The 241,485-nt window shown below is 42.5% G+C and overlaps 5 protein-coding genes and 2 long non-coding RNA genes across 19 annotated transcripts; 3 read left to right on the top strand and 4 right to left on the bottom strand.

Moving 5' to 3' along the window:
• The first annotated feature begins 521 nt into the window (after positions 1 to 521).
• LOC128311258 (uncharacterized) lies at positions 522 to 6,189 on the top strand. The gene is made up of 4 exons (XR_008289457.1): positions 522 to 2,817; positions 4,181 to 4,333; positions 5,295 to 5,396; positions 5,822 to 6,189. It is a non-coding gene; the product is annotated as an uncharacterized LOC128311258 (long non-coding RNA).
• Positions 3,166 to 33,295, bottom strand: CKAP2L (cytoskeleton associated protein 2 like). Of its 4 annotated transcripts, none has more exons than XM_027033743.2 (9): positions 33,109 to 33,295; positions 31,100 to 31,166; positions 29,406 to 29,457; positions 20,555 to 21,810; positions 16,560 to 16,767; positions 11,659 to 11,814; positions 7,024 to 7,087; positions 5,724 to 5,913; positions 3,166 to 4,316 (listed from the first exon to the last, which is right to left on the bottom strand). In XM_027033743.2, exons 1-9 carry the CDS (start codon positions 33,137 to 33,139, stop codon positions 4,091 to 4,093), a joined length of 2,250 nt encoding a protein of 749 aa, XP_026889544.1. In that variant the 5' UTR covers positions 33,140 to 33,295; the 3' UTR covers positions 3,166 to 4,090. The 4 variants fall into 4 exon arrangements, with proteins under 4 accessions (XP_026889544.1, XP_026889546.1, XP_026889545.1 ...); XM_027033745.2 differs by lacking the exon at positions 33,109 to 33,295 and adding an exon at positions 33,038 to 33,054; XM_027033744.2 differs by lacking the exon at positions 33,109 to 33,295 and adding an exon at positions 32,934 to 33,003.
• A 25-nt stretch (positions 33,296 to 33,320) lies between these two features.
• LOC106978165 (interleukin-36 gamma) lies at positions 33,321 to 208,257 on the top strand. Of its 6 annotated transcripts, XM_027033751.2 has the most exons (9): positions 33,321 to 33,499; positions 48,978 to 49,147; positions 123,787 to 123,940; positions 169,955 to 170,098; positions 171,920 to 172,029; positions 173,478 to 173,540; positions 204,243 to 204,347; positions 204,957 to 205,096; positions 208,041 to 208,257. In XM_027033751.2, exons 5-9 carry the CDS (start codon positions 171,951 to 171,953, stop codon positions 208,248 to 208,250), a joined length of 597 nt encoding a protein of 198 aa, XP_026889552.1. In that variant the 5' UTR covers positions 33,321 to 33,499; positions 48,978 to 49,147; positions 123,787 to 123,940; positions 169,955 to 170,098; positions 171,920 to 171,950; the 3' UTR covers positions 208,251 to 208,257. The 6 variants fall into 6 exon arrangements, with proteins under 6 accessions (XP_026889552.1, XP_053056887.1, XP_026889554.1 ...); XM_053200912.1 differs by lacking the exon at positions 123,787 to 123,940; XM_053200913.1 differs by lacking the exons at positions 33,321 to 33,499; positions 48,978 to 49,147; positions 123,787 to 123,940; ... (1 more) ...; positions 171,920 to 172,029; positions 173,478 to 173,540 and adding exons at positions 178,051 to 179,107; positions 179,414 to 179,549; positions 184,067 to 184,212; positions 203,721 to 203,788.
• Positions 42,428 to 52,244, bottom strand: IL1A (interleukin 1 alpha). 3 transcript variants are annotated; one of them, XM_015073394.3, is made up of 7 exons: positions 51,697 to 51,840; positions 51,022 to 51,076; positions 50,008 to 50,056; positions 49,026 to 49,248; positions 47,059 to 47,232; positions 45,575 to 45,696; positions 42,428 to 43,161 (listed from the first exon to the last, which is right to left on the bottom strand). In XM_015073394.3, exons 2-7 carry the CDS (start codon positions 51,066 to 51,068, stop codon positions 42,964 to 42,966), a joined length of 813 nt encoding a protein of 270 aa, XP_014928880.1. In that variant the 5' UTR covers positions 51,069 to 51,076; positions 51,697 to 51,840; the 3' UTR covers positions 42,428 to 42,963. The 3 variants fall into 3 exon arrangements, with proteins under 3 accessions (XP_014928880.1, XP_053056886.1, XP_026889549.1); XM_053200911.1 differs by lacking the exon at positions 51,697 to 51,840 and adding an exon at positions 51,491 to 51,651; XM_027033748.2 differs by lacking the exon at positions 47,059 to 47,232 and having other exon boundaries at positions 51,697 to 52,244.
• LOC128311259 (uncharacterized) lies at positions 94,437 to 99,685 on the bottom strand. The gene is made up of 3 exons (XR_008289458.1): positions 99,645 to 99,685; positions 98,691 to 98,878; positions 94,437 to 94,555 (listed from the first exon to the last, which is right to left on the bottom strand). It is a non-coding gene; the product is annotated as an uncharacterized LOC128311259 (long non-coding RNA).
• On the bottom strand, positions 106,453 to 113,281 carry IL1B (interleukin 1 beta). The gene is made up of 7 exons (XM_015073392.3): positions 113,223 to 113,281; positions 112,742 to 112,803; positions 112,156 to 112,204; positions 110,324 to 110,528; positions 109,620 to 109,781; positions 108,246 to 108,376; positions 106,453 to 107,264 (listed from the first exon to the last, which is right to left on the bottom strand). Exons 2-7 carry the CDS (start codon positions 112,792 to 112,794, stop codon positions 107,055 to 107,057), a joined length of 810 nt encoding a protein of 269 aa, XP_014928878.1. The 5' UTR covers positions 112,795 to 112,803; positions 113,223 to 113,281; the 3' UTR covers positions 106,453 to 107,054.
• Positions 208,258 to 217,640: 9,383 nt separating the features above from the next.
• LOC106978164 (interleukin 36 beta) lies at positions 217,641 to 236,130 on the top strand. Of its 3 annotated transcripts, none has more exons than XM_015075813.3 (5): positions 217,641 to 217,779; positions 218,716 to 218,803; positions 219,359 to 219,466; positions 222,080 to 222,219; positions 223,013 to 223,639. In XM_015075813.3, the coding sequence occupies exons 2-5, from the start codon at positions 218,788 to 218,790 to the stop codon at positions 223,223 to 223,225; spliced, it is 477 nt and encodes a 158-aa protein (XP_014931299.1). In that variant the 5' UTR covers positions 217,641 to 217,779; positions 218,716 to 218,787; the 3' UTR covers positions 223,226 to 223,639. The 3 variants fall into 3 exon arrangements, 2 of the variants coding, with proteins under 2 accessions (XP_014931299.1, XP_026889557.1); XM_027033756.2 differs by having other exon boundaries at positions 217,722 to 217,779; positions 218,771 to 218,803; XR_008289456.1 differs by lacking the exon at positions 217,641 to 217,779 and adding an exon at positions 232,731 to 236,130 and having other exon boundaries at positions 217,805 to 218,803; positions 223,013 to 223,301.
• Positions 236,131 to 241,485: the final 5,355 nt, after the last annotated feature.

Genomic DNA, 241,485 nt, shown 5'->3' with positions numbered 1-241,485 from the left:
AAGGAGAGAGTTGAGGACCAAGAGGGCTGCATGGAGGCCGAATGAATCCTGGACATGTGCTGGCTTCATGGTCATCTTCTACTTGAGATATTTTTCAGATAAATGGAAAAGTGTGGAAGAGAGAAAAAGCAATCCATATTGAAATCTCCCAAATGTAACAGATTTGGAGCCCAAGAACACATCTTTTAGGGAGGAGGGAGTATTGTCATCCTAGAAGACATTCCCTATGGCCTTTGGGCCATTTGGAAATGGATGGAACAAGTGGAATTGCTGTACCCAGTCCCAGTCCCCCTGAGCCGCATCATGCTTCACATCCAATGTTATTTCTACACATTTCTTTTAAGAAAAATAATATTTCCATGCACTTTTGATTCTGTTACGAGTAATAACAATACCTGATAGGCCATAGGTGATTTCATTAACTGTTCTTTCTTTCCAGGTCACTATGAAAGATTGATGAGTAAATGTGATAGCACCAACATCTTTGAGCTTGATGTGTACATGCATTGAAACATGTAAGAAATCATACTTATGGTTTAAGAACTTGGTACTTTATTTTGGTAGGAGCTGCCCTGTGGTACTGAGCCTGGGTCCTACATTGTTCTGATGTCACTCCTCCAGCTCGTGTTTTGTCTGTTAGTGGTATCATCTGGCATTATATAGAGGCTTAGAATGAATATACATCTACGTAACTGAAATGACAAAATAAACTCTTGAAGGAACAGGTCTGTGAAACAGTTCACTAGCTTCACTTTCTGTGGAGAAACAAGGCAAACATTTGGAATATCTGAGGATACATAAGGGACAACAGGCCATGTGCTCAGAGAGTTTCAGAAGCTTCCGGGTCTGACGTTGCTATGGCCTTTGTTTTTCTTCCTGGGCTGACTTGTGGGTCTGAGTCTGCAAGGCAGCTTCTCCAGGCAAAGACCAGGTGTCCTTGGCCTTGTGTCTTCACTAGATTCTTATTCAAGGGCTAGAGGGTAGCGTGTTGTCAGGAAAATTGCTCAGACCCTAGGCCCATACTTTTCTGGAAAGATGCTGAAATATGGCATGGTAACCAATACTACAAAAATTGGCCCTTGGAATTCCCTTCTAGGCTAGCGAGAATGCAGGGAGGGCTGGGGGATGAACAGCCCGCAGAAGAACGAGAAGGGTCTGAGGAAGAGAGGGAGGGGGAGGGGAAAGAGGTGGCCAGAGGGCCTTTCCCACGCTTTTCCTTCTGCCTGAAGCATCCCCTGACTCTTCTCCTCTTTCCCTCAGCTCTCCAAGGGTCTCCCTACCTCTCTGACTGGATCAGACCCTTTCACACTTGTGTCCCTCCTGGACTCTTGGCTCCATGGTCAGCTCATTTGGCTCATTGCTGCTTCTCTGGCATCTACAGTGTCCTGGAGTTTTACCAAGTGAATGACATCACCTGCTTTATTATTACATTGCAGGGGAAAGGGCAGGGCAAAAGATGGATTGTAAGATAAGAGGACATGGGAAAAGGCTAGAAAACTGTGGATTAGAACCCTTCTAAACTCTTAGGAACCCAGCTGGGGCATGGTAGGGTACTTCTATCTGGGAGCTGTTCATTTACTGAAGTTTTTTTTTTTTTTTTTTTAAGTTTATTTATTTGAGAGAGAGAAAGGGAGAGAGAGAGAGAGAGGGAGAGAGAATGTGAGTGGGGGAGGGGCAAAGAGGAAGGGAGAGAGAGAATCCCAAGCAGATTCAGTGCTGTCAGTGCAGAGCCTGATGTTGGACTCGATCCCGTGAACTGTGAGATCATGACCTGAGCTGAAATCAAGAGTCAGATGCTCAACCGACTGAGCCACCCAGGCGCCTGAAGTTCTGTTTTTTAAATCTGATGTTACCTCTGTATCATTTACCTACATTGTAGTTGGGGATGTACTCCATTATTCCTAAGAATACCATAGATAGTGATAGTCATACCCCATTTCTGGAAGAATTTTTAGCTGGGCATGTGGCTATCCAAAATAAATTTCCCAGCCTTCTTTGAAGATAAGTGCATGTGCCCAATGGCCCTGCGATCCTAAGTAGAAATATCGTGTCCAGCTTCCAGGTTGTAACCTTAAAAGGAGAGGGGCGTGTCTTCCAGCTCCTCTCTTCCCCGTTCCCTCTGGCTGAAATGTGAAATTCTTTGGGAGCTATCCTGGGCCATATGGATGAGGCTGCAGGCCGGGGCTGGCAGAGCCATGAGGCAGATGTGGCCTGGGCCTGGCACCAAACACTGGACAGCTTCACTTGGACTGCCGACGTCAGAGAGAAGTTTCCCTCTGGGACTAGTTACAGACTCTGAATCCATCCCCTAATTCCGACACCCAGCTCTGAGCAGTCAGAAATGAAAGGGCTGGAAGCATCATCCTGGGGTCAGTGGCCTGGTGGTAAAAAATGTTATTGAGTCACCTCATTTGTAGAACAAATGACAGTACTTTGGCTGTCACAGTGAGTGATTCCTGTTTAGTAAATGGGAACAGTTCAAGAAGTGCTCTTTCCTCATCACCATCCGAGTCCTCATTTCCGTACTTCAAGTAGAGGCAGGGATCAAAAGCTCTGGACTTGGTGCCAGACAACCTTGAGTTTGAAACTTCAGCCCCGTCACTGACTACTGTCCCCATACCTATGTCATAAGGCCATTATGAAGATGTAGTGAGATAAGATGCACAGAACATGGCCAGAGGAAGCACCAAATCAGAGTCCTACACTATTGTTTGTGTGTAGGACTTTTTCCCTAGCAACCGACAGAAACCTAATTGAAGCTGGCTTTCACATTTTGTGATCTCTAAGCAGCATCCTGGGCATTATTGGGCTTTGCAGGTAAAGTGAGTCCATCCAAAGGGAAGGAAAGGGCTGGCTGTTTGGATTCCTGCATCGTGGTGGTGGTGACCATCTATTCGTATTGAAACTTAGTGTATTAACTTTATGGTTTTATAAACCCTGTTATTATAAACCTGACCTAGAGAGATGGTGCTTCCCTCATTGTGATAAAATCTAGTTCTTGGGTGAGGCTGATGGTCAGACTCTTGATCAAGGTGAGTTCTCCATGGTAATGAATGTTCCCTATGAGGCCTCTTGAGATAGTCTATCAGTGTTTCCCTGGACAAAGCCCTAATTCTCTAGGCCAAGCCATCATCATTGTTTTTTATAATAAAGAAAATAAATGAATAAGCAGGAATGAACAAAATTTATTTTTTTTGTTTTAGATAATACTTAAATATTGAAAAAGCTAAAATTAAAAAATTCAAAGTATGTTGGCTATGTTTTTCTATACATTATATTTAAATAATGATTCTGATTTTACCTTCCCAAGAACAGTTGCCCAGGAGGAAGGACAGGCAGCCTAGAATAGTCTCTTGGGGCTCGTACAGTCTGCTCAGGCCAGGTGTCCCTTAGCAGAACGAAGAATTGAAGAAACAAGTGTCCCTCCCCCTCCCCCCTCCTTGTCTTTATTTGAAGCATTTCTGAATAACAAATGCAAAATGAGATTAGAATATAAACAGCTAGGTAACGCCCCCAGTTCAGTTGTGTTTCACCGGAGGAGCCCTGGCAAGCTCAGGAACTGCCCTTCATCTACAGGGACCATGTGACCAAAATCAAAGTCGCACATGAAAGTCATTTAAGATCTCTGAACGAAGGCACAGCTAAGCACCAGCTCCAGAATGAGGGCCTCCGGTTGGAAGGTGAGCATCTCAGCTCAGCTCACCAGGCCTGGGAGCTGCTAAGGCGGCTGCAGAAGGAAAATCTATCATACTGTGGCACCAACCTTCTGACATACAAAAGAACTAAGTTGAAAGTAAAGTAGCTCAAAAAAGTGAAAAATTTTACCATGCTTGGGGGGTAAATTAATATTAAATAGTTTAAAGTTTATGCTAGAAAACTGTGGCAAACTATAGTCTTAAAGCAGTAAAACAAACAGTCCCATGGGGATATTAAATTTGAGAGTAAGCCCGGCGAATTATTAAATTCTGAGAGCCCATCATCTGCCTGTATGTTATACAGTTTTTTCCAGGTCACCCAGAGAAGGGTTGTTTCTTCTTTCATGGAGGATCTGAAACATCTTTTTTTTTTTTTTTTTTAAGGCATTAAGAAATTATGACTCAAGGATTTTAAACCCTAATGTGACAGGCAAAGCCTCATTTTTACGGAATATAAAACACTCTGTTTCTTCCACTTCTAACAGCTCGTTAAGAGAAGCCACCACCAAATCGTGTTCCTGCAGCATTTCCGGGTAGCGGGACACCGCTCGCTCAATCCTCGCCGACCGGCGCACGGGAGTGATCAGCTTCATGTCGTGCACTTCTGCTATTCCACTTATCCTGTGAGACAGAAAGAGGTGCATTCCAAGTCTTACTATGTCTTTTGAAGTTCTACTTACTATTCTTAATTTTTTTCTTATTCCCTGATAAGGCACGGTAGACATTTCAATGAAAGCTGATGTAAGAGGATGTGTAGAGCAGCTCGCCTACCAAGATGGCTCTTCCCTGATTGTCAGAATGAACGGGGCGGTGTCCATCTGCTCCTGGAGAGTAGAAGCATAAGGATTTCCTGAACGAACTGTTAAGTGTGGTTTTTACTTGAAGTCAAATACGTGGCAGTTGGTGTTTGTTTATCCCATAAACTTTCAAAGAGTTGACAGGTTTTGAGGAAATTGGGCCTTACACCAAATGGGGTTGGACTAGTGAATTCTAAGATTCTTTCTAGCTCTGACAGAAAATTATTCAAAAAACACCTTTTAAGATGGTGGACGAAACCACGATTTGAAACTGGAACAAATTGGGCACCTTCCTCGTAAGCTTTAATGCATTCCCATAAAAAGGAGCCCAGAGGCTGGGTTGCAGAGAGCTTTCCGTGCAGTGAATCTGGTCTACACCTCACAGACCCACTGATGATGTCAGCCTAAGCAAAACTAGCCTATCAGTCTGCTAAAAACTCTCCTAATAAATTCCAGATTCAGCAAAAGGTGGTTTTCAGATCAACTGCTTGCCTCCATCTGTCCACGAGCCAAGTGTAATGCCGGGGCCGAGAGAGGCCAGCTGTGCTTCCCAGGGACCGACAACACAGAACTGTGTGGTCCTGATACTTTTGTTTGGGATTCGCTTTTAAGATCATGAACAGAGACTGATGTTATATTAATGTTTTAGAAAATGACATTCGTACCCTGACACAGTTCCTATGGATTCTACCTTAAACTTAAACGTACACACTCTCAATAAAATGAGCAACTTCTGTCTAGTATGTCCTCGAATGCGCTCCCTGCTCTTACAGGGGGATTTGCTGTACCTTCTCTCCCACAGCTGGGGAGGTTGCCCCTGCTTGGCACTCGGCGTCCCCTCCCTGTGGGGCTGGGAGGAAAGGGACGTTGGATCTGTAAGCGCAGGACAGATGAGGGTGAAGAGGTAGGATGGGATCCAGGAGGGAGGGGGGAATCCATTCCAACAGTCTCCAGACTCCTGCAGCACCTTCCTCAGGGCAGGTCAGGTCTCCCTGGGAGTGTGTGAGGGGGATGGTGTGTGTGCACAGAAAGCACACAGATCTTCCTGTCAGTGGAAGACTCCCCTCCTCAGCTACTTCCCTTAATGCCAAAGATGGCTTAGACCGCCTGGTCCTCACATGAGGCAGAGGGTCTCCAAAGACGGCTGGTACTCTGGGTCTGTGCAAGTCAAACTGAGAACAGGGCTTGAACTAGGCCCGTGGACACAAAGCCCGCTGTAGAGTCAGCTTACCTAGGGATCGGGGCCACCTGTAATTTGATACCAGGATGGTTATCCTGCTCTGCCTTGGTTATTTGGGGTGTTCCTGTAACCTGTTCTCTCTCTTTTAGAGAAAGACAAGACTTTTCAGATTCCGTTTTATTGGCCAGCTCTTCTATTGACGTTATATTCGTCTCGACAACTGAAGAGTCAGAGGTAACTCCTGTGTATGCAAGGTCAACAAGGAAAGTGAGGTTTAGAAAGTTAATACTGAAACTAAAAGTCAATAAAATGACAAATCAATATATACAATGATTTCTCAATTAAAATAAAGAGGAACTGATTTGAAATGGGACATAGAACTAGTTTTTCCTGCTCAGCTCTCTAGCAATGCCCTGCTACATCAGGCCATCTTTCTAACCTGCCCTCCAGGCAGTCTTTGGACCTTCTTGCCACTTGAGATGGATCCTTGATACCTTTTCAACATTCTGAACACATACCACCCCCCGTCTCTTATTCTCTCTTGAGAGAAGTTCCCTTAGGGATAATCATTGGCCTTTTACCCTTATACCATATCTTGGGTCAATTTTCTTGACTCACTAGGGTTAACATCCCCTCCTACTCTGGGATGAGATACTATTACTCAGACCTTAATCCCCAAAGTAATGGGTTAGTTAGCTATCATTCCACATGACTTGATTGTTTCTCAAAGTTCAGTCTGTCTTAAAGGAAAAATATTTGGTCACCTTCCAAGATCATAAAAATAATCTATTTTATTTTCTCAAGGTAGCTTGTTTTTTCTTGCTACTCATATAACAAACGTAAGCAATTATAGTGGGCCACTCACTGTATTTGGCACAGTATTTTTCATAGAAGAGTTCTCTAAATGTTCTGACCAGTGGTTAACTAAGTGAAAAGATGCCTGCTCTGGCCATTGTTAAAGGTGATAATGTGAATTTGGGTGTGTAAGTGCTGGGGGGTTGTTATGACGGAACATGGAACTCACTCCGAGGCATCTCTCCCTTCTGCCTCAGTCTTGTCTGAGAAAGAGCCGCTCGTCTTCTCCCACCTAGAAATCCAGGGAAGCAAGACACCCTCCTCTAGGCTGCTCTTGTGAAAACAACCTTTGTTTGGTGTTGAGCAGTACATTTACTTGTAATAATAGAAATAGATAAGCCGATGATGATCGCTGAAAAAACTAGGCCATGGAAACCAAGAAGTGAGAGGCATTTCAGAGGACTTTTAATTCATTTCTTTTTTCTCTATGTGTTCCTCAATGACTTTTGCATGAGTGGCTGGATGGAGTGCATTAAAATGCAAAAAATACCAATACCTTCTGTGGTTCTGTTTGTGTCTTGCAAAATATTAAGAACAACTTCACGCAACTCTTGTATTGGCTGGAAGGAAGAAAATACATAAACAGTATTAAAAACTTGCATGGGGAAAATGATCCAAGCAACTTTGCTTAACATCAAATGAACTTATTTTTATAATAAAAATGTTTCCTTTTTTAATCTCTTGTCTAACAATAAATAATATTTAAAAAATTTCAGATTTATAGCTTTAGGTGAAAAATGAAGGAACAAAGAAAATGTTGGTTAAATGCTAGCATGCTTGACTTTAAAGAAGAGATGTGCTTCTTCTATAATGAGTTGTCTATATATAATGAGTTGTCTATAATGACATTTCTCTAAATTAATTAATTTTCTTATTGTCTCATATGATCCCACTAAAGATGTGTTCCCACATAAAGATTCTGGCCCAAAGATGTAAAGTTAGCTATACAGAAAATGCAGCATGCGTTTTTAGTGTTCTCTTAACTGAATTTTTTTTTTAAAATTTTTTTTTAATGTTTATTTTTGAGAGAGAGAGACAGAGAGAGAGAGACAGAGAACACGAGCGGGAGAAGGAGCAGAGAGAGAGGGAGACACAGAATCCGAAACAGGCTCCAGGCTCCGAGCTGTCTGCACAGAGCCCGACGTGGGGCTCGAACTCACAAACTGTGAGATCATGACCTGAGCCGAAGCCGGATGCTCAACCGATTGAGCCACCCAGGCGCCCCCTGAATTTTTGTTTTTAATCATAAAAGGCATATACCTCATTACAGAAAAATTGAACAATAGTCAAACTTAAAAAGGGAAATCACCCATAATCCCATCACCCAAATATAGCCGTTAGTTAGCATTTTGGGAAATTTTCTCCAGCATTTCCTTTCTTTCTTCTCTTATTTAGTAACATAACATAAAAAACATAACATTAAATATAACATATAAAACATAATATTAAACATAGCATAAAAAACATAACATTAGGAAAAAACCATTCCAGAAAAGTAATTTTCTGGTAAAATTATCTGAGATAGCCTTCCTTTTTCAAAGTATGTAAACGATGCCATGAGCCATAACATCATAAATGAACTGTAGTTTCTCATAGGAATATTCTATTTGGACATTGGTCTTTCTGATCTGGGATTCTGTATCAAATAAATAATAGATATCAACTAACAATAGAGCATAAAAGCAAAGCTATTTATACAATTTTCATAAAGTCTAATGTGCTTTAAGCTTAAGGGAATGGGAATAAATGTACAGAACATATTGCAAAAAGTCTGAATTATATAAAAAATTTATCAATCGTATTTTACATTTTTACAGGCTTCTAGTTAAAAATGATAGACTGAATATACATTTATTTCTTAAATGTTTATTTATTTTTGAAAGAGAGAGAGTGTGCATGCGAGAGAGAGAAGGGGGGAGGGACAGAGGGAGAGGGGGACAGAGCATCCAAAGCAGGCTCTGTGCTGACAGCAGAGAGCCCGCCGAGGGGTTCCAACTCACAAACTGTGAGATCATGACCTGAGCCGAAGTCAGACACTTAAGGGACTGAGTCACCCAGGTGTCCCTGAATATATATTTATTTCTAATCCCTGTTGAAACTCTACTGAAATGGTAATGGGATTAAAGGAAGCAATGATGGCAAAGAATAGAAATGGCAACAAGATTTGGAAGCTAGAAAATAGAAGGAAGAGATAACCAACTTAACCAACTTGAAAGAGCCAGATCCTAAACGGGCAATGTAGCTGAGAAACAACATGATTCAACCCCAGGGCCTTTAAAGGCTCAGGAATGAATGGTCAGGTCCAAATCAAGAGGACTCTTGAGCATCTGTCCAGCAGTCAGACCTCCAACTCTTTATCCTAACAGAAAACTGGGGATGTATTTTCCAAGTCTCTGGGGAATATCATGCATGACTGAGACTGAAAAAAAGGGATAAATGAAAGTTTCCATGCTGAAGGTTGAGACTCCCAGATCTCTTCTCCCTCACAACACTGGTAGCCTGGTTTCCAGCTCCCAGGAAGAGATTGGAAGATCCTTCTTTAGAGAATATGATCAGTTTTATCTATCTATCTATCTATCTATCTATCATCTATCTATCTATCATCTATCCATCCATCTATTTTTTAAGAGAGAAAGGGAAAGAGACAGAATCTTAAGTAGGCTCCACGCCCAGTGTGGAGCCTGATGAGGGGCTCGATTTCGTGACCCTAAGATCATGACTTGAGCTGAAATCAAGAGTCAGATGCTTAACTGACTGAGCCACCCAGGTGCCCAAAAATATGACCAATTTTAGAGGAAAGACCTGAAGACACTGATATTGAGGGTTTTTCAACCAATCTGCTCAGCCAGATCACCCTATGGTAAAACCTCATCCATGTTTTCAGAACGTTTTAAAAAATGTTTATTTATTTATTTGAGAGAGAGGGAAAAAAAAGTGTGAGCAGGGGAGGGACAGAGAGAGAGAGAGAGAGAGAGAGACAGAGAGAATCTTAAGCAGGCTCCATGCTCAGTGCAGAGCCTAACTCAGGGCTTGATCTCATGGCCATGAGATCATGACCTGAGCTGAAATCGAGTCGGATGCTTAATGACTGAACCACCCAGGTGCCGGAGAATATGACCAGTTTTAGAGGAAAGACCTGAAGATGCTGATATTGAGGGTTCTTCAACCAATCTACTCAGCCAGATCACCTTATGGTAAAACCTCATCCATGTGTCCAGAACTTTGTTTTAAATGTTTATTTATTTACTTATTGAGAGGAAAAAAAAAAAAAAAGCAAGAGTGGGAGAGGGGCAGAGAGAGGGGGACAGAGAGAATCTTAAGCAGGCTCCATGATCAGTGCAGAGCCTAACTCAGGGCTCAGTCTCACGACCATGAGATCATGACCTGAGCTGAAATCAAGAGTTGGATGTTTAACTTGCTTAACCAACTAAGCCACCCAGGTGCCCTGTCTAGAGCTTTTACTAAGCTTTTTCAAACCCACCTCTTGGTAAACAGCCCAGTTTTACTGACATCTGAATAAAGCTTTTAATGAATAGAGAACAAAACAAAATAAGACCACCACTATCACAACCAACAACAACAATAAAAGAGAGAGAGGAAAAACAGACAATGTAGGAAGAAAAGAGAATCTGAGGATAATGGTGAAAGGTCCCAGTATGACAGGCAGCAGAGACAGGTTAAAGAGAAACCTGATGAGCTTGGAACATGTCAGAAGGGCCTGGGAGAAGGGTCTCGAAAAAGAAATCGATAGGATATCTGATGTTTTGAAAGTAGTGAGAAATTTAGACAATTAGAAATGAGTTTGGGAATTAATTTTATAGTAATAAATACTCAGGAAAGTAAGCAAAGGGAAAACAAGATAATAATTAACTTCAGAAATAAACATTAAAAAAAATTAAAAAAAAAAGGGGGTGCCTGGGTGGCTTAGTTGGTTGAGTGTCTGTCTTCAGCTCAGGTCATGATCTCGCAGTTTGTGAGTTCAAGCCCCGTGTCGGGCTCTGTGCTGACAGCTCAGAGTCTGGAGCCTGTTTCAGATTCTGTGTCTCCCTCTCTCTCTCCCTGCCCTTCTCCCACTCATACTCTGTCTCTCCCTCTCTCAAAAATAAACATTAAAAAAAAATAATTAACTTCAGGAAAAGTAGAAAGTTGTGCATGAAAGGCAAAATAATCATAGTATACACCACATGGCTCAGAGCAGTCCTGTATTTCTTATATATTCATAACAGTGTAAACACAGGATTATTCATAACACTAGTAACCAGGATTTCCATAGGACTCTAATGGAAATATGGAGGATGGCAAAAGTCTGCAGGCATGTGTCTCTTGGGGATCCATGCAGGCGTGTGTGAGAAAGGGGGTGAAATCCTCATCCTGCACAGCTGGAAGTCTACAAGTCATGTCTAAAACTGAAAAATCAAGAAACAGAAAAACAAGCACACTATGTGAAACTATTCAAGGTAAATATGAAAATAACCAGTTTGCTCCAGGAGGTGGGAAATGGGAGAGGAGGGGCACAGAATCCTCAGGGAAAGAACCTTATTGAACTCTTTTGACTATTTATGTGCATGTACAACTCTGACTTTGAACTCTCATGGGAAGAGGTACGGAGAAATATAAAATGACGCTGGTAAGTGACATTTAAGTGAAAAGAGTTATAAAACTGCTGGATGCAGTCTTTGTTAAAAAAAAAGTTATAGAGAAATGATGGTTTTACTAGGTTTTAGAATTAAATTTATTTTTCAGGCACTGGCTCTGAATTGTTGCCATGTGAATATTGATGTAGTGGGCTTAAGGTATTTTTTGGTTCTTCATGGTGAGGTATGACTTTGTAAGTACTGCATATCGATGTTATAACTTTCCATAAGTGCATATTTCTACAGTGAGTGTAAAGTGAGACACAATCACTTGACAAGAACAGTGATTCTGTTGGTTTACATGTAATACTATTTTCTACCAAATAAAATTTTAATTAAATGTACATAAAGGACATGCTGTGTTTCATATTCTGTGCATAACTTTATGATGTGAATTAGAAGTTTCACATGGCGTTGTATAACTGCCATATTGCAAGCAACAGAGAACTCACACGAGAGAATTTTCAGGAAATCACCCACCCGAGACAGATACTCACTGTTGCCCCATTTCGAATGGCCTCTTCATACAGCCCAATGACATCAAAGGTACCTTTACTGGCCAATAACTTTGCTTTGCAGATCCAGAATTTAGCAAATTTTTTGGCCTCAGGAATACTGGACAATATGGTAAATACTTCATTAGAAAGTATACCCTGTTAAAAAAAAAAAAAAGCCAGAGGTAATTATTACCATCTTGCTGTTATTCTCACATCTAATATTTATCAGAGAAGTTTGGCAGGAATCAGTCTGATCATTTTTTCTTAATTTTAAAAAAATTTCAATTTTACTGAGGTACAATTTACGTATAATAAGAGGCATCCATTTAAACAGTATATTTCAATGCATTTTGACACTAGTCATTAAATTTTAAGAGTTACATGAGACCAAATAGGAAAATGTTTATCATAGCTGAAGGTAAGGAATATCTTTACCTTTTTATGCAAAACCAAACCCAAAACCAAACCAAACCCTAGAGTAATCAACATTCATATACTTCTCATATATGCATAATAATTTCCATATATCTCTAATGGAACTATGAAGAATGGCACAGGTAAGCAAGGGTCATAGGGGTGTATATACGTGTGTGTGTTGAGGACCCATGCAGGTGTATATAAAAAGGGCTAAATCTCACAAAAAGTAACTTTATTTATTTATTTATTTATATTAAAACATTTTTTTTAAATGTTTAATCATTTTTGAAAGCAGAGAGAGACAGCACAAGCAGGGGTGGGGTGGAGAGAGAGGGGGACACAGAATCTGAAGCAGGCTCCAGGCTCTGAGCTGTCAGCACAGAGCCCAACGCGGGACTCGAACTTACAAACCGCGAGACCATGACCTGAGCCGAAGTTGGACGCTCAACCGACTGAGCCACACAGGTGCCCCTATTTATTTATATTTTAAAAAATATTTTAATATTTATTTATTTTTGAGAGAGAGAGAGAGAGAGAGAGAGAGAGAGACAGAGCACAAGTGGGAGAGAGGCAGAGAGAGAGAGAGGGAGACACAGAATCTGAAGCAGGCTCTAGGCTCTGAGCTGTCAGCACAGAGCCCAATGTGGGGCTCGAACTCACGGAGTGCAAGATCATGACCTGAGCTGAAGTTGAATGCTTAACTGACTGAGCCACCCAGGTGCCCCTCACAAAAAGTAAATTTAAAATTGCCTCACTGATTTGGTCTCCTTCTGGCCTGCACCCAGAGCAGAGCGGTGCCATGGACCAGAAGGAATATGGGGAGCTACCATGTCTTGGCACACTCAACCAAGCAGAACCTCCTACTCCTCCTGCGATGGGAGAGACCCAAAGGTAACCTCACAATCAAGAATCATCAGTGTTTGAGAAAACCAACACTACACGAGAGAGGCATAAACCTCAATGGAGTTGACGAGGAAATCAATCAGCTGAAAATGTGGCTGTGGAATTCTCCCAGAGTCAATTAAGACAGAACAAAGAAATGAAGAGTATGAAAGAAAATTTAAAAGAGTTCTGGAGGATACATCTATTACTCAGGAATTCCAATATCCATCTAAGAGATAGAATGTTCACCAAGACTGATTAGACATTAATTTCAACATATTCTATCAAGCAGAACACATACAGGCTACATTCACAATGCAGTATAATTAAAAGCTGGAAGAAAGACAGGAAAAAACAAAACAAAACAAAACAAAACAAAACTCTATCTGGAAGTTAAAAGATGTTCTTCTAAGACAACTTTTGGGTTAAACAACTCAAAATGGAAACCTCAAACTATTTAGAAATGAACAACAATGAGAACTTATGTCAATTATTAAGCTATGGTCTCCTAGCTCCAAACCCACCTTGTATCCTCTGCTGTGACACTGAGGCTGGAATTCTGTAAATCACTGTTTTCACAGCAGCTCTATGCTGGGCTCTGCCAGTGTGCAGGGCTAGAGGGAGATGGTGGGGATGGAGAAGAGAGGGACTTCCTCTTTCCCATTTGCTTCCGTCACTCCAGCAATGGTCCTTCACTCTGGCAGCAATAGTTGGTTCTAGCCTCAACCATTTTTTCCTGGCATTTACAGATCCTGCCTCACTGCGCTCTTTCAGAGGCAAGAGCACCAATTGGGTAGCATCCTTTCCTCAAAGTCTGAGATCCAGCCCTGCTGGGCATCTCCTCCAGTTCCTGTGGTCCCAACATCTGCTGGGTAGTATGCCCTCCTTGAGAGTTGGAGTTTGTCTCTCCTAACTTCTAGGTTCGGACACCCTCAACCTCTCTTTGTTCCCCTAGACCCAGTGGGTGCTAGGTGCTTCCTGAAGTTATTGCCACTGTTACCTCAGGTTCTCTTTTACAGTCAGCCCTGTGTGTAGTACCCATACCTCTCCTGATGGTCCCTTTACCATTTTTGTGCACACAGGCTCAGAAAGTGCTTTCAAGTCCAACAGCCAGCATCTGCCCCTCTTTGTATGTGTCCAGAGAGTCAAAGTGCCTGGGAATTTTTGTCCACCCCTTCCCCGCCCGCTCCCCCCATTAGTCAATGACCATGGAGGTATTACTACTATAGCTTCTTTGCCCCTGATCAGGATGACTCTAAGAGGTCTGGTCCATAGTCTCCAGAGCTCCCCTGTGGGATTTTGCCAGTTATAGTCATTGGATTTTGCTTGATACCACATCCTACTTGGCCTCCTGCCCTTCCTGGCCCCACATCCCCACTCCCCTCCCAGTTTTCCTTGGGATCCTCTTCCTAATAAATTACTTTCACACAAATTCTCCTCTTAGATTTGCTTCTAGGGAACTCACATAAGACACTGTGAAACCAACCTTTAATTACATTCTTTCTATTAAGATACCTGGTGCAGTTTCTGTTTTTCTGACTTGACTCTAATACAGAACATGACCTAGTCAAACATAAAGGATATGACCAAAGCTAAATTCAGAGGCAAATTTATAGCTTAAAAAAAAATTTTTTTTAAATATTTATTTTTGAGAGAGAGAGAGAGAGAGAGAGAGAGAGAGAATGTGAGTGGGGGAGAGGCAGAGAGAGGGGCAGATGGAGACACAGAATCTGAAGTAGGCTCCAGGCTCTGAGCTGTCAGCACAGAGCCCAATTTGGGGCTTGAATTCTTGGACTACGAGACCATGACCTGAGGCAAAGTCTGATGCTTAACTGGTTGAGCCACCCAGGTGCCCCAAATTTATAGCATTAAATTTATTTTTAAGAAAATAAGAAAGACTGACATAAATGATTTCAGCTTTCAACTAAAAAGGCTAATAAAAACCAGTAAACATAAAAATAGATGCAGACATTGATGCAAGAGAAAAAAAATCAATAAAACCCCAAGATGGACTTTTAAAAAGATTAATAAAGAAATCTTTAAATAAAAGGCATTAAATTACTAGAATTAGCTCAAGAAATACAAAACCTAAATAGATCAATGATCACAGAAAAAATGGAAAAGATATACCCAAAATTATCCCATAGTCCAGATAACCTTATGGGCAAGTCCTTACCACACCTTCAAATAAAAAAGTAACTCTCATGTTGTATAAACTATTTTTAGAGTACAGGAAAAAAGGAAAATACCCAACTATTTGGCAAAGCCAACATGATACTAATATTAGGGAAACACAAGAAAAGGCAACCAAAGAACATACGTAAAAATCTGGAATAAAATAATTGCAACTCACAAAACTATATACTTCATTTCTCTATGTATCTACATGGTATGTACATACATAAAAGCTGTCTGGATGGATAACTGGCAATAGTGGGCATCTTTTGGGAGAAGCCTGGGATGCCTAACTGTGTGTGTGTCCCTGTGCGTGTGTGTGTGGGCATGCTCAGTGGGGAACACTGGTCATTTTTATTTGAAAGGTTTGAAAGGTTTTTATTTTTTAATTTAATTTAATTTTTTAAGACATGTTTAATTATTTTTGAGAGAGAGACACACACAGAGTGTGAGAGGGGGAGGAACAGAGAGAGAGGGAGACATAAAATTCATAGCAGGCTCCAGGCTCTGAGCTGTCAGCACAGAGCCAGATGCGGGGCTTGAACTCACAAACCATGAGATCATGACCTGAGCCAAAGTCAGGCGTTGAACTGACTGAGCCACCCAGGAGTCCTGTAATGTTTTTAATAATAAGAATGTATTCATGCATTTTCTTTAATACAATGAAAATACAAGAAAGAGCAACAACAACAAAAGAATGGAACTTTAATTCCATAAAGGAGAAATAATTAACGTTTAAGTGAATTTTGTGAGAAAATTTCCTGGAGTGGACCTAAACTGAAGGTTTCCTTTTTATGTTTCTGTCCAACACCACCCGCCAAAGCACAGAATTGGGTTTGCTTCAGGCAAGGACCTTAGTGTAGACATCTATCCAATTATTTTTTATTAATATAATTTTCCTTCAAGGTGTCTCCTGAGGATCATACCCTTTGCTTACCATCTCCTTTATCCTTATCTGCAGAATCCAAGATACAATTTCAATGCCATGTATAGCCACCCAGTCTTTAGGATAATCTAATTTTACACATGACCTTGACTTTGACTTCAGATTCATATCCAAATGTCAAATATTTACTTTTTTGACCTTGATGGCAAAAAAAGGCAAAACTCCTTTGGATCCCTCCAGAGGCAGACTGCTTGGGTTAGTTTTCCAACTTCTTTGTGCCTCAGTTTCATTTGTAAAGTGGGCATGGTAATAGTTATTATGATAATTGTATGAGATAATATAAGTAAAGTGTTAGAACAGTGCCCGGCATACAAGAGCTATTGTTTAAATGCATGCCATTATTATTAGTGCTATTCTTCTTCTATATAAAAAGAGCAGCTGAATTTCTACTTAGACGGAGGTTATCTCTCTTACACCGTATTTAAGAAAAATGTTTAAAAACTCTAAGACTGCGGGCCAAGCTTTGGGAGCTTATACTCACCCTTTCAATGAACTGCAGACATTCTGTCAGAGTGTTGTTAATTTTATTGGACAGTTCAAGTTGTGCTTTCTTTTCTTCATCTTCTTTTTCCATACTCTTCCAGAATGAAATATTCATTTCCTCTATTATTTTTCTTTTTGTTTTAAGTTCCATAGGAGGCCGTTTATAGATTTTCCCCTTAGATTTCTGCCATTCTTCCAGTTGTTTCCTGTCATAAAATTAAAGGGGTGGGGTGGAGTGGAGTGGGAAAATGCTTTAGGTTTCTTTTTGTATATAGTCACACTTCCAGAGTATAAGGTATGCATGAATGGAGTACCACTACATACCTTCAACAACATACAGAGTCAGGAGAATGGAATTAAAAACAATTTACAAAGGGGTAATGGCAGCATTGGTTGCTCCTACCCTTCAGGAGGCAGACTGCAGAGGGATTACTAGGATTACTAGTGGCTAGTATCTCAGTCTTCAAATTCCTCAACTTCATGATTATTCTTCATTCTTTTTTTTTTTCATTATTTTTCTCTAGAAATTTTCATTTCTCCTGTACATTACCGCTGGCACTAAGACATCCCTCTAGCGCTGAGATGATGAACTCAGCACTCCATTTCTCTTACCATAAGCTCTCTATCAGCCACTCAACCTGACCCACCAAACCTGCACTCTGCCCTCAGTAGGGTCTTGGCCAGAGTGACCCACTTTGCCCAGTTCCTTAGCCCTCTCCTACCGCACATGACCCCCTTTCTTCCTAAACAAGATCACTAATTTCAGGACTCTTAAGTAGCTAGTCTCCGATGGTGCCATGTCTGAATCCTTGCTCTCCTTCACTCTCCACATTCTCTGCTCCTGCTTCTAAGCAGCCAACAGACTGCTGTTGGGGGAAGCACCAAGACCTTAGACTTAAGCATTTGAATGTAGGCTCTTCAGCTTCTTTACATTACTACATGTTTATAACTCACAGATGTACATTTCAGCCCAGATGTTTACAAAGAGCCCCAAGCTTTGTAAAACCCAGTGCCTAGTTGCTATTTTGTATTTGATGTCTGGCACGCATTCCAAACAAAGCTCTTGATTGTCATCTCCAAACCTATTCCTGAACAGTCTTTTCTACATTGATAAACAGTGCCCCAATCTGCCCAGTTGCTAGGACCTAAAACTAGGAGTGGTCTTTGAGTGGTCCTTTCTTCCCCACACCTGACACATCATGGTACAGGCTTCCAGCTCTACTACTATCATCCTAGTTCATATCACTTTAACCTTTTGCCTGAAAGGCTATAGCAGCCTCCTTCTTAACTCATGTCCTTGCGTCCACTCTGACCCTTATCAAATACATTGTGTGCACAGTAGCCAGAGTGATCTTGAAAGTGTGAAGCAGACTGAGTCACAGCCAGGAACTTCCTATGCCTCTTGGAATAAAATTAAACATGCTTTCCATGCCTGTCCAAACTCATATCTTACCACTTTCCCTCTTACTCTTCCCCTCCAGGAGCTCTGGTAACCCTTCAGTTACCTGACCCATGCTCATGCCTGCCTCAAGGTCTTGTAGTATCATTTTTATTCAGTCCTCTGCTCAAATGACACCTTTTTGAAGAGGTAATTATCTCTAATTATTCTGTCTGTTTCATCAGTGTGTTGATTTTCTGTCTTCTCCACTAGGATGCAAGTTCCTTGAAGGCAGAAACCTTGGATGTCCCAGTGCCTAGCGCAATGTCTAGAACACACAAGTGTTCAGTAACATACAGTAAAATTCACCTTTTTAAATGTACAGTTCTGCGAGTTCTGACAAATGCATATGGTCATGTAAACATAGCAACAATGAAGATATAATACCTTCAAAAATGTCCTCATGCTCCTTGGTAGTCAACCCTGCTCTTCATGTCCAGCTCCTGCTAATCACCGATCTGTTTTCTGACCTTATGGTTTTGTTTTTCCCAAATGTCAATAACTAATTAACCTTCTTGTTTCCTTGACTCCAGAGCACAATTCACAGTGCTTGTTTCAGCTCCAACTGCCCCGCTTCACCTACATGCGAACCACCTACTTAATGACAGAAGCTGAGATGTTTGGTATGTGCTTCCCTTATGCTCCTGGCATTCTTCCAATCTCAGCCTTCCTCCCAATCATGAATGAACAGGGAACTTACCTTTTCTAAAGTCAACTTATTCCCAGGACCTCAATGCTATGATTTTATTATTCTAGCACTTTCCATAGATACATCAGAGAAAAAGCTCCATTAAGGTAGACTTGTGACTGTGTAGTCACCACTGTATCTCCCAATGCCCAGCACATGGTAGGTGCTCAATGAACACTCCAGCAATGAGTGAGTGATCTATCGCTCTCCACAGATTCCTCTTGTATAATCAAATGTGGTCAGCATTCCACACACTGTCTTAAGACCCATCATCTATTGTCTGGTCTAGACTACGAGCTGCATGGGAGGGACCCTGACTTCCTCATTCACCAGCTTGGGGTCTTTGTACTCAGTTTTCTTTTTGCTTAGAAGGGTCATCCTTCTTCTTTTTGTCACTATCCTTTTCCTAGACCAGATGTCATTGTTGAAAAGTACCTCCTTAACCCTTCTCTTCTATCTAAAGAAGTCAGCCCAGTCTCACTCTCTCAATCGCATCATCCTAAATTAAGCTGTTTATTTTCTGTCTCTTCAGGAGGGCAGAGAGCTTGTTGGTGGTGTTCGGGGCTGTATTCAGAGAACAGATCCTGCCCTCACTTTACCCTGCTGTACTCTTTGGCTACCATCTAATTTTACATGTTCTTTTCACCCTTGTCAGTCAGGAATCTCCCTATTTTCTACTCCAACCAAGTTGAAGTGTACTCCAATACATAGGTGCTTCTCCTGGGAGGGTCACCACATTATGATACTATGTCTGGTCCTGGGCAGGAAGTGTGAAATCCTTTGGCTTGGTTTCAAGCATCATGCATGTTGATGTTAACCCCCAGCACCCAGAGATACTGATTTCTGTATGTGAACTGATTTTCTTCTTTGTCTTAGCTTACTTTCCAAAACTTGGCCTGCTCACACTCATGGAAGTTTCCTGTTCCTTCTTCCCTGATAACTTTTCTGGATTTAACCACTGGTCTGCTTCAGAAGGGACTACCAACTCCCCACTTCCTAGCTATGTAAACTCACTACTCAGGCTCCTCCTATTTTGCCCTCTTCTATTGTTGTTCAGTCCCTGCAGGCTACTTGTTGAGTAGGCTACATCTGCAATTCCTTTCTTTCTTTCTTTCTTTCTTTTTTTTAAAATTTTTAATTTTTTAATGTTTATTTTTGGGGCGCCAAAAATTTTTGTGGCTCAGGCGGTTAAGCGGCCGACTTCGGCTCTGGTCATGATCTCGTGGTCCGTGGTCCGTGAGTTCGAGCCCCGTGTCGGGCTCTGTGCTGATAGCTCAGAGCCTGGAGCCTGTTTCGGATTCTGTGTCTCCCTCTCTCTGACCCTCCCCCATTCATGGTCTGTCTCTCTCTGTCAAAAAAATAAAGTTAAAAAAAAAAATTAAAAAAAAAATGTTTATTTTTGAGAGACAGAGTGTGATGGGGGAGGGGCAGAGAGAGAGGGAGACACAGAATCCAAAGCAGGCTCCAGGCTCTGAGCTGTCAGCACAGAGCCTGATGCGGGGCTTGAACCCATGGACCATCAGATCCTGACCTGAGCCGAAGTTGGAGGTTTAACCAACTGAGCCACCCAGGTGCCCCTGCGACTCCTATTTCTTATTCAACCATTTTGTTTCAATATCTTTTTAAAAAATAAATTATTTTCAAGTATCCAAAAAATTACAGAGAATAATTTATAACACCTGTATATACCACCCAGCTCTACCAAGTCTTAGTACTTGTTGTATTTGCTTCTAATCTTTTTCATAGGGTTGTAGCTAAAAATTACTCAGAAGCCATTATTTATGGCCTATGTCCTGACTGAGTATTCCTGATGGTCAATATGCTTAATCATCTAAAAGTGCAAAATCGTGGACATAAAGCAAAGTACCTTCGGTCCTCTGCTGTGATCTTCTTCTTAATATTTGGATTAGTTTGGGTCCCATTTGGGACTCTTCCTCCATGTATGGTTTTGTTACCAGCTTGAGTTTTGGGAGCTGTCTTATTGAGAAAATGGTTCTGGGGAAGAGTCTTTTTCAACTTGGTGTCCAAAATCTGTGCTTTTTGTTGACAGCTGTTGCTGCATCTATTCCCATTGGTTCCATTTGCTGTTATGTTAGGGGTGCTTGGAACGACTGAATTGAAACTGCCAACTATCAAATTAGGCCTTTGGCTTATGGCTTTTGATTTTTGGAGTGCACATGATGTCCGAGGTCTACAACAAGGTTGAGTGGATTTCTGATCTTGCCTAGTGTTTGGATGTCTGTTGTTACAGCCTCCCGGAAGCACACTAGGGCATGTCCGGGGTTTGGTTTGTTTTACTTTCTGTTCAGTAACAGTGTGTGACTGTACCTTAGTTTCATTTGGTCTTTCGTATTTACCCCTATTAACCTTTATATCCTTTATGTCCTTGACCACTGGTTTCCTTGATGCTTGAGTCCTACTAAGGGTCTGAACGTAGTGATAGGGAGCCGTCTTTGGGAGTTTTTCTCCTGGTCTTGCAAGGTTTGTTCCTCTAGAGAGTTGCTGTGACTTTACTGGTGGAATCCTAATTTGTGTTTTTCCAACAAATTGCTTATTAACTCGGTCTTTCAGAAAAGCACTATTCCCAGAACTTTTGCCCAAGGCTTGTTTAGGAGCCAAACTGCTCTTGGTTTGATTATAAGACTTAGTCTTTGGCTTACATATTGTCCATAATTCAGGATTTGACTTCCTTTCAGAGTCTAGTAAGGTTTGGGGCAAGTTTTCTTTGTTTATCTCTTTTAGAAAGCTATCTAAGGATTCATTTTCAACATGGTTACAGTCCACAGAGTCTGCACACTTAGTATTTCCTTGATCTGCTACCTGCTGCTTTGCAGTTTTCAGTTCCTGTATATTAAGTGACCCCATAGTTTCCGTAGGCAGTTCGCCAGTAGTGGATGATCCCTCTTCATGGTGTTGTTGGCGATTGCTGGAAGGCTTACAGTTTAAGTTAGAAGAAACACATCCTGAAGTCAGCCTTTTGCCCAGAAGTTTTGGTGGCTCCAACTTTGGCTTCTGGGATCCTGGGCCTTTGGCAGGTCGGGGCTGGAGTTCAGCGCTGATGGGTCTTGTAGCTTTGACAGGCAAAGCAACATAATTGGTAACATTCTTTTTGGGTACAATAGTCTAAAAAGACAAAGAAAAATATCAAAAAGTAAATTTCATAACAATAGTTCATTGCTTTTAAAATAAAAAAAAATAGTTATTTTACTTAGAATTTCATTGAAGAAAGCCGAATCTGGGAAATAAAGTCTTGCTAATAGATGATCTTTATAATTTGAACTCCTATTAGAAATATATCAGAATATTTTAGCTTGATAGAATTAAGCAGAGATGCAGTGAACATACAAAAATTGCTGTTTAAAAAACAAATTTGCCTCAATTGAACAAGTACTTGCTGGATGCTCATTATGTCTCAAATGAAGTGTCCTTCTAGGGACTCTGGAAAAATACATACATAATAAACTTATGTTAGGGTGTCTCTCAACTTCCTCCTAGTAGTAGAGTGTATTGCTATACTTTTTTTTTTTTTTTTTACACAACATTACCTTTGTAAAGGTCACAGTGTAACTCAAGAACCTTTGTTTTGTCCCTGGATATCAGTGGCAAGGATAGGTAAGTGGTAGATGCTGGGAGGCCGGAGACACTTTGGAACGGTTTTCAATTAAATCTAATATCTCAGTAGAAAGTCATATTTGTAAAGTCAGGACAGGGTTTTAAGGTTAGAGTCTACATTATTAACAAGTAAATGTTTCAGCCATGTGATTTAATCTTGGATAAGAAAGGCAGGGATAGATTATAGAGAACTTCAAAAACAAGGGAGGGGAGTTTAGAATTGATATGGTAGGGGCGCCTGGGTGGCTTAGTTGGTTAAACGTCCGACTTCGGCTCGGGTCGTGATCTCATGGTTTGTAAGTTCGAGCCCCACTCTGGGCTCTGTGCTAACAGCTCAGAATCTGGAGCCTGCTTTGGATTTTGTTTCTCATTCTCTCTCTGCTCCTCTCCCACTTGTGCTCTGTCTCTCTCTGTCTCTCAAAACTAAATGAATGTAAAAAAAAAAAATTAAAGAATTGATATGATAGATAATAGGAGCAAGCCACTGTGGATTCTAGAGCATTTGCACTGAAAACAAGTATTCAGAAAGGAGAATTTGGCAGAGATTTGTAGATTATACTTCTCTAGGGGAAGATATGGGAGTGATAGAGTTACCACTCTTTATTTTTGATTTGGTAATATTGTTGAGAATTACTATGTGAACTTTGTGAGTGTGTAAAGAAAGTCTGTAACCAGAACCATGTGGCATTAAGGGCAAAGAGATGTTCACTCTAGAATGGTATGTGTAGGGCAGTGTTGCTGGGGTGAAATAGGGGAGGGTTGGAAGTGGAAGCCAGAGAGATGGATGGTATATGCACATGGCTATAGCTGGGTTACTCCTTGAGCCCCAACAATTACATCCACCCCTGATCTCTCCATTATTGCTTACTGAAGAGGCAAGGATATGGTATCAACGTTTCCAAACATATGCTATTCCTTAGTTGTTCTCTTTTTTTTAATTGAGATATAATTTGCATCCCCTAGAATTCATCATTTTTATTTATTTATTTAGTCATTCATTCATTCATTCATTCATTCATTCATTTATTTGTTTGAGAGTGCAAGCGAGGGGAAAAAGAGCAGAGGGAGAGAGAGAGGATCTTAAGCAGGCTCCATGCTCAGCACGGAGCCTGATGTGGGGCTTGATTCCATGATACTGGGATCATAACTTGAGCTGAAATTGAGAGTTGGACACTCGATTGACTGAGCCACCCAGGTGATCCTAGAATTCACCATTTTAAAGTGTATAATTCAGTGGGTTTTAGTATATTCACCAGGCTGTATAACCATCATCACTGTCTAGTTCCAGAATATTTTCATTACCCCAGAAAGAAATCCTGTACCTGTTAAAAGTCACTCCTCATTTCCCTCTCCCTACAAACTGTGGCAAACACTAAAATCTCCTTTCTGTTTCTATAGATTTGCCTATTTTGGACATTTCGTGTAATGGGATCATACAACATGTGGCCTTTTGTTTCTGGCTTCTTTCACTTAGCATAATGTTTTTGGGACTTACCCATATTGTAGGATGTATCAGTCTTTGCCACTTTATTTTTCAATAATAAACTTTATTATTTATTTTTTAAAATCTTTTTTTTTACAGTTTATTTATTATAAAAAAATGTTGCTATCAACATTTGTTATAAGCTTTTGTGTGAACATGTGTTTTCAATTCTCTTGGGTATATACCTAGGAATGAAATTGCTGGGTCCTATGGTAACTCCTGTGTTTAACTTCTGAGGAACTTCTAAGCTGTTTTCCAAAGTGGCTGTCGCATTTTACATTCCACTAACATTGTATAAGGGTTCTAATGTCTCCACATCCTCCCTAATCCTTGTTATGCCTTTTTTGATTTATGCCCATCCTAGTAAGTATGCAGTGGTATTTCATTGTGGTTTTTATTTGCATTTCCCTCATGGTAATGATATGGAGCATCTTTTCATGTCCTTATTGGCCATTTGTATATCTTCTTTGGAGAAATGTCCATTCGGATCTTTTGTCCATGTTATTATTATTATGATTATTATTATGATTATCCTTTGTCCATTTTAAAGTTGGGTTGTTTTTTAATTGTTGAGCTGCAAGAGTTTGTTATATATCCTGGATAGTAGGTCCTTATCATATATATGACTTGCAAGTATTTTCTCTTTTGTTCAGTTTTTATATCTTTATTTTAGATTAGCTTGGCCTTGCTAATTTATTGTAAGTGGTAGAACTTGTCTGCAGTTTTAAGTACTACATTGAGAGAAAACCTAGGCTTAGAAGAGTCATCTGGCTGACAGAAGAGCCAGCAATCAGTATGCAAATACAGACCATTAAGGTCAGAATTTTACTTTATTATTATTATTTTTAAGATTTTATTTTTAGGTTGTCTCTGCACCCACTATGAGGCTTGAACCTATAACCCTGACATCAAGAGTATCATGTTCTACCGACTGAGCCAGCCAGGTGCCCCCAAGGTTGGAATTTTAGAGATCATTAAGTTGAGCCCCTTCACTTGAGAGGGAAAGTGAGCTGCCCAAGGTCAGGCAGGGTGTTAGAGGCAGTGCTGGAGCTAGAACTTCAGTCTCTTAACTCCTGGTCTCTGACAACTTACCTCAGAATTGATGGATCAAAATGATAAAAAAATTAAAGAATGTACAAGAAGGAACAATCGATTCAAATTGAATTTGGTCACTTTATTCTGGACATATGAAGCCAAGGGAGGGAGAAAATATACAACATACAATATATGACAAGGGTTTAAATCAAGACAGACTTACTGAATGTATACTAGGCACAGTGCCAGACTCTAAGGGGACGCAAAGATGAGAAGAGAAGACACCTGTCCCTGAGGAGTGCTAATAGAAAAGATACACGCACAAAAAATGATGATATGATGAAATAAGGGCTATCGTAGGGCTGGGAGAAATTGTAGAGCTTATCTCATCAGTGTTTTTCAAGCATTTTTGTTCATACATGCCCAAAATAATTAAAAAAAAATTTTTTTTTTTTTTTTAACGTTTATTTATTTTTGAGACAGAGAGAGACAGAGCATGAACAGGGGAGGGGCAGAGAGAGAGGGAGACACAGAATCTGAAACAGGCTCCAGGCTCTGAGCTGTCAGCACAGAGCCCGACGCGGGGCTCGAACTCACTGACCGTGAGATCATGACCTGAGCCGAAGTCGGACGCCCAACCGACCGAGCCACCCAGGTGCCCCCCAAAATAATTTTGACAAACTCTGTACCCTTTCATACTTTTTAGAGTTAACATCTAAAGTTTTTCATTGTTAGTTTAAATAGTTGCAAAAGATGCAATTTCAGGCACACTGTCAATATTGACATCTTAAGATAAAATGAAATTTGATACTATAATCCCTTTAAAAAATTGTACAAACATACTTCTTTAAAATTGAAAATGTGACACGTTTCCTTTATTCTCTTGGTATATTTTCATTCCAGTTCACCACAAAATTTCTTTCCTAGATTTTTGTGCTTGGCAGTATATAGTTCATTATAGTTCATTACCCTATCATACTTCTCAACAAATATGCATATGTTTATAAATTTACCTTATTTGTATTTGCCATAACTAGAAATAATTCAGCAAAAGAAGATAAATGTTACTGATTTTGACCACTAATTATTGTTATTATTTTTTAAAAGTTTATTTATTTTAAGAGAGAAAGAGAGAGAGAGCGTGTGTCAGGGAGGGGCAGAGAGAGAGAGGGAGGTGGAGAATCCCAAGCAAGCTTCATGCTGTCAGCACAGAGTCCAATGTGGGGCTTGAACTCCAACCATGAGATCATGACGTGAGCTGAAACCAAGAGTCAGACCCTCAACTGACTCACCCAGGCACCCTGATCACTAATCATTAAACATGAAAAGGAAAATATTTTTTCATAAAGAAATAGAAATGTATCTCTTAATGAGTTGGTTGGAGCTCCCCATCCCTATAATTAGTTTATGTATTCATTGGGAGACATTTGTTGCTGGAATGAGACAGAGGTCTGCATCAATTTTATTCCTTTTTCTTTTTAAATAAAAACATTGAGAAAATTTGTTCACATTACTAAGTAGATGGGTTAGTATCCAGAATACATAAAGAACATTTACAACTCAACATCAAAAAACAAATATTCCAATTAAAAAAATGGGCAGAAGGTATGAACAGACATTTCTCCAAAGAAGACATATGGCCAACAGACACATGAAAAGATGTTCAGTATCACTCATCATCAGGGAAATGCAAATCAAAGCCACAGTGAGATATCATCTCAACCTGTCAGAATGGCTAACATAAAACAAAACAAAACAAAACACAACAAACAACAAGTGTTGGTGAGGACGTGGAAAGAAAGGAAACTTCATACACTGTTGGTGGGAATGCAAACTGGTGCAGCCACTGTGGAAGTCAGTACGGAGGTTCCTCAAAAAATTAAAAATAGAATTACCATATGATCCAGTAATCACACAACTGGGTATTTACTCAAAGAATATGAAACCACTAACTCAATAGGATATATGCACCCCTATGTTTATTGCAGCATAAATTCCAAAGCCAAATTATGGAAGCAGTCCAGTGTCCATCAATAGATGAATGGATAAAGAAGTGTATATAAATATAACGCAGCCATAGAAAAGAAAGAGATCTTGCCATTTGCAACATGGATGGATCTAGAGAGTATAATGCTAAGCAAAATAAGTCAGTCAGAGAAAGACAAATGCCATCTGATTTCACTCATATGTGGAATTTAAGAAACAAAACAAAGGAAAAAAAAGACAAACCAAAAAAAACAGACTCTTAACTACAGACAGCAAACAGACGGTTAATGAAGGGAGGACGGTGTAAGGAGGGAATGGGTGAAATAGGTGAAGATTAAGAGTACACTTGGCTTAATGAGCACTGAGTAATATATAGAATGGCTGAATCACTATATTGCATACCTGAAACTAATTTAACACTGTATATTAACTATACTGGAATTAAAATTTAAAAAATAAGTTCATGAGAATAGAAGATGTTTTGTCACAGCCAGTAAGTAGTAGTCAATTCTTTGAACTCATCTAGAGGCATATGCTAAAAATCACAGTGATCTCTCAGCAAAAAATTATTTTTAATGTTCTACTAGATGACAATGTTGAGTGCAAAAAACTGGAAGCCACCTGAATTGAAAAAGACTTTCTCAACATCGACACCATTATTTCACTATTGTCCCTTGACGTTGTACTCTGTAGGCATTCCCATCTCAGGGCAAAGCATCATATTGAGATCAGGGATGAAGGGTGAGTGGTTTGTCTAAAACAGCAGAGAAAGAAAGAACTGAAAAATGGTAGAAGGATGATATTGACAAGGGAGGTGGGAAAGGAGCAACTGTATGTGAGGCACATTCTACAAATCAATTTTAGGCAAAAGTGTATGTGGGAGTTGAGGACCTGGAAGCTGATTCTGTTAAACTGTGAACCCATTGGAGATACTTTATGTACCTCCAGAGGAACATATATCCCAGTCTGTAGACATTTCTAAATGTATTTCAATGTATACTAACTCAGTCCCTTCAAACAACTCTATGAGGTATCTCCTATTATTTCCATTTTACAGATAAAGTTCAATAATTTGCCCAAGGTCATTTAGCTGGAAAACGAAGGAGTTAGCATTTGGACGTAGGCAGTTTTTAACAATTATACATTACTATTTCTCAGTAAATTTAAGAGCATGGCTCCAAGGAATCCTTTCAAATCTTGGTTCAATATGTTAGAACTGCCAGAGACGAACAGAAAATGAAAAACCTTGTGTGTTTCTTTAAGTAGAAGCACTGCAGTAAGAGTGTGCCGGAAAAACTTTGTTCAAGTCTTAAGTCTGACTCTTACCGGTTATATACTTTTGGCAAAGTACTCAATCTCCTTGAGCCTCAGTCCTCTCATTTGTAAAATGAGAATAACAATAATGATATGTATCTTCTGGGAAGGGTGTCACAACGTCCTGTTTTTCACAAGATAGTTTTTATTTATGGCTGTTGGCCCAACATAACAGTACCTCCTTTTACTCTCAAAGGTAAATGGACATTAAATCATAAGGCCACCTTTCTTATAGGGTTGCTTTGATTATTAATTACGATGTTGTGTATAAAGTATCTTGCCCAGTATCTGGATAATAAGCACTCAAATGTTAGCTATTACAATTAGGTATAAACATGTTTTATAAATTGTAAGGCATTATACAATTGTCATGATGACTATTATTTGCCTAGTCCTTTTAGCTTCTCCTATTTCATAATTGCCTTTCCCACTTAATTTTTATCTTCACAACTGGGTAAAAAAGATAGTTAGGTATACAGTATTGTCAGCTTCTAGAGAAGCTTCTGGGAACTCTGAATGAGGTTTTTTGTTTTGTTTTGTTTTTCCTTTAAGATTTGCATGCTACACTAATTCAATTTGCATGAAGGAGAAGTCTAACCCAGTGACTCCCAACTGTTCACATCATGATGAACCAATTTTGCCTTATATACATTTTCTTTCCTTCACAGGGTCTAATGATGTTATACGCAGCCTTTCAGAAGGCTAAATTCTCCCATTTAAACCTTGGAAATTTGAGAATACTTTACTATTCTATCCATAATCTAGCAGCATTGAACTGTTTGGGAAGCATATCTTGTTAAGTAGCTTGGAAGATACAATAAGATGGTCCCTTTTAATGACTACAGAGCCATTTAACTTCATGGCAGCATACCAAAGTGGTTAAGATCACAGGTTCTCACTCTGTCATGTAATAACTATGTGACCTTGGGGAGTTACTCAACCTTTCTGTGACTCAGTTCCCTCATCTGTAATATGGGGCTACTAAGTACCTACCTCATAAGGTTGTAAGGACTCAATGAGTTAATGTAATGCTAGATGCATAGTAAATATTCCATTAATGTTAGTTATTAAGAGGACCAATGTGCACTTGAGAATTTTTTTGATTAACAAAGCCGAACTATAATATGCTGTACTTTTCAAAAAGTGGTTCTGTCTCTTACTAAACCAAATTGATCTTTTATTTATGAGAAATATCTTTGCATAACATAGTCTTTAGGTTGCAAACATCTTTGTTATTTTTATTATTAATCATCCAAAATTATTATTTAAAAGACTAATTTCTACTTACAGATTTAGAAGGTGGAGGATTCAGACAATTATTCTTGGCTTTTAGGTAAGGCCTGTAAAAGACAAAATAAGATTAATTCTTAGTCCTGAAGGATCAGCAATGCTTGGGAAGTATAGTAATTAAAATTTATTATGATTATGGGGCACCTGGGTGGCTCAGTCGGTTAAGCGTCCGACTTCGGCTCAGGTCACGATCTCATGGTCCGTGAGTTCAAGCCCCGCGTCAGGCTCTGTGCTGACAGCTCAGAGCCTGGAGCCTGCTTCGGATTCTGTGTCTCCCTCTCTCTCTGACCCTCCCCTGTTCATGCTCTGTCTCTCTGTCTCAAAAATAAACATTAACAAAAATTTTTTTTTAAATTTATTATGATTAGAATTTTAAATCATTGGAATTTCTGTAGATAGTAAAATATTTCAAAATTATATCCAATAGTCTCATTATCCCTTCGTTAGTCCCACTATTCTATTCCTCAGACCCCACCACTCTTACCCATGTTTTGGTAATCATTTTCAGAGATGTTCCACGCATAAATATAGCATTCTAACTAGATTAATGAAATGTAGGTGTTTTCTTCATATTTGCATAGTCTTGTTCATTCGAACTACAATCCTTGAACAAGTGCAATGTGCCAGGCACTAGAGATACAATGTCAAATAAGGTAATTAACAGCTTCTTTAAAAAGTTTAAGTGTCTTCAGATAATGAATATTCAGAAGTGAAAAAAGAGATACAACTAAAAAAACAGGAGCACATATGAAATCTAGCCAGTGAGACAGAAAATGTAAAAAGGCATAGGAAAATAGAGGAGAATTTAGAATGATTCAATCTGCATGGATCAAAAATAATTCACACTAACAGGGACTTTGATCATGACTTGCTGTTAGTTTCCCCCATCTTGAACATAAACCCTGGAGATGCAGGGGCCTCTTTGTTTTGTGAAGCACCAGATCTCCAGAACCAAGAGTGACTGATACATTACAGGTATTAAATAAGTATTTGTTGAATAAATGAATCAGATTTAATTAATCGAGGAAACAGAGTTAAAACCCCAAAGTAAAAGGAAACTAAAATATAGGGTCCAAGCTAGCTTTGTAAAGATTCATTTCCAAATAAAAATTTAGCAACACGCCAGGGGGAGAATATATCAATGCTAAGCAAGAGGGACTAGTAACACCACTACAGTAGCAAGATGTTGACAAAAGACAAAAGTGAACAGTCCTATTCTGTCCACCTCAAGAGTAAGTGCTAAGAGAATGACCACAGAGGTCAGGCTGGAGGATGCTGGTGTGCAGCTATGGAGGACTGATTATAACTGGCTCTCCTGCTTTAGCAAGGAACAACAGAACCACGGTCACGCAACTCTTCGACCTTTTCTAGCCTTCATGAGAACCACTTTCCCAGGGGAAAAAAAAAAAAAAGCAGGGACAGGGACAGAAAAAGTACTGTAGGTAATACTGTGGACCTTCTCCTCTTCCCTTTAGAGACTGCCACAATAATAGTGCTTTAGTCTTGCCAGTGTACTAGATACTGGCCAGGGTTTTTGTCATGTCTGGACCAACATACCCTTTCCTGAGTTATCATAGGATCTCAGTGCAGTCTGAGTAGACTACACACAAAAGGGCAATGTTTTGAAAGGCTTTAAATTGCTATGAGCAACCAGGGCAACAAAACTTGCACAACTGGGTGAGACACACTCACTTGGTGTTTTGGCACTTCAGTTTTCCCTTGGCTGCTAGGTACTCCTGGAGCTTTCTCTGCCGCTCTTCTGCAAAACAGGCAAGCCAACAAACAACAGAACTTTAGCTGGAGATTTTAACCAGGTCATCTATCTTCTAAAAGATGGTACTTTTCTATAGTGCTTTTGGCTTTGGATCATGTATGATAAAGTCCCTCGTCCCGTAAGTTTGCCTCCAAGTTAATGTCCACATCAACAACATCATTTGTATGCTGCGTCCTACACTGAGCTCTTCACACTTACATTGCTTTCTTTAATCCGCACAACAATTTTCTTAGGTATTTTACACTCTGAAATCTAAAGAGGGTAAATGATATGCCCAAAGTTACCCAGCCAGTATGTAGCAAAGCTAGGATCTGAAACTAGGTTTATCCAGTGTCAGAGCCCTTGCTCACGGCCACTGTTCCAGCTACAACATATTATGCTTTACATGAAGAAATCTATTACTGGCTCACCTGAGCTGGTGAACCAGGCTTGGTCTTATTAATTATGTTTTTTCTGACAGGGATGATGAATTTTGCCCACAAACCCTTACGTGGTTTCCTTTGGGCCTCAGGCCAAAATAGGCCAGGTTAGGGGGTTCATGGAAAACATCTATTGTATGGCTGACTTTCTAATAAGCAAGGCATTTGTGAGGGGATGAAAATTCAGTATTTCTGTCTTGAAGAAGTTTCAGTGTAGTAGTGGGGATAAAATAAACACAACAATAATTACAATGTAAGGCAAAAACTAGGTACCATAAGAAAGCGTCAAAGAAAGAATTATGGGATTTCAGAGGCAGGGACTGAGCGAGGGGAATAGGTGGTTGCAAAAGGCTAAAATTTAATAATGGCAAAAAGAAGGGGTGCCTGGGTGACTCAGTTGTTTAAGTTTCTAACTTGGGCTCAGGTCATGCATGATCTCAAGGCTTGCGGGTTTGGGCCGGTGTTGGGCTCTGTGCTGACAGCTCAGAGCCTGGAGCCTGCCTCGGATTCTGTGTCTCCCTCCCCTGCTCACACTACCTTTCTCTCCTTCAAAAATAAATAAACGTTAAAAAGAAATTAAAAAAAAATAATGGCAAAAAAAGGCTATAAGGGTGCAAAATTACCCTTAATTTGATCTAAACTGCGGTGCTGTGTGTTTTGATGTCTGGCTCTGATGGTTCCCTAGGAGACAGCTTTGAGAATTAAGCATTTTACGCCATACCAGGCAGTGTAGAGAGCAGGGACTGACAGACCAGGTTGGAAACCCAGCTCTGTGACTTCTAGCAAGTTAGCAAACCTTGCTGCCTCTGACCTATAAAAATGGAGACAGAAATGCCCAACTTTAAGAGCTATTATGTAAAGCACCTAGGTCAGTGCCCAGGACCTAGCAGTCAACAGGTATTATTACTGAAACTATCAAAACACTGTCTGCACTGGGGAGCAGGTGGTGTCTGAGTAGTATTTGGAAAGATAGCTAAGGCCTCTAGGTACATTTAAGAGGTCAGGGAACCCAGGACCCTCAGCTCTCAGTGCAAATTTAACCATCAACTCCCAGTGCCTCCTGTTAGGGTCAGACTCAGCCTCTTGGTAGCTGTCAAAGCTCAGGACGCAGCACAGAGGACCACGCCCAGGCTCTGGATCCAAATCTGGATCGCGGCAGGAGCGGTTGGCTTCCTTCTGGAAGTGCGACCCGGGAAAGGGGCCTCAGGTTCTCTACCTAAACGAGGTGACAATGACATCTCCTTGCAGAGCTGCTACAGGAATTACTGGCAAGATGCCTCTGAGGCATCTGGCCCCGCATCCACTCTCCTCTAGCCACGGCCAGATGTCTCACCCTTGGCCAGGGCCGGGGCTCCCGTCAGCTCTCCCTGGACTGGAAACACCCAGGCGGAGACCGAGGCAGACAGGCGAATGTTTCCATCCGCGAAAATAACTTACTTGGTGGCCTCCTTTCTTCCCCGCCCTTGCTTGAGGGCCTGGGAGACGCGGGGGTCCACGGTCATACTCACCCGCAGCTGCGGACGGTCGCGGTGGCACCATGACTCCTCCGCGACAGTTTCTCTTCAAAACCCGCGCCTGGAGCTACGGCTGGAACACAGCGCGTCCGCTCGCTCTCATTGGCTCCCGTGGGTTTGAAACCCGCCAGTCGGAAGCAGGGGAGGGCGGGACAAAAGGAAATAGACGCCTTGCGGTTGGCTCTGCCCTTTGATTGGAAGAACGTGCAGCTCCCGGGGCATAAAAGACGGCTGGTGGGCCCTGCGACACACTGGCTGGTCCTTTCAGAGGAGCGGTGGGAGGGGCACTTGTGGAGTCGGTCACGGAAACCTTCTTGGCCCGCGTAGACAGGACCGCCCTACTCCTCTCAGACCCTAAGGTTCACAGGAGCTCTGAAAAAACAAGGTAAACCCCAAATCTGATGAATTCGGGGGTCCACACCAGTATATTAGCTCTACGTGTGAAAGTTCTCATGCATCTAAAAGCCCTAAGTTCTTAGTACTGCAGGGTGGCTGCTGTTTTTAACTGGTAAAATATCCGTCACAGAAGTTACCATTTTAACCCTTTTTAAGTGTACAGTCCGATGGCATTAAGTACATTCACAGTGTTGTACAACCCTCACCACCGTCCACGTCCTGAACTTGGTCATCCTGCCAAATAGAAGCACAATACCCATGAAATGGGAACTCCCCCTTGCCTCCTCCCCTCAGGCCCTGGCAAGTACCATTTCACTGTCTATGTGTGATTCTGGTTACTCTAGGAACCCCATTTAAGTGGAATCGTCCGGTACCTGTGTTTCTGTGGCTTATTTCACTTAGCATTAAATCCTCAAGGTTCATCCATGTTGTAGCATGTGGCAAGAATTCCTCCCCAAATTCTTTCCTTTCTAAGGCTGGATAATACTCCATTGTATGCGTTGCGTGTACCAAGTTTTCGTTTATCCATTCATCTGTGGGTTGCTTCCACCCCTTAGCTGTTGTGAATATCGCTGCTGTGAACGTGGGGGTGCAGCTGCCTGTGGAAATTTCTGCTTTCAGTTCTCTGGGGGTAGATATATCTAGAAGCAATATTGTTGGATTATATAGTAATTCTATTTTTAACTTTGGGGGAAGTGCCATACTGCTTTCAAGGTGGCTGCTTTTTATTATATATTTTTTATTTGACCTCATCATCTGGGTATATGCCTAACCGAGAAAGGGATGAGGGGGGCAGGCCCAGTCTTCCTGAGTCATTAGACATACCTCATTCTTCTTATTTCAGCCCTAAAACATTTTCCTTCAAAGCCTGCCCCCTGTTTTGACTCTTCCCTGGTTTCATGAAGCAGTCTGGGGAATGTTTCTGACATTCTGCATGTCAGGGTTCCTCTTTCCTGGATGCTGGTGTAATGTTCTGGGCCAGCTATGGGTAAAGAGAGACAGCTATGTCTGGGCCTCTGTTTGCCGTGTTTGCTTCACCAGTTGGGTACTCAGCTGGGCATGAAGCGATTGCAGCAGTTCTTTGACCCCAAATAGGGAGTTTAGCCGGGAGCCATGCTGGGGTTCCTGGATTTATGCATTTTGACATTTATATTACCTGTATACAAATATGCTTAAAATAGGACACCTATCAATTATTTTAGTGAAAATTCTGGACTCTTTGTCTGGGACCATGAGTCCACCTAATGGTTAACTCTAGCAGCTGGGCAAGAGCGTTTGTGGTTAATGAGTAAGAAAGGGGCTCCTGTTATCTTGACTGATCTCTACTCAGTGCTAGAGTATCCTACAGATCCTATGTAGGTATTGCATCTTTGCAGGAACCCTGCTGGTGTCAGGGAGCCGCCTTACGTTATTGGAAAGCCCTGATTATTATGAAACTTTCTTTAAAATGGGCTCAGGGGGCGCCTGAGTGGCTCAGTTGGTTAAGCGTCCAACTCTTGATTTGGGCTCAGGTCCTGATCTCATGGTTTGTGAGTTCGAGCCCTGTGTCAGGCTCTGTGCTGAGAGTGCAGAGCCTGCTTGGGATTCTCTCTCTCCCTCTCTCTGCCGCTCCCCTGCTTGTGTGCTCTCTCTCTCTCTCAAAATAAATATTAAAAAAATATAATTATAAAATGAGCTCAAGTAAGCCTCTTGCTCATCGGTCCTAGTTCTTTGGAGCAACATAGGCCAGTTCTGCACCCTTTTCTACATTCTTTGGATAGTTGAGGGAATATTTGGTGGAACACAAAGTGTGGAAAGAAAGCTAAATAGGTTTAACAATTTTCAACTTATCAGGCAACATATCCACTGTAGTTCTCCTTGTGGCTTTAATGGCTTCTCATTGCTCTCACACTAAAGTCCTACAAGCTCCCGAAGGGCCTGGCCTTTGTCTACTTCTTCATTTTCAATTCATACTGCTTTTTTCCCCTTCATTTCCTTTCCATATTTTCCTGTCTGGGAGCTGAACTCTTCCTCCCATTTTCCTCTGGTTTCTTCTTCTTATTACTGTTACCATAACAGCTTTGTTGGGATATTCACATACCATATGATTCATCCACTTAGAGTATACAATTTTAGAACATTTTCATCACCCCCTAAAGAAGCCCCATAACAATTAGCAGTCAGTCCCCATCATTCTTCCCTCTTCCTGGTCCCTGGAAAATGCTGGTCTACTTCTTATCTCTATAGATTTGCCTGTTCTGGACATTTCATATACATGGAATTATACTGTATCTGGTCTATGATGGGCTTCTTTCACTTAGTGTAATATTTTAAAGGCTCATCCATGTTGTAGCATGTGTCAGTACTTCATTCTTTTTTATGACTGGATAACATTCCACTGTATGAATAATATACCACTTTTCGGCTATTAAGAATAATGCTGCTGCGGGGCACCTGGGTGGCTCAGTCCGTTAAGTGTCCGACTTGGGCTCAGGTCTTGATCTTGTGGCTCATGGGTTCGGGTTCCACATTGGAATCTGCTGTGAGCGAAGAGCCTGCTTTGGGTCCTCTTGTCTCTGCCTCTCCCCTGCTCTTTCTCTCTTTCAAAAATAAGTAAACAAACAAACAAAAAAAGAGTAATGCTACTATGAACATCCATGTTTATATTGTGGACATATATTTTCAATACTCTTGGGTATATGCCTTAGCAGCGCAATTACTAGGTCATATGGTAACTGTGTTTAACCATTTGAGGGACTGCCAGACTTGTTTTCCAAAAGCAGCTGCACCATTTTACATTCCCACAAGCAGTGTATAAGGGTTCCAGTTTCTTCACATCCTAACTAAGTAGTTACTGTCCATCTGTTTGATTGTAACCATCCTAGTGGATGTGAAGCGGCATCTTATTGTGGTTTTTATTTCTATTTCCCTGATGGCTTATTGATGTTGAACATCTTTTCATGTGCTTATTGGCCTTTTGTATATCTTCTTTGGAGAAATGTCTATTTAGATCTTTGTGCATTTTTCAATTGGGTCATTTGTCTTTTTATTCTCTTTTAGTTAACTCTTTATCATCCTTTAGTCTCAGGCAAGACATACCTTTTTCAAGGAAGTTTTCCTGAGGTTCCCTTGGTAATTAGCTTGATTATTTGTTTATCTTTCTCCCTGCTAATGTGTAAGTTTTATGAGAGCAGACCATTATAGCTATTGTGCCTGGCACCAAATAGGAACTAAATAAGTATCTATTGAATGAATAGAGCTTTCTCCCTTTAAAGGCTTTCAATACAGGGGTGCCTGGCTGGCTCCGTTGGTAGGGCATGTGACCCTTGATCTTGGGGTAATGAGTTTGAGCCCCATGTTGGGGGTAGAGATTACTTAAAAAGAAAAGACTTTCAGTATAGTAACCATACTACGTAGAAGTAGCTGGGGGAACGGGGAGGGAGGCAAGAAATTTATCCACAAGAAAGATAAATAACCTTATAGAACAATTTCAAATCAGTGAACATGTCAAGGCCAGGGTTGAGAGAGGGTACCAAAAATAAGATACTTTGCTTGCACAAAAGAAGAAATGGAATAGGGATACTTTTTCCTTTTGTAAATGAAAAATAAAACAAGCCTTTTTATTAAGGCATAATTTGCATATATCAAAATACATTTTATGTATAGTTCATGTTTTTAAATCATACATACTGAGATAAATGAAATAGAAAAACTATTAGCTAGGCTTACTGAAGAGAAAGAGAGAGAGAGAGAGAGAGAGAGGACTCAAATAAATGAAAATATAAGTGAAGAGGAGGGGCTCCTTGGTGGCTCAATCAGTTAAGCATCTGAATCTTGATTTTGGCTCAGGTCATGATCTTATCATTGTGAGATTGAGCCCCCTGTTAGGGTCTGTGCTGGGCATGGAGCCCGCTTATGATTCTCTCTCTCCCTCTGTCCACCCTTTGCACATGCTCTTTCTCTCTCTCAAAAAAAAAAATTATGAAGAAGTGAAGAGGAGACATTACAACTGATACGGCAGAAATACAAAAGATCATAAGGGATTGCTATGAACAATTACATGCCAATAAATTGAGCAACTAAGAGAAATGGATAGATTCCTAGAAAATAGATAATATATCAAGACTGAATCATGAAGAAATAGAAATTCTGAACAGATCAATTACTAGTGAGGAGATTAAATCAGTAATTAAATCCACCTGCCCCCTGCCCAACACCAAAAAAAAAAAAAAGAAAAAGTCTAAGACTAGATGGCTTCACTGGTGAATCCTACCAAACATTTAAAGAAGAAGAAATACCAATCCTTCTCAAACTCTTCTGGAAGATACAAGAGGATGGAACACTTCCAAACTCATTTTATGAGGCCAGCATTACCCTGATACCAAAACCAGACAAGGGCACTAGAAGAAAATAAGATTACAGGCCAATATCCCTGATGAACATAGATGCAAAAATCCTCGACAAAATATTAGCAAACTGATTTCAACAGTACATTAAAAGGATCATAAGCCATGATCAAGTAGGATTTATTCCAGGGATGCAAGGATGGTTCAACATCTTCAAATCAACTAATGTGATATACCACAGTAACAAAAAGTATAAAACTCATATGATCATCTCGATAGATGCAGAAAAAGCATTTGACAAACTTCAATATTCATTCATGCTAAAAAAATCTCAACAAACTGGGTATAGAAGTGTATCTCAACATAATAAATGACAAGCCCAAATCATACAAGTATAACATCATACTCAGTGATGAAAAACTGAAAGCTTTCCCTCTAAGATCAGGAACAAGACAAGGATGCCCACTCTCATTTTTATTCAACATAGTATCAGAAGCCCTAGCTAGAACAATGAAGCATAAATAAAAGGCATCCATGTCAGAAAGGAAGAAATAAAATGGTCTCTATTTGCAAATGACATGATATTATATATAGAAAACTCTAAAGACTCTACCAAGAAAACTGTTAGAAACAATAGATGAATTCAGTAAATTTACAGCATAAAAATCAATATACATAAATCATTTGCATTTCTATATACTAACAATGAACTATCAGAAAGATAAATTAAGAAAACAGTTCCATTTACAATAACATCAATGGGGTGCCTGGGTGACTCAGTTGGTTAAGTGTCCAATTTTTGATTTTGGCTCAGATCATGTTATCACAATTTGTGAGTGTGAGCCTTGCGTTGGGCTCTGTGCTGACAGGGCAGAGCCTGCTTGGGATTGTCTGTCTCCTTCTCTCTTTGCCCTTACTCTGATATCTCTTCCTCTCTCAAAAAGAATAAATGAACCCTTAAAAAATTTTTTTTTAATGTTTATTCATTTTTCGAGAGACAGAGAGAAACAGAGCATGAGCAGGGGAGGGGCATAGAGAGAAGGAGACACAGAACCCGAAGCAGGATCCAGGCTCTGAGCTGTAAGCACAGAGCCCGATGCGGGGCTTGAACCCATGAACCATGAGATCATGAACTGAGCCAAAGTTGGATGCTCAACTGAATGAGCCACCCAGGCACCCCAATAATCCCCTGCTTTTTTCTTTTAAAAGGAGTAAAATAGGAATAAATTTAACGAAGGCGGTGAAAGATCTATACACTGAAAACTGTAAGACATTGATAAAAGAAATTGTGAAGACACAAATAAGTAGAAAGATATCCCATATTCATAGATTGGAAGAATATTGTAAAATTTTCACATTTTCATTTCAGACTACAATATAAAGCTATAGTAATCAAAACAGTATGGTAGTGGTATAAAAACATATAGACCAATACAAAAAAACTGAGAACCCAGAAATAAACCCATACATATATGGCCAATTACTTTTTGAGAAAGGAGCCAAGAATATACAATGGGGAAAGGACAGTCTTTTTAATACCTGGTGTTGGGAAACTAGATCCCTATCCTATACCATAAATGAAAATCAACTCAAAATGAATTAAATACTTAAATTTAAGACCTGTAGCTGTAACACTCCTAAAAGAAAACAGGAAAACAGAAGTAAGTTCTTTGGCATCAGTGTTGGAAATAACTTTTTGGATATGACACTAAAGCAGAGGCAGCAAAAGCAAAAATGAACAAGTGGGACTACATCAAACTAAAACTGCACAGCTAAAGAAACCATCAATAAAATGAAAAGGCAGCTGACAGAATGGGAGAAAATATTTGTGAATCATCTACCTGATAAAGGGTTGATATTTAAAATATATAGAGAGCACATATAATTCAATAGCAAAAAACCAAACATTCCAATTAAATGGGCAGAGGAACTGAATAGACACTTTTCCAAAGAAGATATACATATGGTGAACAGAACGTGAAAAGATGCTCAACATCACCAATCATCAGGGAAATGCAAATCAAAACCACAAAGAGATATCAACCTCACAGCTGTTAGCATGGCTGTCATCAAAAAGACAAGAGAGGGGCATCTGGGTGGCTCGTTCGTTAGGCATCTGTTGATTTTGGCTCAGGTCATGGTCTCACAGTTCTGTAAGATCAAGCTCTGTGCTGACAGCACTCAGCCTCCTTGGGATTCTCTCTCTCCCTCTCTCTCTACCCCTCCCTCTCTCTCTGCCCCTCTCCTGCTTGCGTCCTCCCCTCTCAGATACTGAAAAATAAACATTAAAAAAAAAAGACAAGAGAAAACAAAGGGTTGGCAAGGATATGGAGAAAAGGGAACCCTTGTGCCATGCTGTTGGGAATATAAATTGCTTCAGCTGCTATAGAAACTCGTATAGAGGTTCCTCAAAAAACTAAAAATAAAACTACCATGTGATCCAGGATTTCCATTTCTAGGTAAAAAGCTAAAGGAAATGAAACAAGATATCAAAGAGATAATCTGCACTTTCATATTTATTGCAGCATTATTTACAATAGCCAGGATATGGAAACAGCCGAAATGTCCATCAATGGATAAAGGAAACATTTTATATAATGCGGTGTATATAAATTGATGTATACCTTTACATAATTATTTAAATACAGATTGTAGGTATTTTAAATGAAAATAGGATCACACTGTAAAAATGTTTATAACCTATTCTTTATACTCCGCAATATACTATAAACAAAAATCTGCTCACCAAATGTCACAAATGTCTGTTACAAATGTCACAAAGCTAAGAGGAAGAGCCAGTATATTAAAAAAATTAGAATCTGGAACAATCTAGAAAGAACAAGCTAAATTAACAAGAATAATTTTAGCAGGGATACATTTAAAGTTTTGAATTTAGGTTGAGGACCTATAGGTATGAATTGCCTAAAAACACTGAATTAACAATGTCACTTGCTTTCCAACAGCTAATGTCAATTTCTAACAAAAATGATATCTAAAATAGGAAGGACAAGATCCCACTTACAGGCTGTGTTAGTCTGAGCCACCCATGCGCCCTGGGAATAGTACCATTCTAAGTACCATTTGTGCATAGTGGCAAGCTAACAAAGGGGAGAGAAAAACCATAAAACTTGGTTTGGTTTTATAAAGTAACACTAATTAGGGTTATTTATGTGAAGTTTTATCATTTGTTCCTAATTACCATGCATTAAAATAATGATTAAGACAGTAAATAATTGTGTCAGACTTATGTTTTTGTAAGTTTTATTCAATTATGATTTATAATAATGTATCAGTCCTTACTTTTGATAGAAATTTAACACTATAGTTTGATCACAACTTGTAGAACCTTGTTGAAGGAACATTGCTTACATTCCGGAAAAGAAAGTTTAGATTAACAGTTGTCTCGTGGTTACCAAAGTTAAGTTTATCCCTCTTTAGCTAGTAGGACTTGATAGCAGGTGAAATTGAATGACACAAGCATGCTAAGCAAATTTAAAAGTAGAGGATTGAAAGATTGTCAATGATCAGCACAAGATATTAATATAAATTTATTATCATAATTATAGAGCTTCCAGGTACTACAAAAAGCAAGACTTAGACCAAAGTGCCTTAGTGTGAATAAATAAAACTATTTAGCCTGAAAAACATTCTTTACTGTTGTTAAGGATGATCAGTCGTACTCCAAGAATACAAATAATTGCCATAAATAAAATAACATGTTATAATTATCTTAAAAATATATTCATAAATATATATGTACATAAATAATAAATACTTTACACTTGACTTCTTGAGGCTCAAAATTTTCATTCAAAAAGCATTTTACTAAACTGATCTCATTGATTAGCATAAAATACTGTTGAGGCAGGAAAGGTATAAGTATCACCCCCTCCATTTTGAAGATAACCAAACTAAGTCCCAGAAACTTATAGTATTTGATTAAGGGTCCATCAGCAACTTAAAGGCAAGCAGTTGGAATGAAATCCTGGGCAAATGGCTTCTCATTCCAACTGCTGTGAGGGTATTTCTTATGCCTCACTTACTTAACCCATATGTAATATGGGTAGAGTCTTTTTGGTAGCCATATCAAGTAGCCCTAGTTCTCCCAAGATTGTTATGAAGAAGAATAATTAAATTGATTGGTGGTTTGCAAAGTATAGGGTATTCTTTTTTTTTTTTTTTTAATTTACATCCAAATTAGTTAGCATATAGTGCAACAATGATTTCAGGAGTAGATTCCTTAGTGCTCCTTACCCATTTAGCCCATCCCCCTTCCCACAACCCCTCCAGTAACCCTCTGTTTGTTCTCCATATTTATGAGTCTCTTCTGTTTTGTCCCCCTCCCTGTTTTTATATTCTTTTTGTTTCCCTTCCCTTATGTTCATCTGTTTTGTCTCTTAAAGTCCTCATATGAGTGAAGGCATATCATTTTTGTCCTTCTCTAATTTCACTTAGCATAATACCCTCCAGTTCCATCCACGTAGTTGCAAATGGCAAGGTTTCATTTTTTTTGATTGCCGAATAATACTCCATTGTATATATATACACCACATTTTCTTTATCCATTCATCCATCAATGGACATTTGGGCTCTTTCCATACGTTGGCTATTGTCGATAATGCTGCTATAAACATGGGGATGCATGTGTCCCTTTGAAACAGCACACCTGTATCCCTTGGATAAATGCCTAGTAGTGCAGTTGCTGGGTTGTAGGGTAGTTCTATTTTTAGTTTTTTGAGGACCCTCCATACTGTTTTCCAGAGTGGCTGCACCAGATTGCATTCCCACCAACAATGCAAAAGAGATCCTCTTTCTCCGCATCCTCGCCAACATCTGTCGTTGCCTGAGTTGTTCATGTTAGCCATTCTGACAGGTGTCAGGTGGTATCTCATGGTGGTTTTGATTTGTATTTCAAGTATAGGGTATTCTTTAAATAACAAACAACATTATATGTTGATGTTGGTTCCATTAGAGCTTGCTCACTCTCTTACGAAGAGAGTAAACATTCATTTAGAATTACAAAGGCTCAGCACATGCTCATCAAGTGACTAAGAGTAAAAGATTTGACTCCTCCATGTACATAGTACATATGGACTGTAAACACTTCACAAGTAAGTAGACTCCAGAGTCAAGACTGGGTTTCCAGTATCTGAAAGTCAGTGACAGAGGGTAGCCCTCTTGCCATGTGCACCAGTTTTTCTTCCTGTGTGGCAATGAACAACTTTGGATGGGCAACTGATTTGAAGTAGTTCTTACTGCCATGACGTTCCCAGAAGAAGAGAAGGTTGGTCTCATCTCTGATGGTTTTGGGTGTCTCAGGCATCTCCTGTAATTAGGAGAACAGAGATATGTTAGAAAACAAGATTCTAGACAAAGAACTGAAGTGCAATCCCTTGACATTTGGCCTTTGTAAGAAATATAGCACTTTAGGACTGTGACTCTGTAATGTGATGATATAGGTTCTTCACTCATTTGTTCATTCAGCAAGCATCTATTACATGCCTGTTAGATGTATGGCCAGTCTACCCCATATACACACTTAATAGCTAACTTCCTTAAGTAACTGGAGAGAAATCCAAATTATTCATGAGGATTGCCAATGACAGTCGTGTCTTACTGTATCCTGGAAGGTAGGGTAGAACATTGTTCTTGTCCTGCCTTCAACATAAGCATAAGGCATTTTGCATAAAATCTGAGCACTAGCAATTCTGAGACCTCTAAACATTTTGACCTCTAAGTGTGCTGATCATATCTTTGGGAAAACAATTTATTATTAGAGATGTTTATCTCCATATTTAAGCTAACAATTAAAAGTTTAAAAAACCCAAAACACACACACGCACGCACACACACACACACACACACACACATTTCCAAGTGTAACAGCAACTAACTCCATGACAATTGCGATCTCTTTAGACTGTACTATTCTTGCGAGTATGAATAGAATCTAACAGTACTTTCATGGAAAAGTAAAATTCAAATTTCAACTTGATACGCTTCTTCTGTGCTCTTTTTAATCTAAAGCAACCGTCCGGCTTCAGCTCAGGTCACGATCTCACCGACCTTGAGTTCGAGCCCCGCGTCCGGTTCTGGGCTGATGGCTTGGAGCCTGGAGCCTGCTTCCGGTTCTGTGTCTCCCTCTCTATCTGCCCCTCCCCCGTTCATGCTCTCTCTGTCTCAAAAATAAATAAAACATTAAAAAACAAATAAAGCAACCGATTATCCTTTTGAGGTTTCCTTGGGGTTTTCAATGCCAACAAGGAATTTATTTCCCAAACCCATTCCTCTCCTACTTTTTCCCCATCTAAGTAAATGTATTTTCTCTCCTACCTCCTGTTGCTTCTATCTCTGAAACATAACTGTTTCTGTCTACTTCTTTTTATCTGCCTCACCACCCCCAGTTCCATGATTGTTATTATTACCTCCTATTTGTGCTTTCTTCATTGCCTTCTTGGTGATCTATTCTCTAGTTTAGAAAATATAAGTGAGGTGGGGACACTTCCCTGTTTGAAACCTTTTAATGACTTTTCATTGTACCTCAAATGAAACCCAAATGCAAGGCTACACAAACACTAGCCTCTGCTTATCTTTCCTCCTTCTCACAGTGCCTCAGTTCTACAATGTTCCTTCTGGTCTCTGAAGGTGGCCTTTAAACTCTTGAAGGTATAGAGCCCAGATGCACTCAGATCCCTCTGTTTAGAATGCCCATGTTTACCTGCCCCCTTGCAAGGCATGCTCCTATCAGATCTCACAGGGAGCTCTGCTCTTGCCTCCCTATGTAAAGAGTACTCTCCCATTTTTCTCTATCTCAGCACCCTTTTCATTTGCTTTACAGCATCTTTTACTTTTTGCTGTTTTTTTGGCTTGTCTACTGTCTGTGTCCCCCAGAAGACCAACTTCTATAAGGCTAGGGATTTTGGCTCACCACGGTCTATGTAGCTGTTGGCACTATGTTTGAAAAATAGAAGGCTCTCAATAAATGATGACTGTTGAATGAATTCATGAAGGAAGATACTGCCCTCGTCTGTAGATATCATTTTTACCTTACTTAACCCATGTGGAGAAATACATGCACCCACAAAAATCCTGGTTGGAGTTGGGGGTTTGCATTATACGTTTACTAAATAAGAGTCACCTCTTATCAGTGGAGAAAACATCTAAAGGCTATCGTGGGTGTGTGTGTGTCTGTATGCTTGAGGGAAAGGTGGTAGTGGAGATGGGGCTGGGATGAGGGATAATGCTGGCACCAATGAAGAGAGAGAGGCAATAGAGTCAAAGGCCAGGGTTTCAGTCTTGGCTCCCAGATTTTTGCTTGTGCCCAATGGCAGGTGATTCATACTGTCTGCTCCTAGTTGGCTTTTTTGAGTTTCTTAGAAGCAGGCCCCATTGTCCTAAGGCCTACCATCATATAGCTCAGATGGTAGAGTTCAAGATGGATAGAATAAATGGATGCCCTGGGATGGGAAGTGACTAGGATCAGGTAGGGTAAGGACAAAGAAGGAAGAAGGTAATTTCCCTTTTATTCACTCTTGCCATTTTTACTTTCTCATAGATCCTGCGTAGAAGCGCCTCTGGGGAAAGGTGAGAAGTAGCAGGTAGGGGCAGGTGGACAGGTGGAAACTGTGGTAGGAAGAGAAGAGGACTGTGCCACCCTGCTAGGGGTGTCTGTCTATTGGAATCAGTCACAAACATACGGGATGTAAATGAAGGTCAATTGGAGACTGAGGACGACTGACCTTTAGCAATACAGGCTCATCTTCATTTTGGGCACTCACAAACAGTCGAGTTTTTGAGATTCTGAGAGTCACAGGAAGTTTAGAATCTTCTTTTGATGTATAAGCCCCCATGTCAAATTTCACTGGCAAAGAAAAAAGCCAAAAAAGAAAGTAAATCCATTGTACTTGAATAAAATCCCATGTTATGTAAATTGTGTGTGTGTGTGTGTGTGTGTGTGTGTGTGTGTGTGTGTGTGTGTAGTTAGGTCCCCAACTATGATGTAAACACCAGAATGAAATTCCATAGATCTTTATATCCTTCACAATGTCTGCCGCTTTTACTGGACAGGTAAATACTTGGTTGATGTCTTCAGAATTTTCTATGTTGAATGAATGCTTGGGGGCTACTTGTTGAATATCTTGTAATTACATTAGTGGGACAAGACCCTTCAACTTGTGAGCCCATGAGTTCATTATAACCTAAAGTGGAGGGGTTTGAGGAAGCTGATACGATCATGTTACTAGTGCTAGTGAAAAGTAGTTGTTTTCCTCAGAGAACAATGCTTAATAAGAGCTGGATAATTATTCACTCCTAGGAACCTAAGAGTTCCTTTTTTGGGATATGCTCCAAAGAAATAACCTCCTAGGGAAAAATTATATATACAATAATCTTTGCAATAGAATTACTTGGAGCAAACCTAAGGGACCAGCATAGCAACATGATTGAATATTCTAGTGCCATTAAAATGGCAAATATATATACTATTTCAATATGTGGGCAAATTACATGAGATAATATTAAGTAGGAAAATAGAACACAAAATAATTTGTAAATGTCTGAGTGGAAAGTATGTTGTCTGAAGTATGTCCAATTAGAAGGAGCCCCGTTTGTTTATTGCCAAGTAGCCCGTGTGGAGCTCTGAAAATAATTTTGTATGCTGATGACATGTCCTGAAGCTAAAATATGTACAACATGGAAATTGGATTTGTGTGGCTAAGTTTCTTGGACACTAAGTTTCATCCTCCCCAAAATATTCTCAGCTTATTGGATGTTTCGCTTCACAGTTATGTTATCAGAGATGATGATTCTTTTTAGTTGGTGCTTATTTCTAAGTTTGATCAGCAGGCTTTCTAATGGAGAGTGATTGCCCCTCATTGGCTTCTGGGTAACTTTGGGTAAGTCATTTCATATTTCTGGGAGTCAGTTTCCTCATCTTTAAAACTGAGGAGAAGACTATCTAAGAGAACCAAAGGAGATACTACATCAGAAAGCTTACCACTCAATGCTCCCAAAGAAAGGAAACTTCTCTCTTTGTGGAGCTTCCTGATTTGGCGGAAGCTCCCGTCCTTGCCCAGGATTTTACTGCGGGGTGTTGTGCTTCATCCTATTCTAGAAGGATTGTGCAAAGCCAGGAATCTAGAGAGGTCTATATTTTGAAAGTGCAAAGCTTGAAATAAATACAGAAATAAGAGGAGGGGAGGAGGACAGAGTTGTGTCCACTTACCTGCATCATCCAGATTCTGTAATGCAGCGGCTGCGAGGTATTTTCCCCCTGCTTTTCGAATTACACTTTGACTGAGGTTGTCATTCAGGATGAATTGGGATTTGATGATCTTCTGATAGTTGTATTTTTCACTGCTATAGAAGTTGGGTGCTACTGATCTGGGCTTCATGATTTCTAAAACCATTATCACAAGCTCAGATTGATGTCTTTGTACAAACACAGATGATATTTCTACTCTAATACAAGCATCAAAAGTAGCTATGGAAGAGACATTAAGAATATTCCAATCCAGATGAAGAAACAGAGAGAAGTGAAGCCACCCAGTCAGTGGAGTTGGTTCTAGGATTATCTTTGTGATTACTTATTTCTTTTTAAACTTCAACTCCTTAGGCAGTATTTTTTTTTAAAAGAGATCATTTGTGAAGTATTTTCATTTTGGTTGTTTGGAGGTTTCTAAGAACCAGGAAGACTGCTAACATTCACCATCTATATTTTTCAAATGAATATACTCTGAGAAAAAATGAATATGTTAAGAATTCTATGTCACTGGACATGCAGGTCTAAATGTCTACCCCCCTTTCTGAATAGTGGATATATCAGTAGCTTCACAAATCCTCATGGCTCTGAGTAAGTTTACATCTAGTAATCTATTCCAAGGAAATAAATAGTGTTAAAAATGAAGATTTACTGGGGCTTCTGGGTGGCTTAGTCAGTTAAGCATCCAACTGTTTTGGCTCAGGTTATTATTTCATAGTTCATGAGTTTGAGCCCCATGTCGGGTTCTGTGCTGACAGCACGGAGCCTGCTTGGGATTCTCTCTTTCTCCCTCTCTCTGCCCCTCCCCTGCTCTCTCTCTCTCCAAATAAATAAATAAACTTTTTTAAAAAAAGTAAAAAAAAAAATGACGATTTATTGATATGGATGTTCATTGTTATATTACTTATAATGTTGAAAAATTGGTACTCTAGAATGCCCTTGATATATTGCTAAGTGAAAAAAGCTGACTATAAAATTGTATATGATATAATCCTAATAATTGTTCATATGTGTGTATGTACCTAGAAGAGACTTTAAGGAACATACCATAGTGGTGGCAGTGGTAAACTCTTAGCATGAACTGTTTTTATTTTCTGTTTTACATTTTCTTGTATCTTCCGGTTTTCTGGCTGAATGTGTATTAGTGTTTACCTGTTATCTTAAAAAGCTATTATCTGAAAAATATTGGGCCTATGTTTCATGTAGAGGTTTGTATAGTAGACGCATGGGAGAATAGTCCTAAGTGTTATAATCAGAACTGAATTTGGTTTAAAGCTCTCCCGCTTACACACTATGTGACTTACCTAACTGAGCTTAGTTTCCTCATCTGTCAAATGAGAATGTAAGATTGTCATAAAGTGTAGAGATAATGCAGCCATTAACCAATTAGCAGTACTGGTAGTATTAACAAAGGTAGTAGTAAGTAGGAGGAATAGGAGTAGGGGTAATGGCAATACCTAACATTTAGTGGGTATTTCCATGCCAGGCATTATTCTAGTCCAGCAGCTTGCAAGTATTGACTCATTTAATTTTAACAAGTAGGGACTCTGATCATCTCCATTTTACAGTAGAGGAAACTGAAGCACAGAAAGGTTAAGTGACTTGCTCAATGGGGGCAGAGTTATTATCTGGAGGAATGTAGCTTGTAAATAGTCACCTACTAACAGTATATGACAGCTTTCTGCCATAAGGATAAAAGCTACATGACCTTTATCTATAAGCCCATGAGGAAGTATTCTATAGACTCAGACCACTGCTGCTCCCTCCCTACTGGAGAAGGATGAAAGTATCTTCTCCTTCCTTGTAGTTACCGGACTAATGCCTGGTTGCCCTCTTGTTACTGATTCTAGGTTTTATTTTCTCCTGTGCTCTGTTGTCTCCAGGTTCTTAAAAATGGAAAACAAAGATATTATTTGCACTTGACTTCTTACCTTCTTCTACTTCGTTGGCAATGGCTTCCAGGTCATCAGCAGTGAGGAATTGATTTAAACTCAACCGTCTCTTCTTCAGAATCTTCCCATTGGCTGCCACCATCACCACACTCTTCTTGAGGGTAAGCTGGGGTGTCTTAGAGGTTTCAGAAGTACTCGGAGACATGAATTTATCTGTACAGTCCTCATGAAGTGGGTCATAGCTTGCATCATAGAAGGATTTCTATGAGGAAGGAGCATGGAAACTGAGGGGCTGCATATGGTCATAGGATGAGATCCTTTTCAGTAGAAGTTGTATTCAATAGACTTGGTGAGAAGGGTCTCTATTTCATCAGTCTTCTCCCCGCTTCCCTCTCTTCTTCCCTCCCTCCCCAAACTCTCCTCTTTTTCTACCTCCCTCCCACCTTTCCCTAGGAAAGTCTGTTGAGAATGGACAGTGCCATCAACTGTCAGTGTAGAGAGGCAGTTGATCTCACTTAGGAGGGAGAGATGCAGGTCTCTGAACCTCTAGTTAGGGTGAAACCAAAACATCGAGGATTCAAGTTATTGCTGTTTTCTTCTGGTAGAAAAAGTACTGCATAAGAATGGCAATCCTGTGAGCCATCTGGGTGGCTCAGCTGGTTACGCCTCCAGCTCTTGGTTTTGACTCAGGTCGTGATCTCATAGTTCACGGTACTCTGGAATGCCCTTGATGTATTGCTAGTGAAAAAAGCTGTATATAAAATTATATATGATATATTCCTAATAATTGTTCAAATGTGTGTATGTACCTAGAAGAGACTTTAAGGAACATACCATAGTGGTGGCAGTGGTAAACTCTTAGTATGATCTATTTATATTTTCTGGGATGGTTTCTCTCTCTCTCTGGTCCTCCCCTGCTCTCTCTCTCTCGCTCTCTCTCTCACACACACACACAAAACTAAAATAAATAAACTTAAAAAAAAAGAATAGCAATCCCATAAGAATTACATCATTTGCTTACCTGATTCAGAGTGAGATGGTCAATTTCAGAACTGTATTCTTCATTTTCACTGCCAAACAAGATAATGAGAATGTAATTCTGTGTTTTACATCACTGCAGTCACCGGGCAGTGTATTTTAATGACCACATTAGCTTTGGGTAACAGACACCTGGTCATTACTGTCATCTAAGAAAATTAAGGACTTCTATACATTTACGTACATGTATACAGTAATTTGTGACTCACTAATTTGGAATTAGTAATTGTCGGGACAGGCCTTGAACTTTGTCTGTAAAAATGGGCCTTGGCTAACAAATTGAAGAGTTCTAGTTGAATTTCAGGGAAAAATGTTAACCTCCTCAAAAGAGAAATGCTTTGGAGGCACCTTATTTTAATTTTAGCCAAATAGGTCATGTGTTACACATTGCTTTCATGTATTCACTAAAATAAATTTAATAGTTTATACTTGGGAACTAGTATAGCCACATTTTGATAGCCTAGTTTGTGTTAGTGTATATTAACAGGTAATGGGAATACCATGTTTGTTTAAAGTATTCTTTAATTTTAAATTTTATTCACTTACCCTACTCTTATGTCTGAATGAGGTTAGACTGTGTATGTGCATTCACATGCTAAAATTGCTGTTTAGCCATTGCCTGTTCCAGATTGAGATCCAGAAGTTTTCCTGAGAATGGTTTTTCTCTCTGGCAGTCCATGACAACCCAATACTGTATCAGAGCATGTGAATTTGACTGAGGCTGTGTCTAAGTAGATGTTGAAATTCACTAAGACACAGCAGACTGTAAAAATAGTTTTTCTGAAAAGGTGGCCTCCCTGTTAGTGCCCTCTTAGTTTAACATGTGGGGTACCTACTCTTTCTGGATCTTCACTGAACCTGCCCTGACTTCAGCAGTAGGACACATCTCTATACCTTTGCCAGTCGGGCTCCATGCTAGTTACTGTTAACTCTGAGGTGGATTCTCATGTACCTGGATCCCTTCATTAAATCATAAGAGATAGAATTGATTTCCTACCTGTAACAGTTCTTCAGGTCTTCAAAGAGGTCAGGAACTTTGGCCATCTTGACTTCTGCAACAGAGAATACCAGTGGCCGTCAGCCTAGCAGCCACTGAACCAAATGCCAGAAAAGGGAGCCACCTGTGCTTTGTGCTTCTTGAGAAACCTAATGAATGACTTAGCCCACAGTCAGCATTTTCCCCATTCTTCTTTTCACTCCCTTGAGTTATTTGCAAACGTATCTGCCTCCTCTACTAGATTATTAACTTCTTTTAGAAACTTGGTAGTTTTATGTGCCCAACCCAATATACTGTACACAGTAGGCATTCAATGAAAACTTGGATAAATTAAAGAAAAAAAACCCCACAAGAATGAGGTATTTGCCTTGCATAGATGCAAGAGAGAGACAGAGTTGGAAATTTCCAGTTTTCTCCTAATAGTTTGGTAGTCCAGATTCCCTCCAAAGGAAGGCTCAGCTGTACTCACCAGCGCCCTCATATGAAGCCAATTCCCTCAGTTCCCCATCAGCAGGAAGAATTCTCTGAAATCTGACTGTGATTCTAACTCACACACCAAACCAGGGAAGAAAGGAAGGAAGAGGCTTAATCTTCAGAGAAGGCGGCTTGAGAGACAACAGCCAAGAAGAAAAGCAAAATATATTTTAAAAGTCAAAGATGTGATAAGGACAATACCTTTGCTGATTCAAGCGCCAATGAAATGACTCCCTCTCTGCCTGGAGACTTGGCCCTTGTCAGGCTTCTTGGCCTTTTGTCTTCTTGAAGTAGGCGTGGTCTGTGTGCGTCACCGGGGAATTTACAGGGAAGAATTGTTTTGTATGGTTTTTATGTTCCTTTAACGAAACTGGCCAAAATACTGACACACTGCGTACTTGATAGTAGTGTTGCTTGTAGAGATTCCAGGAGTTTCTAACTTGGTTTAAGTTAGAGAAGTTTCATTTATTGAACTAATTCAATGAAACTAGTAAGTTTCATTTATTTATTGCTTTGTTCTGAACAGTTGTAAACATGCGGTCTTAGAAAAAGGGAAGAAGGGCAGGAAATGTAAAAACGTAGGTGGGGAGGAGGGGAGAACTCCTAAAATCAGACTTCTAGATGGCTGGAGTTGGAAAGGAGCTTGGGAGCTGTGGCTTGTGTTTTAGCTAAATTTGTTTTTTTGTACCTCAGGGCTGAGTATGAATTGATGGAATGCTTGGCAGCCCCTGGCAGATGAGAGTTGGCTCTGAGAGAAGATGATCTGTCTCTTCTGGAGAGGGAGGTTTGGTTGAATAGGCATAAATCATTCTCAGTGTCAGGAGACAGCCTCCTGGTTGGGGCAGGGTACGGGAGAGAAAAATGATACCCACAGAAGTCTTTTTTTTTTTTTCCAATATATGAAATTTATTGTCAAATTGGTTTCCATACAACACCCAGTGCTCATCCCAAAAGGTGCCCTCCTCAATACCCATCCCCCACCCTCCCCTCCCTCCCACCCCCCATCAACCCTCAGTTTGTTCTCAGTTTTTTTTTTATTTTTTTTATTTAAAAAAAAATTTTTTTTTTTTTTACATTTATTTATTTTTGAGAAACAGAGTGAGACAAAGCGTGAACGGGGGGGGGGGGGGGGGGCAGAGAGAGTAGGAGACAGAATCTGAAGCAGGCTCCAGGCTCTGAGTAAGCGGTCAGCACAGAGCCTGATGTGGGGCTTAAACCCACGAACTGTGAGATCACGACCTGAGCCGAAGTCGGACACTCAACCCACTGAGCCACCCAGGCGCCCCTGTTCTCAGTTTTTAACAGTCTCTTATGCTTTGGCTCTCTCCCACTCTAACCTCATTTTTTTTTTCCTTCCCCTCCCCCATGGGTTTCTGTTAAGTTTCTCAGGATCCACATAAGAGTGAAACCATATGGTATCTGTCTTTCTCTGTATGGCTTATTTCACTTAGCATCACACTCTCCAGTTCCATCCACTTTGCTACAAAAGGCCATATTTCATTCTTTCTCAGTGCCACGTAGTATTCCATTGTGTATATAAACCACAATTTCTTTATCCATTCATCAGTTGATGGACATTTAGGCTCTTTCCATCATTTGGCTATTGTTGAGAGTGCTGCTATAAACATTGGGGTACAAGTGCCCCTATGCATCAGTACTCCTGTATCCCTTGGGTAAATTCCTAGCAGTGCTATTGCTGGGTCATAGGGTAGATCTATTTTAAATTTTCTGAGGAGCCTCCACACTGTTTTCCAGAGCGGCTGCACCAGTTTGCATTCCCACCAACAGTGCAAGAGGGTTCCCGTTTCTCCACATCCTCTCCAGCATCTATAGTCTCCTGATTTGTTCATTTTGGCCACTCTGACTGGCGTGAGGTGATATCTGAGTGTGGTTTTGATTTGTATTTCCCTGATGAGGAGCGACGTTGAGCATCTTTTCATGTGCCTGTTGGCCATCCGGATGTCTTCTTTAGAGAAGTGTCTATTCATGTTTTCTGCCCATTTCTTCACTGGGTTATTTGTTTTTCGGGTGTGGAGTTTGGTGAGCTCTTTGTAGATTTTGGATACTAGCCCTTTGTCCGATATGTCATTTGCAAATATCTTTTCCCATTCTGTTGGTTGCCTTTTAGTTTTGTTGGTTGTTTCCTTTGCTGTGCAGAAGCTTTTTATCTTCATAAGGTCCCAGTAATTCATTTTTGCTTTTAATTCCCTTGCCTTTGGGGATGTGTCGAGTAAGAGATTGCTACGGCTGAGGTTAGAGAGGTCTTTTCCTGCTTTCTCCTCTAGGGTTTGGATGGTTTCCTGTCTCACATTCAGGTCCTTTATCCATTTTGAGTTTATTTTTGTGAATGGTGTGAGAAAGTGGTCTAGTTTCAACCTTCTGCATGTTGCTGTCCAGTTCTCCCAGCACCATTTGTGAAAGAGACTGTCTTTTTTCCATTGGATGTTCTTTCCTGCTTTGTCAAAGATGAGTTGGCCATACGTTTGTGGGTCTAGTTCTGGGGTTTCTATTCTACTCCATTGGTCTATGTGTCTGTTTTTGTGCCAATACCATGCTGTCTTGATGATTACAGCTTTGTAGTAGAGGCTAAAGTCTGGGATTGTGATACCTCCTGCTTTGGTCGTCTTCTTCAAAATTACTTTGGCTACTCGGGGCCTTTTGTGGTTCCATATGAATTTTAGGATTGCTTGTTCTAGTTTTGAGAAGAATGCTGTTGCAATTTTGATTGGGATTTCATTGAATGTGTAGATAGCTTTGGGTAGTATTGACATTTTGACAATATTTATTCTTCCAATCCATGAGCACGGAATGTTTTTCCATTTCTTTATATCTTCTTCAATTTCCTTCATAAGCTTTCTATAGTTTTCAGCATACAGATCTTTTACATCTTTGGTTAGATTTATTCCTAGGTATTTTATGCTTCTTGGTGCAATTGTGAATGGGATCGGTTTCTTTGTCTTTCTGTTGCTTCATTGTTAGTGTATAAGAATGCAACTGATTTCTGTACATTGATTTTGTATCCTGCAACTTTGCTGAATTCATGTATCAGTTCTAGCAGACTTTTGGTGGAGTCCATCGGATTTTCCATGTAGAATATCATGTCATCTGCAAAAAGTGAAAGCTTGACTTCATCTCTGCCAATTTTGATGCCTTTGATTTCCTTTTGTTGTCTGATTGCTGATGCTAGAACTTCCAATGCTATGTTAAACAACAGCGGGGAGAGTGGGCATCCCTGTCGTGTTCCTGATCTCAGGGAAAAAGCTCTCAGTTTTTCCCCAAGGAGGATGATGTTAGCTGTGGGCTTTTCATAAATGGCTTTTATGATCTTTAAGTATGTTCCTTCTATCCCGACTTTCTCAAGGGTTTTTATTAAGAAAGGGTGCTGGATTTTGTCAAAGGCCTTTTCTGCATCAATTGACAGGATCATATGGTTCTTCTCTTTTTTTTTATTAATGTGATGTATCACCTTGATTGATTTGCGAATGTTGAACCAGCCCTGCATCCCAGGAATGAATCCCACTTGATCATGGTGAATAATTCTTTTTATATGCTGTTGAATTTGATTTGCTAGTATCTTATTGAGAATTTTTGCATCCATATTCATCAGGGATATTGGCCTATAGTTCTCTTTTTTTACTGGGTCTCTGTCTGGTTTAGGAACCAAAGTAATACTGGCTTCATAGAATGAGTCTGGAAGTTTTCCTTCCCTTTCTATTTCTTGGAATAGCTTGAGAAGGATAGGTATTATTTCTGCTTTAAACGTCTGGTAGAACTCCCCTGGGAAGCCATCTGGTCCTGGACTCTTATTTCTTGGGAGATTTTTGGTTTTTTTTTTTCAACTTTTTTTTTTTTTAATTTTTTTTAATTTTGGGACAGAGAGAGACAGAGCATGAACGGGGGAGGGGCAGAGAGAGAGGGAGACACAGAATCGGAAACAGCTTCCAGGCTCCGAGCCATCAGCCCAGAGCCTGACGCAGGGCTCGAACTCACGGACCGCGAGATCGTGACCTGGCTGAAGTCGGACGCTTAACCGACTGTGCCACCCAGGCGCCCCCACAGATTTTTGATAACCAATTCAATTTCTTCGCTGGTTATGGTCTGTTCAAGCTTTCTATTTCCTCCTGATTGAGTTTTGGAAGAGTGTGGGTGTTTAGGAATTTGTCCATTTCTTCCAGGTTGTCCAATTTGTTGGCATATAATTTTTCATAGTGTTCCCTGATAATTGTTTGTATCTCTAAGGGATTGGTTGTAATAATTCCATTTTCATTCATGATTATATCTATTTGGGTCATCTCCCTTTTCTTTTTGAGAAGCCTGGCTAGAAGTTTGTCAATTTTGTTTATTTTTTCAAAAAACCAACTCTTGGTTTCATTGATCTGCTCTACAGTTTTTTTAGATTCTATATTGTTTATCTCTGCTCTGATCTTTATTATTTCTCTTCTTCTGCTGGATTTAGGCTGCCTTTGCTGTTCTGCTTCTATTTCCTTTAGGTGTGCTGTTAGATTTTGTATTTGGGATTTTTCTTGTTACTTTAGATAGGCCTGGATTGCAATGTATTTTCCTCTCAGGACTGCCTTCGTTGTGTCCCAAAGCGTTTGGATTGTTGTATTTTCATTTTCGTTTGTTTCCATATATTTTTTAATTTCTTCTCTAGTTGCCTGGTTGACCCACTCATTCTTTAGTAGGGTGTTCTTTAACCTCCACGCTTTTGGAGGTTTTCCAGACTTTTTCCTGTGATTGATTTCAAGCTTCATAGCATTGTGGTCTGAAAGTATGCATGGTATAATTTCAATTCTTGTAAACTTATGAAGGGCTGTTTTGTGACCCAGTATATGATCTATCTTGGAGAATGTTCCATGTGCACTCGAGAAGAAAGTATATTCTGTTGCTTTGGGATGCAGAGTTCTAAATATATCTGTCAAGTCCATCTGATCCAATGTATCATTCAGGGCCCTTGTTTCTTTATTGACCGTGTCTAGATGATCTATCCATTTCTGTAAGTGGAGTGTTAAAGTCCCCTGCAATTACCACATTCTTATCAATAAGGTTGCTTATGTTTATGAGTAATTGTTTTATATATTTGGGGGCTCCGGTATTCGGCGCATAGACATTTATAATTGTTAGCTCTTCCTGATGGATAGACCCTGTAATTATTATATAATGCCCTTGTTCATCTCTTGTTACAGCCTTTAATTTAAAGTCTAGTTTGTCTGATAGAAGTATGGCTACTCCAGCTTTCTTTTGGCTTCCAGTAGCATGATAAATAGTTCTCCATCCCCTCACTCTGAATCTGAAGGTGTCCTCAGGTCTAAAATGAGTCTCTTGTAGACAGCAAATAGATGGGTCTTGTTTTTTTATCCATTCTGATACCCTATGTCTTTTGGTTGGCGCATTTAATCCATTTACATTCAGTGTTATTATAGAAAGATATGGGTTTAGAGTCATTGTGATGTCTATATGTTTTATGCTTGTAGTGATGTCTCTGGTACTTTGTCTCACAGGATCCCCCTTAGGATCTCTTGTAGGGCTGGTTTAGTGGTGATGAATTCCTTCAGTTTTTATTTGTTTGGGAAGACCTTTATCTTTCCTTCTATTCTAAATGACAGACTTGCTGGATAAAGGATTCTCGGCTGCATATTTTTTCTGTTTAGCACACTGAAGATACCGTGCCAGTCCTTTCTGGCCTGCCAAGTTTCAAAAGAGAGATCAGTCACGAGTCTTATAGGTCTCCCTTTATATGTGAGGGCACGTTTATCCCTTGCTGCTTTCAGAATTTTCTCTTTATCCTTGTATTTTGCCAGTTTCACTATGATATGTCATGCAGAAGATCGATTCAAGTTACGTCTGAAGGGAGTTCTCTGTGCCTCTTGGATTTCACTGCCTTTTTCCTTCCCCAGTTCAGGGAGGTTCTCAGCTATTATTTCTTCAAGTACCCCTTCAGCACCTTTCCCTCTCTCTTCCTCCTCTGGGATACCAATTATGCGTATATTATTTCTTTTTAGTGTATCACTTAGTTCTCTAATTTTCCCCTCATACTCCTGGATTTTTTCATCTCTCTTTTTCTCAGCTTCCTCTTTTTCCATAACTTTATCTTCTAGTTCACCTATTCTCTCCTCTGCCTCTTCAAGCCGAACCGTCGTGGTTTCCATTTTGTTTTGCATTTCGTTTAAAGCGTTTTTCAGCTCCTCGTGACTGTTTCTTAGTCCCTTGATCTCTGTAGCAAGAGATTTCTGCTGTCCTCTATACTGTTTTCAAGCCCAGCGATTAATTTTATGACTGTTATTCTAAATTCACTTTCTGTTATATTATTTAAATCCTTTTTGATCAGTTCATTAGCTGTTGTTATTTCCTGGGGATTCTTCTGAGGGGAATTCTTCTGCTTGGTCATTTTGGATAGTCCCTGGAGTGGTGAGGACCTGCAGGGCACTTCCTCTGTGCTGTGGTGTATAACTGGAGTTGGTGGGTGGGGCCGCAGTCCGCCCTGATGTCTGCCCCCAGCCCACCGCTGGGGCCACAGTCAGACTGGTGTGTGCCTTCTCTTTCCCTCTCCTAGGGGCGGGATTCACTGTGGGGTGGCGTGGCCCATCTGGGCTACTTGCACACTGCCAGGCTTGTGGTGCTGGGGATCTGGCGTGTTAGCTGGGGTGGGTAGGCAAGGTGCACGGGAGCAGGAGGGGCAGGCTTAGCTCGCTTCTCCTTAGGTGATCCATTTCAGGAGGGGCCCTGTGGCAGCGGGAGGGAGTCAGATCCGCTGCCGGAGGTTTGGCTCCACAGAAGCACAGAGTTGGGTGTTTGCGCGGAGCGAGCAAGTTCCCTGGCAGGAACTGGTTCCCTTTGGGATTTTCGCTGGGGGATGGGCGAGGGAGATGGCGCTGGCGAGCGCCTTTGTTCCCCACCAAACTGAGCTCTGTCGTCCCCACCAAACTGAGCTCTGTCGTCCGGGGGCTCAGCAGCTCTCCCTCCCTTTGTCCTCCAGCCTTCCCGCTTTCCGAGCAGAGCTGTTCACTTATGACCTCCCAGACGCTAAGTCGCGCTTGCTGTTGGAACACACTCTGTCCGGCCCCTCCGCTTTTGCCAGCCAGACTCGGGGGCTCTGCTTGGCCGGCAGGCTGCCCCTCTGTCCCGGCTCCCTCCCGCCAGTCCGTGGAGCGCGCACCGCCTTGCCGCCCTTCCTACCCTCTTCCGTGGGCCTCTCGTCTGCGCTTGGCTCCGGAGACTCCGTTCTGCTAATCCTCTGGCGGTTTTCTGGGTTATTTAGGCAGGTGTAGGTGGAATCTAAGTGACCAGCAGGACGGGCGGTGAGCCCAGCGTCCTCCTACGCCGCCATCTTCCTGTCCCCACAGAAGTCTTAATCCTGTTACTCCTCTGAATACTGTTAACCCATTTCCTACCAAAGTGACAGCTTTAGGAGAGAACTCTCTGCACTGGCCATGTTATAGCAAAGTGCCCCTCCATCAGGGCCCAAAGAGAAGTTTGATCTTTTCTAGAATTAACCTAAGGAGTGTGACTCAGGAAATATGGGCAAGACCCTGGCCAAAAGCTGGTGGCTGGATTTGAGAATGGAGGTTGAGGGAAGGGGAGGGGACTCAGATACGACACTACATCAGTGTTGCCTGGCTGTTATTATCAAAGACTTTTTGGGTATCCTGAGACTGGCCCGGTTCAGGTGATAGAACACCACATTCTTGGCAGATAAATGTTGAAGGTGTCCTGGTTGGAGCTTAAGCCATGTAAGTTTTGTTTTATTTTGTTTTGTTTTGTTTTTTAAACGTGTATTTATTTTTGAGACAGAGAGAGACAGAGCACGAACGGGGGAGGGTCAGAGAGAGAGGAAGACACAGAATCCGAAGCAGGCTCCAGGCTCTGAGCTGTCAGCACAAAGGCCGACGCTGGGCTCGAACCCACAGACCACAAGATCATGACCTGAGCCGAAGTCGGACGCTCAACTGACTGAGCCACCCAGGCACCCCAAGCCATGTAAGTTTTAAATAAAGAAAATGGATGGAAAAAGAGGGTAGAGAAGGGGAGCAAAAGGTAAAGAGAGAAAGACGAGGTACTGCCAAGTAACGTGGCATGAAAAGGCAAAACAGCTCAGAACTGGGAGGAAAGTGGCTTGTGTGAGTTGGGTAAAATGTTTTCTCTGGTCTCGTTTCATGGTAAGTAATGGAGTTGGTTTACATGCTCATTAAGGTCTATCCTAAGTGCAAAATCTCTGATTCTGATTCTACTGCCTGTCCAGATCCTCTTGGTCATAGACCCAGTGTCACAATAGCTATAAACAAGAGCCACAGAACTGATGTGTCCTGGATGTAGGCAATGTAATTTAGGACCAGACTGGGGCAGATCTTGGGTGTCTCAGGATGGATCCTTCTTTGAATGGTGATGGTAGCCAATTCTCTACATCTGTGGTTCTTCTTCAGGCAACACAGTCCTGGTTATTCCCTCTGCCTCCTGGAGATCTTGTGAGGACTATTACTAAGAAACAATTGCAAAGCACACTGTGAATGTGGACTGCTATGGAGATGCAACTAAACAAAAATAGTAGCAATGTTAATGATGGCTCTGTCATTTGGGAACCTGTATAGTCATCATTGTAACGCTTTAGTTCACTGAAGGAAATATAGTTCTTATGAAATTATTGGCTTGAAAACTTCAACAGGGAGGACATTTTCAGGTGAAGACCTCGCTTGAAACCCTGCAGATATTTAGTTTCTGGGAGTAACGTATAGCACTTGTTTGGTAATCCAGGAAAACATCCTTGGTTCTACCATTAGTGGTAACGCCCATCCTGTCCTATGCCCCTCCTCTGTTGTAGACAATGAGAATGGCCCAGTTTCTAGACAGCCAATTCAGATTGAGGTTTCACTTAACTTTTTCCTTCCTATGACCTTTTTTGGAAACTGGCTTTTATTTATTTATTTAAAAAAAAATTTTTTTTTTTAACGTTTATTTATTTTTGAGACAGAGGGAGACAGAGCATGGACAGGGGAGGGGCAGAGAGAGAGGGAGACACAGAATCTGAAACAGGCTCCAGGCTCTGAATTGTCAGCACAGAGCCTGACGCAGGGCTCAAACTCACGGACCGCGAGATCATGACCTGAGCTGAAGTCGGATGCGTAACCGACCGAGCCACCCAGGAGCCCCGGAAACTGGCTTTTAAAGGAAGAACAAAGTGGGTGAGGTTTAGAGAGTAAGAAGTCCTCACTTTTTGGGGGGAACTTACTTTTCTGTTTGTGTGTACTAAGACTGACTTGTAAGTAAGTCTGACCACCAGATCATCTCCTCCTAGGGAGAGAAACCTGCTAGGTAGAGCTCTATGGGAGCCTGGGAGTTTAGGGGGGCTGTCCTGTGATGGGGACCTTGGGGCTTTAAGTACCCATCTCTTGACCCTAAGGAGGCTTCAAAAACTCTTCTTTAGTCATTTTCACTTACATCATTCAGAAAAAAGAAATTTATTCTGTCCTTATTCTGTGCCAGAGTTTTTGTTAGACATCAGCATTTTTCTTTCAGGATTCACAAATTAAGTATGCAAGATGAGATGGTATCTTTTGGCAGGTGAGTGGATACACTCTAGAAGCCTGGAGTCTGTGAGTCCAAAGAGTCATGGTGGTGCTTTTCATTTGAAAATGGTTTTATACTTCACAAAGAGCTCTCACTTGCGTTGTCTCATTGGCCCCACACTTTACCCACAGATGTAGTGATTACTGTCCCTTTTCACAGTTGAGGGCCCTGAAAAGGTTGAGTGGCCAACCTATGGTCACAAAACAGGCAGAGCCAGTACTCTAACTCACTTTTCTGTTCCAAGTCCAGTCTTCTCTTTCCACGGCATTTAGGTGCTCATCCCTCTTACCTCCACCAAACACCAAGCAATGGGGCTGAAAAAGATCATCTTTAAAGGTCTTTCCAGCCTCAAACACCCTGTAATTTATTGATTCTAAGATTTTTTCGTTTCAAAGAAAAAAAAGATGAAAAAAGAAATGGTTTGAAATATCTCCTGGCCCTCTCCCCTTCTCCTCCAATGAGACGTATTTGGTTCTGTGACATATAGGAAAACGGTGAAAGTGATCAACATAGTTGAGCACATGGTCAATGGTGGAGTCTGGATATGGACTTTAGCCATGCTCTTGCCATTGTACCATGACGATAAGAAACATCTATAAACATCTTTGGGACCAACTTTAAAATCATTGCAGGTAGTTGCATCTGACAGAATTGCTTGAATGAAAAAATAAGCATGACTCTTCCCTGTGAATTTTCAGGGGATGCAATGATTTGTTTTTAGGTTGTAGAAAGCCTCTTCAGAGGAATAAAGTATGCATAAACCATTATGTACAGAAGCAATTGAGCCTTTTGTCTTAACTCATGGCCTATTTAATTATAACCTGCTTTTAAATTCCATGACAATTAGTAAGCAGGAGGAAAGGACCTAACATATAACATAGCCTTCTGGTATTATAATACAGTATCTCATTTAATCCTCTCATCAAACCTGTGAGGTAGGTATTCTTATCACATTTTACAGAAGAGGAAGTCAAAGTCCAGGGAGATTAACCAACGAATCTGTGTAAGATTTCGAGGTTACCAAATTGCAGAAATGAGATTCAGAGCCTTGACTCAAGCAACTATGGGCTGTCTCTTTTTTTTTTAGTGTGACGTCTTCCTTTTCTTTCCTCTTTTTAATTTCTAAGTTTTTCTGCCTTGTCTTGTTAGTCTATTGAAGGACCTAGAAAGATATATTGAGGGATGCACCGGAGACACTATCTAGATTAAACTCTTACGTTATAAAAGTGGAAACAGGCTGAGAGAGAGGAAGTGTCAGGGTCACAAGGTCACATGGAGAGTTTGTGTGAGTGTGGGAATGAAGATGAAAACTCCATTTCGTAATTTCTAGTTCAAAATGCCAGACTACCTAGTGACACTGGCTTCTCAGTAAAGAGGGGAAAGATGAAGAAACAAGGTCTCCCATGACTTCTCACCTAAAAGTAAAAAAAGGAGTTAAAAAGAATGAAGCCTCAGTCAAGTGAACACAACCAGTGAAAGCATTCAACAATAATCCCCTAAATAAGCAGATAAGCTGAGATAAGTTTAGTAAGGCCATGAACAAAGAAGCTAGTCTTAGACTGGGAGTGGGCAGTTCAGTGGGGAGGGAGGAGGGAAAATTCTAGGTTGAGCAAAGGTTGTGGGGTCAAAAAAGTGAAAGTAGAGCTTTGAGGCTGGAGCTCAGAGAGGCAGGGGCTGTGGAAGTGGCAAGATGAGGATGGGAAGGGCGGTAAGAGCTAGACAATCAGGGTCCTGTGTAGAGCTCACTAAGGTCTTTACCCATTCGACTTTGGGTAAACTTTGGACAAGTGCTCTGGCAACCCAGGGAGCAGAGGATGGTTGTGGCTGTAATAGAGGAATTCAAGTTGGCACAAACCTGCAGCAGGAAGGGACAGCTTCATGTTGAGCCGCCAAATCCCCCCCTCTTTGCCTTAGCTGTTTTGTTCCCTAAATTATGTGCTTTTTTTTGTTGTTGTTGTTGTTTCTAAATTCCCTTTCTCTTTTCTCTTGGGATGGTGGCCCGTAGGGCTGTGCCCCCTCTTTGCCTTCTCCGTTGGCACTGTGCCCTTCTTTTGGTCTTTCACAGATGCACTTTATTTATTTATTATTATTTTTAACGTTTTATTTTTGAGACGGGGAGAGACAGAGCATGAACGGGGGAGGGTCAGAGAGAGGGAGACACAGACTCCGAAACAGGCTCCAGGCTCTGAGCTGTCAGCACAGAGCCCAATGCCGGGCTCGAACTCACGGACCGCGAGATCATGACCTGAGCCGAAGTCAGCCGCTTAACCCACTGAGCCACCTTTAAAATCAGAGTTCATCAGAGTGCTTCCTGTGTCAAGTCCATGCCCGTCTCACTCTTCTTGCTGGCTAATTGTGATTGTCTAATCAGAAGGGCACTGTAAAGAAATTCCCTTTTCTTTTGAGTCATTTTCCTCATGGAGTCATAATTGTTTCTGGTCTGAACTTGTTTCACAATTAAAAAAAAAAAACTTGGATTACTTTTTTTGGATTCTAAAACATGATTATTAAATATTGCTAGGAAAATACAAAGAATATAAAAAGAAAATAAAACTCACAAATAATTAAGCAGAGGTATTCACTATTACCATTTTGATGTATTTTCTTTCATTCTTTCTTTTTTCAAGGCATATATACACTTGTTTTTATACAAATGGGATACTCTGAGCATTTCAGTACTTGCTTTGCTAAAATCTGGGGAACATGTATGTGGTAGGCTCTACTTACCAAAAATCCATTTGTGGGATTACTTGGTAAATATATGTCTTCATTTCCTAGTCTCCCTTGCAGTTGGATTAGGGACACGTGATTTTTTTGGCCAATGCACTGTGAGCAGGAAGTGCTACGTGGTGTGTTATACTTCTAGGCTTATGCAATCAAGGGCCAGTGAGTGCTTCCGTCATCTCCAACTTCCTTTGATGCAGCAATTTTGGAAGTCACATCTCCCAGACGGTGTGGCTACAAATGGATGAGGTGTGGTTGCAAATGCAAGAGACTAGAACAACCTGCATTTGACTTTGCATGAATGAGAAACAAATCCTTAATTGTGTGAAGTCACTGAGATATCAGAATTTGTTACTGTGGTATAACCTGACCTATTGTGACTACTACTATGACTAACTATCTTTCCCTTCTCTATTACAGACTCCAAGGTGACATGTACTTTATCTCAAAATTCCTCTTTCACGTAATTGATTCCTTCTTGTACAGAAATGTGTCTGGATTGGTAGTCCTCTTACAACATTCTCCACTCTCTGGGAGATGAATTTTTAGATAAGGTGAATCAAGAACCTAATCAGGTGCTTTCATTTTGGCCAAGTTCTGATTCCAGATAGAAAGATATGTTAGCTGTGAAAATAAAATGGCCAGTGATAAACTGTTGAGCTAACATCCCAGATAGAAATCTCATAACAATTACATTAAACATCTAACATTTATATGGTGCTTTATAGTTTTTTGAAGCATTTTTTTATAAACATCAATATAAACATCATTATAATGTGAAGCTGACTTATTTGCATACAAATAATCAATAGCAAAGCGTATGCATGGTTCTCTCCTCCCTCCTTTTGGTATGAATTCCTGGCTGCTGGGAGGATGGGCCCCTAATTAGAGCAACTGTGGCACAGGGCAGGAAATGGCAGGTGTGGCACACAGGGTGGTTGGAAAAGCAAGAAAAGCAAGAGACTTGGATCTGGCTTTGACCCTAACCACTTGTTGTGTGACCTATGACATTATTACATGTCTCAGAGCTTTCCTTGTCTATAAAGAGAAGAAGAGGTTGGACTGGATGACTACTGGGATTTTTCCAGCTATTGCTGTTCATTCCATACTTCATGACTACCCCGAACATGACCATGGTCTGCTTCATGCTACCTCTGTGCTCCTGAAGTGTTATGTTTGGTTACATAAGGACCTTCCTAGATTCATTCCTTACTATTCTTTTGTAGAGCCTTTCTCTGTCACATGTATAGTTGCATTACAAATGGGTGCATGCTTTTTCATTACTTCACTGGCCAATTTGATTTATCACTCTGAGTATAAATAGAAACAAGTTCCATTTCTAATACAGAAGATGACTCAGGCTTGATGTAGATAAAGGATCATCTGGGGCCTTGATTACCTTTAAGAAAAGGAAGTTTATGTTTCTGAGTCAAAAGGCTAGACCAGTTTTGGAGTATTTTGATGAAAAAAAAAAAAGAACATCCGAGGAGGAAATGTGATCTTAACTTTCTTGTTTTTGCACTCTGCCCTCCATGGGATCTTAGTGCAGTTCCCAGTAGGTCACCATATCCCCCTCAGCATTGCTCAAAGGCACTGTAGCTCCCCTGGGAGAGGAAGAGCAGACTGAGAGGGCCTGGACTCAGGACCTGGGGGGCAGAGGAGAGCAGGAGTTCCCACAGAGCAGAGTTGCATGAAACCTTCCTGAAGCCAGCTTGGGAATCTGCTTCACTGTGAGGCGTTGTATCAGAAGCCATGGGAGGGAGGTGGCAAAGAACCTCACTTGCCCTTAATAAGCTTTCAACTTGTGGGGAAGATCTGTGCAGATGACTGTAGGGCAAAGTCCTATAATAGAGGCAGAACAGACAGATGGGAAGCGAGTGGCTAAAGCTAACAGAGAATTAGGGAGGAATTCATGGAGACTGCATTTTAGGTGTGACTTGAAGAGGTAGGTTTGAAGAGATAGTGGAGAATGGATATTCCAGGCTGAGGAAATAGGATGAGTAAAGGCATAAGGCATAGCATTTCATGTCAGTGTCTCCTATTGTGTGGCCTTGGGCAAGTTGCTTAGTTTTTAGAACTTTGGTTGCTTCATCTGTAAAGCTGGACTAATGATTCTTCATAGGGTTTAGGAAGGATTAAATGAGGTTGTGTTTGTGAGAGTGTTTAGTTTAGTGTTAGTTTCCTTTCTCCCCAAATGTCCAACATTCTCCTGATTCTCTCTCCCTCCCCCCATTTGTGCTCTCCCTCTCTCTCTCTCAAAATAAATAAATAGATAACTTAAAACAAATAAAAAGATCTGTCTGGATTCTAAAGAGGAGAGAACAAATCTGGGGAGAAGGCTAATGAACTGTCTGGGTGAGAAATGAGGATGGCTTTGGACTTGTGGCAGTGGAGATGGAGGGGAGTGGATACATTGGAATTATTAGAAGTGTGGAATCATCACAACTTGGTGATTGGTTAGAGGTGGGGCATGAGGAATATAGACGGCTCAAAGAAAAGTGCACCCCCTTAGATGGATATTTAAGTTCTATGTATCCTGGAAGCAGCAATGAGGAATACTGAAACACAATTTTCTGAGGGAAATGCTGGCAGAATTGGAGAAAATGGTGTGGATTGTGAGGATTCCATGAGGCAAATCCCATGGGACCTACATGCATGAATTTGGAGCTTGGAAGAGGCATGGACCTCTTGGGAGTCGGTGAGAGGCCCAGGGCTGGGTGTGGAGGTGAGGCACACCCACCAGTCAGCATGTGTGCACCCAGGAGTGGCAGTCAGGGTGACCGGGAAGAAGCCAGGCATGTCGGGAGGAAATGTGGAATGTGGTGTCCTGGGAGTCAAGACAGCTGACTGCGCTGGTCCATCCATGTGGAGATGCAGTTGGTGTGGTGCACCCTTCCCAGTGCAGCCAGGAACATGGCTGGCTCACTTGGGGCTCACCTCGTTGCTCCTTCCAGCTTCTTCTGACCTTGTTTCAGCACTTTATTTTGAGTCACCCAGTGTCCTGTTATGCCCCCAGATCCTTCTTGACTTGGAGGAAAGTGATCTGGTAAATCTTTGATGCAAAATTTCCAGGACTTAATATGGCGCAACTTGCAGATATTTATGTCTTTTAAAAGATGAGCTTGGAAAAAAGCATGGCTTTACTTTGGGCCTGGGAATTTTGCTTTTAGGAGCACTGCTGACCCACTGAGAAAAGCAAATGCGTGGGCATTAAGGTGGAACGAGATTTACAATTTTAAAAATTAAGATCAGGCAGTATAGCACTTTGTTCAATACTTGAATAAATATCCTTAAACCCAGTTCAGACTAGAAATAGAAGAGGAAAAAAACATTTAGTGTAATATTTAAGAGACGGAGCGCTATGTTGGAATAGGAAAAGATTGGAGAGGTAGGTGGGGTGGGATCAAATTGCAGTGGGCCTCGCCTAGTGTGTGATGTCTAGACTTTCATTTATGAGCAACAAGGAACACCTTGAGTGTTTTGAGCAGAGTACTGACGTGATGCTAAAGATTCTCACTGTGGTGAGCTTAATGGATTAGTCCAGGAAATGAGTGAATCTGGAAGATTGGTCAGCTCCTCCTGGTGACAGACTCTGAGGAGAGCCTGGGCTGAGGGAAGTAGCTATGGGGTGCCACAGAGGGAATGGACCTGAGAGGCCCATACAGGAAAGGAAGAACTGATGTGATACGTCCTGGGTGCTCAGGAGAGCAGAAAGATGACTCTAGGATGACATCGAGACAATAGAAATAGAGAAATCTAGAGGAGGAAATGGTTTGGGGAGGAAAAGGATGATTTAGTCTGTGGATAGTTTGAGTCACCATATAGGATAGACTTAACTGAATAGGTAAACATTTCCCAGATTTCCCCATATTAGTTAGTTCTGCTTTGTTCGGGCCCTGGAAATTTCTATAGAACTGAACTAGTGGCCTTGCGGACTTTGGAAAGAAGGAATTCGTAGAAACAAAGTGAAAAAAGGGGAAGTGACATATTCACTGTCTCATAGGTCTGAGGGAAGAAACAGGATTTCCTCAAATGTAACCTGAAAGGAAGTGGATTACATTTTAAAAAAAAATTTTTTTTTCAACGTTTATTTATTTTGGGGACAGAGAGAGACAGAGCATGAACGGGGAAGGGGCAGAGAGAGAGGGAGACACAGAATCGGAAACAGGCTCCAGGCTCTGGCCCAGAGCCTGACGTGGGGCTCGAACTCAGGGGGCTCGTACTCACGGACTGTGAGATCGTGACCTGGCTGAAGTCGGACGCTTAACCGACTGTGCCACCCAGGCGCCCTGGAAGTGGATTACATTTTAAAGCCAAACTCCACTATGTAAAATCAGAAAGTGTGGATTGATTAATAAGTAGTGTTTGGGAACCAGTGAGCCATTTGGAAAAATAAAAAAATTAAAAGATTACATTTTCTTCTTCATACCAAATTAAATTCCAAATAAATAAAAGGCTTAAACATAGGGGGAAAAAAAAAAGAAATAAAATTAACACAAGAAAATAAAAGAAAATTTATCTAATCCTGGGGATAAATTTCCTTAGGATGAATTTCTAAAAGGGGAATTGAGGGTCCCAGGTTTATGGTACCCTATTGCCAAATCGCCCTCCAGGAAGACTGTGTCTTTTTACATTGCTACCAGCATTGTGTGAAAGTGCCTGCTTCTCCACCCTTCCATCAGTGCTGGCTATTTTCACTCTAAAAAACATTTCATTAATTTCCTGTTAATGACTTTTACCTTTTTAATTAAAGGAGTTCAACTTTTATTGTTAGCTTTTAAGAGCTCTTCATAAAATAATAATGTAAACCAATTGACACAAATGAAGTAAATATTTTTTTTTCCCACTTTGGTCTGCATTTCAGTTACTGAGCAGTATATGTGTTATGATTCCATTTTATAAAAACAAAAAAGACTGGTTCTATATCCACCAGTATGTCAACAACAGAAATATTATGGTAGTGGGATCCCAGATGTTTTCATTTTCTTATTTGTGATTTTCCTTATTTTAAAAAATGTCTACAACAAACATATATTATTTTTGTCACAATAAGCAAAACATTTAAAACATGTTGCAAACATTTAAAAAACATTGAAAACATTTAAAAAATGTCTTTCCCAATTTTCTGTGAAACTTTTATGAAGAGAGCTTCCTCTGGCCTTCGGAATATTCTCTTCTGGACTCTTGAAGGTGGCAAGGGTGGGAAGTGAGCTTCTCTTTTTATTGGATACCTTCGTGGCTGTTGGGTAGTAGACCCCTGTATAAAGTCCTTCCAGTTTTTCTCTCTCCAGTTGAGCTGGCCTCATGCTCAGCATTACTTAATATTCTGGGAAATCTTCTGACCCAGCTGTCACCACTATAATTGAGCCAGGCCCTAGAACTTTATCGCCGTCCACTTGGGTTGCCTTAATGCAATTTCTGTTAAAGACTAATTTAGCATTTTCTGTTCCAACTCTTCAGTTTCATTAAATGAAGACTTTAGAAAACTCCTAGTATGAGCCTGACCTACTTTCTAGAATTTAGGAGCTATTTTCCTAGTCCCACCTCTTCCTCAGGGGATGAGTGAGTACCTTCGGTTGCATTTCTGCAAAGACGAGGCTGATTTGAGAGAGGGGACTCTTGTAACTTTGTGAAGCAGCCCACTCTGCAGCTGGAGAGCTGATGTTCTTCCTCTGGTGGACCAAAAGCTATGAGCTACTCTGTGAGTCCCATCTGTTTATCCAAGGTATGCCCTCAAAGTTGCAAAGATGTTCTGGTACTGTAGGAGAGCCCCTCAGGAATGTGAGACGTCTGTTATGTGCTCCCCTGAGTCTTCTCTACCTGTTCCTCACCCAGCTTGTTTCTTCTTAGACCCCTCATTGAGCTAGTCACTCTCTGCAGTGCAGGGTCAGTGAGCCCTGGGCCTTCCTGAAATACAGTGGACTCGCAAATACTTCGGGTGTAAAGTACAGGGTGGGCTGACCTCTACTTCTCATGGATCGGGCCTTAGTGGCTCTCTAGTGGAGCAGAGGTAAACCAGATTTTTCTTCTTTTAAATCCTCAGCAAGTTTGTCTCCAGAGGTAAGGCCCGGCCAAACCAGCTTGTAACTGATTCCATTTACTGTAAAATTCTGATCAATCAAAAAACAGGTTTTTCCTCCATGATTGGCACTGTTCTGGGTGCTGAAGAAGATACCAATGTAAGTCTAGACTCTCTGGGCCTCCTTATACACCTCTAAGAGTGTCTGTAATGAAAAAGACTGACCATACCAAGTGTTGATGAGGATAGAAGAGATCTAGGACTTTTATACACTGCTAGTAGGAATGCAAAATGGTACAAACACTTTGGGAAACAGTTTGATAGTTTCTTTTCTTTTATTAAAAAAATTTTTTTTTCATTTATTTATTTTTGAGAGACAGAGCACAAGTGGGAGAGGGGCAGAGAAAGAACGAGACACAGAATCCGAAGCACGGTCTAGGCTCTGAGCTGTCAGCACAGAGCCTGACATGGGGCTTGAACTTACAAACCGTGAGATCATGATCTGAACCGAAGTCAGAAGCTTAACTGACTGAGCCCCCCCAGGCACCCCTCTTTTTTAAATTTTTTTTCCTAATGTTTATTTATTTTTGAGAGAGACAGACAAAGAGTGTGAGCGGGGGAGGGGCAGAGAGAGAAGGAGGTAAAGAATCTGAAGCAGGCTCCAAGCTGTCAGCAGCACAGAGCTCGATGCAGGGCTCAAACTCACAAATCGTGAGATCATGACCTGAGCTAAAGTCGACCTCCCAACTGACTGAGCCACCCAGGCACCCTCACTTTGTTAGTTTCTTAAAAAGTTAAACATATAGCTACCATACGGGCTAGCCCTTCCATTGCCAGGTTTTTATTTACCCACAAGGAATAAAAGCATATTTTTATGCAAATATTCCTACAGGAATATTCATGGCAACTTTATGTGTCATTACTAAAAAGGAAACAACTCAATGTCATCAACAAATGAATGAAACAAACTATGGTACATTCATACAATGGAATACTGTTCAGCAATAAAAAGGAATGGACTAATGATACATACAACAATATGGATGAATCTCAAAATAGTTATGCTGAAAGAAACCCGGCATGAAGGAGTACACACTGTATGATTTCATTTATATGAAATTCTAGAAAATGCAAACTCATCTATGGGACAGAAAGCACTAGTAGTTGTCTGATGTTGGGGTGCAGGGATGGGGAGGGAAGGTTGTACAGGGGTATGAGGAAACTTTTGGGGGTAATGGATATGTTCATTCATGGGTATATGCTTTTGTCACAATGATCACATCGTACAATTTCAATTTGTGCAGTTTTTGCTAAAAGACTATTCTTGGAAAAATAACAAGACTCTGTGGGCCTCACAGCTGTGTGGATGTAAAGGAAGTGTAGTAACAATTTACTCCAGCTTCCCTGGCCCCTGTTCCCTTATGACCAGGACCTTGGAGGCTCATCCTGCAGATCTCACCTGGCTTATCGCTGAGTTCTCTGAGGCTGTCTCACATATAAACCAGTCTGGCAGCTGGTACTCACATGGTGCCACCCTTGTTGCCGCTTTGAGCTACCTGTGATGCTTTGGGCACAACACTGGCTTTGCTGCAGGGACCAACCGAGAAGGCTGATGTCTTCACCAGAGGCCTGTCTCCTAGAGGGGCTGTGTGTAGGTGTACTGGCACCAAGGCTATTCTTCGTTTGTGTTGAAGAGGAAAGAACGCATCCCTACTGCCTTCCTCTGTGTCCTGGGTACTCTTACATCCATGGGTCACAGAGTCTCTGGTGAAATAACTCCTACAAGCCTCCTTTCTCCGTGATTTCCTGTGTCTGAGCAAAGACATCTGCTAAAATTAATTAATTAAGAGGGCACAAGTGAGCAAGGGGCAGAGAGAGAGAGAGAGAGAGAGAGAGAGAGAGAGTGAGTGCAAACCCTCGAAGGTTGGAGAGAGAGAGAGACAAGTGAGGCTCACCCAAAGTAGGGCTTGAGCTCACCTGATGTGGGGCTCAAACTCACGAACTGTGAGATCATGACCTGAGCTGGAGTCTGATGCTTAACTGACTGAGCCACCCAGGTGCCCCTAAAATTTAGCTTTTTTAAAGTATTTATTTTGAGGGGCGCCTGGGTGGCGCAGTTGGTTAAGCGTCCGACTTCAGCCAGGTCACGATCTTGCGGTCTGGGAGTTCGAGCCCCGCGTCAGGCTCTGGGCTGATGGCTCAGAGCCTGGAGCCTGTTTCCGATTCTGTGTCTCCCTCTCTCTCTGCCCCTCCCCCGTTCATGCTCTGTCTCTCTCTGTCCCAAAAATAAAAATAAAACGTTGAAAAAAAAATGTAAAGTATTTATTTTGAGAGAGAGAGAGCAGGGAAGGGGCAAAGAGGGAGACAGAATCCCAAGCAGGCTCTGTGCTGTTAGTGCAGAAGAGCCCCATGCAGGGTTCAGTGACCGTGAGATCATGACCTGAGTCGAAAACAAGAGTCGGTCACTTAACTGACTGAACCACCCAGGCACCACAACAAAGGCATCTACTAAAGAAGGATGCCACACTGTTTTCTCATGGCTGATTCCTCTGCAAGTTCTCTCACCCCTGCATACAGATCAGCTCATGCCAGTGAGTGACTTCCTGCTGCTTGCCCCATCCACTCGTCTGACCTGCTTGGACAAGTTGTATCCAAGCAACAGTACCACTTAGACCTCAGCAGGGTACTCCCACCCCCTGAGGAGGCTTGGTCTCTCTGGCAAGCCCCAGATATGGAAGGCTTTCTCCATTTCCCACTGCCTCTTCCTAGATTCCGTGTCAGGGGAGGTAGGGTAGAAGGTGGAGGGGAAGGAGGAAAGAGTGAAGGAATAGACATTTTTCCCTTCCCAGAGCCATAGGTCAGGCTGAGCAGGGGAAGGTGAGAAACTTTGAATTAAGTGTGAAATTGTGTTCTTCTTCCTTCTGCCCTCTCCTCATCCATTTTATCATGAAAATTTTCAAACACACAGATAAGTCTAAAGAATAGCACAATGAACATCTGCATACTCATCTTCCTCAGCCAGTGTCCTCAATGTTTTGTCACATTTGCTTCACATGTGTGTGCATGGCAGGCTAATGTTTGGCTGGACAAAGAATTCTAGGCTGGGGGCTTGGGTGGCTCAGTCGGTTCAGTGCCCAACTTTGGCTCAGGTCTGTGAGTTCGAGCCCTGCATCGGGCTCTGTGCTGACAGCTCAGAGCCTGGAGCCTGCTTTGGATTCTGGGTCTCCCTCTCTCTCTCTGCCCCTCCCCTGCTCACGCTGTGTCTTTCTCTCTCTCTCAAAAATAAGTAAACATTAAAAAAAAAAAAAAGAATTCTAAGCTGAAGTTAGTTTTCCCTTATGATTTTGAAGGCATTGCTTCATTTTCTTCTAGCCTCCAATATTGTTGCTGAGAAGTCTGATGCCATTCAAATACCCAATTATTTTCATGTGACTGTTGTTTTCTATCTGGAATATTTTATATCTCCAGTGTTCTGAAATCTCATGATGGGGGTCTTTTTCATTCATTATTCACTATATTTCATTACAATCTGAAAACTCTTGTTTTTCAAGTTCTGAAAACTTTGTTAATTATTTGATTAAGTGCCTTTTCTCTCAGTTTTTTTCCATCCTTTCCTTTTCTCTGGAATCTCTATTTTCACCTTTTTACTCTCCTGGACCTGTCCTCTAATGTTCTTATTGATTCTATCCTATCTTTATGCTTTTGGATTACTTTCTGGGAGATTTGCTTAATATTATCTCCAACTCTTTTATTAAGTTTTCATTTCTCTTATCATATTTTCTTGTTCTTTGAATATTCTCCCTCCTCTCTCCCCCATAGTATTTTGCTTTTGTTTCTTGGGCCTATTATCTTATTATTATTTTTTTAGTATTATTTTTTAAATTTATTATTTTTGAAAATTTAAATCCAAGTTAACTTATAGTGTAATAATGATTTCAGGAATAGAATTTAGTGATTCATTACTTACATATAACACCCTGTGCTTATCCCAACAAGTGTCCTCCTTACTGCCCATTGCCCATTTAGCCCATCCCTCCCCCAACACCCTTCCAGCAACCCTCAGTTTGTTCTCTGTATTTAAGAGTCTCTTATGGTTGAAACAGGAGGGGGAAGATGGTGGTGTAGGAGGACGCTGGGCTCACTGTGTCATGCTGATCACTTAGATTCCACCTACACCTGCCTAAATAACCCAGAAAACCACCAGAAGGCTAGAAGAACGGAGTCTCCAGAGCCATGCTCAGACGAGAGGCCCACAGAAAAGGGTAGGAAGGACGGGGAGGCGGTGCGCGCTGCACAGACTGGCGGGAGGGAGCCGGGGCGGAGGGGCAGCCCGCCGGCCAAGCAGAGACCCCGAGTCTGGCTTGCAAAAGCAGAGGGGCCGGACAGAGTGTGTTTGGACAGCGAGCGGGACTTAACATCTGGAAGGTTATAAGTTAACAGCTCTGCTCAGAGAGTGGGAAGGCTGGAGGACAAGGGGACGGAGAGTTGTTGAGCCCAGCACGACAGAGCTCAGCTTGGCAGGGAACAAAGGCGCTCACCAGCGCCATCTCCCTTGCCCATCCCCCAGCCAAAATCCCAAAGGGAACCAGTTCCTGCCAGGGAACTTGCTGGCACCGCGCAAACACCCAACGCTGTGCTTCTGCAGACCCATACCTCCAGCGGCGGGCCTGACTCCCTCCTGCTGCCGCAGGGCCCCTCCCGAAGTGGATCGCCAAAGGAGAAGCGAGCTGAGCCTGCCCCTCCTGCCCCCGTGCACCCTGCCTGTCTACCCCAGCTAATACGCCAGATCCCCAGCACCACAAGCCTGGCAGTGTGCAAGTAGCCCAGACGGGCCACGCCACCCCACAGTGAATCCCACTCCTAGGAGAGGGAAAGAGAAGGCACACACCAGTCTGACTGTGGCCCCAGCAGTGGGCTGGAGGCAGACATCAGGTCTGACTGCGGCCCCACCCACCAACGCGAGTTATTCAAGCACAGGGGGAGTGCCCTGCGTTCCGCACCACTCCAGGAACTATCCAAAATGACCAAACGGAAGAATTCCCCTCAAAAGAATCTCCAGGAAATAACAACAGCTAACAAACTGATAAAAAGGATTTAAACAATATAACAGAAAGTGAATTTAGAATAATAGTCATGAAATTAATCACTGGGCTTGAAAACAGTATAGAGGACAGCAGAGAATCTATTGCTACAGAGATCAAGGGACTAAGGAATAGTCAGGAGGAGCTAAAAAATGTGATAAACGAGCTGCAAAATAAAATGGAAATGACCACGGCTTGGATTGAAGAGGCAGAGGAGAGAGTAGGTGAACTAGAAGATAAAATTATGGAAAAAGAAGAAGCTGCGAAAAAGATAAAAAAATCCAGGAGTATGAGGGGAAAATTAGAGAACTAAGTGATGCACTAAAGAGAAATAATCTACGCATAATTGGTATTCCAGAGGAGGAAGAGAGAGGGAAAGGTGCTGAAGGGGTACTTGAAGAAATAATAGCTGAGAACTTCCCTGATCTGGGGAAGGAAAAAGGCATTGAAATCCAAGAGGCACAGAGAACTCCCTTCAGACGTAACGTGAATAGATCTTCTGCATGACATATCATAGTGAAACTGGCAAAATACAAGGATAAAGAGAAAATTCTGAAAGCAGCAAGGGATAAACGTGCTCTAACATATAAAGGGAGACCTATAAGTCTCCTGACCCATCTCTCTTCTGAAACTTGGCAGACCAGAAAGGAATGGCAGGAGATCTTCAATGTGATGAACAGAAAAAATATGCAGCCGAGAATCCTTTATCCAGCAAGTCTGTCATTTAGAATAGAAGGAAAGATAAAGGTCTTCCCAAACAAACAAAAACTGAAGGAATTCATCACCACTAAACCAGCCCTACAAGAGATCCTAAGGGGGATCCTGTGAGACAAAGTACCAGAGACATCGCTACAAGCATAAAACATACAGACATCACAATGACTCTAAACCCATATCTTTCTATAATAACACTGAATGTAAATGGACTAAAGGCACCAACCAAAAGACATAGGGTATCAGAATGGATAAAAAAACAAGACCCATCTATTTGCTGTCTACAAGAGACTCATTTTAGACCTGAGGACACCTTCAGATTCAGAGTGAGGGGATGGAGAACTATTTATCATGCTACTGGAAGTCAAAAGAAAGCTGGAGTAGCCATACTTATATCAGACAAACTAGACTTTAAATTAAAGTCTGTAACAAGAGATGAAGAAGAGCATTATATAATAATCACAGGGTCTATCCATCAGGAAGAGCTAACAATTATAAATGTCTATGCACCGAATATGGGAGCCCCAATATATAAAACGATTACAAACATAAGCAACCTTATTGATAAGAATGTGGTAATTGCAGGGGACTCTAACACTCCACTTACAGAAATGGATAGATCATCTAGACACACGGTCAATAAAGAAACAAGGGCCCTGAATGATACATTGGATGAGATGGTCTTGACAGATATATTTAGAACTCTGCATCCCAAAGCAACAGAATATACTTTCTTCTCGAGTGCACATGGAACATTCTCCAAGATAGATCACATACTGGGTCACAAAACAGCCCTTCATAAGTATACAAGAATTGAAATCATACCATGCATACTTTCAGACCACAATGCTATGAAGCTTGAAATCAACCACAGGAAAAAGTCTGGAAAACCTCCAAAAGAGTGGTCAACCAGGCAATTAGAGAAGAAATTAAAAAATATATGGAAACAAATGAAAATGAATACAACAATCCAAATGCTCTGGGATGCAGCGAAGGCAGTCCTGAGAGGAAAATACATTGCAATCCAGGCCTATCTCAAGAAACAAGAAAAATCCCAAATACAAAATCTAACAGCACACCTAAAGGAAATAGAGGCAGAACAGCAAAGGCAGCCTAAATCCAGCAGAAGAAGAGAAATAATAAAGATCAGAGCAGAGATAAACAATATAGAATCTAAAAAAACTGTAGAGCAGATCAACGAAACCAAGAGTTGGTTTTTTGAAAACATAAACAAAATTGACAAACCTCTAGCCAGGCTTCTCAAAAAGAAAAGGGAGATGACCCAAATAGATATAATCATGAATGAAAATGGAATTATTACAACCAATCCCTCAGAGATACAAGCAATTATCAGGGAATACTATGAAAAATTATATGCCAACAAACTGGACAACCTGGAAGAAATGGAAAAATTCCTGAACACCCACACGCTTCCAAAACTCAATCAGGAGGAAATAGAAAGCTTGAACAGACCCATAACCAGCAAAGAAATTGAATCAGTTATCAAAAATCTCCCAAGAAATAAGAGTCCAGGACCAGATGGCTTCCCAGGGGAGTTCTACCAGATGTTTAAAGCAGAGATAATACCTATCCTTCTCAAGCTATTCCAAAAAATAGAAAGGGAAGGAAAACTTCCAGACTCATTCTATGAAGCCAGTATTACTTTGATTCCTAAACCAGACAGAGACCCAGTAAAAAAAGAGAACTACAGGCCAATATCCCTGATGAATATGGACGCAAAAATTCTCAACAAGATACTAGCAAATCGAATTCAACAGCATATAAAAAGAATTATTCACCATGATCAAGTGGGATTCATTCCTGGGATGCAGGGCTGGTTCAACATTCGCAAATCAATCAATGTGATACATCACATTAATAAAAGAAAAGAGAAGAACCATATGATCCTGTCAATCGATGCAGAAGGCATTTGACAAAATTCAGCACCCTTTCTTAATAAAAACCCTCAAGAAAGTCGGGATAGAAGGAACATACTTAAAGATCGTAAAAGCCATTTATGAAAAGCCCACAGCTAACATCATCCTCAATGAGGAAAAACAGAGCTTTTTCCCTGAGATCAGGAACACGACAGGGATGTCCACTCTCACCGCTGTTGTTTAACATAGTGTTGGAAGTTCTAGCATCAGCAATCAGACAACAAAAAGAAATCAAAGGCATCAAAATTGGCAGAGATGAAGTCAAGCTTTCACTTTTTGCAGATGACATATTCTACATGGAAAATCCGATAGACTCCACCAAAAGTCTGCTAGAACTGATACATGAATTCAGCAAAGTCGCAGGATACAAAATCAATGTACAGAAATCAGTTGCATTCTTATACACTAACAATGAAGCAACAGAAAGACAAAGAAACCGATCCCATTCACAATTGCACCAAGAAGCATAAAATACCTAGGAATAAATCTAACCAAAGATGTAAAAGATCTGTATGCTGAAAACTATAGAAAGCTTATGAAGGAAATTGAAGAAGATATAAAGAAATGGAAAAACATTCCGTGCTCATGGATTGGAAGAATAAATATTGTCAAAATGTCAATACTACCCAAAGCTATCTACACATTCAATGAAATCCCAATCAAAATTGCAACAGCATTCTTCTCAAAACTAGAACAAGCAATCCTAAAATTCATATGGAACCACAAAAGGCCCCGAGTAGCCAAAGTAATTTTGAAGAAGACGACCAAAGCAGGAGGCATCACAATCCCAGACTTTAGCCTCTACTACAAAGCTGTAATCATCAAGACAGCATGGTATTGGCACAAAAACAGACACATAGACCAATGGAGTAGAATAGAAACCCCAGAACTAGACCCACAAACGTATGGCCAACTCATCTTTGACAAAGCAGGAAAGAACATCCAATGGAAAAAAGACAGTCTCTTTCACAAATGGTGCTGGGAGAACTGGACAGCAACATGCAGAAGGTTGAAACTAGACCACTTTCTCACACCATTCACAAAAATAAACTCAAAATGGATAAAGGACCTGAATGTGAGACAGGAAACCATCCAAACCCTAGAGGAGAAAGCAGGAAAAGACCTCTCTAACCTCAGCCGTAGCAATCTCTTACTCGACACATCCCCAAAGGCAAGGGAATTAAAAGCAAAAATGAATTACTGGGACCTTATGAAGATAAAAAGCTTCTGCACAGCAAAGGAAACAACCAACAAAACTAAAAGGCAACCAATGGAATGGGAAAAGATATTTGCAAATGACATATCGGACAAAGGGCTAGTATCCAGAATCTATAAAGAGCTCACCAAACTCCACACCCGAAAAACAAATAACCCAGTGAAAAAATGGGCAGAAAACATGAATAGACACTTCTCTAAAGAAGACATCCGGATGGCCAACAGGCACATGAAAAGATGCTCAACGTCGCTCCTCATCAGGGAAATACAAATCAAAACCACACTCAGATATCACCTCACGCCAGTCAGAGTGGCCAAAATGAACAAATCAGGAGACTATAGATGCTGGAGAGGATGTGGAGAAACGGGAACCCTCTTGCACTGTTGGTGGGAATGCAAACTGGTGCAGCCACTCTGGAAAACAGTGTGGAGGTTCCTCAAAAAATTTAAAATAGATCTATCCTATGACCCAGCAATAGCACTGCTAGGAATTTACCCAAGGGATACAGGAATACTGATGCATAGGGGCACTTGTACCCCAATGTTTATAGCAGCACTCTCAACAATAGCCAAATGATGGAAAGAGCCTGTATGTCCATCAACTGATGAATGGATAAAGAAATTGTGGTTTATATACACAATGGAGTACTACGTGGCAATGAGAAAGAATATGGCCCTTTGTAGCAACGTGGATGGAACTGGAGAGTGTGATGCTAAGTGAAATAAGCCATACAGAGAAAGACAGATACCATATGGTTTCACTCTTATGTGGATCCTGAGAAACTTAACAGAAACCCATGGGGGAGGGGAAGGAAAAAAAAAAATGAGGTTAGAGTGGGAGAGAGCCAAAGCATAAGAGACTCTTAAAAACTGAGAACAAACTGAGGGTTGATGGGGGGTGGGAGGGAGGGGAGGATGGGTGATGGGTATTGAGGAGGGCACCTTTTGGGATGAGCACTGGGTGTTGTATGGAAACCAATTTGACAATAAATTTCATATATTGAAAAAAATTAAAAAAACAAAAATAAACATAAAAAAAGTCTCTTATGGTTTGTCTCCCTCTGTTTTTATATTATTTTTGTTTCCTTTTCCTTATGTTCATCTATTTTGTAACTTAAATTCCACATATGAGTGAAATCATATGATATTTATCTTTCTGACTTGTTTCACTTACCATAATACCCTCCAGTTCTATCCACATTGCTGTAAATGGCAAGATTTCATTCTTTTTGATTGCCGAGTAATATTACATTGTATGTTTATATAGCACATCTTCTTTATCCATTCATCAGTTGATGGACATTTGGGCTCTTTCCATACTTTGGCTATTGTTAATAGTGTTGCTATAAACATGGGGGTGCGTGTGCCCCTTTGAATCAGCATTTTTGTACCCTTTGGATAAATACCTAGTAGTGAAATTTCTGGGTCATAGGCTAGTTCTAATTTTTAATTTTTTAAGGAACCTCCATACTGTTTTCCAGAGTGGCTACACCAGTTTGCATTCCCACCAACAGTGCAAAAGGGTTCCTCTTTCTCTGCATCCTCACCAACATCTGTTGTTGCCTGAGTTGTTAATTTTAGCTATTCTGACAGGTGTGAGGTGGTATCTCACTGTGGTTTTGATTTGTATTTCCCTGATGATGAGTGATGTTGAGCATCTTTTCATGTGTCTGTTGGCCATCTGGATGTCTTCTTTGGAAAGGTGTCTATTCATGTCTTTTGCCCATTTCTTCATTGGATTATTTGGTTTTTGGTTGTTGACTTTGATAAATTCTTTATAGATTTTGGATACTAACCCTTTATCTGATATGTCATTTGAAAATATCTTCTCCTATTCTGTTGGTTACCCTTTAGTTTTGCTGATTGTTTCCTTCACTGTGCAGAAGACTTTTATCTTGATGAGGTCCCAATTGTTCATTGTTGCTTTTGTTTCCCCTGCCTCTGGAGACATGCCAAATAAGAAGTTGCTGCAGCTGAGGTCAAAGAGGTTGTTGTCTGTTTTCTCCTCTAGATTTTGATGGCTTTCCTGTCTTACATTGAGGTCTTTCATCCGTTTTGAGTTTATTTTTGTGTATGGTGTAAGAAAGTGGTCCCGGTTCATTCTTCTGTATGTTGCTGTACAATTTTCCCAATACCATTTGCTGAAGAGACTGTTTTTATTTCATTGGATATTCTTTCCTGCTTTGTCAAAGATTAGTTGGCCATATGTTTGTGGGTCCATTTCTGGGTTCTCTGTTCTGTTCCATTGGTCTACGTGTCTGTTTTTGTGCCAGTACCATACTGTCTTGATGATTACAGCTTTGTAGTACAGCTTGAAGTCTGGAATTGTGTTACCTCCAACTTTGGTTTTCTTTGTCAGGATTGCTTTGGCTGTTCAGGGTCTTTTCTGGTTTCATGTAAGTTTTAGAATTGTTTGTTTTAGCTCTGTGGAAAATGCTGGTGTTATTTTGATAGGATTGCATTGAATGTATAGACTGCTTTGGGTAGTATAGACATTTAACAATATTTGTTCTTCCAATCAATGAGCATGGAATATTTTTCCATTTTTTTGGATCTTCTTAAGTTTCTTTCACAAGCTTTGTATAGTTTTCAATGTACAGATGTTTCAACTCTTTGGTTAGGTTTATTCCTAGGTATTTTATGGGTTTTGGTGCAATTGTAAATGGGATCAATTCCTTGATTTCTCTTCCTGCTGCTTCATTTTTGGTGTATAGAAATGCAACCAATGGTCCTATTATCTTACTACTCTGAGGATATCCATAATAGTTTTTTTTAGGTTTCCTTCTCTTTGCATAGTCTCTTTCTTCTTCCTGCTTTTTAAAAAAATCCAATATAATTAACATACCGTATTATGTTAGTTTCAGGTGTACAATATGGTGATTCAACAATTCTATATATTATTTGATACTCATCATGGTAAGTGTACTCTGAATATTCTTTACCTATTTCCCTCATCTCCCCACCACCCTCCATTCTGGTAACCACCAGTTTTTTCCTCTATAGTTAAGAGTCTATTTTTTGGTTTGTCTCTTTTTTCTTTGCTAATTTGTTTTGTTTATTAAATTCCATATATGAGTGAAATCATACTGTATTTGCCTTTCTCTCGCTGACATTTCACTTAGCATTATACCCTCTAGATCTATCCACGTTGTTGCAAATAGCAAGATCTCATTCTTTTTATGGCTTAGTAATAATCGTGTGTGTGTGTGTGTGTGTGTGTGTGTGTGTGTGTGTGTGTCTTTATACCTCACATCTTCTTTGTCCATTCATATAGATAGACACTTGGGTTGCTTCCATAATGTGGCTATTGTAAATAGTGCTGCAATAAACATAAGGGTGCATATATCTTTTTGAATTACTGTTTTCATATTCTTTGAGTAAATACCCAGTAGTGGAATTACTGGATCATATGGTAATTCTATTTTTAATTTTTTGAGGAACCGCCACGGTGTTTTCCATAGTGGCTGCACCAGTTTGCATTCCCACCCAACAGTGCACGAAGGTTCCTTTTTTCCCCACAACCTCACCAACACTTGTTCTTTTTTGTGTTTTTGATTTTAGTCATTCTGACAGGTGTGAGGTGATATCTCACTGTGCTTTTGATTTGCATTTTCCTGACGATGAGTGATGTTGAGCATCTTTTCATGTGTCTGTTGGCCATTTGTGTGTCTTCTTTGGAGAAATGTCTGTTCATGTTTTCTGCCCATTTTTAAAAAAAATTTTTTTTAACGTTTATTTATTTTTGAGATAGAGAGAGAGACAGAGCATGAATGGGGGAGGGTCAGAGAGAGGGAGACACAGAATCCGAAACAGGCTCCAGGCTCTGAGCTGTCAGCACAGAGCCCGAAGCGGGGCTTGAACTCACGGACCGTGAGACCATGACCTGAGCCGAAGGTGGCCACCCAACTGACTGAGCCACCCAGGCGCCCCTTCTGCCCATTTTTTAATTGGATTATTTGTTTCTTGGTGTTGAGTTGTGTAAGTTCTTTATATACTTTTGATAGTAACCCCTTATCACATATGTCATTTGCAAATATCTTTTCCCATTCCCTATACTGTCTTTTAGTTTTGTTGATTGTTTCCTTTGCTGTGCAGAAGCCTTTTATTTTGATGTAGTCCCAATAGTTTATTCTTACTTTTATTTCCCTTGCTTCAGGAGACATATCTAAAAAAAAAATGTTGCTACAGGTGATACCAGAAATTACTGCCTGGGCTCTCTTCTATGATTTTTATGGTTTCATGCCTCGCTTTTAGTTCTTTAATTCATTTTGAATTTATTTTTGTGTATGGTGTAAGAAAGTAGCCTAGTTTTAATCTTTTGCATGTAGTTGTCCAGTTTTCCCAACACAATTTGTTGAAGAGACTGTCTTTCTCCCATTGCGTATTCTTACCCCCTTTGTAAAATATTAATTGACCATTTAATCATGGGTTTATTTCTGGGCTCTCTATTTGGGACCATTATTCTATGTGTCTATTTTTGTGTCAGTACCATACAGTTTTGATTACTACAGCTTTGTAGTATATCTTGAAATCTGGGATTGTGATCAATTAAACAAAACCTCCAATTTTGTTCTTCCTTTTTAAGATTGCTTTGGCTATTTGGGGTCTTTTGTGATTCCATATAAATTTTAGGATTGTTTATTCCAGTTCTGTGAAAATGCTATTGGTATTTTGATAGAAATTGCATTAAGTCTGTAGATTGCTTTGGGTAGTCTGGACATTTTAACAATATTTCTTCTCCCAAGCCATGTGAAATGGAGTATCTTTCCATTTGTTTGTGTCATCTTCAATTTCTTTCATCAGTGTTTTATAGTTTTCAGAGTTTGGTTGGTTTATCCATCTTGCTAGAAACTTTCTGCAGATGTTTAGTAGCTTTTCTGCTTATATTCAAGGTTAGGCAACTTTAAAGCCAATTGGAAGCTCTGAATATATGGGTGAGGCCTGTTGGCTGTAAGTGCTGTCATTTTAATGACTTGGCAGGGCCACTGTATTGGAGAAACCCTAATATTAGTATTGACTTTATTCTCTAGGGAAGCCTCTTTTAGTCTTCTGCCTAAAGGATAAATGCCTGGTAAGGATCCTTCTGTAAGTGGTGTGGGGAAGAAGGTCTGGGATTCTCAACATCATGCCACATGCTTTCATTAATCATCCTGTTTTCAGTATTTTTCTCCTACCTTCAAATGTGCCTGGTGTCTCCCATTCCCCTTTATTTTACATTTTCTACAGAATAAACTTGCTGTCTTCTACTAGTATGGGAAAGGTGATCTGTGGATATAACTGTTAGTTTTTTCCCCCCTGTTAATGTCATTTTTGTTATTACCAGATGTTAAATTATTATCATATTCTTCTTCAAAAAGACTGAACCAGTCAGCAACAAATGAGAACTTCCTCATAGTTCTGCCAGTACTTTTAAAAGACAGTGTTATTGAGGTAAAACTGACATATACTAAACTGCATGTAATTTAAACTGTGTAATTTATGTTTAACATACCCCCTTTAAACCATCCCCAAGTCAAGATAGTGAACATATTTATTATCTGTTTCCTCAGGACTGTTTGCAATTCCTTCTTCTCCCTTTCTTTATTCCCAAGCAAAGACTGACCTATTTTCTGTCACTATAGATAGTTTACATTTTCTAGACTTTTATGTAAATAGAATCATATAATACATATTTACAAATGTACTTTTTCTTTGGTTTCTAACCATTAATTTTTTTAAGTTTATTTATTTAGAGAGAGAGCAGGAGTAAGTGTGTGCAGGTGGGCAAGGAGCAGAGAGAGAGAAACCCAAGCAGTCTCTGTATTGTCAGCCCAGAGCCAGATGTGGGGCTCGAACTCACAAACCATGAGATCATGACTTGAGCTGAAATCAAGAGTCAGATGCTTAACTGAGCCATCCAAGCACCATTTTTTAAACTGGTTTCCAAACAGTCTTCCTTATTTTACCTTCCCCTCCAGTCTCAAATGTACTAGATGTTGGTTGGTTCTCAGCTTTTCCACTGCTGACTTAGGAACAATTTCCTCTTGTCCAACTTCTTTCCAGCTTTCAATTTTTTTTTTCTTTAAAAAACTCCTGTGTGGGACGGGGAACTTTTGAATTTTTGTTGTAAATGTGAACTCAATGAAGTGTATGCCCAGGAATTGCCCGATCAAAACAATTCATACCCCCGCCATTGTTGCTGTGTCCTTTTCTCTTCTCTCCATGCTTGTGGGTTTGTGCCTTTAAGATCCCTTTCAGGTTATTTAATGGTGTTTGCAAAAAGGAACAGAATTACGTGAAAGAGTTCATATCTGTCATCTTTGTCTGGAAGCTGAGACTGTTCATACATGAAGGTTTACTAGAAAGTTTTGTGCTGGCTGGAGATGTCAGAGCATGTGTGAAGCAGTTGCTGGAGGAAAATAAAGTAATTTCTTGTTTATAATTCACTAAGTTCAGACTGCCAAATATACTAGTTACATTTGGTATTCAATAAAATGTAGGTTCTCCTCCTAACCTCCTTTCCTCCCCCCTTGTCTCCCTTCTTCCCTCCTTTCCTCCTTCCATTTTAGCAGCTGCTGTGGGGAAACTTCTCAGGAAATTTCTGTTCTCAGAGGAGAATGTGCCAGCCCACAGGTAAGGGAGACATTTTGCAAGCATAAAAGAGTTGTGGCAGCTCAATTTAGGATAGTGTGAAGGTCACTGAAGATATCTCAGGAGTTAGCTGGTTAGGGCAGGGACTTCCTGCCAGGGGAGAGGGGAGGGGGAATGGGAAGAGAGTTAAGGATGAGTTCCTAAGGATTGGGATTTCAGTGTCTGTGGTCAGGAAGAGACTATTAGAGGCCTGAGCCTGCAGGACCTCGGCGGATGAGGAGCAGCCTGGAGTCCAAAGGAGGACTTTTTCTGTGACCAGGTAGAAAGTTCCTTCCTCACACAGAGAGGCCAAGTGGGAGATGAGTGAGGGGACATGGAGAGACATGTCCCTGGGACAGGTTTGGGAAATAGACACAGGTAGGAACTGCCAAGTTCATATTGATGAGTCTTTTTTATCCGTAATCTTAGGAAATGGAATCCAAGGCCCCCTGAGATGGAGGGTAGATAGAAGGAGGAAGGGTAACTGGAGCTTAGGTCCTGGAGAGCCATGGAGTCACTGCTCAACTGTCTCTCAGGGACTCTGCTGAGGTCACTATGAAGACAAGAGATTCTCAGCCTTGCTGGGTGGCATTGATTGAAGGAACCTTATTAGCATTCACTTCCTTCTCTTTTGATGAAAGTTTAAAGGTCACCATTTCCTCTTGTGGAGGAAGTTCCACAAATATTCCATTGCCACTCTTAGAAATAGCAAGACATCAAGAGGATTGCAGACTCCCCATTCTGGGGGAATTCCCAAGGAGGGGGAGGCAGAGCTCTCGTGGAGACAGTGAATTCAGAGTGATTACTCAGTGGCAGCAGCAGTAGCAGCAGCGGGGACCAGAATTTCCCTGCACCTGTGTCAGGCTCGCATTTGCCAACTCAATCTCTAAGTATTTCTACTGACCGAAAAAAAAAATAGCTGTGGGTGAAACAATTCATTTTTCAGACAGGAGCCTCCACCCGTGGTTTGCTTAGAGGCCTGTCTTACCTTTCTCTTGGGTGGCAGATACAAATGTCCCGGATGTTGTTGGGAGCGGGAAATGCGTGGGCATCTACACTGTGAGTGGGTTCCATCCACTCACAGCAATAAACGGAGGTGAATGCCAAGTGTGTAGACATTCTACAGACTGTAGGCAATCCCATCCTACCACTTCCAGTGAGTTGGCAAGGAACGTAAATGATTTTGGGCTGCCCTGCCCCTCTTTGGGGCAGATAATCCAAAGCTCACTTAAAAAAAAATTTTTTTTAATTTAATTTATTTTTTAAATTTACATCCAAATTAGTTAGCATATAGTGCAACAGTGATTTCAGGAGTAGATTCCTTAATGCCCCTTACCCATTTAGCCCATCCCCCCTCCCACAAGCCCTCCAGTAACCCTCTGTTTGTTCTCCATATTTAAGAGTCTCTTATGTTTTTGTCCCCCTCCCTGTGTTTTATTATTTTTGCTTCTCTTCCCTTATGTTCATCTGTTTTGTCTCTTAAAGTCCTCATATGAGTGAGGTCATTTGGTATTTGTCTTTCTCTGACTAATTTCGCTTAGCATAAAAGCCTCTAGTTCCATCCACATAGTTGCAAATGGCAAGATTTCATTCTTTTTGATTGCCACAAACTCACTTTCTACAGGTGGAGGGTTGGTTGGTGGTCACATGTGAGTAATGCAGCCGTACCAGAACTCCAGAGAGTTGCATGCCCATATGTCATTCAGCATTTGTCCATGTGAATAGCTGTGGTTATCTAAGTTTAGGGCTTTCCTACCATCTCTGGGGGAACATTTCGAGACCAATCTGAGATGCTTGTGTTAGAGAGAGAGGCTTCCCCCCGCCCCCCGGACTGATGCACTATTCCCAGATACTTTGTTTTAAAAATGTAGACATCTTCTTTAGGAGAGATAGCATTGTGAGCCAGAGCAGAGCCAGCTCAAAAAAGAGGAGGGAGAAGTTCTGGGCATTGAGTACAACAGCATTTAGTGGGGAGAAGGGAGAAGGCTGACGAGGAGGGAGAAGTGTTTTCACCTTCACCCACCCTGCGCTGATGATAATAATCCCTTTGTTCTTTATTGAAATAGCAAAGGCAGTTGGGCAGGAACTCTTATCTTCCAACCACAAGACCGAATCCACTTGCCTTCCCTTCTATCATGACAGGAGAGGTGTCCCTGAGGACAACCATTCTGTTGAGCTCTGGTGTTTATGCCCCACTGCCTGCTCAGGACTTTTGTCTCATCAACACCAACTCCTCCCTCTCTCTCAGGTTGTTGACAACAGCTATGAACATACCCAAGAGTCTGCCCTTGTGAAGAAGTCCTCCGTTGACCCTATGTCCCTCTGCAGCCACCACCCCGCTTTTTTGTGTTCCTTCCCAAAGAGTTGTACTTTTTATTTGTTGTCTCCATGCCTACATCACACAATTCTTTCTTCCTTCTGTTCTGGTGGGTCTTCTGTATCCACCATTCCTTGGAGACCCACATGCCAAAGCCACCACTGGCCTCCATCTAGTGGCCACTTCTCTGTCCTCATCTCACCCTGTTGGCAGAGTTGGACACAGGTAATCACTCCCTCCCTTTTGAAAAGCTTCCTTACTTTGGTTTGTGTGACAACCTGCTCCCCTGGTTTTCCTTTGCCCTGGCTGCCCTTTTCAGTCACCTTTGCTGGCTCCTCTTCTCAGACCTCTCAATGCCGGCATGTCCCAGGCTCAGTTGTGGGTCTTCCTTCTTTTCAGGAGTCCAATTTAGTCCTGTGGCTTCATTTGCCATCCATTTCTCTGCTTGCTGTCCATTCCTAAGTTTTTGTCGCCAGCCTGCGTATTATCTCTGAGCTTCAGACTTGTATATTTGGCTGACTCCTTGACGTCTTCACTTGAATATATAATTGGTGTCTCAGACTAAACATGTCCAAGACAGAACCTTTGACCCACCACCTCCTTTACCCATCCTTTGATCATCCCTTCTTGGTCTTCCTCAGCAAATGGTACTAATTTTTACCCAGTGACTCTTACAAAAAATCTAAGAAGTTATCTTTGATTCATTTCTTTTTCTCTTTTCCACATGCAATCCACTGGGAAGACCATTACTTTTACCTCTAAATTAGAATCCAAAATCTCTTTATTCTTTCTTCATCTTCCATTATTGAAGCTTGGACTCACGATAGTCTAAGCCACCATCATCCCTTGGATGGTGCAATAGTCTCCTTATCTGTATCCTGTGCATATAGTCCATTCTTCACACTGTGGTTAGGAAAGTGTTTTTAAAACATGAATTTGGTAATGTTACGTTTTGCCTAAAGTCTTACATGTTTTCCCAATGATCTTGATCCAAATTCCTCAGTATGGCTTGCAACACTCAAGTGATGGTGGCCTTTATCTGCCTCTCAATTTCATCTCACCGCTCTCAGTGGTGTGCCAAAGCTATGCTATCTACTCGGGAGAGCTGGCTATGTGCATCTGTTTCCAATTTTGTATTTCATGAAATCACATTGGTAGCTTGGTAGGTGGAAGCATTTATACCTTGGAACTGGTAAATGCTACAAACCAGAAGTTTTTGTTTTGTTTCTCAGAAGGCCAGTGGTTAGAACACCTCCCAGCACTGATGCTCCCCTTTGTCACTATGCTCCAGCCTCACGGGCGTTCTCATCCAGGTGGTTGCTGTCTGAAAGCCTTTATACTTACAGTTCTCTCTGATGGATTGTTCTTACTTTCTGTGTTTGGGGCCTTCTTACCATTTAGGTCTTAGTTCAGAGTCATTTCCTAAGACAGTCCTTCCTTGAGCTTATTCAAGAACCCCATTTTCAATAATATCACATCACTCTGTGTTATTGCCATCATGGCATTTGCCTCTAACTGAAGTAAATTATTTTCTTAACTTGTTTATTCTTTGTCTCCCCGTATTAAAATATTCCCTTCTGTGTTTCTGGCACCTAGAACAGGGTCTGCCACGTGGTTGGTGCTCACTAAACATTACTGAATGAATAAATGAACTTTGTTAATATGGTTTATAGTTTCTGGGCCTCAATTTCCTCATCTAAAAACGGGATCATTGAAGTGATGTCACCAAGATGGTAAAGTAGAAAACTCCAGCCTCTGTCCCCCTACAAAGATCAGCAATTAGACAGCTGTCCATGAACCAAAGCAGCTCTGGGAGGACTCTGGAGTCCACAAAAGAAAGTGCAGCGATACAGTAGAACACAAAACCTGCAAAGAGCTGCACAAAAAGGGAAGGAAGAACAGCTTCATTTGGCTTTTGCGTCATCCCTTCCCCCCAAACCAGTGTTGTTCAGCAACCATGAGGGAACTCGCCAGCTGGACCGAGTTCTCCCTGGAAAGGGAAAAGCAGGGTCAGCAACCGGCTTCCCCAGCCCTTTGGCGGCACTGCATGAAGGATGCTCATTGGTTTTACCCCAGAGACCAGCAAAGTTAGATATATAGGGACAACTAGGAGCAGGGAAGAACAGGGGCTACCAAGTATGAGCTATGCAGTGGGAGTGACCAGGGTTCCGAGTGACCTGCTCTGCAGAGGACCCCAGCAACTTCTGCCACTAAAGAAACCAACAGCCAGCACAGCTGCCATGGACCTTCTGCAGATGGCACTGTGTTTTGTCCCACAGGTATTCCTATTCCCAGCCTCCAGCCGCCTGAATCTCTCCCTGTTTCATCCCACATTCCTCCATCAGAACCTGGGACCTGCAACCAGCAGCCATCCCAGTCCCTTGTGGCCGTGTGGGTATGAAATGCCAGCCTGGACCTCAGAAGCTGACCCCCTACTGCCATTCATGCCTGCTTGTGGCTACCCCTTCCAGTTGTGCACTTGGGGGCCACTGGCCGGCCTCTCACCACCAGCCCCTACTGCTGTGTGTACACCCATGGTGAAATCCTATAGCCATGGAAATTCATGCTGACAGCCAAGGCCCTGACAGCTGCTTGTGGGATTGGGCCTGTGCCGCTCACCTGCAGCTAGCTCCTCCTAAAGCTCTGCACTTGAACCCCCTGGCCCCAGCCCCCATCACTGGCATCCACTACCATGCACCTGTGGAGAGAACGCACGTCCATAGTCAGGGCCCCGCAGCTGCGAGTACGCCTGCAGTTGGCCCAGGCCATTGCTCCTGGCTTTGGCTGCCACTACTACATGAGTAGCTGCAATTGGCACCTGCCACTGCACAGGCATCTGCGTGCTCCTGCACTTGGAGGAAAAGGCAACCTATGGAATGGGAGAAAATATTTGCAAACCATTTATCTGGTGAGGGGTTAATATTCAAAATGTATAGGGAACTCATATACCTCAATAGCAAAAGAAATATTCAGTTTAAAAATGGGCAAAGGAGTTGAATAGATATTTCCCCAAAGAAGACATACAAGTCAACAAATACATGAAAAGTGCTCAATCAACATCAGGGAAAATACAAATGAAAACCACAGGAGATATCACCTCATACCTGTTAGAGTATTATCAAAAAGATAAGAGACAAGTAAATGCTGGCAAGGATTTGGAGGAAAGGGAACCCTGGTGCACTGTTGTAGGAATGTAAATTGGTGCAGCCATTATGGAAAACAGTATGGAGTTCCTTAAAAAATTAAAAATAGAACTGTCATATGATCCAGCAATTCCACTTCTGGGTATATGTCCAAAGCAAATAGAGTCACTATCTCAAAGAGATTTCGGTACTCCCATATACATTGCATCTTTATTCACAAATAGCCAAGACGTGGAAATGATATGTGTCCATCTATGGATGAATGGATAAAGAAAACATTATATACATGTAATACATATATTACATATATACACACACAGATATAATGGAATATTATTCAGCCATAAAAAGGAAACCCTGCCATTTGCAATAATGCAGATGGACCTTGAGGGTATTATGCTAAGTGAGTAAGTCAGAGAAAGACAAATGCCATATGATCTCACTTACATGTGGAATCTAAAAACATTGAACTCATACAAACAGAAGTAGAATGGTGGTTACCAGGGGCTGGGGGTGGGGGAAATGGGGAGATGTTGGTCAGAGGGTACAAACGCTCAGCTCTAAGATGAGTAAGTTTCAGGGATCTAAGGCACAACATGGCAACCATAGCTAAAAATACTGTATTACTGTATTGTATACTTGAAAGTTGCTGCGAGACTAGAGCTTTAAAGTTCTCACCATAATAACAACAAAATGGCAGTTATGTTAGATTAAGGATGTGTTAACTAACCTTATTGTAGTCAACATTTCACAATATATACAGTTATCAAATCATCACATTGTACACCTTAAACTTTCACAATATGATATTTCAATTCTGTCTCAGTAAGGCTGGGAAAAAAAGGGCACACACACAAAAAGTGGGATTTTTTTTTTCATTGAACATTTGTTAAGCTCTTGTCCTGAGCACTGTGCCAGATGTTGGACTGAAAATTAAACTCACCCGCATGATTGTTCTGCAGGATAAAATGTGAAGTTTGTAAAAATAACGGTGAAGTGCTGTACAAATATGGTTATTCAACGACTGTGGGCATTACAGGGGATTTATTTTTTATTTTCTCTTCAGTAAGAGTATCTTTCTTATGTAATAAAAAGGAATTTGTGGTGTTGGTGGTTATTATAGTGGACCTATTTCACTTGGTTTTTTATTGCCTCCAGACCATTCCAGAATTGTCATTTGGATACTTCTTATCATCTCAATAACTGAGGAGATAAAGCACTTTCTTAAGAGAGGAATAAAGATCAGTACTGTTGTTTTTCTAGGAAAAGGGCCTGGAGGAAGCAGAGATAGGAAGGGAATTGGCAAAGATACAATTACTTTTGTAAAATAGCAAAGTTAGACACAAAAATTGGGCACTAGTACCATTTGTTTTTATAACTGGAAAGGACCTTAGATACCATCTGGTCCAAAGGAATCCATTTTATAAGTGGGAAGATAGAGCAGAGAAGTTAAGTATGATTATAGGTCAATCAAGTTTGTGTAAAAGCTGGAATCCCAGCCTTTCACTCTTCTTCTTCTTCTGCACCTGATGGCTAACATTGGCCATGAACAATATCACAGTCTATGGTGATATGGTGAACAATATCACAGACAGTCTATGGTGGCTAAAATAGATATGTTAGTGATGAAGGGAGCCTGAGTCAGCATACTTGGATATGAGGTTTGGTCCTTGTTTTGTGCCAAATCATGGTGCCATTGGAACAAGTCACTGCCCTCCTCTGTGCCTCCGTCTTCTTTTTCTTCTGAAGAGGGAGGGAATGGTGGGGTAGAAGCACACATTCAACAAACCCCTGTTATCTTGGAGCTAGGTCACAGGGTTGGGGTGACCAGTTTACCCACAGAATTAAATTTAATTTGCCCACAGAATTAAATCCAAACTGTCCTGTGGCATTCTGTTTCTTCTAAACACCAGCCTTGCCTCCTATACTAGCCATGTCCCACCCTCCCTCTGGTCACATCTGACTCAGCCCTCTGCACTTCCCTCTCTTTATCTTCTTTGCTTCTGTTTCATCTGCCCCATGTCTGTTAATAGAAGTTCTCATTTTGGGGGGTCTAGCTTTTATGAAAGCTGTCTTGAACTTCATCCCTGTTCTTCCCTACACCTTCCCTGCCCAAGCCAGAGTCTATGTTTATTTCCTTTTGTGGTCATGGGACTGGGTTAGTATGTCTCTTGTGGTACTTAATGTTGGGACCAAAGATTCTGAGACTTTATCAGCCAGAGAGATAAACAACTATGGTGTGTGGACTGTAGCCTGGACTTGCTGATGCAGGGCCTCTGCCTTCTCCCCAAGTCTCCCCACTGTTTCAGGAATTTTCCACAGTTGTGGTGCAGCCCACAAGTTCAGGGGCAAGTCCATGCACATCTTTGCTTCCTCTCTTCTACAGTTGACTTCCTTAAGTTCTGGGAGTCCCAGAAAGCTGCTCCACAGCCTGTAGAATGAGTGGGGAGGGGTCTTCAACAGTTATGCTGTCATTTGGCTCCCTGCAAATGGCAGGAGACACAGACTCTCAAAAAAATTGTTGCATTGCTCTCTGGTCCTAACCTGAGGGCTCAAAACCAGTCCCCCAGGCTAAGCAGGAGGATAGATATAGCCCACCTTCACTACCATATTTGTCTAATCTTTCTGCTCTCTAGAGCAGATATTAGATATATAGTATGTGCATATAATGTGTATTATATTGTATTATATATAATATAAATTACATGTAACATATATATCATGCTATATATTATATATGTGTATACATATATATATAAAATGTTACATGTTCTGTGTATATATATAATATGCATATATCATTATATGTACTCATTAATTTTTGAATAAAATTGCTTATTTTGTAATTTACTTTTATTTTCATGCAGCACCATATAATGAATATTTATCCTTGCCATAAGATAGTCTACTTAAATGTAATCTCCAATGGCTGCAAAATATTCTATCATGTGGATATACCAAAAGTTATTTAACTGGTTTTCAATTGTTGGGTGATCAGGTTTTTTCCAACTTTTTAAAAGTTAGTTTGAATAATACTAGTAAACAGCAATAAAATACATAAAATTTGCTACATATCCGTGCTTTTTTCCTATAAGTAGAATTTCTGGGCCAAAGGAGAGGCATTTTGAAGATTTCAGATACTTATTGCCTTTGTACTCTTCTATTCAAGGTTTATTGCATTCAGCGTGACTCACAGTTTGGGGAGCAGAGGAGGAGGTGGAGACAGCGGTCCCCTCCCTGTTCCCACAGACCTCCTTGGGTGAGGTTAGAGAGTCTGGACAGGTAGAGCTTGCCCTGGTAGAGCCTGCTTCCTGCATTTCTTTTTAATCCACCCAGCCCAGTCTTACAGACCAAGTGTCTTTTATTTTTTATTTATTTTTTTAAATTTTTTTTTTTCTTCAACGTTTTTTTTTTTTTTTTTTTATTTATTTTTGGGACAGAGAGAGAGCATGAACGGGGGAGGGTCAGAGAGAGAGGGAGACACAGAATCGGAAACAGGTTCCAGGCTCCGAGCCATCCGCCCAGAGCCTGACACGGGGCTTGAACTCACGGACCACGAGATCGTGACCTGGCTGAAGTCGGACGCTTAACCGACTGCGCCATCCAGGCGCCCCTGTTCAAGTGTCTTAACTCCAGGAGCTTAAGCACTGAGGGTGGGTCAGGGTTGGAGGAGGGGCTGCAAAGCTTCCATGGCCTGGGGAATGGTGGGGCCAGTCTGGTCCAGGGTAACCCAAGTGATTCTGGTTCTAAGGAGACAGGAAAAAAAGGATTGACACAGAAGTTGTCAAAGTATAAGTTTTAAGGTGTTAAAAATATAACTCTCATGGGACGCCTGGGTGTCTCAGTTGGTTAAGCGTCTGACTTCGGCTCAGGTCATTATCTTGTGGTCTGTGAGTTCCAGCCCTGCATCGGGCTCTGTGCTGACAACTCAGAGCCTGGAGCCTGTTTCAGATTCTGTGTTTCCTTCTCTCTCTGCACTTCCCCCACTCGCACTCTGTCTCTCTCTCTCAAAAGTAAATAAACAGTAAAAAAAAAAAAAATTAAAAAATATAACTCTCTCACAAATATATAGGAAATGTGTCAAAAATTTATTTAACTCCATATTAAGGCTACCAAAAGTATGGCAAAGCTAGTCAAAGGAGGAGATAAGGGACAGATCTCTCTTTCTCTGTCTCTATATCATCTATATCTATATCTAATCTATGTATTTATATATCTATATCTTTCTATCTCTATCCGTATCTATATAATCTCCATACATAGATAGATATAGATACCTATATATATATATACACACACACACGCACACATATATGTGTGCGTGTGTGTGTGCATATATATATACATACACATAAAGTCAGTGGAATAAAGAATGTTGGGGTAAGATGGCAAGGTTAGATATAAACCAGGGCAATAATATCATAGCAGCTGAGTTACCATTTTTCTGAACAGAACTACTTTGCTATTTTACTGGACAAAAATGACTCAACCCCTCAATCTTCTGCAAGTTAATGTCTAACTCTATAGTGTCTGGGCCTTGACCATGAGTAAACAGTAAATCAAACAAAAAGATACTTTCCTCTAGAGAAGGGGTCAGCAAACTGGTTTGTGGGCTCAATCTGGCCTTCTGCCTGTTTTGTAATAAAAATATATTGGAACACAGCCATATCCATTTGTTATAGATTGTCAATAGCTGTTTTTAAGATATAACAGCAGTGTTGAATAGTTGTGCCAGAAAACCTTATGGTCCTCAGGCCTAGAAGATTTACTATCTGGCCTCTTACAGAAAATGTTTTGTGGACCCCTGCCCTACAGCATTGGATGCTTTTTAGGTGGGTTCGTTAGACAGTGAAAAGGCACAAATAGTCTTTTTGTCTTTTCCCCATATTTTGGATAACCTTTCTTAATACAATATTTTAGCCCTTTCCCTCTTATTTTTGACCTCAAAGAGGCAGTTCTACCGTAGCCAGTCTAGTTATTTAGACTTTAGTGATGCCAAATGTGTAAAGAGCAGCGAGTCTAGGGCATGGCATAAGGATTCTAACAATTTGGAAGAGAAAGAGTGGAGACAGCTGTGTGGCAATGGATGAAAGAAAAAGAAAATTCCAAGAAATGTGGCTGGGGCTATGTATACTTTTCATGGGGTTCATGAAAATTTAAATTCAAATTGCTTTTTGTTGCCAAAGAGTGTGTGGGGTGGGGGATGGGCAGCGGGTGGCAGGATAATGGATGGATGTTTGTCCTTCTGGGACTCAGTGCTGAGACTCAGCAGCATAGTTGCTCATCATCAGGGATTCAAAGGGACTGTTAATGCACTGGGAAGGGGTAGGACAGGCACAGCTTCATAAAGACCACTCGGGGAGGGTCCTCCCTCCGTGGTCTTCTGAATTGAGTTCTGTGAAGGAGGCTGACTTCCTTAATGTCAAATTTTTTGGGTGGGGGGGTGGTTCAGTGTTTAAATGTTGCATGTATACATGGAAAAGACATTTACAATTATTGGAGCCTAAATTTACATAATTAATTTTTTTACAATCATAAATTTCAAAAAGCCAAAATTTGCTTAACATGTTAAGTTCAACTTAAAACTCTTGCTGTTCTAGGGACACCTGTGTGACTTAGTTAAGCGTCTGACTCTTGATTTAGGCTCAGGTCATGATCTCACAGTTTGTGGGATCAAGCCCCATGTTGGGCTCCACATTGACAGTTCGGAGCCTGTTTGGGGTTCTTTTTCTCTCCCTCTGTTTCTACCCCTCCCCCGCTCTCAAAATAAACATTAAAAAATATTGCTATTCTATTTATAATGCCAGTTTTTGATATAACAATGAGAAAAACCATTTTCACTTTTTAAGTTCCTGCTCAGTTATTTTATTGCTTAATGTATTAAGTCCCCCTAAATATTTACCTTTCTTTTCTACCACAGTTAATTGAGGTCCCTTAAATACTTTAAACTACAAATTTAATGTATCTGCAAATTTAATATAATTCTTTCAAATACTTCAAATGCCTGCCAAGGCAGACTTAAAAACCTAATAAACAAAATATTTCCAAGCATCTGAGTAATTTCCTGTAACTTCAAAAAAAAAAAAAAAAGGCAAATGAAAACCAAAGTAATAAATCAGGCTATAAAAATTGAAACAATTTTTACAAACATAAGCAAATTGTTTTCTACCCTTCAAATTAAAACCAGAAGTCTAATATCAATTACGCATTTCAAATTGAAATTACAAAGATAAATTTCAGATTCTTTAATGTTTCAGTTTCTTTAATTGTTTCAAACTCATTGAGTAACAAAGACAGATTACCGGGACAATCTTAAAACTTATTTCTAAACATAAAAGTGTTAAAGCTGTGGGTTTCATTTACATCATCAGCTCTATGCTTTTTTTTTTTTCTTAAACATTTTCTTGGAGTTGTAAAGCCATTTAATACAGGGGTACAGATCACCAATTAACCATCTGAGATGGTTCCTAAGCCAAAGATTCTGACCCTGAGGTCCCTGGGTCAGATTCAGGAACTTGTTTTGAGCTATAGGTTTGAGAATTTAAGACAGTGTCATTGGTCTCTTTTTGGGTAACTTGATGCAAATCACCTGTAATTCCTAGAGTCAATTCTTAGAGTTGGGGCCAGGCTGGTAAGTCAGTGGGAAGCCTTAGCTGTGAAATGGTCTCACAACTAAGCCCCATAGACACCTTTCAAATGTTACCGTTGCCCAATTTTTATCTTACCTGCTTTCAACTTTTTCCACCTGACACAGAAAGATGAGATCTTTCCCCTTATTCGGTACTTAGTTATTATCTTTTATTGCTTTATTAGCTAATTTCCAAATTTTGTAGTATCTGATTTTTTTCAACATTTGCTGAAGACTACAATTCTGCACTCACTATAATGATTGAGTGCTTTAAAATCTCAGCATTCTTATGTATTTAGTGCCTGTGATGGCATAAATTCTTATGCATTTATTACCTGTGATAGCCACTGCTCACAGCTGCCATATGATAATGAGTAGGAGGGAGATGCCCCTGAGACTTTTCTAGAATCCAGTAGGACCTTAAAACGGGTTGAAGGAAAGCACAACAACATTTGGAGTTTGGCAGAGGATGACTCCAAGAGAATGTACCAGTGGCCAAGGCCGCTCAACCTGTTTGGTTTGAGAGTAAGATCTGGGCAGTGAAAATGGTCCTGCTTACAGAGCCAGGAGAGGAGAACTCAGTCTGTGCAGGAATAACACCCACAGGGACCTGAGGAGCTAGTGTGACTGAGCACACTCTGTGGATCTCATTCAGAAGACAGGCATGGTCAGGAGAAGAGTTGCCTTGTATTTCTCCCCAGGAATTACTGACCGACTTGTATCTATCCACGTACATCACCTCCCTTCCTCACCTTCCCTCAGGACTACTCTAGGCTTTGCCTCCTGTGATCCTCCTTTTCCTCTCCTGTATCATTTCTCTCTCCCTCCTACCGATTGATTTAGACGAGTCTACCAAACCTACTGATGTGCTGTTGTGTTGTTGTTATAACAACTCCCATCTTAAACATAAAAATCCTATTTGATTTTACAGCCCTCTCCAGCTACCACTGTGTTTCTCTATCCCTCTTGCTCCCCTTTTTCTTTTACAGCAAAACTATGCAAAGGAGTCTTGGCTACTCACTGGCTCCATTTGCTTGCTTTTCATTCTCTCCTGAATCAATTCCTAGAAGGGCTTTGTCCTTAAGCTCTGTCCTCTTGTTATGGCCACCCACAACCTCTTTTTCACCAGAGTCAATGGCCAGGTCCTCATGTACATGACCTCTCCGTATTGTTGGACCTGCTGGACCTCCTTCTCCTTTACCCGCTTTCTCCTGTTGTCCTCTCCCTTCTCCTGGTTTTTCCCTCACCTCACTGGTTACTCCTCCTCAATCTCCTTTGATGGTCTATTTCTTCCTTTCAACCTCTCTATGTTGTCGTTCCCAGGGCTCAGTCTTCAGCCATTCTTTCTTTTCCAGCAACTCACTCTTGTTAGGTAGTATCAGGTGACCCATGGCATCATACACTTTCTACATGCCAGATACTCCTGAATCTGAATCTAAAGGGAGATTTGGATTTTATATTCTGGTGGCTAATAGGTATCTCAAATATAGCTTGGTTAAAACAGAACTTTTGGTCCACCCCTTTCTCCCCAAAAGAACATGGTATCTGTTGCTTCCCGAGGCTGCCCTATTTCTTTAAATACCCCAATTTAGCCAGCTACTCAGCTCTTAAACCTGAGTCCCCTTTGATTTCTCTCTTTCTCTCATCTGCTACATTTACTCCATCAGCCAGTTCTGTTGTTTCTATGCCCAGAATATATCCCCCACCACTTATTACCCTGGTCCAGGATACTATCATTTCCTGCATAGTCCATTGCCACAGTCTCCTAACTGGTTTCTCTGCTTCCACTTTTGTCATCCTTTCTTCCTGTCCCCAGGCTTCATTCTTCACACAACAGCAAGATGATAAAGAATACAAGAGATGATCTCTTCCGTGTTTAAGAACCTCCAATGGTTTTGCATAACACACTAGGTCCACACTTCTTGCATAGAGACCTGGCCCTTGTCCCTCTCTCCTGTGCTCACCCTGCCTCAGCCACATTGGCCTTCTTACTGTGCCTTATTTATGTCAAGCCCACTTCTGACCTTGGGGACTTCACATCTAGAAGTTCCCTTCTTTTGGCACACTGTTCCCCTAGATCTTAGCAAGATTGATACCTTATCTATATTCAGTACTCTACTTAAGCTACTTTCTCAGAGGGACATTTCCTGACCACCTTACCTAAAATAAAATAAAAATAACGTCTTTCATTGCTAACCCACCCAGTTATTCTCCATCCTATTGCTGTCTTTGGTTATTTTCCTATCACTGATGATGCACTGATCCACAGATGCTAGAGCTGATACCTGACGTTGCCCCCACCCTGCATTGTTACAGAGGAAGAAAAAAGGTCAGAGTTAAGAGTGGGCCCAGGCCTCTCACTCCAGCCTTTAACCCCTCACCACGAAGTAGAGCTCAGTTAGGTGCTGTGTAGTCACCTGATGCCCTGACATCAGCTGTGGTCACTCCTGGCATTCATCCAGTCCAATAAACAGCATCAGGGCAGGCAGCCATGTGAATAGCAGAAAGGAGGCAGGCTTACCTTCACTTCCCATTGTATATTTGCTCTTCTACCCTTCAAGAAAGAAGAGAACGCCAGTCTTCCCACACATTGCCCCTCTCAGGAAGTTACATTGCTCTGGGGAATCGGGACCCCTGGGGCACTAAACAAAGGGAATGTCTCAGTCCCCAGTGAAGGACTCCAAGGACTTTTGCAGCTTAGGGTGATTTCCATTTCTTAACTTCCAACAAAACTGAAGAAGGACCTAAATAAGTTGTTGAATAATAAGTCATTAAACATAATTTTTGATGATAGATGACTGACTATGTGATTTTGGCAAGTAACTTAGAAAGATTTCAAAGAATTGTGTGACGTAGCTACAATAAAATTCCTTTCATTCCTATCTATGTATTATTTATATGTACGTGTTTTCCCACTGCCTACAGGATCAATGTTGAGTAGGATCATTCTAATTATGAGTAATATATAAATGTATGAAATAACTTTTTAAAAAGCTTGGTCTCATCAAGATATATCACAAGTAATCAATATGCATTTTTTTAAATAAAGAATATCAGTCAGTCTCCTTTTTTTTTTTTTTTTTTTAAATGTTTTACTATTTATTTTTGGGAGAGAGAGACAGACACAGCATGATCAAGGAGGGGCAGAGAGAGAGAGGGAGACACAGAATCCGAACGAAGCAGGCTCCAGGCTCTGAGCCATCAGCACAGAGCCCGACGTGGGGCTCGAACTCACGAACCCCAGATCATGACCCCAGGTCAGATCATGACCTGAGCCGAAGGCGCCCCGCTAATAATCAATATTCATACTATGTTTATATATTTATGTTATTTTGATCAATTGTATGCTAACAATAATTGTAATTATGACTCAATCTAGAAGAATTTTTTTAATTTAACGTCCTATATTTACATAAAAAAATCAGTTTTTTTAAAGTTAAGTTTTGATTGAACACATTTTTATTATTGCAAAGAAGTATCATAGAATGATCAGTAAAATGTTTTTAGGCATGATATGTGTTACATTATGTTAAAATTTCATGGGAGAAATGAATGGATATATCAGTTCAAGAAAAAAAGGAATGTTGTTAATTTTCTCCCTTTAAAGTGGAATTTTTAGATGTATAACGTAATTTTTAGATGGATGACAGTAAGAATCAGTCACTGAGGTATTAGGATTTTGTTGGATATGTTTATAAGTGATGTAGTAGTTTTCTTTTTATGTCAAATTTATAGTATTCCAGAAATGATAACCTTTGTGATTAACTATTTAAAATCACAAAAAATTTTAGATTTTAACCTAAAACATGTATGTTGGCAAAGGGGTGAAGTCATAGTTTTTCAGAATTCTTGTAGGTGGTTTGTATGCTAAAATATCAGAAGACCAATATCTTACAAGGATTAGGGCCCTGGAAGGGCCTTTTGGGGAAGGAATTGGACTCACTGCTCTAGAAGTGAGGCCCATGATGGATGGTGCATCGAGTACATTACATACTTGGGACAAGGGTCTCATCCCCAAGGCTAGGAGGGCACCGAGGCTTAGTTCCTCTACTTGACATCTCTTCCAGGTGTTCCTGATGTGTTGTATTTTATTTTACTTTATTTTTTGTTTCAGAGAGAGAACGAGTGGGGTAGAGGGACAGAAAGAGAGAGAGAGAGAGAGAGAGAGAGAGAGAGAGAGAGAGAGAGAATCCTAAGCAGGCTCTACCCTCAGCACAGAGCCCGATGTGGAGCTTCATCCCAGGACCCTGGGATCATGACCTGAGCCGAAATCAAGAGTCAGACACTCCACCTACTGAGCCATCCAGGCAGCCCAATGATATATTGTATTTTAAAGCCAAATACAGTGTGTAGATGCTCTTGTATGTATCTGGATTCCACACATCCCTCTGCTCCAGGGACTCATCCAAACTGAGCCGTCACACGCAAACCATGTGGACCGTCTGGCTAGGTGATTCTTCAGGTTGACTTGCAGTGTCAGGCTGCTCAGGTGGTGGCTAGGACTCCCTCATCTCACACTTCTGATCCCTGGCATATAGAGGATGTCATACCTTTTCTGTCTCTGAGGGCTGATGGGTTTGGGTGCCAGGATGGAAGTGAGGGGCTGGAGAGAAAGAGAAGCATTGGCCCCTTCAAACAGCCTGTGTGGAAGCTCAGGGCCAGGAAGAGGGTGGCTGAATACCAGTAACAACTGACACCTTGGTCCCCTGAGGGACCCAAGCACAGGCTTGCCCAAGCACAGGCTTCACCTGGATCCCTCTAACTGCAGCTGCCTTATTTGCCAGAAGGTGAGATGTTCTCAGAGACAGGGAGACCCCTGATTTGAGAGAGTAGCCCAGGCCCCTGGCACCCTCCTTGTCTACCTTTCCTGGTCCATGTGCCTTGTTTCATGGTTTTATGATTTGCTTTCCAAGAAGGATTTGAATTTTCATGATTATTTGTGGAAGCAAACAATCATACTTCTACAAATAAGAAACATACTGCTTTGGGACTTCCCAGGGGGAAAATCTGTTCACTTGGCTTGCTCCAAAGTGCCAATTTAGAAGTCAGGATCTGGGTGAGATGTGATAAGAACTGGGAGGAGGCTCTGACTTTGGTTCTGCATCCCTGAGTGAGCATCACACCAGTTCTCTAAGTCATTCTCACCCTGGCTTCCAGTTGAATCAGATGTTTGTGGATAATTCAGCAAGGCTGTCCAGGGGGATGAGGAATGTGGCAGGGAGCAGGTCTGCACAGAAGGCAGGCTGACTTATCCTTCCTTCACTGGAAGGACATTGTAGCAACCACCCACCCCCAACCTAGATAGGCTCCCACACACCACTGCATCACTTACCTTCCCCCACCAGATACTTGCTTACTCCAGCCCAAGCATATAGGATAAGCCACACCCTAACCGTGTGGACTCAAATTTATAAGCACTTGCCTCCTACTGTCTGGGTACATGGGATCCCCTTGAAAGCTGGTAGCTGGTAGGTGTGGTGTGTTACCTGCTGGAGGTGCAGACAAATCGACTTCCAGCCCATTGTAAAGACTACCTACTTCCGTTATCTTGCATGTGGTTGGTAGAGTGGGGGGAGAGTTCTGGTTCTGGGGAGGGATCAGATCAAATCATCTGATCCTTTCCACTTAGAAACAGGCTATTTCGGGGCTCCTTGGTGGCTTAGTGGGTTGAGCATCCATCCGGCTCTTGATTTCGACTCAGGTCATGATCTTAGAGTTTCTGGGATCAAGCCCTGTGGTGGGCTCTGTGCTGACAGCTTGCAGCCTGCTTGGGATTCTCTCTCTTCCTCTCTGTCTTTGTCCCTCCCTTGCTTGCATGCTTGCATACAGTGCGTGCATGCTGGCTCTCTCTCTCTCTCTCTCTCTCTCTCTCTCTCTCTCTCAAAAATAAATAAATAAATATTAAAAAGAATTAAGCATTAGAAATAGGTTATTTTTCTTTTCCAGGGTAAGAACACCTAGTGCAGAGAAAGGGAGAGCTCTTATCAGGGAAAGAACTTGGCTCCAAACCAGGAATAGAATAGCCCCTGGAGGGTCAATTTTAGTCTTTGGCTCAGTTCCGAGAATTGAAACCCATGTCTTTTGAACATTTTAATGCAGAGGATTGAAAAAAATTATGTAAGTAATTCACAAATACATTCTTCTTGTAAAAAATTCAAGCATAAAGCTAAAGTTCCTCTTAACGACCTCCCCTCCTGCTCCACCCCCACCTTATCCTACTCCAAGTAACCACTATTTTTAGTCTAGTCAGTACCCTTCTAGAGTTCTCTGCCTTACATACTCTTAGAAGCACATGGCCATGCATTTTGGATGTGCAGTGCTTTTTTATGTAAATAGTATCATCCTGTGCTAACAGTTTTGCAGTTTGACTTTTCCTCTTGATGACTTGTCTGAATCTCTTTCCATTTCAGCACTATTAAAATTTTTTTTAAACTTAGCATGGTTTATTTAACCTTTTCCTTACCAGTGGGCGTTTAGGTTGTTTCCAGTTTACTTTGTTGAACTTTTTATAAACAATTCTAAAATAAACATCCTTGAAATTGTTTGGGGAAGGCACCAAACAGTGGAATAGCTGAGTCATAAGTCATGTTAAAAATAAATTAGACATGGGGCGCCTGGGTGGCTCAGTCGGTTAAGGGAGTGACTCTTAATTTTGGCTCAGGTCATGGTCTCAGCATTTGTGAGTTCCAGCTCTGCATGGGGCTCTGAACTGGCAGTGCAGAGTGGCCTTGGAATTCTCTCTCCCTCTCTCTGCCCCTCCCCTACTCTCTCTCGGTCTCTCAAAATAAATAAATACATATTAAAAAAATAAATTAGACATGGCCAAGTTTCTTTCCCAAATGGCTGTACCAATTTGCACTCATATAGTTGATTTGGAATCTGGCTTCCTATGAGGTTCAATGGCTTCAAGTTTGTCATTCTTTCTGGCATGTTCTCCCTTTGGACCTGAGAGAGGTGGGTGGGATTGTATCAATCAACCAAGGAAAGGGGACAGTATCACTGCTGGGGATCCCAGGGGTACTTCTGCTTTCTTCCCTGAACTGGCCACCAGCCTCCCACCAGCTCTATCATGTACTGGGGAATGAGCACCACTTGGGTACCTTCCCATCCTTTGCACTGCAGTTATGAAGCAGACAGAGTTGGGAGAAGGAGCTCTTGCCAGGTCGTAGGGCCTCCATCTAGCTCCTGTGCCCTAGCTTGTTCTGCGAGTATTCTGAAGATGAGCAAACATTTCTAATAAATTTTATCTTGATAAACGAGCAATGTCTTGCAATACGAGTAGTATGTGATGCCGAACATCACATGATCACAACTGAGCCAATGATTCTTCTCTCTCTCTCTCTCTCTCTCTCACTGAGGGATTGTGGATGATTGTCTCCCATGCTCAGATGCTCAGTCTCAGGCTGTGGTGTTTGGCAGAAATCAGTGATTTTTCAGAACGTTGGAAGGTGCCCACAGCTGGCACTAGTGTATTTTTTGTCCCTTCAAAGCACCTCTGGACGACAGTCCTTTGCTTTTCCATACAAGAGTGAGCTTAGGAAGGCTTTGCTTCATTCTAGGTCAGGCTGCCTGCAGATGTAGACCCTTTCCTCTGCTGCTTTATTGCCAGTTACATTAAATACAATATATGACAAGAGTTTATTAATGCTCTACTGTAGTCAACATATTGGTGTGGAATGCTTTGTGATTCTTTTATAGCTGCATTATAGAATGCATATAGAATGGCATCCTATTGTATCGATGTCTCATAATTCATTTAGCCAGGCTCCCATTGATAGACACTTGGGTTATTTCCAATCTTTTGCTTTTACAAGTGATGTGAAATGAGTAATTTTGATCATGTATCATTTCACATGGGTATATTTCCACCTGTAGGATAAATCCCCATGAATGAAATTGCTGGGCCAAAGGGGTTGCTTATTTGTAATTTTCATAGTTATTATCAAATTTTCCTCTATATGAGTTGTACCAATTTATACTCCCACCTGTAGTATCTTAGAATGGGGGTTTCCCCAGTCTTCCCAACAGGGTATCTTGTTAAACTTTGATTTTTGGTAATCTGATAGGATAACACTGTTATCTCAAAGTACTGTTAATTCAATTTTCTTATAAGTTATGTTGAGCATGTTTTACTCTGTCCAAGATCTAATAGTATTTCCTTTTCTGTGGACTGCCTGTTAATACATTGTTTTGTTAGATTTTTGCCTATTGTTTTGTTGGATTTATGTTCATGTTTTTTCTAATGCTTTTGAGGGAACTCTTTATATATTAAACAAATTATCCCTTTGTGTGAGATACAGTTACAAGTATTTTTTCCCTAGGTTGTTTTGGTGTTTTGACTTTGCTGCTGGTGACTTCTGCAATTCTGAAAGTTTACTCTTTGCATCATTCATTCTTTATTCTTCACTCCATGCTTTTGATGATACTGGTCCCACTACTGAGAGTACCCTTTCCCTTCTTTTCTGTACAAGGAATCCTGCTCATTCTTTTAGGCTTGACTCATAGGTCGGTCCTCCTTGACCCTCTGTCCTTCACAGCGGATGTTGTCACTCCTCCTGGCTGCTCCTTTCATACTTTAGCTTACCTCTCTTTGCCAGGTTGCCTTATTTTTGCTTGTATATATCTGCCTCTCCTATCTAACTAGAAATGCCTTACCTGTCTTGTTTCTGTAGCTCCTAGTACATAGCATTTCCCTAATACGTGTTTGTTGAATAAATGAGTAGAGAAATTGTTGGTGGCTGTTACCACCAACCCTTCCTCCCTTACTTCAGCTGATCCTGTTCTTCAGATGAAACTTGTGTACCAAATATCCTTTTCTTGAAAAATGGAAATGAAGGGGAGGGATAGGGAGGCTTGTCTTTGCTGGCTGGTGATGTTCCTAGGTATTTTGCCATGCTCAGGGACGAGGATTGGGCTTACAGCTTCCCAAGGAGAACTCTCATGGCCCCATTTATCTTTACTCTTCTGGATCAGATCCAAGAAAAGGCAATTACCACATAGAAAAAAAAATATTTTTTCAGTAAAATTTATTTCAGAATCATTGAAGCAGAGTGATCATACTTAATCATTCATAAATATTCCTCTGTAAACAATTTGAGCTTATACATTTTTCAGCCTTGGTGAAAGGACTTGGTATAAAGATGGCACACTAGTGCAAATTAAATTAATTTCATAGATATTGAAGGCTGGGCTCTTTTCACAGACACTGATGCTTCTTGGCCCTCTTGACTTAAATTAAATAGACTAACCCATCAATAAATAAATAAATAAATAGTTAAGAGGTTGTTCATCAGAGGCTGGGCACAAAGGACAGAGGGTTTCTTTGAACGTAAAGTGTAATGGTTTCTGCCAGGGTGGCTTTGAGTGAGTAGAAGAGATAAAGGTGACCTGGCTCAGTAGAGGGGACCTGAGGATTGGCCCTGGGAAGAAGGGGTTATTCCTCCTGGCTGGCGGACAGATCTTCTTAGCAGTGATTTAAGGAAGACAGCTGTGCATTGATTAGATAATAGTGAAGTTCAGCCTGAGGCCATGTTTAAGCCCTTCTATTCCCCTTCCGCCAGCCAGCAGGGGTTATTCAGCACATTTGGACTCTCTTTAGGGCACAGGTCTCTTTAGGAAGCACTTTCCATGATGAAGTCAGTTATATCCTGACCACCTTTGGTATTTCCTAGGAAGACAGGCATTTCTTCTGCTTGAGAGGTGCTGATGTACCAGTTGGGGAACTGGGAAGACTCAAATTCCACATTGCCCTTGATTTCTGTCTTGTTGAAGACAAATCGCTTTTCCATCTTCTTCTTTGGGTAAACTTTGGGGTCTAACATCTGCAGCAAAACAGAAATAAGAATTTTTATGAGGGAAGGGACAAAGACACTCAGGTAAAGTTATTCTCTTGTTCAGCTAGAGAGGAAACTGATGAGTCATAGGACCAGGATCCAGACTCCTGATTTATCTTTGTGATACCAACTTTCTGTGTAGTGACTAAAAGAGCTTTTTCTCTTTTCTGAAACTTAATATCAAATGGTAGGGAGCATAATATAAGTGAGAATTAAAAAAAACAATTTTTTTTAATGTTTGTTTATTTTTGAGACACAGAGAGACAGAGCATGAGCGGAGGAAGGCTAGAGAGAGAGGGAGATGCAGAATCTGAAGCAGGCTCTAGGCTCTGAGCTGTCAGCACACAGCCCGACGTGGGGCTCGAACTCACGAGCTGTGAGATCATGACCTGAGCCGAAGTCGGACGCTTAACCGACTGAGCCACCCAGGCGCCCCTATAAGTGAGAATTTTATTAAAAAGTGAACATTAGGTGAAAACTTGTAGGACTACCTAGTTTCCAGGGACTTTTGCTGTATTTTTCTCTATGGTCTGGTTAGAATGACTTCAACTTAGAATTGAAACTTTTGCTGGCAAAGCTGGCTAGGGGGGGTGGGGTGGCAGGTGATTTTGAGAGTGGAGGAGATGACAGGTGACAGCTCCCTTGAATTGATTCATTTCCTAAGGTGTCATTTATCAAATGGAGTAGCCCTAACAATGTTATAAGCCTTCTAACCCTAACACTGTATAATCTGTTGGGTGGTCACAATGGCAGGACATAATAACATCAGCAAAATGACTTAATTTTCCATGGTGGGAGTGAAAGTTTCATGCATTTGGTAGTTACATTAAATGTATTTACATTTATGCAAAATCATCAAGTAGATACGCTCCCAGATTATCTGAGCAAAAAAGGTGGTTGTTTTGGAAATAAATGAGGGCTAAATGTGCTTCAGTGAAGCCTAGGAAGCCTTCAGCCCCTGGTACTCACCTCCAGCTGTAGGGTGGGTTTCCCGTCTTTCATCACACAGGACAGGTACAGATTATTTTTCTTGATGCACAACACCACTGGTATCTTCTTACTGTTTTCCTCCCCATGTACAAAGCTCATGCGGAACACCACTAGAGAACAGAAAGGGGCCTTGTGGTCAGGAACGCACAGCCATGCAGGGCTGGCCCAACAACTGGACCTCGAGCCCAGGACTCATACAATTAACATCTTCTGTGGGAACCCACACTAAGATTCTTATGGCCTAACAGACAGGATAACTTGGCTTGTCACAGACAGTAGCAGGGTTAGTTGCTTGATTCATATTTTCTAGAAAGAAGGTCTGCAGGGGTTTCTTAGAGCCTCATCACAGTGGCAATGAAGAATTAGGGGGTCTGATTTTTAAACGCTGAAAGAAGGAAGCCATTTTGTGACTGGCCACTGGTGTGCCCATCTGTACGGGCAGAACAATTTGATCAATGTGCAAGGCAAGAAAAGAGGTACATCAGGGCTCCCGAAAGAAATCAGGCACAGATCTGTTTCAGTAACCTGGAGCAACAAGTGGGAAGAACTTGGGAGAGGTGAGGCTTAGCTGGGAAAAGTGGCTCCAAAAAGACGTTCATTTTAATCTTCCTTAGTCACCACCATCTCATTTGGGGGCCTTGAGGTCATGCTCACAACCCAGTTCTGAAGAAACAGGTTCGTCCTGGCCTGGCTGGGATGCCTCTCTCCAAGGTCAGCAGCCTTGGAAGGGAACAGCCTGCTCCTTTCAGCTGCTCCCTTGGCTGCCCTCTTGCATACAGGGTTCAGCCACAGTGGTGAGGTGCCAGGCGGATTCCCACAACTAATGGGCTCTCCAGACTTGAAACATTTGCTGGCTACAGTAGAGAGAGATAAGCTCCTGCTTGCCAGTAAAATTTCCCTACAAGGAACCATCTGGTATTGGGCGGGAAGGATATTTGGGTTAAGGGGGCAGGGTTGGGAATGCGGATGGACACAGTATCTCTTCACCATCCTAGTTTCAACCTCAACGACAGGAAAAAGGAACCCACAGGCAGTTAGGTCATGTCCATCAAATGACCCCTTTCTAATGGAAGCATTGACATTACACTATCATTCAAAGACTTGGCTGAACAGTGGTCCTGGGTGTGCTTGAGCATTCTAATTTCTCAGTCTCATCTCTTGCTAAAAAATGAACATGCTAAGGGAATCAATCTGGTGTCCTTGCTAGGACCAAAACACAAATGTTTACCTGTTATACATTATAAATTTTTCCACTTAGGTCATAATTTGCCTTATTGTACTACTTTGTTAAAAATGTGGAGAGTTAGCATAGGGTCAGGAGGCCAAGAAAAGAATCAAAACGTCCCCAGTTACCTTGTTGGTTCATATTCTGTCCATTGAGGTGGAGAGCCCGAAGCTCGTATGAGCCAGACAGCACCAGGCTCTTTTGGCTTATGTCTCGGAACGTGTAGTCCTGTGACTGTATGGCCGCATCACACACAAAACTGTCATCCCACGTGTCACAGATGATGGGTTCTGAAATGTGGAGCATATATGCTGTTTAGGAGGAAAATTGGAAACGCAGGCCAGATGATGTAAGGCAGCAGAACTTGGTGTTTTGGAGGACATCTGAGCATGTGTAGCTGGACTTCGATTATAACTGGTGGGGAGGAAGTTGGGTTGTGCGAGAACTCTGGACTTGGCATCATGAGATGTAGATTTGGGCTACAGTTCCATTGCCGGCTGCAGACTAACAATAGAGCTACTCACGTAAAATGGCAACGGCCATAACACTAGCCCAACAGGGACAGTGTGAGACTTGCAGGAGGTAGTGCAGATGAAAACCTCTGAGAATGGTAGAGTAACTGGCAAATGTGAATAGTTATGGTGCTTTTGTGTTAAGAATAGTTTCAACTAAATTCATTTAGTTTCTAGGATTCTCTGTTTTTCTCTCATTGCTGGCCCTTCTACATTTGAAGGACTTTAGCTTTAGGGTAGGTTAGTTGTCTGTTGAGTTATGGACTCTGAAAAGGACATGACCAGAGATCTCCTGTCTGCCCTTGGTTCTCATTAAGTACCTTCTTCAAAGATGCAGCAAAAGAGGCTCTTCAGGTCCTCATCCTGGAGGGGTTGTGAGCAGGGAAAAGATATCTTCTTCAGTTTCTCCATAGCCACAATGACCGACACGGCATGCCTAAGACTCTTGTTGTCGGGCTGGTGGGAGATTTGCAACTGGATGCCCTCATCTCCCAGAAAACTGTGGCTCAGGTTTTGGAGGCAGCCCTGTGGAGAGACCCAGGAAGAGTATGTTAAGGTGGTTGGGCCAGAGAGCTCCCATTTTGACATCAGAGAAGTAGAAGGGGCCTTAGAGAGAACTGAGCTTCTAATGATAAACTCTCTTCTCTCTGAAGCATATAGAGGTTAAGTGGTTTACCCATGGTGAGTTAGAGACAGAACCCAAACCAGAACTGTGGGCTTTCTGATGGCCTAGATGGTATTCTTTTAGAATAAAACCCATGTCTACCTCATTTATCTTCTTCACAAACTACTCCACCTGGCCGTAAATTTATACCTTCTTCAACTGTGTCCTCTTGGGTCCCTAATGCTCTAACACTGTATATTTAATTTTTCATGGCAATGATGATCATAACATTTTCTATTCATCTATGTTCATTCAACGGGTTTTTAATTATCCTATACAAGTTTTTTCTTTTTTTCTAAACACTGTTTTATAAGCATTCTACAAATACTTCACAAGTGGTTACTATGTGTGAAATACGTTCCCACTTTCCCGTTATTCAGAGAAACCGCAAAACTGCATGAGGGCTTAAGTGAGGTTGCCCTGGTGGCTCGATAATGGTTTGAATGCTCAACAGTTAAAGAGGCCTCTAACAGCACAGAGGAAAGCTGAGTGAGAGAAGTTCCTGCTCAGAGCTGAGGCTCCAGATGAGGCAGAGGGAGAGACAGGCTGTGGAAGGAACAGCAGGGAAAGAGCCAGCCAGAGAAGCACCCCAACCCCCACCACCTCCCCTCAGGGCTGGAGTAAACCAGTTACTGGTTTTAAAGCATTTAGAGAAATAGGCTTTGAACAGCAATAGGGACTGACTTATTAGGCTAGAGGAAGCTGCCATGAACTGAAGAAGAAAAAAAAAAAGTCAGAGAAAAGTGGCTGCTTGCTAATCTGTGCGATTGACCTGGCTGGGTTGATGGCACCTTGGAAAGTTATTAGGCCTTGTACAGAAAAGAAGGGACATCCTGAACGTCAAAATGGCTCTCAGTAAAGGTGAGAGTCAGAGAAACACCAATTTCCTGGGATAAACTTAGCTATCACTGACAGTATTTCAAGACTGAAGGTTACAGGAGGCCAAGAGCTAAGAGATCATCTAGTACATGCCCCTTATATTTCAGAGGTCCAGTGGGTGGGTGAAATGGCTTGAGGTCAGATAGCAAGTGAATGATTTTCTTTCAACTCCCAATTCATCTTTTTGTTTACATCATCCACATCTTATTGTCATCAGCTCTATCCCAGGGAGCAAAAAGCTATTCTACCTTTAAAGGGGGCAGATGTACATGAACTCCCAAGGACTTCAGTGACTAATGTAGGCCGAACCCTCTCTTAAAAGGAGAATTAAATTTGCACTGAAGCCTGGGCCGCCTTCCAAACAAGAGATAGCAAACTTTATCCCCACAGCCATTCCTCCTCGCCCTCCATGAACATGGCCACCATCGCCAAGCCTCAGTGAGTGACTGTGGGAGCGATATCGTGCCATCTGCATCTGCCTCACTGGAAGAGGTGAAAGTCCTTCCATCACAAAATGCCACGGGAACAAGGTGGCCCAGAACCCTTTTCCTGGAGCCTTTCTCATGTCTGAGTCCCTCCAGGAGTTGTGAGCTTGGCCCACGGTCTCACCTTCATCTTTTCGGGGCCATCAGCCTCAAAGAACAGGTCATTCTCATCACTGTAATAAAAACAGAGAGATTGCTCAGTTAGTCTCCCAGACACGTTTTGTTTTCCCTTCCCTGCAAACAGTCTCCACTGTTAATAGGAAACTGCAAATAGCATGTCTCTTAAAGCTACTGAAAGCTGTTGGCAAGTTTTATGCTAATATACACGGGCAGCATGGGAGGCGGGGCAGATATCCTTTGTACTCTCTGTTGGAGCCTGAGACCTAACTTCCAGCCCAGTTAACATCTGAACTTTTCCTCTCCATCAAGCCAAACTTTGCCAAGGAGTCCCCTGTACTGTACACTTGGAATCTTTTTTTCCTGTTTGTCATCTGCAGGAAGCCCTTGTAGCAACAGCATCTGGATGTCCTATGCGGTCCCAAGGCTGGACTTGTAGTGGGAAATATGTCTTTAAACCAGGTTCACTTGGAACCCCACTTGCCACTGGAAGAGGCAGTTTGGGGGACAAATCTGGTCTCCAAGCACAGATAACACTCCACTCTTGAAAGAGGAACCCTGCTCACATTGCTAGTCTCAGTCTCCCCACTGACCTGTAGTAAGCCATCATTTCACTGGTGAGTTCAGGTACTGCTGCCATGGCCATTTCAGAAACCTGGGTAAAGAGGAGAAAATGAGTAACTTCTTGCCAGGCCAGTCCCCACGAGGGCTGCCTTCTTATGTGAATTTCCCTTAGCGCCTGCAACATGGAAGGCATGCAGAGAAACAGCCTTTGAATGAATGAGTGAGTGTGTGAAAGAGCCTTCCTTTGGGTCCAGAGGAAACAGTTGCTAATCCAAACCCAAACCAGGAGCGTATTCGTTAGATCTGGAGCAGAGGCTTTGACACTGATCTCTCAGATGTCCGCTGCTACATAAACAGTGCCCATTCCCAGAATATTTCACAAATCATAACCATAGTAGTACGTGTGGTATCTTTATAGAAAACCCAGCCCTTAGGCAGAGAGGAAGGGAGAGAGGGACAGAGAGACTTGATTAGGATCGAGTCATAAAGAAGAGTTAGTTCAAGTTGTACCTGAGTAATGAAGACTGACTGGAGAGAATAGAATCCCGGAGTGGGCTGCTGTGCCTCGAGAGATCTGCTCTCTGCCAATTTCCATCTCATTCTTTTATATTCTTTAAAAGCAGAAGTAGAGAGCTGAGAAATTTCCCCTTTGGTTAACTAATTTCACAATCAAGTTTTTTAAAAAAAGAATTGATGGGAACTTCTGGGAGAAGATAAAATGAAATAATTTTCTAGGCCATGGAAAGGCAAATGGTAGCAAATGATGACACATCTTTGCAAATGTGTCATTATGCAAATATGTATTGTTTTCCTGATAACAATTACATGAATGGTGTCAATATTAAAATACAGGATTTTCCTAGGTTAGAATAATGTTTTAATTTGGGATCTCTGGGGGCAAAGTGGAGGACATAGAGATACATACGCAAACATGCTTCCTCACTCATGCATTGTACTTAAATTTAGGAGGCTTCCCACTTGGAGATGGATTAAGGGGTAAAAAGAAATGACAGTAACCCTCCCAGTCTGTATTGAGGGTGCTGTTTTCTACTTTGGGAGTTCAGGGTCCATTATAGGAGCCTCTGGGGAGACAGTTGACCTCCTAGGATGGGGCAGAAAAAATATATTTATGCAGGGGTTAGGCTCCTGATGGGGCTGGGGGAACCTTGGAGACAAGCTCATGCAACCCTTTCAGAACAGGTGCTGGTACCCTAGCCAGTTACAAATGTAATCAGTATCAATGCTTGATGAACAGTGCATGAGCCTGGATTGAGAATGTATTTGAAAAGATTGTGAATAAGTCAAGCTTTCAGGAGCACAATTCCGCCTTAAAATGCAGATAAGATGTTTTCTGCTTAAAATAATTTTTCTGTTAACTCTGAAATGTGGACTATTTTTTTAAAGTTTATTTATTTATTTATTTATTTATTTATTTATTTATTTATTTGGGGGGAGAGAGAGAATGAGAATGAGGAGGGGAGGGGCACAGAGAGAGACAGACAGAGGATCCAAAGTGGGCTCTGTGCTGACAGCAGACAGCCTGATGTGGGGCTCGAGCTCACAAACCCAAGATCTTGACCTGAGTGGAAGTCAGACGCTTAACCGACTGAGCCACCCAGGTGCCCTTGGACTATTGTTTTTATAAGACTATCTAGCTGCAACTATATGTCTTGGTATCTCCAAGAGTTATTAGACTGTTTTTCCCCCCAGATCTATTGAGATATAATTCAAAAATAACACTGTGTAAGTTTAAGACGTACAACACAACAGTTTGCTATACATATATGTTGCAAAAAGATTACCACTAAGGTTAATCAACACATCCATCACCTCATATAATTATGTGTATGTATCCTTTTTGGTGAGAACATTTAAGATCTACCCTGAGAGCAATTTTCAAGTACAGGTATATGATATGGAATAGTTAACAAGAGTCACCATGTTGTATATTAGATTCCTAGAACTTATTCATCTTATAACTTGAAGTTTGTATCCTTTGACCAAACACACTCTCCCCATTCTTTTCTCTGTTTCTATGAGTTTGCCTTCTTCTCCTCCTCCTCTACTTCCTCCTCCTCTTCCCCCTCCTTATTCTTTTTCCCCTCTTCCTCCAAGATTCCACATATAGGGGGAATAATAAAGTATTTGTCTTTTTCTGTCTGACTTATTTAACTTAGTGTAATGCCCTCAAGGTCCATCCATATGGTCACAATTGGCAGGATTTCCTTATTTTTTATGGCTGAATAATATTCCTCTGTGTGTGTGTGTGTGTGTGTGTGTGTGTGTGTGTGTTATATAAAATATCTTTGACCCATTCATATGTTGGTTGACACGTATGTTGTTTCCGTGTCTTGGCTGTTGTGAATAAAGCTGCAATGAATTTGTGAGCGCAGATGCGTGAGATAGTGATTTCATTTCATTTAGCTATATACCTAGAAGTGGAAATCCTGGATCATGTGGTAGTTCTATCTTTAATTTTTTGAGTAACCTCTATATTGTTTTCCATAGTGGCTGTACCAATTTACATTCCCACCAACAATGCTCTAGGGTTCCCTTTTCTCTACATCCTCAGTGGTATCTCTTCTGCTTTTGATTTGAATTTCCCTGATGATTAGTGGTGTTAGGCATCTTTTCATGTAGCTGTTGGCCATTTGAATTTCTTTGTTGGAAAAATGTCTATTGAGGTCCTCTGCCCATTTTTTAATTGGATTATTTATTTGTTTATTTTTGCTATTGAGTTATAGGTGTTCCTTATAAATTTTGGATATGAATCCCTTACCTGTAATATGGCAGATACCTTCTCCTATTCTGGAGGTTGGCTTTTTGTTTTGATTGTTTATTTTGCTGTGCAAAAGCTTCTCAGCGTGACATAGTCCCCTTGTTTGTTTTTGCTTTTGTTGCTTGTGTTCTTGGTGTCACATCCACGAAACCATTGTCAAGAATAGTGCCAAGGAGCTTTCCCCCTATGTTTTCTTGTAGGAGCTTTACAGTTTCAGGTCTTATTTTTAAGTTTTTAATCTATTTTGAGTTAATTTTTGTAAATGGTGCAAGTTAGGGGCCTCTAATTTCATTCTTTTGCATGTGAATATCCAGTTTTCCCAACACCATGTATTAGAAAGACTATCTTTTTTACACTGAGTATTCTTGACTCCCTTGTTAAATATTAGCTGACCACGTATGCATGGGCTTATGTCTGGACTCTCAATTCTATTCCTTTGTTCTATGTATCTTTTTATGCCAGTACCATACTGTTTTGGTTACTATGGCTTTGTAGTTTAGTTTGAAATTGGGAAGTGTGATGCCTCCAGCTTTGTTCTTTTTCAAAGTTGCTTTGGCTATTCAGGGTCTTTTGTGGTTCCCTACAGATTTTAGGATTTTTTTTTTCCATTTCTGTAAAATATGCCACTAGATTTTTAATAGTTGTTGCATTGAATATATAGATAGCTTTAAGTAGTGTGGACATTTTAATGTATTAATTATTCCAATTCACAAACATGGGATATCTTTCCACTTATTTGGGTTTTCTTCAGTTTCTTTCATCAATGTCTCAAGTTTTCAGTGTATAGATCTTTCACCTTCTTGGTTAAATTATTCCTATTTATTTTGTTGTTTTTGATACTATTGTAAATGGGATTCTTTTTTCTTTATCAAACTTTGTTTAACTCAGAGACCAGCAGAATGCCTGCCCAGGGTAGCCCTCACATTTGTAGAATGATTGAATGACAGGTCATAAACTATGCATGGAATCTAGGAATGGGGCCTTCCCCACTTATTATGGCACTGAATTGAAACCTTGCTGGCTTATGTGGTTCCCTTAGGAAACTGTGAACTTTTTAAAAATTTTTTTAATTTTAATTTTTTTTAAGGTTTATTTACTTTTGGGAGAGCGACAGAGAGACAGAGTGTGAGCGGGGAGAGACAGAGAAAGAAGGAGACACAGAATTCAAAGCAGGCTGCAGGCTCTGAGCTGTCAGCACAGAGCCTGACGCGGGGCTCAAACTCGCAAACTATGAGATCCTGACCTGAGCCGAAGTCAGACACTCAACCGACTGAGCCACCCAGGTGCCCCAGGAAGCTGTGAACTCTTAAAGCTGGGTCTAGCACAGTGCCTAGCATGCAAACTGAGACAGGAAAATTTGCTGCCTGCATGGGTGCACAGGAATTTGACAGTTTTCCCTCAAATAAGTACGTGCCTGCTATGTGCCAGGTACTGTGCTTGCTCTATGTTGTCCGTAGGAGAGAGTTCCTGACTTTTCCAGGTAGGAGGGAAATAGACCTTACTGTGGGGCAAGGATCGCTCAGCAAACTGGCTCACCGAGCAGCCTTCTGAATCTTAATTAGGTTCCTAATACCTTGATATCAGGAATGTGGTCACAAGAATGCCGTCCTTGGTCAGTTGTATGTTCCACAGGGAATCTAAAAGCTGCCTCCTGTTCAGTGCATCAATTTCTTGTGAGTTTGGTAAGCAATAGTCAGTTCTCAACTCTGAACCCTCATAAAATTGAATGGCTGTTTTTGCAGACATGCTAGAGGTCCTGTCTAGGGAACCTGATGGACATTCCTGTTTTGCTTCCACAGTCTTCACTCTACAAATTAATACTGGTCCCCAAACTTCACTGAAGGAATTACTACCTTCCTCAGAGTCTTTATGCTGGGGTCAGCAGGACCTGGTGGTCTGATAGCTCTGTGGGCTCTCTTGACAGAGAACACAGAGATGCCTTCAGCCTGTTGATGTGATTAGAAGCTGAGTGAAGGAGGGTGAAAGCCAGTGACAGAAAGGGAGGTCTGCAAGAGACTCAAGCGTCATTTGTGAGTTAAACCATTCTATTTCTAAGGACTTGAGATTGAGGTCGGGAGTCTCAAATCTACTTCTCTATCTTCTAGCATCCAGGTTGCATGAGTTCCCATTCTTTTTTGCTCAAGGGAAATTTTTGGAGCCATGGGGCAATGCCCCTTGACGTAGTAGTTTCTACAGTTCTGCCATGTCTCATCCCAGCCCCATAGCCTGGACCCCAAACCTGGCAGCATCCTGACCATCTTAGGAAGTGAAACCTCTTATTGTGTCAGACAGGCATATTGCACAATACGTGTATCAAACCCTGTCTCTCCAAGAAGACTAGTCAGGCCACAGAACTTCCTTCAAGTCCCTAATAAACGGAAAACTTCTTACTACAGAAATAGTTGCACTGGGGGAGGACCTAGAAGAGTGACGGTGGTGTAGATGGCAATGCAGGCCCAGGAAAATGGAACAAGCAGAAGTGGGGAGTTGGCAATGCCAGGATGTAGTGGGAAGATTCATCTCTTGAGTCATTCAAGCCCTTACCAACTGCACGTTGCCCTCTGTGCTGGTCATCTTTCCAAGACAGGAGACTGGCATTTAGTCAGAGCGGGTGCTTTGGTGCCACCTTATGTCTGATATTAAGCCTCTCGCCTCTCTTATCAAGCCTGGCCTCACCCAATGGTCTTTAATCATTTTGAACAGGAAGACAACCCAAATAATCATGGGTTAGTTCTTATATTATCATGTTTAATTGTAGTATCTACTCTCTGCTATGGGCCATTTCTTTCTTATTGACTCTCTTGTGCAGAACAGCATTAAGGCATGACTGTCCCCACCATTTTTGCCAAGTCCCATCTCATCCTTGGCATTGACTTCCAATATTCTTAAGAGTCTGTCATTTTGGGGGCACCTGAGTGGCTCAGTCAGTTGAGCATCCAACTTCGGCTCAGGCCATGATCTCATGGTATGCCGTCAGCGCAGAGCCTGCTTTGGATCCTCTGTCTCCCTCTCTCTCTGTCCCTCCCCCCTCTCAAAAATAAATAAGCATTAAAAAAAAAAGAGTCTGTCATTTCTTTCCACCATTTCCATGGGTCTTTCTGGTGTCTGAAAGTATTTACAGTGTCCTGTGTAGCCATGCCAGTCTCCATGGATACTTCTCTCCTTTTCTTTCTGTTTCAGTGATTAATTCAGATTGGGAGAGTGTGATTTTAGTTTTGAGACCTCTGCTCTTCCTTGTATAGCATCATCTCCATTGGGCCTGCCCCACTCTTGGATCCAGGTACTCAGGGCAGACAGGCAGATTCCAGGGATGGGCCATTTCCCTGCTTGGTCTAGAACAAGGAGGACTCAAATATATAGGCAGGCCACTGGGTCTGGTGAGTATATGGTCTGCAGAGGCTTCTCCCTGTTGACTGAGTCATTATTCCACCTCTGAGAGGCCAATGGAAACTTGTCTTTCCTTTGGATTCAGTAGCAAAAGCCCTTTTGGTAGGTAAGGTGGATGCCAGGCATTTTTCTACTCTATATCTTTTATTGCACATAATGGGTGTAAGACAGTCAGCCCCAAACACTGGGCTCTAGTGCCGCTTATACTAGGAGTCTGGAAACATTGTCTATAAAGAGCCAGTTAGTAAATATTTTAGGTTTTGTGGGTCTTAGGGTCTCTGTTGCAACTACTTAAGTCTCCCATTATTGTGAGAAAGCAGCCATAGAAAACATGTAAATGAATGAGCTTAACTGGATTTATCTTTCAGGTCATAGGATGCAAGCCCCTGTCTTATACCATTGTATTAAATCATTTTTCTCAGATGTAAACTTAGAAATAATACTTTAAAAAAAAACCACCCGTCCTTTGTTGAGCAACTATTACGTACCAGGTGCTTCTTTTCATTGTCTTATTTAGTCTTTATAATAAACTTTAAGGCAGATAGTATGACCCATTTCACCTATGTGAAAACTGAGGCTGACAGAGATAACTTATCTAAGATCACACAACTAGTAAATGCTGGAACCATGACTCAAACATGGTTTAGTTGAACCTAACCAGATTCTTTTTTTTTTTTTTAAATCACTGAGCCAAATCACTGTGTTAATTGTTACACATATTTTTTTTTTAATCCCATCTTGTGCTGTCCACAGGGCACAGACCTCTTTCTCAATGATCCAATTATCTTCTAAATGACATTGGCTTGGCAGATTCATGAATCTTGGCAACTCTGCCCATAAATGTTTCCACACTGTCCTTTTAGGATTAGGGTAAACTCTGTTCCCTTGTCCTCCCTCCTTATCCCACCTGGCTGTGACATGTTATGTGAATTATCTTCTTTCTCCTTCTCTCAGGGTCGCCCTGGCACCTTGCGAACTGGGTGTTTATTTCTCTCTCTTCCCTTTTCTGAGTTTCTTCCTTATTCCTTTTCACTTTCTCACCTGCTCCTGTCAGCTCTGTTGTTTGATTTCTTTTGTCCTTTCCTATCTCCTCAAGACTTTGTTATAGCACTCTCAAAAAAAAAAAAAAAAAAAATCCCTTTAGGATTACTACCCTTGGAATCATCAGCTTAAAAAAAAATAATGCTTACAAATACTTTGCTCCTAAAATTATGATGAAATTCTTCTCTCCTAAACTGCCTGGGTTGTGTGTATTCTACTTGCTGGTTATTACATAATGGAAGGTGATTTGGCCATTTCCTTCCAGGATTCAGTTAATTTCGCTTCTCCAATCACTTCCTTCTTGTTGGCTGTAACTGAGGTTTCTATCTTCTGGAAATAGGAAGTTCCTAGTCAAGCCACTCAGGATTTGTTGGGTTCAATGGTCCAGTCTGGGGCCCAGATTCTAGGTGGTTGATCTCCCCTAATTAGTAAGCAATGTGGAATGAGGAAGTCTGATTGTATAAAGGTATTATAAACATTCTGCCCAAACTCCAATATAATGGATAGGTATTCCAGAATTCACCAACCTCTGACTTGGGTTTCCTTTTTCTCCATGGCATTAGAGGGTTGGAAAATCTTCCAGCATGTAGTCATAAATCTATGAGGCTGCCTCACATGACCCGTTTTTCAAAGTAGGTTTTCACAAGGGAGGATGTTTGATATGATAGTTCTAGACATGATCTATCAAAGTTAACTGATGACGTGCAAGCAGAAAGTTGTATGTTAGAACTAGTAGTGATTTACAAAACATCCTTCTCAGGCTTTTTGTTAATATACACGCTCATTTTCAGAGTTTCAAATAATACAAACATTTAAAGTACAAAGGAGAAGCCCTTCACTACCCCCCTGCCCCATTGCCTTTCTCACTGGATGAACCATTTCACCAGAAAGTATCCCAGTCACTGCAACCCAAGGACTCACCCATCCATTCATTCATCAACCACCATCAGCTGTTTGAATAGGCCTTTTTTTTGAGCACTTCCTGACTGCCTGGGATCTGTAGATTTCTCCCATCTTCATACTCCATTGTCAATTCAAACCCTTCTCCCTTCTTACCTAGGGCATTTAAATCATGTCCTAATTGGTTTGATTGCTGCCATGGAAGCTCCATCCATCCATTCATTCCTTGTACACCAGCCACAGGGATATATATCTCCACAAAGCAAATCTGGTGACATCAAGTCCTTGCTCACATTTCATCACTGGCTCCCTATCTCCTTTGTGAATGAGTCCAAGCACCGGAGCATGCCAAGCAAGGTTCACCATGGAATCCTCTGCTCTCCTCTCCTACCCCACACTTTAACCTTCCCAAACTATTTGTAGTCCCTTGAATGCAATATTCTTTCTAGCCTCTGTGCTTTCGCACAACCTGGAACCTCCATCTCCTCTTTGTAGTTTGTCCATCGTCTAATCCTTCAAGACTCAGTTCATACTTTACCTCCTCCATAACATGCCCCTTCCCAAGCTAAATGGTGGGTGTCCTTCCTCTGTGCCGTGAGCCTCTAACACCCTCCGCAAACCTCCGTCATCATGCTTTATTTGCTCATCTCCCTTACTATTAACATACCTGTTGCAGGGCTTGGATTATAGCTCTCATTTCCATGCCTTGCACATGACAGTGCTTCCCAAATGTTGGCTGACCAAATGAATGAAAGCCAGGAGTGATCATGCTGCCACTCTCATGGCTTCCATCTTGAGCTAGCTTCCTCTGACAAGAAAGTACTTCCTTAGAAAAGAATATCCTGGATTAAAAACAGAGACTCACCAGAAGCACAATGTCCGTCTCAGAATGAACTCCTCAGTCAGCAGCCTTGTTGATAAGCAGAGACAGTAGGTCGGCCTGATCTGGGCCTGATCAGGGATGTTGTCCTCCTGGAAAAGTTTAGTTCCTTCTGCAAAGGCACAGTGAACACCTTGCTACCCTGGCTTGAGTCAGAACGGTGTCCATCTACTTTTCTGGGGAATCCTGAGCTCTTTATGAAGTCTTCTGGGACAGGGAGGTGACAGGAGCTGTCACTATTACCAGGAAGAGATGGTGTTCTGTTCCATGTTTCATCACAAATGCCTGGGAGGTACATTTCTGGAGAGACACTCCCATTTTACCCAAAAGGCAATTTTCAGGTGTTTCTTGAGGACTTTTCCCAATTACTCTGGGAAGGTGGGAGATCCAGAAAGATGAAATCAGAGGTGATGACAAGTCAGGGTAGGTAGCTTTTGGAATGACTTCCATCATTCATCCCACCAAGCACCATGTAAGTTGTGTTTGTGGTGCATGTGTGCCATGGGTGCACAGAGGAAGGAGAACAAAACTATACAAGCCATGGTACTTGTCCTCAAGGAATTTTTGCAAATGCCTACGATTTAAGGCAGAATATGGCAGGTGTTGTGACGTGTATAAGCTTCCATGGAGGGGTCATCTGCCCTTTCCTCTACGTGCGCTTAGGGACATGGCCAGGTCAGAGGAGGGGGAGAAACACGGTTTGGCTCTCGGTGAACTGAGAGTGCTCTGGGCTGCACACTGAGATGGTGTTTGGGAAATTGTGGGTTCATGTTGGAGGGATTGTTCACTGCAGAGCAAAGTGAGGACCTGAAAGCACCAGGAAAGGCATGAGGTGAGTGGTGAGTGTCTCCTCACTTTGGACCAGGGACTGTAAGAAAGAAGTGGGCTGACCTTGGCAAACTGGGCTGTGGACTGGGGTCTCCATGTGGTCATTGTTGCTCTCTGGCTTGGAGCCCTGAAAGGGATGGATACCTACTATCAGACATCCTGGGGAGAAGGCAAGCTGGGGCAGGAGGAGGGCCCTGGTGCATATGGGGTCAATCTTAGGCATCTGGCAGCTGGGGCGAGGACTCTGAGCCTTGGACCTGCCTGGAACCCATCGTGGGGGGTAGGGGCAGGGGAAGTGGGGGTGAGCTGGTTCCTACCACACTGAGAGACTCTACGAGTGAGGCAAGGAAGGAGGCCCTGGACTGTGGGCCTGGAGGTAGCCACAATGCACGTGGCAATTTTACTCCCCTTCGTTCATCCTCAAGCCTTCAGAAAAGCCTCATTGAAGGCAGGAAGGTGGTCTCAGAGATTTAGGGGAGGGCAACATCCCTTCTCCAGAGCTGATAGTACAGGAGCAGTTAGGAGGCATTGTGTGCCCAGCAGTGCAGCCACCTCATGAATGGTCCCCAAGGTCAGGGGCTGGGTGCCTTTGCTCACTGTAGTATCCCCAGACACTAGAGCAGCGCCTAGCAGGTAGCCAGTGCTCAGTACAATTTGATTGACTTGAATGAATGAATGAATGAGTGAATGTCACCAACAGCAGTGTGAGTGTGGCAAACTGAGGTGGAAGTCGGAGGGAGATTCTGAGACAGTGTCCTTGGGACTCTTAGAAGGTGATCGCTGGGGATGCATTTCTGTCCTCATAATTAGGCATAAGGCATATTTGACCCCTGTGAAACCTGGGCATGTTGTAAGTGGTTAATGAATTGAAATAGAATGTGTTATTCAAAATGTACTACTTTGGCATGTGGATTATTTTGAGCTGAAGGCAATCAGACTCAAAACCCAGCTTATTACCTCTCCCTAAAATACCTAAACTACCTAAAATAATTTAGATAAGGGGCCTGTACCAGAAAGAGGGCTATTACCAGAGATAAGTTTTATCTGTAAGACTTTTCTGCTTCAGAGGACAAACATCTGATTACCACACATCTTATTTGCCTGCGAATTGTCCTCCTTCCCTCTGAAGCCCCAGGCCCCTAGCCTTTTCCCTAGCTCAGAATGGCTCCATTGCTTGACTGCTTTGGGTCTCATATTTTTATGGGGCCTCTATGCAAATGAAATTAAATTTGCTTTTCTCCTGTTAATCTGTCTTACAGCAATTTAATTATTAGACCAGCTAACAAACCTAGAAGAGAAGAAGGGAAATTTTGTCTGTCCGTGCAGAATCCTCACCACTGGCCTTCCCCCATCTAGGAGCCCAACTTCACCTTCCCTCTCCCTGGATGTCTGCTTCAGCAGGGCATCTGGCAGGTTTGTACTGTGCAAAAGGAGGCCTAAGGAAATGGTTACTGGGGTCTCTACATCCAGACATGATCTGAAGAGGAGTGGTTCTGTGAGTGCATTGGAGAATAATGGGAGGGCTTTGAGTGCCTGGGTGGTTCACTCTTGGCTAGTCCAGGTCGCCGGTATTGTTTGCCTACTGCTGGGGCCTGTCCACATCTCTGGTTGCAGGATGCTTGTGGACTAGGGAGCATGAGATGGACCCTAGGTGCCCCTCTTTAGGGGATAGGCTACCCCTATGTCTCTGAGTTTGGGGTAGAAGTCCATGACCTCAGCATGCCCCATTGTGACGTCATTAGTTAGTTTAGGTGGGGTCTCCTTCCCTGAGGCCCTTCCAAGGCTCACACAGCCAGCCCTGATGGCACTTTCTTTAATCTCTCAGCCCTCTTCTTCTTGCTTACCACACCTGGCACACAGGCTTTCTGTCTGTTTCTTGACTTGTCAGTCTTGCCCCTAACTGAGGGCAAGTTGGTTTATGTTTTTCTCATCAAGATGTCCTTTGACCCCCAAGTCTCATTCTCTGTCTCCAGTTCCAGCCATCTTTTTTTTTTTTTTTTTTTAATTACGATGGTATGTATAGGCAGCATAGAATGTTATTAGTTTCAGGGGTACGACACAGTGATCTGACAATTCTATACATTATGTAATGCTCACCGTGGTAAGTGTAGTTACCATCTATCACCATACAGTGTTTTTTAATATTACCATGAACCCTATGCTGTACTTCCATCCTTGTGACTCTATCTATCTATCTATCTATCTATTTATTATTTTTAGAATATAATTTATTGTCAAATTGGCTAACGTACAGTGTCTAGAGTATGCTCTTGGTTTTGGGAGTAGATTCCTGTGATTAATCACTCACGTATAACACCCAGTGCTCATTCCAGCAAGTGCCCTCCTCAATGCCCATCACCCATTTTCCCCTCTCCCCGGCTCCCCACATCAACCCTCAGTTTGTTTTCTGTATTTAAGAGTCTCTTATGGTTTGCCTCTCTCCCTCTCTGTTTGTAACTATTTTTTTCCCCTTCCCTTCCCCCATGGGTGACTTAACTTATTTTATACCTGGAAGTTTGTATCCTTAATCCCCTTCATCTATTTCACCCAGCCCCACAACCCCTTTCCTTCTGGCAGCCAGTTAGTTCTCTGTATTTACAAGTCTGTTTCCATTTTTTGTTTGTTTTATTTTTTAGATTCCACATATGAACATAAATGACATCATATAGAATTCGTCTTTCTCTTTCTGACTTATTTCACTTAGCATAGTATCGTCTGTGTCAATCCTTGTTGTTGCAAATGGCAAGATCTCATTCTTTTTTATGGATGAGTAATATTTCATCATGTATATTACATATAATAAACATATACATTTATGATAGTTTAAATATATATAATAGATACCATATTTTTTATAAAACTGGGTGGCTACATGCAAAAGAATGAAGCTGGACCATTTTATTACACCATACACAAAAATGAACTCAACATGGATTAAAGACCTAAATGTGGGACCCAAAGCCATAAAGCTCCTCAAAGGAAACAGGTAGTGGTCTCTTAGCTATGGGCTTCGGCAGTATATTTATGGATATGTCTCCTCAGTTAAGGGAAACAAAACCAAAAATAAACGAATGGGACTCTAGACCAAAATAAAAAGTTCTAGCTACTCATTAGCACATTACTCCTGTGTATTTGCTTCTTGCTGTCTGAAATGATCTCTCATCTGTTGTTTGCTGGCAGACTGCTCCACTAGCCTGTGGCCACAATTGGAGCATACCCCTGCTGCCTTGTTCCTCTTGCGTCCCAGGCCAGGGTGGAGGATTAAGAACTTTTGAGTGGAGATTGGTCAAATGAGCCAGCTGGCTCCTGTCTTAGGTTTCACTCCAGATTTTCCAAAGGATGCAGGCCCTGAAATATTAGAGTCATTCAGTTCAGTGCCTTTGGGTGGGCGGTTTGTGTCCCTGGCTCCTGCCTGGTGGATTTGCCTGCTGTGGCTGAGTGGGTAGGTTCCCTGCCCTTTCTCACTTCTTACTTCCTCTTGGGAGTTCCATCTGAAATTGCTTGTTCAGTTCAGAGAATGACCTTGCCCAACAGGGTTCTACTCCACGTGGTCTTAAGGCACCCAAGAACTCTTGCTCGGATCTCTCCTATTGAGCTACTGAAGTCAGTTTGTAGATGAGGAATGAGTCTAGCCGAGGGTCAAGCCACAGATTGGGGAAGTTGCAGACTCCCATGTAGGTGCCCAATTTCCGCCTGGAGTTTTCCCCACAGGGGTGTTCAGTAAGAGAGAGGGCAGGATGTTACACTGTGCTCCTGGGGAAGCCCAGGACTGAAATCTCAGCCAAGGGCCACATTCTTCAGGAACTTGCTCAACTAGTCCTGACAGTGGGAGTTGGCCCCTGCCTGATTATCTTACTACAAATGGCTCCGTGGACAAGGGGACTAGGTCGGTATGAGTGGAGATGAAGGGAAAGGGGAATAAGACCACAATGTTTTCTCTGAACCCACAGCAGTCTTGCTGGCTTTAACGCAGATTGTTCGACTGTCAGATCACTTAGCTCTTACATTATCTTGTGGACAACCAGATCTCAGGAATCAGCCAGATTTTGTGAACTTTGGTAAGTTCCTGGACTCCCTCTTTCCTGAGATTGATTTCTTAGGAGACACTATTTTATTTATTTATTTAAATTAAAAAAAATTTATTTATTTTTGAGATAGAGAAAGAGCATGAACGGGAGAGGGTTAGAGAGAAGGAGACACAGAATCCGAAGCAGGCTCCAGGCTCTGAGCTGTCAGCACAGAACCCGACACGGGGCTTGAAGTCACGGACTGTGAGATCATGACCTGAGCCGAAATCGGATCCTTAACCGACTGAGCCACCCAGGCTCCCCAGGAGACACTATTTTCTCCTACTGTAGGATTCACCTCAGTCTTTGTTTGCTGGACAGGGAAATTTGCCCTTCTTCTTCTTCTTCTTCTTCTTCTTCTTCTTCTTCTTCTTCTTCTTTTTTTAATGTGTACTTATTTTAGAGAGAGAGAACATGTAGGGGAGAGTCAGAGAGAGGGAGACAGAGGATCCAAAGTGGGCTCTGCACTGACAGCAGGGAGCCCAATGTGGGGCTTGAACCCACGAACCATGAGGTCATGACCTGAGCCAAAGTCGGGCTCTTAGTCAATTGAGCCACCCAGGCTCCCCTGCTCTTACTTCTTCTAAGTGCTAGTCAAAAGAAAGCAATCCTGAAAATAAGCAAACAACACATGTGACCTTCCCCTCTGGTCTTTAAGCTCCTAGAGAGCCATGACAAAATCAACTCCCTCCCCTCCTATGACACCTTGCTTGTGATGAGCACTCAACTAATGGGTGGAATTATCATTGAATGTTGGGTTCTAGGAGATAGTCAGTGGGTGAGTCAAAAAGACCAAAGAGAATTAGCCTCTGCCCTCATAGCCTTCTCACTAAAAGTCATTCATCTTCCTGGCCTGATGTCCTTATGTTTAAAATGAAGACCTATCTCTCAGGGTTGTTATAAAGATAAACACGGTCCCGTATGTGAAAGCATCTAACAGAGAAGGACCATGGTCAACACACAGGAAATACTAGTTTGCCTCCCTTCCTCCTTCTTTCTTCTCTTCCTAATGAGAGTGGCCTCCTTTTCACTGTTGATATCAAATCTCTGATAGTAGTGATAATCCAACAGGGATCACTGGTTATGTGTGTGTACGTGTGCATTAAGACTGGAAAGTGTTAACTGGCAACATTCATTCATAAAGAGCTCACTTGGTCTGGGGTTGTAGTAGGGAGGGGGAATCTTGTTCCCCAGTCAGCATCACTGTCTCTTTGTTTCATTAGTTCCTTGAGGCTGCTGTCCAAATGGAGCCCCCTGCAGTGAGCTCACCATGAATTTTCCAGCATCCTCTGTTCCCAAAAAGTATAATTGCCTTCCATATAGTATTTTTAGTATTACTAGGAATACAAAGATGAATTAAATATAGGTACCTCTCTTCAGGGAACTTATCTTGAGTACAAGAAATTAATGGGAGGTGCTGAGAAGAGGCACCCCTTTTTGCCACCCCCAAGGCTGTGCACCTCTTGGAAAGACTCCATGTAGGCAATCATACACACAGACATCCTTCTTTCTGACCACAACCTTCCTGTTTCTCACTCCCATACTCTCAAAGTGCCAATTATTCACCCTTATCAGGACCACTAGACCACAGATATCCTCCCTCTCTATCTGTCTTTCTGCTTTTGCTTCCTTATTCAGCCAGTCTAGTTTCTGTGCTCCAGCTGTTCAACCATTTTCTTGCTGGTCTTCTCAGCAGCCTTTCCCTTTTTCTTCCCTAATACTTCCTAGGCAAAACCCCAGGCCTAGTTGTATTGATGGTCTGTTTCTTCTGCATCTCTATTGGGGCTGCTGGAGGCTGTTGAAGACAACCACCTAGCCTCACGGATGAGTGCCACCTGGATGCATGGGCTCTCACATTGTCTGTCAGTCCTACAAAGCTCTCACAGCAATGATTTCAAATTCTCACCATTGACCTCAAATCCTGATCCCACCTCTCCCCCTCATACTTAGTCCTTGAAAATAGACACCCCCAGGAGAGCTCCTCCAGCATTTCCTGTCATGCTTCCAGCCTGCATCCCACCCAACCCAGCAATCTGTTCTCTTATTACTGGAGTGGGAGAGGTTTTTTATCCTTCCACCCAGGCCTGGAACCTCCTGACCCACTGTTGTATGATAAAGAGTTTATCTTGTTTTTTCCCTAGATACCTGTTAAGGAATTTTTGAAACCCTTGAAGTTTCTGACTCTTGGCAGAGCCCCTAGATAACGTCAGGATGGAAGCTAGTGTCCAGAAATATCAATCACGTGATTAGAAGATTGGGGCTTTGAGCCACACGATGATACCAGTCAACTCTTCCTCCCAGCCTCCTGGGAGGCCAGGAGAGGGGGACTGAAGATTGACTTCAGTCATGTGGCCAATGATTTAATCAAACATGCTTCCATAATGAAATCCCAGAAAAACTCTAGATGCTGAGCTTGGAGAAGCCTCCTTGTTGTTGAACACAACCATGTGCTGGGAGTCTGATGCATCCTGACTCCACATGGAGAGAGCAGGGAAGCTCTCTGTTCCCTCCCAGACCTTTCCCTCTGTGTCTTGGCATTTGGCTGGTCCCCCTGATTTGTATCCTATGTAATAAAATAGTAATGATAACAGCACTTTCCTGAATTCTGTAACTCTTTCTAATGAATTATAAAACCCAAGGGGGTCTTGGGATCTTCTGAATTTATAGCCAGTCAGTCGGAAGTATGTATGCCCTGGGGGCCCTTGAAGTGCCACTGGCACCTGAGGTCAGGACAGTCTTACTGGGGACCATGTCCTTTAACTTGTGGAGTCTGCACTAACTCTGGGTGGTTACTGCTAGAATTGAATTGAAGTACACCCAATTAGGGTTGAAATGGAACACCCGTCTTCTCAAGGATCTTGCTGTCTTGGGATCTCCCTCTCCCTCATGTTCAACCTTTTACTCTCTACTGGCTCCTTCTCACTAGAGCCTCTCATGCCTTGCTTATTTAAATCAAATCAAAACAAAACAAAACAAAACAAAACAAAACAAAACTTCTTTGTTTCTCTTCAAAAAGTGCCTTCACTTGTTTTTCCTCCTATTCCTCAGCCCTCAACACATTTGCTTCCTCCCTCCACTGGATCAAAACTTCTCTGATGAAGGCCATCCTTGTCCCCACAGTCATTGATCACTTTGAGCCTTTTTTTCCCCTAAAAAACAAACAAACAAACAAAAAACCAAAAAAAACAAAAAAAACCACCTTGACTGGCAGCATCATTTCACACTACTGATCATTTTCTTCTTAAGCCACAATCCCCTCCTGCCCCAGTTTCTGCAATACCACTATGGTTTCCTTTGGCCACTCCTTTCCCGGTCTCCTATCTAGTCTTCTTCTGTTAACCCCTTAACTATGCCAAACTGCAACTATTGTCCACTTCCTACCCTCCTGTTTGGTTCCTAGCCTGTGAAAGTCTCACCATCCCCCCAGATACCTAGAGCATCAACTTGAGCCCTTTATTTTCTTCACCACTCCAACCTCATATCTAATAACCACCATGCTTGGTTCCTTTTACTTCCCAAGTACTCACGTCTCCATGCATTTACATCCTCTGCTTCTGTTGCTCCCCAGTCCAGATGACAACCTCCAGCTCACTTCCTCAGTAGTCTCCCTGCTTCTAGTTTTGTGACCCTCCAACCTGTTCTCCTACAGCCAGAGTGATATTTCTAGAACAGATGCAGTCATGTGGAGCCAGAGCCTATGTGGGACCTGCCCTTTGGCAAGTACCAGTGACTTTTTGTTGAATGAAGGAATGAATGTTATTCCCTTCTTTAAGACCCTTCACGAATTTCCCATGGCTCTTAGAGTCCAAGCTCCTGGACACAGTTTCTAGCCCTCTTGACTTGGCTCTTGCCCATCCCTCTTTTTGGCCGTGAATGTATTATGCTCACCCTTCTTCTATTTGGAACACCCTTCCCTTCCTTTGGCTGGGTAACTGTTATTCATCCCTTACATCCCAGCCTTCACAGGCTTTTTCCTGCCCCACCTGCCATATGTCCTAGTCACTTCCTGCTCCACCTAATATATACTTATTACATTGCATTGCAGTTGTTTGCATTATGATTTACATACCCACTAGCAGTATCTCAACATCCCCATCACTCCACATTTTTGGCAACACTTGATATAGCCAAACTTTAAGAATTTTGACAGTCTATTTGGTGTAAAATGGTATCTTACTATGCTTTAATTTCCATTTCTCTATTAAATTTTTTTTGTTTGTTTTAGAGAGAGGGAGAGAGAGAGAGAGAGAGAGAGAGAGGGAATGTGAGCCTGAGCAGGGGAGTGTCAGAGGGGGAGAGAGAGAGAATCTTAAGCAGGCTCCCCACAGAGCTTGATACCATGACCCTGGGATCATGACTTGAGCTGAAATCAAGTCGGATACTCAACCGACTGACCCACCGAGGCGCACCCCCCCCATTTCTCTAATTTTTAATGAGATGGATCATCTTTTCAAATGTTTCTAGTCATTTATATTTACTTTTCTATGAAATGCATCTGCTTTTTCTTGCTGGATTAAAAAGAAAGTATTTGTAGGAGTTCTTTATATTCTGAATACTAATCTTTGGTGAAATGTATATGTTGCAAATTTTATACCCCGGTTTGTGGCTTGCCTTTCCACTTTTTAATGGTATCTCTTAATGAAAAAAGTTTAACATTCAAAATGAGGTCGACGTGTTCAGTTTCCCATTTATGGTTTATGCCTTTAGTGTCTGGTTTAAGGAATCACTCCCTGACCCCAAATCACAAAGGTTTTAAAGTTTTGCTTTATAAGAGACTCTTGAAAACTGAGAACAAACTGAGGGTTGATGGGGGGCGGGAGGGAGAGGAGGGTGGGTGATGGGTATTGAGGAGGGCATCTTTTGGGATGAGCACTGGGTGTTGTATGGAAACCAATTTGACAATAAATTTCATATATTGAAAAAAAAATAAAGTTTTGCTTTTCACATTTTGCTGTTCTTACATTTAATGGAGTGCCTCCTCTGCTGGAGAGCAGCTGCACAAGGACAGGAGGTATGGTCTTGTTTCATGCTGATCCCCAGAGCTCTGTGTAGTGACTGGTACCCAGTAAGGGATCAGTGATTGAATGAATGATTGAATAATTGAAGGTAGAAACAGAGTGGTGTGGGAATTCAGAGGGGGCAAGAGGTACCTTTGAGAAGGTGAAGGAGATAAAGTAAGATGGTGGTTCTCAATCCTGGGTTTACACTAGAGTTTCCTGGGGGAGCATTAAAATGTAGACAGTTTTACCCCAGAGATTCTTTGTGATGGGTCTGAGGCATGATCTGGGCATCAGGTGATCCTAATATGGGATCAGGGCAGAAAGCACTGGATTTTGAGGTAAAATAGTGCTGTGGCCAAGGGAACAGAAGCTGGGCTTAGTAGACTTGGGCTTGAATTTCAGCCTTGTCACTGACTAGCTGTGTGCTCTTACACTTTTGAACCTGCTTTCTTTGCCTACAAAATGGGTGTAATAACACCTGCCTGCCATGGTGGTTATGAGAGTTAGAGGAGATAAATGTGTTCCCAGAATGAAGGGTATTCTTAATAATTTGTAGTATGTATGTATGTATAAGTTATATTTTTCACAGAGGAGATGACATTTGAGCCAGACCTTGATGCCTGCATGAAACGTAAGCATATGGTGATTGAGAGAGAAGGGCCATTCAGGTGGAAGGAATGTAATGATTCAAGGGCGTGAGGAGAAGACATGCTGGGGGAGAGTGAGCGGGCCAGTTAGCACTGGCAGACAGTGCAAGAAAGAGAGAAGTGGGGAATCTGCCAGAGGAGATGGGTGATGACCAGGTGCCAAGGGTATGGCTCCTCAGAGATTCCTATGGGTGCTATTGTCTTCAACAAATCTCCAGCCTAGCCCTAAGTGAGCAAGAATTCTGGATTCTCTCTCTGTCTCTGTCTCTCCCTTCATTCCCAGACCAGAACAGTGACTGATTTTTAGGAGGAGAGTCAAAGCAGGGTGGCTGTGGGGATCCAGGGGACAGAATACAAGAATGTTCCACATATTCTCTTACTGAATTCCTACCTTAGTACCCCATCTACTCCAAGGCAATGCCCAGTGGGGGTTCTTCTTTCTCCCTCTCCCATATGCCTAGATTATCTTTTTTTTCCATCTCTATCATATTATCTATCACATCTGTTCTGTGCCACAGTTTTTGCATCTGCCTTTCCTCTTTTCTAGATCCTGAGTGTTCCTAGAGGTTTAGATCATTTCCTTCTTATTTACTTGTTCCCCAGAGCACAGAGAGTGCTTAATACATAAATTTTATTTAAATGGTTAATGATTTAAATAAAATTTTATTTAAATGGATATGTTGCACATCTAATTGGCTCCTGGATCAGTGCATTCTTTTCTAGCGTAACCAGGGATGGGGAACCATATCGAAGGCAGGGCTACGCCAGGTAGAAGTGCATAGAACCTTCTCCCTCACTGCTAAAAAACAGGATGGGAAGGTGCCAAAAAACAAAACCTTCCACTTTTAGAAATGTAAAACATGTGACACTTGTCACACTTAGGTGTTATCTTGCTGAGAAGTTGCTGCTGATGTTTTATGACCGCATTGTTTACCCAGATGTGGATTTGTCCCATGTGAGGAACTGAGGACAGGAATATTGTTGATGCACACTCCTGATAGGGAAGCCAATACTCAGAGAATTGTCATGAAGTTTTTGAAGAATTGTTTTGCATTTTTTTAAACATTTACTTGAATGGGTGGTTTAACTTAGTTGTGAAACCTGACAAAATGTTTGAGGTATTCTCGTAATGATGGCTTTGGTTTTTAGAAAAGTTATTATTTCTGGCAATACTTAAACAGCATGGTCATGTGTTTCTTAAGGCCTATCTTCTATTGTGATAGTAAAACTATATCATCGCTATGCTGAAAAATGCTTATCCTTTTGTCCTCTGTAGGCATGTATAAACTTAGCTTGTCCCCAAAACTAAATCAGGTGAGTAAACTGCAGTGTACTAAGAAAATGGGAGGGACCAAACAATCTCTGTTTTATTTACTCTGTTGGAAATCACATATCCATCAGGAGGCTCTTTGACCACAAACAACTCTCATGAATGGATAAAAATAAGAGTTAACAGCATCAATTTGCATTAAAAAAAAAAACAAACTTCAGCATGTTTTAGATAGATTATTGGTTGGGTAAGCTGATAGATATATAATTTTGGGGGGAATTGGTTGTTGCCCTTAGTGGTTTGACTTATTTCAAAGTTATACCTACTTTTGTTGTGAAATAGTCTGGATTCTCTTAAAAAAAGTTGGCTTGGGGCGCCTCGGTGAGTCAGTCAGTTGAGTGGCTGACTTTGGCTCAGGCCATGATCTCACAGCTCATGAATTCCAGCCCTGCGATGGGCTCTGTGCTGACAGCTCAGAGCCTGGAGCCTGCTTTGGATTCTGTCTCTCTGGCTTTCTCTGCCCCTCTCCCGCTCGTGCTCTGTCTCAGTCTCTCTCTCTCAAAAGTAAATAAACATAAAAAAATTAAAAACAGCAACAACAACAACAAAAAGTTGGCTTGTATAATGCTGAGAAGTACTGAACTACTCATCTGAAAGAGTAGGCCTGAGAAATAATTTGAACATGTTTAGAGATGGACACCACTGACATCTACCTCTGTCCTAACTGGCTGCTCAGATATAGACAGGAAGGATAAGAGGAGTAACAATTAAAAGTAGGTGCTGAGCTATGTGTGATCTAGTTGATCTACAACACTGGAAAGACTGGGCCAACGGACCTCCGGGAAGAAGGGTGTGCATTTATTGATCACACTACATGAAAGTCACTATGATAAGCCCTGGAAAAATGAAGTGGAGTAAGAATTGGTCTCTGATCTTAAGAGGCTGACAGATTTGGGGGGAGACAGATAAAAATATTTAATAAAAATATTTAATGTTATAAATGCTCTGATGGAGTTGTGTGCAAGAGATCAAGAGAAGGGCTGGTTGATTGAGTCCCAAGCACAATGGGAGAGCACATTCCTGAGCAGCTACTGGTACTGAGTCTCAAAAGAGGAATAGTACACGAGAGGGGTGGGGAATGTCAGGCAAAGAGATTTCAGGTAGGGTCTCTGCAGGAAGTGATGAAAAATGAGACTAGAAAGTAGGCAGGGACCAGATTAAGAAGAGTCTCATTGTAGGGAGGCAAAGGTGATCTGAGTGACACAGTCAGTTTTGCATTTCAGCAAGTTCATTTTCACACTATAACATAGAAAAAGCTGGAGCTGGGCCAGACTTGAAGCAGGGAGACAGAAAGTCTGGGGGAAGTGATGAGGCCCTGAAACAAGGCAGCAGTGGTAAGGAGAGAGTGGAAGAGATAGAATTGAGGTTTTTTCCAAAGTAAAATCAGAATGGACTTAGTGACCAATTGGATATGCGTGTGGTTCAGGAAGCAAAATCTGAGGATAACTCTGAGACTTCTAGGTTGACCTAGTAAAGTGGCATTATCTAACACCACCTGGAAGCCAGAGGGATGATCAACTTTGTTTGTTTGTTTTGGGGGGAGTGATATATAAGGAGTTACTATGTTAAAGTTGGGATACGTGAATTTGGTATGTCTTTGGGATTTATGGGTAAATCTCCCCAAATGGCAGTTGAATATGTCTGTCTGGGATGAGGAAATAAGAACAGTTTGGCCGGTGATACACAGTTGGAAGTGGTCATTGTATTTCTCAGAACTTAGAGACGGTAGCTGAATGGAGAGGGCAACCCTGAAGGAGCTGGGTGTGGAGCTAGGGGAGTAAATGCTCTCATCTCTCACACCGCTGCCTTCTTCTTCTTTTTCTTTTCTTTTTTTTTTTTTTTTTTGTGATTTTTGTTTCTATGTTATTTCAGATTCCCAGTGGAACCTCCATAAATTCTCCTTTTTTCTTTATTTTAATTTATTTTTTAAATTTACATTCAAGTTAGTTAGCGTATAATGCAACAGTGATTTCAGGAGTAGATTCCTTAGTGCCCCTTCCCCATTTAGCCCATCCCCCCCTCCCATAACCCCTCCAGTAAACCTCTGTTTGTTCTCCATATTTAAGAATCTCTTATGTTTTGTCCCCCTCTCTGTTTGTATATTATTTTTGCTTCCCTTCCTTTATGGTCATGTGTTTTATATCTTAAAGTCCTCATATGAATGAAGTCATGATATTTGTCTTTGTCTGACTAATTTTGCTTAGCATAATACCCTCTAGTTCCATCCACGTAGTTGCAAATGGCAAGATTTCATTCTTTTTGATTGCTGAGTAATACTCCATTGTGTGTGTGTGTGTGTGTGTGTGTGTGTGTGTGTGTGTTCTTTATCCATTCATTTGTCGATGGACATTTGGGCTCTTTCCATACTTTGGCTATTGTTGATAGTACCACTATAAACAGTGGGGTTCATGTGCCCCTTCAAAACAGCATACCTATATCCCTTGGATAAATACCTAGTAGTGCAATTGCTGGGTCGTAGGGTAGTTCTATTTTTAATTTTTTGAGGAACATTCCATACTGTTTTCCAGAGTGGCTACACCAGTTTGCATTGCTACCAGCAGTGCAAAAGAGATCCTCTTTTTCTGCATCCTCGCCAACATCTGTTGTTACCTGAGTTGTTAATGTTAGCGATTCTGACATCGCACCTCTGCCTTCTGACTTCCTCTCAGTTCCTCCTGCTGGCTAAACCCAACTGAAAGACAGCAGGGGAGCCCAGTGGATATAGTCCCATAAGGGTCAGCGTCCTAGGGAACAGAGCAGGATGGAGAAGGGTGATACAGGATCTGGGGGTTCAAAAGGAATATATCCTGGACAACCACCATCTGTGGGCAGGTAGTGCAAGAATTGTCAGTAAAGGAGACTGAGGAGCCAGAGGCCAGAAGAAAAACCAGGTGACTCAGAAGCTAAAGGGAAAAGGAAGTAGAAATGGCCCATGGTGCCCAATGCTGCAGAAGTCAGGCAAAACAAGGATTGAATCCATTAGGTTTGGCAATTAGGAGACCTTCACAAAAGTAGTTTTAATGGAGTGGTAGAGCCAGAACTGGTAGAGCCAGTTAAAGTGGATTAAACAATAAAAAAGGATTTTCATTTCTAGCAGTATGGATGACTAGTTATACAGAGCAGTTTCTCCTAGTAAAAGACATCCGAAAAAGCTGGATAAACTAGTTTTAACTTAAATAGTTTTAAAAGCATGACTGAGCTGATGAGAGAAACGACTTGATGTGAGTTGCAATGGGAAGATTATTCTACAGCCGAGGGTAAACACTAGAGTTGGCAAAGGGGAATTGGTTTATTACAGAGGAACAATACTCAGAATGATGGCAGACTCTTCAACAATGATAGTAAAGCCAGAAAACAGTGCGATATTTTCATAGTATTGTGAGTAGGCCCTATCAACTCATGGTTGGGTACCCAGTGAACCTATCTTTCAGGAACAAGAACCTATGCAAAGATGATGGTGATGAGAGGATTCATACCAAAGAACCTTATTAAGGCAACTTTGAAGGGTGGTACTACAAGGTGGGGAAAACGACCCCACTAGGAAGGCCTGGGACGTAAAAAGGGATGGTAGGCCAAGAAAATGGTCAAAGTTTGGATAAAGCTAAACAAATATCAACTGTTTAAAATGGTAATAATGTCTAATTTGTGAGGGAACTATAATCCCGGGCTACAGTAGTTTTGGAGAGGGGAGAGATTGGGGTTAAAGCATTCTGTGGTTCTTTTTTGTTCTAAAGGAGAGGGAAAATATTGAAATTCTTGATTTTGTTACGTTAGATGTGATGTTAAAAGTTCTTGGAGGTAAGCACCAAAATAATAAAGATAAAATATGTAATTTCCAAACCAGTAAACAAAACACTAATGGTGTAAGAAAAACAGAGTGAAGCAACTCCTACCATCTAAGGAAAGAGAAAAACAAGAAACAGAAAAAGGGGACAAGTAGCACAAAATAAGACAGTAGAAGGAATTAATATATATGAAAAATCACCATCAAAATAAGTGAACTAAACATATGAGTTAAAAGGCAAAGATTATCAGACTGGATATAAGAAAGTAGAGCTGTGTTTTATCACAGAACCCATGAAGATACAACATAACAATACATAGCAATATACATATATGACAGAAAGATAAGCAAAAGTCTGAAAACAAAATGGTGAAAAGAATATATGTTAAGCTAGTTTTAAACAAGATAAAGCTATTGATTAATAACAAAAGAAATAAGCATTAAGACAAATGGCATTACTAGAGATAAATAGGTTCACTCATATTGATTAAAAAGCCCTACAAAGGTATACAATTTTAAACATGTATGCACTAATAATGTACAAAAATAATAAAGCAAAAAAAAAAAGATCCACAAGGAGCCACTGACAGAGCCACCAATATAGTGGGAAATTTAATATACATCTCTTATTAATCGATAGTGCAGATCCATGTCAGTAAGGAAATAACAAGCTTGATTAGACAGATATACCTGGAATGTGGCACCCCGCAACTGGGGCAAGTCTCTCTGTGAAATGAAGATAAGAACTTCAGCCAAATAGAATATGTTGTTAGGAGTAAATGTGATAAACTACTTAAGATACTTTGTATAGAGTCTAGCATGTATTAAGCACTTGATAAGTGTTTGATAAATATTTGTAATTTGTTCCCTGAAGATGCCTCTGGGGGGACTTTGAGAACAAATTAAAAACAAACCAACAAACCCTGTCGCCTTTAAGAGTCATTGACAGGTAGAACCCCAGAGGCCAGGTCTGAATGAATACTACAGAGAGATGGCTGAGGGCCTTGGGGCCCAGGGGCCCCAGTACGACCTGGGGCAGGACCATGAAGGATCAAAGACAGCATAGCAATCAGGTTGAATGTGCTCTAAGCTACACAGTCATAAGGATCCACCAAGACTCAGACTGTAATTTTTAGTTAGTTATTTTTATTTTAAAAAAATTTTTATTAGATTATAATTTTTTTTAAGGTGAGGATGGGGTGTTTCTGGGAATTTCAACAAGAGTTTTGTTAACTGAGGAAAGCAGGGGGAGAGAGTTGAGGGAGGCCATCTGAGGAAGCTTTGTGAGCCCATCTCACAAACCCTTGCATCAGCACAGTTTGCCCTCCTTCCCTTGTACCATCTAGAGGATCCTCCCCAAGCCACTAGTACCAGGGTGATCCCCACATAGTCATAGCCCCTCAGTTCCTGGAACAATGTAAGGAAGCCAGAGTCTTAAGAGATTGTATTAAAAATCATATTGCTCGGCAAGGTATCATTATCTTACCCCAAGCCTGGTTTGAGGAAGAGAATGCTCATAGATAGTTGCTACCCATGATTATGGCAGCTTCTTCAATCTCCTGACCCACGCTCTTCTATATTTGTCTTTCCGGGGCTTCGTCTCTTCTGATAGCCTTTCAGGTTCAGAGTGTCCCACTGAGTGATTCCAGTCCTGGAAGTTTCTAACATTTCTAAATGACAGAGGGGCCTGATGTATGGGAGTGCAAGTGAGGTCCCGGTGACAGCATGCTTTGGGAACATTTAAAACTCTCCCAGCCTAGAGAGAAATTCTGTGAAAAGATTGGCATTTCCACAATTCCAGATTTATATAAAAAGATGACATTAGCAGTGAGTTGGAGGTGGCTAACACTGGGCCTGGGTTTCCAACTGTGGCTTCTCACTTAGATCCTTTTAAAATGGCTCTAGCTTGTTGGGTCACATTCTGAGGACCAGCTTGGGGACTACAGGATAAAGTAATGGAAGATGCCCCTGGTACCTGCTTGATGCCTGCTCTGGGCATGTGAGGCTGGAGTGTGACATTTTTTAAAAGCTTCTTGGAGTTTTACTTTCCTCGAAATAGCTCTACTTGAAGAATTTAAAGAGCTAGACAAAGTAACTGTTCAGCAGGTCCAAGGATCTCCCAGGTGGAGATGGGAGTGGAAAGGTATTGTAGTATATGTAAATTTTTCTCTGAGATAAGCTGGGAGATATTCTCAGAGAGGATACCCAATCCTTGAGACTTGAGCCATCCAGGAAACCTTGGACTAGTAGGGTAGTCATACCTGCGGAAGCCTAGGAATTCCTAGATCACCCGTCTTTAATTCCCACGGCAATCTGCATTAAGGAACTCTGGCTAGTAAACCTCCAAGGTTACTAGCGGTAAATGGGGTAGTGGTGGTGTGTTTGGCCTAAGGGTGCAGTGGGGCTTTGAGGTGAAAAGGCAGTTGGTTCTAAACCTCGGAATTTAATTTATTGTTTCTGAGTGTTCTGGTGCAATTAAATTCAAGTACACAAGATAGGTGCTGTTGATGGACAGGGCTGCTCTAAGTATGTCCAGGGTGTCTTCAACCAGGGTCCTTTCATGCTGGTAATAAATTGGGCCATCTGGGGCGGGGGGTGGTCTCCACCTTCCTTTCTCCATTTTTTTCTTCTTAGCCCTGGAATCAGGGCATGGCCACTTTGTCTGGACTGGCCTTCAGAAAGCAAAACATCCTCCTTCATCTCCATCTTGGACGGGAACTGGTGAGGTCCTGGACGGATAGCAGATGGATCCAAGTGGGATGATAAGGGGTGTGGAAAGACACGAGGAATGAGGGATGCTGCACGTGGTGTTGGAGCTGTGGGGATGGATAGGTATAGAGTTGGTGGTTAGGGGGAAAAGGAGAGACCCAAGGGGGAGTGGATAGAAAAGGCAGGGCCCATGTAAGAGACTGAGGTGGAATGGCCTGCTGCTGGGTGGGCAGTGGTGGCATTTGTATATGTTTTGCATCCCTAGGTACTCAGTGAGCTCTTGAGAGACAGAACCTGGGCCCTAATGCTGCCTCCGTATCCCTGCAGCACAGAGCTGAGTGTGTGGTGGGCGAGTGAGAAAATGCCCTCAGATTCATATTGGCTATTGCATCATGTCTGTATTATATATGTATATGGATTTCAGGATATATAAATTGGATACTGTAGTTTTGAAATTCCTAGAATTTTTTTAAATTAAAAAATTTTTAAAGTATATGAGCTTAGAGGAAGCAATCAAGCAGTGCAGAAGAGTTCACTGTGGAAAGTAGAATGCTCTGTCTCTGCTCAGAAACAGATACTGCAGCCCAGATGTTGCTTCCATCCATCGTGATTTTTTTTTTCCTATTTTGATAGTTTTACGGAGCACATAGCTCAGGAGGCTTGACACGAGGGTGGGTCTCAGAAAATCATTGGCGGTCTCACAAAGGTAGACATACAGCGGGGAGATTTCCCCTGGGGCTCATCAGCCACTTGTCCCCTTTTCCTTCTCTGCCCAAGTTTGGCTCAGAATAGCCTGCAGTGGTGGTCAGCTGTGGGGAGCACGCTGGCATGGAGTTGTCAGGAGCCCACTTAATGTCATCCTAGGCTACCCGGAAGGGTCTGCCAAGGAAACCAGGCCACCTGAGGCTCTTAGGCAGGAAGGATGCTTGTCCATTTAGGGTTTTCTAGATCCAGAGTTTAGGGGAGGAATGGTTTAGTTTTGGGCCATGCGCCCATTTGCCAAACTGGATGGGATGTACCCATGAGCTGTTGGGCTGAGTGCTGGAGAAGAGAGCAAGGCAGAGGCCAGAGACCAGGAAGTTGATGGGGTATAGGAATGCTCATGGGTACCCATCAGGGGGGCTGGGCAGCAAAGGTGGGAGTGGTCATCCCAGTGGCAATGGTGGGGGCTGAGGATAGGGATCAATACAGGACTACGAGCTCACGAACTCGTGGGCTGCCAGTGACCTGACCATGTTCCTCTGCTTTCTTGATGCATTTCGGTCTCTCCAGCTGCAGATGACCAGGCAGCTTGGGCCTCGGTCATTTCCATGTTGTGAGAACTTTGCAGTTGCTATACTGGGCAACACAAGGCTAGTCTGAGTCCTGTCGGGAGGAAACCTGGTAGCAGCAGCAACAGCAGCAGCAGCAGACGGACAGATTGGCTGACAGGAGACATGTAGGTGGCTACTCCATTAGGTTTGTTTTTTTCGAGGACTCCCAGCCAGAGAGCCCTCGATGATTGATTAAATGAGAGAGGAATGGAAGCCACCTGTGAGTCAGACCCACCTAGAGACTAAGGGTCATAGGCAGTGTGTCATCCAGGGCCTGGATCATCTCTGTAGCTGGATCTGAGCCCGGTTGGTAAAGGGTGAGCTGGTCGGAGAGACGTGTTGCAAAGCTACGACACGCTCTCGGAGGAATGTGAGTGTGCAAGCACACACAGGCAGGCATGCTGTCACTTCCCCTTTCACTACCGGGGCTGTGTCTAGGCTGGGATGATGCCATCCTGTGGAAAAACAGGTTGTGCTTAGTACATAAAGATAAAGGACTTTTGGGGAGCCCGGCTATCCTGAGACCCTGGGCCCAGCCCACAGATATTGACAGATTCTGCTCTTCCAAGGCTGGGTCTCAGGGCAGATTTGTGGTCTTTTGCCCACCTGTGACACCCTCCAGCTGATGAAAGGCTGCCTCTCTCTTGTAGCAAGTGGAGGCCCCAGGCCCTGGCCAGGAGCAGTGGCTGTTTGAGCAACTAATGGAAAAGGCGAATCAAAAAAAAAAAAAAAAAAAAAGTTATCCAAATGATATTTCCCTTGAGGTGGGGAGGGGCCTTCATGTCATCTGACCCCATCCCCATCATCAGACCTTGTTCCCAAAGACATACCATGGAGGAGGGAGGTTCTGAGCGGACATCCAAGAAGGAGCCGTGCAACGAGGCCCCATCACCGGGCCTGACCAGAGAAAAACCCAGCTTGACTCACAGCTTACGTTTTAGATCCTTGTGTTGACTCAGCTCTGTTTCATCTCATCAAAACCCCTTTCTGTGACAGAAGGAGATTGGGCTAGTTACTTTCAGTTTATGCAAATCAAACAGGAGGAAGTGAGGAGTTTGTGCTGATGGCCCAGGAGGAGTGACCGGGGAGCCGCCACCAGAGTTGGGACTGGATCCTGCAGCCCAGCCTAGGGGAGAAGCTCCACCCCTAGGGCTGGGGTTTATTTCTATAGCTGAGGGCAGAGCCCTTAGTCTCCTGGCGGGGAGCATTTCCCAGGAGCAGTTTCTCTTCTTGTTATCACCGCCTCCACATTGAAGCAGCCCATGTGCAGGTGTATCAGGTGCACCAGGTACGCCAGGTGCAGCGTGGCCTGGAAGGCATGGAGAGAGGGGAGTGGAAGCATGCCGTTCGACTCCAGCGAACTTGTGTCCTGTTGAAGGAGAGAGGTCACACACGCACCCACCTGCACCCCAAGAATTGCCCAACACAGGCCACTTTTAACAAAGACCAGTGACCTTTCCGAGTCAGAAATGCAAGAATAATGGAGGTAGGGCCCCAAGCAGTAAGCAGGTAGGGGCCATGGATGTTGGGGTGCCATGAAGGGGCAGCACTGACCAGAGGACGACTTAAGAGAAACTGCTGAACGTGTCCAGAACAAAGCCACCACCCAAACCTCCTGTTTTATTGCTGGAGAAAAGGTCAGAACTGGGCTCTCCTGCTGCCTGAGTCTGAGATCGTGGGGCCTGCGGCCATTGCCTCCAATGGTTTCTTGGGGTCAGAGGCTTTTTCGGTCTTGTTTCCACATCGGAGCTGCAGTGGGAAGATGCCAGGCATCCAGAAAATCATGGATGAGAAGGTGGACTGCAGTGCAAGGGCGGCACCCCTGAGCAGCTGCAGCTGGCAAATTGAAAAGCGTATCCATTGTGATTTGCACGGCCACATAGGAAGGCTTGCTTATCCGCAGAAAAACAGAGGCGTGTGGTTTGCTATTTTTATATGTTTTTAAGATAGGCGTTTCAACAGTTGAAACATACAAATATTTTTATCGATTTGATTTAGTTAGGTATTTGGGGGACTAGTTTTGTAGCTCATCTTGAACATCAGGAAAGAAGAATTATTTGATTGTTTTAATTACAAAACGTGTAGGTATTTCTGAAGTGGCAGAAATAAAGGATTTCAGTGTTGGAAGGGGCCTCAGGTAGCCAATCCCTGAGGATGAGGAAGGGCATCTGAGAGATGGACTGATCTACCGGGAACTACTCAGCCAGGGACCGAAGAAGCTGGGGCCCAGATTTGCCACCACCACTAGCCACAATGCCCACTCTGTTCAGTGCCTTCCTTACAGTCTTACACATGCATTATCTCTTTTGATGCAAGCATTTTGTAGCTGTCGATAACTTGCCATTAAAGCCTCCTTAAAATGTTACAAACATTCTACTCGATTCCAATGAGTCTTTTCACTTAGCCTTTACCTAACACACAACTCCCTCCAATATTGATTGCTACGCCAGGCACAGTAAGGGTCTCCCTGAATTGTTGCTTCTTTTTTAAAAAATTTCTTTAATGTTTTATTATTTATTTTTTGAGAGAGAGAGAGAGAGAGACAGACAGACAGACAGAGCATGAGCAGGGGAGGGGCAGAGAGAGAGGGAGACCCAGAATCCGAAGCAGGCTCCTCTGAGCTGTCAGCACAGGGCCCGACGCGGGGCTCAAACCCACAAACCATGAGATCATAACCTGAGCCAATGTCGGACACCTAACCTACTGAGCCACCTAGGCGCCCCTGAATTGTTGCTTCTAAAGTGAACCAGACAATAATGGCAACCACAGATTGAACATCTTCTGTGTGACAAGGGTGGGGAGGGTGTCAGCAGGGTGCACGCTGGAAACCCAAGGGCTGAAGGCTGTTCTTGCAGAAACTGAAAAGGAAGGAAAAGAACAGGAGAAACCCAAGTTAAAGTGACCACCACATCATGGACCCAGTCCCCATCAGAGCCCAGTGATGTCCATCTGCTGGTTCTACGGTGGATCAAGCAGTATAGCCCTACCTCCTCTGTGTCTCCACCTGGCCTCACCCCTAAGGCCTCCAAATGTTACTGCCACATAACTTTCTCCTTTCACACTTGGCGAAATCAAGGCACCCGAAACAAATTATTATGCTTTCCTAAATCAGGTAGAATTTCCCTTCTCTATCCACAATTTTGTACTTTTCGACAGTTTCATTACATTTCACATTTCTCCACATACACCGACTGCCTTTGCAAAGTGAATTTTAAGTACAGTGCAAGGAGTGAACTCGAAATGAGATGACGGCAGTGAGGGAGTCCAGCAGGGCTTTATGTAAGAGAAAAAGTGGCTACCAGCCACCTTATATTTATTATTTCATTTTATCCTTACAACATCAGTAAGCATCAGCTATTATTATCCTTTCCTCTTTGCAGGGGTAAAAACCAGGTTTAATAACTTGCCCCAGTGCCCATAGGTAGGAAGTGGTAGGGGCAGGATTTGTGTCTTTAAAAGTTTTGCACCACGTCGCCTTCTCAAGATTTGACTTTTGGTATTCCTCACAGCCACAGGAACACATCAACATGAAAGCATAAGGAAAAAAAAATACCACAAGCAAACATAAACTTAAACAGAACCTTGGTATTAGGAAACTTCTATTGTTTCAGTTGAGTCACTGACCTTGGAATATAATCAATGAGGGACCACATACAAGGAGACATCAAGTTAATTTTGTGGAGCAGCACTGTCTGGTAGAATTGTCAGCGGCTAAGCTGTACGTGTAATTTAAAATGTTGTAATATCCCTATTAAAAAAGTAAGAAGAAATAGGTAAAATTAAAAATTTTTAAGTTTATTCTTTTTTTTTTAAATTTTTTTTTTCAACGTTTATTTATTTTTGGGACAGAGAGAGACAGAGCATGAACGGGGGAGGGGCAGAGAGAGAGGGAGACACAGAATCGGAAACAGGCTCCAGGCTCCGAGCCATCAGCCCAGAGCCTGACGCGGGGCTCGAATTCACCGACCGTGAGATCGTGACCTGGCTGAAGTTGGATGCTTAACCGACTGCGCCACCCAGGCGCCCCTAAGTTTATTTATTCTGAGAGAGGGAGAGCATGAGTTTGGGGTGGCAGGGAGAGGAAGAGAGAGAGAGAGAATCTCAAGCAGGCTCCATGCTGTGAGTGTGGAATTGGATGCAGGGCTTGAACTCGTGAATCATGAGATCATGACCCGAGCCGAAATCAAGAGTCAGACGCTTAACCGACTGAGCCACCCAGGTGCCCCAGTAAAATTAATTTTAATATATTTTAATACAATATATTCCAAATGTTATCATTTGAACACATAATCAATGTAAAAGTTATCAATGAGATATCATTCTTTTTTTTTAATGTTTATTTTTGAGAGAGAGAGAGAGAAAGAGAGAGGGTAGGAGCAGAGGAGGGGCAGAGAGAGAGGGAGACAGAGGATCCAAAGCAGGCTCTGTGCTGACAGCAGCAAGCCTGACGTGGGGCTCAAACTCACAAACCATGAGATCATGACCTGAGCTGAAGTTGGACACTTAACTGACTGAGGCACCCAGGTGCCCCTGAGATATTATTCTTAATTTTGTGCCACATCTTTGAAATTTGGTGTGTGTTTTATACTTTACATTTCAGGTGCTCAATAGCCTTATGTGGCATGTGGCTGCTCTGATGGACAGTGCAGGTAGGTGTCCAAACAGAAAAGGAAAACTATGTCTGGAAGGATGGTTGTTGAATGTCAATGCCATGGCTAACTCTTAAGGAGTTGGGTATTGAGAATATCGGCAAGAAGTAAGGTGAGACAGTCATTGTTGTGCTTAAATTATTACTATTATTATTTTTTGATTTAAGAAAGTAACACACGCCACATATTGCAGTAGGAGTGAGATGCAATGAGAAGAGAGCAGGTTTGAGGGGTAGTGCTGATGGGTTCATGTTTGGGCTCCATTCCCCACCAGCCAAGCAACTTTGGAGAGGTCATTCAACCGCTCTGAGCCTCAGCTTCCTCATTTGCAAAATGGGGATCATACCTTCTGCCTCCCAGAGATGTCAGCGTAGAAAATGTTGTCTCATTGACCTTGTTTCTGGGGCTCACTTCCTTCTCTGCAAACTTCACAGCCCATTTCCTGAAACAGTGATTTCCCTGCCTTTTGTTCAAGGTCCAGAAACAGAAGTCAGCCTGTGTCTCTCTGGCCAGAACTCGGATTTTGGCCATTTTCCAGATAGTGAACACATTTCACAGGCCACATATTCAGGGGAGCACAAGTGGCACTTCCCTCATTTTTCTATAATTTTCTATAATTCCCCTTCATGTCTGATTGAAGCCTTTAGCATTCGTTTCTCTCAGATAAACTCAGGCACTTCAGTAATTTCGCAGTTTTTTTTAGGTTTAAACTCTGCCAGGTCAGGGCTCTCCCTCCCCCCTCTCTCCCGTGGGGGTGTTCAAGATGTGGTGGGGGTCTCCACAGCACAGGGTTGTTGGCGGGGAGGGGCCAGCGGGTCTGTGGTGGTTCTTGGGAACTGCTAAGCTTAGTCTGGCTCTGACTGGCCGCCGGCCATTGGCCTTGCTCCCCAGCATTCCCATTGCAGGGTACTCTGTGTCCTCCTTGTTCTCAACCACCGGCTTTCGGGCCCACAGGCCTCTCTCACTGCTGAGATACGAAATAAGGGCAGCTTTTGGAAGTTTTTTTGAACTTTCCTGAGGCCACAGGAAATTGCATGTTTCTGTGCTTCTGTCCAGACCTTTCTTGCTACTGTTTTTGTTATTTCTAGTTTCTGTTAGGCTTGCAGCTTCCTTGTGTTCCCTTAGATACCCTCTTCCTCCCACAGCCTCCCCTCTCCACATCAGGGAAGCCTATTTTAGTCTAGTGGGCAGGGTTGTCTGGCTGTTGCACCTAGGGTTGCAGCTTTGAAGGGTATAGTTTGGGGGTAAGGCAGCCCTCGCATGGAATCAGAGTTGCTCTTGGAAATCCCTGAGATCGTTATCACACGGAGACTGTCACCTGGCTGTCCTTAAGTCCACAAACCAGTTTTTCTTGGGGCAGTTTTGGGAGGAGGGTGTTGTAGAGAGTGGTTGAGGAAGGGCAAAAGAAGATAAGCAGATGTATGTAGAGACAATCCTTAGTTAACTTCTCAAGTTTTACCTTGCCACCAAGGCTTTCTGGCTCCCCATTCCCAGATTTGGACTAATTGCCATTTTATCAACTCCTCCTCCCTTTAGAGAGGTAAACCAAAGGAAGCAGTGACAGAGACAAATCCTTCGTATTAATACAGTGGTTAAAGGGTGAGCTAGATGTTGTCTTGTCCCTAGTCTGCTTTAAAAAGCAGCACAAGGTCCCCAGGGCTGATAAATGACTACTCTGCTGGGAGTGTCTGCGTTCAGGACCTTAAGTTGGAAACATCTTTGAAAATGAACTGGCCTTAAAGATTTTCTTCTGTGGACACCTGGGTGGCACAGTCACTTAAGCATCCGACTTCGGCTCAGGTCATGATCTCGCAGTCCGTGGGTTCAGGCCCTGCGTCCTGCTCTGTGCCTGGAGCCTGCCTCAGATTCTGTGTCTCCCTGTCTCTCTGCCCCTTCCCTGCTCTCGCTCTGTCTCTCTCTCTCAAAAATAAGCAAACATTAAAAAAAACAAGATTTTCTTCTGAAGTGTGGCCTTTTCATCATTAAATAGGCATGTTCTGGAGGATTTAGCGAGCAGATTCTAGGTTTGTTGAAAGGCCTCATCACCTCACTTGCGGGCAAAGCGGAGTTCACTCTCCCCGCAGGAGACTCTCTTCCGCCACCTAGTGGCCATGTGCCCACATTCCATGTGCCACTCAGGGCATACCTCAGTGAGTTCATCCGCCCAGGGTGTTAGGGACCTTAGTAAAGAAAAGCTTAACTTAGTAAAGAAAAGCTTAACTCAGTAAAGAAATGGGAAACACACACACACACACACCACCACCACCACCACCACCACCACCACCACCTCAAAAGTATTTTAAGAGAAAATTGGCATTTGTTTGTGTTTCTTTATGTGTCAAGCTTTATGTCAAATTATTGCTTACATAAATAGTGCTTATTATATGTGCCAAGCACTATTCTAAAACAGAAAATAGATTTTTAGTTGTGCCCAGTCTGTGGGCATGAAGAGATAGTTGATATGAAATTTGCTAGGATGCATATTTTTGGGGGTAAGATGAGGGATTTTTTGAGGGCTAGGTTGTAGCATTCTAGAATGCTCAGAGAACCATTCCTGATGGGGCAAAGAAGGGCTGAGCAGCCGCCTCAGCCCCGTGGATTCCAGGGAGAACATTAAGACAGATGAGTCTGTGAGCGCTGTCCATGCCAAAGTGACAGCTGTGGGCGAGGAGGCTGACAGATAGCTCTTCCTATTCCTGAGAAGAAGTTAATGATAAAAATGGCATAAATACACATCTAACAGTTGCAATCAGAAACCACAGCATTAATGTGTTCCCACCGAAGTTTGGCAGTGTTTTTCATGTTTGGGAGTTTTCTAAGTGGCATTTGGACATGGTTTTGCATGTTGTTAGAGTGAGCAACAGGTGATGGAGAACATCTTCCTTTTAAGCCCCCTCCTGGGACTTGGGTTGTTCCCACACATGCAATTAGAAAGCTTCAACTTCAATCCCATCTGCCTCTGGTGTTCCCTGAGCAAATCACTTAAGTTCCGTCTTCTCCTCCGCCTCCTTCCTCTAAGTGTTTTTGTTTTTTGTTTTTTTCACAAAATTCAAATGAAACACAGAATTTGCAGAAGAGAATCTCCAAGTCCCTTTTACACATCCTCACTCCCAAATGAACGCCCTGATGCCAGGATAACTGTGTCAGCTGGTTGGGATCCTTCTAGGTTAAGCCCTTTCTTTTGCATGTATCCATCATAAATATATACTATTTATTTATGTATTTGCCTAGATGAGGTCATACTTAACCATATTATTTTCCCTGGAAAATAAACTTTTTTGAGGTATAATTTATATACAATTTTATTTATTTTTTAATTTATTTTTAATTTAATTTTTGAAGGGGGAGGGAGAGAGCAGAGCAAGAGAGAGAGAGAGAGAGAGAGAGAAAGAGAACCTTAAGAAGGCTCCACACCCAACACGGGACTGGATCCCACGACCCTGGGATCATGACCTGAGCTGAACTCAACAGTCGGACGCTCAACCGACTAAGTCACTCAGATGCCCTGACAACACCCATTTTTAAATGTACAGCTTGGTGATTTTTGACAAATGAAAAACTTGTGAAACTAATACCTTAGCCAAGTCATAGAATATTTCCATCACCCCCTGAAGTTCCCTAATGCCCCTTTCCGGCCAGCCTCCCACCCCATCCCCAGGCAGCCATTTGTCTACTTAGCCACTGCAGGTTTCAGTTGGTCTCTTCTACAGTTTCACGAAAACAAAACCATATATCGTGTGGTCTTTTGTGTCTGGCTTCTTTTGCTCTGGTTGTTTCTGAGATGTGGCTGTGTTTTTGTTTGTTTGTTTGTCAATAATTAATTTCTTTCTGGGACACCTGGGTGGCTTAGTCGGTTGAGCATCCAGTGTCGGCTCAGGTCATGATCTCATGGTTCGCAAGTTCAAGCCCTGGGTCTGGCTCTGTGCTGACAGCTTAGAGCCTGGAGCCGGCTTCGGATTCTGTGTCTCCCTCTCTCTGCCCTCCCCCACCCCCCCACTCGCACTCTCTCTCTCAAAAATAAATAAACATTAAACAAATAAAAGAGTTCATTTCTTTCTATTGATGAGTAGTTTTTCATTTTACAGATGTACAATAATTTGCATGTTCACTCAACTATTGATGGGCATTTGGTTTGTTTCCAGCTTTTAACAATTATGAATAGAGCTGTAATGAAAATTCATGTACAAGTCTTTGTGTGGATTGATGTGTTCATTTCTCTTGGTTAAATAGCTAGGACCAGAATTCCTGGGTCATATAGTAAGTATATGTTTAACTTGGTGAAAAACTGCCCAAGAGTTCTTTGTACATGCTGTACAATGTTGTATTCCCTCCAGTGATGTGTGAGAGTTCCAGTTGCTCCATATCTTTGCCAATCCTTTTTATTTTATTTAATGCTGGATATCTAATTCAGCATATAGAGATATCTCATTGTGGTTCTAATTTTCTTCTCTCTGATGACTAACAATGTAGTGCATCGTTTCATGTGCTTATTGGACATTCACATATCTTTTTTGAAGTTTCTTTTCAGATCTTTTACCTATTTAAAAAATTTGGTGGTTTGTCTTATTGTGTGGGAAAATGTGAGGTGATAAAAAATATTTATATTGGTCTCTGCCCCTTTTTCCTGGTACAGAGCTCCTAAAGCCCTTATAAATTCCTTTTAAATAAGAGTACTAGGAGCAACTTTTGTTCTATTGAGGCTACTCTGGATGGATTCCTAAATGAGGACTGGTCACTAGAAAGGCTTGTCATGAGAGAGGGAAGAGGGACTGGAAACAGAGTTCATAACTGATATGCCTACGTGAGGAAGGCTTCATAAAAGCGCAGTTGCTCAAGGTTCAGAGAGCTTCCAGATGGGTGAATACGTCCACACTGGGAGGGCGATATACCCCAACTCCTTGGGGACAGAAGCTTCTGCACTTGGGACCTTCCCAGACCCTGTCCTATGTATCTCTTTATCTGGATGTTCATCTGTATCCTTTATTATATCCTTTAGTAAATTGGTAAACATGAGTAAGTGTTTTCCTGAGTTCTGTGAGCCATTCTTTCAAATTAATCAAACTGAAGGGGGGGTCATGGGAACCCCTGACTTGTAGCCAAGTCAGATAGAAGTCGTGGGTAACCTGGGCACCTACTATTTGTGACAGGCATCTGAGGGGAGCAGTCTTGTGGATCTGAGCCCTTAACCTGTGGAATCCGACATTATCTCCTGGGGGATGTGTTAGAATTGAATTGAACTGTAGGACACTCAGCTTGTGTTGCAGAGAATTGCTTGGTGGATATTGCTTGGTGGAGAATTACACTGGGTCTTAGAATCATCACAAAAGAGTTCTGTATTTATTTTTTATTCTTTATCTATTTTGTATACAAGTCTTTTGTCAAATATAGTAATATCATGTGTCTTGCCACTTCATAGAACTGGTCAGATAAGATAATGAGCAGGAAAATGGTCTGCAAATGGGGGAACATAATTCATATATTATTCATTAGGGCCATAAGATCCTTCCTGTTGTGGTCACAGAAGCTGCTTCTTGCTTTTTATAGACCAGCACTGTGGAGCCACCCAGGCCGCTATTAAGTTTTTTGTTTTTTTTTTATGATTTTTATTTTCTTTTATTTAAAAAAATTTTTTAATTACATATAATTTATTGTCAAATTGGTTTCCATCCAACACCCAGAGCTCATCCCAGCAGGTGCCCTCCTCAATGCCCATCACCCACTTTCCCCTCTCCCCCACCCCCCATCAACCCTCAGTTTGTTCTCATTATTTAAGAGTCTCTTATGGTTCGTCTCCCTCGCTCTCTGTACCTTTTTTCCCCCGTTCCCCTCCCCCATGGTCTTCTGTTAAGTTTCTGAGGATCCACATATGAGTGAAAACATATGGTATCTGTCGTTCTCTACCTGACTTATTTCACTTAGTATAATACCCTCCAGTTCCATCTATGTTGCTGCAAATGGCCAGATTTCATTCTTTCTCATTGCCAAGTAGTATTCCATTGTATATATAAACCACATCTTCTTTATCCACTCATCAGTTGATAGACATTTAGGCTCTTTCCATAATTTGTCTATGGTTGAAAGTGCTGCTATAAATATTGGGGTCCATGTTCCCCTATGCGTCAGCACTCCTGTATCCCTTGGGTAAATTCCTAGGAGTGCTATTGCCGGGTCATAGGGTAGATCTATTTTTAATTTTTTGAGGAACCTCCACACTGCTTTCCAGAGCAGCTGCACCAGTTTGCATTCCCACCAAGAGTTGGCTGCTATTAGTTAATCAGAGGGTTTTTGTTTGTCTTTTCTTGCCATGTCATTCTAATTTGTGACACACAATCAACCACGATGTGTGTTTTTGGTTATGACGCTGGCCTTGGAAGCCTAGGAGTGATGTGAAGTGGGTTTCCCTGATTTTGCAACAATTGTGTGTTTTGCTGGTCTTATGACACCATCTTCTTTTAACATGAATTCATGGAAGTGAAACATCTAGCAAGATACCTTGAAGACCTTCTCCCCTTCTTCATGAATCTGATTTCTCATAAATGTAATGTTTGTTTCTTTATTCTCAAGAGCAATAAGGCTCACTGAGAAAATTTGGAAACAGCATAGAGGGAAAAACTGTCCATCCCCCTCCCCCAGACCCCCACTGTCTTCTTACTTAAATATAATTTCTGGTCTTTTAAAAGTTTCTTTTCTGGGGCACCTGAGTGGCCAGTGAGTTAAGTGTCCAACTTTGGCTCAGGTCATGGTCTCATGGTTTGTGAGTTTGAGCCCCGCGTTGGGCTCTGTGCTGACAGCTCAGAGCCTGGAGCCTGCTCCCGATTCTGTGTCTCCCTAGCTCTCCACCCCTCCCCGACTCACGCTCTGTCTTTCTCTCTCTCAAAAAAAGAAACGTTAAAAAAAATTTTTTTAATGCTCTAAAAGTTTCTTTTCTGCCCTGATTTCCATGTTTGTGAGTGTTGGTCTTTTTAAGTATTTGGATTTGATGCTGGCTATCAAAGTAATATAACATCTTTGCAGAGAATTGGAAAATATGGAAAAATGGAAGAAAATCATCATAACCCCATATTTCAAAAGCAATCACTGTTAATATATTTCTAGACTGTTGTATTACTTCTTCCTTCTAGCCATTTTAACAGGAATCTTCAGACCACGGTCATGTCTTTGAGTTTTAACCTTTCTTAGATGAAAATAATCTTTATTGAGGTGCTCCTGCTAAAGAGGATTGTGAAATAAGAACTTAAAGATTGAAAATTTACAAAAGAATCATTTTTATTGCCACTGGATTTGGGCCTTGTGGCAAGTTACTGAGAAGAGGGGCTGTAACTCATAAGGGATGAAGGAAAATGAGGAAGCTGATGTTTGGAAAAAGGCCAGAGATGGGGTCACGTTTCCCAAGTGAACCCAAAAGGCGAGTTAGCAGACAAGCAAACTTTGGGTGTGCTCAAACTAGCCATACACCTGGACTACTGGGGGGAGATGAAAGTAAATCTCCTGTACACTGATTGTAGCTGGGGTTCTCACACACGTGGGGGGAGGAGAGAAAGCTCTTCATAACAGCATGTGGAGGAGGCAGGGTCAGCCTGCAGGAGAGTGTAATGAAACAGCAACCTTTAGAAATGTGTACATTTTGGGGGGTGACTTTCTTTATCACTAGGGTGCTGGGTGGGACTTTCTCAGCCATGCAGCCCAATTCTGGTCTCCCCACCCAAGCCTGGAATCTTCCTACCTCTAGGATCTTAGGTTATGTTGTCCTCTCTACTTGAACTCAACCAATCAGTGGATATGTGTTGAGTAACTACCATGTACTACACACTTTATTTAGTGAAGTTTTTGGGGGTAGGATTTGGTGGCTGAACCCTACTGCATGTCTCCCCTTTCCTCTTGTGTTCCCTGTAAAGGAATCTATATGTGCAAATTATAATGGTTCAACAGAGAACAAGGGACTAATTCTGTAAATGATGGGACAAGCATCCTATGGAACTCGATATAGGGCTCTTGTATCTGTGTTGGAGGGGCCCATGGATTGGCCCAAGGCTGGAGGAGAGCCTCACTCAAGTTTCCTCCCCTCTGAATCTAGGTGGTTCAGTGGGTGAAATAATACAAGCCAGCCACCCGGATGAGAGTTGTTATGGAGAAAGCGTGATGGACAGCTGGGCTTCCTTCTAGAAGTCTCTGACCAGGTATATTTACTAACTGGGAGAGGAAACAGAAAGAAGAAAGGAGGATGGCTGGACCTTCTCTCTTGAGGGAGAGTATGGCCAGAATCTGTCATAGGAACCATGGCCTTCCTCACAAAGGCAAGGTGGCCTACTCTGTCTGTTCAGGGAATGAGTGGACATGAGCACAGCCATGGACTATTAGCTCACTCCCTGGTTGAAGGCACCCCAGTGGATGTCAGCGCATCCAATTAGCAACTTCTCCTCTCTGGGGTGGGGGATGCAGGGATGTTGTGGGTGCTGAGCACGTTCTTTCTTCAGGGAGGGACCCTGCAGGGGCATAATGAGGACAGCCTTCTTTGAAAACCAACATGTGAGCTGGGACCTGAATGACAAGCTGCAGAGGACTGGGAGATCTTCAGGACCCCCCAGACCATGGCAGGGTGGTGCTGAGGACTCATTTTAGGCCATCTGGTTGGAAACTGGGTCTCAGCCATTGGCTGGAGGTTTAGGGGCCAGGATTCAGCTTCCAAGAGTAAGAAACTAGGAGTGCGCTTGGGGACTAGGTTTCAGTCCAATAAATCAAGGCAGGGCTTCAGTCATAGTGGGAGAACTGTCATCTGTTAGAAAACCAGGACAAACATATTTACATGGCCAGGGAAGTACAGGGGGCCTCTAGTTAGTCACTCATTTAACAAATATTACTGAACATCTGCTCTGTAACAGGTTATGTTATGGCCACTGGAGTGATGAGGTAGACAAGGTGGCCTGTTCACATAAAGCTTATGTTCCCATGGTGGAGACAGGCAAGGGACCAATTATGAATCATAAATGAAGAAAATGTCCAGATAGTGAAATACTCTGCAAAGAAAATGAAACAAGTGATGAGGGCAGCAGGTATGTAAGCCGAGACAGTTGGTCAAGGAAGTTCTCTGAGTGGTGCCCATGAGAAAGAGTCAGGCATGAGAAGATCTGAGGAGGAGCCCCTACTTGGGGCAGAGGCAACAGTCAGTGCAAAAGCTGTGCCATTATCGGAAGAACTGAAGGAGGCCCATGCAGCACAGGAGTGAGGGAGGGGAGGGTGAAGCGGTCAGAAAGGTAGATGGACCTTATTAAATCAGGGCGAGGAATTAGGATTTTATTTTAAGTGAGCAGGAAACTACTGGAGCGTTTAAGCTGGGGAGTCACATGATCTAATTTACAATGATAAGGATCATCTTATTAGGGCTGGGGTAAAGCAGGGACTCAGGTCCATAGGAGAAAAGAAAACCTCACCATTGGGGAGGTAGGGCAGTAGCAGTGGGGTGAGAGGGAAGTGGACACAGTTGGAATATATCTTGGAAGGTGGAGTTACCAGGAGTCGGTAATAGACCATAGAGGAACGGCAGACCAGGGGTGCCAATCCCTCAGGGGGAAGATTGGGAAGAAGAAGCTTTGGGTGACAGGGAGGCAAGAGTTTGGTTTTGGCCAAACCATTTGAGATGCCAAATATCAATGTCAGATTGGCAGTTAAATGAACAAGCCTGGAGTCTATGGGAGAGGTGAGGGCTACGATGTAAACATGGGCATCATTGGCTAAGAGATTTGAAGCCATGGGACTGGATGAGATGCTTTAAGCTTGCCGGTGCCCGGACACCAGCTTAGGCAGTAAGACCATGACCAAATCCTGCCACCTGGTAGGGGCTGAAGAGGACAGGGTGGGGTCTGGCTTGCAGGTGGACTCTTTCATACCCACAAGGTAGGTGTGGCTGAGTCAGGTGGGCATTGGCACTGCTCCCTCTTCTTTCTCATTTCTCCCTCTGTAGCTCCACTCAAATCTTTTCTAGAAGCCCCCATTGCCTTCATACCCTGCCAGCTGGCCACACCAGTCTCGCTGCAGGGCCCAGGGCAGACATCTAATGGTCCCCGTTTACACGTCTCATTGGTTGTCATGCCCTGGGTTTTGCCCTCGGGCTCATACAGTTGACTGTGTAAAAAACCCACATTGATATTGCAATGCAGCCTCTTCAGTCCATCTGAGGCCTTTCATCTCAAGAACCGCAGGAATTTTGAACAGTCATTCAGTTTCATTTCGAAGATGGGAAATTGAGGTCCAGGGAGGAGAAGTGGCTTGGCTGGGGTTACAAAACAAATCAGCAGAAACTGTGAGCTCCGGGAGGCTGGGGACCACTAGTGCTGTATCTTGATCATTATAGAAAAATTGGGAGTTCCAATAGTAAAAGGGGCCTTCTAAAATTAAATGATGTAGCCTTTTAAGAAAATGTTTCATTTAGAAACAATTACAGACAGGCAGGAAGGTGTAAAGGAGTATACAGGGAGGTTCTGAGCACATTTCAGCCAGCTTCTCCCACTATTAACATCTTATACTTTTTTTTTTTAATGTTTATTTATTTTTGAGAGAGAGACAAAGACAGAGACAGAGACAGAGAGTGCATGCAAGCAGGGGAGGAGCAGAGAAAGAGGGAGGCACAGAATCAGAAGTAGGCTCCAGGCTCTGAGCTGTCAGCACAGAGCCCAACGCGGGGCTCAAACTCACAAAGTGTGAGATCATGACATGAGCCAAAGTCGGACACCTAACCGACTGAGCCACCCAGGCGCCCCATCACATCTTGCACTCTTACAGTATAATGGCAAAACCAGGAAACTGCCCTTGGTACAATCCACAGAGTTTGTTCAGATTTCACTAGTAACACACGCACACTCATTTGTGTGTGTCTGCAGCTGTATGCAGTGATACATGTGTAGCTCCATGTAAGCACCACAGTCAAGATAAGGACTATACCACCTCACATCTCCCTCTTTATAGACACACTCACCTTGTTCCCCTCATCCCTAAGCCCTGGCTTCTACCAATCAATCTGTTCTCCATCTCTGTACTTTTGTTATTTAATGGATGTTACATAAATGGAACCATGAAGTAAGTATCCTGTTGAAATTGGCTTTTCTTTACTCAGCATACTTTCCTTGAGGTTCATTCAAGTTGTTGGGTATATCAAGCGTTCTTACCCTTTCACTGCTGAGTATCTTCCAAGGCATGGGTGTGCCACAGTTTGTTCAACCAGTCACCTCTTGAAGGACATTTGGATAGTTTCCAGTTTGGGGCCATTATGAATAAAGCAACCAGAAATCATCAGTGCATAGGTTTTTGTGTGAACTTAAATCTTTATTTCTCTGGGGTGTATGCCCAAGAGTACAATTGCTGGGTCATATGGTAGGTGTTCATTTTTAGTTTTAAAAGGAGCTGCTGAACAATTTTCCAGAGTGGCTGTGCCGTTTTGTGTTTCTATCACAATATATACATGGTCTAGTTTCTCCACATCTTTGCTAGCATTTGGTGTTCTCATTGTGTTTTCATTCTAGCCGGTGTGACAAGTATGGAGTGATGTCTCAGAGGGGTTTCAATTCATATTTTTCTAATGGCTAATGATGTCGAATATATTTTCGTGTGTTAACTTGTCATCTGCATGTTATTTTGGGTGAAATGTCTGTTCATGTCTTTTGCCCATTTTTTTCTTTCTTTCAAGTTTATATATTTATTTTAAGAGAGAGAGAGAGCACGCGTGTGCATGCATGTGAATGGGGGAAGGGCAGAGAGAGAGACTCCCAAGCAGGCTCCGTGCTGTCAGCATGGAGCCCAAAGCAGGGCTTGAACCCACAAACTGCAAGATCATGATCTGAGCCGAAATCAAGAGTTGGAAGCTTAACCAACTGAGCCACCAGGCACCCCTATTGCCCAATTTCTAATTGTATGGTTTATGTTTTAAATGGTGATCTTTGAGAGTTTTTTGGTATATTCCAGATACTAGTTCTTTGTCAGATATGTGATTTGCAAATATTTTTCCCAGGCTGTAATTTGTTTTTTCACCCTTTTAACAGGATCATTTGCAGAGAAAATATTTTAATTTTGATGAGTTCCAAATTATCAGTTTTTCCCTTTATGGATCATGTTCTTGGTGTCAAGTCTAAGAATTCTTTGTGTAGTCCTAGGTACCAAAGATGTTCTCCATTTTTTTTCTAGAAGTTTTATAGTTTTGTATTTTCTCTTTAAGTCCATGATCCATTTTGAGTTAATTTAAAAAATTTTTAATGTTTATTTATTTTGGGGACAGAGAGAGGCAGAGCATGAGCAGGGGAGGGGCAGAGAGAGAGGGAGACACAGAATCTGAAGCAGGCTCCAGGCTCTGAGCTGTCAGCATAGAGCCCGATGTGGGGCTTGAACTTGGGAAACTCAAGATCATGACCTGAGCCAAAGTTGGACACTTCGGCAACAGAGTCACCCAGGAGCCGTGTTAATTTTTATATATGGTTGAGGTTTAGGTTGAGGTTGAGGTTGAGGTTGAGGTTAATTTTTTGCCTATGGATGTCTAATTGTCCAGCATTGTTTATTGAAAAGGGTATATTTTCTCCACTGAATTACTTTTGCTACTTTGTCAAAAATTAATTGCACGTACTTGTGTGGGTCCATTTCTGAGTTCTCTATTCTGTTCCATTTATCTATGTGTCTGTTCCTCTACCAATACCACATTGTCTTAATCACTGTGGCATTATAATGGCTTTAACATTGGGAAGAATATTTCCTCCTATTTCTACCATTAATCGTGATTTAAAAAAAAAATTCCTCGGAATGTGTGTTTTGTTTTTGGTCAGGGGAGGTTTGGGGGATGCCATTCTTATGTTCACAAACTATTTTTTTTTCTACAAATTATTTTCATCCCTGAACTAGAAAATATGATTGGAACAAAGCTTATAGAACTGTGTGTGTGAAATAGAAGAAAATTGGCCAAAGGTGACACCTTTACCTGGAGGAAGTTGCATGGACTTTATGTCCACTCTCTTGGCTTCTTGGAAGCCTCCTTCATGCCTATCAAATCTCAGAGGATCTTCTGGATAGTCGAAGTTATAGTAATCCTGATCTGTGTGTAAATGGAGTGAGTTTAACCTTACTACAATAGCTTAAACAAAAAGAGAGGCCTTCAGGATCCATGAGCTTTCCAAACAAGGGCTGTCGTATTTGTTCCAAGAATGTATAACCCCAAATATAGTACCTGGTGGGCATGACAGGTGATATAATTGAAAGACGTGGGTTGGGATAAGAAAGAAACCCAAGCACCATCTGAAGGGGGAAATTTCCACTCTGCTCCAGCCGTCTGTGGAAACACAGCCTTAGTATTACCAGATTTTTAAAAAATAGCCAAAACTCTAGATTTTTAAAAATGTGACCTCTCTTTGTTTTTAATGTGGGAACTAATCAGTATTTTGAAATAACACTGGGTGGGCCAGATGAACTTGTCTGTGACTCTAATCTTTCCCAAGGGTGGCCAATTTGCAACCTTTGCTACTTATCTGGGTCAGCCGACAATGGTTTGTTTGTATTGCCAGCCATGAAGGTAATGTGTGATTGTTCAAGCAATTATGTGCTCAGTGTCTAGTCTGTTTCCAAAGAGTCCGAGGGTGCATAAAAACAGTTTATTTGCCCATGCAGATCTTGCAATCTTGTTTACACTGTTCATTTACTTTGCAAATCTTTCATGTTTTTTTTTTAAGCAGCCAGAGCTGAGGAAAGCTTTAGCACATTCTCTTTCTAATGATCAGTCTATCAGACTCTGTGGAATTTGATGGTCTTCTATTAACTGAGAGCCAATGGGTGTGATTCCTTTTCTAGGTGTGGTGGAGAGCCAGGGATGGAGGCTGACAGGGTGTGCATGTGTGTGTGCGCGTGTGCACGCGTGCATGCGTGTGCACATGCAATGTTGGGGAAAGGGGGCTGCAGAGGGCAATACTTAGGTGTAAAAAGCTTAGTCTGAGGCAGCATCAGGAGGCCCATGAGGTCAAAACTATTCTTATAACAATTTAAGGCATTATTACCCTTTCTCCCTCTCATTTTTAAATGTGTGTCCAGGGGAGTGTTCCAGAGGCTCTATCTATGACATATGATGATGTCATTGCTCTGATGGCTAATGAAAGACGTATATGTATGTTTTTGTGTTTTGAATTCTGTTTTAAAACAAACTTCTTTGTGATTTTAATAATATGTGAGAGTAAAACGAGGTCTTGAGATCAAAGAGTTTAAGGACTGCAGTGGTTGTCAACACTGGCTCTGTATTAGAGTCATCTGGGGAGCTTTAAATTAGTACTTTAAACTGGTAAGACCAGATAGTACACTTGATCTTAGTCAAAGGGCCGAGAAGTGATTAAATTCGAGCTTTAAATTAGCTTTAAATTAGTACTTTAATTAGGTTGCCTGAACCTCATCCTAAACCTATCGGTCCAGAATCTCTGTAGATGGGAAGTCATCATTATTGCCATCCCCACCCCCACCCCCATCCCCATCATCATCATCATTACTATTACCATTACCATCCCCATCATCATCATCATCATCATCATCACTATTTCCACCACCACCATCATCATCATTAGTATTTCCATCACCATCGTCATCATCGTTGTCATCGTTATCATCATCATCTTCAGCATCATCGTCGTCATCATCATCATCAGTATCACTGTCACGCCACCTGTGACCTGCCCACCACTGCTCAGGCCCTGTGCTATGTGCTGTACCTCTGATCGTTACAGTTGCCCAGAGAGGCCAACATGATCTTACTTTACAACAGGAGAAGTTTGGGTTGGAAAAGCTGAGGTGAATAAGGTCACAGAGCTGGCGCAGAAGCCAGGATTCGAAGCCAGTTCTCTCTGCTTTGTCAGTGTTCTCTGTCTTTGCACTACTGAAACTTGTTGAATTATGCTTTTATTCCTCCAACTCCACAGTGTATTTTGATAGATTTTTATGAACAAAACTGACTATGAAGCAATAATTAGCTTATGTTTTAAACCATGTGTTAAAACCATGCAATGGTCAGTCATGACTTCTGCTTAGTACAAGATCATCAGACCACACCGCACAGAGCTGACAGAATTCCACCTAAAAGGAGAGAGACCTGATCGCTGGGTTAACTTGGAAGGCCTTCGTGCGGTTAAATATGTATTTTTTCCTGACATTTTGAAATACTCTTCTCAGTATCATGACACCCCCACCTCACAGCTCTTACCTCGATGGACCTCAAGCTGAGTACAATTCATGAGCAGATGAAGGAAGGAATAGGACACCTTATACTTTTTGCTGAATTCTGAGCAGTAGAATGCCCTGGGTGTGCCCAAAGCCTTATCTTGCAAGTAGATCTTCACGAACAATTTATTTTAGTTTTTGTCAGGGAACTGGCTTTATGGGTGCCAGAGGGCGGATCGGTGGGAGGAAGAAAAGTAGGTGCCATGAGCTCTTTGTTTCTGGGGCAGCGATCCTTTTCCTCTATGTGGAAGGAGAGCATGGTGATTAAAGGCACACAGATGAGGTATCTGTAAGACATGCTAACCTGCCAGATACAGAGATGTAGCAATTCTCACGGAGTCCTCATTGCTCTGTCTTTGCGCTGCTTTTGCTTATTCTAATGTTAATAACAAACATTATGATCCTCCAGAGAGCTACGACCTCCCCTCTTGGGCTAGTTAAACCCTGGATCCTCTTTAGATCTCAGTTCAAGAGTCACTGCTGAGAGAAGCCTCTCTCTCCCCTGGCCCCAAATCCCTATGATAAGCTGGGCTCTTCTTTCTCACAGCACTTGTTCTAGGAGTTGTTTTTCATTTGCCTGGGTGGAACTTTGATTGACATTTGTATCCCCCACTAGACTACAATTCCTTCAAGGGTAGGGATGGTGTCTGCATTTGCTCACCATCTTTATTTCTAGCATTTAGCACCATGCCTCATGCAAAGAAGTTTTTGAAAATGAAATGAATGAATGTGTGAATGAATGAGTTTAGCAGTGCTGAAAATGCAACTACAGTTTGTCGTTGTTGTTTGGTTTTGTTTTTAAAGTATTGGATTCCTCTCTGATACTGTTGTTCTCAGAGTCATGTCACATTTTTTTTCTTTATTGTAGTAGGATGCTGATAATGGTCTGTATTTGAGGCTAGACCAAACACTGTTCATGCAGATTGCTAGGTCCCAATTACCCCAAATAGCTCTCAGCTCTGTCATACACCTTATCACACTTAAAAAAATTTTTTTTAACATTTATTTATTTTTGAGAGACAGAGAGAGACAGAGCATGAGCAGGGGAGGGGCAGAGAGAGAGAGGGAGACACAGAATCCAAAGCAGGCTCCAGGCTCCAAGCTGTCAGCACAGAGCCTGATGCAGGTCTCAAACCCACAAACCGCGAGTTTGTGACCTGAGCTGAAGTCGGACGCTCAACCAACTGAGCCACCCAGGCACCCCACTTTATCACACTTTTAAATAAAACATATTTTGTTTTGCAAAATATGACCTGAACCACCTGCACCAGGATCACTTGGGGAGCTTTGTAAGAAAATCTATTTCTGGGCTTACCCCTGGGCCTGCTATATCAGAAGCTCAGGGTGTAAGGAGGTGAGAATTTGCATTTATTGTTATTATCTTTAAAAAAATGGATATGTGCCACATGATTCCAAACCCCAAAGTATAAAAAGTCATATGGATTTTAGCAAAAGATTAAATGTTTAAAAAAATTAATATACATTTTATTTTAGCATAGTTTTAGGTTTATAGAAAAGTTTTGAAGATAGTACAGAGAATACTCATTTATCCCACACTCAATTTCCTCTATTGTTAACATTTTACATTATTAGGGGCAATTTGTCATGATGAATGAACAAATAATATTGATACATTTTTATTAACTAAAATACATACTTTATTCAGATTTTATTAGTTTTTATCTAAAGTCCTTTTACCATTCTAGGATCCCATCCACATTATAATTAGTCATCCTATCTTCCTAGGTCCCTCTTGACTGTAACAGTTTCTCAGACCTTTGTGTTTTAATGACTTTGACAGTTTGAGGTATTTTGTAGATTTTCCTTCAGTTGGGGTTTGCCTCATATTTTTCTTATGATTAAACTGGAGTTACCGGCTTTTGAGAGGAAGACCATAGAGGTAAAGTACCAGTCTTATGACATCATATCAAAACTACATGTTATCAACATGACTTATCAGTGTTGACCTTAGCCTTGATCAACTGACTGAGGAAGAGTCTCTCCGATTCCTCTGCTGTTATATTATGACCCCCCACCCCCTTAACACTGTATTCCTTGGAAGGGAGTCAATATAGGTCAGTGCACACCCGAGATGTGGGGAGTTATGTTCAACCTCTTTTTTCTTTTTAACGTTTATTTTTTTGAGAGACAGAGAGACAGAGAATGCGTGGGGGACGAACCCATGAGACATGACATCATGACCTGAGCTGAAGTCAGACGCTTAACCGACTGAGCCACCCAGGTGCCCCTAATGTTCCACCTCTTTAAGGGAGAAAGTATATACATAAATTATTTGGGTTTCCTCTGCAGAGAGATTTTTCTGCTTTCCCCATTTATTTATTTATTCAATCATTTATTTACATCAGTATGGACTCATGGATATTTATTTTATACTTTCAGTTCTAATCCAATGCTATGTTATTTATTTTATTGCTCAAATTGTTCCAGCTTTGGCCACTGGAAACCCTTCAGCTGGCTCCGGTGTCCCTTTGACATCCCCAATTATTGCCTCTCCCTGTGCCCCCTTTCCTTTCTGGAACTCCCAGTGGCACTCTAGGCTCATCTTGCGCATTTCCCGATCCAGCCCTAGAATTTCAGACATTTTCCCAAGGAGCCTTAATTCTTTTTGTTAGAGAATTGTATTAAAAACTATCAACTGGGCACTAGCTATGCTTACTGTCCTGGGGAATCATTGCTTCTAGGCTCTCTCAGCTGACCGAGCAAGGAAGCATACATGTGTCTACCAACTCAGGCCTATATACATATTTATAAATATTTCTATTTGTAGCCATCTATACTATATTAAGCTAACCCTGAGTTCATACTGATGTCCCTAACTCTAACCCATCACCACATGGATCACATTAGCCTTTTCCCCATGCTTGTCTGTAAGTTCTCACTGTAATAGTGAGAAACCTGTCTGCTACCATCCACCATTCACTTGCTTAACTGTCCGATTCCAGAACCCATGTATACTGGTTTCAAAGCTGTTCACTTGTGCTCCATACTCCATGGGCTACAACTTTACCATCTGTGTGCAGGGCTTATGTACAGTGTCTTTGCCTTTCGTCTTAACACACGTCGCTCATTTCCAGAGTTGCTTTGGGTCAGCACCTTTCTCAACCACTCCCTTCAGTGATGTTATTTCATACCTTCCTAATACACTTAGATTCTTTTTGCTACAGTGTGCATTCCAGCCTGGGTGGGATTTAAAAACTAAAGCGAAGTAAATAAAATAAATTCAATTAATTTTAATACTTTTGTACTTAAATTTTATATTTGATAAATTTAATTTTATATTTATTTAATTTTATATTTTAACCCACGCCCCCCAAATATAAAAAGACCTACAGTTTTGAAATCATCGTCACTCAAACAGTGACATTTTCGAGCACACATTTTTTTAATGCTTGCTTTTTTAAAAAGTTGTATATATTTGGTACTTTCATACTGTTGTATAATTAGAAATTCTAACAGTTTCTCACCATCTACCTGCTGTGTGTGTGGGCCCCTCTTAGGAGACAAGGGCCACAGGCTCCCTGAAGTTTCCAAAAGCTCATATGTGAGTGAGTTTGGAATGTAAGGTGCATTTTCTGATAGGAAAATAAAATGTAGTAAGTGATGATTGGCTTCCCAGTCTCATCCACAAAATCCCACTCAGTTCCTTTTTTATTTATTCCCGGCTGCAATAGTGACATTTTACTAATCTCCAACCCCATGGAGAAGACTTCTTCCCTGGGGAAAAAAAATCCAGATTCCACGTGAGTTTTTTAAGATTGCCTTTTGACAGGGACTGGATGTTCTTTGAGGCAAATGGTAGGACAGTGGGACCTGCAGAAGTATCTTGATACGGGCGGAGAACCCACAGGAGCTTCCCAGTGGTAATGATGAACTTGGCAATTCGGGAATGAAGGAGAATTAAGGGTATATTCTGCTAAACGAAAACAGAGGGTGTTCACTGCTGTAAGGCCTTCCAGAAAGGAAGCTGGAGCTAAGCACTATCAGTACAACTTTCAGACATGACGAAAATGTTCTCTGTTTGTTGCAATAGCCATTAGCCACTTGTGGCTACTGAGCACTTGAAATGTGCCTCTAATGAGGCCAAGGAACTGAATTTTAAATGTTATTCAGTCTTACTTACTTTACACTTAAATAGCCACATGTGGCTGGTGGCTACCATATTAGATAATGCGATTCTAAAGTATGTACTTCAGGTATAAAGAAAATGATCCCAGATGGAAGATATAGATATAAGAAGAAATGAAGAACCAAGAAGATTACTAAATATGTGGGCAAAAGGAAATTAACTCTCATGCTATGAAATAATAATAATGATGATGATGATGATGATAAAATACCTAGTTTTGAAAGTATATGGAATTAAAACATGTGACAGTAGAAGCATAGAAATTGGACAAAGTTGGGGCACCTGGGTGGTTCAGTTGGTTTAGCATCCGACTCTTGACTTCTGCTCAGGTCATGATCTCACAGTTCATGAGTTCGAGCCCTATGTCAGGCTCTGTGCTGACAGCATGGAGCCTGCTTGGGATTCTCTCTCTCTCCCCCTGTCTCTCTCTGCCCTTCCCCTACTCACGTGCTGCCTCTGTCTCTCTCAATATAAATAAATAAACTTAAAAATTTTTTAATTGGGCAAAGTTGAGGTAGATGAAGGTGTTCTGTCATCCTTGAATTGTCTAAGAGGAGAATAAAGTTCTTCATTAGCATGAATCTTAAGGATACACGGGGTACTTCTAGGATAAGCACCAAAAGAGTTGAAAATAAATATAGAGGTATATACATTTCAGACTAGTAGGGAGAGAAATGGAATGATAAAAAATATTCAAACCAAAAGAAAGCAAGAAAGGGGAGGAGAAACAGAATAGGAGTAATGAAAAAAAACACCATAACAGCGGTAGGTTTTTAAACCCAAATGCTCTATTTCATTGATTTTAAGACCACAAGGAGTGCCTGGGCATTTCAGTCACTTGAGCATCTACTTCGGCTCACGAGTTCTCAAATCTTGTGATTCACAAGTTCAAGCCCCACGTCAGGCTCTGTGCTAACAGCTCAGAGCCTGGAGCCTGCTTCAGATTCTGTGTCTCCCTCTCTCTCTGTCCCTCCCCCACTTGTGCTCTGTCTCTCTCCCTCAAAAATAAATAAGCATTAGGGGGGCCTGGGTGGCTCAGTCGGTTAAGTGTCCGGCTTTCGCTCAGGTCATGATCTCATGACCTGGTGAGTTTGAGCCCCGCATCAGGCTCTGTGCTGACATCTCAGAGCCTGGAGCCTGCTTCGAATTCTGTGTCTCCCTCTCTCTCTGCCCTCTTCTGCTCATGCTCTGTCTGTCTCTCTCAAAAATAAATATTAAAAATTTTTTTAATAAATAAATAAATAAACATAAAAAAAGACACACGTTTACTTATATTTTTATATTTCTGAAATTGGGAAACACATGACAGGCTATGGCATCATATGAACCCTGTCAGGGTGTGCTAACGTGTCAGAGTTTTTTTTTTTCTTGGTCATCAGTTGAGTTTTGTGGATCATTGTTATTACATGTGTTGAGTTTAATTTCTGCTGAAAATGTTTCAAAAAGATGCCCTCTGACTTGGCATGGAAACTGAGTAGTGGGGTAAACAGGTAATTTTAATGAAGGGTTTTTTTTTTTTTTTTTTTTTTTTTTGCCAAATACCAACAACTTTCAGAGACCCAAAAAAGAGGCTACCCAGAAGTAGATGAAGCTCTTTATACTTTGTTTCTGAGATATGTGCAATGTAAAACAAGAGAAATTGCCAAATTCCTTGGAATTGATGAAAGAAAATTTGCCGCATGGAGAAGCTGGTATGATTGATCTGTGCATTTGATAGGGCTGTTGTTGAGATGTTATGTCATGGTTTAATTGGTGGCATTTCTCTTTCTTATTGATGTATACAACTTTGGTGTATCTTATAATCCATGATGTTTTAGAGTTGATGTAAGTGGTTTGTATGATAATGTTGATTACGCAAAGCAAAAAGAACTGAATTATATGCTGTTTGCTTTAGATACATGTAAAGCATAAGGGTGGAGGACATTGAAAGGAAAAGGATGAGAAAAGATATACCACACAAATACTAATGAAAAGTCTTCTGTATCTGACAAAGTAGACTTTAAGACAATAAGCATTCGTAGAGATAAAGAGGATTTCTCGTTAGAGATAAAAGTCTCAGATCACCAGAGAGATATAAAAATTATAAATTTATATGCACCTAATTAACATGGCTTCAAAATGCCGAAATCAAGATCAAAATAAATCTATAAATCTACAGCATAGTAGGAGATCTTAATATCCCCCTTACATAATTGATAGAATGAAAGATAACAGTGAGGATAGAGAGGATCTGCTCAAAAGAATTAATACATCTGACTTCATGGTCATGTATAAAATACCATACATAACAACTACAGAATACATGTCAAACATTTACATGCAGACGTTGGTGGAAAAAATGTAAGGTTGAAAGGAGCAGACTGGGGGCAGGTGGGTGGCTAAGTTGTTAAGCGTCCGACTCCTGATTTTGGCTCAGGTCATGATCTCGAGGTTTGTGGGATTGAGTCCCTTATCGGGCCCTGCACTGACAGTGGGAAGCCTGCTTGGGATTCTCTCTCTACCCCTCCCTATCTCTCTCTCACTCTCTCAAAATAAATATTTTTTTTTTTTTTTTAAAGAAAGGGAGCAGACTGGCAGTCAGGAGATTTTAGCTAATAGCAACACTAATAATGGGGATTGCAGCCATCCTTTTACTGACTTCCAAAAACTTTCCTATGGCAAACATGAACTTACATAATTTTCTCTGCTTTCTTACTCTGTTTTCTCTTCTGGATTCGCTCCTACTCACTACTTAACACTATGGACTCTTGAAAGTTGCCAGTCTCCTGAACCTCATGCCAATGATGAGGCCTTGCTTATGGGCCTCTCAGATGCTGGTTGGATGGTCTGCTGGATATGTGGCTACCACCTGACCTGGATTCCTTATTGCTGTGCCCTCCCGTCTGTTGGGACCTGGTGCTACCTATGTGGGAGCCACTTCCCACCTTCCCCCACTAAATGCTCGCAGAGCATTCCCACGCTCCCTTGGCCACTATGTTCTGGACTGCAGGCTGCATGTCTCCTGTGGGCGTCTGCGTCTCTGTTCCTCAAGCACTGTCCAGCTCCTCAGGCCTGGCTAGGTCTATGGCAGGGAATTCACCTTGCTGCCTCTCCTGCTGTTCGTGCCTGGACAAATCATGAGAAGTGCCAGCATCCTATGGTGATGCAGGATGCAGGAATCAAACCGATTTCAGTAACATTCTAATTCTTTGACTGTTGGATGACAAAATTTATACTCAGTTGGGTTTCCCATTTTTTAACTTTATATTTTCCTTCACAATCTCATCCCTATCCCAAAGGCTTATCAAGAAATTCTCCAAAGATCTCTCTATATTAGGCATTTAATAGACAATTTAGAGATTTCTATTCCAGCTATCAAGGGAATCACATTTTTCAGATCTTTAGACCAATAATGAAATACCCTGCAGCAATTAAAAATAACGTAGAAAAGTACTGATGAGATGAAATACTATTTGAGATATCATCTTGACTAGGAAAGGCAGGATGCATTGTAAATAGGGAAGGAAAATAATTTGTCAGACACATTCCTGTCATTGCGTGTTATGTAGATGTGAGCATGGAAGAAGGTTTGAAGATAAGACCCTAGTCTGTGCCCACATTTAAAAGACAGAGCTGCGATGTTCTCAGAAAAGCCTAGGCTGCCTGGAACTCGGTTCGTGATCTCAGGGAAATTGCTTAACCTCGGTAGACTGCTCTGGCTTTTACAGTGGAAGCTGGGAGGACAGCCCCAGCCCCAGGATCAGCATAGGACTTGGGGACATAAGGAATGCAGGGGACATAAAGAATGCCCTGGATTACTGAGAGCACACAGAGGACCGTGGTGGCTGTTACTGTTGCCCCTGTGCTATTGTGCTGTTGCTGCTGACCCAGTGGCTATGACCTTGCTTGGTCACGTGGATTTTCCTCTGAGTGCACCAGCTGTTTTTAGCATTGTAAAACACAACCATACTTATTAACTGACAAGAGCAAATGCAATGCAATGCAATGCAATGCCAAAAAAATAAAAAAAAATAAAAAAACAAAAACAAAAAAAACCAAGGTAAGTAAATAGCCAACAGGCTGTAGGAAGAAGCCAGTTCTTGGTGGGCTTGATCAAGGAAGGTCCGCTGGGGATGTGTTGCATGTCCCCATTGAAGAAGAGTGAACACAGGAGATGTGGATGGGGGTGTCAGTGATGTCCTGGAGTGTTCTTTAAGGAGAGGTGAAAGGACAGTGTTTTTCTCTGGGACGTGGGGCCCCACCTGGCTGAACTCTGGGACTGGGGTAAAGAACCACCATGAGGACAAGGACTTGCCCACACCTCCCAGGCTCGGTGTCCGGGCTGGACACTGCATCTCCCCTTTCCTTTCGTTCGTGTCTCTTTCCTACACCTTCGCTGTTGCACTGGACCAGCAGCCACACAGCCTGTCTCAAGTGCCTTGAAACGTGTTGAATGGATGTGGCACAGTCCTTGGCAGAGTGACACTACTCCACAGGAATTTGTTTATTCCTTTGGGGTGGAAAATGGCAGGCAATGAGTAATGACTGATACCTAAGATGCTGCTTATTATTGGATAAAGGAATGCGCTGCTACATTTGCATACACACTCCCAAACCGATTCTTCAAAACGAGGACCAGACCTGGCCCCTCCACATCAGAGATCCTGAAGGGAGAAGACAAGCAGAGCTCCAGGAGCCACAGAGCGTGGGGACCCTTGCCGCAGGTGGGTGGTACTGATGCGGGTTCAAGAGACCAGTTGACATAGATGGGGAAAAAGAACAGCATCTGGACCTGCCTTGCTTTTTTTCCCATTAGAAGCATGCCCTTCTGTGGATTTCTTGACTTTCTAGGTGATATCTCTGACACCTGCCCAGACCACCTTGCTCTCAGCCCCATGAGCAGCCTGAATGTCTTCCAGGGGGGCTTCTGCCGATAAGTGGGGCATTGCTGAAGGGCCAGGCAGATGCTGAGCTTAGGAAACTTGCCAGCCCTGCTAATGCTAGCTTTCTCTGCTTTCAGCGGCTAGAGAAGAAGAATCTAGAAAGTACTGGTCTTCAGAAAAGAGATTTGGGGACCCTAAATATTTTGAGTGTTCGTAGGTGAAAAGACATGGATCTCAGATGGCTGAATGCACTGCTTCTCTGGGGAGCTCTGGGGAAACCACCTGCATTTATTTTGATACAGGTGGAAAATTCCAGAAGTGACTCACAGGGATCTCCCAAGTACTTCAGCCTGTGGGCATCATTCTGTCCCCCACCAGGACCACCACTGTCTTCGTGTATTTTAGTACCTACATTTCTGCCAGACATTTCTTTGTCTAATGTCATGTGACTGCCAATTTCTCTGACTTCTCCAGGGCCACCAATTCCCTGTGTCCCTTGATCTAGCCCCAAACTGCAAAGAGATTTGTGCTTTGTAGATGTGGGGAATGCAGCCAAATAGCAAATAACTTAAACTCAAGTGGTGACTCTCCATGCCCTTAAAGATCTGTCGGGTGTCCCCACCCCCTAGAGCCACCCAGTGGCCATCCTTCACTGTGGCCATCCTATCATTCACTGTCCTTGCTGCCAAGCCCCGGAGCCTTTCCTTGCCATTTTTTATTTTTGCAAAACCATGTAGCCCCCTTTGTCCCGCTCCTAAGCCCTTCTCAAGGGATTGGGTTTCCACACAAACTGCCCATCTCTGCAAACTAAAAGTGGCGTGACCCTTGAGAATTTACTACCTTTGGGTTTTTCATCTATATAATGGAGATAACAATTATTGCCTCACTTCCTTCTCTGAACTAATGTTGGGGAAAGTTCTTTGTGAAGTGAGTGAAATGTGACTTGCAGAATTGAGGGGTGTTTAGAAATCTCTCTCCTTCAAGTCCTCCCAGTGAAGAGCTCCTGTGTCATCCCTTCCCCAAGACATTAGGAGCTGAGCCTCCTGGGACGTTTGGAGGCTCAGTTTTCTATGACAGGAGGCTACAAAAACAAACAAACAAACAAACAAACAAAACCTGCCTTTCTTTGCAAAGATTAGACTACAGCAGAGGGTTGGCAAACTTCTTCTGTAAATGTTGGGACAGCAGCATTTTAGGCTTTGCTGACCAGATGATCTGTCTTTCAAATACTCATCTCTGCTGTTGAAGCCAGAAAGCAGCCATAGACCACACGTAAAAAAGGACATGGCTGTGTTCCAATAAAACTTTACTTAAAAAAAAAAAAAAAAGGCAGTGGGACAGATTTGTCCTGTGGACTGTAGTTAGTTTGGTAATCCCAGGACTAGAGCAATACACTTTGAGCTTTCTGTTTCATTTTTATCAAATGTTGTCAGGATCCATGAAAATGATATTGTGACCCACTGTTTAGAAAGCATTGCTGTCCAAAAATCAAAGAAGGAATGACAGGAGCAGCACAGTCCATTCTTACAGGCCTTCCTGGACACAGCAAACATTTCTGAGCAGAGAGCAAGGCTGATGGCCTACTAAGCACTTGTGGTGCCCAGCCAGGTTTCCTGGGTTCGGAAGTGTCATAACTGACCTCCTTCCTGCCTTTAATCCCAGGTTCCTGTTGAGTCATTTCATTGTGTTAAAAATGTCATTTTTGGAGGACTCAAGTGTGAAAATGGAGTCTGAAGACCAGGAAGGAGACGAGCCCCAGTGCTGCTCAGAAGGTAAGATTCTTGCAAAAGCATCCATACTAGGACCAAAACATAGCTCCTAAAGCAGGACCTTGTAGGTCTGTGCACAGACTGGTTCCTCCCCGTTGACCTTGCATGGTAAGTAACCTTTGAGAACTTCTCTGGCAAATGCATTAGACCAGAGAAGTCCTTGAAGGGAAAATGAAGCTCTGTCATGGGTGCCTAGGTGCATAAGGTGATAGATAAACAGATCACCTTCACCCGGAGATCTGGGGCTTTGAAGTGAACCAGCTGGATGGTTCTGAATCCTCCCCCAGCCTGCCCAGGCAGAGGAGAAGGCCCTGCAGTAGAAGGAGTTGTCTGGGTCTTGGGTGGGAAAAGTACCCTGGCTCAGGACTTTCGATCATCCCATGGAGGAAGGCACTCTGGTGTTGGTGTTGGCTCAAGGCATATGAAAAGAGGAGGCTTTTGACCCAAATGACTGTCTAGTGCATGAAGTGTGAAGGGAGGGCACGTAACAGGGGCCTTCAACTCACACGTGGAAATCAGAATTCCCAAACTAAAAGTAAGACATTTGTCTGACAAATATGGATCTGCCCACAGAGAGGTTTGGAAAGCACTGCTCCTGCTCTTGGAACAGAGGCCATGTGGTGGCCACCATGCACCTCCTGTCCCTTAGGCAGCAGGAGTGGACACCAGGAAGGTCCACGCACCAGACACTATAATTATGCAACCTTGGGGAACTCCAAATGGTGATACCGACTCCTAACTCTGCCGTTGTTTGTGGCATGTGTGGAAGCGGTAAAGGCTTCCTCTGACTTCCAACACAATCCTTGAGAGTCTCTGTCTGAACTGAGTCTGGGGCAGCTCCACCTTCTGCCATCTTTCCTCACCAAGGTGCAGTCTTCCTGCTTCTTAGAAGCATCGACTGTCAGAGCTGGAGGGACAGACAAGGAAGGGAAGGCTCAGAGCGGTGAGAGGCAGTCACGTACACTACAAGGCAAGTCACTACAGCCAAGCAGTGGGCAAAGCCAAGACTGCCTTCATACCAGAGCACAGCATTTGGGTTTTCTTCTTCCCTAGGTGCTATGTGCTCTCCATGTGCAAAGGTTGTTTGGATTGTGACCAGAGATTTCATTCAGGCATTTCTCAAACTTAATGTTTTGTCAGCTAGAAGCTTCCAGATTACTCTCAGAGTACTGTGGGCAATGTATCCTATACCCCCTGAATTAATGCAATGCATGTGTTTTTAATAACTAAGGCTTCTACAGAGTTCTGCATTCAGAAACTGAGTTCGTTCTATTTCATCTCCATTTCTACCATTTTTGACCAGGAAGGCTATTTTTTGTCATTACTGTCTCTTTGCTTTAGCATTTCTCAAAACATACAACAATAAGTAAAGCATTAAATGGCCCCTGATGTTCCTGAATCCCTGGAAAATCCCAATTGTCATGTGCTAACCTCACTGTCTCTGATTCCAGACTTGGACAGAAGCCCCCTGGAGCCAGACATGAGCCTCACCTCACAAAGCTCTCCCTATTCAAGTAAGGCCCCTGGGTGAACCAATGAGGGTGGCGACAGATGAGGGTGGGCACGAGGCTGGTGCCACGATGTTCTCGTAGGGGCGTCAGAGATCAGAGGCTGCGGGTACCTAAGGGTGCTGGGATGAGGCCAAAGGCTTTTCCTTTGTGGAAACGAATGAAAGAAAGATGAACCCTGGGTGGGCCTCGGGCTTTCCAGAGAGGTGTGGGGAACACATATCACTGAGTGGTCCAGGAGAAGAAAGGTTTTGAGCCTAGGACTCTTCCATGTCCTTCTTCTGACCTTTGCCATGAGGCTGGCAAGCCGGACCTTCTCAAAGAATTTACGAAAAACAGAAACTTGACCAGCAGAGGGCGCACGCGAAACCCTCACCGCGGAGTGTGCCTTGGCTGCCCTCACAGATCTAGATCACAGGCTACTGCGTGAACCTCACAATAACCTTAAGAAAATTCAAGGGCGGAAACCAAAGGCGTGAGGGAGGCTGCCTGCCCCAGGTGACACAGGCAGTATTGGTGACAGATGCTGGAATTTAAAGGTACTGTGACCGCTGTCTGCCCATGTCAGGTTTAAGGCTCCCCGTCACCATCCTCTGCACAGGCAGAGTCGGGAGGCCTCAGCCTGAGTCCCAGGTCTAGTGCGGGTGACCTCCTCGCTGGTAAACCGGAGGTGAGCGCACACATGCCCATGGCCAGCCCCCCCCCCCCCCCCCCCCCCCCCCCCCCCGCCTCCCCGCGACTCTGCAAGGGAGGTTGCCTCAGGCACTATTGCCGCTCCTGTTGCTCCCGCTGTTGTTTGAGAACGGACTCCCCAGAGGAGATAATTACTAGCACAGTAAAACACGGACACCTCTGATGTGGCCTTGAGAAGGGAGTCTGAAGAACGCGGGTCAGGCCAGGAATGATGTGCGAGAACACCAGTTAACGAGGAGGATCCGGCACAAGCCTCAGTGTGAGATGATGGGGGCGCGACTCAGGGTGCGATGGGAGGGAAAGAGAAATAAAAGAAGGACAGGTTTTGGAAATATTTAAGAGGAAGACAGCCCAAAGCTAGTGCTGGACATGCAACGTACAGAGCATGTGTGGGTGTCTCCCAGACCAACCGGAATCTCAGGGCAGCGGGGACCAGGCGTCCATGGTCCTAAAATGTCACCCATCAGATGATTTCCTGTGTAGGCTCCTAGGTACTTCCTACCTAGTTTCTGGCCCACCCCACTCTACTCTTCCCCTGGCCCTCTAAGGATCTGTCCTTAGACAAGGCTTTGCTGACAGCATGATGCCCCCAGTGACAGGCTGCAGGAAAGAGGGTTAAGAAGAATAAAGATCAACATGTTCTGAGTCTTTTATATGGCTCAGATACCTGGCTAAGTGCTACTTGCTTGAATAAGCATTTTAATCTTCCCAATACCCCCTCCAGGGAGGTGCTATTATTACCCCCTTCTCACAGATGAGGAAGTTTAGAGAGATACAGTTACTTTTCCTAGGTCCTAAAGTAGTAAGTGATGGGAATTTGGATTGAACCTATCTGTGAAAATGGATAACCCATGTGTTTACATCGGGCTTTAAACCCATAGTGTTTACATGCTAAATTGCTTATAAGGCAGAAAGACTTGGAGAAATTTTGAGTGGGCTGTGATGTTTGAGGCCACAGGAAGGTAGAGGGCTAGGGCTGAGACCCTTGCATGTGGGCTAGAAAGGATTGCCTGTAAAAGGGCAATCTCAGGGAATTTAATCTGTAGCAAGAACAGAAGCACCCTAATCAGAGGTTCCTTTCATAGCTGGTCACTCCTCCTGCCCCCATCCAAGATCCTGGGGTAGAGTGAGGCAGGTGAGGGCAAGAGGAAGGTGTCTTGGGAATAGAAGGAGAAGACCCTTATCCATCCTGTACTCTGCTTGGCAATGAGTTAACTGCACAGAGATAATAGCCTTAGGAGTGGTGCCCTCCAAGCATTTTGGATCCTAGTGACCCCAATCAATGAAACAAAACTGAGGGCACTCCGTTTTGAAATATGGGCATTAGTCCATTATGAAACTTACACAAAAGTAGAAAGTTCACAAAGACTAAATAAAATAGGAACTGACCTTTAGTGGTTTCTTCCCACATTCCAGTGGATTGTCTGGCTCGCCCAACTGCCACGCCCCACCCCCATCCCAGCAGACACACACCTAGCAATGTGCTGGCAAATGTTTGACAACCAGTTCTCTGGGGATGGGTGGGAGTGGGAGGGAGCTCTTCCTTGGAAATCTGGGAAGAGAAACTGCTGTATTCTTTACAAAGCCCCAAAGCAGATCCTGGCCCCTGATCTGCTTTGTGGAACTGTAGCCGTAGCCTACATATTACTAAAGACTGCCAAGGAGAGGAAAAGCAAGGCGAATTTCATAATGTTAGTATGTGCTAATTACTTCCTGGCTCAGTCAGCAAAACCCTTTAAGAGAAAGATGGACTTAGACCAGCACTCACCAGATAGCAAACAAGATGGAGGGAAAACACTGCTTTGCTAAGGAAGGGGGCTGGTCTGCCGCCTGCAATCTAAGTTCACTGCAAATCATGCCCCCTCCTTTTTTTCTTTCTTTTTAAAAATTTTATTTATTTATGTATTTATTTATGTATTTATTTATTTATTGGAGCTCTGCAGGGCTGAGAAAGCCGACTGTTAATGCATGGGCCATAGAAGCTACAAAGTGGCTGCTTTCATAGTAGATAAGATGTGGGGCCCCACATCTTTATGAAGCATGGTCCTTCAAGAATAAATATATAAGTATATTTATTCCAGTGTATCAGGCATGGTCCCTTAAGAGTTAGGTCCGGTCCGTCTTCCAGCCAGTATCAGACTAAGGATATTTATGATCTCATCTGAGCCCATTCCGAATTATCTCAAGGCTGCATAATGAAATTGAAGGACCTCTCACAACACACATCGGTGGCTCGATGCCACTGTCAAACAAGAGGTGTCAGTTGCTAGAACTCCCAAAATGAAAATAAACACAAACAAAACACATTAAATATTAGTTAAGTACTTACGCTACCATACAAAGTGGAGAATTCTTGAAAATATTGTAACTACAAAGTAATGTTGATTATACATTCTCTTCGGGTTGTAGTCAAAGAAAAAGGCAATTGAATTGTTAAATCTGGCTATTCATCAAGTCACTTTAATTTTTAGATATTAGTCATGTTGTTTTGGACTCTGTATCAGCAGATAAATCAAATGAGTAAGCTAATTGTGTATCAAGATTTTCAGTTAGAAAGTAATAGCGTAGCTCACTGAATTCTAAAGGAAAGGCATAGTGTTTCAGTAACCTGGTGACTTTGGTCTTAAGATGATACAAACAGGGTTTGCCTTTCTAAAGGATACGAGTGGAGGGGCACCTGGGTGGCTCAGTCGGTTAAGCATCCGACTTCGGCTCAGGTCGTGATCTCGTGGTTTATGAGTTCGAGCCCCATGTCTCTGTGCTGATAGCTTGGAGCCTGCTTCAAGTTCTGTGTCTCCTTCTCTCTCTGCCCCTCCTTTGCTCATGCTCTTTCTCTGTCTCTCAAAAATAAATAAATGTTAAAAAAATTTTTTTTAATAAAAAAAAAAGTATACAAGAGGAAAGATCAACAACAGAACAAAAGGAGGCACCAACCTCCAGACTCCAAATTTTCACTAGGTTTTCCCAGTGCAGATCACAATTTTTGAGCAGGTAGGGATCACCCAGACTTTAACCATTAGATCTGTTACATGCAGCCTAGGAAAAAAACAAACCCATATAAGCCTCCAACCTCCCCTGCCCCCAAATTTGTACCTGCCTCCTGAGTTCCTATCCTGATTGCCTGCCTGGCAGCCTAACCCCACTTTAGCATCTGGACTTTGCCTTGCTTTGAACCTAAACCCTGATGAGTCATGAGGGACCTGTGCCTGCCTTCAGGTTTCCCAGAAGCAGCTTCTCCAGGTTCTTTGTTATTGGTTCCTCCCACCCGTTCACACCCACTGCCCCATCCTCCCCCACGGGGGACTCAAAGACAGTACCTTGCCATACCCCTTGGACCCTGGACCCCACTGGACCTCTCTCAATGCACCTGCAGCTGGACCAACTTTCCTAGAATTCATCCAGCATCTACGCGATCACTTATTACAGAGCTTGCATTGTCCAGGCTGGCCTCCTGGAGGAGATAACCAGTAGAGCTTGGCTATATCTCGAAAAACAGAAGCACCTGGGTGAAGTTGGGCATGTTTAGGAAGGCAGCAAACCCACAGGCACTGAGATCATCACTTCCCAGAAATTTATTTCACCTAGAACTTTGTAATTAACCACACTCTACTTTTTATAGCCCAAATGACATACACTTTACAAAAATGCTGATTCAGAGGGTTGTGTGCACCCCAAAATTTATAGCAGCACTATCAACGATAACCAAAGTATGGAAAGAGCCCAAATGCCCATCGACTGATGAATGGATAAAGAAGATATGGTGTATATATGGTATGGTATGTATAGTATGGTATGGTATATATAATATATATATAATGGAATATCACTCAATGACCAAAAAGAATGAAATCTTGCCATTGGCAACAATATGTATGGAACTAGAGTGTATTATCCTAAGTGAAATAAGTCAGAGAAAGACAAATACTGTGTGCTTTCACTCATCTGTGGAATTTAAGAAACAAAATAGATGAACATAAGGGAAGGAAAGGAAAAAAATAAGATAAAAACGGAGAGGGAGGCAAACCACCAGTGACTCTTAAATACAGAGAACAAACTGAGGGTTGCTGGAGGGGCATTGGGTGGGGGGATGGACCTAATGGGTGATGGGCATTGAAGAGGGCACTTGTTGGGATGAGCACTGGGTGTCATATGTAAGTCATGAATCACTGGGTTTTATTCCTGAAATCAATGCTACGCTGTATGATAACTCACTTGATTTTAAATAAATACATTTAAAAAAATAAAAGGACAAATGACACTGAAAGCAAAGCCCACATGCTTGCTGGGTGAAGACAGCATGTTATGGGGGGGAAGCTATGTTATTATTTGCTATTGTCTGTAGAGATAAATGTTGACACAAAATGAACAAACCTTTTAGCATCTCTAAAGAAAGAGAGTTTTATTTGAGCCTAAGTTAGGACAGTTGCCTGGGAAACACCCTCATCGCAGGGAAAAACATGCTCCGGAGAATGAACCGTTTTTACAGGGCTATATTCTTTTTTACAGCTTGCAAAAGCCCAAAAGATAACAGGTTAACATATAGGCAGGAATCACAGGTTTTAATGTCAAGGAATGCAGGGAGATAGAGATCTTAAGGGCAAGGTGGTTTCCCTTAGGCTGTGCATTTACAAGGCAGGTGTACAATGTGTATTTGATGGGCCATAAATCAGGCTTTTGGTTGGAACAAAGTTTATGTACAGTCATGCTGACTTAGAAATCTAAAATGGCTTCCCTTCTATATCAGGACTTTAGAGAAGGTCTCATCATGAAGACTACTCAAAGAACACACAGCAGCTATTTATTCAGAGTTTGCTGTAGCAAAGGAGTCAAGCCTCCATCACTTGCATTTGGCAGTGATTCAAAGGCAGACAGAGGAGTGGGTAAGCTTTATGGTGAAAAAGGTACCTATTGACTGGAGTTGTTGGTCTTGGATGCTGGAGCTGGGGCATCCTAGGTGCTTGGTTTGAAGAGCGTAGTCGGCTTTCTCTGGTTAGTCCTGAGTTGGAAGTGAGGACAAAAATAGAAAAGCTGGCAGCCATTGAACACTTCTGACTCTGGGCCCATTGCTATAGAAGCTGAGGGTTTGAGTTCTGTTGTCTCAGATGTTTGTGTATTCAGTCTCCTCCTGTATTGAGATTCACATTGGTGTTTTCAAATTTGAATTGAGTGTTTTTTTCTTTCCCTAGATCTTTCCTCACTCCCACAGGTTGTCTGTGTGTATGTTGGAAGTATAGACAAAGTATCTGGGATGCACAGCTGACTCCAAAGTGAAACAGGAACCAAACTGTTCCTTAAGGAAGGTGAAGGGATCCTCATTGTTCAGTGAGTTCAGTTCTTTGATGTTCTTTTTCTGAAATACAAAGGAGAATTTATTTGGTAGCCAGGCTACTTTGTGAAGGAAAAAAGGAAAGATCAGGCAATCTTTGCTAAAGTTTGGGTTTTCAGCCTTAGCAGTCAGGCTTCCCACCTCTCTGAATTGGGAGGACAGGGGACATTTCTTTCCCACATCTCTTACCTTCCTTTGCAATGAGAGATGCTTTGGCTCTTTGACTCTATCACAGGAAGGACAGGGCTCTCCTTTAGAGACAATGAAAAAAAAAGTGATCTTTCTTGGTACGAGCTTTTCTGAGTGTGAAGTTGATATATAAAAGGTCTGTGGAAAAAGTCAGAAAACTGGGTCAGCCATAGTCGTAGAAAAATGATCTTTTTGTTTCTCTTGACATTTCTGGTACAACACCCTCTTTCCTTTAGCACCGTCATCAAATTCTTACACCTGAGTTGGCCCAGGAGCCAAGAACATTCCGACTCTTGGAATTTCCTTCTCCCTCTGGCTCCTTCTTCCTTCCAACCCTTCCACGTAAGCTTCTTTTAGATCCAGAACCCCTTTGGGGCCATCCACTGTTGCCCACCACTAGCTGGTCTTCGAGGCTGTTCCCCAGGCGGCAGTCCTTTGCCCATCCCAGAGAAGAGAGTGGCTGAGGGCTGCATGGGGAGAGGGGCTTTATACAGGCCAGGTGGGAAGTGAGAGAGAACGAGAACCATTTCTGCTGAATAAAGCAAGGTGGAGAGTCACCTGGGATTGTGGTGCTTTTGTCTGGAACTGCTTTGAGCACCCTGCCTTCTAGAACCAGAATTTACTGGTTCGGGTCTCGAATAGTATGCATATCTAAGGTTACGGATTTGATTTTTATTCCTGAAAAACAGTACCAGAGATTGTGAGTAGTGAACATACCTCAGTTCACCAGCCTTGAATCCCCACTTTGCCCATTGGGCTCAGGCAATATGTATTTCTCTCATTAGTTTTTCACTCCAACTCATTGACCCATTCGTAAGGGAACATTGGTAACTAACCACACCACTCTGGGGTCAGACTCCGTTGGGGCCAAATTTCTGTTCAGTTGTTTGCAATCTGAACAAGTTACTAAACTTCTCCAATTTCATTTTGCCCACCAGTAAAATGGGGATAATAAAAGTTATCTTACATAGGATTGATATGAGGAATAAGAAGGGATTCAATGAAAGTTCATTATTATTAGTAGTAGTATTAGTATTGATAACTGTCTCTTCTGCACTCTTTCACTGGTGGGCCCATGACATCAGCAATGCCCAGGTGGCATGGATCTCTGCTGTGTTGGGCACCAGCTGGACCGATGGTGAGGACAGTGAAAGGGTGCTGATGATGGGGTGAGGCAGAAAGCACCCAGGAGCAACAGCTTTGTGTCAGGAAGGGTATGGAGATGGCAGGAGTCTTGAGGAAAATTCAAAGGGGTTGTGCCCACCTCTGTGGAGCCTGTCTGAGTGAGAAGGACGAACTGCAGCAGTGACCAAGGATCTGCCTGACTATAGGGGGTTTAGGGATTCAGTTGGCCAGCCAGCCTATGGGAAATGGGGGTGAGGGACAGTTCTAGACAAGGAAGTTGTCCCTGTGCCACCTCTGATAGGGAAGATGACCAAACATCAGTGGTTGAATTCAGGTTTTGCACGGGAGAGGGTATGAGCCCACATATAGGACTGATGATTGAGTCTACTTCGAGCAACACATATAAAATGTGATTGATGTGGTAGGATTATCTTGTGGATTAGCATTTATACTATATAATTATATATAAACATAAACAAACATAGCCTTGTTTCTGACTCCATAAACATGACACCATTAGCATGGATCTATGGTTTGTACCCTCTTCTGTGTCAGCTACTGACTTTAGGTCACCTGAGGAGCTTTAAAATTACAGATCTGGGTCCCATCCCCAGTGACTGCCTCAAATGGTTTGGCGGGTGCCCAGGCATTGGTATTTTTTGAAAGCTCCCAAGTGATTTTAACATATGGCCAGGATGAAGAGTCATTGTGCTATAGGGTTGGGCTCCTAATTGGAAACAGTTTGCACCATCAGGCAATACAGTTTCTGATAGCAGTTAAGCTCCCCTCCTAGATTTTCTGATACAAGATGAGTCATGTTTACAAGTTTGTATCAGCAGAAGAACTACTTTCCTGACCTTGTTTTTTTCTTTGACTATTCTGACTCCAGAGTCCTTTGGAAATCCCACTGGGAGATGATTTAGACCAGGGATGCGTAACTTGTTCTGTAAAGGGCCAGACAGTAAATCTTTCCTGTTTCACAGGCTATATGGCCCCTGTCATGACTACTCAGCTGTGCCTCTGTAGCACAAATGCAGCCATACACAATGTGTAAATGCGTGGGCAGGCCATAGTTTCCCTGATTTAGATGATGAGGTCCTGGACATCAAGCTGATGCCTTAACTGGATGAGACTTTGGGAGCCCTTGGGTGGGTATATGTGTATTTTGCATAAGTGAGGAAGAGAAATAAGGCAGACTATGACAGATTAAAAATAAATGCAAATTCCTTGACATTTCCCTCACTGAAAGATGGCATTTATGTGCACTCTTCTTGAGTCAATGCAGGTTCTGTGATTGATCAATAGAATATGACAGAAATGAAGGATTGCCAGTTTCTGAGTCCAGGCCTTCAAAGACCAGCAACTTCCACAGTTCTTCCACTCTTCTGGAGGTCAGGATACTTGATCTAGATCCTGGAACCCAGCTGCCATTCTTACTATTGCCTCATCAAGAGCAATAAAATGGGAGTGGATTGATGTGAAATAATGAAAGTAACAATTAGTCCATAGCTCCTTGGTAGAGCAGATTAAATATATTGCAAATTATTTGACATTCTTCTCCATGAGAGGGATGGTCAGTGTTTCCTCCCCTTGACTCTGGGTGGGCTCTGTGATTGCTTAACCAATATTTACTAGAATGAAGTAGAATTTTGCCATTCCTTAAGACTCCCAGGTCTTAAGGATGGGCAACTTTTTTTTTAATTGAGATATAATTGATACATAATACCGTGTAAAGGTACAATGTGTTTGATACATTTATATTTTATAGTATAATTACTGCAGTATTTAGCTAACACTCCTTTATTATATCACATAATCATAATTTCTTTTTATATTGGGAGCAGTTAGGATCTGGTCTGTTAGCAACTTTCAAGTTTATAATATAGTATTGTTGATTATAATCACTATGTTGTGCATTAGATTTCTAGAACTTGATTATCTATGAGTTACAAATTTGTCCCCTTAAATAACATCTCCCCAGTTTCCCCACTGGTAACCATTCTACTCTTTGTTTTTGCAAGTTCAGGTTTTTGGTTTTTCAGATTCTACATGCAAGAGATATCATATAGTATTTGTTCTGTCTGACTTATCTCACTTAGCATAATGCCCTCAGTGTCCATCCATGTTGTTGCAAATGGCAAGTTTTCCATCTTTCTCATGGTTGAATACTATTCCATTGTATATGTATACCACATCTTCTTAATTCACTCATCCATTTACAGGCATTCAGGTTACTTCCATATCTTAGCTATTGTGAATAATGCTGCAATGAACATGGGTGTGTCTCTTCAAGATCCTGATTTCAATTCCTTCAGATACATACCCAGGAGTGGGATTTGGTTTTTACTTTTTTTGAGGAACCACCATACTGTTTTCCATAATGGCTGTGCCATTTTACATTGCCAACAATAGTGTAAAAGTGTTCCCTTTTCTCCACATTCACACTAACTTGTTATCTCCCGTCTTTTTGATAAAAGAGGACTGGTAGTTTTTACGTCCTGTCTCCTAAAATATGTATTCTTGCACACCAGTGGGAAATTGTAAGACCTCAGAGAGATTTAGGGCATGCCTGAAAGGTCCTTTAAGAACCAGAAGCCTCACAGGTAACACAAGGTAGAGAAAACTGTCTTGAAAAGAAATGTAGGTGTGTTTTTCCCCTAATGGAATTGATTCTAAATTGAGAATGCAAAACATTTTTAAAAGAATTAAAGTAGATTGGACTGAAAGGGACAGAGAAGTAAAAAATAAAGAGGGGCCTTAACATATAAAATGTTATATAAATGTTATATCTATATATCTATATCTATATACTAAATATATAATATAATATATAAATATAATAAATAATATGTAAATTATATATAATATAATAATATATATAAATACAATAAAAATAATGGCCCCAAAGATTACATCCTAATCCCAGAATTTGTGAATATGTTACCTTACGTGGCAAAAGGGTCTGCAGGTGTGATTAGGTTAAGGGTGGCTCAGTGGGTTAAACGTCTGACTCTTGGCTCAGGTCATGATCTTACAGTTTGTGAGTTCAAGCCCTGTGTCGGGCTCTGCACTGACAGTGCGGAGCCTGTTTGGGATTCTGTCTCTCCCTCTCTCTGCCCTTCCCCAACTTGCTTTCTCCCTCAAAATAAATACACTTAAAAAAATAAAAAGACTCAACTAGCCATTGCTGTTTTTGAAGGTGGAAGGGAGACATGGAACACAGGTGACTCCTAGAAGCTGGAAAAGGCAAGGCAACGATTCTCCCCTAGAGCCTCCAGAGAGAGCATGCCAACATCTTGATTTTGGCCCAGTGGGACCTGTTTTCCACCTCTGACCTCCAGAACTGTAAGATCATGTTTGAGTTGTTTAAGTTATGAAGTTTGTGGTGCTTCTTTTACAGCAGTGATAGGAAACTAACACAGACCTCCAGCTGTCAATGGGCAGGAAGGAAGCAGGCTGAGAAAACTGCTCTGCTGCAAACATGGGCTGTTCCATATGGAAAAGGAAAGATGACTTAGAGGGTAGAACTGATAGTCTAGGGCTAGAACCTGCTCCTGGGGCACAGGGCGGGTCCCTAGTCAAGGAATTGGTGATATGTTCCCAGCTGGACTTCCGAACTGCTATGAACCAGGGAATGCTATGTATGTCTAGACGGTCTCCTTTTAACAGGAAGATCTCATGTGGCCACTCTATGCCTATTCACCATTGCATGTTGGGTCAGTGTGGACAGATAACTTGTCTCTTTAGTTCACAGGTCTTCAGATTGGGAGAAACCTCCCAGTAAGTCATGTCTGTACCTGGACCTGTTTTTGAACAACAGAGAGAGACAGAGTGTGAGTGGGGGAGGGGCAGAGAGAGAGGGAGACACAGAATCCGAAGCAGGCTCCAGGCTCTGGAGCTGTCAGCACAGAGCCTGACTTGGGGCTCGAACTCCCGAACCACGAGGTCATGACCTGAGCTGAAGTCGGATGCTTAACCGACTGAGCTACCTAGGCACCCCAGTCTGAAATGATAAATTGAAGTTAATATTCTATTGGTAGTTATCATTTGAGAATGGAAGCTTTTCATTTTGCTCCATTGGTCTCAAACAGTAACAGTTTTCACACAGGCTGTGTGAGGGATTTGCCTTTAACTGTTAACTGCATCATTTTGTGACTAGCTCCAGTTGTAGCCAAGCTCACAAAATCATTGTTTCTTATTTTGCATTTGTAGATACTTTGGGAATCTCCATTCACTTGCAAGGCGTCCCCATAGTTTGTTTCCTGCTCTTGGTGGTATCTCTTTCATGCAAACTAAGGAAGATAATTATTTGGAGCATGAATCCAAATATGAGATCATTGTTATTGTGTCTCCTATAAAATAAGGTACCGGGCCCAAACCAGAGTTGTTCATTCTAAGCCCCAGGTCACCAAACTGAAGCTCAATTACAGTCTCAACTCTCCCTGAAATGGAATCTGAAACCAGGGGTGAAAAAAACCCAGTCAGTCGGGAGTCACCTGATCAGCAGTGGCTAGCTAATCTGCCTGAGACCCCCACGGTCCCCTGTGGGAAAGTAACCTTGCAGCAATCAATAACCAACCTGATTTTCTGCCAACTTTGATTTCCCTGTTTCCACTCCCTTCTGCCTATGAAAGTCTTTCATTTTGCACAGCTCCTCAGAGCTCCTTTCTATCTGCGGGATTGGATGCTGTTTGATTCGAAGTAATTTCTGCTCAAATAAATTCTCAGTTTATCTTTTAACATGTTGTAGATTTGATGGCAGTTTTATCCCTACAAATCCCTACAGTCATTTTTATCTGAATGACTTGTGAATCAGATACGTTTCTAGTTTTCATTAAAATTTCACACACCCTTTTCCTGAGAAAATAAGTAACTCATGAAAATCAGGTGTTTCATTTTAAGGAGGCTGTAGGCCTTTATGACCTTACACAGTCAAATTGTCATAATATTTTGTTACCCTACATCTTAAAAAAGTGTATTTATTGATTTGGCGGGGGGGGGGGAGAGGGAGAGAGAGAGAGAGAGAGAGAGAGAGAGAGAGAACACAAGCAGGGGAGGGGCAGAGAGAGAGAGAATCCCAAGCAGGCTCCACACTGTCAGTGCAGAGCCCAGTGCAGGGCTTGAACCCATGAACTGTGAGATCATTACCTGAGCCGAAATCACGAGTCGTAAGCTTGACCAACTGAGCCACCCAGGTGCCTCTGTTACCTACATTTTAAAGAGTGTCATGTATTCGGTAACTAAAAATCTGAATATTTTGCCAAAAAAGGCTTCAGTTATATAAAAGCAAATTATTTAAAACACTAATTTGCTGGAAGGTATAAACAACAAAGGTCCACTTTGATTAACTAAATTTAATGTTGTTAAATTATTTTTTATTTTTTGAAAATTCATTTCATTATGAAATTCCATCAGTCAGAATTTGGTAAATTAGCAATGCAAGTGGACAATAAATTTACATGTATGTATGAACTGGGTTGCAAGGTAAAATGGATTTCCAAACGGCCTGCAGTAAAAAAGAAGTTTGAAAGCAGGATTCTAAGCTTTCTGCAAAGTTCTTGCCTTCAGGCACCATGCTGAATTCAGAGCTCCAGCAGCCCCCCTCCCGGGATGTGGTCTCCAGAGGCTTGGCCATTCGAAGGCATTCAATGTCAGGGTGCCCTCTGCTGGTCCCAGGAGGCACAGCTGACCACTCAACCAGAGCCTAGCTCCAAGTCTTTGAAAGCTGAAAACGGTGGATTCCTTGGCAGCCAGGCCCTCTCTGTGGCAGCATCCAGGGACAGAGGATGTCACTTGAAGGGGTTTGTGATGAACCAAACACTTGCATTCATAAAGTTATGGTGAGCGAGGTGGTGAACTGAGTCAGCTCATAACAGGTCGTAGGGTCTCACTACGGAGCTTGGACTTGCTGGGTGGATAGTGAAGAAGGTTTTCCTAGGGGGAGCTGTGTGATCGGGTCTGAGTTTTAGAGAGATTTCTTTTTTTTTTTAAACATTTTATTTATTTATTTATTAATGTTTATTTATTTTTGAGAGAGACAGAGACAGAGATTCCAAAGAAGGCTCCGTGCTGACACCAGAGAGCCCCATGTGGGGCTTGAACCCAGGAACCATGAGATAGATCATGACCTGAGTCGAAGTCAGACGCTTAACCAACTGAGCCCCCCAGGTCCCCCAGAGAGATTTCTTGACCAAAGTGAGGTGGACAGCCTGGAGTGGGAGTGCCTGGAGGTAGGTGGGCAGTTATGGGCTGAGCCAGGAACCCAGGGGGGTGTGTCCTGTGTCTTCACAGGAGACTGTTCTGTCTGTGAGACTGATCTCGTGGGCTGCTTCAGTGGTCTCTTGTCCTCTGTCTCCTGCTTAGGCTGAGGCGATGGGAAATCAGACGGAGGAGGAGAGTTTAGTTAGAGTACACCCCTCCCTGACATTTGCTTTCCCTTCTGCTTTCCCTCCCTGCTTTTCATTCTGATAGAGAAGCCACAGCTTCAGCTGTGGGTATACCAGTCACTGGCAGGTCCCCCTGCCCCTTCTCCTCCTGGGGGCATGGGGATAGGGGACTCCAGCTGTTGGCAGCTCCCCCCTCCTGTGATTCACCATCTCCTGTTGCTTTCTCTAAACCTGCCTGCACTTTTGTAAATACTCCCTTGCTTATGTTCTCCCCAGTGTACAACTTCTGAGTGTACTTCTATCCCTTGCCAGGTCCTGAGCCATGCCAGAGAGTTTGAACTTTACTGTTCAGGCAGTGGGGAGTCATTGAAGGTTTTAGAGAGGACAGTAGCAAGAGCAGAGGTGTACTGGGGAGAATCTGAAGTGAGCAGGACCGCCCAATCGGCGAGGTTTGACGCAAGTAAACCGAGCCCCCGAGCCCGACGTGGTTTGGGTCAGGGAACGGGAGAGGGAAGCTGAGGCATTAGATGATTATGCCAGTTGCACATATTATTTGGTAATTAACTTCAAAAACCTGTACATTTAAGGTTGGGGTTTTTAGGGTTGAAAAAATGAGTATGTCAAAAGTGTTACAATAAGATGTTGTGCTTTGCCTTGGCTCTCAGCCCCTGCCCCTTCCACTCAGGCTGGACCAAGTGGCCGCCCCTTCACTGCTGAATGGTGAGCCACAAATATGGCCACACATGGAATTAAAAATTTTCTAGCAGCCATGTTAACAAAAGTAAAAAGACTTAGGTGAAACTCAAAATATGCAAAGATCTCCTAACATTCAATAATGTAAGCAGAAACAACCCAATTAAAAACAGGCCAAAAATCTGAACAGACACCTCACAAAGAAGACATACAGGTGGCAAATAGGTATATGAAAAGATATTCCACCATCATATGTCATTAGGAGATTGCATATTAAAACAACAGAGATTATTCCGCACCTATGGAAATGGCCAGGATCTGGAACACTGACAACACCAAATGCTGGTGGGGATGTGGAACAGCAGGAATCATTGCTGGTGGGAGTACACAATGGTACAGCCTCTTTGGAAGACAGTCTGGCAGTTTGCTCTTTGTTCTGTCTTGTTTTGTTTTTCTACAAAGCTAAATGCAGAGTCTGACCATATGATCCAGCAATTGCATTCCACACAAAATTTACACATGAATGTTTATAGTAGCCTTTAGGGTTTCAGAATATCATATCCCTCCCACCCCCCCACCCCCTCCCGCCAATATCATCCAAGATGTTGTATTTATACCTTGTGAATATTTTAGAAATTCAATTGTTTAAGAAAATAAATTTGTTACCATTTTTTAAAGTTTATTTATTTATTTTGAGGGGGAGAGGGGCAGAGAGAGAGAGAGAGAGGGAGAGAGAGAGAATCCCAAGCAAGCTCTATGCTGGATCTCATGAACCGAGAGATCATGCCCTGAACTGAAATCAAGAGTGGAATGCTTAACCGACTGAGCCACCCAGCCAGCCCTGTTACCAAAATTTTAATTTATTAAGTATTTCACATTATTTGTTTTGAAACATCCCTAAACATAAAGGTAACGTAAAGTTTGAAGAACTAATTCTCTGGACCCAGAAGGCCTTTATGTATTTATATATAAATAGATTAATACTTTACAGAGATTTGTTTTCTGGACAGCATAATAGGTAATTTTAATTAAAACTGAAAAGTCTCATATTGACAAGACAAATGTTTGTTTTGTTTGGGGAAAAGCAAACAAGAAACTATGTTTAAATCACCGATTAGGCCGTATGCTAGAGAACACCTTAGTTTGGATTTGCCCAACCTGATAATTTTCCTTTTCATTAGTCTAAACACCTTATTTGCATGGAAAAATGATCAAAGAATCAACAGTACCAAACCAACTACCCTACCAGTTTACCATAATACATGCATTTTACTCTTCTCTTTAACTTTTTATTAGAAATAATAATAGAAAAAGTTGAAAAAATGTGCAGGGAATTTACACATTTCATTCATCTAGCTTCCTCTAATGGCAGCAATTTAAATAACCATCATTGTCAGCCTGGCCAGGGTAGCTACCAGTGAGTTCTTCAAGAGACTAGAACGCCCCTCGCCAACACATTGGCTATTGGTCCCTCAGGTCATCCTTGGGGGCGGGGGTGATTAATGGGCAGATAGCTAGGTTAAACACAATAGATGTGTTCCAACATCCCCAGCATTTCCCTGAGCCTCTGGTACAGCAGCGGCTCAACCTGAGCTTCATATGTATGTAGAACATCAGCACACTGGGGCAATGACTAATTCACCTTAGGGTTTCTAGAAATGCAATAGTTGGAGATCCTTCTGAGGTGCTGCTTCACATATACGAGAAAAAATATCTAGGTGTGGCAGGCGGAAAACCTAACTTGAATTGCTTATAGCGAGGATTCATTCTTACCCACTTTCCAGATTTAAGGAAGATCACACACCTGAAGCCCTTTGAGGCAAAGGCCAGGTCCCTTTGAAGAAGAATTTTGCATGGTGTGTTGTAGACCGAATAGTTCCCATCCCACCCCCATTCATATGTTGAATCTCTAACTCTCAAAGTGACTATTTTTGGAGATAGGGCTTTTAAAGGAGTGATTAAGGTTAAATGAAGTCATTACGAGTGGGGCCCTAATCTAAGTATGACTGCTGTCCTTGTAAGAAAAGGAAGAGGCACCAGGGATGCGAATGCACAGAGGCAAGGCCATGAGGGGTCACAAGCCAGAAGGAAAGAAGCCCCAGGAGAAACCAAAGCTGCCCCAACCTTGATCTGGGACTTCCAGCCTCCGGAACTGTGAGAAACAAATTTTTGTTTTTGAGCCGCCTAGTGTGTGGTATTTTGTTACGGCAGCCCAAGCAGACTGATACAAGGTGACAGGTAAACAAGTAGGACTCTTCCTGCCCCTAAGCCTTCCCCAGAGTCACTTGTGGCCATTTATCAGACGACTGTGCGCTGGGAAGACAGAAGGACTTTCCAGGGGTTTCAAATATTGGCTCCATACGGATGCTGATCCCCAGAGATGCAAAACGCTGCTGTGGTCCGTCAAGCCACATGGAAGATTATAAAGGCCAGGAGACAGATGGACTTTGGATCTGTGTCTGTCTGAAGACCCAGCCTTAGATTATTTTCTCAGGCTTAGAATTTATCTAATTTAAATCAATAAATGTAGTGATTGGCAGCAGGCCCATTTTGGGTTCCTTCTCATAGAGTGAAGGTTACTATGAAGAAAATGCAAAGGGGAAGCCTGAGGATTCTTTCTCACCCCTGCCAAGATAATAAACTAAAAACCCCAAAGCAGTACTACATACCTGGTGGAATGACTAGAATCAGTGCCATCATCAAAGACTTGAAAGTTGCAAGGGTATTAATTTCACATCCCCATTTAACTTGCCTTTTTGGCTGATACAAATACTGCACAGGTTGCAGAGAATGCCAGTAGATCATCATAAACTTAACCGGCTTGTAAGGCCAATTGAAGCTGCAGATCAGCATGTAATGTCCTTACTGGAGCAAATAAACACAGCCCCTGAGATCTAGTATACAGCTAGTGACCTGGAAAATGTTTTTTAAACCCCATAGCTAAGAGCAACGATGACCAGAAGCAGTTTGCCTTCACATGCAAGACTGTATTGCCTCACATCTATACCAACTCTCTAATTCCTTATCATAGTAAGACCTGGGGACCTGGTGCTGGTCCATTATATTGATGACATTAAGTGTATCTGGTAAGCTAGAAATAGCAAACACACTAGATGCCTTAGAAAGATAAATGCATGCTAGTGAAATGCAGTCAGAGGTCTGCTATACTGATGAAATTTCCAGGGGTCCAGTAGTCTAACACATCTCAGAATGTCCCCTAGAAAGTTATAGACAAGTTGTTGGACCTTGTATTTCCCAGCGTGAAAACAAACAGACAAAACCCCAAATGCTTAATGGGCCTCTTTGGATTTTAGGGTTAACACATTCCTTGTCTGGGCATGTTGTTTCAGTCCACATACCAAGTAACTCATAAAGCTGCTAGTTTTAATGGGTCCGAGAGCCAGAAAAGATTATGCCGAACGTCTAGGCTTGGATGCAAGTTTATTTGCCCCTTGGGCCTTAAGAATTAAAAAAGCCCAGGGGCGCCTGGGTGGCTCAGTTGGATACACATCCAACTCTTGATTTTGGCTCAGGTCATGATCTCATGGTTCATGGTTTGAGCCCCCCCATTGGGCTCTGCACTGACAGTGTGGAACCTGCTTGGTATTGTCCTCTCTCTATCCCTTTCCCTCTGTCCCTCCTGTGTGTTCTTTCTCCACCACCCCCCCCAAATAAGTAAAATAAGCCTAAAAAAAAAAAAAAAAAATAACAGACCCACTGGTTTTAGAAGTGTTTGTGGCAGATACAGGTGCTGCATGGAGCTCTTACAAGCCCCAGGCTCAAGGATGACAGGGAGCATCCCTGGGGTTTTAGAGTAAGGCCAAGTCCTCTTCTGCTTTGCTGAAAATCAGCTCCTGAATTGCTGTTTGTTCATTACAGAGTCTGAATTCCTAACTGAGACATGAAATGACTATCCAACTTAACTGCCCACCATGAGCTTGGAATGACCTGATCGGCCAAACCATAAAATTGGACAGGCACAGGGATATTCTATTTAAAGAACAATAGTACATAGGAGACCAGGCCCAGGCATATCTGAAAGGCAGAAGTAAACTTCATAAACTGGTAGCTCAGACTCCCACAGTATTTGCTCCTTCAGCTTTTCCAACTATTTCTTAGTTCACAGCAGAATCTTATGGGGGAGATCTAAACATCAAGGAGAAAAACTGTAGGCCTGATTGGATGTATGTATGGGTCTGCATAGTATGCTGGCCCCAGCCGGAAATAGGGGGCTATTGTCATTTCACGATAGCCCCTTCAAGTTGCCCTGAAAAATAATGATGAAGGGAAATCCTCCCACTGGGCAGAAATTGAGATGGCATATTTGGTTATTCATTTCATGTCGGAGGAGATCTATGATACAGATCTACATCAATCTGTGGGCTAATGAGTTGGCTAGCTGGGCAGGGACTTGGCAAGAAAACGATTAGAAAACTGGCTGCAAGGAGGTGTGGAGAGTGGCATGCAGATGAACTTCTCAGAACGGACATGGAATGTGAAGATATTTGTGTTCCAAACAAGGGCCTACCAAAGGGAATCTACTGGAGAGGATGCTGTCAATAAATGAGAGGTCAAGGTGTCCCACCCTGTGGATGTCAATCTTCCCCCAGGCACTTGCCTACTCAGTGGGTCCATGTACAAAGTGACCATGGTGGCAGATATGGAGGTTATGCCTGGACTCAGCAGGTTGATTTCCTTTCAACAAGTTGGATTTGGTTATTGCCACTGCACAGTGCCCAAACCACCATCAGCATAGATCAACAGAAAACCCCTGGTATGGCGCCATTTCCTGGTGAAACCACCCAGTTCCCTATTGGCAGATTGTTTATACTGGACTCTTCCATTATGAAGTCAAAGCTTTCTTCTTGGATACCTATACATTTTGTGTATTGGTTTGTCTTCTCAACTCATAGTACTTTTGCCAGGAACGCCATTCGTAGACTTACTGAATGACTTTATCTATGTCCCATACAGTATCGCTTCTGACTAGGAGTTACATTTTTCAGTAAAGAAATTATGGCAACAACTCACACTCAGGTAATAATAATTCATTAGCTTTGCCATATGCAGCTCTCTTGATAGAATAGTGGGATGGTCTTTTGAAGAGTCAAATGTGGTGCCGGCTAAAATACAACACTCTGAGAGTTCTGTCTTGCTGCAAGCAGTGTATTCCTTAAACCACTGGTTTGTAAATGTTGCTATCTTCCTCATGACGGAAATGCAGAGGTTCAAGAACCAAAGGATGTAATGGGGGAGAGAGCTCCTCTTACTGTTAAACCAAATGACATACTGTAGGAGCTTTTTCTTCTTCGTCTGGGACCTAAGCCTCCATGGAGAGGAGGTTCTAATGCCCAGGAATGAAAGAAATGCTTCCCTTAGGGAATATAGTCAGGATCTGAGGAATTGGAGGTTGGGATGCCTGATAGCCATCTGGCCCCTCATGTCAGTGAATAAACAGGTAGAAAGGAGGGATCTTACTGCTCGGGGTGATTGATGCTGACTATTCAGGGAAAACTAGGTTGTTGCTACTCAGTGGAGGTAAATAGGACTGTGTCTGGAACCCAAGGGATTCCTTAGAGCAGGTCTTATTACTTCTCTGCCCAGTAGTTTCGGACAATTGAAAACTGTAGCACCCAATAAAGAAAAGCACCAAGGACACAGAAGCAAAGATGTGATTCCCACTCCAGGTGAAGAAGAAGAGCATCAGGCTGAGGTACCCGTAGAGACAAGGGGAACATGTGATAGTTAGTGGAAGAAGGCAGCCATGGTTATCAAACTAGAGACCTTGTGAGGAGCTATAGAATCAAGTAGTCTCTCAATTAACTGCTTAACTGTTTCCTCCTCACTCCTGCCTTTTCCTCCAACCACCGCACGTGAGTAAAAAGTTTCAGTTGGGATTATGACCACATTGACCTAACTTGTGATCATTCAGAAGCTAATATTTTTTTATATTTTTCTTGGGATAGGGAACAGAGAGTTCTCACCCATGGAGGAAGAGCGTGGACCTGAGGGGCAAAAGGCTTAGACTATGCTGGATAACTTCCAGTGACCCTTCAAGATCCACTGGAAAGAAATTGGAGGGTGGGAAGAGAGTGAGATCAGGGTATTCCTGATTCCTTCTATCTGGGGTCACCCCAGTCTATTTTTCTTGAGGAGGGTCATGGCTCCTATTATGTTGTCATTTCCACAAAGCTCTCTCTGTGGGTTCTGGTAACCTTTTCCTCCTCTTGTCCATTCAGGCCTATGGGGAGGAAGGGGTGTATCCTATCGTTACTAGCCCTGGGGTTGGGCGCTATGCTTTGGGATTTCCCTATACTCTGCCCATATCTTTATAAATAGCTCCTTTATTACATTTAACTCAAATTGCCAAATTCTGAATGTGTCATATGTTTCTTGTTAGGACCTGATTGGCACAGCATGCCTCCCAAGTTCGCCCAAACGGACTTGAAAGACTTTGATGTGGGAGAGACGTTCTCTCTCTTGAAAAGATGTAAATGACTGAGCATACAGTTATGATTCTCACAGAAAATTATCTTACAGACATGAGGGAACCTGGCCTTAGTAATGAACGTCAGTTCAGAGAGAACTAAATACATGCTGATCCTTGCTGACATTGTGGAATTATCGTATCAGCCATTCTGATCCTGTACTACTTCTAGACTGCCAATGACGGGATCGAGTAAATATTTTGATTACTTTGAATTGGATTTTTCCAGCTTTTTAAGCTGAAAGTAAATTTAACTGATTGGTTCTTGTGAGTAGAATTGAGGAGTCAAGGGGTACACACATTTATTTTTTTCATAGCTCCTGCAAAATTGCCTTCCAAAAAGGCTGTGTTAATTCTCACATTCATCCATACAGTGAGTGAATCTGTTTCTTCACCGCCATTGCCATCTTTAAAAAAAAAAAAAAAAAAGTTTATTTATTTATCCTGAAAGAGAGAGAAAGAGAGAGAGAGGAGAGACAGAGTGCACATGTGTGAGTAGGAAAGAGTCAGAAATAGAGACAGAGAGAGAGAGACAGAGAGAGAATTCCAAACAGGCTCTGTGCCGTCAGTCCAGAGCCTGATGCGAGGCTCGATCCCACCAACCATGAGATCATTACCTGAGCCAAAATCAACAATCAGACGCTTAACTCTGAGCCACCCTGGTGCCCCACCTACCACCTTTTTAATTTGTGCCTTCCTGTTGGGTGGAAATGGAATCTCATTGTTGCTTTGATTCTCATTTTGCTAATTACTAGTGTGGTTAACTATAATTACATTTATTTGTTGGATATTTATATTTTCTTCTCAGTGAAATGCTTTTTACATCTGTAGTTTATTTTCCTATAAAATTACTTGCATTTTAAAATTGATTAGTAGGAACTATTTAAAAACTTTGAATATTAGGTATTAGCTTATTGGATGCATTGTACATATTTTCTCCCACATACTTTTTCTTTTAACTTTCACCTATGTGTTTTGTCAGGTTTGTCCAAAATTCTAAAATTTTGGTGATGTTCAATTTACCATCTTTTGTTTCAAGACTGTTGCATTTTGTGTGATGTGGATCATTGGGCTAAAAGTTCTCTGTCACTTGGCTCTTTGTCCAGGAATTTCAAACTTTAGACATTTAACCTAAACTTTTCCTTCAGTGTTTTACCGCAAGCTGTCTGATGAGGCTTTGAGTGTTTGTTTCTTATTTTGTGGTTGCACATGAATGTACAATTTGATCAATAGATGTTTTAAATTCAGAGAAATATACCTTGATGTTGGTCCTTTAGAGTTGGGCTCTTTTGTCTTGATGCCTTTAATATTTCTATTTATTTTCTATTTATTATTTGGTGAGGTGTGTGGAGGTAATTTTTGCTAATTTGTCTTTCATTTTCACACGAAGGAGAGGAAACTGTTGACCCACAACCTAAAGTCTGGGTTTTCACAGAGGACCCAGCTTCAGGAAGGTGTGATGATGGATCAGCCCACAGGGAAGTAAGTCTTAGACAATGGGCTTGGGCTGCTTAGAGGAGCAGAGGTTTGGGCAAGTTCAACTATATCATCCCACCCACGTTTGGTAAAAGCTGTACTGCAGAGGTCGCCCTGGGAATTTCCTTGGCATTTTCCCATTTTCCTAAATCTACTCAAGTACAAATGGCCTGTGCTGTTCTCTGTGGTGCATGGTACACATCATGTTGCCCCATTAGTTTGACCAAGGTTAGTGCCAGTTCTTTTCCAGTAGCAGGGCCCAAACCAGACTGCCAAGCTTGCTTGTTAGTAGCCCTTGATGGGATGTAAGCTACAGTGGCCCTAGTCTTTTCAGGGGTCCCAAGGGAACTGATGAGCACGGCAGCAGGAAGCCCTGCATTGAGGAGTTGGGAGTTATAGATTCCAAGCCCAGTTCTACTACTAATTTGATTCTGTGTATTTGTCAACTGTGGGGGCCAGGTAACCTCTACTTTCTACCACTTCTTGGTTCCTTCTGCTTTATTCATGTTAGCTTGGCTACATGAATAAGTTTTTATGGAGATTGTGCATCTATGAACAGATTATAGAGATTCTAGTGATGTTGAATGACCAAGCTCTCTCACCCTACCTGGTGTCCATTGATGTTCCCTCCACTTATCAAGATCATGGGCATGTTTGTTTGTTTGTTTATAAATTTACATCCAAGTTATTTAGCATATAATGCAATAATGATTTCAGGAGTAGATTCCAGTGATTCATCCCCTACATATAATACCCGGTGCTGATCCCAACAAGTGTCCTCCTTAATGTCTCTTGCCCATTTAGCCTACCTCCCCACCCAAAACCCCTCCAACAACCCTCAGTTTGTTCTCTGTATTTAAGAGTCTCTTATGTTTTGTTCCCCTCCCTGTTTTTGTATCATTTTTGCTTCCCTTCCCATTGTTCATCTGTTTTGTATCTTAAATTCCACCAAAAAACTGCTAGAACTGATCCATGAATTCAGCAAAGCCGCAGGATATAAAATCAGTGCACAAAAATCGGTTGCATTTCTATACACCAATAAGGAAACAGCAGAAAGAGAAATCAAGGAATTGATCCCATTTACAATTGCACCAAAAACCATAAAATACCTAGGAATAAACCTAACCAAAGAGGTGAAAAATCTATACTGAAAAGTATAGAAAGCTTATGAAAGAAGTTGAAGAAGACACACAAAAAATGGAAAAAGATTTCATGCTCAGATTGGAAGAACAAATATTGTTAAAATATCTATACTACCCAAAGCAATCTACATATTAAATGCAATCCTATCAAAATAACACCAACATTCTTCACAGAGCTAGAACAAACAATCCTAAAATTTGTATGGAACCATAAAAGACCCTGAATAGCCAAAGCAATCCTGAAAAAGAGAACCAAGACTGGAGGCATCACAATTCTGGACTTCAAGATGTATTACAAAGCTATAATCATCAAGACAGTATGGTACTAGCACAAAAACAGACACTCAGATCAATGGAACAGAATAGGGAACCCAGGGGGCGCCTGGGTGGCGCAGTTGGTTAAGCGTCCGACTTCAGCCAGGTCATGATCTCGCGGTCCGGGAGTTCGAGCCCTGCGTCAGGCTCTGGGCTGATGGCTCAGAGCCTGGAGCCTGTTTCCGATTCTGTGTCTCCCTCTCTCTCTGCCCCTCCCCCATTCATGCTCTGTCTCTCTCTGTCCCAAAAATAAATAAACGTTGAAAAAAAAAAAAAAAGAATAGGGAACCCAGAAATGAACCCACAAACGTATGGCCAACTAATCTTTGACAAAGGAGGAAAGAATAGCCAATGGAATAAAGACAGTCTCTTCAGCAAATGGTGTTGGGATAACTGGACAGCAACATGCAGAACTGGACCACTTTCTTATACCATATACAAAAATAAATTCAAAATGTGAGACATCAAAATCCTAGAGGAGAAAGCATGCAGAAATCTCTTTGACCTTGGCTGCAGCAACTTCTTACTCAACACGTCTCCGGAGGCAAGGGAAACAAAAGCAACAATGAACTATTGGGACCTCATCAAGATAAAAAGCTTCTGCACAGTGAAGGAGACAATCAGCAAAACTAAGAGGAAACCATTGGAATGGGAGAAGATATTTGCAAATGACATATCAGATAAAGGGTTAGTATCCAAAATCTATAAAGAACTTATCAAACTCAACACCCCAAAAACAAATAATCCTGTAAAGAAATGGGTAAAAGACATGAATACACACTTTTACAAAGAAGACATCCAGATGCCTAACAGACACATGAAAAGATGCTGAACATCACACAGCATCAGGGAAATACAAATCAAAACCACAATGAGATACCACCTCATACCTGTCAGAATGGTTAACATTAATAACTCAGGCAACAACAGATGTTGGCGAGGATGTGGAGAAAGAGTAACACTTTTGCACTGCTGGTGGGAATGCAAGCTGGTGCAGCCACTCTGGAAAACAGTATGGAGGTTTCTCAAAAAATTAAAAATAGAACTATCCTAGAACCCAGCAATTGCACTCCTAGGTACTTGTCCAAAGGATACAGGTGTGCTGTTTCAAAGGGGCACATGCACCCAATAGCAGTGCTATTGACAATAGCCAAAGTATGGAAAGAGCCCAAATGCCCATTGATGGATGAATGGATAAAGAAGATGTGGGAGGAGGTCAAACTTTCACTCTTCACAGATGACATGATACTCTATATGGGAAACCCAAAAGATTCCACCAAAAAACTGCTAGAACTGATTCATGAATTCAGCAAAGTTGCAGGATATAAAATCAATGCACAGAAATCAGTTGCATTGCTATACACCAACAATGAAGTGACAGAGAAATCAAGGAATCAATCCCATTTACAGTTGCACCAAAAACCATAAAATACATAGGAATAAATCTAACCAAAGAGGTGAAAAATCTATACACTGAAAACTATAGAAAGCTTATGAAAGAAATTGAAGAAGACACAAAGAAATGGAAAAGGATTCCATGCTCCTGGATAGGAAGAACAAATATTGTTAAAATGTCGATACTACCCAAAGCAATCTACATATTCAATGCAATCCCTATCAAGTAACACCAGCATTCTTCACAGAGCTAGAACAAATAATCCTAAAATTTGTATGGAACCAGAAAAGACCCCAAATAGCCAGAGCAATCTTGAAAAAGAAAACCAAAGCAGGAGGCATCACAATCCCAGACTTCAAGCTATACTACAAAGCTGTAATCATCAACACAGTATGGTACTGGCACAAGAACAGACACTCAGATCAATGGAATAGAATAGAGAACCCAGAAATGGACCCACAAACGTATGGCCAACTAATCTTTGACAAAGCAGGAAATAATATCCAATGGAATAAAGGCAGTCTCTTCAGCAAGTGATGCTGGGAAAACTGGACAACGACATGCAGAAGAATGAACCTGGACCACTTTCTTACACCATACACAAAAATAAACTCAAAATGGATGAAAGACCTCAATGTAAGACAGGAAGCCATCAAAATCCTCAAGGAGAAAGCAGGCAAAAACCTCTTTGATCTTGCCCACAGCAACTTCTTACTCAATATGTCTCTGGAGGCAAGGGAAATAAAAGCAAAAATGAAGTACTGGGACCTCATCAAAATAAAAAGCTTCTGCACAGTGAAGGAAATAATCAGCAAAGCTAAAAGGCAACCGACAGAATGGGAGAAGATATTTGCAAATGACATATCAGATAAAGGGTTAGTATCCAAAATCTACAAAGAACTTATCAAACTCAACACCCAAAAACCAAATAATCCAATGAAGAAATGGGCAAAAGACATGAATAGACACTTCTCCAAAGTAGACATCCAGATGGCCAACCGACACATGAAAAAATGCTCAACATCACTCATCATCAGGGAAATACAAATCAAAACCACAATGAGATACCACTTTACACCTGTCAGAATGGCTAACATTAACAACTCAGGCAACAACAGATGTTAGCAAAGATGCGGAGAAAGAGGATCTCTCTGCATTGTTGGTGGCAATGCAAGCTGGTGCAGCCACTCTGGAAAACAGTATGGAGGGTCCTCAAAAAACTAAAAATAGAACTACCCTACAACCCAGCAATGGCACTACTAGGCATTTATCCACGGAATACAGGTGTGCTGTTTCGAAGGGACACATGCACCTCCATGTTTATAGCAGCACTATCAATAATAGCTAAAGTATGGAAAGAGCCCAAATGTCTCTCGATGGATGAATGGATAAAGAAGATGTAGTATATATATATATATATATATATATATATATATATATATACACACACACAATGGAGTCTTACTCAGCAATAAAAAAGAATGAAATCTTGCCATTTGCAACTACGTGGATGGAACTAGAGGGTATTATGCTAAGTGAAATTAGTCAGAGAAAGACATGTCATATGACTTCACTCATATGAGGACTTTAAAACAGATGAACATAAGGGAAGGGAAATAAAAATAATATAAAAACAGGGAGGGGGACAAATCAGAAGAGACTCATAAATATGGAGAACAAACAGAGGGTTGCTGGAGGGGTTGTGGGAGGGGGGATGGGCTAAATGGGTAAAGGGCACTAAGGAATCTACTCCTGAAATCATTGCTTCACTATATGCTAACTAATTTGGGTATAAATTTTAAAAAATAAAAAATAAAGTTAACAACAAAGATGTGGTATGTGTGTATATATATATATACACAGACATACACACAGACACACAGACACACACACACACACACACACTGGGATATTACTCAGCAATCAAAAAGAATGAAATATTGCCATTTGCAACAACATGGATAGAACTAGAGTATATTGTGCTAAGCAAAATTAGAGAAAGACAAATATCATATAACTTTACCATATGTGAAATTTAAGATACAAAAAAGATCATGGGCATGTTAAGTGAGCAAACTAGTGGGGCTTGTTAGCAAACAAGCGTGGATGATAATATCTTAGAGCTTAAAAATTGGAATCTGGACTTAGTGAGCTCATAAAATTATTTTCATGTCTAGGATCTTTGGCTTTACGAGTACTTACTTGAATTCAATTCAAGCCACGCTTAATGGTGTGCATATTTCATTGTTGTAAGTGACAACAAAACATTAATAGAAAGAACCTGGCAAGCTGGGTTATGTTTACATAGCAGAATCACATTCTTTACTTTTTATAACCAGCATAAATATTGATAGTCCTCTCAAATACAGCTAGGGTAACATGTAATTTTATTATCCATGCCTCTAAGACAAAAGTTCTGGTCCATTTCTTCAGTAGATGGGCTGTCTGCTCCTCAATTATGTACCCCAGTGGTTCAGTTCTTCCCTATTATCACCATCACTCCTATTCTAATTTCTCTTATACTCATTCACACTAAAGTTTAAACGGGGAACTTCAGAATGGATACTGATTGCTGGGAACTCTGGAAAGTACTGGATTCTCTGAATATTGGGAAGTGAGGGAAAGGTCAGGATCAAGTGGAATAAAGAGGACACATGTCATCATAAAACATAGATTTTTACACCCTCCTTCTGGGCATGGAAAATTCAAGCTAGATCCAATGGCTTTTGAATCACTGAAAATACAGCTTTCTGGGTTGTGTCGCTTGGGACCTCTGAGCATCTCTTGGGCTCATGCCTCCTCTCCACATTTGTGGTTCATGCACCCAACCGATTATACTCTCTTTTCAGAGGTCTGAGCATCAGTTTGGCAGAAGGTCTCCTCCTGAGGTCTGGGCATCCGTCCTACAAGTTCCTTCCTTTGAGCTCCTAGGCTTTTTTGTTCTCTCTGGTTTCTTTCCTGCAATTAACTATCTGGGATCCCTTAGTACTTCCTTGTTACTCTTTAGCCTTCTGACATGTTTTCTAAACAATTCCCTTTGTTTGAAATTCCTGGTGTGGGTTCTGATTTCCACACTAGATCCTGATTGAAACAGAAGCCTAAAGAATTTGGGGGCCAGATGATAGGACTATTTAGATGCCATTTTATGGGGAGCCTCCCAAGAAAGGTCTGTTGACTGATGCGTAATGGAGAGGCTCTTCAATTGGACAGAGGGGACCCAAGAGAGGTGACCCTGGCTGAGCCTGGCTTTGAACACCAGTGTGCCTGAATTCATTTTCACACTGTCTCCTGGGGTGACAGATAAACTGGAAGCCAAAAATGATGGGTTTGATGTCTCCACAGGAAAGGACCATGTTCATCCAAGGCTAACAGGGAGATGGGGGTGAAAAGTATGAGAGGTTGAGCAAGAAGATTCCTTTCAGGGTTGGGAAAAGGGGCTCATGGAAGTGCTTGCCTAGGAGGTTCTATTTTAGCCCTTCCCCCAACCTCCCTGTAGCTAGGCAGTTAAATATGAAGTTGATTCCAGTCTGTCTTTTGAAATTCACCTCAGTCAAGTTAACTTGTGCCTCAGAAGGTTTTCATGCTTGATCTCAGCAGATGGGGTGTGGAGGTGGGAGTGGAGGCATAAAAAAACATGATACAAAAAAATAATAATAATAGTAACTGTTACCATTAGTTGAGAACCTACAAATGTCCTGCATTACTAGAACAGAGAGGGTGGGAGAGAAGTTGGGTTCTGGGGCTCTGTTTTTAGAGAAATCAGTGCCAACCATTTTAGTCCTTAGGCAGTTCTGGGTCCATTGCATTTTGGGGGCACCAGAGACCAGGTTTGCATCAGTTATGGGTGCACCACTCAGTACCTGTGGCTTCCCAAGGGGATGAGGTGCATCTCTGAGGGGCTGAAAGAGTATAGTAGGCTTTCAGCTTAACCTTTCTTTCAGGGGTGGCCTGAGGTGGTTCAGGCATGGTTGGATGAGTGGGAATGCCATGTGGGAACCCTGACTAAAGCACACAGCTAATTTTGCAATCACAAGACTCCCTTAGTGGAACTGTAAAGGGCAAGCTTGATTGCCCCAGCAGATGGACTTGCCTTGTGGAGGGCCTGGCATTCCAGGTGTAGCCCAAGTGACAAGGCAGGAGAATTGAGCTCCGGGGAAGTCCCGCAGTCTCCCCTTGCTGAGCAGCCTGGGGTCTGTCATCAACTCTATTTCCCCGTAGGTGTGGCTCGGTGCCTCCTTCTCAAGGAGCTCAGGCTGGTCACACTCATGCTGATGCTGTGATTTCTTCATCTGAGTCTCACAGGATCTTCTGGCATATGATTGCCACACCCCACCCAGCCAGGTGGGACCTCCCCATACTTCCCAAATAAATGACAGTCTCGGTCACTGCTCTTGGGAGCTATTGGAGCTGTGATTCAGTCCCCTGCACTTTCGATAAAGGTCCTTCCTTGCCCGCTGATAGCTGGCAAGTTCTCCAGCTCTTCTTTGTGCTTTAGGGCTCAGGGAAGAGATGCGGCCATGCCGGGCTCAGTCCAGCGTGGGGTCAGTGGTTTCCGGGAGTTACTAGGATCTTGGCAGAGATGCCCTGGCCTGGGGCCGCACCCCCTGCTCCCAGACAGAAGCAGTTGCCGATGGGACGAAGGAGGAGGGATGCGGGCATCAGGTGGCGGTGGCTTTTTAAGGTCAAAAGTCACGCCTGGCTCAGGACCTCTAGGGAGAGATTCTGTCACTGGCTGGATCTTTGGGTGGAGTAAACTCTGCGCCATGTCCCCCTCCCTGACACCACCTTGAAGTTTTGTCTCAGGAGGTGGCTCAGATTTTCTGACTAGGGCTTTGTGTCAGGCCAGGCTTCCAGGCCAGCTCCCTATCCAGAATGGGGACCTCAGTAACTAGTGTCCTGGCAAGGTCTTAGGAATGTCTCCTGACCGACCCTTCTGTCTCCTATTGCTGTCCCCGCAGGTGTGGAGACAATCCCATTATGACATGCATTCGAGGAGTCCCTTTCTGTGGAGAACCCTATACAGCAGGTGATGTTGAGATGGGGCTCTGTACCCACGCCTGTGCCCACACCTGTCTCTTCTGGATGCCCCAGCATTCTCTGCCCCTCTTTGTGCATGGCCCTTCCCACCCGGTGCTGTCCATCTTCCACTGGATGGTGGGCTTCCACGGGGTGGGGAGTGGTGCTTATTCTCTGCTCTAGCTCTAGACCCAGCACTGAGCCAAGCACAGAGTAGGCATCAGAAGGAGTACGTGGGTCTTGACTGTACTGTGGGACAGGTTATCCTCTTAGACCAGCTTCAGCCCTGGCCCTCCTCACCACCACCTGTAGCTTTCCTGGAAAGAAGGGCTGGGCTGAGGGTCACGAGATCGCTGCCAGTTTTGGTGTGTAAACCCTGAGTCTTCCTTCCCGAAGGGCCTAGCATCTAGTAAAGTGGCCTAATTAGAATGTTTCCTCATTATTCTTTTCTATTTGAACCGTAGTGAATAAACCTCAGACCGGGGAGGTCTCTGACTTGAATCAGCAGGTGTGGATCCTGCAGGATCAGACCATTGTGACAGTTCCACGGACTGACAGTGTGACTCCAGGTGAGTGGTCATCCTGTGGCTGCTGCCTTGGAGGCAAGGGAGGCGTCATGTTAGCACACATGGGATGCTGGCACTGGCCTTGTGTTCAAAGGCAGCTTTACAAAAGGGTCCACGTGGAGGGGGGAGACTCCCCCACCTGCCTGGAAAGGGGTGTCCTGGGGAGCCGGAGAGCTGCTTTCAGTGACCTGATGGCCTGTTACATGGAAGAGAAGTATCTTATTCTGCCTGACTTCTGGGTATCCTAAAAGGACTCAATGGGTGGGTAACCATGGGAAGGCAGGTTTCAACATCACATGAGGCCAAACTTGCTAATGGACGGAAGTCTTCAAGGAGCAGAGGGGCTGCTTGGGGTTGGAGTTTCCCACCTCCAGGTGGTCCAGCAGGGGCTGCCATCTGTTTAGCTCTTCATGTTTGCTCCATTTCCTAGGGCAGTGACTGGTGCATGGTGTGAGTGAATGAATGAACGAACAAATGTCGTGGTTGGCGTTTTGGTGGGCCTGGGGTAGCAGGGATTGCACTCAAGGTTTCTTCCTGCCCCACCTGGGTGATGCTGGCCTCGTCCTGATTTCAAGAGGAAACTGACACTATCTTCCCTTTTGTCCTTCTTAGTCACTGTCACTGTTGTCCCATGCAAGTATCCAGAGTATCTTGAGCAAGGCAGAGGGATTCCCATTTATATGGGAATAGAGAATCCAGAAATGTGTCTGTCTTGTGAGGACATAGGAGGGCAGCCCACATTGCAACTGAAGGTGAGTAAGAAAAATAATGTTATTAAAAAAAATACCAGTTTCTTTCTTCCTTCCTCCCTTCCTTCCTTCTTTTCTCCCTTCCTTCCTCCCTTTCTCCCTCCCTCCCTCCCTCCCTTCCTTCCTTCCTTCCTTCCTTCCTTCCTTCTTCTTCCTTCCTTTCTTTCTTTCTTTCTTTCTTTCTTTCTTTCTTTCTTTCTTTCTTTCTTTCTTTCTTCCTTTCTTTCAGAGAGAGCAGGGAAGGGCAGAGAGAGAGAGGGAGAGAGAATCCCAAGCATGCTCCATGCTGCAGTGAGGAGCCTGACATGGGGCTCTCCACCTCACGAGCCATGAGGTCATGACCTAAGCCAAAATCAAGAGTCAGACCAGATGCTCAACCAACTGAGCCACCCAGGTGCCCCAAAAGGCCAGTTTCTTTTATGAGATATTTATTTGGTAGATAATCTAGTTTTAGAAGTAAAAAAAGAAATATTCTCCGTTCTTAAACATATTTATTCCTAGATATTTTTGAGTTATCTGCATGCAGTTGCATTATCCTGCACATCACTAGTTGAGGATCTTTGTCTTTCTTGTATTTTAAGATATTGTCTACCATTGTTTCAAGTATATTCTCTCCTTCATTCTGGCTTCTCTTTCCTTCCTTTTGGAATGCCTATTCCTTAGTCATTGGAACATCTAGATCTCTCTTCAGTATCTCATCTTATTTTCCATACTTTCTATCCTTTCACTGTTTTGTTTTTTTCTTGTTGCACCCTGGGAGAATATCTTGGTTTAATCTTCCAGGTCATGATTACATTTTAAGTTTGTCCTGTCTGCTTCCTCATTCTCCTATTCAGTTTTCTGAGATTTCAGTCTTTCCTCTTGTTCCTTAAACTTCAATTTAGTTCGACTCAATTTCATTTCATCCAGTCCAATTAGCTCAGTAAATGTGTAGGTTTTTAGTGACACAGCACCGTTGTGGCCATTTGAGATATATTGGTGCCCAGAATGGCACAGAGCCCTGCCCTCAGAGGGCATGGATTCTAGCGGGAGGAGAGAAGTGGTAGACAGTAAGTGTAATGGGTAAGTCTGTGGTGTCTTTAAGGGTGTTATGTCCCGTGGGAAAGCACAGTTAGAACAGGCTAAAGAGACTGGCAGTGCCAGCCCAGGTGGAGTTGGGCTGCCATAGAAAATAGTGCAGTCGGCATCATCAGATCTTAGTAGACAGTAGAAGGCAAGAAGAGAGTTAGCCAACAGGTGTGAGTGGGAGCAAGTTCAAGAATTAGCGGAGAGAACAGTGTGACAGGAGTGAACTAAGTGGGGAGGAGTTCAGAGAGATAAAAAGGCAGGACACAAAGGGCCTTGCCGGCATTTGTGAGGACTTTGCCTTTCCATCTGAGTAAGATGGGGCATTATTAGAATGTTTTGAGTAGAAGAGTCCCATGCATGAACATAGGTTTGAAAAGAATTATTTTGGCTACCAGTTGAAAGCAGACTGGGGGAGGGGGGCGGGGGCCAGGGTAAAAGTCCTGTTGGGGGACTTCGAGGTGATCTAGGGGAGATTTGATGGACGCAAGTGGGTAGCAGTGGAGGCAGGCAGAAGCCAGTCAGACTCTGAAAATATTTTATTTAAATTGAGGCAAGAGGACTTGCTGACAGAGTGAATGCTGGGTGTGATGAAAGAGGACTGAGAATTACGTTTTCACCTATGTCCTGTCTGCTAAGCCACCCTTCTATTGCGATTTTGTCTACTGTGGTTTTCGATGGATTGAGAATTGACTGTTTCATTCTGCCACATGTGGGTGCTTAGGGACCCTGGTGCCAGCAGTGTTGCTGCAGTGCTGGAGGTGAACACCCAGACCGAGGGGTTTAAGAGTGGGACAGGAGGAGAGAAACTAGAGACAGCCTATATAGACAACTGTTACAGAGAGTTTTCTGCAAAGGGGGAGTTGGGAAAGGTGGTGGGCAAGCGAGATCATTATTTAAGATAGTAGAATGGCAGCGAATGTGCTAATGGAAATGACGGAGAGAACGCAAACACGAATGGCCGGAAGAGGAACAGCAGTAAGCTGGGGAGGGCAGCTGGGGACTTGCCGCCCAGTCCTTCCCAGGCGGGAGGTTGAAAAGGAAGATGGAGGAGGTGGTGTCAGAGTTTGAAATGAGCAAGTGTCTTTTTATTTATTAAACAGCCAACACATCTCTATTGAATTTCTGTGTGTTGGGATATACAGTGATGAACAAGTCTAGCAATAATTATATGATTGATGGATATTCTAAGTTCAGATGGTAATGAGATAGGGAGGAGGTCCAAATGTGGACAAATTATGGACCATCCCTGGCTAGTGTCTCTCTGGAGATCTTGTGTGTGCATAATTTTGCTAAAAATACTTCAATGTACAGTATATAAATACACAAAATGTACTTCTACATATGATATAGAAAGCATTTTCTGATTGCTCTATTTACTTGGTTTGTTTGTTTGTTTAAATACAAATCCTTTGGTTTGTTAGACCCTCTTGTGTCTTTTTTGTGGCACTGACATTCCTCGAGTGTTGGCAGCTGGTCAGAGGCTAATACTGGAACTTTTGTTAGAAGACTGGTTTTGCAAGGTGGAGGCCCTCAACTGTTGCAGCTTTGGTAGGGGAGGTCCTTGGTTTATTGCTGCAGATCTGCAGCTCCTTCTTTTCCCCCCATCAGCCTCTTGTGTGAGATGAGTTCCAATGCATTATTGGAGTGTGCCCACTTGTTCATTAACCTTTCTTTGTGCCATTCCTACTCCATCTCTGGATTTGAGGAAAGGGACCGAGAAGGTGAGATTCCATGCTCACTCTGCTGCTCCTTTGAAATGTGTTTTAATAGAGGGATAAGGCTTTCTCTAACTTTGGAACATTTATTGATTGTGCACAAGTAACTCTGAACCGCTAACAGCCTCTGCTTCTCCTGCTGGGCGTTCTCTGTCACGTTTCAGGAGGAGGAGATACTGGATCTGTACAACGAAGTCGCGCCCGTGGAGCCCTTCCTCTTCTACCACTCAAAAGATGGCAGGACCTCCACCTTCGAGTCCGTGGCGTTCCCTGGCTGGTTCATCGCCTCCTCTGAGATCCGCCATCCCCTCTTCCTCACTTCAGACCTGGGGGGAAAGAACAATGTTAACTTCAATTTAAGTATCAATGCTTGACCTCAGCCTGGAGGGGGCAGCTTGGTCAGAGGCCTTTGTTAAATTTCCTAGTTCCCAGCATGCTTTCATTTATATTCTCTCCGTGTCATTTCACGTCAGTGCTGAGAGGTGGGCAGGACCTTGTTATCATCACACTTTGTGAATGACTTCAGGGCAGCCGAGGCATAGAATGTGAGCTCAGACATGGGGGGAGGGGTCATGTAAAGTTCTCCTCTCAAGCTGAAGTTGTCCATCCCACAGCCATCTGTACGAGGGTGTCTGGACCCCAAGACATTAGTGCCTTCTCTGTGGGTGGATACAGAGAAGCGTCAGAGCTCATGATCTGGTGACTAGTGTGGAACTGATTCGTTTTGTTTTCTTTCCTATTTAGATTACATTTTCCATATGCTTTGTATGTTGCCAGTATATTTCACGTTGTATAATGTATCCTTTTAAGGGTTAAGGAACGTTTAAAGGTAAATAATTCTTAACAATAGTTAAACTATTTTTTTCCTAATTCTAATATGTAAACATAAAGCCAAATATAAACTTCATGTGTTTACACAACAGAAAAGCTAAAACTAAGCTGTAAAATGAAGTAGAAAACGTAGTAAACTGAAATTAGCGAGAGTAATTGAATGAGGCTAGCTCACTGGGGTTTCACTGGGGAAAGAAGGACCCCTATCAGTGGTGATAGTCCAGCGTGGAGATAATGCATGTAAAAGAACACTACTATATGACTATTTTCTGTACAGTCTCACAGCCTTGATTTCTTTGCCTCTTCTAGACTTTTCCTTTTAGGCATCCACAAGATCTCTTTAAAAATAGCAGTAAAGGTGATGACAGAGCCTAAGGCAGGGCAAACTACAAGCTAGCACACTGCCCCCACTCCCCCAGGTGGCATATGTGGGACATTCCTCAGGCACTGCTGGCTGCCCAGGGACAAAGGAGAGGAAATAAACAAGTAGCTAACTGATAGAGATCACAGTCATGCAGGACCAGAGTCTCCCTCAGTTCGCAAATATCTTAGTAAATTTCAAGAAAAAGTCAATCTTATAAAATAGCCTAATCTCCAGAAACCTGTAGAATCAGTTTGCTGGAGCCCCAACGTCACCCTTCCATAGTGATATAGGGAACAAAGGCAAGAAGGAAATGGCAGGTAAAATTAAGTGCCCGTATAACCTGCGGCCCATTGACAAATGCTTGAGGCAAATACAGTGTACCACGTTTCTCCAGGAACCCCCTACCGTCCTAATGTTAATGCCTTACTAGAGGAAAACCAACCTTAGCTTGATAATAGCAAGGCCTCAGGTATCTTAGGAGTCCTCTTTAGCATATCAAAGTCCCTCTGGAGGCCTTCCTTTTGTCTTTACCTCCCCCAGTGCCATAGTGTATAACCAGTCACTGTTCACAACCACAGTGCAGCTCTTCCTGCCCACAGGTCCTGTCCACCTGCTTTAATATCACCTTTTTGCACCAAAGACGTCTTCAAGAATTCTTTCTTGGCCGTCAGCTACGAACCCCACGATCCCCACCATCACCCCAAAACTTCATCAAAGGTGCCTTTTCTTGGAACAGAGAGCCTAGCTTTCCCACCGGTCATGCTTCAGATGATGTATCCTGATGAAATTAAATCACTGTGGGTACAATTGTAGAAAGATGTAGCTACATCTGGTTTGTATATAACAGATTTCTTATTTTGACTCTGATACTACAGACACAGGAAGTTCTGTTTGCTTAAATACAATTTCCAAAATAGCGCCAGTCACTTACTTTTTTTTTTTTCTTCCTACTTTTGGACAATCAGACCACATACTCTACTAAGCAGGCCAGTAAGCCATCAGTAAGCCCGATTTAATGCAACATCTCTTGATTCTTTGAAGTTTTCTTCCTCAATTAAATATAGTTTTAGCATTGCAGTTTTATTAAAAAACAGCATTAAAATGGGCACTGAGGTAATTAGTTCTGGGATATTAAATAGGAGAATTGGTTATTGAATATTTACTACTATACTCACTGCTCATAAATGGTGATAGCTTCTTATATCTGACCATTTACATTGTTACACTGTCAGTTGTTACATCTGCCAGTTGGGATCCAATAACACATTTGCTTGTGACGTGATTATCGTCTGAGTGTTAGAGCACCTCCATCCTCCTACAGGCTGTGTGGTGATTCCATTGTCCCATCTCTTTACCACAAAAACTGCATGCAGGTGCTGTGACACTTTGGATTGTCACTTAGCACAGATTTGAGCTCAAACAGAAGCTCAAATATGAGTCCTGGTGTCATGTAACTGGTTATCCTGATGGTCCAGAAGAGGTTCTGATAACATATTTAGAGTGTAATCAAAATGAAAACATAGTAATCTCTAGCTTGTGGAGCCTGGAGAGCAGACCTCCAGAGACACCCCCCCCCCCCGCTTATCCATCACGTTTGTGAAAGACCACAGCATATGAAATCATAGAAAGGACCCTATGAGTAGCAACGTCCTCGTTTTCAGGTGAACACCTGTTTTTCACACATCTGAATATCCAGTGCTCTTGCATTTGGGTTCCGTGAGCTCCAGGCCAACACTCACTGAAGGATTTGGTTCTTTTGCATCTTTGGTATGAAGGGCTTGATGCCCTGTGTTGGGGGAGGTCATTGAGAGGATGTGACCACCAGCTAACCCATGAGCTGGACCCTGGCAGCTGGAGGCTCCTCACCCCCTCTCCTGTCCTTGCAGTGTGTGCTCTGGGTGCCTTCCTGGCTCCCAGAAGCTGCCCCAAGGACATAGCCTTGAGGCAGTGTAGTGACGTGATGTTGAGACATCTGGACGGTGCCTGTGGCTGAACCCAGTTAAAGCTTCTATATAAATTTTTAATATTCTAGTGGGTGGGTATGGAAATGTACTCATCTTACAGCTGCCCCAAAACAAGCATCATATATAAATTCCCTTGCTTATTAAACTTGCCACCTACAGATCTGGGGTGAATTACTTCTTTCTTTGGTCTCAATCCTGACCTACCCATATGAGGACTGGTTTCAGATTACACTGGGAAGCTCCTGAGAAGGTGTAATCTAAGAGATTACACTGAGAGAGGGGATTTTGGATTCCAGGAAGGAATTTAGAACCTTGCCACCAAAATCACAATTGTAGTGAAAACAGTTGAGTGGGATGTTTTTCTGCTGAGCTGCTTTGGGGCTTGTATCTTCCGGCACCAGGATGGCTGAAGGGCAAAGACCACTTCCTGAAACTGGACTTGAAGATACTGTCCCTGAACTCACAAACGATTGGGCACAGGTACTAAAGACGCTGTCCCTGGGACACTGAGAACAGTGGCTATAATTAATGATCCTCATGTCAATAAAACATTACTTTTTATTTCTCAGCCTTTAAAGAGTTGTTTAAAAGGAGATTCTTACCAAAGCAATACATGTCTATGATTGAAAACAATATCCTGCCCCGATCATATTTCCATGAGGCAACTGCTAAGTCTTTTTCAGCTCTTTTCCCTCCACGTGTCTAGGTATATGTTTTACTCCTATTTCTTGAATTACCAACTTTAGACATTATCTTTTCTTTTTTTAAAAAAAGTTTTATTTAATTATGAGAGAGAGTGAGCACAAGTGGGAGAAGAGCAGAGAGAAAGAGGGAGACACAGAATCTGAAGCAGGCTCCAGGCTCTGAGCTCTCAGCACAGAGCCTGATGCAGGGTTTGAACCCACGAACTGAGAGATCATGACCTGAGCCAAAAACGGATGCTCAACTGACTGAGCCACCCAGGTGCCTGAGACATTATCTTTTTTACCAGGCAGATGGCATTTGCATCCCTACTATACAAAAATCATGTGCTCCTTATCTATTTGCTAAAGTTAATAGAAGTAGTAAGTCAAATAAAATATATTTATAGAGAGTTAGATAAACTTCGGGTGGTCCTGTTAGACAATGCTCTGGTATGACATTGGAAAGGCACACAATAATCCTTTCGCCTTTTTCAGAATTTGGATAACTTCTCTGAATGATATCATTTTCCTTCAGCCTTTTCTTTTTAGGGGTAAGGAATGCGGGGGGAGGTACATGGAGTGGAAGCGACTTGCAGTGACCATTAGTAGTAGGTTTGGAAATGTGATACTCTTGATTTCAATTTCCATCTCCTGGTGTTGGGGTGTTATGAAGCACTGTTTGAGAAATTAGCAACAATTACCCAAAGCAAGACAGCAGAATAAAGTATGATCCCCCTTGTTCCCATCATTGGGGCTGTCTAGCAGGGTGTCAGCAGATGACCCACCCAGGGTGGAACATTCCTGGCCACCTAAACATTGTTATGTAATGGTGTAAGTGCTGAAATATATTGTGTATCTATATTTCTCAAACTTGAAGTAATATCAGAATCATCCGGGGTCTGAACTACAAGCTCAGGTGTTTGGGCTCACTCTGGACCCAGTAAATTAAAACCTATTCCCTGCATAATTCCTACTTAGTAGGTTTAGAGCAGGGCTGAAGAATCAATATTTTACTAATGACCTTAGGGAATAGAATGCATTCCCACTGTTCACATGCCCACAGGGCAGCTGAAGACAAAGCCTGGCTAAGGTCAACTAGCAGAGTGATTTTATTTGCTTGGGTAGCCAGTGACTCTTCTGTGGTTGATGCCTTCTGGCGGACATTAACAAAAAAATACAAACATCTTCGCATTTTGTGCACATTCCTATATGTCCATCCACATGTCTTTACTCTATATCTCTTTATCTTTTAGTCTTCTGATCAGTGAGCAGGCATTGACCACTGCCCAAGAATCTATGTGTATTGTCCTTTTGGGACATTGTTTTTTTGTTTCATTTTTTGGGGACATTTTGTATTTTGTTTTGTTGTCTACTTGTGTGTTCTTGCAGTTCACTGAATTTCTTTAAGAGGGTTATTCAGAGTTCTTTGTCAGACCATTTTTCTCCATTTCTTTAGGGTCAGTCATTGGAACTATATTAACTTTCCTTGGCGATATCATGTTTCCTTGACTATTTGTGATCCTTGTGGCCTTTATTGGTGTCTGTACATTTAAGGAAGTAGGCACTTCTTTCAGTCTTGGCAGGCTGGCTTTGGAAGGGAAAGCCCTATACCAGGCAGCTTGTCCAAAGATTCTGCGTGGGCTTGTTCTGAAGTCCTCAGACAGGCAGGTCTGGTGCCTGGATCAGCAGGTGGGCAGACCTGGTGCTTGGGTCCATAGGGGCCGGTCTGGTGTCTGGGTTCACTGGGACAGGCCCAGTTCCTGTCTGTGGTGGTGGGCCTGGGACCCGGGTCTATGTGGATGGGCCTGGTGTCTGGGTCCATAGGAGCTGGCCTGGAAGCTGAGACATGGAGGCCACCCTAGCAGTTGGGCAAGCCTGAGCCTGGGGCCATGGGAATCAGCCTGTAGCCTGTAGCTGCAGGGGCCATGAAGGACCACTCGAACCCATGGGGGCTGGCTTGGAGGCTAGGGCCCAGGGAAATGTCTGGAGACTGGAGCTCTAGGGACCAACCTGGTGCTGGAGTGGGCTGGGAGCCTGCATCCATGGGAGCCCATGTGGAGCGTAGGTTTATGGGGGGGAGCCTGTCTAAAGCCTGAGGCAATGGGGCTGGCCTGGTGCTAGGGTGAACAGGTGGCCTGGATCCACAGGAGACTGCCTGGACCTTGGCCAACAGTAGCAGCGTGGCACAGGGGCAGGCCAGGACCCTCCTTCCATGGGAACTTATTTGGGGTCTAGGTCTGTGAAGGCTGGCCTGGGTGCTGAGGCAGGCTGGTAGCCTGGGTCCATGAGAGTGAGCCTGATACTAGGGAGGGCCAGGAGTCTGGATTTGCAGGAAGTTGCCTGGAGCCTGGGTTTGTGGGGGGTCTTCCCAGTGCTGGAGTGGACAGGTAGCCTGGGTTTGTTGGAGCCCACCAGAAATCTGGGGCATGGTAACTTGGCCTGGTGCCAGAGTAGGCCAAGAGTCTCAGGCCACAGAAGTCAGTCTGGTGCTGGTGTGGGCTGGTGGTGGAGTCTGCTGTGAAGTCAGTTCCTTACTTCACTCTTCTCCTGTGAACTGGATGTCTCTCTCCATGCTGGGATACTCTGGCTTGGGGGATGGGTGATGGGAAATTATATTTCCTACCCTTTTTTCAATGTATCTTTTCTTATTTCTGTGCTCCACCCAGATGCTGTCATCCCTCACCTGAAATTCTTAACTCTTGTGAAGGTATTTTTGTGTATGGATAATTGTTCAAATTGATGTTTCTGGGAGGCAAAGAGTGCTAGAAATTCCTATACCATCAGCTTGCTTTACTCTCTAATTCTCTCCTCTGCTGTGTGTTGTCTGTTGCCAAATACAAATTTTGGTTTATTTTAATTTTATTTGTTGTATTATATTGTTCTAGAGATGCTGTTTAATGCTTCCAAATCTGCCACTTTTCATAGTTTGCTACTCTAGAAAAACATCCATGTTTGTCATTTGCTTCTTAAATATGGTTAGGATAGTTGTTTTAAGCTCTGTGTATAATAATTATAAAACCAGATGTCTGTGTATGTTTCTACTATCTTGCTTTGTCTATTTTTTTGGTTCTTGTTCTTGTGATCTTGTTTACTTATATGCCTGGTGATCTTCAACTCTTTGTGTCTTGTTGCCTTTGTAAAATTATTTAAGTGGCTCTGCCCTCCTCTAGATGGGTTTTCTCTTTTTGTTTCTGGTGGAAAGCATTTGGCCTACATTAAACCAAATGCAGTTTGAGAGTTCCTGGCTCAATCAAACTGTGAGCACTCAAAGTGAAAATCCTCAGGAGGGCATGTTCATGGCCACAGCCTTCCAGGAATTACTTCTTTTCTTTATATCTTTCCTTCACCCACTTTGTTCAGTGCCAAGACCATCTACTTCATGGGTTCCAGAGATTGGGTGAATCTAGATCTGGTTTGCTTGCCTAGTCCTAGGCAGCCCCTGAGTCCTGATCTCTCTCTCTCTCTCTCTCTCTCTCTCTCTCTCTCTCTCTCGTGCTGGTGTGACTAGAGTATGGCATGGGTGCATGCTATAGCAGCACAGAACATATCGTGGCTTTAAGGCTCCTTTATTTCAGATCCTGATTCTATATGTCTGGGATAAAGCCTGAGATTCTGCATTTCTGACAAGCTGCCAGATGATGCCAATGCTGCTCGTCCACAGATCATACTTTGAACATCAAGGATGTATAGAACAAGGACTCTTTCATTTAATAACTTGGCAATATGTGAACAATAGTCAAACTGAGTGATAGGAATTGTGCTATATAAATTGGGAGAGATTTATGGAACTGAGGGGACTATGTTAGACCATGACCTGACTAGTGAAGGATAGATATGGATGGACAAGGGAATGAAATCCTAATTCAGATCCAGTTCGGGCTACTTGAAGAGAGAAGAAAGGCTATATCTCTAGATTTTATTCATATGGAGTTCTTTTTTTTACAGGGAAAGAGGTTTCCTTCACATATTTTGACCCAGGGGCCCTTCTCAGGATCACCCACCACCTCGGTGGTAAAGGATGCACCTCCATTCTAGGGAGACATAAGTTGAGGTCTTGTGTTATCTGGTGTCACCAAAGCCCCCATCACCTCAGCTAATGGCACTGTGGACTAAGTGCCTAGGCTACACGGAGCTCCATGTATTTATAGGATGAAATAATGAATCTGAAAGGCTCCACATCTTATTAGCTGTGGTCCTGAATGAATTTGCATTAGTATATGAAGTATCCATATCAATGTGTCCTGAATGTTTGCTTCTTTGTACCTTATGGCAGGACATTGAGATCCTCTCCTCAAGATTTCCAAGTGGGTCCAGTCCTATATAAGGAGCATGGGGGTGATGTCATAGGCTCTGGACTTTCTTCTTTGAGCATGGAAATCAACTCATGCTAATGGATACCTGGGGAAACTCCTCTTCATAGCCACAGATTGATTTTGAATCCTAGTTTTGACTCAGACATACCTACTACACATTTGAGTATGAGTGCTTCATGATTCCACACTCTTGAGGGAATGGCCATGGAGCTACTCAGGACAAGATCATAATGACCTTTATATCCCACTGTGCAGTGAGAATCCCTTGGAAGACTATATAGTGTGAACTTGAGAGTGTCTTTATGTGTTAGGTAGGCTGATAAGGTAGCACAAATGTCAAGAGCTAGGATCTACTGGTAGTCAAAGCAAAAAGGCTGGTAGAGACAAATAGGCTGATCTGGGGTCTAGTGACAGACATAGGAGACTCAATAGGCCAGTTGCTACAGGAAGGTGTCATGTACTGGGGACTTTGCATACTCTTCTTTAACCAACACAATAATCCAGCAAGGTACAATGCATTCATATAACAGTCATCTTGGGATCAGAGATGTGAAAGGATTGTGCCAAGGACACAAGTCCAAAAGTTGCAAAGCCTAATTGTGAACATACATCTTTTGAATACGAGTCTCTGGCTCTTGAATACTAAACTACTGTCTTAGTCTGTTTTCTCCCTGAGAAACCCTAGCATTGTTTCAGAAGCTAGGGAGGCTAAGATATTAACCCACCAGTCCCTTCCCCCATTGGTTGAGGTTGCTATTGAAATAAATACCCTTGAGGTGTGAAGCAGACAGGTGCTAGAAACTGCCACAGTGATGGTGAACTCAGTTGGGCTGAAGGGATTGGGGCAGGGTATCTACAGCATTGTCTAAGCTTTCCTTCAGGGAAAACCTAATGTGTGTTCCTAATGTGTGTTTGCTAGATTAGAGCACTGGAGCATCTGGGAGGCATACTCCCTGCCCCACTAATCTAGGTCAGTGACCTATAGTCCATGATGGGCAGGGTGCCCAGGAGCTGGCCTTGCCCAGGGGAGGCTCCCTTGAGTGGAGAAGCAGCATGCATACAGGCTCTGAAAAGCTAGAGAAGCATACACTGGGGTGTTTTTACCTGGTCTGAGATTGGTAGAGAATATGGTGATTGTGAACCAGGAGTAGTTGCAAGCTCCACAGGTCTTAGGGGACCCATTCCTTCCTTAGTCTACTTCCTACCTTGAACCTACTGGGGGCTTCCACTCCTAGGAATAACATTCCAGTGTGTCATTTTGTGGCAAAAGAATCCAGTCATCAGCCCTGGGGCAGTCCCATAATGTTTCTTCCCTCAAACTCAGTGTTGATGACTATATTTCCTGGTTGTTGCTGTTAAGAGCTTACTTAGCATGCCCTACTTTTTCAGGGTGAATGGGCAAGTCACAGTCATACTTGGTTGACATTTACATAAAGACTCACTGAATCTCTGCACCAGGAACCAGAAAATATTCAGCGTCAGGCAGTCCCAACTCAAGTGAGGTAGAACCTCCTTCCTTCCCTGTGTGTATAAAAAGCTTGGAACCTGTTGGATTCAGTCAGAGCACCTAAGTCTGGAAGAAGCCATAGTCCATAATAACAGATTACAGGTGTAGTCTGAAGCCATGAAACCTGCTGATCTTTGATCTTCTCTTGCTTCTGGGGAGTCCTAGACAGCTTTCCAGAGCCCTTGGATACAGCTAGAACCTTTACTTTGGATCCAGGGGAAAAAGCATCTCTTGGACAAAGGTAATTTGAGCTCAGAAGCCATGTGTCTAAGCTTTCCTTTGGGGAAGACCTAATGTGCATCTACTAGCTCAGAGTACTGGAGCATCTGGTAGGTAGACTCCCCTCCCCACCAATCTAGGGCAGTGATCTAGAGTCCATGATGGACTTCTTTCACTGCTGTCCTTGGGGAGCCTTGGGGGACCTTGGTGGAAGGCACAGGATACTGGAGGAGCTAGGGCTACTTCCAAGAGTACAGGTGATGATTTGCTTACTTCCTGTCCATGGATAACTGTTGAATCGGGCACTGAGGATCCTGAGGCAGGGAGGGATATGAACAACTGGCTCTCACTGTGGGGGAGCTTGTGACCTTCTTAGGGAACTGTCCTGGTGCCCTAACCAGAAGCCCAGGAACAGATGACTCCTGACAATCAAAATACCTAATGGAACTTGTGGATGTCCGTGTGCAAGATCCTTAGGGATGCCTCTTTGGATGAAGAATGGGGGAAGATGGGGGTCAGAGAGGCCGATTTTCTGACAGTTATTTAGTAGCCAGGATAAGTGACTTGAAGACAGGATAAGTGGTGACTCACTAGATATGTGGGAGGCTAGAATGGAGATAGATGCACACTCTCCTCTCCCTTCCTTTGAATCCAGAGACTTGGTGCACTGAACAGTGCCCGAGGTGGTGCTCTGGAACCTCCTAACAATCACAGATGTGATGGATGGAGGGCATCCCAAGGCCACTGTAGTCTGAAGAACCAGGACTACCAGTCATGATAGAGATGGGAGTTTCCATTTGGGGTTTTCTGGCCTTGGAAAACCCCCTCCTTAGTCTCAGATGTGCATCTGGGACAGGAGCTTGGAGGCAGCTTTCTTAGAAGCATTTTTACACAAAATTCTGGGGTTGGGAAGGGGAGAGAACAGGATGACATGTTTTCTTCTTCCCTTTTCCACAAGACCTGCTGCTGACAACCTCCTCTCCATCGTCTGATTTACCTTGTCTTCTTCACAGGAAGCTCTGAAGCCAACATGGCCATCCCCCAAGGTGAGTGGTGAATCACAAACCAGCTTGGAAATATCTCCATCCTGCCTCACCAAAGATAATACAGTACAAGGGCCCCTATCATTTACTTAGCTACAGATGCATTTGCTCTTGCTAATATACTCAGATCATAAAACGTGCATTTGAAAATCTCAGAGCATTTAGATCTTTTCTTATTATGTATATTTGGAATTTATTTACTTTGTTAAACAGCATAAAGAAAAAAAACAAGAAACTGATGACAAACTTAAATATTTTTGGCTTTGTTACTACCCAGAGAGTATAAATTAGAAACAGACAAGTCACTGATATCCCTAGAAAAAAGACAAACCTTGAAAATCTCTTGGGGAGTATAAATGCAGGTAGATTCTTACAGATTCTTTGATCCACAAACCAGCTCCTGGCTTATTTCCCCTCCCTTTCTCCTTATAGCCACTCTTTCTCTGAGCAGTGAGCCTACCCCTAAGGATTCAGAAGTCATTATGACCAGGATGCAGCTAGAGTCCTGAAGTTTATAATAACCTTATATGTGTTTTGTGCTTTTCTGTCTTCTGGCAGCGGTAGACTATTCCAGAATCTTTGGTGTTCATGATTCTCTACAGATGGTGTGGGTCCTGAATGGAAATTCTTTAATAACAACTCCTTTTAACAACAATGTCAGTCCTGGTGAGTGACAATCAAAGCCACTTTTTCTTCTTAAAGGGGCACCAGTTCCACTGGAGATGGGGCTGAGCTTGCATGAGCTTACATGCCTTCGGCCTGTCCTGCTTCTGGGACCAATGTCCACAGGAAGGGCAAGCAAGGACAAGATAGTTCCCTTCCACAGAGGAAACCCTGCACCTAGAAATGAGGGGATGAGGGGTTGGCAGCCCTTCTTACCAAGAGAAAATGTCTTCAGATAAGGAGGGATTGTCCACTCAAACAGTATTTGACCTTCTTATTGGAGTTTTTCTCCTTTAAATTTCAACCATTGCTACCTATGTCCTCAGAATCAAACTTGATCATCTTTCCACTATACACTTTCCTAATTCGGTGTCCTCTCTTCTAATATTGGGGATATTCCTTCCTCCCATCAAAAGTCAATCTATCTCAGCTTCTTTCCCTCTTCTAGGACTTCAATGTTTGATTTAATTCTTCTCTTCCCTGTATATTCCACCTTTGTCTATCTACTGGATCCTTTCCATCACTGGTATATGTACTCTAATATAATATTGCTAAGTTTAATAGAAATTCCACCTTCTCTTGATCCCCACATTCCATTCCTACTTCCACTCTTTTTTCCCATATGCTAGTCTCAATACAGTTCTATGTACCAGTCATAGCCAAACTTCATGGAAGAGCTGGCTACATAACTTGTCTCTACTTTACCTTCTGCTCATGTTTGCATCAAACAACATGACTTCTGAACTGTTCTCTCAAGTTCCTCTTCCCAAGGTCACCAGATACACTCTCTGTCCTCACATTATTTGGTTCCTCAGCTGCAGTCAGCATAATTGGTAATTCTTTCTTTCTTGAACACCCTCCATCTTCTCCTTCTGTAGGAACATTCCCTTGTGGTTCACTGGCTTCTCTTTGGCATTCTCCTTTCTGACTCGACTTTTTCTGTACAATCTACAAATACTGGAGGTCCTCAGATCTCAGTCTGCAATCATTGTGCAACCCCACTGAAGGGATTGGGAGCTGGTCTCTTGGATTTATGGATCCAATGCCTCTATCACTCTGGCATTTATGCTTCCAACCAGAAGACCCTCTGAAAAATTTACCCATGTCCTCTTGATATCCTCTCAGACATCTCTAACTCCATCTATCCCAAGCAGAACTATGGACCTGACCTCTCAAAACTGCTGATCAGCCCAGTCTTCCCTATCTCCATTAGTGGCACTACCATTACCTGTTTCCTCCAGCGAGAAATGCAAGAGACATCCGTGATTCAATCTCTGTCCAGTCCAACAGCAAAGACTGATGAGTCTGTGTGCAAAATATGACTTATTTCTAAGATAATATCATGTCTCACCTGGACCACTACCATTGTCTTCTCACTGCCCTCCTTCCCACCTCATTTGTGTAGCCTCTCATCCACTCTCTACAAAGCATTAAGAGTGACCATTTGGACTATGTTAATTGAACAGTGTCTTTCCTATGTGTTTGTGTTTTAGGGGTGGGAAGTGGGGGCTAGTGGGGACACCTCAGGGACACCAGTCTTCTTTCAGAGCTACACAGGGGCCTTTACCCATCCTTTCTCCATAACACTCTCCCTCCAGACCCCCTCCATCATCCTATTCCCATGTCTTCATATACTAGTTTCCTCTTAACTTTCAGATCTTGGTTTGCATTTTACCTCTACAGAGAGGTCTTTCTTGACTCTTCTATGTAAATTTGGTCTCCTACTGTCTCAGGCTTTGGTTCTTCCCTCAAAGCAGATCTTGCAATTTATTGTGGTTCTGTCATTTCTCTGCTTACATCTTTTGGTCTCATCTTCCATAGGGGGAATGACAATGTCTCTCTTATCCTCATCTAAATCTCTGTGTGCTCACATGCATCCTTGTCCCGAGTCGGCATTCAATAAAGAGTGTTGACTGGAGAACTCTCAGCCCGCTGCCCAGAAGGATAGAAGCAGAACACCCAGGCTCCTGGGCTAAATTAGTTGGGAATTAAATTTAGCTGATAGTGACAAGAAACCCACATAACTGGGACTTAACTAAGAAGTTTACTTTAAAAAAAAAAAAAAGTTTATTTCTTTCTCATGAAAAAGAAGCCCGAGCAGGCAGGCTGAGGTTGGTATGGTGGCACCATGATGCTCCCATGGTCCAAGTATTCTAGCTTTCTGCTTTACCAAGCTCAAGTTCTCCTCAACCATCATCCACATATTTGAGGCAGGCAGTAAGAAGACACAACGTGTAAGAAAGGAGCTTCTCCCAGATGAGTCAACTCCTTTTAAAGAACATTCTTAGAAGCCCCACACAACACTTCCATGTTTATCTAGTGGGCTACAAGTTCAGCATATGATAAAATTTAGCTGCAAATGTGGTGGGGAATTTTATTTTTATTTTGGGGATGCAGTGTGCCCTGGTAACATCTGGGGTTCTGATATTAAGTGAAAGAAATGGGCTTCAGATAATGATGTAGGGTCTCAGCTACGTGATGAATAGGAAGAGGCTTCTGGGGGAGTCCTGGCTGCTCAGTGTCCCCCTCACTGGGAGGAGTAATGTCAGGTCAGAAGGACTGTCCTTTCTGCTCCTGGAGCCTGACACCCGTTTCCATTTTTCCTTGTGTTTCCAGTCAGTCTTGATTTAATGACATGTATGGACAAAGAATTCCATGATGCAGGAAAAGGCAATCCAGTTTACTTGGGAATCAAGAACAACCATCTTTGTCTTTTCTGTGCAGAAATTCAGGGCCAGCCAACTTTACAGCTTAAGGTGAGTGGTTGTACAGCTAATGAGAGAAGCACTGTGAGATGTACATTTTATTTCATTTAACGTATCACTGAACAAAAATAACATTTTTTCAATCCTGGATTGTTCAATTCTTGGCTGTCCCCCAAGTCAATAAATGCTGTTTTTGGTGTGGGTGTTAACACTCATTTTAATGTGAAAACATTCTCCAAAAACCAGAGAATACACCCACGAGAATGCTTCAGAAAGGCCAAAGAATGGTGGTTTCTCCATTCTCAGTTTTCTTTAACTACCTCCCAGAAATCCCCCACGATACTGGGCTGCTCGCACTTAAACAAAGGCCACTGTACGACAGAGGAGACAAGGGGGAGATTGTTAGTCTGGATTTTGTGGATTATATGCCTATGGTTCCTGTCCTGAAGGTAGCATTTATAGTTATGAAGCAAATCTTTTTGGTTATGATGAAAGCTTTAAGATCTAAACCCACTCGGAGGCTGAGAATCTTGTGAGACGCCCACACCTGTGGGTGGGTGCCCACCAAGAGCACCCACAAAAGAGACTTAAACCTCTCTCTGTTCTCAGGGAAGACAGAGCTGTCTCAGAGAATCAGAAGCACCTTGTATCATGGGATCCTGGGGTAGAGCCAAGCTATTAGGAGCCAGTGGGTTGCCTCTTCTGACACCTTGTGTCCTTTCATCTGGTTGTGTCCCTGGCCCCTGGCCCTCCCTTTGGGGAAAGCGGTCACTCTCAAGGGCTATGTTAGTTTAGACCCTTTCTCTCAGTAATCCTCTCTAATAAACCTTTTTCCTAATCCTAGGAGAAAAATATCATGGATGTACACAACAAGAAGAAAGCACAGAAGCCTTTTCTCTTTTTCCATAATAAGGAGGGCTCCACCTCCACTTTTCAGTCCGTCTCCTACCCTGACTGGTTCATAGCGACTTCCAAAATAGCAGGACAGCCTGTCATTCTCACCAAGGAGAGGGGCAAAGATTACATCACTAACTTCTATCTAGAGCCTCAGGACTAAATTCAGCCTGGGCTGTGGGTAACTGATTCCAGGAAAGAGGATCAAGCAATCAGAGAATCTTCCATTCAGAGACATAGTAGGTCATCTTCATAGACTAACATGCACTGATGCCCATCCGTAGCCCCACCTCATTCTCGTCACCCAAAACTACCTTTTCCTCTAGACGGCCATTTGTGCACCATGTTTCCTCATATGAACATCACCCCAGTATGAAACCTGAATCACTTTTTATTCTTTCCTGATCTTGTCCCACTATCCACTTAGTTGCCAAGTCCAGTTAAGTCAACATCCCAAATGCTTCTTACGCACACCCCTCTCTATACCTATTCCTTCTGACAACCTATGGCCTAGAGATGCGAGTTCCAAACATTTTTGTTCATACAACCCTATCAATAAAAGAGTATTATTTGTTAATTCTCTGCATGTATTATGATATGTATTCCCAAAGATGAATCTAAAGTTTCTAGTTAAGTAATCTTTACTCCCCATGTGGGACTCGAACTCATGACCCTGAGATCAAGAGTCACGTACTCTTCAAACTGAGCCAGCCAGGCCGCCCACCAAAGAGGAATCTAAGGATAAATGTGAAATACAAATGAATGGGAAGCTGTGAGCTGTACATTTATGATGTAGCCACTTTTCTGTGTGTACATATGTATGCTTCCATTAAAAGTTCGCTTTTAAAAAGAAAACAGATAAAGGTGAAATAAAAAATTTAAATGTCTTGATCATCATAACAGATTCATAATATCATTAGTCAATAATTTGACATGTAATACATACTTTGATTAAGATTAATTATTTACCGTAGTGAATTTAAATCAACCAGTATTTCAAAGAATCACTTAACAAGGGTGCCTGGGTGGCTCAGTTAAGTGTCTGACTCTTGGTTTTGGTCATGATCTTACAGTTCACAAGTTCGAGCCCCGTGTCGGGCTATGCTCTAGCAGTGCAGAGCCTGGTTGGGATTCTGTCTCCCTCTCTCTCTGTGTCTCCCCTGCTTGCTCTCTGTCTTTCTCTCAAAGACAAACAAACAAACAAACAAACAAAAACCAAAAAACAAACTGCCCATGGTTCTGAGCTAATCCTTGAATCCCCTCTTACATCCTGGTGGCATGCCTCTTACTCCAGTCAATGCTGTGCAACCAGCTCGGAGAAGGTATAAATAACCTGACAGCGTGTTATCTCAGCTACACCAAGCATCTGTCTCTCTCTGCTCGGAGGCTCCTAGGACACCATGGGGAAAGACTTGTAGGAACCCACTTGGCACTCACACATGTACACGCTTGGAAGTAAGAGGGAGCAGCTCCACAAGGAACCCTTGACCGTCGTGGGGAGGGGGTGGGAGTAGATGGGAACATGCTACTTGCTGTGACCATTCAAGTGTACAATTCTGAGATGCATTCTACCTGCACAGTACCTTGGAGGGTCCCAGTGGGATTGAGTCATTGTCGCCCATGGCAGTGCTGAGCTCAAGAACATAGCCTTGCATTGGCTTGCCTCATTTCCCTGCTTCAGTTTCTTCAGGCCCCAATCCTGTTCCCTGGGGTCACTTCTCATTATCGGAATGCAAGCCCTTCTCTCAGGTCCTGCTTTCTGGTGTAAACCCAGGGTAAGGCAGATTCGGTCAAAGCGAGCTTCTTTCGTCTACCACCTATTCCCAACGCATTGGATTTCTTCCCTCCGTGCCTCTGCGCGTGCTTTTGCAAACATCTCAAGCACTGTCATCACTGTGTATCTTATCCGCCCCTTATGTCTTCCTAACATCCTACGTCTGTCTAAAGTGTTCAGAAGCCACTCCTCATTCTCCCAACGAAATACAACATCTTCTCTTCTCTGAGGTCTATAGCACTTTACCTTATCCTGAGACATTTCTTTTGTTAGACTCATGCTGGAGTTTTTTTCCTTGTCTTGGCCTCTTTTCTCTCTTTTCAGCCAAATTCTAGGTACATTAGAAGGCAGAGATTGTATCTTTGAGAACCCTATACTCCTTGGGTGCCAGATCTTGCCTCCTACATGGCAGTTGTTGAAACAAATGAATTCTCACTGCATGTACTAACGTCTTCCATTGATACTCAAGTGTGTCAGAGTGGAGTTTGCTCGATCAAGGCAGAGACAGCCCTAACTGCAATAAGGGCACGAGGAACATCAAAGCTCCTCAGAGAAGGTGGGGAAGGACAGCACAGAAAGGCTGACTAGGAGCTTCCCTGTCTCAACTTTTCCTCCTCCTGTGCCAGTCTGACCTTGGGGGACTGTAATGATGTCAGGATATCCTCTCAGGAGAGGGTGGATATAGAAACAAAGCACAGCCCAGAGCTTCCCAGAGAGCCTCCAGCCAATGCCCATTGGCATCTTCTTCTTGGATTTTGTCCAAACCCTCACCAACGCACATTCATGCACTCATAAACCATTTGGGGGCACAGGAAAAGGACACCAGGGGAATCCAGTGTTTTGGTTTTTTTCTCTGACAAGGTCAGGACGCAGCACCAGATGACCCCAGGGATGACTATGAGAGACTTGTGGCAGCAATGAAATGGACATATAGTAAGCAAGTTTTCTGAGAAGGGTAATGCGAGGAATGTGAGTTCTGTAGGTAGCTGAATGTGTAGAAAGAATAGTAGATAGTGATGAAACAAAAACAATGTAACCCTAGGCTGTGCTTATAAATATTAGCTTCTCAGAAATCCCAAGAGCACTGGACATGAGCAGGGGGTAGATGGCCAGCCCGCCTACACTCTTCTCTCTGAAAGAGGAGGTGAGGAAGTGGTGGTGGTGAAGGAGGAGGAGGAGGGAGGGGGAGGGGGAGAAGAAGGAGGAGGGGGAGGGGGAGGGGGAGGAACCATAGAAGGAGCCAAGAGGTGTTCTCAGATATTTTACTGGCTCTCTTAGTTCCAGGGAGGTTTTAGTCTATTTGGGCTACTGTAACAAAATTCCATAGACTAGGAGGCTTAACAAACATGATGTCTCGCAGCTCTGGAGGCTGGAAGTCTGATATGAGGATGCCAGCACAGTCAGGTGAGGGCCCTTGGCAGGTTGCAGACTTCTCATTGTGTCCTCACATGGTAGAAGGGGAGAGGAAGGTCTCCTAGGCCTCTCTTAAATGGCTATTGGTCTCATTCATGAGGGCGCTGCCCTCATGATCTAATCACCTCCCAAAGGCCCCACCTCTTAATCTGATCACACTGGGCATTAGGATTACACCATAGGAATTTTGAAGGACTCAGACATGCCTATTCCCACACCCATCTTCTCCTTCTCAGTTACTCAAGACAGAAACCTAGGAGCCGTCCTTGATTCCTCCTTTCCTTGGAACCCTACCTCTAATTCATGAAGTCTGTCTCCAAAGAAGGCTACCTTCAAAAGACATCTCCAGTACACCCGTCTCTCTTCAACTTCTCTGCCACTCACCACTCCATACCAAGTAGCAGCGATAGCTCACTGGTGCTATAAATCAGACTCCTGACTCGTGAGTTCTGCCTGCTCCTCCCTCTGCCCATTCAGTCTGGTCTCCACAAGCTGGACAGGGTTATCTCCATAAATGGAAATCTAAGCTATGTAGTTTCAATGTTTACCCCTTCAATGCTTCCATTTGCACTTATAAGGAAATGCAAATTCCCTACCATATTTTCAGCGTTGCCTGGATGGCCTGACCCCCATGTCCAACCCCTCTTCCAGGTAATTCTCTTTCCATCTCTATTCTCAGTCATGCCAATCTTTCAGTTCCTTGAACCTGCCAAATTCTTTACAGCCTCGGGACCTTTGCATATGATGTGCTCATGCACATCCCTATACCTGTATCGTTTTACTCTGATTCTCTGCCTTTCTGGCTCCTTCAAGTCACTTCTTTATATGTCACCTTCTCAGAGAAGCCTTCCTTGACCACCATGTCTGAAGTAAGCCCCTTCTTCTACCTCCTGAATTTTCTATCTCTCGTTTTTGACTGTTTATCCTTCACACAATTTATCTTTCTTTATCTCTACTTCCTCCTTACGTACATTACAGTCCTTGATTGCAGGGAAGTAACGTTTGTCTAGTTTACCACTATATCCCCAGTCCCTAGCACAGTGTTTGTGTTTAATAAATATATGTTGAATAAATACATTGCTAATAAATTAATTAGTGAATGAATGATTGAAGACCTGCCTTCCTTCCCAGGCAGCCTGCCCTCCTTCGTGAGATTGGCCTCATTTAGAATAAAACCTACCTTCCTGTTCCTACGTCATGGAACGTCATGGAAAAAGGAGCTCCCGTGTCCACAGAGTCCTTCAGCTTTGTGAATACTACTTCTGTTGCCTTCTTTAACCTCTCTTTCTCCTCTGATGTAATCCACCAAAGAGGGAGAACAGTTCTTCCTCACTCCTGATGTCTCCTGCCATCACACACCTGTTCTCTGCTCTCCCTCCCTCCCTCCCCCCCGCTACCCAAGTGGAGGCAAGACCATACGTCCTAGTGCACACCTACTGTCCTGGTGTAATCGCCAGTACCACCGCCTTTCCCTTTCAAAAGTGCCATGTTTTGTGATAAATGATGTGGTCACCCTACTTATTAGAAAAAGGGATAGTGTGGCTCAGTTGCTATTTGCCTACTTTCCACTGGGAACCAACTGAATTGAAGAAAGCATCCTTATAGAGGTGAAATGACAGAAACATTTTGTGGAACTGTCCTGAGTCAGGTGCCTGGACCCTGTTCTATCTGAACATGGAAGCTCCCTGGTGTCAGGGAGAATACTTCCTCAGGCTGAATGAAGGAATTCTGGTGAGGAGCACCTCCACCTGACAGGTCCCCAGCTTCTCAGAGTCCAGGGAAGGTCACTCCTGTGAGCATCCTGGTCCTTAAAAACAGATTGAAAATCCCTCTGTTAGGATTACAGAAGACAGAGGCACTTTCTCCAAGACTGAGACTCTAGTTTATAGCTTTTCCCGGTAATCTCTTTTCAGTTCCCAGTGCCTGGAAAGTGTGGGCTTTTCTAGAGATTTGTGAAGACAGAGACTCTTCTAGCATTCCCTATGCCAGCAGAGCTTGAAGGGACCGTGGGGTAATATTCTTCAGAAGCAGTTGGTGGAAACTGCCACCCCAGCTCAGAACTTTGGGATATATAGGAGGGTGGAAGATAATCCCAGACGTCCTCAAGACTCATGTAAAGAAGATGGGGTTGGCAGAAGGCTTGGAACCATGAGATTTTTCTCTAAGGGAGCAATGGGTCAAGTGATGAGATGCTGAATCCCAAAAAGAGTTTGAGCCTGGGAGTTACTTAAGTCCTTCGGACAGTGCTTAACAGTGGGTAGAGGCAGGGTGACACCAATAGTCATATCCTCCCCAACAGCCACACACACCCCACCTACTGAAATCTGATGAAACCAGACTACACCCAAGAGTGTGGGAACACCTTCCCTGCAGATCCAAAGCCAGTGCCCCACAGAGGGGGCTGTGACTTTCCTATTTTTGCTCTTTGCTTGCAGCGTTTTGGCCCTAAGCCTGGTAAAAGGGTTCCAAAACCAAAACATCATCTCCTCTTCCCCTACCATTCTGAGAAAAATGACGAGAAAGTTAGGACACCCTGACTGGGTATTGTTAGGGGGCCTGATAATCAGGTGGGAAAGTGGAGTGAATACTGCAAAATCTAAAGAAGTGACTGCTCTAAAGGAAAATAAAAAAATGAAATATTTTGACATTTATACCTAGATGATTAGATGGCCACTTATAAATGGGTTGAAAAGCAAATAGACCAAGGAGAAGAAAGACCCAGGAGTCATAGGATGGGGGCTTAGCCCTGGAGAGGGGCATGGGGATTCCTGCGAAAGCATAGAGAATACCTTTCCTGAAAAGATCTGAAGATTGGGCTAAGAGAAGGAAGATGGTGTGGGGCAAGATTCTGTTGTTTATAGTTATGCATTTAAAAAATTCTATCTAGCCTTTTTGAAATGTTTATTTACTTATTTTGAGGGGCACAGAGGGGCAGAGAGCGAGGGAGACCGAGAATCCTAAGCCGGTTCTGCTCCCAAAGTGGGGCTCAATCCTGTGACTGTGCATCATGACCTGAGCCAAAATCAAGAGTCGCATGTTTAACTGACTGAGCCACCAGGCACCCCTCTATCTGCCTTTTAAAAATAATGTGTATATTACAATGATAAAAATTAAAATGAATTAAAATAGTATGATGCTGTGCCCTTGTTTTACTCATCTGGAAATGTCTTTCTTTTTTCACTGGGAATGGGAACTGATTCCCTTTTAAGGAGATAAATATAGGAAATCCAGGAGGGTTTATCTAAATCACAAAAATGGCATCTTTCCTCTTTTCTCCAGAGAGGAAAACCAAACCTCTGGTGAATACACTTGAGCACATCAAGCTCATTTTTCACATTCATTTTCACCTGGATGTTGGAGTTTCTGCCTCAATCCTTGTCTTTCTTGGTGACAAAGTCAATGATGAACTAGAACTTCCATCCCCTGACCCTTCTGTGGATGCCCAAATAGCTCAGGGCACCTGGACAGGTCATTCTCGGGCCTTCAGAGGCCCTTGAGCCAATGAATGAGTAAGTACTTGATCCTGTCCAGAGTGCCTCATCCTGCTTTCTCAAAGAAAGGAACCCAGAGATGTCCCTCTCCTGGTTTAGAATAAGGTGGATACTATTGGAGACCAGCCTTGGTGATTCAGCCGATCAGAGGAGGCCCTGTCTGGGCAAGATGAAATCTAGGGCTGCACTGCCCTGCCTGCATCCTACCTGTAGGCAATTTGCCCTTCCCTGAGTTTCTCCAGTCTGGAGAGTGTAATCGAATCATGGTAACTGTAGCATAATAATTGCTAAACTAAACCTGAATCTATAGAGTGGGAGGAGCCCTGGCTCTAGATTCCTTCTTCTGACCCTTAGGTATGTTTGTCAGTGCTTGAGAAACAAGTGGCATCCCTCTCTGTCCCTCTCCATGGTGCACACGGGTGTCTGCATGCATCTGCGACCGCAGATAGAAGCTGTGTATCACCATGTCCCGGTTCTTTCTGCCATGAACTTCCATGGATGTTCCAGCATCAAGAATGCTTTGCTGTTTCTGAATTCCTTTGAGACTTGTTTGTGGGTTCTCTCAATAGACCAGAGAGTGCAACCATATGCTCTTTTGGAAGGCTTGGCTCCTATAGAAGACCCAGCTGGTCCATAATTTCTGTTTTTGTACAATCTTCGAATCATTATATGAATAATGGGATTCTTCTGCATCCTTTTTGTTGTCTTTTTATTTTGTCTAGTTTTAAACACACTCAAGTGCCCTTTAGGCAATTGGGCTTAGTAACTGCCAGATATGATTTAGAGGCAAATTCTCATCAAAATCGAATACTAAATTTTAGGTGCTGATTTGACTCTTCAATTGACTCAGCTCAATTAAAGGAGTGCATGTTTGGTACTATTAAATTTGCATGGATAATTTTGTGTTTCTTAGTCTAATTTAGTGTATGCATCATAATTAGGGTAGTTCTGCAATGAGAGAATTTCCTTGGGCATTTCCCTCCTTGAGGGAATGAATAACAGGAGTTTCAGTGAGCCTTTGAAGCTGACATTTGAAGTTCAGTGGTATTGTTCCTTCTGAGGTTAAATGATAGCTTGATGGGCACCTTCTTCCCCTCCACTACAAAGCCCTAAGTGGGGCTGAGATATCCCCAGAGGACAGATTGTATTGATAACTTGGGCCAGGAAACAGCTTGCGATCTGAGCTTTGCACTTCCAAACAGGAAAGATGCTTTTCTTTTTTCCCTTCTTGCTATAAGATGGTGGAGAGGAGGCTTTAGAGAACAAAGTATCCAGACCAGATCCACAAGTCCAGCTCCAGAGGGCTTCTCATTGCTGGCTGGGCTCAGGGATCTGCCCAAGAGAGTGAAAGATGTGAGAACTAAATTGGCTAATGGCATAGTATTTTTTTAAATTTTATTTAAATCCAAGTTAGTTAACATGTAGTGTAATAATAGTTTCACGAGTAGAAACCAATGATTCATCACTTACATATAACATCCAGTGTTCATCCCTACAGTGCCCTCCTTAATGCCCATCGCCCATTTAGCCCATCCCCCCTCCCCTCCCTTCCAACAACCCTCAGTTTGTTCTCTGTATTTAGGAGTCTCTTATAGTTTGCCTCCCTCTCTTTTTTATCTTGTTTTCCTTCCTTTCCCCTATGTTCATCTGTTTTGTTTCTTAGATTCCACATATGAGTGAAATCATGTGATATTTATCTTTCTATGACTGACTTACTACGCTTAGTATAATACACTCTAGTTCCATCCACATTGTTGCAAATGGCAAGATTTCATTCTTTTTGATTGCCGAGTAATACTCCAGAGTGTGTGTGTGCGTGTGTGTGTGTGTGTGTGTGTGTGACATCTTTTTTATCTATTCAGCTAATGATGTAGTTTTAACCCAAATGCTATTTACGTCTGAGCCACCTTTGCTGGTCCTCTGTGCAGAGCAAGTTAATATCAGTCCTTCATTTTCTTTACTTCAGTCACTCTTGGCCTCTGACCAAAAACCAAACTCTGCCCTTTTCCCATCTGGGACCAGCAACAGTTGAGAGGGAAGGGGCCCAGAGCTAGGGGACCAGAAGGCTAGCTGCCCAGGAATGGCCTTCTTTGAGGCCAGACCCGGGGGTGGGATGTAGCTGGATCACTCTGAACATTTTCCATTTGGGAATTTTGCGTTCCATTGTTAGAAAATTTAATCTCTCCCCAGTTAGGATATATATATTGTTAGAGTTGAGTTTTTATTTATTATTAAAACAAAAAGCCCAGCTCTGCCAAGACCTGAGTGTCCCCTGAGGGAATGTCCTCAGTTGGATGGTCTTGAGACCTGATAGGGGTGGCCTGGCCAGACTCTTGCTTGAACAGAGACTCAAGAGGTGACGATATGATGTGTGCATAAAGTAAATATGGACACTTGCAAAAAACTCAAAACCAAAACCAAAATATGGTCATTGTGTACCAAATCCTGTCCTGTGGTACTTCTATTTCTTTGCAAATAGAGGAGCTTTCTTACTGGGAAGTCAAATGGTTCTGGACGTGCCCATTTGTTTTCAGGAAATCTCTGCTCCATGTTTCTTCTCTAGAAGGTCCAATTCCTATAGAAAAGAAAGGTAGTTTCCTGATGGGAAATATTTAACCCAGCTGTGACCTCTGGTTGCATCACTGTGCTGGTTCATACAGAGTGAGATATATGGTAGTGGGTGACATCCTTGAGTCTCAGTCCAGTCTGGCTACAAGCTGAGGAGGCTGACTAATGTTGGGAAAGATACAGGATAGTGAAGACTAAGTCTCAGATGAGAGACCATGGGATTGGTTATTTTAGGAAGTCATGACCCCAGAATGCAGGGAGAAGAGATAAGCTTCATGACTTCAAGGATCAGTGGTAGGAGAGGGAGGCAGAGAGACAGAAATGAGGACAAGAGATTGAGCTTCAGATGGATTCAGAGACAGGCTGAGAGAGCCCATCCCTTCCCCTCAACTGCTCAATCTCCATCTATGCCTGTGTTTCAGGTGATGAACTCAGCAAGGAGACTGACTCAGTGCGAAACTTCCCATTGCAGACCAGACAAAGCACGTCCTCGTGGGATCTACTTCCTTTATCACCGGACTGAAGGCAAGTAATCATGGGTCTAAAGGCTGAGGACAGAGAAAGGGAAGGGTGGTCTCAGATTTCTGCATCTGGCCTCTTGTTTCTGAGTTTGATATCAACTAGTGAAGATTGGACTTTGGATGCCAAACTCACTCCAGGCATCTTGGTGTCCAAGGAGGTAGTCAGTGTGTGCTTTGTAGGATGAGGCAGGCACCAACTTTGAGTTCTGCTCTTTCTTGACCCTTAACCATTACAAGCTGAATGACAGAGTCCCACTGTGCACTCATTACAAAACTCAGTGAACACGAAAGAAGGAAAAATCAGATAACCCCAAACGTGGTCACCACCCTCACCCTGTGGGCATCCTCACTATGGCACATTTCTCCAGCTAAAAACACTGATTAGCTTTGTATTTAGTTGGGTCAGGAAAGATTTTTAAAATAGCTGGAGTAACTATCAAATTAACATAGAGGATGTAACTTCCAAAGTTGAGGGAAGGATGAACAAAGGAGAAACAAAACCTCACTCATCCAGATGAAGGCACTAAATGAAGGAGAAAAAGAAACAAGAGAAAGAAAGAAAGAAAGAAAGAAAGAAAGAAAGAAAGAAAGAAAGAAAGAAAGGAAGAGAAAGAAAGAAAACAAAAGGATGGTAGAAATAAATTGACATATTTCAGTAATTAGTCAATTTAAATTAACTTTCCAGTTAAAAGAAGGTTACCAGACTAGAAAAAGAAATACTGCAATGTGCTAATTACAGGAGACATCCTTAGAACTAAAAGGCATGAGTTTCTTTCAGTGTCACTGAGTAGGCTCTGATTGGACCAAGACTTTCACAAAACCAACTACAAGAGCTGGTGGGAAATGGGGAGGGACCCAGAATGCATTGGTGACCAAGCATAAGCAAACACATGCAAGCACATTCTGCAGGGGAGTAGCTACTTGGAAAAATATGTCCAATTTTTATTCTGATGGCAGGCTTAAGCCGCACAGCATAAGACAACTAAAGCTAAACCCTAAAGTCCTCCTTGAAGAACCAGGGGACAGATCTGGGACAACCACAGCACTGGAAAGTAAGGGGGTAATCTTAGAAGGAGAGAGGCAGGGGCATCTGGGTGGCTCAGTAGGTTAAGCATCCGACTTCGGCTCAGGTCATGATCTCATGTTTTGTGGGTTTGAGCCTTGTGTTGGGCTCTGTGCTGACAGCTCAGAATCTGGAGCCTGCTTCAGATTGCGTCCCCCTCTTTCTCTCTGCCCTTCCTCTGCCCCCTTCTCTGCTTGTGCTCTCTCTCTCTCTCAAAAATAAATAAACACTTAAAAAAAAAAAAAAGGAGAGAGGCAGTGAGGGAGAGCTCAAAATTCAGTGTAAAAAGTGCCCAAATCCCTGGCTGACCCTCGAGCTATGCCTAGAAGCCCAGCTAAAGGTAAAGGAACTGATCTGACATATTTCCTGCCACTTGAGGGACAGGGTTTGTATTTTGAGTCTAATGAAGTTACTGCATGGTAGAGCAGAAATATAAATTTCTTCAAAGGAGTGTAACAGATATAGAGCGTTATAATATATAACGTTTATAATGCCCAGGGAACAATTCAAAGTTACGAGGAACAAAGAATGTGTGCTCCTGTGTCAAGAATTATGGCAATGACGACCAACCCTGAAATGATCTAGATGTCAGAATTAGTGGGCAAGAATTGTAAAACAGAACCATCTTAACAGAATAAAGGAGAAATGCCATATGATTATTTCAATGGCTACAGAGAAAACATTAGGTTAAAGTTAACCCCTACTCATGATATACACTCTCAGTCCACCAGGAACAGAAAAAACTTTTTCAGTATCTAAAAGGGCATCTACACACACACACACACACACACACACACACACACACAAATCTACAGCTCACACTTAATGGTGAGAGACTGGATGTTTTTTCCTGAGATCGGTAATCAGTCAAGGATGGTTGTATTCAACATTTTACCAGAGATCCTAGCCATTTAAATTAAAAATAAATTAAATTAAAATATCCAAGGAATGAAGACCCGAAAATAAGGAAAGCTGTCCCTATTTGCAGACGATATGATTGTATGGAAAATCCTGAGAAATCTACAGAACAACTACCAGAACTAATAAGTGTAAGGTGGCAGGATACCGTGTTAATATAGGAAAGTTAATTGCATTTTTTAATGTTTATTTATTTACTTTGAGTGGGGGGAAGGGACGGGGGGGGGGGGGGGGCGGAGAAAACATTCCAAGCAGGCTCCGTGCTGTCAGCGCAGAGCCCAACGCGGGGTTCAATCTCACGAACACTGAGATGATGACCTGAGCAGAAACCAAGAGCCAGATGAATAATCCACTGAGCCACCCAGGAGCCCCTAACGGTATTTCTTAAACAAATAACAAACTTTCTTTAAAAAATTGCAGTATAACATACACAGAGGACACTGCACAGCTCATCAGGATATAGTTTGCGGAATTTTCCGATTATACACATAAGCAGCCAGAAGCAGCCCTTGCTCCTTGCAGCCACTATTTCTACCTCAGCGTGTGGCTAACCCCTAGCCTGATGTCCAACACCATGGATTGGTTTTCCTCAGTTTTGAATTATGTAAATGAAACAATGCAGCATGCCTTCTTTTTGTGCTTGGTTTCTTTCGCAATATTATGTTTGAGAACCACCTTTGAAGTTAAGCAAAAAAGCAAACTTTAAATAAATAACACACTTGCATGATTTTTTTAAAAAATTCAGGTAGGATGAAGGGAACAAAGTGAAAATCAGTTCTGCCTCCCAACCCATTTTCTCATTTTCTTTTTTGCCTAGAGATAATTTAATTGACTTTTTCCAGTTTGCAGACTATCTTTGGAGAGAAATTTAGGACACAAACAGGCCTCTGAATGTGTACTTTTTCCACATACATGGTAGCACATGCTACATATAGAAGAGGACCCTTCAGAGGATGTACTTCTGAGATATTTTCTGAGTCAACCTACTCTTTCTCCATCCCTGTTGTCATTGTTCATTCACCGTTGAAGAATAAGGGGCTGTTAGTTTGTGACTGTCCCTCAAGTTGGGATTGTCTGGCATTTCCTCATGATTAGATTCAGCTTATGCACGGTTGGCAGGAACATTCCAGAAGAGATCACGTGTCCTTCTCAGTGTATCATCTGTAAGGAGATGCCTTGTGTTGGCTTGTGCCCTTACTGGTAAATGAAATTTTGGCCACTTGGTTAAGGTGAGGTTGGCTAGGTTTCTCCACTGCAAAATTCCCAATTTTTCTTTTGTTTAAAGATTTTTTTAAATTATTTATTCATTTTTTAAAATATTTTTTTTAATTTTTTTTAACGTTTATTTATTTTTGAGACAGAGAGAGACAGAGCATGAACAGGGGGGGCAGAGAGAGAGGTGAGGTTGCTAGTTCTCACTGCAAATCCAATTTTCTTTGTTAAGATTTTTTAAATTTATCATTTTTAAATTTTTTTATTTTTTACGTTATTATTTTGAGACAGAGAGACAGAGCATGAACAGGGGGGGCAGAGAGAGAGGGAGACACAGAATCTGAAACAGGCTCCAGGCTCTGAGCAGTCAGCACAGAGCCTGACGCGGGGCTCGAACTCACGGACCGTGAGATCGTGACCTGAGCCGAAGTCGGATGCTTAACCAACTGAGCCACCCAGGCGCCCCTAAAATATTTATTTTTTGAGAGAGAGACACACACAGAGTGTGAGCTGAGGAGGGACAGAGAGAGAGGGAGACACAGAGTCTGAAGCAGGCTCCAGGCTCTGAGCTATCAGCACATAGCTCGACATGGGGCCCAAACTCACAAACCGCGGGATCATGACCCGAGCCGAAGTCAGACGTTCAATTGACTGAGCCACCCAGGCGCCCCACCAATTTTCCTTTTGTAATTGATAGGTAGTCTGTGAGGAGATTCTTTAAGGCAATGTACATCTTGTGCTTATCAAACATTTGCTTAAAGGTTTTAACTCTTGTTGATGATTTTTGCCTGAATCAGTCATTACTATGATGATTGCAAAATATTACTACGTTTATTTTTATTATCCTTGAACTCACTGTATTTTTTTATATGGTGACAGCAAGCTGTTAGAAAATGAAATAAAAAAGCAATTCCATTTATAATAAAATACTTAGGAGAGATTTAACAAAAGATGTAAAAGATCCATACGTGGCTGTAAACTTAAAAATGGTCAAGATGATAAATTTGTTAAGTGTATTTTACCACAGTTAGATATAATGATAATAATAATAATAATAAATTAGAAAAGACAAATATGTAAACACTTATATAATAACTGTTATATATTTTTTCTGCCTATTGTTTTGTTTTTATTTACATATGCAGCTACACAGAGTTCTGCTTTTTTTTTTTAATTTTTTTAACATTTATTCATTTTTGAAAGGCAGAGAGAGACAGAGCGTGAATGGGGGAGGGGCAGAGAGAGAGGGAGACACAGAAACAAGCAGGCTCCAGGCTCCAAGCTGTCAGCACAGTGCCCAACGCGGGGCTCGAACTCACAGACCGCGAGATCACGACCTGAGCCAAAGTCGGCCGCTTAACCAACTGAGCCACCCAGGCGCCCCAGAGTTCTGCTTTTTTAAAAAATAATTTATTGTCAAGTTAGCTAACATACAGTGTATAATGTGAGACAGGAGACCATCAAAATCCAAGAGGAGAAAACAGGCAACAACCTCTTTGACCTCGGCCACAGCAGCATGTAGATATTAAAAAAAGAAGTAGTCCCTGGTTCTTGAGGCGTTTTGAAAGGAGATGATTCTACTCCATCAGTGCTAAGTGTCACAGTCAGAGCCAAGGAAGGCTTGAGGCCTCCTCTGGGGGAGCCCCAAGGCAGTTGGCCTGGCCTTGTCTAATTCTGCTATGGATGCTCACTGGTCCAGGTCCTCTGTGGAAGGAGACAAAAAACAAAAAAAACCCCGCGGAGGAAAGACTGTCCAATCCAGCCTGGCCAAGAGTGGCCTCTCTGTGGGGTCATAGCCTTGCACCCAGAGCCTGTGCTTTGGCTGGGCAGGAGGAGGCTATGGCCCAGAAAGCAAAGATGGGGCCAGACCAGTACTCTTCCTGACCTGTTGGCTTTTCCTTTCCACAATTGGCTTATTTCCAATTTTCAGCTACAGAATCTGGTTCACGTCCTAGCTGTTCTGTGGACAGAGGTCCAGCAATGGCCAAACCACACAATCTGTGGGAGGTGAGTCCTAGACTCTTGGAGGCCTCAGAAGTACAGATGAACAAAGCACCTGGACCTGCTTTGGAGGGTCTCACCATGATCTGAGGTGAGGAGGTTGCCAATGGCTCTTCTGTCCTTGGTGACTCAGTCAGGAGAAACTGCCCGTAGGTGTGACACACACAAGTCTCACCCCATCGTTGTCTACACACTTCCCGGTTCCAGCTTGTAGAACTGGCCCTTCCCTAGACCCTCCACCCTGGAAGATGCCAGGGGACTAAGCAAAAACAACAAAGCAACACGTTCTGGCTCAGCACGTTCTGGCTGCAGTGACATGACCCACAAACTTCCCTGTGATTTCACAGGGTTTCCAGTGTTAACTCAAATATGCTGTGAGCCAAGTAGCACCTTCCGTTCTGTTGCTCCCCACAGCGACCACAGGATGTGGCTGTAGTTGGGGTAGGGGTCCTGGGCTGTGGTAGGAGGTAACCTTCTGTTCACAGCTCCCTGGAGGCTGTGTGTCTATGTATCACCATCATCTCCCCTATGCCAGGTAGGGCCTTCATGGTTGTTCTAAGCCACGAAAAGTCACTCTAGGGAATGAAGAATTCCCTCTGTCCTGATGTGTACCACACTCTGTCTTGGTGGGAGCCCTTTGTCTCTGGACCAACTCTATTGGTTTCTTCTGACTTTTTTGAAGCCTCTGTTCTTCTCAAGAAGCCCCTTAGTCCTTTCTGCAAAAGACTCCTGGAAGGGAGCCCCTCTGGCCTCCAGCTCTGCCCTCCATTCCTTGATTGCTTGAATCTATAAGCATTACATGGTTTATTCGTTCACAGTGGGGAATGGGGATGAGTTAGTATGAAATTGAATTGCCAGAGTACTAATACCAGGTCCATCTCTTACTAGTTTGTGACCTTGGCTTTAGTTACTTAATCTCTCCATGCCTGACTTTGTCTTAACGGTTCAATGGGAATAAAAATTGCACTCACTTCACAGGCCCGATGGCACAATGCCTATATTGCTTTCAAGATAATGCTTGACCCAGTGAATGTGCAGCAAATGTTAACCTTTCCTGTAAGGGATTTGCATGTGCTCAGATGGGGCCTTCTCCCTCTCTGGGTCAAGTAAGATGCATTTGCACACGGGCAAGGAAGTGTTTAGTCTTGAACTAGCCTCACATTTAGGTCAATGTAAACATGGCCTCTGCCACGTTCTCAGGGTTTTCTTTACATACCTGGGGAGGGGTGCCGGAGAGGTGGGAAACAGGGGTGGGTGGGTGGGTAGGAAGGAGGTGTCTCTGGGTTTGTGCTAAGTGCTGACCTTGCTCTTCACAGCCTCTGTTTCATCCATCCTCATGACAACCCGGTGAGGTGGTTTGTTCCTCTTTTCTTTACAAAAAAATGCAAATGAGGTGAGATGAATCATGGAATCAGAGAGATGAGGCAAATTTCCCCAGGCCACGTGGCTGATGAGAAGGAGGATGATACAGCTGACATTTAAGCACCTGTCTGTGCCGGGCACTGGTCTAAACACTGCACAAACATTAACTCCTTTAATCTTAACAACCACCCCTGAGCCAGTACTATTTTTTATCCCCATTTTGCAGATGAGAACTCCAAACCCCAGAAAGATTAAACAACTTGGCCAAAGACATATGCTAATAAGTGACAGATTTAGGACTGGAATCAAGATGGTCTTGACCAGAGTTTGGCAAACATTTTCCTATCAAGGGCCACACAGTAAATATCTTACGTTTTGCACCCTACGCAGTATCTGTCACAGATACTCAACTCTGCCATTGTGGTGTAGAAGGACCCACAGACTGTAAACAAATGAGCGTGGCTGTGTTCCAATAAAGCTTTGTTTAGAAAACAAACAGAGGGCCCATGTTAGCCCACTGGCCCAAGTATGTCTACCATGGTCTTAACTGCTGTATTAAGAGAATGAGGACCCAGAAGCATCAAAGTTCTCTGAGAAATAAAAAGATCATAATTGCGAGCAAAACGTGAGACAATTGTCTGGCCTTTTCAATGTGAAACAGCATACAACTTGTTTAGTGTTAGTGCAATATTATTTATTAAAGGCATACTGTGTGGGGCACCTGGGTGACTCAGTTGGTTATGCGTCTGACTTCAGCTCAGGTCATGATCTCACAGTTCGTGGGTTCAAGCCCTGTGTCAGGCTCTGTGCTGACAGCTCAGAGCCTGGAGCCTGCTTCGGATTCTGTGTCTCCCTCTCTGTCTGCCTCTCCCCTGTTCATGCTCTGTCTCCCTCTGTCTCTCAAAAATGAGTAAATGTCAAAAAAAAAAATTTTTTTTAAGGCATACTGTATACCAGGCCCATAAAGTGCTTGGAATACACTAATGAACAGAATAGACAGGAAACAGCTCCCTTGTATGAGCTTATCTTCCAGCAGGGTTCGGTGGGGGAGCTGATGAATAATACCCATAACACACAGCTGAATTATACAATGTATTAACAGATGATGAGCGCTGGGAAGAAATAGAGCATGGTAAGGGGAGTGTGATAGCAGGGAAGGAAAGAATAGGATGATGAGTATTGGTCTCACGGAGAAGGTGATATTTTAGCAAAGGCTTTAAGGATGTAAGGGAGTGAGCCACGCTCATATCTTGAAGTTCCCAGGCAGAGACAATAGCCGGTGGAAAGGCCCTGAGGTAGGACTGTGCCGGGCTTGTTCAAGAAAGAGCATGAGGTCCATGGGCTTGAGTTACTGCATGGTGTGATCAAAGAACGTGGTCAAGAGTTAATGACAGCCTGGTTTTGTGGGGCCCGGGAGCATGGCAGAGACTTGCCTCTTACTCTCAGAGACTCAGGGACCAGAAGAACTACATGATCTGAGGCCGACTGAGGAAGGCTCCCTCTGACTGCCGTGTTGTATCCTGTGGTCAACAGCTTTAGATTTAGCTTTCCTGGATTTGGTTCTGACCAATACTAATGATTGGTTTCGTATCAGGCAACATAATTAACCTTTCTGTACTTGGTTTCCACATCCATGAAACAGAGATAATAATAGCATTTACAACACAGGGCAGTTATGAGCATAAAATGGGAAAGTTCTCATGAAATAGAAAAAAAAACCCACTACACATAATTCTAGGGACATAGTGAACACCAAATGGATACTGGTCATTTTAAATTATTGTGAAATGTATCTTCCTAATAAAAAATTACTGTTTTACTATAATAAACTGCTTGTGAATGTGTGCTTACACACTGATACAGGTGTGTCCCTTGTGCTGTTTGATTCCTCATCTCCACAGCAAGAGCGGGAACCATACCCCACTCCGGGGCACTGTCAATCTCACAAAGGTGGTGAGAATCACCATGGGGAAGCATTACCCCTCTGCAGACTGGGACAGCTTCTGGGGCAACCTCCATGGCCATATAAAGTCCATGAAGACTTGAGATGTTTCCTAAGAAGGGAAGACACCCACTGAAGACTGAGGAGAATGAAAAGAG

This window comes from Acinonyx jubatus, chromosome A3, assembly GCF_027475565.1.
Source record: "Acinonyx jubatus isolate Ajub_Pintada_27869175 chromosome A3, VMU_Ajub_asm_v1.0, whole genome shotgun sequence".
NCBI lineage: Eukaryota > Metazoa > Chordata > Mammalia > Carnivora > Felidae > Acinonyx > Acinonyx jubatus.
The sequence above is the reverse complement of the archived record's forward strand: the minus strand, read 5'-3'. Positions and strand labels throughout refer to the sequence as shown.

Excerpts from the sequence above, each read along its gene's own strand:
- LOC106978164 (XM_015075813.3), top strand. Across the intron at positions 219,467-222,079 it reads TAACAACAATGTCAGTCCTG|TCAGTCTTGATTTAATGACA; the intron begins GTGAGTGACAAT and ends TTGTGTTTCCAG. Across the intron at positions 222,220-223,012 it reads AGCCAACTTTACAGCTTAAG|GAGAAAAATATCATGGATGT; the intron begins GTGAGTGGTTGT and ends TCCTAATCCTAG.
- IL1A (XM_015073394.3), bottom strand. The coding sequence starts at position 51,068 with ATGGCCAAAGTTCCTGACCTCTTTGAAGACCTGAAGAACTGTTACAG. Across the intron at positions 47,233-49,025 it reads TGCCAACGAAGTAGAAGAAG|AAATCATGAAGCCCAGATCA; the intron begins GTAAGAAGTCAA and ends TAATGGTTTTAG. Across the intron at positions 43,162-45,574 it reads ATGAGCCTGTATTGCTAAAG|GAGATGCCTGAGACACCCAA; the intron begins GTCAGTCGTCCT and ends TCCTAATTACAG.
- LOC106978165 (XM_053200912.1), top strand. The coding sequence starts at position 171,951 with ATGTCATTTTTGGAGGACTCAAGTGTGAAAATGGAGTCTGAAGACCAG. Across the intron at positions 172,030-173,477 it reads GCCCCAGTGCTGCTCAGAAG|ACTTGGACAGAAGCCCCCTG; the intron begins GTAAGATTCTTG and ends CTCTGATTCCAG. Across the intron at positions 173,541-204,242 it reads ACAAAGCTCTCCCTATTCAA|TGAATAAACCTCAGACCGGG; the intron begins GTAAGGCCCCTG and ends TTTGAACCGTAG.
- CKAP2L (XM_027033743.2), bottom strand. The coding sequence starts at position 33,139 with ATGGTGCCACCGCGACCGTCCGCAGCTGCGG. Across the intron at positions 31,167-33,108 it reads GCGACCGTCCGCAGCTGCGG|AAGAGCGGCAGAGAAAGCTC; the intron begins GTGAGTATGACC and ends CCTGTTTTGCAG. Across the intron at positions 7,088-11,658 it reads CCATTCGAAATGGGGCAACA|CCAATACAAGAGTTGCGTGA; the intron begins GTGAGTATCTGT and ends TCTTCCTTCCAG.
- IL1B (XM_015073392.3), bottom strand. The coding sequence starts at position 112,794 with ATGGCCATGGCAGCAGTACCTGAACTCACCAGTGAAATGATGGCTTAC. Across the intron at positions 112,205-112,741 it reads GAAATGATGGCTTACTACAG|TGATGAGAATGACCTGTTCT; the intron begins GTCAGTGGGGAG and ends TTTTTATTACAG. Across the intron at positions 108,377-109,619 it reads ACAGAATATGAACCAACAAG|TGGTGTTCCGCATGAGCTTT; the intron begins GTAACTGGGGAC and ends TCTGTTCTCTAG.